This window comes from Ctenopharyngodon idella, chromosome 17 (assembly GCF_019924925.1).
Source record: "Ctenopharyngodon idella isolate HZGC_01 chromosome 17, HZGC01, whole genome shotgun sequence".
Lineage (NCBI taxonomy): Eukaryota > Metazoa > Chordata > Actinopteri > Cypriniformes > Xenocyprididae > Ctenopharyngodon > Ctenopharyngodon idella.
This window is the reverse complement of record NC_067236.1, coordinates 19116798-19405155: the sequence shown is the minus strand read 5'-3', so window position 1 is coordinate 19405155 and position 288358 is coordinate 19116798. Positions and strand designations below refer to the sequence as shown.

The following is a 288358-nucleotide window of genomic DNA, read 5'->3' as shown; positions in this document are numbered from 1 at the left end:
TGTCATAAAATGTTTTATTGTGAAATTAGCTATTAAGCATATGCACTAAACCTGAGCAATATTCCCAGTTATTATGTGGGTGGATGTTCATATCCAGAATAGTTCATTGTAATTTCTCCAGGGGGACGAGGTCACGCTGGAGAGCAAAGACTCAATGTGGCGGCTTAAAGAGCGGCTGCTGTTGAGTAATCGGTGCATGAGCCCATCTCCACTGACGCAGGCCGTCAGATCAGCACGTTTCTCCTGTGGTTTGACTCACTCAGATTGTTTTAACAGCTGTTCAATGAGAGCGAGTCTGTGATCCAGAGAGGTTCTGCGTAAGTACCAGTGACCCTTTCTACACAAACATACAGAGACTGCGGCAGTACGGACACATGTCAACCACAGCCATCAGGCACTAAATCTAATCATTATTCTGTACTGCCTCCTGTACTGGTGAAACTACTACAAGGAGGAAGACAATATGTTAATAAAAAAATCTACCATCACAGCTAACAAAAATATGTCTTTAGAACTTTTGCTAATATTCTTATTAAGTTATAAAAACGTTATTTCTGAATGTTCTTTGAAAACAGTTTTTAAATGTTTAAAAACATTCTTGCTTGTGCGAACATTCCATTTTATCTTTCTTTAAACATTCTGGAAATGTTACTTTTGAATGTTCATTGAACATTCTGAAACTAGTAACATTTAAAAAATATCAGACAAAACATTCCATGAATGATGTATACATTTTTTTTTTACTAATGTTTTGAGAACATTATAAAAGGGGTGGTTGATTATGATTTCACTTTTTTAACTTTAGTCAGTGTGTAATGTTGCTGTTTGAGCATAAACAACATCTGCAAAGTTACGACGCTCGAAGTTCAATGCAAAGGGAGATATTTTCTTTTACAGAAATTGCTTTTTAAGGACTACAACAAATGGCTGGTAGGGACTACAACGAGCTTCTTCCCGGGTTGGTGACATCACAAAACCTAAAATTTACATAAACCCCGCCCCCGAGAACACACAACAAAGGGGGTGAGGCCATGTTGGGCTGCTTTAGAGAAGAGGAAGAGTAGTTGTAGTAGAGTGTTGTTGTCATGCCGTCATTTTACGCCGGACTGCTTCACAAACGAGGGTCAATTCAACGCTGGATTTGCACAAAAGTTTAACATGACGGCACATGCTTGTCGATGAGTTGAATCAACTCCACAGGAACTACATAAATTTATCCACTAACCATTCAGAAACGTCTAAAAGTTGTAACTTCTTCCTGAGTCTCTCCATCAGTGTCGACTCCGGTTTGAACAATGTAAGGCTGAACACCGTTACTGACAATCCTCATTTTGTCTGCGTGAGATTCTCCAGCTTTGTTGTTGTTGAGCGACCAAAGCATGAACTGTTAAAGCTCCGCCCTCTTCTGGAAAGGGGGTGGGAGCAGCAGCTCATTTGCATGTAAAGGGACACACACAAAAACAGCGTGTTTTTGTTCACGGGCAAATTTGACAAGCTATAATAAATGATCTGTGGGGTATTTTGAGCTGAAACTTCACAGACACATTCTGGAGACACCAGAGACTTACATTACATCTTGTGAAAAGAGGCATTATAGGTCCCCTTTAATTTCGAAGAGACTTTATATTAATGTTACTGGAAGAACATTTGTTCATAATGTTCCTTCTTGACTGGGATGGAAACCATTAATATGAGTCTCCTTCAAACAGTACATGATATACATTACATGTATGCATAATGCGTCATATAAATCTCTAAATGTACAAGATCTTTCTCTCTTATATTTTGGTTATCGCCCATATAATGCAAATTGTCCAGCAATCACTTTCTACGCTTGGTGGAGCAACAGTACGAAGATAATCTTAGTTTGTTAAACTGTTGACATGTTTTATAGACATCTGGGTTAATAGCACAGACATTTGATAAACTCTGTTGCATTTTTGAGTAATTATTATTATTTCTTAACCACAATAATACAAGAATGCACATTAAGCATGTCACATTAAAAATGTCTTTCATGACAAAATAGATGTAAAAAAATAAGTTCAAACATTCAACTATCTGCAAAGCAGGAAAAAACTATTGTTGGTTAAACTTAAAAAAGTAATTTACCTGGTTGCCTTAAAATGTTGAGTTCATTGAAATGAAACATTTGAGTTAATACAATGAAGGCGATTGATTTAATCAACAGAAACTCAAAATATTATGTTATCTGAACCACAGTAATTATCTAAGTTGATTTGACAAAAGAAAAAATGTTATGATAACAAATCATGAAAATAATTTTTTACAGTCTAGCACTTTAATTGAAAAATATTATTTTTGCATCATTATGTAGATCGGTCATTTGTATATGCTTAAAATGTAACATTATACATATTCATACTCAAAATGTCAGAGATGTACCAATGTATTGACAGCCGATTTTTGATTAATTTAAAACAATTGCATATCAGCTATACCATGAAACTGGGTAAAATAATTAATGTTGTTTATAAGAAATATTATATGATAGCAAAATAACCTCTGAAGGTTGTCATGTTGTCTTATTAGTATATTTTGTTTTGTGCCTCTCTTATAATGTTGGCCTGTTGAATGTTAAACAGATCCAATCCATATTCAATGAAAATGATTTGATGATGCAGCAATAAACTAGTTATACCTTAATGCATGTGTTTTTGAAGATTGCTAATTTAAAACTTCATCAAAATAGTAATCTATTTTAATGGCAAATCTTCAAATATCTGAGCAAGTGACAAATATCGGTATCAGAATCGGCCAATATTTGTTGATACCGAAAAAATCCTATCGGAGCATCCCTAGTTCAGCGCATAACTTACATCTTATGATTATATCCTTATCTGTAAATATTCAAAAGTCAGCATGCTTTTATATACATTCAGGAAGTGTTTTTTTTTTTTTTTTTTTGTGGACAATGGCTGCATCAGAACAGCTGATTTAAGAACAAATTTACTCTAAACGAATGTATTTAATTGTCCAGTTCTGTGATGTAGCCTGCACTCCATCAACCGTGTACATTTCCCAGTAAATGTGCCATGCACACAGCACGTTTTCATCTGGCACTATAGAACAAGAACAACGTTCACCGCAACAAAACACAGTGCAGCTATTGCCAGCGTTCCCGGGAGCTTTCAGAGAGCGAGCCGACACTGTTTATTTATACTGGCAGCATGACCGCGCGCTACCTAGGGGGTGGAGTACCGCTGTGGCCCGTAGACCTCACCCCCCAGAAACCCATTTGAATGGAGACTTGATGGGGCCTTGACTGTTGGGGAGTCAGCCAGAGTGCAGGCCTCTTTTAATGGTCTCACCACGGAGGCACATTCCCAGCTCGGAGAATTGGAGCAGACACGCCGGCTCCTGTCTTAGCAGCTTTCACTCCATGTGGCGGGTTTGATATGAAGGAGAGCGTCTCATTAGCCCGTCTCAGCCACCTGCCCTCATCACGAGCTTCACATCCAAACCACAACTCAATGAAATCAGATCAGATGTGATTAATACAAAACAACCCCTCGTCATCAAGGGAATGACCTAATACTGGAATTGATTGGTGACGTTCCAGGGGAAATTTGCATGGTTTCATGGAATTCTGACTAAAAATAGACACAAATAAGTTTGTATTGTAGATATGTATGAGTACTGAGCTATTAAATTAATGCAGACATTAATAGCTCAAATCGTTTAATGAGATCTCTGATCTCTTCAGTATTTTGGCACACAGTTCAATAACAGCTAGTCTTCTGTAGAGCTTTATAGCAGAACTGAACTTGTTTCATAACTGATGAACCTCACACATTTATTAACTGAATTGATCTGAATAATCAGTGGCGTTGGTTCCGGAAGTATTTTTTTTTTTCATTAATTTCTCCCATAGGGATTTCAAAAAAGTCTTCGTTAAAGCGTTATAAGCCATGAACCAAACCAAGCAGCTACAAGGAGATTCATATACTCTAAAAATGCTGGGTTAAAAACAACCCAAGTTGGGTTGAAAATAGACAAACCCTGCAATTAGGTTGTTTTAACCCAGCGGTTGGGTTAAATGTTTGATCAACCTGCTGGGTAGTTTTATTTAACTCAACATTTATTTCTTGCTTAAAATGAACCCAAAGTATGTTGGAAATTAATATTTATTAATATGATTAATAAATGAACATTTATTAATAAGTTTAATAAATAAAAATTAAACAATAAACATGTATTAAATTGCTTATTAATAAATGTTCACCTTTGATTATTATTGATGCCTCTAGTAATTATGTGTCTGATTTTTAATTTCTAATCGCTGGGTTAAAACAACCCATTCGCTGGGTTAACACAAACAACCCAACCGCTGGGTTAAAACAACCCATTCGCTGGGTTAACACAAACAACCCAACCGCTGGGTTAAAACAACCCAATCGCTGGGTTAAAGCAAACAACCCAAACACTGGGTTAAAACAACCCAATCGCTGGGTTAAAACAAACAACCCAATCGCTGGGTTAAAACAACCCATTCGCTGGGTTAAAACAAACAACCCAAACACTGGGTTAAAACAACCCAATCGCTGGGTTAAAACAAACAACCCAACCGCTGGGTTAAAACAACCCATTCGCTGGGTTAAAACAAACAACCCAAACACTGGGTTAAAACAACCCAATCGCTGGGTTAAAACAAACAACCCAAACACTGGGTTAAAACAACCCATTCGCTGGGTTAACACAGACAATCCAACCACTGGGTTAAAACAACCCATTCACTGGGTTAAAACAAACAACTCAATCGCTGGGTTAAAACAACCCATTCACTGGGTTAAAACAAACAACCCAACTGTTGGTTTAAAACAACCCAATAGCTGGGTTAAAACAAACAACCCAAACACTAGGTTAAAACAACCCATTCGCTGGGTTAACACAGACAATCCAATCGCTGGGTTAAAACAACCCATTTGCTGGGTTAAAGCAAACAACCCAAAGACTGGGTTAAAACAACCCATTCGCTGGGTTAACACAAACAACCCAACCGCTGGGTTAAAACAAACAACCCAACCACTGGGTTAAAACAACCCATTCGCTGGGTTAACACAAACAACCCAATTGCTGGGTTAAAGCAAACAACCCAAACACTGGGTTAAAACAACCCAATCCCTGGGTTAAAACAAACAACCCAATTGCTGGGTTTGTCCATTTTTAATCAAACTTGGGTTGTTTTATCCCAGCATTTTTTAGAGTGTAACATTATGAACTTTGATTTGAAGTAAAAGAGTATTTGAAAATGTAATTAGTGAGGGAATGAACTATAATCCCATGAAAATGTGTATCAGTGATACATATCAAAATATGTATCAATGCAACTTTCATGAAGTAAAATCACTAAAAGCCTTCCTTGAACACGGAACAAGACACAACTGACAAATGCTTTGACTAGCGCTGTCAGTCACAGAAAACCCCTTAAATGTTAAAAGGACAAGATAATACATCGGACATTTAAACTGATTTTTTATTATGAATTCAGGACTGACCTGAAGGAAAATGCTGAATCTGAATGCAGGTAATAAATCGTGAATAAAACACAGCTATTGATCAGAATCAAGGACAGGAACTAACCATTTTATAAACTGAAATATTTTTTTGAGAGTGTAGGGATTCGCAGTGTATGCTTCATGGGACTGGGCGGAGCAAAAGAGATATTTTGGCATGTTTTGCTTGTTTCGACTCTGATTGGTGGAATTTTCTGACAGTATCATGGGTAATGATGCTTTTTCACCACGAATTCAGCTGTTAAACAATTATTTTAAAACTAAGTTGAAATAATGTGGGCTGACTGCTTTAACAGAAGCAAACACTATCAATTAATAACCTTGTAGCTCACAGTAAGGTTTATAAGTTATTGTTAAAAACCATTTTCCCTATGGAGAAAATGGAGTTTTTACTTCCAACTGTTGCAGAACACTATAAAAATAAGAAAAAGCACTATAGAAATAAGAAAAGAAAAAAAGAAAAAAACAGTTTGAGACTTTTCTGAAACTCTATAAGACATATGTGAGATTAACTTTTTTTCCTCAGGAGAATCATCTTAGAATTTGATCTCGATTTGACATTGAGATATCAATGATTTCATTTGTAACTTCTGTCCTCTGGGATGTTAGTGTTTCTGTGCGAGGGGTAATAATTCACAGCCCTACATCAGAACTGAAACCTCACAAATCCTTCTCAAACAATCTGCTCTTTGGCAGGTAGCAGATCCCCGTCTCTGCCAGATATCGTGTTTCCCTCAACTGGCAGCTTCTTTGAGTGAAATATCGCTCTCCATTTCTAAAACCTAAACATTACCATTTACGCCGCTCGTCCGTTAGAGTAATGACGGTAGCTTTGTAATTAACTTCAAATCACATTCCAAAACGACAAGGTTGAGCTATTTGGGGGTTTTAGCTGAACTTTCTCAGTCCATGAGGAACATTTGAAACTGTTTGACAGCTTCTAATTATGCAACACTTTCTGTCCGTATGAAAAGAACTACAAATACAACAAGCAAGTCCACAAAATGCTGAACAAAAATCAACTCATTAAAGTCCAGCAAAGTCATGATAACATGAAATTGGTGAAAAAGGTCACAGACTAGATGTAAATAAACGTGCACATGAAATAATCTTGCAAAATGGGTAAAAATTTACCCATGTCCACTGGGTTTTGCTTAAACCCCTGATGATCTTTTATATGATCTTTTGTGTGAATAAACTTATTTAGATACTCTAGATATCTTGTTCAAATGTTGTCCCAACTTTCCAAATTGACTCATCTGAACAAACAATTTTACACTGAACAATGTTGTGCAAGTTTCCAGCATGCATTGCAGCTTAAAAATGTGATAATATTAAAAAGGATTTTTGCATAACATAATTGACGTTTAAAAGTACATTTGTTATGTTTGTTTGTTATTTTATGATGCACACCGGTAAAGAAGAAGCTTTGCATTTCATTTTCATTTACGCTGAATTTCCAAATGAGACCAGATTTTAAGGATGATCATTTTCTCTGCCGGACTCTACTTAATGTATTTTACCTACTCACAAACTAACTTTATTCAGTATCACATGATAAACCGTATCAACAGGAGAGCGTTGCACTGCCGGTGTCGGACTGGTGTAGGAAGCACCAGCAAAGGCCTGTAATGCTTTCAGGCTGTGTAAACATGTCTCCGGAACATTGTGTTTGTTAGGTCATTCCCTTAAGCACCCTTCATCCTCACGCTGTTATTCTTTACTATTCCCCTCCTCCGTTTGGGATCTACAGATCTTCTGCAACCTTTCACAAATATCCTGGGCCTCTTTGTTACGGGTCGAGTCCTGCCACTGCGTGTGATGAGGACTGTTTGTTAAACTTGCAGATTGAATCCAATTTATGCATTTTTTTATTTTCAAATAAATCGTTTAATTGTTAGCCTCATTATGCCTCTTCATTTAGTCAATAATGCGTGAACAATGTGGTCATAAATGTCACTCTTAAAGACAGTATCCGAAAGATCAAAGCGTTATAATTGGTCGCTAAACACTGATCTGTTAGTTTGAGCAGTCTGACATGTCAAATTCTGACTCAACCAATGAAAAGGTTGGAAAAATACGGTCTTTTTCTTTGCATGGAGTGAATTAATTTTACTCATGAGACGCACATGACAAACAATTCAAGTCGCTATGCAGGTGCAAAAGCCAATGATGACCAATAATATTAATAAATTTCTCTGCAATAAAAGTTTTGAAACGCCATCTGAAGGTGTTATGAATTATGAAACGCCCTCTAAAATGTTTAAGGAAAAACATTAATTCAATAAAGTAAAACCAACTTTCTACAGTAAAATAATTACATTTAAATAATATTTAAAGATGCACATTTAATTTTATGCTCAAATTTACATAATTTAAACAACATGTCATTGGTAGCATTAACTTAAAAACAATATTCTATTATCATATAAATCTAAATGTCTTGGTCCACAAACCCCAATTAACATTAATATCAACATAAAATATTCACTATTCAACATAAAATCAAAAACTTATATCCAATACCAACAAAAAAATCTGTTCAGGTGGGAAAAATAATCAATAACCATTCAATATACTGTATGTGTTTAGGTGAGAGTTCGCAAAAATATGGTCAAGATAAGAATTAAATGTAAGGCGATTTTACCACATTTTAACAGCGTGAACAGATAACCAACTGAACGTTCGTGACAGACGCTGATGTATCCCCCTGGAATGGTTGGCGTTTTCCTGCCTTGGCGTTTTCCGCGCTCTCACCGCTGTCCCACAATCCCCCTCGCGAACATGTCTCGCGCTCAGCTTCCATTTAGAGAATGAACTGGCAACTCCCTCTCATCTCCGTGATGTGGTGAGAAATCAAGTCCCCCCAGGAATCAGGTCTCCTTTAGGACCCTGATTGATTCCATTGTTTCAACAGACCTTTAATGGGTAGTATTTTTAGCGCTTGATTATAATTCCTGCAAAATCACATTATGACTGATATCATTTAAAATGTGTTATAATGACCATTAATAACTTTTAAATTACATGGTTCATATACTAGTATATAACTGAAGCTTTAGGTTGTGAAATCAAGCATTTCTCGTTCTTACTGTTTTTTAGTTAGCTTATTGTCACAGAACGGGGAATCAAAGACGGCAGGCAGAGGTGAAGATCTAATGCAGGAAGATTTTAATGAAAATAAACAATCATAACATGAATCAGGAACAAAATAACACTAAGAAAACAAAGAAAACACGGGGAACAGCAGACACCTGCATGACATCAAACAAAGACCGACAGAGAACCAGAGAATTCAAGATCTATTTATACAGAGGGGTTAACGAGCTAAACAAGGGAAACTGACACAGCAGGAGCAGACTAATGAAAACAGAAAAAACTACAACCTGGACACAGAAAAGAACACAGAAACTAGGCACAGAGAAACTTCAACATAAAAGTCCCACAGAGTGCAAGAAAGGATTCCAGACACTCCACAAATGGTCCTGGAGGGAGGTGAAGCGGAACAGGGGGAAGGATGGAGGGTTAGGAACACATGTTGGCGGCCACGACGTGAAGAGTCTCAGGCTTGGTGGCCATGATGGCTGGAGACTCTGGTGTGGCGGCCTTGACGGCTGGAGACTCTGGCGTGGCGACCATGATGGCTGGAGACTCTGGCGTGGTGGCCATGTTGGCTGGAGACTCAGGCCTGGCAGCCAACTTGGCTGAAGATTCAGGCCTAGCGGCCATGACGGGACGAGACTCTGGAATGGCGGCCATGATGGCTGGAGACTCTGACGTGGCGGCCATGATGGCTGGGGATTCTGACGTGGTGGCCATGACGGCTGTAGACTCTGGCTTGACGGCTGGAGACTCAGGCGTGGCGACCATTTTGGCGCAAAACACAAAAAGCAGATCTGACACTTATGTACCAGCATAGCATACATTTACCTGATTAGCCTGCTAGCTTAGCTTATATTATATTACATATATTTTTTTGCTTCCAGTTTGTTTTATTATGCAATACATAAGCATTCATTTTATATTTCAAGCATGTCGTTTGTGTACTTAATGTAATAAACATCATACAATAGTGAAACTAGTTTATATTTAGTCAAGACATCACGATAACCACTTTTGATTACTGCCTGGGTCCTAAAGGAGACCCGATTCCTGGGGGGGACTCGATTCTTCTTGACAACAGATTAAACACGTGTTTGTCATGTGCATTTGTCGTTTCTCACCCATGTGGTTTAGTGTGCCGTTATGAAACTTTGAATTATTCATGAGACATACGTGACAAACAGATGAAGTAGGCCTAAGCATAACTGTGCAAGTACAGACGCTAATGGTGATGTTAATATTAATATTAATAAATGTCTCTGTGATAAGAGCTTTGAAACGGCGTCTGAAGGCATTATGAGTTATGAAACACCATCTGAAATGTTTATTGATGCACTAAGGCAAAACATTAATAACATAAAGTAATTTAAAAAACAATTTGGTGAAAGGGAAAGTGAAAAACTGTCATTTTTGATGGTATTTGACTATAGTTTGGTCTGGTATATAGCTTCAACCAGGCCATGCAAATATCATAATTTTTTATTGCAAAGAAACAGCGCTGCATTGCAATATAAAGAACCTAAAATGAAATTAAAAAAACACAAGTAGGTAAACAAAGGACACCTCAATCAGAAAAAAGATAAGATCATATTTTTATTATTATTCGTAAGTTTAAAACACTTTACAGTATGGGAAATCTTAGCAAGAAAGACTTCAAACATAGGCAAAATTTGTTCTCGTGACAAATTGTTGCAATGCAAAACAAAGCAACTACCCATGCAATTATTTACAAGAAATCAGATCATGCAGTGACATTATGTTCTGGCAGACCTACTTTCTAAAACTGTCTATATTGGTTTCAGTGGTGATGATGCAGGTACCTGCATGTTGCCATGGGACTTTTCAGGCTCATTTGAAGGTCAAACATTATGAATGCAGGCAGTTGCAGTCAGGCATAAAAAGTTGGTTAAATTAGTTAATTCCTACTAATACGTACTAGGTGACCAACCTACGCAAAGGTGAAGATTACATCATATTCTTTGTTGTTGATGAATGTAATGCTCACATAACCTACAGAGATTAAAAACACATATTAAAGTAAACAGACATTTTAGGATTGGGAACACAATTTTGGTTGTTCAAAGCCAATCAGCTTAATCTTTCCCAGCTTAATCTTTAGTTTGCACAATCGGTAACTGGCTTTCAAAGTGCTTTACTGTTTTCGGAGTATTATTCTTCCACAGCTGTGTGCAGGAATTGCGAATGGTGACAGATACTGGCGGTTTGTCTGTGTTTAATCACCTATAAAAGTATCAGGTAGGAACTGAATTTTCTAGTTCTCCACTGGCTCCGTCCCTCACAAGGCCCCGTCAAATGGTGCGTGTGGTCTTCATGTTTGCCAGATCAACAGAAAAGCCACATCAAACGCAGCTTAAGTTCTTATTTGGAAGATAGAGGCACATTTTCAAAGATGCTATAAAGACAAATGGGTCATGGAAAAGAAAAGAAGCCATAATTGCTGAAATAAAAGAGGCCTAAAATAAGATAAATCACAGTGAACGTGACATTTATGTTGGTAAATAGTTTCTTGAATTTATTGCTTAAAGACTACAAGTGTCGCTCATTTACAACATCATCTTTTCTTTTTATTTTAGGGGTCATTTGCAGGCAAAATCTGCACCTGCAGAACTCCAGTCTGCGTGACCCACACCCGTTGCGTGTTTAATAAATATTTTGGCTGATTTTGATGCAAATGCAAAAAAAATATCTGCATATTCCGTCTGGGTTGAAATGAATCCATGTTGCTGAACACACTCATTATAACTGTAATAAAATACATTCTCATTTTTATTTTACGAGGTGGGATTGATTGTTGGATATTGATGTCAGTCCTGAGACAATTCCGGTGATTTCCCATTTCCATGTTTCCTATTCCCAGACACATTTTCTTGTATTTAATTGGCATGTTTTCTTGTTTGTCACTTGCTGATGTAATACTGTGGAGAGGAATTATTTTTATGTTCCATGTGAATCGAGCTATCATTCGCCTATTACTTTTCCAGATGAGCTTAACCACAATTCCAGGACTGGCCCCAGTCAGAGGAACATCCCTTTGCTTGTATAGTTGTGTTGTGTTCTTGTTTACTGTGTGTATGTGTGTTTTAGTCATGAATGAAAGGCTTTGAATCGCTGTGGTAATGGAATCCCATTGCCTGGTTATTCCAGTTACTGTGAGTAGCGTGTGAGTTTGAGCAGGACTGCGTTGTTGGCTACAACAAATTTTGTCTCACTTTCTCCTTCATACTTTCCCTAGTTCAGTGGTTCTTGACTGGTTTAGCAGATACTTCGGAAAGCAACTGTTTATTGTTCAAAAATAATGTCTTTAGAATCAAAGTTTATTAATATTACCATAAACTGCATTGGCTCAGCAATATGCCAAATTATTAGGCAAACATGTTTGGTCTTGAAGTGTCTCTTGGTTTTCAATGTTTTCCAATAATTTAAGCCGCTTTTCCACCACAGGAACTTTCCCCAGGAACTAGGGACTTTGGGGTTGTACTCGTGTGATTTGACCGCAGGAACCATGAAGTTCCAGGTAAAAAATCCCCCTCAGAAAGTCCCTGCTCGCGAGGTAGTAATTTTTCAAAGTTCAGGAACTTTCGGGGGTGGGACTTGGGCACTGAATATGCTGATTGGTTGACTCCATGCAGCATTTTATTTCAACAACCATTTTTTTTTGTGGTGCGTACTGTAAGAGTTGTTTGCTATTCGAATGAACAACGGAGTTTAAAAAATACGACCGATGGACTGACGACGAGGTTTTATTAAGCTTATATGCGGACGGCGAAATCCAGCGGGAACTGGAAAGTCGCGCACAGTCCTACATCACTTGCCTAATCTTCACGGGACTTTAGACCGCGATGGAAACGCAGACAGCAACAGGTCTGGGGGGAAAAATGTTCCTGGGACAAATTGTTCTGGGTAATTTCGGTGGGAAAGCAGCTTTAGGGGCTGTTTACACGACACCATTTTCAACTAAAAATGGAAAACGACAACAGCGTTTTGGTGGCCAGAAAAGCAAACTTTTGAAAACGGGTTTCAAAGTGGAAGTTTTTGAAAACGCTACCGTTATCATCTCCACGTAAACTGCAAAAACACAAATTGGTGAAAACGGTGACGGTATGCACATGGTATTTGGTCTATTTACCTTATTTTTCAAACTAAAGGTAAGGTGTTTTTGTGAATGTGTGAGACTTCCGATTTATTAGCCCCTTAGGGAAATAACGAGAAGAATATCGAAGTGCAGTAAACTGTAAAAATAAGATGGATAGGCATTCACGAGAGGAGTGCTTTGTAAAAGAATGCGTATGCACAGTACTTGTCTGGCATGCGTAATACAGCGTTTTTAGTCATTTTTGCGGATCCGTGTGAACGGGGATGGTTCTGATAATGTTGTTCATCTGTACAATGAGAAAAAGTTTCTGTTTTTAGTACATCGCTGTTGTGTAAACGTACCCTCAGACACATTGTGGTCGACACCATGTCTGTTAAAGACCTTTTCAGCGACATTTTTTTGTAACTAATAATCAGTGCTGTTGTCAGGCAGAACATTTTAAGTAATGGCAATTTATGATAACATGATTGTTTTATTAATGACAACATTAGATTTTACAGTGCAGCAGTTTTTGGACAGCTGTTGTCTGTATCTTATGTGAATGTGATTTAGTCAGATGTTGTTGTAGTAATAAATCTGAATTTTAGTGACTCCTGTTTTGTTGCCTGACAAAAGATAAACAAAACTATGTAAATGAGAAAAGCTTTATTGGGAATTTGGCTTTAGAAGCAAACTGATGTATAGCTGACACTAGGAAGAACGCAAATATGATGCAATAATGTTATATGATTATTAGAACATGATGCCATTTAGCAACTTTTCAGACTTTCCATTGAGAGTATTTGGCAAATGTAGTCAACGCAAAGCAAATTAATTTAATGTTTTTGAGCATGAAGTCATATCTCTCACACAAGCTATGTAAGTTTATGATTGGACTCATAACCTTTGACATCAACAACAAAAAATATGAGAATATCACATTAACCCATCCCAGTTGCATCTCATTTACATTTAACATTGTTTTTCCCTGCTGTCTATGATCATCAGAACGGAACTGAGATCTTTTTTGGGTTGTGACCAACCACTGATCTAACAAATCCAACTGTCTGAGAGATGTTGTTTTGTTAAAGCTGAGCTTTCTGGAGAGGGTTTCATAAGAGATGTACAAAAGTACATAATAATTGTTTTAGGGTCAGGTCCACCAGAACTAAACTAAAACTAGATAAACTCACTAATCGTCTAGTTAGTCGATGGACGATCTTCTTGAGCCATTCCTATACTGACACTGCTTATGTTTGTATAACCAAGAATGGCTTTTGCTGTAGACGTCCATCAAATGTGTTTGGTGTTTCAGGATATCTCTGACAGATCAGACTGGTCTGCTTATAAAATTGATGAGAAACAAACAAGCATTACTGAAGCAATGTGCAGTTGATTTGTTTGTAGTCTGTGATTTTTATTTGTCTAGCTGTCTCTCTCCCTCATATAAACCCTGTTTGCTCGAGGGTCTACAGGTAAAGGATGCGTGTGAACGGACACTTTTCATGCCTGTTTGTTTGTTTATGAGTGTGTGTTTGTGCATTTATGGGCTTCTGCTCTCTTAAACTGAAATCTTGCCAACATTTAGATTGGAGACTCAGTGTTCAGTGACAGTCTGCTATCAACTGGATTTAGATGTTAAAAGTGAACCTCAAGGAACATAATAAAATAATAAGAAAAATTATGTTTTTGCTACAAACAAGAAAAATGATCTCCCAATGGAGAATAAACTTGTTTTCCCTTTGAACTAAGTTTTAGTTTTTTGTACCCCACTGAAAAATATTGATAATTTTTTTCAGAAAACAAGACTTAATATCTTAAGTAATCAACGTATCTTGATTTTTTTCACTCTACAAGCTGAAGTTTAATACCTAATGTTTGAGCTTTGATCACATCAGAGCACTAGTACTAGTGATGATTGGCTTAACAAGCAAATGTTCACACATTTTCCAGAAGTCACCCAGGTCTTGCGCCATCTCTGCTCTGGTTTGAATGTGTATAAGTGTTTCTAAATCAGGAAAACTCTAAAACGTAGATGTGTTCACTTCCCAGAAAGCTGGTTTATCTGCCTCCTGCAGCTGCAAAATAATTGTATACTCACTGTAACACATCTATCTATTAAGTTGTCAGACTCATTGGCTAAAATCTCTTGGACTTCACTTCAAGTCCAAAAGCCACTTCCCATGGGAATTGCCTCACCATCTGTAAGCGCAGTGAGTGATTTAGGGCAACATGGATGTGTGATAATTCTCAGAACAGAAGTGTTGAGTCACTGCATTTTGGCACTGCGTTCCTGCTGTTTTTGGCAACCGTTTGCGTGACTGGCGTTGGTTCACAATACCAAAGATGACTTCCAGGCTTGTCATATGACGCCTTAAAGTTCTCTTAGGATGTTCCTACTTATGAGTCCAGAAATTTTAGTTAACATTATATAACTCGCAATTCTGACTTTATATCTCTCAATTCTGACTTTATATCTCACATTTCTGACTTTATATCTCTCAATTCTGACTTTATATCTCACAATTCTGACTTTATATCTCACAATTCTGACTTTAAAACTCACAATTCTGACTTTATATCACACAATTCTGACTTTAAAACTCACAATTCTGACTTTATATCACACAATTCTGACTTTATATCTCACAATTCTGACTTTATATCTCACAATTCTGACTTTATAACTCACAATTCTGACTTTATATCTCTCAATTCTGACTTTATATCACACAATTCTGACTTTATATCTCTCAATTCTGACTTTATATCTCTCAATTCTGACTTTATATCACACAATTCTGACTTTATATCTCTCAATTCTGACTTTATATCTCTCAATTCTGACTTTATATCACACAATTCTGACTTTATATCTCTCAATTCTGACTTTATATCTCTCAATTCTGACTTTATATCTCACAACTCTGAGTTTAAAACTCACAATTCTGACTTTATAACTCACAATTCTGACTATATCTCACAATTCTGACTTTATAACTCACAATTCTGACTTTATATCTCACAATTCTGACTTTATATCTCTCAATTCAGACTTTATATCTCTCAATTCTGACTTTATATCACACAATTCTGACTTTATATCTCTCAATTCTGACTTTATATCTCACAATTCTGACTTTATAACTCACAATTCTGACTTTATATCTCACAATTCTGACTTTATATCTCTCAATTCAGACTTTATATCTCTCAATTCTGACTTTATATCTCACAATTCTGACTTTATATCACACAATTCTGACTTTATATCTCTCAATTCTGACTTTATATCTCACAATTCTGACTTTATAACTCACAATTCTGACTTTATATCACACAATTCAGACTTTATATCTCTCAATTCTGACTTTAAAACTCACAATTCTGACTTTATATCTCACAATTCTGACTTTATATCTCACAATTCTGACTTTATATCTCTCAATTCTGACTTTATATCACACAATTCTGACTTTATATCTCTCAATTCTGACTTTATATCACACAATTCTGACTTTATATCTCTCAATTCTGACTTTATATCACACAATTCTGACTTTATATCTCTCAATTCTGACTTTATATCTCTCAATTCTGACTTTATATCTCACAACTCTGACTTTAAAACTCACAATTCTGACTTTATATCTCTCAATTCTGACTTTATATCTCTCAATTCTGACTTTAAAACTCACAATTCTGACTTTATATCTCACAATTCTGACTTTATAACTCACAATTCTGACTTTATATCTCTCAATTCAGACTTTATATCTCTCAATTCTGACTTTATATCACACAATTCTGACTTTATATCTCTCAATTCTGACTTTATATCACACAATTCTGACTTTATATCTCTCAATTCTGACTTTATATCTCACAACTCTGACTTTAAAACTCACAATTCTGACTTTATAACTCACAATTCTGACTTTATAACTCACAATTCTGACTTTATATCTCTCAATTCAGACTTTATATCTCACAATTCTGACTTTATATCTCTCAATTCAGACTTTATATCTCTCAATTCTGACTTTATATCACACAATTCTGACTTTATATCTCTCAATTCTGACTTTATATCACACAATTCTGACTTTATATCTCACAATTCAGACTTTATATCTCTCAATTCTGACTTTATATCACACAATTCTGACTTTAAAACTCACAATTCTGACTTTATATCTCACAATTCTGACTTTATAACTCACAATTCAGACTTTATATCTCTCAATTCTGACTTTATATCACACAATTCTGACTTTAAAACTCACAATTCTGACTTTATATCTCACAATTCTGACTTTAAAACTCACAATTCTGACTTTATATCTCACAATTCTGACTTTATAACTCACAATTCTGACTTTATATCTCTCAATTCTGACTTTATATCTCTCAATTCTGACTTTATATCACACAATTCTGACTTTAAAACTCACAATTCTGACTTTATATCTCACAATTCTGACTTTATAACTCACAATTCTGACTTTATATCTCACAATTCTGACTTTATAACTCACAATTCTGACTTTATATCTCACAATTCTGACTTTATATCTCTCAATTCAGACTTTATATCTCACAATTCTGACTTTATATCTCTCAATTCAGACTTTATATCTCTCAATTCTGACTTTATATCACACAATTCTGACTTTATATCTCTCAATTCAGACTTTATATCTCTCAATTCTGACTTTATATCACACAATTCTGACTTTATATCTCTCAATTCTGACTTTATATCTCTCAATTCTGACTTTATATCTCTCAATTCTGACTTTAAAACTCACAATTCTGACTTTATATCTCACAATTCTGACTTTATAACTCACAATTCTGACTTTATATCTCTCAATTCTGACTTTATATCTCTCAATTCTGACTTTATATCTCACAATTCTGACTTTAAAACTCACAATTCTGACTTTATATCTCACAATTCTGACTTTATAACTCACAATTCTGACTTTATATCTCACAATTCTGACTTTATAACTCACAATTCAGACTTTATATCTCACAATTCTGACTTTAAAACTCACAATTCTGACTTTATATCTAACAATTCTGACTTTATATTGGGCAATTCTGACTATATATCTTGCAACTGTGAGTTTATATCTCTCAAAAAGTCAGAATTGTGAGATAAAAAGTCACAATTATCTTTTTTATTTTTTTATTTAGTGGCAGAAACAAGCTTCCATAACAACAAGATCCTCCATCGACCAATAAAAAGTTTTGGAAATTCAACTCATTGTATTCCTACTTGCTGTTCAAATGATTTGGCTCTTTTCACATCAACAAAACACATTTCAATCTTTCAAACTCTCCATTAGCTTTCTCTAGTGTACAATATAAGCACTGTAAAGTTTTATTTGAGCTTTAATAATGATTCTTGGCTCTGCAAGTGCAGTAAATAATCCATGTATACTTTACAAATTACTTGCATTTGCAATTATAATTTAAATACGATAGATTTATATAGTCTAGTGTTGTTGCTGGTTCTTATTAGTTGTGATTTCCACTTGCAAACAAGTGAGTGTGGAAGGGAAGACATGCTCTGTAATTGATGGTTTAAGATGCAGCCATCAGTACTTCTGTCCAAAACACAAAACAAATGTAAGCTTAATATCACTGCAAGTTTCACTCATGAAATATCACATTTAACCATTATTTACATCATGATAGTATTTATTGTACTGCCTTTAATGTCCACTGGTTTAAATAAAAAGTACTTTAATGCAATGTTTTCTTCTGTATTGCACATGCTCGATGGACAATCATATGGAAGCTTGTTTCTGCCATGGAATAAAAAAGGTAATTACGACTTTTTACCTTACAATTCTTACTTTTTTCCTCACTATTGCAAGTTTATATCTTGCGATTCTGAGCAAAAAAGTCATATATTGTTCTCAGATACTCGCAATTGCTAGAAAAAGCAATTCCACTGTGGAAACAAGCTTCTATACAATCACCAACAATAATGACAAATATAAACTGTCCAGCTATAAATGTCATGAATTTCTTTATTTTGAGTGAAATATGACGTTTTTCACGTGTGTGAGGTCAGCGGTGGTAAAAACAGGTGAAAACATCTGATGGCACAGACTGAACCCTCAGCAAATCCAGAGGCCACTGAAAGGGGGCACCCTGGAGAAAGGCCGTTTTTCAGTGGGGAGGTTTATCAAAAAGACATGTCCCGTGTGAGTGCGATTGCGTGTGTGGTTCGCAGTAAATCAGGGGCATGTACTGTGGCTACCCTGCATGGCCCATAACACCCTTGGCCCCCCTCCAGAGCGCTGCGGTGTCATGACAGGAAGCGAGAGAGGAAAGCAGCGTGTGTCTGCTATGAATTAACCAGTGTAAATGTAAGACTCCCTCTGAGACTCCCCTCGCGCATGTGGGCCGCAAAGCAGCTTTGCACGTTCACGCATGTGGTTACGCTGTGAGGAGAAAGGATGCTTTTGGACGCCATCACCTCTGCTACGGAAAAGTAAATTAGCAAATACATTTAGACGTCTAATTTACATGCTCTACAAACTGTGTTTTATTAATATATGGGTGTTTTTGTAACCATATCTGGCAAAGGATGACTGTTTTGGAGCAACCTAGTAAGCATGAATGGAAATATTTCATGTAATGAAATACACAGTGTTATAGTCAACAGTGCATTTTATTTACAATGATAAGAAGCATTTTTAGTCATACTTCCGAATCATTTTTCAGCATTTTGATAAAAGTTACAGGTTTATGTAGAACTTCTACAGAATATACACACACATATTGAGTTTTTTGCAGGTAGAAAAAATACTTGAACGTTTTCAATGTTCAAAAGTGTTTTCAAAGGAAGCACATAGTATAGCTAATAATTTTTTGTGCACTTCTGGACAAACATCGTCTTAAAGAAGTATAAAACCCTGATGATACCATTTTTCCTTTTGTTCCTTTTGCTTTTCAAAACATTCAGTCATACTATTATCTACACTTTTATCTTTAAGTATATAGGATAATCTAAAGTTCCATATTGCTTTTAGAACATTTTAAATATGAAGTACATACCTGACTCTGCAAAGTGTATTATATCAGAGACAGTTGAAAGCACACACACTAATTTATGCTCCATTAAATACACTTCCTCTGAGTTTGGCAGAGATTTTATAGTCAAATGGCCTCAGTGTTAAACCATAAGAGCAGTTTAAACTCAAGTCCTGTGATGGGTCTTTCTCGAAAGTCAGTTGATGGAGCAACATGGCAGTGATGAGGAAAACCTCGACTTTTGCAATCTGATCTCCAATGCATCTTCTCTTCCCAATGGAGAAGATCATCACGCCGTTGGTCAGGTCTTTATCCAGAGCGCCGGTCTCGTCCAGGAATCTCGACGGGTTGAAGATGTGAGGATCGTGCCACTTTTGAGGGTCGTGGTTGACGGACCACTGGTTGATGAACACCACGGTGTCTTTGGGGATGTGGAGACCTTCGATGGTGACGTCTGCGGTGGTGGAGTGCGGTATGGTGACGGGGACGAAGCTGGCGAAGCGCATGGTTTCGTAGATGAAGGCGTCCAGGTATGCAAGGTTGCTCCTGTCTTCTATTGATGGGAGTCTGTCACGACCCACTACTTTATCAATCTGCTCTTGAAGTTTGGTTTGAATCGATGGGTGTTTGACCAGTAGAAGCAGCATCCAGTTCAAGGCAGTAGAAACCGTGTCCAGACCTGCTCCGAGGAGATCAGACACCGTACCTTCGGTATGAGCTTCAGTCAAGCCCGTTTCCGTGTCTGCATGATCAATCACACTAATAAAGGCGTCGCTCATGTCTCTGGTGACCTCAGGATCGTAGCTTTGCCTGTGCTCCACCACTTTACCTTTCACAAACGCAAAGAAGTCATTATTGAGAGCTTTGAAGCTCTGAAAAACACTCCTGACTGGGTTGGGGAAAGACTGCAACCAAGGCATGACGTCCACCAAACTTCCAGCTCCTACGGTTTCTCCAAACTTGCTGACATTGCCCAAGAGAGTCCTGAACTCTAGGTCGTCGTGTCCGTAGCGTTTCCCAAAGCAAAGAGCGCAGATGATATTAGCAGCCGCAACCGTCAGTTCGTGAGATGGATTGAAGTATTGGTCGTTTAAACTCAACCTCAGAAACGTTTCAATCATTTCCTCTGCCTCAGCCGCGATGTGCTTCTCGAAGGACTTCTTCGTTTGGCTGTCTGCAGAAGAGAAGGCACGAATGGTGGATTGAGCGATCTTCCGGTGCATTTTCCATTGCTTGCTGTAGCTGGTGAACGTCATGCTTGTCCCGCCGGAAACCGACTGGAAAGACACAAAGTTTGGTCTGCCGGCAAACTCGGTGCTGTGTTGAAGCAATGCCTTCCGTATGGCCGCGTCTCCATTCAGAACCACTATGTCACTGCTGCCCAGTCTAATTTGGTAGACGTTTCCGTACCTCTTTGCCAACTTGGCGAAGGTGATGTGGGGCATTTGGCCGAGCTGCATGGCGTTGCCCACAAGTGGCCAAGCAAAGGGCCCTGGAAGCCTCTTTTTCAGAGCGAGGTTCCTGACCCAAAAACAAGCCTCGAGACAGCAGAGGAAGATAAAGGATGCAATGAGGGCCGGTTGGATTTGTCCGCTCCATTCCTTGAGGATTCCACTGCCCTTCATTCCGAACTCTGCGTCTGACAGCGCCATGATATTCTCAAGCTCTAAAGCTTGTTGGGTTTTTTTTTGTATAAACTGTGACTATATTAGTAACTCTCCATCTTAAATGACGAGTAAAAGATGGTGGTAAATCACAGAGGAATTTGAGAACCTCAACGCCCTGCTGTTTTCTGCCCTCCTCGCCTGTGGGGTTACAGGAAGACAGGTCAGGGTTTGCGGAGCTGCAACATGTCCAGAGATGACCAAATTAGAAGAATGCAGATTTCAGGCTTGACACTGTGTTATATATATATCTCTAGAGTAGGAGGAGTTTGGGCCACAGGTTCATTTTCTTTCCCCCGACTCTCTCAGACTCTCCACCCATTACGGCCGGAGTGCAACGCCTGGACACACACATAGGATTCCCAGCATCTACAGATGTATAACACTTCTGACAGTGTTCATAACATATACTGGACATTAGATAACGAAATATCAAAGGACATTTTTGCAGTACATGTGAAGTTTGAACTGATAAAACAATACAGATTGTTTCAAAACAGGAAAATATATGTGAATGTTGTAAAATTGATCAATTTTCATAAGCTATAAAGCAGCTCTGCTGAAGATAATGGTGTCATTATTCAGTGTTGCAAAGTTCATCAGTTCAGCTATAAGACAATATTGTCATTAATCAGTCAGTATTGTATTTGTTTGTCATTAATGGATGATGTTGATAGTTACCTATGTGAACTTGAGGAGAACTGACTTCATACATCCACTAAATATCACCAAAACACCATTTCAAACACACTGAGACTTTAAACATGATGAGGAAAAGTGAACATTAGTGAAGAGAAAAGATCCTGCAGTGTTTGAGATCCGCAGATACAGACGCTTGCTTTAATATTTTGTTATCTAAATGCAGTTTGGGGGACTATATCTGTTTGTGTTTGTTGACAGAGTAAAAGAATAGCATATAGTCATGCCAATTGGATGTCAAACTTTGTTTAATGATGGCTGTTGCTTTCTATATATTTTTTATTTGTCTTGCTGTAAAGTGCTGAAATGTCTGATTAGGATGAAAAAAAACCATAAGCCAAAGAAATGCTGTCATTATCTTTTTTTTTTTTTACAGAATACATTGTCTAACATCGTAAATGAGCTCTGTAAGTTTGCTTTAATTGGTGGTATTTCGTTTTGTTTGGAATCCACAATGCGATGCCAACTGAATACTAGTGAAATCGAGTCACTTGAGGAATTCAGTCTGTAACTCATGAAAGATTTGAGGGTTTTTTAATGCTTCAGACAAAGAACAGATACAAACAATGGAGTTAAATATGGACCGTAGCAGAGTGTATTTATCATGAGCTGTAGTTAGAGTAATGACTGTTATATAAATTTAATAAGATAATTTGACTTTAAAGATGTGGTTTTACAGAAATATCTCAGAAACTGAATGCAAACAGAAATATTGGCCAATAAGGATATGTAGTGAAGTGAAGACAGATGCAGACTGTTCATATAATAAAACTGTCATTGATTTGGTTTGACGTGTGTGATTTATTATTATTATTTTTTTTACTTGCATGTTTGTTTTTATGTATGAATGTGTGTGCATGTGTTAAAATATGAATCATTTTGAGCATCATAACAAAAAGAGGCTGAATGCATCTTCACAGGTTGTAAAACAGCACTTTATTTATTCCACTTATAGCTTATTTTCCAATAGTAAAAAGAAAACAATACCTGGACATTCGGAAAAAAAAAAAAGGCTTTCTAGTTTTTCTTCAAAAAGCTGCATTCCTGAATACATGCACTTCAGTTACAGAGCTTGCAAAACATTCAGTGTAAACATTTACCATAATGTAATACACAATTGATATAGGAATATCTGATTTGTGTTCGATTGTGAGGATCTGTGCATGTGAGAGAACCTTCGAAATGACATAATGAGGAAGTTCATCCAGCGTGAGACTGAAGTCTTTGAGACTCAACAAGAGAGCCTTTTTAAGAATCTCAATGAATAAATTGCTACGCATTTTATAGAGAATATAATTTATAGAACCAGTATAATGGGTATAAATAAATGCCTAATACTTAAAATACCTGAAGTACATCATCACATCGTTATACAGTTTTATGCAAGCATAATTAAATGCACTGCGATGCCAAATCTGAGTCACGTTCTTACAGCCCTCCAACAGCTGCAGTTAATGACTCAATACTAACAATTGCATAATATTACATAATAATTGATGTGTCTACAGTGACAGTGGCTTGGCATTTGACCACGTCATATTGTAATCTGCAAAACATTATTTTGAAGCATAGATGATTTATATTTTACATTTGAAGAATTACCTGACAACATTTTCTATGGATGTGATTGAATCATTTCAAACATATAAACTGTGTAAATATTCATTAAATATTAAATATACAATTATTAGACAGCATTCAGTGCAGCTTTACTAATACTCATTGTTATGTGGAATACATTTGCAGTATGTTCAGTCTTTGCTGGCCTTTAGTCGCAAGAACAAGCTGGGTCTTTTTACTCATGCCGGCGATACCAAGCCAAAAAGTTTTCCTCTGAGCTTCGCCGAGACTGTGTAATGGAGCGGCTTCAGTGTTAAACCGTATGAGCAGTCCATGGAGAGATCCTGAGAAGGGTTGCTCTCAAACGAGCACTGGTGCAACAAGATGGCAGAGAACAGAAAAACCTCCACCTTGGCGATTTGCGCACCAATGCATCTCCTCTTACCTGTCGAGAAGATCATCACGCCGTTGGTCAGGTCTTTATCCAGAGCGCCGGTCTCGTCCAGGAATCTCGACGGGTTGAAGACGTGAGGATCTTGCCACTTTTGAGGGTCGTGGTTGACGGACCACTGGTTGATGAACACCACGGTGTCTTTGGGGATGTGGAGACCTTCGATGGTGACGTCTGCGGTGGTGGAGTGCGGTATGGTGACGGGGACGAAGCTGGTGAAGCGCATGGTTTCGTAGATGAAGGCGTCCAGGTATGCAAGGTTGCTCCTGTCTTCGATTGATGGGAGTCTGTCACGACCCACTACTTTATCAATCTGCTCTTGAAGTCTGGTTTGAATCGATGGGTGTTTGACTAAAAGCAGAAGTATCCATTGCATCACTGTTGACATTGTGTCCTGTCCCGCACCAATTAGATCAGTGACCGTAGCCTCAACGAAGTCTTTCGTCAGCATGCTCTCTTTCCCATGCTCGATCACGCCAATGATGGCGTCGCTCATGTCACGGGTGACGTCGGGGTCGTACGTGTCTCTATGCTGGACCACTTTGTCCTTCACATAAGCAAAGAACTCCTCATTAATGGTCTTGAAGTTTTGATAGACGCTCCTCACAGGATTCGGAAACGACTGCAGCCAAGGCATGACGTCCACCAGGCTCCCGGCGCCGACGGTTTCTCCGAACTTATCCACTCTTTTCAGGAGAGTCCTGAACTCGGGGTCATCGTGGCCGTAGCGTTTCCCAAAGCAGAGCGCGCAGATGACATTTGCGGCGGCGACGGTGAATTCTTGCGAAGGATTGAAGTGGCGTCCATCAGCGCTGAGCCTCAGAAACTTCTGGACTAGATCCATTGCTTCGCCGATTACATGTTGTTCAAATGTTTGTTTGGTTTGACTGTTCGCCATTGAGAAAGCTCTTAGAGTGGACTGGGCGATTTTTCGATGCATCCTCCACTGTTTGCTGTAATTGTTGAACGTTAGGCTCCGACCGCCGGAAATCATCTGAAAAGACACAAAATTTGGCCTGCCGGCAAACTCAGTGCTGTGTTGAATGAGCGCCTTCCGTATGGCCGCATCTCCGTTCAGGACCACAATGTCGTTGCGGCCGAGTCGGATCTGGTAGACGTTTCCGTACTTCTTTGCCAGCTTTGAGAAGGTGATGTGCGGCATTTGGCCGAGCTGCATGGCGTTGCCCACCAAAGGCCAGGCGAACGGGCCTGGAAGCCTTTTCTTGAACGTGAGATTTCTGACCCACAGACAGGCCTCAAGGAAGAAGAGGATGATGAAGGATGCGATCAGAGCCGGCTGAACCTGTCCGCTCCATTCCTTCATGATGCTGCTGCTCTTGAGTCCAAACTCGGCTTCAGTCAGAGCCATTCTTCTGATCAACTGTTATTCTTCTTATTTTTCCTGCTCAAATGATGCTCATGTTCAATGCTGCATTCAGAGAAAATGATAAGCATCCATTTAAAAGAATAAAATAATCTCTTTCCCCCCCTTTCTGCAGGCAAAAATCTAAATGTTGTCAATTAAATCTAGTTTTACACGCTTGCTTTACTTTTCCAGGTGAAGCTCTCTGTGTTTTCTGCGCTGGTTGGTGGGATCCATGTCTTTTATATATGTTTGCAGCACAGGGGGCCGGACCCGAGGATAGTCTCACTCCTCCCATTGTGGAAGCCGCGGAGACTCCGTCAGAAGATCTGAACGTCTGGCTGCAGCCGGAGATCCAAGTGTGTTCACCGGGAAACATCTGAGCGTGCTTTGAAAATAGCGTAGATCATCTTTGCTTCGTTTGCACGCGCTCTCTCTGGGGTATTTCTGACAATCATTGCGGAGATGCAGAGAACTTCACCGTGCAAAACTCTTTACGGTTTGTTCCAATCGCCTTATTGTAGTTATCAGTTCCACTTGCATTTAAACGTTGCATTTGACGCGCGCGCTTGTGTTTTAATTCGTCGTGCACTGAAGTGTTAAAATAGCTGTAATCGTTATTTCTGCTCTGGTTTGCACAGGATTACGAAAATGTTATTTTAAGCTCGATGCTGTCACCGACGGCATCCCAGACTTCAAACTTCTGTCTTGGGGAATGTTTCATAATAAATAGGTGCTCTGTTTTGCAGAACCATTTTACATAAACCCTAAAAATGGAAAAGTATGCATGCATGAGTTATGCAACACGACTAGACATTGAAATTCCAGGTTATCCCTGTGGTGTGTGTGAATGTGTGTCCCTTTCTATTATATATGTCTTTCGGTCCGTTATAGCATAAATGAGTATGAATTTCAGTAATGGAGTTGTGCATGATAAATATATATGGACAATTTAATGTACAGATTGTAAATAAATGGGTAACAGTTTATTTAAAGCCTTACATATATATATATATATATATATATATATATATACATACAGGTGCTGGTCATATAATTAGAATATCATCAAAAAGTTCATTTTTTTATTATAAATTATTTTTAAAAATGAAACTTTCATATATTCTAGATTCCCTACATGTAAAGTAAAACATTTCAAAAGTTTTTTTTTTTTAAATTTTGATGATTAGAGCGTACAGCTCATGAAAGTCCAAAATCCAGTATTTCAAAATATTAGAATATTTCCTAAGATCAATCAAAAAATGGATTTGCAAAACAGAAAAGTTAAAGTTCTTTAAAGTATGTTCTTTTGTGCACTCAATACTTGGTCAGCAGCACATATTACAGCAAATGACTTGCTCCTAGCACAAATTACTGCATCAGTGAAGTGTGGCATGGAAGTGATCAGCCTGTGGCACTGCTGAGGCACTATTGAGCCTTCAGATCATCTGTATATTGTTGGATCGACTGTTTCTCATCTTTCTCTTGAAAATATCCCATAGATTCAGGTCAGGCATATTGGCTGGCCAATAAAGCACAGTAATATCATGGTCAGCAAACCACTTGGAAGTGGTTTTTGCACTGTGGGCAGGTGCTAAAGTCCTGCTGGAAAAGGAAATCAGCATCTCCATAAAGCTTGTCAGCAGATGGAAGCATAAAGTGCTTCAAAATCTCCTGGAAGATGGCTGCATTGACTTTGCACTTGATAAAACACAATGGACCAACACCAGCAGACGTCACGGCCCCCCCAAATCATTATTAACTTCAGAAACTTCACACTAGACTTCAAGCAGCTTGGATTCTGTGCCTCTCCAGTCTTCCTTCAGACTCTGGGACCATGATTTCAACATGAAATGCAAAATTTACTTTTATCTGAAAAGAGGACTTTCGACCACTGTTCACTGTCCAGTTCTTTTTCTCCTTAGCCCAGGTAAGATGCTTCTGACGTTGTCTCTGGTTCAGAAGTGGCTTGGTAGTCCTTTTCCTGAAGATGTCTGAGTGTGGTGACTCTTGATGCGCTGACTCCGGCTTCATTCTACTCATTGTGAAGCTCTCCCAAGTGTTTGAATCGGCTTTACTTGACAGTATTCTCAAGCTTGCGGTCATCCCTGTTGCTTGTGCACCTTTGCCTACCCAATTTCTTCCTTCCAGTCAACTTTGCATTTAATATGCTTTGATACATCACTCTGTAAACAGCCACCCCATTCAGTAATGACCTTCTGTGACTTACTCTCTTTGTGGAGGGTGTCAATGATTGTCTCCTGGACCATTGCCAAGTCAGCAGTCTTCCCCATTAGTGTGGTTTCAAAGAACAAAAGATACCCGGAATTTATACTGTAGGGATGGTCATTTAATGAAACTCAAATGTAAATATTCTAATATTTTGAGATACTGGATTTTGGACTTTCATTAGCTGTACGCTCTAATCAACAAATTAAAAAAAAAAAAACTTTTGAAATGTTTTACTTTACATGTAGGGAATCTAGAATATATGAAAGTTTCATTTTTTAAAATAATTTACAATAAAAAAATGAACTTTTTCACGATATTCTAATTATATGACCAGCACCTGTATATATATATATATATATATATATATATATATATATATATATATATGTATATATGAAATGCATTATAAAAGTACTTTTAATGCACCTTATAATGCATTGTATGATCTCATGAATAATTGTAAACACCGTTATATTAATTATCTATCCATTAAACACACCTTTAGAAAGTATAATGCATTAAAACACATGACAAACAATTCATTTCAGATTTAACAAAAAATTTGCAAATATTATGTAATGCATTTTAACTTCGGTTACAGTTATTTGCATTATGAATACTTTTATAATGCATTACAAATAAAGGCTTTAAGCAAAAAAAATGTATTGAACATATTGATCCCATGATGCACAATCACACACAAAGTTATATTAAATCATCCTTGCAGCATAATTCATTATGCCATAAGTACAAACAAATGATTTTTAGTACAAATGTCAACATTGTACGACAGAAGGATATAGAAATAAAGATTATAAATGGTCTTTAAGAGCATAATTTGACGTTGTGTTCACATGTCGGCGGTGCATCATGTTCTGGGGTCTCTCTCTGATCTCATCGAAGAGCACGCCAGGGTCTCTTTCGGCTATTTTCCTCTTACAATTTCAGGATAAATTTTCACATGTGTTTTGGGGTATGCAGTCATTGAGAGATTGCTTAATTGCAAGCATGCCTTTAAAACGTGCGCTAAAGCAGATCCACCTACAGAATACATCATTACAGACACTTTATTCAGTGAGAAAGGACATAAAATTGAATATCCTGATATGTCATGACAGGCAAATGAAGAAGCTGAAAGACGCTGCATGTGCTTTTGCTTTTCATTTGCTGTTTTCTCTTTGTACATCATAGCAGGTTTAAATGGAAGTTTAATGGAAAATGGGATTTTATATTCTCTCATGGTCCTGCACATGTATTTGCAGTTCCAGTGAGTGATATTTCATCAAAGAGTATGACTTTCTCAGCAATCGAGAACTGAATGTTCTTGATGTAAAACGTTTCTCTTCCGAGAGCCAAGCAGGAGATAAATGTTCCTTGTTTCCTCACCGGGAGGAGTTTATTTTTGCAGGGATCTAATGAGTCTAATTGCAGCGCTGCAGAGTTTCTAGTGTCAGAGAGACAGTAGCGTTGATTTCTCGCTGATAGTACACTTTCCTTGATGCAAACCACCTCTAAAATGAGATGTGCCTTTCCAGAGAAGAGAGGAAGGAGAAGCTGCCAAATACAATCAGTTCCAATCCGCTTGGATTTAAGGAGCCCACTGTTTCTGCTCCCTAGGAGAGAATAAACATCTTCACAGAAACAAGATTAGATTTCATTCTGCGCTGTCCAGGGAAAACTAGCGAGAGTTATTTGCACATTTATATATTGTGTATGGCGTGATATTAGTTATTGTTCTGTGTGTGTGTAAGCATATATAATTAAATAAAATATTTCTATATCCTTTTAACACTTTACTTGAAGCCTTTGTATATAATGCATTTAATAATTCACCTTATAATGCGTTGTATGATATCATGAATATTTATAACCACAGTTGCATACATCATAATATTCATTGTTACACCTTTAGAAAGTATAATGCATTAAAACATGTGACAAACAATTGATTTCAGATGTAATCTGGAAATATTTTAATGCATTTTAACTTTGGTTACAATTACTTATAAAAAGATATAATTTACGTTGTAATGCATTATATCTTTATTTTTATAAAATACCTAAAAATATAAAGACTTCAAGTAAAGTCGTACACATTATCATCATTATCATCTTTTTAAAAGTTAAGGTTTTGATTGATTTTGTAATACTGTATTTGCAACGTAAATAACAGCAACAAAAGCTTTTAAGTAATATTTTAATTAAATATAGTGCAATCTTTTATATTATGACTTCAAAAATCATGGATTGATGTAACAATATTGTGAAATTAGTTTGTTAATATGTAAGCAGTACATATATAATTTTTTTTAATACATCAATATCTTCTGAAATCAAAAAAGTGAAAATTGTTCTCATAGATTATACAAATGACATTTTAATATATGCTTTTTAAAAGGTCAAGATTTTGATTGATTGTAATTGATTTATATTATAACATCAAAAATCAAGTATTGGTATAGCAATATTGTGATATTAGTTCATATTAATATTGTGTTATGTAAGCATTATACTGTATATATACATATATATCTCTTAAATCCAAAAAAGTTTTATTTTAATATATTGACAAGATTTTGATTTTGATTTTAATTGACGTAATATTTGCAATGTAAACCACAGCAACCAAAGCTTTTTAAGTATTTTTTAAAAGTTTTTATACTCTGAACCTTTATATTATAACATCAAAAATCACGGATTGCTGTAACAAGTATTGAATTACTTAGTAAATGTTATTTTCATGACTCAGATATCACTTTTCCAGTGTTTCTAGCACTGCCAAAATCACAACCCGCCTTTCCTTACAGGAGAATCCCGTGATTCACATATGGTCTCTCACATCAGCGTCCGCACTAATAAGAGCCAGCTTTGCGGTGGAGCGTGTGTGTGTTGCGTGAGGCTGTCGTGTTTGCCTGCGATTACTCTCTTTAACCTGGCTGTGAAAGGCTGGCCGTGACCCCGTGGGGTCGGGAAGGTCAAGGACTTGGCAGCCGCGAGCGTGTGGATGAGGGTCTCACGGTGGACGGGGGCCGATCTTGGTCTGGAGCTAATCACTGTTTACTAGAATCACTTCCACTTTTCAGCGAGCTACTGTCACGCACGGCCTCGGGAGGGAGGAGGGAAGCCCGGGGGTCTGACGGCCCGTGTGGGATTCAGGGAAAAGGGATGGGCTGAAATGAACTGCAGGAACGTGAATGCAGATTAAACACCAGCAGTGATCCAGAACTGAGAATGACTGCAGTGCCAGAAACGACTGACACACAGTGAGAGGAAATGAACTGCACTGTAACACACTCGCGCTCGCTGCAGGACACTAACTAATGCTTTATGAGCGTGACTCACCCGTGCCATCTTGACCATGTTAGCGGTCGGTGGAGTCTATTAACACCTGTGACATGAAGCTGATTCAGTTTAGTTGACTATTTTTGTGCACAAAAGAATTTGAATGATTTAAACTATAGATTTTCAAGGGTTTTTTACATGGAGAAGTGCCAATCATGATTCTAGGGTGTTGCTGTGCAGGTACTAAGGTGTTCTGAGAGTTTTTATCACAATGCTATGCTGTTGCTAGGGAGTTACTACAGTAGGATGTTGCTAAGGTAATCTGGGTGGCTTGTATTTAATTACAGTATGTAGATTATAAAAGCATATGTTATTATAGCTTTATAAAAATAAATTGAATGATTTAAACTATAGATTTTTGTGGGGGTTTTTTTGCAGAAAATGTGACAAATACCAACCATGATTTTAGGGTGTTGCTATGCAGTTTCTAATTTGTAAGTCTTTTTATCATATTGCTATGCTGTTGTTAGGGAGTTACCACACTAGGTTGTTGCTGTAAACTATATTGTAAATGGAGAAATGCCAACCATAATTCTAGGGTGTTGCTATGCAGTTGCTAAGGTGTTCAGAGTGTTTTTAGCACATTGCTATGCTGTTGCTAGGGCGTTACCACAGTAGGTTGTTGCTGTAAACTATATTTTAAATGGAGAAATGCCAATCATGATTCTAGGGTGTTGCTATGTAGTTGCTAATGTGTTATGAGTGTTTTTAGCAGGGTGCTATGCTGTTGCTAGGGAGTTACCACCATAGGTTGTTGCTATAAATTATATTTTAAATGGAGAAATGCCAACCATGATTCTAGGGTGTTGCTATGCAGTTGTTATGGTGTTATGAGTGTTTTTAGCATGTTGCTATGCTGTTGCTAGGGAGTTACCACCATAGGTTGTTGCTATAAACGATATTTTAAATGGAGAAATGCCAACCATGATTCTAGGGTGTTGCTATGCAGTTGCTAAGGTGTTCTGAGTGTTTTTAGCACGTTGTTATGATGTTGTTAGGGAGTTACCATAGTAGGTCGTTACTAAGGTAAACTGGGTGGTTGTATTTATATTATGGAGATTTATCAATTTTACGATAGTTTGATTTAAACTATAGATTTTCATGTTTTTTGAAGAAAATGTGAATGGAGAAATACCAACCAGTGTTTTGTGTGGTTGCCAGGGCGTTGCTATGCAGTTACTAAGGTGTTCTTTGTTATGTTGCTAGGGAGTTCCTACAGTAAATTGTTGCTAAGGTAATCTGGGTGGCTTTATAAATTTTGTTTAAGCATGCAACTGGGGCAAGTGACAATTTGTTCACTCTGAATATGCATAAAATGCAGAAATCTGCTGTCATGCGCTATATTTTTATTTTTATTAAATAAATAGCATCAGAAAAATATCCAAAGAATCCAAAACTCCGGCTATCTTTAACTAAATCCAGTAAGTTCATTGAATTATTGCAGTTGCCCGAGGAAACGCGAGCGCATGAACGTCTCACTGACCAAACGCAGCGGTTTGTTTGTGCTTTCGCCAGGTACATCAAACCACAACCCTCCTCATACTCTGACCCCGGCTTGACTTTGGGTCTAAGACCCCATCAGCCAATCGGACATGAGAAGCTTGTGTTTGCTCCAATCAGAACGGACCGTGTGGGCGTTAGTGATTTGATGTGGCCTGACATCTAAGTAAGATCAGTTACTATAATATGATATTGTCAATGATGAGCGGTTTGAGCATTTCCCATGTGCTAATAATGTGAGTTGGCAGACGAGCGCTGATGGAAACTGTAGAGTTATCAGACACACCTGGACAGATGATTTCATCTCAACATATGCAGCATTGCGTATTTTAATGTCTTTTTGATCAAATAAATGCAGCCTTCGTGAGCAGAAGAGACTTCTTTCAAAAACTGTGTGTGTGTGTGTGTGTGTGTGTGTGTGTGTGTGTGTGTGTGTGAGTAGCATTACAGTAATAAGCATATTTAATTGGGCAGGAAAATATATGATTGTCATAACAATCTTAAAGACCAAAACAGTCAGAGTATGTGTATGAAAGTATGAGTATGTTCATTTATAGTGTGTATTTAAACACAAACTAAATGCTAAGATTGGCCACTATTTTTCTTGCTATGTCTTCAAATATAAAATTTAGCCAGAACTGAGTTATCTGAAATATTTGCCCTGCACATTAGAAAACATTCCCTCCCTTTTTGTCTTGGCATGAAGAGCAGTTTGTTCTTCTGCAGAAGTTTTGAGGCACGTTGTTATTTTTAAGGTTGTAGGGCCTGTACAAACTTAGGAAGGCCAAAATATCTGCTGAATTATCTGTATCTATATTTCCATATCAGGAGTAGACGGAGCATTTCATACTAAACTTTAGTCTTTCAGCACATTTTGCTTTATTTTGCTTTATTATCACCAGCAGCACACACAATGAAATCTTTGAAATCTCTGCTGTAGAGCGATAATCGCCTGTGCATTCTCCTCCGTCTCTCTGTAGGTGTGTGCTGATGTCTTCTGCAGAGTTTTTTCGCGTGCGAGGATGAGTTTGCGTGCCACACCGGCCTAGCGTGCGCAGATCCCGGTCACCGGCCCCTACCTCCCCTGGGAGGAGGAGGAGATTAAAATGAGACGGAGAAGGAAAAAAATACGGCGAGAAATGGCTTCCAGATGACCCCGATTTGAGTTGGTTAGCTCATTTGTAGCTGGCAGACGGACTTTGACAGGAACAATTACAGCAGCCTGAAGCTCCGCAGCAGAAGCACTTCTCCAGGTTAATGAAGGATTACTCACACATACATGCTCTTTATTTCACTACTGCCACATTAAGAATTAAGTAAACTTCATTTTGACCTTGTATTGTGGGCTTAAGTAATACAACTTTTTTAACATTTTTGTAAGGTTTAAATGAATTGATAAATGGTTTTATATTACAAAAACTCAACTGTTTAAAACTCAAAATGGGTGGTTTATTACTTTTGACTTTAAAAACAAGTTTATATAAGAATTATTAAGTAAACTTCATCTTGACTTGTTTTGAATTTTGTTGACTGTTATAAAAACATTAGTTGCTGTAAGAATTAAGTAAGCTTCGATTTGACCTGTATTGTGGGATTAAGTAATAACATTCTTTTTAAACATTTTAAAGTGTTTAAATTCATTTTTACATCGAAGCCCATTTCTGCCACATGCCCTGGTAAGTCATAATAATGACAGAAAAAGTTAAAATAATGACAAAAACTCAAAACAATGACTTGTCAAAATTATGACTTAAAAAGTTGAAATTGACAAAAAGTCAAAATTATGACTTAAAAAGTCGAAAATTATGTTAAAATGAAAATAATCTAAATTATGACATACAAAGTCAAAATTATGACTTAAAAAGTTGACTTAAAAGTTTGAAATTATGATGTCAAAATTGACAAAAAAGTCAAAACTATGACAAGTCGAAATTAACAAAAGTCAGAATTATGAAATACTGAGTCGAAATTATGACAGTAAGTGAAAATAATGTCCTAAAAAGTACAAATTATGACTTAAAAAGTCGAAACTGACAAAAAATCTAAATTATGACAGGCATACTAAGTAAAACTTATGACATACTGAGTTGAAATTATGACAAAAAGCAAAACTGATTTAAAAAGTCAAATTTGTGACAAAAAGTCAAAATTGACTTTTTATGACTCAAAATGTCAAAATTACGACAAAAAGTAAAAATTGACAAAAAAGTTGAAATTGTGACTTAAAAAAATAAAAAAAGTCAATGTTATGAAATAAAAAGTCAAAATTATTACATACAAAATCAAAATGATGACTTAAAAGTCATAATCAAGTTGAAACAATGACGTCAAAAAAGTGACTTTTTATGTCATAATTTTGACATTGCAACTCATAATTATGACTTTTTACTTTTTATGTCATAGTTATGACTTACAAAAGCATTATTGTTTTCTTATGTGTCAGAAATGGGCTTCCATAAATGGTTTTATACTACAAAACAGTTTAAAACTCAGAATAGGCAGTTTATTACTCTTACGACTATGATTATTATTATAAAAATAAGTTACCATTAGAATTAAGTGAACTTCAGTTTGACCTGTATTGTGATCTTAAGTAATAAAATTTGAAAGGTTTTTAAATGAACTGATGAATGGTTTTATACTACAAAAACAGTGTTTAAAACTCATAATGGGCAGTTTATTACTTTTACGACTGTTATTATAATAAAAATCATTGCCATCAAGTTACTCTTCACATTGTGTAGTCATGTGTAGTTTTATTTGAGCCTTTAACTGCTCTTTGTCTTTAGGATGCTGAAAATGAGAGCAGGTCAGCTGCTGGTCATGATGGTTTGGCTGGTTATCATGGGTAGTTTGCCTCTGCTGTTATATTCTGTAACTGCACCATTATGCATTTAGCATTACCATTAATTACCATTAAGCATTTTTCACAAGTAGCCATGTATTCTGATGAAAAAATTATTTGCAAGCAACATAAATTTTTTAAAAAATACTTAGATGCTGTTTATGTTTTGAAGACTGTAGAAATCTCGTGCGAGCAGGTTTTTCTCTCTTTGTCAGGTTATGTTACTGCACTGATAGCAGTCGCAGCGGGACGAGTGTGTGGCGCAGCTGGGACAGTAAATGCGGGTGGTCTTTGTGGTGGTGTAGTCGTGTTTGTCCTTAATGCTGAATATCACGCTGACAAACCACAGTCATTTACATGCAATCGTGTAAATGGAGAAGTGCAATTAGAGTCAAAGACTGCTTCAAAAGCGTTCTACGCTACTCCACTGTCTTTCTCGAGGGATCATGGGAAGAGATCTACTCTCTGTTCTCACTTTAGTCTGGGAGAAGATTGTGTGGTAAGTGGCTGCTCAACCTCAGTGGATTCCAAGCCGCGCGTTTCGCCTGTTCTGAATCTTGTTTAGAGGCTATAAATCTGGTGCTTATGTGCGACATCCAGTGACATGATGTGGCGGGACAGTAACAGCTCGTAAGGATCCTCGTTATCAGTTACACATTTTCTCAGCTCCGCATTCCAGACGCTCTGGAGGGAAAATCGCAGTGGAAAGCCAGAGTTGGTCTTAATCTTTCAGCACTCTATAAAACAAGATCTATGGAAGCTCATTTCAGACACACGAGAAAAAATATCATGCTTTGGTAAATCATAATAATTATGACATACTAAGTCATATTTATGAGATAAAAAGTAAAAAAATACGACAATATGATAAAAGTCAAAATTGTCAAAAAGTTATTATGACATAGTCATAATTTTGACTTTTATCTCATAATTTAATTTACTGTCATAATTTCGCTTTTAATTTCATAAATCCAACTTTTTATCATAATTATGACATAAAAAGTCATAATTTTTAATATGTCCTAATTTTGACTTTTTACATGTAAGTCATAATGACGACGATAAAAAACGATGACGTTTTTTATGTCATAATTATCATAATTTCAACTTCATCATATAAATATCTTAGTATATCATATTTTTTACTTTTCTTCTCAATTATGACTTAGTATGTCATAATTTCGACTTTTCATCTCATAAATCTTAATATATCATAATTTTGACATCTCATAAATAAGATTTGTCTTTATTTCAACTTTGTTTCATAAATATGACTTAGTATGTCATAATTTCAGCTTTATCTCATATGACTTAATGTCATAATTGATTTCATCTCATATCTTAATATGCTATAATTTCGACTTTTTATCTCATAATTATGACTTAGTATGTCATAATTTCGACTTTTCATCTCAGAAATATTTTAGTATGTCATAATTTTTTACTTTTTATCTCATAAATATGGCGTCATAATTTTGGATTTATCTCATAAATATCATAGTATGTCATAATTTCGACTTTCATCTCAGAAATATCTTAGTATGACATAATTTTGACTTTTATCTTATAAATATGACATCACAATTTTGACTTTTCATCTCAGAAATATCTTGTCATAATTTTTTACTTTTTATCTCATAAATATGACGTCATAATTTCAGATTTATCTCATAAATATGACGTCATAATTTCAGATTTATCTCATAAATATGACGTCATAATTTCGGATTTATCTCATAAATATGACGTCATAATTTAGACTTTATCTCATAATTACGACTTAGTATGTAATAATGTCGATTTTTCATCTCAGAAATGTCTTAGTATATCATAATTTTGACTTTTTATCTCAATTGCCTTGCTGTTATAATATTGACTTTTTATCTCATAAATATTTAATGTCATAATTTTGACATCTCATAAATATCTTAGTACGTAATAATTTCTACTTTTTGTCTCATAATTATGTATTAGTATGTCATAATTTCAACTTTTCACCTCATAAATATCTTACTATGTCATAATTTCAACTTTTCGACTAGTGTCTTGCCTTAAAATCAGTAGTAATAAATTACAGAGACGCACTGTATTTTTTTAAAACTAGAATGATTGTGTAACAAAAAAATTCTTTAAAATCGCTCTAGAAGAAGAAAAAGTTCCTCCAGTTAAAGGATGATGCATTGAAGCAGCTCTCAGTCTGAACCCGGGCCATCAGAATCAAGTCCTCAATCACTTTCCCCACACACGTCTCCCGAGCATCTCCGGCTCCAGCTCTGATTTCCACAAACACTGTGTTGGTTTTGATTCCTGTCTAGTTAGTAGGGTTCCCTTCCTTTGTCTCGTCGAGCTGCTAGTCATTCCTGAGGGAGCGCCTGATCCAGCCGTTATTACACTGCATTAAAATGACTCTCTGGGACACTTCACTTAATGAACCATTTCCTCCTGCTGAAATGATTCTCCAGCATTGCCCAACATGTGGTTAAGACAGCATGTCACCATCGGGACGCTGCTTCTTCTGTTTATAAGCTCACTGGAGTCATTTCAGATTCAATTTACAATCGCTTTCAGATGTCATTCATTATTTGCTGAATCCACTGTTTCGTCTAGCAGTTCTGGAGATCTATAAGGCACCCTTGATTGGAAATGTTTTGGTCTGGTGAAGAGATTCAGCTCTTATGACTCTTGCAGAGACTCACTAAATGAGATGAACAGCAGCACTCGATTCACTCGTTTTCTTTCCAAGAAAGTGTCAGTGAAGAATATGTGTTTTCTTTGTAAATAAATTCAACATCCATCATTTTGGGAGAAAACTTTGTGATGTTCCTCATTTGTCACTTTTGATAAAAGCATCTTTTAAATGAATAAATCTAAATGTAAATATCTATAACAGATCATTGTTTTCTAGACACCTGACTGGTTTGAAGAGCAAACCAACATTATTACTTCTCGGACTTACTATGTTTCCATCCCCCTTTTTTTATGCACATTTTGGGATATTGCATAAAAAAACACTGGATGGAATCGTCAACATGCGCATAAAACGCATATGCGTTTAATTGAGGCAGATAAATTTGTTTATACAATAAGAAGGCATGCGCATAAACTACAATGGAAACACATTTACTGAATAAATCCCTCAAAACCACACGTGACTGCCTCAGCAGAGGCTGTGATTGGATAACTGGACTAACCAGCGGACCAATCACATCGCAGCATCTCAAATGTTGGTTTGGTGGTTCTGAGTCAAAGTCTATCATCAGAATGATTTGGTTTAATTCCCTCCAGAAGCGTCTCACACGATTGTGTTCCCAAACACCAGCATCCGAACGCAAGATCACATGACAGCGTTTATTGTGTTTCGTCTGACGCTCGGAGACCAACTCATTTATGATGGAGGGAGAAAGAGCCCGACTGAAGCAACTTACATTTTTATTGCTGATATTTTGCTCCAGTTTCCCAGGAAGTGATGATTTTGTGCTCTTGAATACATGGGATGGAAACACTGCTTTATTTACAAATGTTGTATGCCAAATTCCAAGTTAAATTTGCAACTTTGGATGGAAACACAGCTACTGTCATATGCTATGAACCAACATAATCTCATGGCAGTTCATCACTATTTTATGTTTTGGCGAATTACAATAAATTCATGAAATTGAATTCATATGTTTTCGCACAATCTGTTTATACCCCAATGTAGATTGTTTAAGAGTGGACCTTTATGTTTACTTTTTTTTTTTTTTTTTTAAATCATACGACGACACTCGGACGAATTCATACGATTTGTCTAAACCCCAGTGACGACTAGGTTTAGGGGTAGGTCATTCGTACGAATTCATACGAATTAGCCACCTCGTAAAATACGTACGAATTGTCGTGAGATTGGGTTGGATTTGATTTTCATTTTGATTTAACACAATTGAATTGGGTTTCTCGTTCATGTTAAATTGACTTAAAAACTGTCATTCTTTGGCTTAACTCAAAGTTTTCATTTTGAAATAATGGCTGTGTCTGAAATTGCATACTTCCCTACTATATAGTAGGTGAAAAACAGTATGACAAAAGAAAACACAGTACTCATAAAACAGTAGGCGAAAAGTACCCATGAGATTCTGAAGTGTGCATATGATCAACTATCCCATGAGGTCACGGGAGAGGATTTGTGAATGGCAGTGAAGCGACACTGGTAGGTCACGTGATAATGACCACATGGCCGATGTAGTCAGTCCGGATTACATTCATACTATTTAGAACATACATTTTTTTAGCACTTGCTAAATTACTCATTCAAAATACCCACTCGAGAGAGTATGTCATTTCGGACACAGCCAATGTTTCAGTCAAGTAGCTTGATCAAAAATGTATTTATTTGTTTGTTCGTTTTCTCACATGAACATGAATTGTCTATTTTGTGATGTGTTAAGCATTCAATATGCATCAAAAACGAATAAAAATTTGTTAAAAAATAAATAAAATAATACAAATATACTCATAAATGTGAATATATATTCACACACACTGTAAAAAATGGCAACCTTTAAAAAAAAAAAAAAAAAAAAAAAAAAAAAAATCTGATTTATTCCATAAAAAATTTTGTTGGTATAAATTAGTGTTGATTCAGTGATTTTAAATAATATTTGATTTAATTAAATAAATATTTTAATGTATAAATAAATATTTCTAAATAACACAATGTTAGTTAATTTAGCTCTTGGAACAAATACTTTCCGCCCAGATAGTCGCATTCAGTCACGTGGCTTTTATTATTAGACGCGTTCCGGATGGTCCTGTGCTCTCCGCCTGCTCTCAGCGCTGTCTGCGTGACAAGAGCGGCTCCTGTTTTCTGTGCGTGACCATGTTGTTCCCGTCTGTCACCCCCGGTTCGCTGCCGAACCCCCTCCGGGCCGCTTTCACACCTTCGTTAGCGACACACTGCTTGTTTTGGCGAGCCGCCCATGTGAATGGTACATTGAGTGCGGGCAATGGCTGGAAATGAACCCGAGGCTGCGGAGGGTGAGCTGGAGGACAGCGGCGTGTGGGAGTTTTGGTGCGTGCTCCCGCGCGCTTGACCCCGCTGCCAGGTCACGGGGAAATGCACAGGACATGCAGAGTTCATCAGAGACGATAGATTCGGTCTTCCCCATGCATGTTGACTGGGGCTAGTTGTCACACTGGTTTTTGATTATATTTTCAGGAGTTTGTTTAATTAATACTTTATTTGTTTTAAAACTTTACAAATTGAATATATTTTTCCCATGCATGTTGTAGACGAGACTGGGGCAAGTTGTCACTTTTTTGTTTATAATTTCAGGATAATTTATTTATTTTTATTTATTTATTTGTCACCTTTTTGTTTTACTCTGGTTTATATTTTCGGGATAAGTTTATTTATGTATGTATGCATTATTTATAAATAAATTATTTATTTTAGAAACAAATTAATTAATTTGAAAAAAAAAAAAATTTGTTTGTTTAATCTACTTATTTATTTTAGAACTTTGCAAAAAAAAAAAAAAAAGTCTTTCCCATGCATGTTGTAGGAGACGGGGCTAGTTGTCACACATTTTTATTTTTTTGAAATAAATGTATTCATTTATTAAAGTAAAATATCTGCAAACATTATGAACCCTCTAACTAATAATATCAAGTAGAAATTCAATATGTTTATATGTTTATTTTTAAAAGTAATTTTCTTTATAAACACAAAATTAAAAATTAAACATTAAAATAAAAAACATTCAACCATCGTTGCAGAAGAAAGAAGTTCTTTTAACACACGTTGAGCTCTACAGCGGGGCACGTTGTCAGATAGAATAGAAAGAATATCTTATGACATTTTGAATAAATAAATAAAAAATAAAGGCTATTTATTTGAGCTGAAAAGCTATTTAATTGACAAAAAAATAATAACAATTGTATTAAATTCCAACATATAAAATTCATTAAAATTTTATGTATGTATTTTTTCCATGTCTAATTTGAACTAACCATTTGAGACCAACATGTAAAGCATGCTAGAGTTACTTGAAGTTACTTGAAAGGACAGAAACTTGACTTTAAAGAATACCAACAGCATGGTGTAATTCACTACAATAAAGGGATAAACAATCATCCTTCAGAAGAAATGAACAGTAATAGTTGCATGTACGTCTGTGATGTTTGTTGTGTTCAAATGGCGAGTCATTCAAGGATTCAGAGTGTTTTTACGACCCAAACTCAACTGATTGTTCTGGTCATTTGCCAAACTCTAAAACAGATGATTTTTTGCATAGCATAATGTCAAGAATCAAGAAAATAACAGGGTAGATTGTTCAGAATTGCTCAGTGATTGTCTAAAAGCCTCATTATCAGCAGGAAGATGTTAGAAGCTTAATTTCAGTTTTCCGACTTTATTTGGACCCGGTTTTCAGCCTTTTGCCATGTTTAAACAGCATCCTTACGCTCCGTCTTCAGCCAGATCCAGTGAATGTCGAACTGAAACTGATCCAGAGGAAAATGAGCCAGTCTTGGCACGATGGAGCAATAAATATTGATTACAGGAAGGTCAGTTTGGTCACTAACTCTTGGACTCACTTTAGCAAAAGCGCATTAGATTCACTGAAACTGGTAAGTCCAGTTTGAAACATCATTTAACCTGTTAGAAATCTTCTTAATGAAGAGCTTGGCTTCATCCATATCCTCCTCCTGAAGCACATGCAGGGGATTTTATGAAGCTTAATTACCCACACTGTAACAAACAATTGTTGGTTAAACTTAAAAAAGTAAGTTACCTGGTTGCCTCATTGAAATTAAAATTTTGAGTTAATACAATGAAGGCGATTGATTTAATCAGCAGAAACTCAAAATATTGTGTTATCTGAACCACATTAATTATTGAAGTTGATTTGACAAAAGAAAGAAGTGTTAACAAATCATGAAAATAATTTTTTACAGTGCAGAAAACTGCTGAACTGTGAAACACGTTCACTTTTGTATATGACAAAGCCTTATGCAAATGCTTTTCCAGACCTTGAATCTACACAAGGACGTTATTGCAAGCACTTCTAGCCATGCAAGATCAATTTTTATGTTAGTATGCAGTTCATAATAATGACACACATGTACGTCTTGCATTCTCACTGTTGCCACAAGAGGCGATATAACTGAAGACAATCACAAAGCAAGTTAGTTAAAGTTCATTACTGTTGTAATGTTTATAGCAGCTACCTAAATAACATTACAGCAACACAAAACAGCGTGTAATTTTAATGGGACCACACACACATATAGTGCACTCGCCAAGCATTCGCATCTGTGTTTGTGTAATTGCGCAAAGTGTTTCTGGCAATAATGTTCTTAATACTGAAGTTCTACAAATGGCAGCTGTCTGCATATAATTGCATATTTAAACAGCTATTTTATTCATGTTCATATAGGCCTATGTTATCAAATATTCATGTTCATATCTTGAGGATGAACATCTATAGATTTGCAAGTTTTCTTGCATATATGTCTATGCATGTCATATTGCATGTTATGTTCATTCTAAACAGTTTAATTTCTAGTAAATGCATGAACTGATGTAATGCATACCTTGAATGCAGTGTACACCGAGTTAAAAACAACCCAAGGGCTGAGTAAATATAGGACAGAACACATGTTGGGTTAAATTTTTATATAGGTTTTAATACATATTGCCTACATTTAAGCTCATTTACCAAATATTAGAAGTAAAAATTAAACATTTAGAAGTAATTCAAGTGTAATCGACCAGTCTCTGTTGTCCTGTTTCCACCGTAACAGCGCTGGATCTCGTGCCGGAGATCGCTCGCATTCGGTGGAGGAACTGCTAACTTCAGACCACCGCCTGCGTTTCACTCGTAGCCGAAAAATGCTGTGACTGACTCCATAACCTGTCCATAAATAACCAGTGTACAATTCTGAGAACATATTTAACATCCTAAGTGTTTATATTCTGTATCCTTTTTGAATAAAATCATAAAATTTTATTCAAGGCATCAGGCGTTTCCATCAGGTGCAAAGACCGACATGACACTTGTTTAGGTGACTCACATCGCGCCCCTGTATGATGCTTTGCATAAAATTAAACAATATACAGAACAATTTATAAACTAAATAAGTAAACTAAACATACACAAACCTGTATTTTACCGAAGACGGTTATTAGAGGTGCGAAAAGCCTGAGATAAACAACTCAAACGCTGGGTTGTTACGTCTGACCCAGGATCTGGGTGACACAAAATCTACCCAAACGCCGGGTTGTTACGTCTGACCCAGGATCTGGGTGACACAAAATCTACCCAAACGCCGGGTTGTTACGTCTGACCCAGGATCTGGGTGACACAAAATCTACCCAAACGCTGGGTTGTTACGTCTGACCCAGGATCTGGGTGACACAAAATCTACCCAAACGCCGGGTTGTTACGTCTGACCCAGGATCTGGGTGACACAAAATCTACCCAAACGCCGGGTTGTTACGTCTGACCCAGGATCTGGGTGACACAAAATCTACCCAAACGCCGGGTTGTTACGTCTGACCCAGGATCTGGGTGACACAAAATCTACCCAAACGCTGGGTTGTTACGTCTGACCCAGGATCTGGGTGACACAAAATCTACCCAAACGCCGGGTTGTTACGTCTGACCCAGGATCTGGGTGACACAAAATCTACCCAAACGCTGGGTTGTTACGTCTGACCCAGGATCTGGGTGACACAAAATCTACCCAAACGCTGGGTTGTTACGTCTGACCCAGGATCTGGGTGACACAAAATCTACCCAAACGCCGGGTTGTTACGTCTGACCCAGGATCTGGGTGACACAAAATCTACCCAAACGCCGGGTTGTTACGTCTGACCCAGGATCTGGGTGACACAAAATCTACCCAAACGCTGGGTTGTTACGTCTGACCCAGGATCTGGGTGACACAAAATCTACCCAAACGCCGGGTTGTTACGTCTGACCCAGGATCTGGGTGACACAAAATCTACCCAAACGCCGGGTTGTTACGTCTGACCCAGGATCTGGGTGACACAAAATCTACCCAAACGCCGGGTTGTTACGTCTGACCCAGGATCTGGGTGACACAAAATCTACCCAAACGCCGGGTTGTTACGTCTGACCCAGGATCTGGGTGACACAAAATCTACCCAAACGCCGGGTTGTTACGTCTGACCCAGGATCTGGGTGACACAAAATCTACCCAAACGCTGGGTTGTTACGTCTGACCCAGGATCTGGGTGACACAAAATCTACCCAAACGCCGGGTTGTTACGTCTGACCCAGGATCTGGGTGACACAAAATCTACCCAAACGCCGGGTTGTTACGTCTGACCCAGGATCTGGGTGACACAAAATCTACCCAAACGCCGGGTTGTTACGTCTGACCCAGGATCTGGGTGACACAAAATCTACCCAAACGCCGGGTTGTTACGTCTGACCCAGGATCTGGGTGACACAAAATCTACCCAAACGCTGGGTTGTTACGTCTGACCCAGGATCTGGGTGACACAAAATCTACCCAAACGCCGGGTTGTTACGTCTGACCCAGGATCTGGGTGACACAAAATCTACCCAAACGCTGGGTTGTTATGTCTGACCCAGGATCTGGGTGACACAAAATCTACCCAAAAAAATTACCCAAAAGGCTCAGCCCAGGACTTGGGTAGAAAAAATAACTCAAGATTTTTTAGAGTGTAAGTTGAAAACAATAGCATTTGTTATTGTTAATAGTTGCCACACGTTAAGAGAGATGAAGCAGACGTGTGTGTGTGCGTGCTGTAATCCAATCCTTTAAACTGGACAGGATGACACTGGAAACCAGGAGCCGAGTGTAATAAATCACAGGATTTGTGACAGTTAGACGAAACGTCTGGCACTTTGAGCTGTGTGTTGTATGTTGACCTTTGACCCCAACTCTTTTCACTCATTTCTTGCTCTTAATGCCGCGGCTTTACGAAGCGCACGCCAACAGGAACCGTATCCTAATAGTGGACGATGCACATTATTCCTTCAATTATGTAAGTTATGATTGCATGCATATGTTGTCTAGCAGAATATCTGCTAACACTTCATTTTGATGCTCCCAACAGACATTCTACTGACTATAAGTAACTGTGCAAGTACATGTCAACTTATTCTACTAACCTGAACCTAACAGTCTACTAATACTCTAATGAGAGTTAGTTAAGATATAGTTGCAAAGGTGCTTATTAAAGTGTAAGCGAATGTTGAAATGTTTTATCATAAGTAGGTGATTGTCTGCATGCAGGGCACAGACTGACCCATGGGCGAACACAGATGCGGTTTGTCTAACAATACTTTCAATGGAAACACATTTTGTTTTGCCATGATGCCCCACGGCCCACTTCAACCACATCCGAAAGACAAATAAGAATTGTTCTTAAAAACTGAAAGCGGGTGGTCTTATTATGAGGACTTTGAATAGAAGCACTAATGTAAAAAGATGTTTATTAGAACCTGAGTGCACACGCTCTATGAGACAGACGTGGTGTTATTTTTCTAAGATGCTGACGTACTGCCTTGTGTGAGAATCCTGCATGGATGAGAGACGGATATACGACCGCATATGTACAGACATACAACACTGGTAAACTAGGAACAGATTTGTCCTGTTGGGAGATACTGATCTCAAAATGAAACCTTATTCTAACACAAACATACACAAAATACAAAAAGAAAATATATTAAATAATTATATGAATAATAATAAGAATAATATATATATATATATATATATATATATATATATATATATAGAGAGAGAGAGAGAGAGAGAGAGATAATAACATATTAATATATAATTATTATTATATAATAATAATATAATATATATATATATATAGAGAGAGAGAGAGAGATAATAACATATTAATATATAATTATTATTATATAATAATAATATAATAATAAAATACTTTTTAAAAAAATATTTAAAATTAAAAACATAAAATATAAAACCATTTAAAGTAAAAATAAAATAGATAAAAAAATATATAAAAATAACTTTAAAATAAAAATAGATCATATAAAATATAAAAATGTTTAAAAAAAGTAGTATATAAAATATGAAAAAAATAAAAAAATTAAAAATTAAAATAATAAAAGAAATAAATTATATATATATTATTTTTATTTTTGTCATGTGTGGGGCTCCAAAAAAATGTAATAAAATATTTAGCAAGAATTATGTAAAATAAAAATAGGTCATTTAAAATATTTAAAAATATTTACATAAAATAAAAATAGATAAAATATAAAAAATGTTTTAAATAAATCTTAAATGACATAAAACATAAAAAAAATTAAAAACAAAGAAAAAAATAATTTTTAAAATTAAAAATATACAATACTTATTATTATTATGTATAAATAATATAAAAAAATAGCAGTTGAAATGAAGAGAAATATGGGTTCTGTGGTACACGGGTCATGTCGTGTTGAGGGTGACAGTCTCGAGCTGTCGTGAGAAGAGCAGCAGCAGAAGATCACAGGCATGAAACTGGGGTCACGCTCACCGTCTGAACGCTTTCACAGCTTCCTGCTGAACACAGACGTGACATCAGGAGACGACGGCGAGGAGCATCAGATCTCTGGCTTATATTAGCTCACTTTGACCTTTCACCCTGAAACACCTCTGACCCCGCTGGCGTTCAATGAGCCGTTCGCACGGGATGCTTCGTGTGTTCAATAACCAGGAAAAGGTTACTTTAAAAAGTCATTTTTCACGACTAACATGACTCTGAACATTAAACTTGATTAAAATGATTTTAAAGGCATTAGAGACACTAAAGAATGACTTTCTGTTACAATATATTTAGCTTTGTGTAAAACTGCTTTGAAAAGTTACATTTAAAGGCCCTTTTACACTCAAATGTATGAGATTGAAACAAATCGGATTTATTGATGAGATTATTGTACATTTAAAACACATTCAATTTATTAGTGCAATTACAGAAATCTGACCTGTTTCATTTATGACTGACAAATATGCATCACATTAAGTTTATTAGTTTATGTTAAAACTGTGTAATTCAAACAGATGGATTTTATATGCAATTCAGCCTAAAAACTTCATCCGTCTGCCGCACATGCACACAGAACAACAATGAAAGAAAAGCACAGAGCGTGTCCTGAACTCTTAATCTCTGCTCTGCGTTCAGTCACGAGCAGTAAAGCGCCTCTCGAATCAGTCTTTCATTTAACTGACCCCTGTTACGAGCTCCACGTCATTAGGGTAATATTAAAATGAATGATGGCTTCCCAGATGCCCCTGTGTGGTGGATTTCACTCTCACACACACACACGTCAGGATCTGCAGTCACGCAAGTGCTGCCCTGAGCGCAGACCTCGGCACAACTGCAGGAAAACCAGACACTAGAAAGAGTTTCACAAGTTACAGGGGAATAAATCATTTCAAGGACGTATGAGGAGGAGTGTGTTTGTGAGGGGACAAAAAAAAAACAGCAGAACTCAACGAGTCTTTACATACATATGAGATACCAAATTTCACGTGTAATTGAAGGATTAGTTCACTTCAGAATTAAAATTTCCTGATAATTTACTCACCCCCATGTCATCCAAGATGTTTATGTCTTTCTTTCTTCAGTTGAAAAAAAATGAAGGTTTTTGAGGAAAACATTCCAGGATTTTTCTCCATATAGTGGACTTCACTGGGGTTCAACGGGTTGAAGGTCCAAATGTCAGTTTCAGTGCAGCTTCAAAGAGCTCTACATGATCCCAGACGAGGAATAAGAGTCTTATCTAGAGAAACCATCAGACATTTTCTAAAAAAAAATAAAAATTATATACTTTTTAACCACAAATGCTTGTCTTGCACTGCTCTGTGATGCTCCATGCATTACGTAATCACGTTGGAAAGGTCACGCGTGACGTAGGTGGAAGTACCGATCCAGTGTTTACAAAGTGAACGTGCAAAGACTGAGTCAAACGGCTTTTACAAAAAAAGGTAAAACAACGATGTCGGACAATTTTAAAGTTGGAGGAGAAAGTGAGATAGATTTTTTCGCCCTACCTCGGTACTTCCGCCTACGTCACGCGTGACCTTTCCAACATGATTACGTAATGCGTGGAGCATCACAGAGCAGTGCAAGATGAGCATTTGTGGTTAAAAAGTATATAATTTTTTTTTTTTTTTTAGAAAATGGCCGATGGTTTCTCTAGATAAGACTCTTATTCCTCGTCTGGGATCATGTAGAGCTCTTTGAAGCTGCACTGAAACTGACATTTGGACCTTCAACCCGTTGAACCCCAATGAAGTCCACTATATGGAGAAAAATCCTGGAATATTTTCCTCAAAAACCTTCTAATCTTTTAAGCTAAACTTGTAGTTAACTAATTAATGATGATTCAGTGTTATTGCATGCGTTTTAGTTTTAAAGTTGCGTAAAGAAAACTGTAAAACAAAATACTGACAACATTTGTGCATATAGCATTGAGGTTCACAAATTTTTCATCAGATATCTAGTTATGAAAAAATCCTATAGTAATTTATAGTAAATACTATACTGTTTTTGAACCATACTATGGTAAAGTACTTTAATTAATTTGTTGTGGTAATTCTATAGTGGTAATACAACAACTATAGTAATATAAACAAATTACTTTACCCAATACTCTAAGTTTTCTACAACTATATTATACTACAATACACTACATTTTACTGTAGTAAAAACTAAAGTATACTACAGTATTTATTACAGTTTATCAGTTCACTATAATTAATACTACAGTATGCTGTAGCATTCATGAAAAAAAGTGTTGTAAATACTATATATACTGTATACTACAATTTACTATAGAAAATACTAGTATTTTTTCATGTGGGAATATTTTGCAAATGTTTGTTGTTGCATATCTATATCTGTCTAGATTTGCAACAACAATTTAACAATTTTACGCCCAGGGGCACCTTTTAATTATAATGAGGGATTTTTAATTCGTGGCCACGATAAATATATATATATATTTGTATGCATGTCATTTGCAGTAATTTGTTTCTCCGTAATTTCTTGTGTACATTATTTTTTGCACCCCGCGGCTGCCGTAGAAGTACGCCGTTATTTTTTAAATGACGCATTGCCGCGCAAAATTAAAAAAAGAAAACGCTGTGTGAGAGGTTAGTGACTAGCTAAGTGAACATTAAAGGACGGACAAATACAAACATAAATATGGGGCTTTAAAGAGGAAAGAGAGGGTGGAGAAATTAGTCGTGACACAAAAACTACGCTCATTTTCAAAACTGAAGCTTATAAAGAAATTATTTGCCGAGCATTATGTCGCAGAACAGACGATCAAGGACATCGTGGATGAATTTGAGTGAGTAGTTTTGTGTTTTTACATTTTGGGCCGCCGTGCCAAGATCGTTAACGTTTGTGTATGCATGCAGTAGTTTAGTATTGACATTGGCTGAGCCTTGTTTATTTTAGACTTTTTTTGAGTTCCGTTTTGGTTGTGAAAAGTTGTTGGGTAGAGTGGTTATTTTATGGTATTTTCCTGATAGCGTTTTACAGATTAACATTGCATAGCATCACAAACATTGCATATGGTTTCTGTTGTTTTTGGCAGTTTTTATCACGCTGATGTTAATTAAAATGTTCGTTCTTTAAAAAAGTTTAAAGAGTTTTTAGTTATTTATTTTATGCTATAAAAACGCGGGTTTTGACGTGATGATTGACAGCTGAGATTGACAGCTTCAGTAGTCACTGAAGCACCAACGGATTTTTTTCTGGATCTTCGGGAGGAGATTGGATCTTAAACTTTAATTTCTACATTTCCACAACTGTTTATTTCACACCAACATAATACATTGTTATGCAGTATTAACAAAGACTTTATAGAAAGACGGAGCACTTGTATTATTATGATTGGGAGAAAATGCAACGCGCGATATGGCGGAATAAGTCCCGCCTTCTAAATAAGAGCCAATCGCCGACTGGTAAAGTCATCGCGTCACTGCAGCGACCGTTAGAAGCTCCGATTACTATAGAAACAGTCAGACGCGCACTAGACTGCGCATGCGCATTAGCTTGAGCCAGCCTGAAAATGCCGTTTTTTGTCATGATTCGAGCGTTTAGAAACAAAATTTATGAGACAGTTGTTGTCAGATTTCATTGGTGATTTCAAATATGAAATTTAATCGAAAGCTTGGTGAACAGCTTTGGAGAATTTGATGTTTCCCCATTCAAAGAGATAGGAGCTGCACTCGCATGTCCGAGAGGCGTTTCTAAGATGGCCGCCGAGTGAAATGACTTGTCTTAAGGCGAGACACTACAGGTGAATAGGGATTTTTTTTAAATTAGAAGATATCACTGTGAAACTTCTCCAGTTTATTACTGGCATAAACATAAGAAAATAATGTATTACAAGTTTTGTGTAAATTTATGTTTTAATATGCTAATGAGGCCTTATATACTTAAATATATGCTCATTTGCATACATTTCCAAAAACAAAATCTGGAAATTGGAAAGGTCCAGGTTTAAAATTCTTGGTTCTATTTGTTGACATATTAGATGAAAGGGCTTTTACAGAGAGGATTCTGGATATCTTATTTTGTGCTTTAGTAAATTAGAGAATACTGACAATAGCCTTAAATCTATTTTCGCCATGTTTTTTTGAGTAAAAGGACCTATAACTCAGGATAGGAATGATATATCAACAAATCCCTCTGTAAAAGCCTTCAGAATATAGATAGGAATAAAACTGTAAAGTTTGGTGTATATAAGTTCTGCTGAAGTGGAGATTTCTGAGATATTTACTGTAATTGAAATCTATAGACGCAAATAGATAAAGTGCTATAAGATATACAGTTAAAAATGTATTTTGGATGTTTTCTTTCCACCAGTCTGAAAAAACACTTTATGAAAAGCCAAAAAGTGCAAAATCTCAAAATTGACAGGTGCCTGAAAAAACAGTGTTTTTGCCTGTAGTGTCTCCCCTTAAAGGGACTTTGCTAATACAGACATAAATGGTCATTATGACATAGTTGAAACCGTACGTCATCAAGCGCTAAAGAGAGTACCTATTTAAAGCAATTTGAACCAATGGGATCACTTGGGATCCTAAAGGAGACCCGATTTCAGGGAGGACCCAATTTGTCACTACAGCGGCTTCATTTACTTAACCTGTTAACTGTCGCCCCCACTTTTTTTTATAGACATGAAAATGCACTATCCAAACTTAAATGGTTGTAATTCAAGAATACTTTGGAATATAGACATAAGGTTGTTTTAAAGATGAAATCTGGCAGATTATTGTAGAAGTGAAAAAAACTTATGTAAGTGAAACAGGAAAAAAAGTTATAGAAGTTTAGGTTTATGAAAATATAAAATGTAAAAATATAATATTTTATATAAAATATATATTTTACAAAACAAGATTTACTCTAAAACTGCCAGGAAATCAAAGCCAAAAATCTGAACAAGTTGTGTTCCAAATTTCAGGTTGATATCTCAAAAAATGAGCTTTCAGTAAGATTTTGTTTGGGCGCAGTACCCCACTTTTTCACTAGATGACAACCAAGCTCCATTACTGACCATATAAGGGCGCCTCCATTTCCATATATGGTTTGAGTGATCTGAACCATGTATTTCAATTATTTTCATACAATTTATGAAGTAGACATCCTATATAGATGTAGTATGGGAAGTTTGGCAGAATTTGATGTGAATTCAGCTTCTAATAAACATAAAAACAACATGTATGTGGGTTATAGATCACCGCCACAATCATAAATGTATTTTTTTTCTATTAAAAACATTTTCAGACCTTTTTTTCTCAAAAAATTGAATGGATGTTATCTTTTGAACTCTTGGCATGAAAAAAACCATGTTTCAACCAATCTTTAATGATTTTTCATGTTCATCGCTATTTCAAAATAAAGGTCTGAACATGCCTTATGAGTATGAAAATATGCTTGTTGCAAATTGATAAATTACCGCTCCTCTGTAATGTTTTTTGAAAATCATATATGAAATATATGAACCATATATGAAAAACTAGAGATTCTAAGCTTTCAAATGATATATAGTTTGTCAAGATTAGTTTAGGTTTAGTATAGGATATTACTGTTTTAAATATGTAATGGCTGTGGGCCAGTGACAGTTAACAGGTTAAATGGAAGAGAGTGAAGGTGCATCGTCCATCTTTTTTTACAGTCTATGGTGGTGCTGCTTCAGATTTTTGTGGAAACCGTGATACATTTTATTTTTGAGGATTCTTCAGTGAAAAGAAAGTTCAGAAGTACAGCATTTATTTGAAATCTTTTGTAACATTATAAGTGTCTTTACTGTCATTTTTCATACTTGGAAAAGTATTAATATCTTCTAAAAGTCACATTTACTTCCACAAAAAACAGTCTGTAATATAATCGGAGGTCGGATCACATGATATTTTATTATTTAAATTTGTTACTGTCATCATTCATGCGTGAAAACTGGAAAGACAAACAAATAGACTCATGTTTCTGTGAGTTCAAAGTCTGTTCAAATTGAAATTTGAAGGCAAATTAGGGCTATCAAAGGCAGCCTTTTAAAAATGAGATAAATTTTCCAGTGTTTTTGAGGAACTAAGTACAAGTAGCAACACTCAAGCCTATAAATGAACTCTTCTAATGAGCATTTGAAGAAACGTGGAAGTGTCTGCCAGCACTGAGATACTGTTTGGACGTCCTCCAGACCACAGATGCACATTTGCGGTTGTGCAGCGTAACAGGCCCATCAGGGGAACCCGGTCAATCAGTCCTGGCAACTATCATTTAATCACAAACTTCTCTGCTATTTACATTTTGGAGCAAATCACAGTTTCATGTAGCTCTCTGCCAAAACTGGGAAACCTAAAATCGGATGCACAGTTTGAGGCTTTGTGATCAAAGTACAGTAAGAGTGAATGAATTTGAAACCAAAATGCATCTAATGGAAACGCAGATATCTGATGCTTTCATTCTCATCTGGAAGAAACAAACTTTACAATCACATAACCAGCAGCCTCAACTCAAAACTAGTTCTATATTGAACGTATCCGTGACATGCTGTTGATTGAAAAGAATTTCATTGCTCATTTTATAAAAACAATCAAATATGTTTACACTAAAGCTCTTACAATACACATTCTGGAGGGTTTGAATGCTGAAATGTAAAGCTCATATTGTTGTTAATGTGCTTATTTTTTTTTATTTTGGACAAAAAAACAAATGTTATTTGAGCTATGAATTGTCTATATTGGCCTAGTGGTCACATTTGCATCCAAATGATAATGAATCTAACGGACCAAAAAGTCAAAGTGCATTTTTAAACATGAATTTTATTGCATTTCAACATTTACTTGAAGCAACACTATGGAGCCTTTGGTCCTCTAGTGGTTGAAGCATAAAACTACATGAATCTTGCGGAGGAACATTGTTTGGTCATTACGTGAGTTGTGCTTCGGCTCCACTGTTCTGGGCGGATGAATCTGAAGCGCTGCACAGATCATTGCCTCATCAGAGCAAATGTCGCTAACGACTGCCCCAATAACGAAATGAAGACGGATATTGAAATATGAGCAGGTAAGTGGCTTAAGTTATATGCTGCTGTTGTTTTGACTTGTGAAAACGGTTGTTTTGAATTGAATATGACGTTACGGTTTGGCAATGCTGACAGATATACGATTGTTGTTCATGTCGGATAACGGTTGGAACTATAAATGGTTACCAACATTGTTACCAACATTTTGCTCTGTGAAAATGTTTCTCTGTGAAGATGTTAAATGTCACTAACAACATCAAAACTGCCCCAATGACAAAAGAAAGACGATATTCGAGCAGGTAAGTGGTTTAAGTTATATGCTGCTGTTGTTTTGACTTGTTTGAAAACATTTGCTTTGAATTGAATATGGCGTTACACACATTTGGCAATGCTGACAGACATTGTTGTTCATGTCGGATAACGGTTGGAACTATAAATGGCAAGGCTATTCATAGGCAGATGATCAAAGCAGTAGCTGGTTTACAGTTTGGCATTGTCACCAACATTTTGCTCTGTGAAAATGTTTCTCTATGAAGATGTTAAATGTCACTAATGACATCAAAACTGCCCCAATGACGAAAGAAAGATGGATATCCGAAATATGAGCAGGTAAGTGACTTAAGTTATATGCTGCTGTTGTTTTGACTTGTGAAAACAATTGTTTTGATTTGAATATGGCATTTCAAAAGTTTGGCAATGCTGACAGACATAACGATTGTTGTTCATATCGGATAAAGGTGGGAACTAGAACTTGGTAAGACCAAGCAGTAACTGCAAGGTTTAGAGTTTGGCATTGTTACCAGCATTGCTCTGTGAAGCTTGTCGACGCTAATGTGATGCTATGCAATGTTGATTCGTGTTTTATTATGGGCCACTTTAGGTTTGCTTGCAAACTCTTTTCGGTTTGAGGTTCTTTTGTTTTTGCTTCGAGCTTTCTCTGTTTTGTTTTTGTTTCGAGCTGCTAGACCTTCAATTAACTGCGCTTCTTTCCTTTATTTATGAATATGACGAATGACAGAAGTATGCAGTTGACCGCGAAATCCGTCCCGACAGCTCTACAATATAAATGATTAAGCTTACTGTTGTGATTTAGGGTAAGGCAAAAACAAGATTTGGAAGATGGTTTTATATGTACTCGATCATTATTAAATGTTAAAGCGGACCTATAATGCCTTTTTTACAAGATGTAATATAAGTCTCTGGTGTCTCCAGAATGTGTCTGTGAAGTTACCCCACAGATCATTTATTATAGCTTGTCAAATTTGCCCCTATTTGGGTGTGAGCAAAAACACGCCGTTTTTGTGTGTGTCCCTTTAAATGCAAATGAGCTGCTGCTCCCGGCCCCCTTTCCAGAAGAGGGCGGAGCTTTAACGGCTCGCGCTTCGGTCGCTCAACAACAACAAAGCTGGAGAATCCCACGCAGCCAAAATGAGGATTGTCAGTAACGGTGTTCAGCCTTACATTGTTCAAACCGGAGTCGACACTGATGGAGAGACTCAGGAAGAACTTACAACTTTAGACGTTTCTGAATGGGTTAGTGGATAATTTTATGTAGTTGCTGTGGAGTTGATTCAACTCATCCACTAGCATGTGTCTTCATGTTAATCTTTTGTGCAAAGCCAGCGTTGAATCGACCCTTGTTTGTGAAGCAGTCCGGCGTAAAATGACGGCATGACAACAACACTCTACTACAACAACTCTTCCTCTTCTCTAAAGCAGCCCAACATGGCCCCACCCCCCTGTGTTGCGTGTTCTCGGAGGCGGGGTTTATGTAAATTTTGGGGTTTGTGATGTCACCATCCTGGGAAGAAGCTCGTTGTAGTCCCTACCAGCCGTTTGTTGTAGTCCTTAAAGTGATTTTTGTAAAAGAAAACGTCTCCCTTTGCATTGAACTTTGATCATCGTAAATTTGCAGATGTTATGATCAAACAGCAACATTACACACTAAAGTTAAAAAAGCGAAATCATAATCAAGGACCCCTTTAATTTTGAACAAAAAAGTTACTTTTATAAATATAAAAAGTCAGAAACAGAGTACATTTGGTTAAGCACCGATTTGCTACTACTATTTTATCAAACACATTGTGCTCTTGACAAAAGAATAAAACCCTGAGACGTTTATGTATGGCAGTAATTACCCACTTGTGGTTTGGCACCAGGAATAATTCAGACTATTAATCATGTGCAGATAAACAAACAGCGCTCATTCTGTGCGTATCACTCCGCCAGACTCCTGTTTAATTCTCGACACTGAGGCCTTCAGCAGCATTCAGACCGAATCCTGTCTCATATTAAAAACTTCACTGCATGTTGCTCAATAGACATGCCACGGACAATGTCTTTCACCAACTATTTCCTGATACTATTCAACTCCTGCCACATCAGACTGAAAATCTGATCCATGTAAACATTTCTGAGAGTCCCAACGACCGCAGTCCTTTTCCTGGTCTTTCCCTGTCTCCAGTGAGATGATTTGGAGAAGAACTCAAGCCACACAGGCAGAATCCTGCCATATCTTGTCCAGGCAGATGAGCGTTTAGAATTTGAGGAAACAAACATCTCTGTCCGGACAGTGTGGTCTCTAACTCATCAGTATAAGGTTTTGTTGAATGCACGAAACTTCTGTTCTTGATGCTTTAGTAAGAATCAACTGTTGTTTTTTGCCAGTAAACATATTATCAAGGCTGACTGTGCATGTCAATGTAGTATAAATTATTAAGAGTCCTCTGTGGTCTTCAGGTCTCTAGGCTCAGGGTTGGTAAGATTTTTTTGTTTTTGAAAGAAGTCTCTTTTTTAGTACATTTACTATACTATAATACTACATTTATTTGATAAAAATACAGTAGAAACAGAAATATTATAATATTGAAATAAACTGAAATATAGAATTTAAAGACATTTCTAAATTATTTTAATATGTTCCTTGAGGTTCACTGATCATGTTAATAAAAAAACAAAAACAAATATATGTGGAAAAACTCATTTACAGACAACACAGTTTGTGATTCAGCTGCTGTCAGATTGAAAACAGTTGCTGCTTCATCTTTCAACAAAAGTTTCTTTGCGAACTCTCCATTACACTGTGGCTCACTGACAAAACAAAATGCTCCGAACAAACATATATAGGGCTCTATGAAATCCGTTTTATTTTTTCCCAAATTCCGTTTTTTCCGTTTTAATTTTCCTGGATTCCGTTTTGTTTGGACTCCATTTTAATGGTTAAATTAAATTTTAGTAATCAAAAAGCATGTCTAATAATGAAACTTATTCAATTTACCAACAATTTATTAAAAGTTTAACAAAAAATTACATTTTTTAGGGCCCTATGATATGTTTTATTCTTTCCCCTCAAATTCTGTTTTATTTTGACCAAATTCTGTTTTCTGTTTTAACTCCCTCGGGTCGGCGGTCACGCCGGCAATACCACCTCGGTTTTTTTCTAAAAAATTTGACAAATTCCGTGACATTCCGCATTATATACTAAATTCAGTTTTTATGATTGGATTCCGCGATTCCGTCCATGTTTTCTGCATCGCGGAAATCATAGGGCCCTACATATAATCTTCCGATGTGATCCGGGACGCCATTAAAATGAACCATCCACTTGTTTCTGACACTGGTAATCTTCTGAAGTCTCTACAGAGACGCAAACCAGCTGTTTAAACTGGACGATCAAAGTGAACATTCTTTCACTTTTCCATTTGTCCTGTTGTCGACAGACTCAAGCGTGTGGGGTTTGTCAGAAACTGAACACTCATTTGTGTACTGTACTGTATCTAGTGTAGACAGCATCAGTTATTGTAATGAATTCTGTTTGCTGATTCTGTTTGCTGATGTGAAGCGACTGAACGCCAGTGGGCGGGACTTATAATAGGGCTGGACGATTAATCGAAAAGTAATCTAAACTGTAATTCAGAACCTCTAACTGATGTAATTTTCCCATGTCGGTTATTTCGTTTTTTTAATCCTGTTAATACTTCCCCCTTAAAAAAATACTACTGCGTGTTATTACACGTGACTCCGCCCCGTCCAGTCAGTGGCATAAAAGCAACACGGAGTTGAACGCCGGTTCAACACATAGTGATGGCGCGAGCGGTGAACCTTGCGTCTTCACTAAACTTTGTCAGTTGTATTTGTTTTAAGGTTTACCAGTTTGGACATTCAAGCGATTTTAGACGATTGGATGTATATTATTCCGAGCTACCGTGCTCGCGCAGCTGCATTGTGACACGAACACTCATACAAACAGTAGCTGCGCAAAACGTGAAGATCACGTGCACAGAGAGGAGCGCAGAGACTGGTTGTCAGCGCTGTCCTGTGATTTATCACTAAAATAGCTTAGAAACTCAAAACTTATTATAGTACATATTTTTCTACTTTTGAAGGAACTATTTACAACCCACAGCTTCACAATTAATAGAGAGACGGTATGACTAATTCACACACACAATCGCTCTCATTACTGGTACTGTGCTAATGTATCAGTATCTGATTTACAACGAGCAGAAATCTGTAAGAAATGTTACAAAAATAACTGCTGAAAGTGAGCTGTTATGTCAGATCACTCTTTCATTAGGAAAAAAAAATATCCCACCTTTAATAGTCAATCATATTTACAGTATAAACCTTGTCAGTGAACTATATTACCCAAAACAGAAACAAAATAATCGTTCATTAATCGTAATCGAAGTAAAATGTTCAGTTAATCGAGGTTTTGATTTTAGGCCATAATCGTCCAGCCCTAGTTTATAGTGAGATGATTTATAACTATTCCTTGATGTCTTGCTCTGGAGGCAGTCATATGCAAAAGTATTTGCAATGTCACAAATCCCGCAATATCAAAACGAGCCGTTTTTGGAGCTTTATTAAATAAATGGTCTGTTTATAATGAGGATGTTTTAAACTATAGCAGGATTTTTTAGTGTACAAAGACCTCTTATATGTCAAGGCAAATTAGATTTTTCACGCCATGACCCCTTTAAAATGTTTTCTATGTGAATATATAGTAAAGTGTAATTTATTCCAGTGATCAAAGCTGAATTTTCAGCATCATTACTCCAGTCTTCAGTGTCACATGATCCTTCAGAAATCATTCTAATATGATGATTTGCTGCTCAAGAAACATTTCTGATTATTATTATCAATGTTGAAAACCGTTGTGCTGCATCATATTTTAGTGGAAACCGTCATGCATTTTTTCAGGATTCTTTGATTAATAGAAAGTTCAAAAGAACAGCATTTATTAGCAGCGTGAGATTGACTGGAAGTGTCAAGTTATTTGTGTTCCTCAGTGAACATTAAAACAAACAAACAAAAAAAATATCCATAACATTAAAGCCAATAAATCTGAAATCAACAGGTGAAATGCACAACTCATTCAACTGGATAGAGGAAGTTTATTAGTCACTGTGATTCTCACTGTGAAGTATTGAGTCAATAGGTGGTTTTAACTGCAACTACTTGTGTCTCACTGAGTCTGTGTTCGATTATCTCATTCATCTCCAACTCCAGCCTCAGACTCAATTATGAGTTACACTGAACAATCTCACAGCGCCCTCTAGTGTTACACAAGCATATATCACTCTATCATAAATGCATATCAAATACAAAACTACTGCAAACAAACCTGCAATAAGAAACGTAACCATTAATATATTTATATGTAGAAAGACTAAATCAAAATATTGAATATAATGCACAAAATCGTGCCGTTATGAGAGCAAAAGTAAAAATGATCATTAATGCGCTGAAGAAAAAAACAAAACAGTAGGCCTGTCATCTTTGTTTAGCCTACTATTGAATGCAATAGTTCATTGCACAATTTAAACATTTAAAAGTCAGTCAAACAATATATATTTCATAACCAGGATTATAGTTACCCTCAACTTACAATACGAGAAAATTTAAAGTATCTTCTTGATGATGTTCATGTACGTGTTAAATTACCTTTTGTTTAATATGTCTTAAGCTGATGATCCCATTATGAGTTATATCCCTTCACTGTACAGCATATTAAACATGACTAGTATTCAGACACTGTACTGTTGATTTATCAGCTGTCTAAGAGACAACATGGGTTTCTGTCTTAATTGGGCTCGTTATAATAAACCGGTTCCACGGCATTAATTCTGGATTGAACGATGGTTGTGGTGGAGCCAAACATTTCTGGATCATCAGAGAAATGACATTCTATGTCTTTTTGAATGTGGTAGTAATACAGGAAGAGGAAAAACCCTGGAAAAAAAATCAGAGACAATTATTTCTGCCAATTCTAACTCCTATTATAATCCCTTATAATTAATTATATATTGAGAAAAAAAAGTGAATGAATGAATTCACATAATTTGCTGAAATCTGTTGGAAAAATAGAAGCGTTCTATTAAACCAAATGTAATGATGTATGTGATTGTTTTTCACCTTGGAACGAGATCAACACGATCAACGTGATGTAATATGAGGAAATGAACATTTGTCCATGACCGTGGAACGCCACCGCCCACACCAACACCATCATGAGCTGCTTTCTGAACGTCTTTCTCCTGCCGTCAGTTGCTCTTCTGCGTCGGGCTTGGACAATCTTAGTGATGATCATGATGAAGATTCCAGTCGTGAAGATGAAGACTAAAGCGTAGTAGCCAATGTTCACTATGTAGTGAATTAAAGGATCTGTAATCCAGCATCTGTAATTAGAAGAGAGTGAAATATAATTTAAGCCGGGTGCACACTGCGCAACTTATAATAGTCCTTTACGATATAATGTTTCATATTGATCGGTATCGATAATTATTGAAAAAATTTTAGTAAAAAAAAATGTTTGAATTTAACCAATGCATTTTTAATTAAGGCAAACAACAAATAATTTTTAAAACAAAGCAAAGTAAAATGTAAACAAATCTTTCTTATTTATTTAATCTTCATATAAAATATAAGTGTTAAAGAAACTTAGAGCTGCACAGTTCTGGATAAATTGAGAATTTATTTTTATTTGCTTCAAACCGAGATCACAATTCTGAATGTCAACTAAACGAAATAACAATTTACTAGAGGTTCTGACAAAATATTAATTGCTGCAGTCTTTTTTTAAAATTTTAAATATATTTGAATTAATTATTTGAAAAGAAATCTGTTTGGATGTATGATTCAATGACACACTCATAAATACTCTTGTTTCATTACTGGATGAATCAGTGTATATTTGAAAGAATATGTTGAATGAAGATTCAACATCAAATGCATTTTTTTAACCAGTCACTTATCGCCACCTGGTGGTGAAACAATGTAATCGATTAATGCGTCATTTTCAGCGCGTTCAAGTTTCTTTCAAAAGCTGATTTGCTCTATTTTGATCGATAACAGACATTAGTATTTATATCTGAACTATGAACTTTTATCTCAGTACTTCTGTGATAATTTGAATATTTGTAACAGAAATAAAGATACTGTGTGATTGAAAACACTGTTTGTGCAGCTGTTAATACCAACTGCTCTCTGAAGACGAACTTTGAAGTAGATCAACTGTAAGACAAAAGGACAAAAAAGACAAAAAGACAAAAACCATGAAACTGCTACACTGACGAGCTGATGTGTCCTTTTTTATTCACAATCTCCTCGTCGCCGGCAGGTACAGCACTCATTTTCATGTGTTTGTGTGTTCTGATCTCACATGGCGAATTGCGCACCTGAACTCCACAGCAACTTGTTTGCGTGTCACTTGTAGCGCGTCTGTTTGTGATCCAGGGATGGAGTGAGCTTGAAAGTTGTGCATGCAACCGAACTTCATGTCTGTTCACATTTTAATGCATTTAAGTGAAACTATATCGAGAGTTATAGCAAACATTTTTTTTCTATTGTTATCGAATAAGACGTACCGTCAATAAATATCGATACCATTTTATCGCCCAGGCCTACTAACAAGAAATCTCTTGTGTTAATTATGATTATGGCTTGTCTTAAAAAACGAAGGCAATTTGACGGTCCTTGTAGTAGAAGTCACACTGCAGGACTGTACGTCAAATCTTATGACACTGCCAGAATTCCGTCGCGGTAAAATTGTATCGCAGCGGTCATTAATCGGCTGTCGGTGAATGTCAATCTATCGATCAAAGACTTCAGATTTTAGCCTAGGATCTACAAAATTTGTCTCAGACGGCTAAATCGTGGACAAAATCGCACAGTGTGAACCCCTGCTTTAGACAATCAGAAGACACTTAAATACTTAACTGAATTTCAGTATTCAGATCCAGTTTATCAAGTCATATTTGTTCACAGAGAACAATGTAAGCGTACAATTATATGTAATATTAGTAGAAACAAGATTCCAATTAAATCATAACCTTTATTAGTGGTTATTAGACAGTATTTAGATTATTTTGCTATAGTTAGATTCAGAGTCAGATAATATCAAATTTTTATTCATAGAAAAAACTAAATCTCATATGTTTATAAAGTTGTCTTTCCTTTCTATAAATGGCACTTGTTGTGATTATTTTGTCACTTAATGACTGATATTTACATTTTTGCATGTTTGACTAATTTAAATAAATGTTTTTGGAGCCACTGAAAGTCCATCATGATTAAGACATTTTATCAACTTCATTACAATCACATGAGATGAGAGGCTCTCAGAGATAAAACACATTAAACCACATTAAATAATGCAGAAGTCAACTGATTTTGATACTGTTTTCGTGTTTTGCATTTTCAGTAACCAAATATGTTCTACATCTGTGTGCGTGAATTTTAAGCTGTTATATCAAATGATCTCATGTAAATATCTGAATCCTCAGGCGTGCGGACATTCGTTTCATCCTGAAGATGTAAATTTGTTTTCTAAAAGAGGTTCAGTATAGTTTGTGTCACTGATATACGCACATGTTCAAACATGGATTGTAACGCTTAAATCTAACATCACTAATATTCAGCACAATTCAATCCTCCCACAATAACAGACAGTTTCAGTAATGATCATCACAGATATTTGACATTTGTTTTGAGTGATTTCAGTAAAGTTGGCCCTTTTTAGGTTCATAATTTTATGTACATACACAGGACGTTGCCAGAGGGTACATGTAAAAATGCAGTCTACTGTTGCTAAACTGTGGGACATGTTTGATACCAAACAGTGTTATTAAAAGTGCATTAAGCTGCAAAAGAGACACTTTTCTCCGGACGGCTTTCTGTGTGTGGAGCCAAACATGGATATGCAAATTCAAATAAACACAGATGGTTATGTCTTAAATAAACATACACAGTTGAGAGAGAAAACGCTTGTGTAACAGTTTATTAGACCCGTGCAGCTCTTAAAGTGACAGCAGCCTAATAAATCTGCTGCAGTCATTAATGATAATCAAATAACCAATGACAGGAAAATCACTCACTGATCTTGACTGAATAACTTTAGTAGCTTTAATAAGAATGAATATTTAATGTGTACAGTAAGAATATGCAGTGTTATTTTACATTTGATTATTCAGTTTTTTGTTGTAGGCTGTTATCTGAATACCACTGTTAGTACATCGTCCTTAAAAAAACTTAAAACACTCTTTAATTTGTATTTTTGTTATGTTGTACTTTTTTTTTTGTAATTTGTTTGTTCTTATTGTAGTACTATTATTAACTAGTTTTTGCTGAAGTATTGATAATTGTGAAATTTCACTGATATTTAAAATGACTCATCATGAAATAAGATCATATCACCCAATAATCGTGTTAAATAATCATGATTTTATTATTGACCAAAAATAATCATGATTATGATTTTTCCCAAAATAAAGTAGCCTTATTTCCAAACCCGGAAAGTGATTTCAATCAAAGAAATGTATTCCTGTGATCAAAGCTGAATTTTCAGCATCATTACTCCAGTGTCACATGATCCTTCAGAAATCATTCTAATGTTCTGATTTGTTGCTCAAGAAACATTTGAAACAGGTGAAATGCTCAATTCATTCAACTGGATAGAGGAAGTTTATTAGTCACTGTGAATTACAATTATTGAGTCAATAGGTGGTTTTAACTGCAACTACGTGTGTCACACTGAGTCTGTGTTCAATTATCTCATTCACATCTCCAACGCCAGCCTCAGACTCAATTATGAGTTACACTGAACAATCTCACAGCGCCCTCTAGTGTTACACAGGCATATATCACTCTATCATAAATGCATATCAAATACATTACTGTAAACAAACCTGCAATAAGAAACGTAACCATTAATATATTTATATGTGGAAAGACTAAATCAAAATATTGAATATAATGCACAAATTCATGCCGTTATGAGAGCAATAGTAAAAATTATCATTAATGCAGTGTATAACAATATCATTTTTGTTTAGCTATCAGAAATATGGCTTAAAGTATAAAAGTCTAGCGGAAAACTGCATAATTATTTGAAACAAAACCCTTTTTACTTGACATCTTTACAACTACTAGCCTACTGTTCACTGCACAATTCAAACATTCAAAAGTCAGTTAAACAATATATTTCATAACCAGAGTTACAATTACCCTAAACTTACAATACGAGAAAATTTAAAATAGCTTCCAGTGATGATGTTCATGTACGTGTTAAATGAACTTTTGTTTAAAGTGTCTTAAAAGCTAATAATTCCATTTATGATACCATTATGAGTTATATCCCCTCACCGTACAGCATATTAGATACAGATTATTATTGAACACATATTAAACTGTACAGCATATTAAACATGACTAGTATTCTGACACTCTACTGTTGACTTATCAGCTGTCTAAGAGACAACATGGGTTTCTGTCTTAATTATGCTAATTATAAAGATTTTCCACAGCATTAATTCTGGATTGAATGATGGTTGTGGTGGAGCTGGACCTTTCTGGATCATCAGAGAAACGACCTTCTATGTCATTGTGAATGTGGTAGTAATACAGGAAGAGGAAAAACCCTGGAGAAAAAAAATCAGAGACTATTATTTCTGCTAATTCTAACTCCCATTATAACCCCTTATAATTAATTACATTTAAAAAACAAACAATTAAAATCATTAATGAATGAATTTAAATAATTTGCTGAAATCTGTTGGAAAAATAGAGTTTGTGATTGTTTCTTACCCTGAAACGAGTTCAGCACAGTGAAGATGTAATATGAGGGAATGCGCATCACTCCATAACTGAAGAACGCCACAGCCCACGTCAGGCCGAAGAGCAGGAACAAACTCAACACCATCATGAGCTGCTTTCTGAACGTCTTTCTCTTGCCGTCAGGAGCTTTTATGTGTCGGGCTTGGAAAATCTTAGTGACGATCATGATGAAGATTCCTGCCGTGAAGATGAAGACAAAGGTGTAGTAGCCAATGTTCACTATGTAGTGAATTAAAGGATCTGTAATCCAGCACCTATAATTAGAAGAGGGTGAAATATAATTAAGAAGACACTTAAAGTGCCATTATTATGCTTTTTTGGGATATTACTTTTCGTGTATTGTGTAATAAAGCTGTTTGTGATTGTAAAAGCTTTGCAAAGTTTTGAAGATCAAAGATAAATGGAGTTTTTGTCTCCAAAAAAAAAAAAGAAAAAAAAAAGAAGCGATTCTGAATTGCCTGAAACGAGTCGTCAGTAATTCAGTCTCACTTCCTGCTGAACCTACATAGGTTTGTACATAACTAATTTGCATAATGCCCGCCTATGGTCTTCATTGGCTGCCGGTGAACAGCGTCTACTTTGCCCCGCCCTCAAACACTGTAGTTGTATCTGAGACTGGAAGAGTTTGGTTCGTGTTGTTCATGTCGAGAAGATGCTGTTTTCTGCTGCCAAAGCAAATCCACTTTGATGAGATTGATACGAACAGTAACGATGCCGTCGTTTTTAACGTATCACTGTATATCAAGTGCTGAAATTCATATATGATAATGAGGGTTGGGTTTCTGACCAATCACAACAGACTGGGCCATCTGACCAATCAGAGCAGCTCTCAGAAAGGCGGGGTTTAGAGAGACCGAATCCTTGATTGAGATGTTTCAGACACTGAGAAAAGAGCTGATGCTGCAGTGGATATTATGAGAAAATAAAAGTGTTTTTTGACCTTGGATGCAGTGTAACCTGTTGTAGGAGACTCCAAAACAACATGAGGAACTTTTAAAACAATACAATAAGGGCGCTTTAAAGCTTCATTAATTCATGACATCAGAACAACTTACATTCTTGTGGTCTTTCCAGACGTGTTTATAATCAATACTTTATATCCTCCTACAAAAGCAACAGCTACGACTATAGGAGATGGAAGTGCTGAAAACACATGGAGATCAGGTTATTGTGGTTCACTAAGACCAAAAACATCAAAAGAAGCATTTTCATTACTTGAAATAAACTATAACAGGTGTTTTGTTCATGTAACTCACTCCAGCCGAACACGGTGATCTTCCTCACGTAGTTTGTGATGGTGATGTTCTGTCTGATGAGCCATAAGTACATATGAAGAGCTTGAATGAAGAACCAGGTGAATGTAGTCAGCATGGAGTAATGCATGAGCAGTGCTATGAAGACACACGCAGCCTTGACTTCTGTGTTGGCGACGCTCTCGTTTGACAAAAAGGATAAATTCAGGAGAAACAAAGCCACAAACATGTTGATCAAGATCTTCGTGGCCTGATTTGATTTGGCTTTCCTGTTCAAATATAAAAACAACCTGTATTTGTAACATGCATTTATGCATTTAGCAGACACTTTTATCCAAAAGATGAACAAACGCAATTGACCCTTTGCAAAGAGTTACGCTTAGTTACTGTAGCTACGTCTGACAAGCCATGGCGCTCACTAGTCCACCGACATTGATCTACTAACTCTCCTGTCTGCTTTGTTTGTTGGACAAAATGGTGGATTCTGTGTTATGATTGGTCAGATTGCCTGTCAATCAAACTCCCGGCGAAGGGTGAATTGGTCAGAGAACTTAAGGGATAGTTCACCCAAAACTGAAAATTATTCCATGATTTACTCACCATCAAGCCATCTCAGGTATATGACTATCTTCTTTCAGTGAAACAGAGTTATATTAAAAAAATATCCTGGCTCTTCAAAGCTTTATAATGCCAATGAATTTTTTTTTGAAGCCCAAGAAAGCGCACCCATCCATCATAAAAGTAATCCGTACGGCTCCAGGGGGTCAATAAAGGCCTTCTGAAGCGAAGGGATGGATTTTTGTAAGATAAATATCCATTTTTTTATTTTTTTATTTAGTTTATTAGTTTTTATTGCTTTTGGAAGGTGAAAGGGTAACAAAAGTACAACATTGCAATAATAATAATACAGGGTTCCAGATTTCTACAGGCACAGTTGGAATATTAAAGAAAGTACAATACAAGACATTTCACCAAGTGTCAATCTATTCATTTTGAGTTGTTACTGTAATATATGTCCAGAACTCTTCCCAAGGAGACAACCCATCCTCTTTTACACCATTTACTCTATTGAGCATAGATTCGGAAGAAGCAATTTCTATCATTGCACTAGCCCAATCTTTCAGTTCTGGGGCTTTCACTGTCTTCCAGTGTCTCAGAATAAACCTGCTAGCCACTGTAATACATACCGTTATAACAGAAAGTACACACTTAGAAACATTTGGTAATTGAGACTTGTCACCCAGTAAACACAGTTGAGGTGTTAGAGATATTGTGGAGCCATACCAGCAACTTATGGCATCTATAACTTGTTTCCAGAATGGTTTAACTAAGCTACACTCCCAGATACAATGTAAAAAGGTACCCGTTTCCGATAAATATCCATATTTACAACTTTATAAACTATAATAACTGGCTTCCGGTAATGGCCGTACACGAGTCTAGTTCTGGTTGAATAGTGACCTCTGACCCAACGCAAGATGTATTGATGAAAACAGAAGCGTTGAGGATAGAGCAAAACAAAACACCGGTCTTAGGATGAGAATTTTTAAAAAGAGAAATGTCGGAGGAGCTTGAGTTTGTTGCACAGCCCTATTTGTTTGAACCGCGAGAGGCGTCTACTCTCACCTGAGCTTACGCTACTCCTACGTCATACGCCGGAACTCGACTCTCTCGTGAACGAGCGGATGGGCATTACCAAAAGCTATTGATTACGGTTTATAAAGTTATAATTATGGATATTTTTCTTACAAAAATGCATTGCTTCACTTTAGAAGGCCTCTATTAAAGAAGCCATCTTAGATGTATATGACTTTCTTCTTTCTGATGAACACAATCTGAGAAATATTAATAAATATCCTGATGCATCCGAGCTCCGGGGGGTTAATAAAGGCCTTCTGAAGCGAAGCAATGCGTTTGTGTAAAAAAAAAAAAAAAATCCATATTTAACAACATATGAAATAAAATATCTAGCTGCCGCCAGACTGCCTTATGTATTCAACGTACAAAGAAAGTGTAAAACTCTTGCAAAAAGCTTACGCTACGTCCTACGCCTTCCCTATTCAACTTACAGAAAAAGTGTAACTGACGCGATGCCAGTTTACTCTTTCTTCGTAACTTGAATACGGAAGGTGGTCTGGCGGAAGCTAGATATTTTACCCCATAACTTGTTAAATATGGATTTTTTTTTTTTTTCTTTTACACAAACGAATCGCTTCACTTCAGAAGGCCTTTATTAACCCTCCGGAGCCGTGTGGAATATGTTTATGATGGATGGATGTGGATAAAAACACTTTCTTCGGCTCATACTCGTTGGTCCCGTTCACTATCATTATAAAGCTCGGATGCGTCAGGATATTTATTAATATTTCTCCGATTGTGTTCACCAGAAAGAAGAAAGTCATATACACCCAGGATGGCTTGAGGGTAAGTAAAGCTTGGGCTAATTTTCATTTCAAAGTGAACTAATCCTTTTAACCCCCTGGTGCTGGATGGATTTCTTTTTTTGATAAATGGATGCGCTTTTTTGGGCTTAAAAAAAAATGGCACCTTTCACTCCCATTATAAAGCTTGGAAAAGGATATATATTTTTTTAAATATAACTCAGATTGTGTTTGGCTGAAAGAAGAAAGTCATATACACCTAGAAGGTGAGTAAATTATGGGATAATTTTCATTGTTGGGTGAACTATCCCTTTAAAGTAACAAGATGTTAAACTTTAAGATACTCTACCTTAACAGGAAATGCATGAACAGAGCGACGGACAGAAAAAACATGGAGATGCCACAGCCGATGGAAGTGATGAAGCTCAATGAATCCACATACTGTGTGATGTTTCTATTTGCATCTGGAGGAGACTGAGAGATCAGAGAAATATATGTGAACTTATAGACTGCGATATTGATTTCATGGGGTCTTTAAAGGAAACTCTGAGAAGCTTCTCACCATCAGCACTGCAAAGAACGTCAGATGTGAACACGAGCACTTTATGGTGTTATTGTCGATTTTTACAGTCTCACAGCCAGACGTCGTCCATGTAAGATTTCCTTTGAAGAAAGACAGTGAGGAATTAATTATATAAAATGCATTAGGATTGTTGACTGGAACTGATCAATACAGCCATAAATGAATTTACCTTTTCCATCCCAAGAACTGCAGGACGCCTCACCGACCTGTAAGAACGTTTGATTTTTATTTTGCTTTCACAGTGATTGCTCTTTATAATGAAAAATGTTTTGGGGGGAAGAAAAAAAAAAAACTACTTTACCAGATTTTTCTGTTTAAAGAGCATTTCAATATTGTTGGTAAGGTTGGAGATATTGGCCTTCATCGTTATTCCATAAACCTCATTGTTCAAAACACTTTTTAGTTTGATTCTAAATCAGGAAACATGCATAAAGCAAATCAAACATAAAAGTGTGAATACAATAGATAGCTTTTGTTAAAAGAATAGTTCACTGAAAAAATGTCTCGTATGCTGATATATTTTCATTGGAACACAAAAAAATAAGTTTTAGAAATAGAATCTTAAGCTTTTTATACAGATTTGTGTCATGAAAAGAGCTGTGTGTAAATACAATAGAAAAATTCTACTTATTATAATCATTATAACAGAGTATAATGACAGAATTGCAATTATTTTTGGGTGAACTATCCCTTAAACATTCCTTAAAATGCTCAAACAAAGAATTTTTACACTTTTAAGTGCAAGTACCTTGTTTCCCATATTATTGAACCGTAGAACTCCAAGAAACGCATTTCCATTGTTTTCCAAACGTGATTTATTAAAGGCCTCCTTGGAAATCTTTACAGACCAGGAAACGTTTGGGACACTTTGACAATCAACAACCTGTGAAACAAAGAATTAACATTGATTAATGAATAATCCTAGCCTAGGTGGACATGGTAATCATTTTTGAGGCGTTACGTTGACAATGTTCGGATCTGAAGCGTAGCATGTGTCTTTGGTTTCTGTGTTGTTGTCTTGTATTTGGAGAACACCAATAGCGTTCCCTATGGCAAGCCCTGCATCCCTTGTGTTGTTGTTTTTCATCTGCTCCAATAGAATATCCAAATAATCCAAGACGTCCCTGCAAAACCAGTTTAATCACTTGGTATTCTGTAATGGAGTTATTTGAAGTCACTGGAAACTGCACACTTACGATGCTTTGGAGGAATCAACATCTCCATCCTCGTCTTCTAAACCAGCTATAATCATATTATACGTCTTCTCATGTGGTTTAAGATGCCCATTTTCATTCCCTTCAGATGCATCACCGTTTTGACTCTTATTGCAGGTCACACACGTCCATGTTTTGTTCTTTAAACTCAGAATGTATGTGCTTTGTTCCTCTTCAACAGAAATAAACAAGGGATGGATTTCATTTAATTGTAAAATAATTGAAAGTGATTTCATATATCAGGTGTTGCTTATTTATAAATCTATGAACGTCATAGTTTCAGCATTATAATATTTAGATGCTTGTTCATCATAGTTCTCATTTATCAATGACATATAAATTGACTAATACCTTAGTGAATTTTCACTAAAGAAATATGCTGTCAGTTTACATGTTGCACTATATTTATTTTGATATTGAACATTTTGATGGGTGTGAAACTGAAAAATAGTTTATAAATCTTAAGTCACACACTTACCTCTGCATGTGTGATTGTATGAAGCATTTCTACATCTCTCTTCAGGATCAACAGGAGGGATTTCCAAACAATCTCAAGAGACCATGACAAATAATTGAACATAATTATCAAATCCAGGGCCGTGCACACTGCACAGACATTTTGAGGGGCAGTGGCCCAAACCAAATCAGAGGTACTAAGCGGGGGTGGCGGGTGCTTGTTAAAGGGCATATTGCAGGTTAGAGCTTCAGAATAGAAAAATAATGTAGGAACTAGATTTTCTTTAAAATATACCTATAAATACGCTACTGAGGCTACTGGAGTTTTTTTTTTGTGAGAAAATTTTACTTCCACATCTGAAAAATGCCAAACCGGAAGTGACATTATGGGAGGGACTGCAGTCAATTTAAACAATAGGAAAACAATGGATCACAATGACAGTTTGTAAGCTGAGGAAATTGTAAATGTTTTTTCATACTCGTATTACGGACCACAGCCATAGAATTTGCCTGCTATGTGGCCAAGAGAGCAGGGACAGAACAACGGTCAGAGGAGACACATTGAGTTGTGTGTGAGGAGAACCAGTGCAGAACAGGGCAGCTCATAGATGTTAGCTAACGGTATGTAACACTGTGCTATCCACACATCTGATCCACACATAGGCAGCAATGACATTGCACCTTTTGAGGTCCAGAAAGGTACTAAAGGCGTTCTTAAAACCATTGACGTGACTGCAGTGGTTCAACCTTAATATTATGAAGCAACGAGAATACTTTTTGTGCACAAAAACAAAACAAATAACGATCACAATATTGTACAGATTATTATTATTATTAGGGCTGGGTATTGACACAAAAAAGATCTAGGTTGCGTCAGAATGCATTTTCTGCACTGCTTTTCCATTTTTTTATTTTTTTTTTTTTTAACAAGCGCTAGATGGACATCTTTGACCACTGCACTCTCGTCTCAAAAGAGCTGCATGATTAGAAAGCCATGTAAAGTTAAAGAAGTTCAACTTTTAAAAAAACAAGTCTCGAGACTTTGTGGGTTTTTTCTATTCTACTGCATCTCATGTTTTTAAACACAAAGTACTCTGTGTGATCGGCGCTTTGGCTCTTTGTATTAAGCTCTGCAAAAATTCATGATGCTGTTTTGTTCATAACTGTTTAGACAATTTACGAAATCATATATGGTTTATAAACTTCAGTTTAAACGATATGCACTTTTTTTTGTACAGACAGTCATGTTATTTCATTGCTTTGAATAAACAGTTTAATGTAGTGTGGGAGGGGCTCTAGCCAGGTGCACTTAGGACACTCCAAATCTTCTTTTGCTTGTTTAATGAAGTTAAAAATGGTCAGCGTGCCAGTGTGAGGCGGTTATGTGTGCGCACTTTGAGTGTGCCTGAGTGTCTTAGAGAGCGTGTTTTAAAAACACTTGAATGTTTAAACTGGTAAGACTTAAAAAGATGCTAATTATAAACTCTAGTGACGATGCAACACTGCCCCGCAAGTGTGACCATTTTGACACGCCATCTGTGAATTCACTTCTCACAGAAAGTTCTCAAATGACTGATTTGTCAAAAGTTATTTGATATTTAAAGATGTATGAAGTGTATCTAACCTTTGGCATTATAATTATTTTACCCGTGCCAAAAGAGACTGAGACGGCACCGCTGCAAGCATGTCACGCCAAACCTTTCACGATCTGTGCGCAACTTTTTGCGTCGTCAGCATGAGATTGATTTCTGAGATCGGCAAATTGAGAGAATGCCGATTATCGGCCGATAGCGATTGGTAGTAGGGCTGTCGCGGTTAAGGAATTTCCCTTGTGGTTTTTTTGAGTGGCTCAATAGCGTGATATGCAGTTTTACTGCCGTGTGTGTGTGTGTGTGTGTGTATATGTGTAACGAGGCTTGCTAAGACAGAGATTTCGCTATCCTTGGACACGACAACATTTTTTTCACCTTTGTCCCGGCCTGAAGGACAGACGCACGCGCTCAGTCGATCTCTCTCACATTCACTGTCTGTTTAGGCTTGTTTAGTGCAAATCTACGGAGCTTCTTTACAAATCTCCATGGTACACATTATGCTATTATTATTAAGTTATTTAATATTTAGTACACATGCATGAAGTGTAAAACGAGAAGGACATAATCTTTCAAAAAATAGAAAACATGCAAATATCGTGGTTGCTGCGGTATTTGCAGTCCTCTGCGGTTGGCTCGTCAATAGCGCGGTATTACGATATTGCGGTTATCGTGACAGCCCTAATCGGTAGCCGATCAATCGGCGCACCCCTAAGAAAACAAAGAACAAGCGTGGGATGAGGTCAGAAACACATCTGATGATGACACGGCTTAGATGTCATTGGTCAGAATCTCTGAGAATGATGTGCACTGCGTATTTACAATATTCAGTTTATTCAGACAGTTATCTAAAATAGTCTGTTATTGTTCAATGATCTGCTCTTCTAAACTCAAACTCAGTGCTTGCATGAACAGCATTACTTCAAACAACTGAACATACAAACTTTATCCAAACTTTGTGGTGTGGGTGTGTTAGGGTCATGAAAAACATGAATTTGTGAAAAGTACATTTATATTTATGTGGTGTGTGTGAGGGTTGTTGTGGATTTGGACCTTGGAAAGAAAAAAAAAGCAACAAAACTAAAATCTTCAACACTAACACTGCGTCTGTTGTAGGATGACACGCACCTAGTTGATTCAACTCAAACGGTGCCAGACAATGATCATTTGGGAATATCCACAGCTTTATGCCTGCAAACGTCTCATTCATTCTGACTTCACATTGATCCCTGTTGTTTGTTATGTTGAAACTGTATGTTTTACACTGTCCTGAAATCAGAGAGAACATTTTACATTTGTTGAAAAAAATACTCTTTAAAGAGCTTTGAACTCAAGAATGGTTTATAAATAAAAAATCACAGGTTTTACCCTGGGATGAGATGTTTAGTGTGACGTTCATGTGAGAATTCTCATCAAGTGTACCATAAGGTGATAGACATGTCAGATTTGTAGCTGGAAGAAAGTTTGTCATTCGTCACAAGTGATTTCAGACAGTAAATATGTAATATTCACACCTAGTCATAGTTACCAGTTTTACATCTACCTTCATCTGCTGGGATACTTGTTTTCCAGAAGCATGTATCTGTCGAACTGACTTGGATTTTCAGTATTTTTGAACAGGCTGCACAAAAACAACATATAAGGATATTATGTAATGTTATGTAATGTATAACATGGTATAAAACTTTATTTTAGATTTCAAAATTTAGAAATTTCAAGTCATCTTTTTTTTTTTTTAAATCATGTTATTTTTTGTTCACATATAAATTTGTTTTCTAATGTGCACCAAACAACATATTCACTGGCATTTATAGCATGGTCTGTCTGAATACTTAATTTGAAGTAATTAACCAGCTTATTAGAGAGAGAGAGACGCTGAACAGACCCAGGTAATTCACACGCGCATCTCTCTCTCTCTCTCTCTCTCTCTCTCTCTCTCGATAATTAATTCAAATCAATGCTGTAATTTATTGACTGAAATAAATGTAATCTTACGCACTACATCTCTGTGTCTGATTCAAAGCGGGCAGAATACTTGATCTAACGAGCCGTAACTGACGAACATAACCGTCATTTTTACACTTCATGTCAAATATTGCACTGCAAACATCAATAACCGGTTTAACTTCTCAATGATGGCAAATGACCATGGTATAAATGGGATAATCCATTGCCAGCTGTGCATTAAATGATTTGAATGCACTCTACTTTGTCGGGCGTTTTTTTTCCCCCTCCACATTGTGCATTAAAATACATATTTCTCTTTAATGTAATAAATTCGTTTTTTAAAAGCAACATACTTATCTGGCATGAAGCACAACAGACGATCATCAGCCACAGCAAATTCTGATTTTGTCGAGACATAATTCCCAAAAACAGCCTGATAGAGACACGAGTGGAATTTTGTTTTCTACAGGCACTGAAAATAAATCTTAAATCTTGAACCATTTTCTTACATTCTTGAGATGAAAAGTCCACAGTCCAAGAGGAGAGAGGAGAGTTTCATCCGTTCACACGTGAAGCTGTGCGATTATGATACGCAGGTCAGAGCCCCTGGAACAATGACATACGCTTCATTTGCAGACATGCAAATCATGATTATTTGGGCTTTAACGTTCATTTACATTCAAGTCTAGTTTATCAAGTCATATTTGTTTACAGAGAGCAATGTAAGTGTACAATTATATTTAACAAAATTAACAAGATTCCAAAGTATAACCTTTATTAGTGGTTATTCAGTAATTAGATTATTTTGCAATAGTTCGATTCTCATACAGAAAATGTCAAGTTTAACCACTATTCATAGAACAAAATTTTATCTGATATGTTTATAAAGTTTTTGTCTTTCTTTCCTTTCTATAAATGGCACTTGCTGTGATATTTTGTCACTTAATGACTGATAATTACATTTTTACACGTTTGACTAATTTGAAATGTTTTTGGAGCCACTGAAAGTCCATCATGATTAAGACATTTTATTAGCTTCATTACAATCACATGAGAGGCTCTCAGAGATATAACACATTAAACCACATTAAATAATGCAGAAGTTGTTAGCTGAATTTCACACTGTGTTTTCGTGTTTTGCATTTTCAGTAACCAAATATGTTCTTCATCCGTGTGTGAGAATTTTAAGCAGTTATATGATCAAGCAAATATCTGAATCCACAGGTGTGTGACTTTAGTTTCATCCTGAAGATGCAAATTTGTTTTCTAAAAGAGGTTCAGTATAGTTTGTGTCTCTGACACGCATATGCTCAAACATGGAGTATAATGCTCAATAAATCTAACATCACTAATATTGAGCACAATTCAATCCTCCCACAATAACAGACGGTTTCAGTAATGATCATCACAGATGTCTTTTATTTAGAGTGATTTTAGTAAAGTTGGCCCTTTTTAGGATCATAATTTTATGTACATACACAGGGCCGTTGCCAGAGGGGAGAAAGACGGTGATGATTCTCGGGGATTCTGCGTTTTCAATCCCTCCAACTCGGGCTGTGTGATTAATCCTAATTGGTTTTCTGTTTTGAGTTTGGCTTCCAATGATTATGAAAAAGATAGTTGAGGTAAAATGATTGTGCCTCTGCCGCATTCTGTCCAGCACACCTTCTATTCCTTCACAGCGGTGTGCTTTCGTTCCTCCCTGAAAGCCTAAACTTAACATCCAAATCAGCCAATGTAAGTAAATGTAAAAATTTTGGGTCGGACGGTTCAGATTTCTCACGGTTCGGTTTGTATCACGGTTTTAGTGTCACGGTTTCGGTACGGTTCAGTATGTGCTATGTTCAGTAAAAAAATAGGACAATTGTCAAATAAAGATATAGAAAATAAAAACAAATAATAACTACAAGAAACAGCACAAATAAATACATGAGAGCTAAGATACAAATAAAATAAACAATGCTTTACACAACAGCTTTCAGGTACAGAAATTGAATAAAGTAATCAAATATAAAATAACACTGCATATACATTTCTTTGAATAGTTAAATAAGGATGAAACATTATTGAAGTTACAAAAGTTCTCAGTACACTGATACTGATTCGTGACATGCGTTGTCTGTCTCGTTTTTCTCCTAAGACATAACCTACTATGTTTGTTAGGTGTTAGGATACTCGCTAAGATGGGCACGTTGACATAATTTTTGTGTGAATTTGTCTGTTTAGGTGCAAGACTTGAAAGAGAATTTGCGCGAGAGTATTTAAGCGCTGTGAGCGGCTCTCCATGTACGCGCTTCGGATGACCACACACACACACACACACACACACACACACACTTGCGCACTATCAACACCCGGTGATGACGGCGTAAATGACTGCTCATAGAGCATACGGCACGTCATTGAACATTTGTTTACAGTGACTGTTTTGTCCATGTTCTTTTGATCATCGCTGTTGTAACATATTGGGAAACTAGAATGCATATCCATCGACTGAAACATACATTAGCCGAATCCATTTGTCTGTTTTGCACGTTGTTTTCAACAAACCATGCGTCGTCAGATTTGGGATGAACCGCGGTGCAAGCTCGTGCCGAACCGTGGGTGGAGAACCAAACGGTTTGATTTTTTTTTTAAAATAAATAGCGAACCGTCCCACCCCTAGTAAAAATGCAGTCTACTGTTGCTAAACTGTGGGACATGTTTGATGCCAAACATTGTTATTAAAAGTGCACTAGGCCACAAAAGAGACATTTTTCTCCTTTCTGTGTGCGGAGCAGAACGTGAATAAGCAAATGGGCTTCGCATATGTGCCTATATCAAAATGCATTTTTGGCGAGTATTCACATAAACACAGTGGGTTATGTCTGAAGTAAACATACACAGTTGAGGAAGAAAACGCATGTGTAACAGTTTATTAGATCTGTGTTGCTCTTAAAGTGACAGCAGCTAATAAATCTGCTGCAGTCATTAATGATAATCAAATAACCAGTGACAAAGGAAAATCACTTGCTGATCTTGACTGAGTAATTTTAGTAGCTTTAATAAGAATTAATATTTCATGTGTACAGTAAGAATATGCAGTGTTATTTTACATTTGATTATTCAGTTTTTTTTTGTTGTAGGCTGTTACTTATCTGAATACCACTGTTAGTACATCGTCCTTAAAAAACTTAAAACACTCTTTAATTTGTAGTTTTGTTCCGTTGTATTTCTTTTTTTTTAATTAGTTTTTTTGTTCTTATTGTATTACTGTCTATTTAGTTTTTGCTGTGAAGTATTGATAATTGTGAAATTTTACTAATATTGACTCATCATGAAATAGGATCATATCACCCAATAATCGTGTTAAATAATCATGATTTTATTACTGAACAAAAATAATCGTGATTATGATTTTTCCCAAAATAAAGTAGCCTTACTTCCAAACCCAGAAAGTGATTTCAATCGAAGAAATTTATTCCTGTGATCAAAGCTGAATTTTCAGCATCATTACTCCAGTCTTCAGTGTCACATGATCCTTCAGAAATCATTCTGATATGATGATTTGCTGCTCATGAAACATTTCTGATTATTATCAATGTTGAAAACAGTTGTTGCGTCATATTTTTGTGGAATCTGATGCATGTTTTTTTGGGATTCTTTGAATAGAAAGCTCAAAAGAACAGCATTTATTAGCAGCGTGAGTTTTACTGGAAGTGTCATAAAAACATGGCAAGTTATTTGTGTTCCTCAGTGAACAAAAAATCATACACAACATTAAATCTGAAATCAACAGGTGAAATGCTCAACTCATTCAACTGGATAGAGGAAGTTTATTAGTATTGAGTCAATAGATGGTTGTAATTGCAACTACATGTGTCGCACTGAGTCTGTGTTCAGTAATCTCTTCACATCTCCAACTCCAGCCTCAGACTCAATTATGAGTTACACTGAACAATCTCACAGCGCCCTCTAGTGTTACACAAGCCTATATCACTCTATCATAAATGCATATCAAATACATCACTGTAAACAAACCTGCAATAAGAAACGTAACCATTAATATATTTATATGTAGAAAGACTAAATCAAAATATTGAATATAATGCACAAATTCATGCCGTTATGAGAGCAATAATAAAATTATCATTAATTCACTAAATAAAAGAAACAATATCATTTTTGTTTAGCTGTCAGAAATAAGGCTGAAAACAAAAATCTAGAGGAAAAACTGCATTATTATTTGAATCAAAACCCTTTTTACTTGACATCTTTACAAGTAATAGCCTACATTTAAGAAATTGTTAACTGCACAATTTAAGCATTTAAATGTCAGTCAAACAATATATATTTCATAACTACGGTTACAGTTACCGTAAACTTACAATACGAGAAAATTTTATGACTTGTAAGTATCTTCCAGTGATGTTCATGTACGTGTTAAACTTGTTTAAATTTGTCTTAAAAGCTAATGATCCCACTTATGATCCCATTATGAGTTATATCCCCTCACCGTACAGCATATTAGACAGATTATTATTGAATACACATATTAAACTGTACAGCATATTAAACACGACTAGTATTCAGACACTCTACTGTTGACTTATCAGCTGTCTAAGAAACAACATGTGTTTCTGTCTTAATTAGGGTCATCATAGACGTTTTCCACTGCATTATTTCTGGATTGAACAATGGTTGTGGTGGAGCTGGACCTTTCTGGATCATCAGAGAAGCGACCTTCTATGTCTTTGTGAATGTGGTAGTAATACAGGAAGAGGAAAAACCCTGGGAAAAATCAGAGAAAATTATTTCTACTAACTCTCATTATAACCCCTTATAATTAATTATATATTTTTTAAAAATTATGAACAAATTAATAGAAAATAGATCAATTAAAAATCATTAATTAATGAATTCACATAATTTGCTGAAATCTGCTGGAAAAAATAGAAGCATTCTACTAAACCAAATGTAATGATGTATGTGATTGTTTCTCACCCTGAAATGAGTTCAGCACAGTGAAGATGTAATATGAGGGAATGCGCATCACTCCATAACTGAAGAACGCCACAGCCCACGTCAGGCCGAAGAGCAGGAACAAACTCAACACCATCATGAGCTGCTTTCTGAACGTCTTTCTCTTGCCGTCAGGCACTCTCACGCGTTGGGCTTGGACAATCTTAGTGACGATCATGATGAAGATTCCTGCCGTGAAGACGAAAACTAAAGCGTAGTAGCCAATGTTCACTATGTAGTGAATTAAAGGATCTGTAATCCAGCACCTATAATTAGAAGAGGGTGAAATATAATTAAGACAATCAGAAGACAATTAAAGTGCCCTGTTATGCTTTTTGGGATATTACTTTTCATGTAGTGTGTAATAGAGCTGTTTGTAAATTAGGATTGCACAATTAATCGAATTTCTAATCGCAATTACAATTACAGATGCAATGATTTTGTAACTGCCCAAAGGCGCGATTACTAAAAAAAAAAAGTCCACTTACATTATTCTGCATGCTTAAGTGGTGTGTTTAGAGCATGTTACATTGCGAAGCGAATCACAACTTCACACTTCAGAGTGTAAAAGGTCTAACCCAGCACAAAAGGAACTACCAGTGACGTAAGTGTACACTGATTGGCCGAACACATGCAAAATACCAGCACCCACCATTTTTTGAGTACACAGCCTATATATTAACTCCATGAACTAACTCTACAACCATGGAAAACAGTGATAGATGGACCTTTCAACCTTACGCTAAGGAGAAAATCCAGTGCAGAGAGAAGTTCAGTTCATGCACGCTTGATCCGCTTGATCTGCCGCTGAGGCGCTACAATAATCTGTCACGTGCTGTATTAAAGTGTGACATCTATTGTTTGAATTTTGTTATAAAATAAACTGAATATGAAAGTTGAGACTTTCTTTTTTTATTAAAACCAGCACAGATTATTGCGATTACTGGATATGTTCTGATATACGGTAAGCCTGAAACAGATCACAGCAATATAAAAAGCAAATTCATATTCATATGATTTAATATGAAGCGTCCATAACGGTCATGTCTGTAATGTATTATTATGGTTGTTCAGAGCAAAGTAGTGAGATGAATTGTTGATCCTAATAAGCATAAACATAATTTAGCTTTATATATAAAGTTTCAAGTTATTTGTATTTATAATTGTTATATGACACAAACTTAATCTTTAAAACGTTACGGACGTGACAGAGCACTGAAGCGTCCTGACCTCTTTATTTCAGCCCTTATAAATTCATCAGGGAGTGCTGTTATGACACAATAAGTGTATTTATTTCTCAGGCATGCCTCCATCTTTCTGCACAATGCTGACTGCTTAAAGTTTAAAAAGGGGGTCTTTGATCCCTTTTTTGAACGCATGAAATATGGTTGGTTGAAAATTTAATTCTAGCATTAATTAATTGCCTGAATCATAATCGTGGACTGTTCGTTGTTGGCCAGCGAAGAACTGGCCCCCCGACTGAGCCTGGTTTCTCCCAAGGTTTTTTCTTCATTTTTGTCATCTGTTGGAGTTTGGGTTCTTTGCCGCTGTCGCCTTTTGGCTTGCTTAGTTGGGGACACTTGATATTCAACAATATTACTGATCTGCCTGCATTGACACCATTATATGTGAACTGAACTGAGCTGGACGATGACATCATTGTTTTCTGCAGAGCTGATGTATAGATGAATTAACTGAATTAATAACTATTGATTTTTACAAAGGAATGAATCAATACTGAATTTACTTAAGCTGGACAATGACACCATTTTCTTTCAGAGCTGCTGTGCGGCCAAAATTTGCCAGTTATCACTGTAAAGCTGCTTTGACAAAATCTGCATTGTAAAAAGCGCTATATATAAAGGTGACTTGACTTGACATTGTTGCTCACTTCAAATGTGGTGAATAAACAAGGCAATTTTCTTAATTTATGTTACTGCACATTAATACAATATATTACAGACCTAAATGGACAACTAAAAAAGGGTTTCGTTCCTTTGGTAAAAAAACTTATTTTTTTTTCATGGTAAGGATGACCTTTGCATGGAATTACCCTGTAACTAATTTGCATAATGCCCGTCTATCCTTGATCGAACCATTTCAGACACTGTGAGAAAAGAGCTGATGCTGCAATGGATGTTATGAGAAAATTTAAGTGTTTTTGGACTTTTGATGCCTGTAAACCTATTGTAGGGGACCTTTAAAACAAAATTAAGAACTTTTAAAATAGTACAATAGGGACTAGGGCTGGGCGATAAAACGATAACGATATGTATCGCGATAGACACGTGATCGATATCAATAAAAAATGTGTTCGATAAAACGTTCGATTTTTTTTTTTTTTTTATTCTTCGTCGGAAGAAAACAGGTTGCGAAGCAAGTTTGGTTGCATTAACAAAGGCACTCGCTCTCTGGTAACCTAGCAACATAGGGAGTGACACGCTAACAGCCAATCATGTAACAGTATCAGTTTGGTTGCGCCATATCGTTGTCTCGTGCTGGTCTGCTGGATTCCTCTTCAGTAACCGGCAACTGATAAGCAGAAAATGAGTGCCGCAGTGAGCGAGGAAATTGTAAATAAAAGAGGAAAAGTCAGCTCGCCAGTATGGCAGTTTTTTGGATATTATAAGTCTGACCGTAGTCAGACCAATGTCGTCTGCAAATTATGCAAGACCGTCGTCCCCGCCAAGACTGGTAATACCACGAACTTGATGTACCACCTTAGCCGCGCTCACCCTTTGGAGCACAGCTGTATTCAACCAACAACATCTGTAGCTGCAACACCGCACAACATTTTAATTATTTGAGTTTTCCATGGTTGTTGACATTTCTGTCTTAATAACTGAGGGGATTATGATCAGAGGAAGGTTAAGTTTAAAATAAAAATGTTTAAATGTAATATATTTTTCTCCTGGTCCTTATTTTAAATGGGTCAGAAAAAATATCAATAATTATCGATATCGACCGATATGAAACACTGATATCGTGATACAGTTTTCAGCCATATCGCCCAGCCCTAATAGGGACACTATAAAGCTTTATTAATTCATGCATTTGTGACATCAGAACAACTTACATTTGTGTGGTTTTTCCAGACGTTGTGTTTATAATCAGTGTTTTATATCCTCCTACAGAAACAACAGCTACGACTATAGGAGCTGGAAATGCTGAAAACACATGGAGACCAGGGTTATTATAGTTCACTTAAACCAAAACTATTAAAAGAAACATTTTCATTACTTGAAATAAAATAAACTCCTCTCTCCTTTTTTTTTTACTTGCACTGCCTGTCACATGCATAGTATAGCTCTCTCTGTCAGCGGTGAGATTTACACATGTGATAAATGCAGGGAGATAGTCAGGCTGACAGAGAGAATCTCAGAATTAGAGACACACATCCAAACTGTAATTGAGGATTGCAGGAATGCAAGGGCTTTAGATACTGTTTTGGATGCGACTAGCTTAGTGAACTCTGTACATTGTTCGGTTCCGGTTGTAGAGCCTGTGCAGCAGGGCAATTGGGTGACTGTGAGGCGGCCTAGTCACGGGACAAAACATTTTACAAATGATTTGCTCCTATCATCAGATCGAGGTTGTATCTCTCTATTAGTGTTACTAGATCTCAGTGCTACTTTTGACACTATCGACCACAATATTCTTTTGAATAGACTTGAAAATTATGTTGGCATTAGTGGAATTGCATTGGCATGGTTCAAATCTTACTTATCTGAACGTTATCAGTTTGTATCAGTTTCTTCGCGCCCTGACGAAACTTACCAATTCACAAAATTAACGGAATGCATAGCTGATATAAAAAATTGGATGACCAGTAATTTCTTACTACTAAATTCACTTACTACTACACTTTTTTTCTTCTTCACGCAATAACCTAGAATACTGTCTAACACTTGATGGCTGCTTTAAGTCTTTGTCGTCAGTTAGGAACCTGGGTGTGCTCTTTAATACCAATCTTTCATTTGAAAGCCATGTTTCTAGCATCTGTAAAACCACGTTCTTTCATCTTAAAAATATATCTAAACTACGACATATGCTCTCAATGAAAAATGCAGAACAGTTAGTTCATGCGTTCATGACCTCAAGGCTAGATTACTGTAACGCTCTACTGGGTGGTTGTTCTGCTCGCCTGATAAATAAACTACAGCTCGTACAAAACGCAGCAGCTAGAGTTCTTACTAGAACCAGGAAGTATGACCATATTAGCCCAGTTCTGTCAACACTGCATTGGCCCCCTATTAAACATAGTATAGATTTTAAAATCTTGCTACTTGCTTACAAAGCATTAAATGGTTTAGCTCCCCAGTACCTGAGTGAGCTCTTAATGCATTATAGTCCTTCACATCTATTGCGATCTCAGAATTCAGGCCAGTTGTTAATCCTAGAATATCAAAATCAACTGCAGGCGGCAGATCCTTTTCCTATTTAGCACCTAAACTTTGGAACAGTCTTCCTATCACTGTTCGGGAAGCAGACACACTCTGTCAGTTTAAATCTAGACTAAAAACACATCTGTTTAAACTTGCATACCCAACACATCTACTTCTATAATTCAAATCATGTAAATTGTTAAGCTGCATGGATTAGGTCAGCCGGAAACCAGCAACGCTTCCCATAACACCTGATGTACTCGCTACATCATAAGAAGAATGGTGTCTACGCTAATATTAGTCTCTCTCTGTTTATCCCGAGGTTTGCCGCAGCCTGCCAGATTCAGGCCGTATCCAGATGAGATGAAGGACCTTCGCCTAGACATGACGATAGCGCAGCCCTGACGTTTCAACTAAATGATCCCCTGCGAAGGCCTCCTTCCCTTTCCTTTCCCTATGTATAGATAAAACGTTATCAAATTTATTTCAGTTCGCATAGATCCACGGACACAACTAATTTTTCTGTATTATGCAGACCAGACAGGTAATTTGGCAAATATCACTTTTTTTAAAAAAAGACCAAGCTTCTGCGCACATACACTGAAACACACAAACCTATAGACTAAACACGTAAATGAATGGCAAGAATGCATTAAAGGTATGTGTTTTTTTCTTCAGTAGGAAAGGTGTCATTTAAGCGGCCCCCAAAGTAATAATTAACAATTTTTTACAACGGAAGTGATTTCAATCAAAAGCCAACTTTAGCTCGATAATAATTTTCCTATTGTCACCGTGAAAGCTGCACTTATTCGGGTGAACTTGAGTTTTCAGTCTGCTAGCTTTTGTTTTAAATAGTGTTCACGAGTTCACATATACATATAATTAGATAGAGAAAAGTAATGCGTATTTGGCGTGCTGTCCAGGGGGAGGGCTCCGAGCTTGGAATTTTGGCCCGAACCCAGAGTACTCCCCCCGGATGTGGTTATGAGAGATAGAATTAGAAGTGAGGAGATGGGGTGGTGGAGGGATGCTGATAAACTGTCAATCGAACAGAGCTAAGTCTGCCGTATATATACCTCTGTTGGTTGATTAGCTGAATGCTTTCCACCTGTGATAATTAGTCTAATTATCTGCGCCTGCTCCTCCCGAATTTTGTTAATAAAACATCATTTATTTTCTTAAGTGAACACTTGTTCATGTAACTCACTCCAGCCGAACACGGTGATCTTCCTCACGTAGTTTGTGATGGTGATGTTCTGTCTGATGAGCCATAAGTACATATGAAGAGCTTGAATGAAGAACCAGGTGAATGTAGTCAGCATGGAGTAATGCATGAGCAGCGCTATGAAGACACACGCAGCCTTGACTTCTGTGTTGGCGACGCTCTCGTTTGACAAAAAGGATAAATTCAGGAGAAACAAAGCCACAAACATGTTGATCAAGATCTTCGTGGCCTGATTTGATTTGGCTTTCCTGTTCAAATATAAAAACAACCTGTATTTGTAACATGCATTTATGCATTTAGCAGACACTTTTATCCAAAAGATGAACAAATGCAATTGGTCAAAGAACTTAAAGTAACTGTTATAATTTAGGATACTCTACCGTAACAGGAAATGCATGAACAGAGCGACGGACAGAAAAAACATGGAGATGCCACAGCCAATAGAAGTGATGAAGCTCAGTGAATCCACATAATCTGTGATGTTTTCATTTGCATCTGGAGGAGACTGAGAGATCAGAGAAACACAAACACAACCGAAACAACCCTTTAAAAACACATAGCTGTTTGTTAGCAAGAATCAGATCTTTCAATTTTAAATGCTATATTTAAGTTTCTTTAGTCATCTTGTACAAGTTCACTAGCATAAAGATGTGGAAAAGACTGATATTAGCTGGGTTTCTGTGAAGCGAATCTTTTCAAAGTTTGCAAAACAACAAAAAAGTGAATTAGGTGCTTTTCCATCAAGTTGTTTGAGTGAATGACAGTGATCATGTGCTCAGGGGCTCGAACACCCACAGAAATTGTTGAGCACCTACGGAAAAAACACAAGATATTCTCCATTCATTTCAACCAGTAAAAAAGATTGCAGCTTTCAGACACTACAATTTATTCTCGTTTTTATAGTTCATATAAGGCCGTTTCTATGGTGTTATGTAATGACAAATGTCCAGAGCGCATCCATGTAATGCGCGAGCATGAATCTCTAAGCTCACAGGCAGATTTTAGTCAGCTAGTTCTGTAAATTTTATTATTTAATGGTTATTTTTGAGTTAAGTGCTTATTGTAACTATGTATTTATTCCATTATTTAATTTAGTGAACCACTACTTATCAGATCAGCGAGAGAACAACTCGTGACAACACTAATGGAAAGAATGTACTTTGGTTTGGTTGGTAATGTATTTATAGTATGTGCATTTCTCTTCGTGAGTCTTGAATAACTTTTATGTAATTAATTTATCAAGTGCACCATTGAATGGAGAAAACATGAAAAACTAACAGTGTAATTAATGTATTTGAGTAATGAGAATGTTAAAATGTTTTAAGGACCATTTGTTGCGTACATGTATAATAACCTAAATCGGCACCTATGACAGTGGGACTGGTAACCTAGTAACCAACATTAAATAAAACATCATCAGCCTAAACAGTCACGTGGGTTTAATGTTCGCTACATCAGAATTTATTTGGCAAATGTTTTCATCTCTTACTATTCGTATAAGGCCTGACTATTTTGCACACAAGTCAAAAACCACCTAGTGAGCGTAAAAACTTTTTTGCAAATTAAGGAATTTTTCCCCCAAAATTTGCCTTTTCCATCCCTCGTTTCTGATGCGATACTTCAAAATGCACATAAAAACAGGGTGATGGAAACATAACTACTGATTTCATGGGGTCTTTAAAGGAAACTCTGAGAAGCTTCTCACCATCAGCACTGCAAAGAACGTCAGATGTGAACACGAGCACTTTATGGTGTTATTGTTGATTTTTTCTGTCTCACAGCCAGATGTCGTCCATGTAAGATTTCCTTCAAAGAAAAGACAGTGACAATTTAAATAAAATAAATTGGGTTTGTGTATGGGTAGGGTTGGGATTCTGCCTAATGTTTCCGGTTCCAATTCTATTAGCTATTTTTTAATAAATGTTAAAGAAAAATAATGCACAATACTCTGTCATGATTCCTGTCTTGTGTTCCCCCGTCTTGTTCAAGGACTTTTAGTTTGAAGTGTTTTCTGTTCTTTTGTTTGTTCACTTCCTGTGTTTAATTCCTGTTTGCTTTGTACCTTGATTGTTTCCATAGTTACCCTCATTTGTTTCCATGACAATTAATCACCCTCACCTGTCCTGTGTTAGCCCCTTGTTAAGGAATTAGTTCACTTTAAAATGAAAATTATCCCATGATTTACTCACCTTCAAGCCATTCTAGGTGTATATGCCTTTTTTTCTTTCAGACGAATACAATCAGAGTTATATTAATAATCACCCTGATGCTCCTAAGCTTTATAATGGCAGTGCATGAAAAACCACCTGTTTGAAACTCAAGAAAGTGCATCCATCCATCATAAACGTACTCCACACGGCTCTGGGGGTTAATAAAAGCCTTCTGAAGCGAAGTGATGCGTTTGGGGAAGAAAAATATCCATATTTAACACGTTATAAAGTAAAATAACTAGCTTTTATCTTCATAAATTGAATATGTAAGGTCTGGTGGAAGCTAGTTATTTCAAACTTCATATTGAAATAGCGGATTTTACGGTTTAATACTCAGACACTCATCCATATCACGATTTGATTAATTGTCAAACCTCAATTTTGATTTATTCATCCCAAATTTGCCAAATTTTGTAATATTCCACGTTATACAGTCAATCCCATTTTTATGATTGGATTCCATAATTCCATCCGTGTTTTGTGGAAATCACAGAATCCTACTATAAAAACGGCACACAGCCCACCACCACAACCATTTTCGGAAATGAAAGTTATGAATTGCGCATGGTTCCGACTTTTTTTTTTTAAAAAACAGAACCGGTTTTGGATAAGATCCGGTTCTCTGTTCCCATTCCAATTTATGGAAACTAACGAATGCAGCCATAAATGAATTTACCTTTGCCATCCCAAGAACTGCAGGATGCATCGCCAACCTGTAAGAACATTTTTTATTTTTTTATTTTTTGCTTTCAGAGTGTCTGGTCATTATAACGAAATAAGATTCACAAATTCTTCATTACCAGATCTTTCTGTGTAAAGAACATTTCTATATTGTCTGTAAGGTTGGAGATATTGGCGCCCATCGTTATTCCGTAAACCTCATCATTCAAAACAGTGTAATTTTTAGTTTCATTCTAAATAAGAAACCATATTAGAATAAAAGAGCAATCATTAATCAAATTTAAACGTGAAAAAAAATTGATTAAAAAATTGTTAAAGGAATAGTTCACTGAAAAACTTAAAAAAAAAAACAAAAAAAAACCTTATTTCCCATGTTTCTGAACCGTAAAACTCCAACAAACGCCCTTCCGTTGTTTTCCGGTTGTGATTTATCAAAGGCCTCGCTGGGCATCGTTACAGACCAGGGAAAGTCCGTATTCAGGTCACTTTGACAGTCAACAATCTGTGAAAAGAAGAATTATCATTGATAAATAGAGTCCTACCCAGATGGGCATATTTTAATGCTTCTCAGGCCTTACATTTATCATGCTCTGATCTATAGCGTAGCATAAATCTTCAGTTTCTGTGTTCTCAGCTTGCATTTGGAGAATACCAATAACATCCCCCTTCACAATCTGTGCACTGCTTTTATTGTCTTTTTTCATCCGCTCCACCAGGGACTTCAGACTGTCTAAGGCAACACTGCAAAACAGGCTTAATCACTCTGTATTTTGTGATGGAGTTTTAATTTTAAAAGTCACTGGTAACCACACACTTACGATGCTTTTGAGGGATTAATAAATCCGTCCTTGTCCTTTGGATCTTCTGATGTTACATTGTAAGTTGTCTCAGGTAGTTTGAAACAGGCGGTTTTGTTTGCTTGACTACAAGCAGTAGATGTCTCATTGCAGGTCACACACCTCCATTCACTCCCGTTTGAACGCAGAATGTATTTGCTTCCTTCATTCTCTTCGGCACACAGAAATAAATGGGATGGATTTTATTAATATATTTGTGCAACTGAATGTCAAAGATTAAAGCGATCTAATATATTGTTGCTTATTTATAAACATTGAAATGCTAATCTCAGCATTGTAGTGCTTCATGCATGTTCATCACAATTCTTATTCACATAGACATAGTCTAGTCATTAAAAGTGAAGTGTAGTTTTTGCTACAATGGCACCTAGTGGAATTACAAATATAAAGCATATTTTGCAATCTCCTCTTCCACACATCATTTCTCCCTCAACTCAGATATCACAATAATGCTCTTTTGTGGGTGCTTGTGAAGACATGTCTCAAGAGGTAAAAGTAGGTTAAATGCAATAATAGGTCCAGTATATTAGGAATATTTAGCTATGTTTCTATATGTCATGTAGGCCTGGGCGATAAAACGGTATCGATATTTATCGACGGTACGTCTTATTCGATAACGATAGAAAAAATGTTCGATATAACTCTCGATATAGTTTCACTTAAATGCATTAAAATGTAAACAGACATGAAGGTTGGTTGCATGCACAACTTTCAAGCTCACTCCGTCCCTGGATCACAAACAGACGTGCTACAAGTGACACGCAAACAAGTTGCTGTGGAGTTCAGGTGCGCAATTCGCCACGTGAGATCAGAACACACAAACACATGAAAATGAGTGCTGTACCTGCCGGCGACGAGGAGATTGTGAATAAAAAGGACACATCAGCTCATCAGTGTGGCAGTTTCATGGTTTCCTTTTGTCTTACAGTTGATCTACTTCAAAGTTTGTCTTGAGAGAGCAGTTGGTATTAACAGCTGCACAAACAGTGTTTTCAACAACACGGTATCTTTATTTCTGTTACAAATATTAAAATTATCACAGAAGTACTGAGATAAAAGTTTATAGTTCAGATATAAATATTAATGTCTATGTTATCGATCAAAATAGAGCAAATCAGCTTTTGAAAGAAACTTGAACACGCTGAAAATGACGCATTAATCGATTACATTGTTTCACCACCAGGTGGCGATAAGTGACTGGTTAAAAAATGCATTTGATGTTGAATCTTTATTCAACAGATTCTTTCAAATATACACTGATTCATCCAGTAATGAAACAAGAGTATTTATGGGCATCATTGAATCATACATCCAAACAGATTTTTTTTAAAATAAATAATTCAAATATATTTAAAATTTTAAAAAAGACTGCAGCAATTAATATTTTGTCAGAACCTCTAGTAAATTACATTATTTCGTTTAGTTGACATTCAGAATTGTGATCTCGGTTTGAAAAAAAAAAAAAAAAAAAAAAATTCTCAATTTATCCAGAATTGTGCAGCTCTACGTTTCTTTAACACTTATTTATTTAATCTTCATATAAAATATAAAAAAGATTTGTTTACATTTTATTTAGCTTTGTTTTAAAAATTATTTGTTGTTTGGCTTAATTAAAATTGCATTGGTTAAATTCAAACATTTTTTACTACATTTTTTTCAATAATTATCGATACCGATCAATATGAAACATTATATCATGATATTTTTTTTTAGCTGTGTCGCCCAGCCCTAATGTCATGACTGAGCAATTGTGTAGGCAAACACTTTCTAGAGCAGGGGTGTCCAAACCTGCAGAGTCACTTTCCTGCAGAGTTAGCCCCAACTTGCCTCAACAAACCTGCCTTGAAGTGTCTATTACCAAACGCACCAAACACCAAAAATACAATTACAACAAATTTCATCACCAGTAGTACACGCACTGCCCGATTTTGTACACACAGGTCGCACGTGCATTGAATTTGTTTTGCATTAATCTTGTTTCACAGTAGAAAATTAAATTAAAGTGGAAAAATACTGGAGACTGCAACAACAACAGACGCCCGTATTTACAAGTGCTTGTGTGAGGGGGTTATGAGAAAGCCACAACTTTAGTTTAAAAGAATACAATGAAATTTTTATCAGTCAGAACTTCTGGAGAAAAATAGTGCAGATACTGGACAAAGATGAAACTTTCTAGAGCACGTGTCAAGCGATAGTGTATGTGTAAAAAAACAAAAAACTTTAGGCTTAAGATGGGGAAATGGGTACAGTGTTAATTTAATGGCACAAATCGAGCACAAACGAATGGGACCAGTTTAGAGTGATTTGAACAACATGGGGTGGAGAGTTATGTCACACAACCCAAAAAAATAATGTACAATATCTCAAACACCAAACCAGCAGAAACGTTTGTTTTTGCGGCACAAATCAGCACAAACGTAGCACAAATGAATGGAAAAGAGAAATAATGTTAGATTATCGGCGTACAGTAAGTGTAACTTTCTTACATTCTCCGAACTTAAATTTTCACTAACAAATATGCTGTCAGTTTACATGTACTATTTAATTATGCAAAATATAATACAATAATATATTAATAATAATAATATATCCATGTTTGGCCCTGGTTGAGAAGTACTGTGGTAAATCCTAAGGCTTGTTTCACATAAGCAATAGCATGTAGGCTGAATGAATAACTAGGTTTATAGTGTAATTTCACTTTATATTCTGCTGAGTTTGAAGTATGACATACAGCAACTAAAACAACTAATTATCTTATAAATCTTAAGACAGACTTACCTCTGCATGTATCATTGTCATATTTAGCTTTTTTACACCTCTCCTTGAGATTAACAGATGGGATTTTCGGACAACCTCAAGAGACCATGACAACAAATAATAATTCAACATAATTATCAAATCATACTGTAGCTGTATGAGTTAAAAGCAATAAAACTTTTGCATTGAATAGTTATCAGAGACAGTCGAGAAAGTAATAAAAGAACAACATAGGAATAAAATGCAATATAGAGTTTGAGTAACGTAGCCTAATATTGTTTACATGTTTGACCAGAGACAGCAGATTAATGTTCAGAGTCAGTTGTTTAAGTTCCTGAAGAGTGAAACACTGTGATTTTAAAACAATTTTAAAATACCTATTAATTAATCTGTTTGTTTGAGCAGATCGACACCATCGACAAATGGCAGACAGAAGGAGTGTCAGGAAAACTGCTTTGATAACAGTCTGTATGTTTGAGTTTGATGCGATCTGCACGGACCAAACTGACACGTCATAATGTCATACAGCACGCCATGATCACGGTACCTGTCATATTCTGTCTGTTCTCTGTGCTTTATTTATGTGGTCTTTTAATTTGCAGTTTGTCCTGTTCTGTTCTTGTTTTCTGTGCCATGTTTGTAGTCCCTTTGTATTTTTATCGTTATTAGTCTCTGATTGTTCACAGCTGTGTCTTGTTACTTGTTAGTCAGTTGCACCATGTCTACACTGAACGCAAGCGCCATCCAATGCACAATAAATAACACACAACTTCACAAACAAATGTCAGAATCTATTTAAATAATTACTTAGACTCTTTTCATATTATTCACATTATGAAATAAATGTTTTTCTCTAATACACATTGGCCACAATTATCAGCACCCGTTCTATGGTCAGATGAAACTAAAAAAATATTTTTTTGGCAACAAGATGGGTTTGGTGCAAACAGGGATAAAAAGCACCCCATGCCCACGGTTAAATATACTGCTGGATCTTTAATGCTGTGGGCCTATTTTCCTGCTGGAGGTCCTGGACATCTTGTTCAGATACATGTCATCATGGATTCTATCAAATACCAACAGATAAAAAATCAAAACCTGACCGCTTTTGCTAGAAATCTTATTATGGGCCACGGTTGGATCTTCCATCAGGACAATGATCCTAAATCAACACAATAATGGGTCACAAAATGAAGGTTCTGTCATGTTCACCCCAGTCCCCTGACCTGAACCCTACAGAAAACTGAAGAGGAGAAGCACTAACATGGAGCCAGGAATCTGAAGGATCTGAAGAGATTCTTTATGGAGGAACAATCTCTGATCTCCAAACTCATCAGGCATTATAGGAGACGAATCGGTGCTGTTATGTCGGCAAAAGGAGGTTGCAAAAAGTATTGAATAATTGGGTGCCATTAATTGTGTATTAGAGAAAAACATTTATTTCATAATGAGATTTTCCATCTTTATTTATTTTACTTTAATGAAAGGTTAGATTTTAGTGATTTTTTTTTTTTTTTTTTTTTTTAATAAAAGAAAAAGGATTAACATTGCAGATTTATTTCCACAGGCTTCTTTGTTCATATTTACCAAGGGTGCTAATAATTCTGACCATGACTGAATATTTAATGTTACTTGTGCTTTGTCACATATGCCAAAAAAAAGACAGTAAACTGATGTTCTGTACTGTCTGTGATGTACTCCAAGCGCTTGCATTCCTTCTGATACGCTCACCCTTAACAGCGACACGCAGCGACAAGATCCTATTAATTTGAATAGAGAACTGGGGATACGAGTGACAGTGACCATTGGCAACAGGATGTAGGCATGTCCAGTGATGCAACAAAGTTGAGATATATTGGGAGTGAAGTTGTCAGCAACTTTCTTATAATTTATGATCTCTCTGCAAGTACCATGCAAGTACCATGTTTTTACCATGCCTTAGAGAAAAACACTATTTTGTGAAGTAGCTAACATAGCATAATCAGATGCAGCTTTATTTTTAGTAACAGTAATACAGCATTTTCTCCATCATACAGTACGTTTTAAAATTAATTGCATGCCATTTATCAACACATGCCATCCAGCATTTAATATGATATTCTAAAATCGATCTATCTTACTGCAGTGTGTAACAGTGTCTCACAGCAGCCGCCGAGCGAACGCTCAGAGTAACGTTATGTAACATCATTTTCAACACACTCAAATGTATCTAATATGAGAAACAGAGGTGTGTTACCTCATACTCATGACTGGAAAAGCGGAAGCAGCGCCGGTGACTGTGGCATAATAAAAGTTCCGCTGCTCGTGAGGCGTGTGTTGCGCAGTCGCTCCAGCGGCCTCGTTCAGCTCCCACAACACTCGCTCCTGCTCTGCTTCATACTACAGTAACGTTAATAATCGCATCCATGAACATGATTTCTTCCTGAGTCCTATCCCTGTTCTTTTCCACCGGCTGTGAGGTGAAGACCACATGTCCCAAGATTCCGCGCTCAAACTTGGCAGTCATCAAGCTGCGCCTTTGTTTTGAATAGGCCACTAGCGACCTCTAGCGGACAGAAAATATTACATATTGCACCTTTAAGCTTGTCTCATAAAGCGAACGGGTTTATTGAGTTATTAAAGTGAGCAGACATTAATCGCAATATTTTGGTCTTATTTTCAGCATAAAGCATTTGGATTTATTTCGGTTTATTTTGGGATTATTCTTGTTCGCTGATTTTTCTAGCAAGATCTGGCAACTCGAATGAGTCAAGGCTTGTGCTTTCCCTGTGATTCACCACGCATACAGAAGAGAGACACATCTCCGATGAACGTTAACGTCATGAACAGCTAGTTGTTCAGTTCGGTTCCGTACACACTGCATAGAATTTCTGTAAATGCGGTTGTCACTCACGTATTTTCCTGAACTGTGTGTGTACAGAACGCGATTAAGCACTAAAAGGTGAACTGACAACCGAATTTAGCTGCAATGTGTACATGGCCTCTGTGTCTCAGAGACTGAATGGTTTCGTGAACCCAAATACACCGACCTGCGTGCTTTCGCCACAGGTAAATAGTCACGATGGCAAATAAAGCTCGCTGTTTCTCGATCATCATAAATATGAAACATTTAATATTTGTTTTTACCGGCAAGGAAACTGACTTGTTGACATGCAGTGACAAAGTCGCTTGCAGTTTGAATGCAGTTTCAAGCTGTTAGCGCGACGAGACAACGATGATGTTCGGTGTACACATGATGTTATCCCATCCCTTGTGTATTTAACTAAGCTCTTGCGCTTCCGATGTTCAGTGCAAGATTTTGTTCCATTATAGACGGTGCCTGTTGGTGTACTCAGTTCAGTTCATTGCGTTTTCTCTTTTATATTTAACTTGTTTTGTGTGTTTTTTTGTCATTACTTTCACCTTATTAAATTGTCTGCAATTAATTAGATCCTAATCTCTGGTTTCTGGCTTTGCCTCACATTACAGTAGCGTGGGACAGGTTAACCTTCTCGCTTTTCTTTCATATTTATTGCCAGGAGAATACAATGCAGGAAAATGATATAAAATGAAATAATGCACATAAAAGCACTAGATATAGTATATATAGCACAAGCTCATTCCCACTGGCCTGTTAAACCTGTCTTGTTAAACCACTGTCCTGCTCAAACTATAGACATAAACTGAAATTAAAAAACACTTTAAAAGTGGACAAAATCTTACCTGTGTTCGAGTTTCCATGTGAGGTGCAGACGGGGGTGCAGACTGGGGTGCAGATTTTGGTGCAGTCATGTTTGTTACACTTGCAAGTCACAGGGTCTACTAATAATCCAGCAGAAGGAAAGGTAATTATTACAACACTCACTAAATATAACTAGTCTAAAATAGTCTGTGGTTTTACCATAAACTGCTCTTCCAAACTCAAACACATTACAGTTCTTAGAAGACAATTAACACACCTAAGACAAACTGTTTGAATTGAGTCACTGATATCATTGATCAATCGTGACAACACTGATTTGTGGAAAATACATTTGTACTTGTGATATATGTGTGTGTGTTAAAATTTCATTAAATTTAGGACAAGACGCACCTGGTTTTGAAGCTGATAGCAGACATTTTAATTCATCTGGCAAAAACCACAGCTCTAGCTTGTCTTTACACGTCTCATTCATTCTTACTTCATATTTCCCTCCATGATTTGTTATGCTGAAACTGTGTGTTTTGCCAGATGCTTTGCACTGTCCTGAAAACCAGAGAGAAAATTTGATATTTATTGAAAAAATACTTTCTGAAGAGTTTTGAACTCGAGAACATACACAAATATACACGTTTTTACCTTGAAAAGATTTGTTTTTTCCGACATTCATTCTGCAAAAATTGTTTATCACTGTACCACAAGCTGATGGACATGTCAGTTTAATATCTGGAATAAAAAGAACTCAATATAATTAATTTGGAGCTTGATCTGTCAGCCGTCACAAAAACAGTCAGATAATAAGTTTACAGTATTCCCACAGTCATGTTAGCAGTGTATATTTCACATCTACCTTTTTCACTCGATTTCCAGAAACATACATCTGTCAAACCGTCACCGAGTATTATTATTTTTGAGCAGCCTGCACAAATGAAGACAACATTAAAAAGCTATTATGTAATGCTAATGTAAAACTCTATATTAGATTCACACATTTAGACTCATAATATTGTTTCAAACAAAATCATAGAATGTGGTTGATTTTGGTTTTACTGATATTGTATTTAAACTTATTGAAAAAGCCAACTTACTGATATTGTATTTCTTCTTAGACTAAAATTTCTAAATGCTTCTCCTCCTAGACTGTTCAAGCTACAACCACCAAACTCAGACTAGACCTTCAGACTGTTCTGACTTGAGTTACTATATCTTTTCAGACTGATCCGACTTACGGTTTTCCTAAAAATGCTGATTAAAACTTGGAAAAATCCTTTCTTTGAACTCTCTTGGCTGATCTGAAACTAAAACTCTAAAACTCTAACTGTCACAAATTCAAATATAAACACACTGAAGCCCATTAGACTCAATGAAGCTGCCATTCTATGTACTATCTTCAACTGGATGGAACTGGAATAAATACTTTGACTGTTGCGATCCCATCGGACTTATTATGATTCAGGCAGCTATCATAAAGCACTGTTCGCTGTTGGCCAGAGGAGACCTGGCTCCCCGACTGAGCCTGGTTTCTCCCAAGGTTTTTTCTCCATTTTAACACCTGTTTGCCACCTGATGTCACCTGTTGGAGTTTGGGTTCCTTGCTGCTGTCGCCTTTGGCTTGCTTAGTTGGGGACACTTGACATTTGATATTCAACAGTGTTTTGATCTCCTGCATTGACACCATTGTATGTGAACTGAACTGAGCTGGATGATGACATCACTGTTCACTCCAGTGCAGACTTAATTAACTAAATTAATAACTATTGATTCTTACATTGGAATGAATCAATACTGAATTTACTTAAGATGGACAATGACACTATTTTCTTTAAGGGCTGGTGTGCAGCCAAAATTATATACCAGTTATCACTGTAAAGCTGCTTTGACTCAATCTGCATTGTTAAAAGCGCTATATAAATAAAGGAGACTTGACTTGACTATTTATAGGCCATTTAAACGGATTCAAACTAAACTGATTCATCTATCTATCTATCTATCTATCTATCTATCTATCATCTATCAGGGATGGGCGATATCTTATCGTTTGCGATATACCATTGAAAAATCTCCTCACGATAAAAATTTGTCTCCTCACGATAATAACGATAAATCTAGTTGATGACGTAGTTTCGTGCGCGACCGATTCACTGTTCACGTGTGGAGTGAAAACAAGCATGGCGGAAGGCGGACGTGAGGCTGAGGAGGAGCTTGTTGTTAAGCGAGGAGCTACCTCCACAATTTGGAACTGGTTTGGTTATAGAAAATCAGATGTGGAGCAAACTACTGTAATCACTATAAACAAATGTTCAATGCAAGAGCCGTATGCTCTATGAGCAGTCATTTACGCCGTCATCACCCGGGTTTTGATAGCGTGCGAGCGCAGGTGAGACCTGAACATCCCACGTTGCTATCTGTTTAAACTCATTTAAACCTTGCCAATTTAAACACAAAAGAGAAAACGCACACGCTGTGAGGAGATTTGTGTGTACTCATCCGAAGCACGTACACGGAGAGCAGCTGTATTTTGTAAACTATCTGAAGACATAGTTGGGATCGTTACTTTTTGATACAGTGTTTGCACTATTTTTACAATTTGTTCCATGGGACAAGAGTGTTGAAAATTTAATTACCTAATTGGTGGTAGCATGTTTCACATACGTATTATATTTACATTCTAAGAGTGTTATTGACTGTTTCACACTGAACTTCTTTACTTTATCGGGTTACTTTAACATGTTTGTTACTTTATCAGTAACAAACACCTTAGCAACCACTCAGGGTACCCTAGCAACCGCATAGCAGCACCTTAGCAACCACCCAGAGTATCTTAGCAACACCCTAGCAACCATTCTGAGTACCCTAGCAACCACCCCAAAATACCCTAGCAACCGCATAGCAACACCTTAGCAACCACCCCGAGTATCTTAGCAACACCCTAGCAACCATTCTGAGTACCCTAGCAACCACCCCAAAATACCCTAGCAACCGCATAGCAACACCTTAGCAACCACTCAGGGTTACCAATATTATTGTTACGCCCCATTCTACTAAGAAAAGGGGCTGACGTGAGTTTGATGGATAACGGGGAAACCGACTCCAGCCGACAGATCACCACAGACATCAAAATAAGATCCGCAAAAGATTTATTAAGGTGGAATACAAAAAATTAAATAAAAGGAGCCATAACTTCAGGGTGCCCCAAGGCCAAAACAACAAACAAAATAGCAATTATAGATGCAGTCAAATACATGTACAAAATCATGGTCCAGTAGCATACAGCAGATCATCACAATATTAAGCATAACTCTCAGTTTTTATGGGTGTAAGTAACAACGCCTCTGCCATATATGGCGGCTGCCTATAATAGCAGACAGAGCACAGAAACTTGCTAACCACTTAGCCCTTTTTTTGGGCATCCCAAGCTGTTGAAGCCCCTTTACTACCAGCCTGTGTGTATGTCCTGAGCTGCCAAATATCGAGCCCGATAACCTATCTCTGAAATAGTGTTTAGGAGTGGTTGGTATTTAACTACTTTAGTCATAAAGGCTTCCTCCATACTGGAGTCAAAAGTACAAGCAACCTCCAAAACAAACACTTATCTAGACTCCTCATTAATCATAACAACATCAGGTGTATCATCAGATGTGAAAAGGTTTCAGAGTTACTATTACAATACTGGAACATGTATGGTTTTACACAGGAATGTTTATACATTCTTATTGGAGGTGTGAAGTAATTTGATATGTCTTTCACTATAAGGTCTACTATTCTGTCATGGCGTGCTATGTACATCCCCTTGTAGGCATGGCAGCCATTCAAAATATGCGGCAATGTTTCAACAATCTGTTCGCACGCACACACTCACTAGCTAGCTTTTAAACTACTAAACTAAAACTTAAACTATTTCTAACTGAAAAGCTTTTAAAACTACTCCAAACTTTCTGGCTAGGCTTTTTCAAGCCAACTTAGTTTGTCTACAAACTTTACTCATCTAGTTTACATTTTGATTTTTTTTTTTTCTTCTAATGTTGATAAATACATTGTTGAAAGCAACATACTTATCTGGTGTGAAGCACAACAGATGATCATCAGCCACAGCAAATGCTTTTGCAGAGACATAATTCCCAAAAACAGCCTGATAGACGACAGTTTAATTTTGTTTTCTACAGATATTAGAAATAAATCTTAAAGGATTTTATTATTACAATCTTGATGAAAGTCCACAGTCCAAGAGGAGAGAGTTTCATCCGTTCACATATGAAGGCGTACAGTTATGATCCGCTGCTCAGAGACACTGAAACAATGACATACGGTTCATTTGCATACATGAAAATCATGTTTATTTGTGCCTTTGACTGTGAATTTCAGTGTTCATTTACATTAAGGTCCAGTTTATCAAGTCACAGAGAATAATGTGAGCATAGAAAATAAATTATTATATTTAATAATGGCAAAAAGATGGCATAAATGAAGCTCTAGCGCAAGTTCTGCTGGGAAGACTCAAATGTTACGTCACCTATTAGTTCAGATCTAACCAATCATTATCTAACACTTGGAGTATAAAAGATCGGTACTTACACATGTCTGAGTTCGCAGATGCTGACGCCAACCTTCACCTCCATCCTCCCCACCACCACCAGGATGGTCCCTGTCCATACTTACCGGGGGTCAGCTACGCCCCTGCCTTCAGCTTCAGGCAGGAAACACAAAGTCCGCAACCCTCAGGATGTGAGCTATGGACGGGGCCTACACCAAAGAACCTTATCTTGTTATATTTTGCTTGCTGATTGGTAATAAATATCATTGTTTCGTTAGCTTGCCTCCCGAGTCTTTCTGGTAGAACTTTTATTAGTGGTTAGTACACGTTTCTGGGTCCAAGCCTCGACTCATTTCACTTGAGAACGGCATCTCCGCAGCCATTTTTGAGCGCTATTTATTCATATTAAACATTTAACATTTTAAAGTTAAACATTTAAAATACTTGTCTACACAACAGTCTCCGTGCTCACAGCGTCACAGGCATTAATATTTTAACGATTTATAAAAGATGAATCACTGTCTGGCCATCTGGGATTTTGGTATGGAGATAAAGGTTATGATTATAATTTTTTGTAAGTATTACACCACATCGTGTGTGTATATTAGCACCATTTGTTGTTTTCTTGTGGTATGAGATAGAGCGTTTGGACCCGGAAGCGCTGCCGCGTGACGTCAGACTTAACAACCGAATATTTAGATTGTTTTGCTATAGTTCAATTCAAGTCAAGTTTAAACAGGAAAAAAACTAAATCTGAAATGTTGGATATAAAATTTTTCTTTCTTACCTTTCAATAAATTGCACTTGCTGTGATATTTTGTCACTTAATGAATGATATTCACATATTTGCACATTTGACTGATTTAAATATATGTTTGAGCCAAAGTCCATCATGATTAAGACATTTTATCAGCTTCATTACAATCACATGAGAGGCTCTCAGAGATATAACACACTAGTTATGCTCAATAATGCAGAAGTCATTATCTGATTTTGACACTGTGTTTTCGTGTCTTACATTTCCAGTAACCAAATATGTTCTACATCCGTGTGTGAGAATTTTAAGCGGTTATATGACCAAGCAAATATCTGAATCCACAGGCGTGTGGCTTTAGTTTCATCCTGAAGATGTAAATTTGTTTTCTAAAAGAGGCTCAATATAGTTTGTGTCTCTGACATCCATATGCTCAAACATACAAAATTCAGTCCTCTCACAATAACAGACGGTTTCAGTAATGATCATCACAGATATTTGACATTTGTTTTGAGTGATTACAGTAAAGTTATCTATACATACATCATTTTAAACTGTTTTCACTCATTCATTTGGTGAAAATTTGATTTAGATTTTCTGATTTTGGTGAAAATACAGTTTCCTCTTGAACAGCAACTGTACAAATCAGTTTAAGAAATCAGTCTATAAAAAGTCTAAGAGACAAATACACCTTAAACCTTAGTTATCCTAATTATAAATGTTTTCCACATCATTAATTCTAGATGAACGATGGATGTGGTGGAGTATTTTGGATCATCAAAGAAACGGATCACTGTGAATGTGGTAGTAATACAGAAAGAGGAAAAACCCTAGAGGAAAAAAACAAACAAACTAAGAGAAACATATTTCATCTAATTCAAATACATTCAAGATATCATTAAAGCCATTTGTATAATTTTTAAAAGTAACTTTAGGCCAAATGCATTTGGTCAAATTAATTATTATAATAGCTGCCATTATAACCCCTTATAATCAATAAAGAGAATAAAACAAGCTGAATGAATGAATGAATAAATGAATAAATAAATAAATAAATATTTTAAAAATAATAAAATATAATATTTTGTTGCTCTTTAACTTGCACTAAAACATGCGATTTATACCATCCAAGCAGCCTATGTAGTATTAATAAAACTGCTCATCTTTAGTAATACAAGCTCAGAAACATTAAGGTTGTTTTCACATATAGTTCGTTATAAAAGAACCAAACCCACTTCACTGTGAACTAGAAAGGGAACCAGCCAAAAGTGACCTCAGTCCTTTTGGTGTTCACAATCTAGTGGACTCAAAAGAGAACCCAGTCCTTCTTTTGGTCCTCTTCAGCAATGAAGTGATCTCAGACCCTTTCTTGTTCACACCACAACTTTATAAGAACTCAGACCCCAGCTTTCTGTGCAGCTGTGGGTTTTGGGTATTCAAGATGACGTCTTCACATGTTGTAATCACATGGCTGTGGCACATTTTGAAGCAAATGACAAACAGAGAGAGAGTCAGACAAAGCAGAGCTAAAGGAAAGCATCTGAAAAAAACTGAAGAGGAAAAGGATGGCAGCTAAAAAGAAAATGTTCTTCTAACACTATCAGCAACTGCTGCTGCTTGCCACAGGACTGCTTGTGACGTTTCAGCTTTCATTTGAATGGTTAGTATAGAAAACTACGTAATTACATGTTGTCTTTTGAACTGTAATAATTTGATTCATTTATTAATATATATAGTTTTGTTGTTATTATCAGTGCAAAGTAGGGCAATTCAAGTGTTATAATGCTTCTTGCCAACCTTTCTGTATAATGCACTGTACTGTATTGTTACCAGGTCATGTTGTACAAAACCCAGGTCTCGTGTCTGGTGGGAAAGCACTGTAAACTGGACAGACAGCTATTGGTTGCGGAATGTCAGGATGAGAAGAGACTCATTCATGTTCCTCTGCAGTAAAATTAGACCATACCTGGAGCGACAGTGAACTTGCTACAGAGTTCCTCTCACTGTGGAACAAAGAGTTGCAGTTACGCTTTGGAGGCTTGCTGCAAATATTGAGTATCAATCCATTTCACACTTGTTTGGTATCAGCCTCTCAACCGCATGTACCGTGATGCCGCAAGTAGTCTCAGCCATTCTCCAAATCCTGAAACCAAATTTGATAAAAGTTCCTACAGGAAACAACCTGAGAAATGTAATAAATGGCTTCAGAAACAGGTGGGGCTTTCCCATATGTGCTGGGGCTATAGATGCCTTTGGCAGGCTAAAAGCCATGCTAAAATGATGGCGTTGCCTACATAAGAGAAATGATCACAACATCAGCAAGATAAACAAAGTTGTGGCAGCTTGTTGTACGTTTCATAATTACTGAGGTGAAATGCTGGAGTCTGACCTACTGGAAAATTTGGAAGATAAAGTGGACAGTGAAATGGGTTATGTAAAAGGTGTTACATCTGATGTGTTTTAGAAGTATGTGCCACACCTTCTCCTGCACAGACACACTCAAAAACACAACATACACAAAAGACAAACATACACATACACAAAAGACATCAGACATAACACCCCCACCCTTAAAAATAAAAAACATAGGTTTTTAAGAATGGATACGTGAAAGAGTGTCAGCGATCACATTTTCAACTCCCTTTTTACGGTTCGCTTTTGGGTCCTTTTAGGGGGGTCTGAGATAATTTGGTTTGTTCACATATACATGCTGAACCACTCTGAGAGTGTTTGGAGGGCTTAAACGAACTGGGTGTGAAAACACCCTTAGTAGCTCTAATAAGGTTATCTATATTTAATGTGTACAGTAAGAATATGCAGTTATTTACATTTGATTATTCAGGTTTTTTGTTGTAGGATATTACTTATTTGAATACCACTGTTAGTACATCTTCCTGAAAAAACTTAAAAGACTCTTTATTTAATTTGTATTTTTGTTCTGTTGTATTTGTCTTTTTTCGTAATTAGTTTCTTAGTTCTTATTGTATTACTATTATTAACTAGTTTTTGCTGAAGTATTGATAATTGTGAAATTTCACTGATATTTAAAATGACTCATCATGAAATAAGATCATATCACCCAACAATCGTATTAAATAATCATGATTTTATTATTGACCAAAAATAATCGTGATTATGATTTTCCCCCAAAATCAAGTAGCCTTATTTCTAAACCCGGAAAGTGATTTCAATCAAAGAAATTTATTCCTGTGATCAAAGCTGAATTTTCTGCATCATTACTCCAGTCTTCAGTGTCACATGATCCTTCAGAAATCATTCTGATATGATGATTTCCTACTCAAGAACATTTCTGATTATTATTATCAAAGTTGAAAACAGTTGTGCTGCTTAATATTTTGTGGAAACTATAATGCATGTTTTTTTTGGGGATTCTTTGATGAATAGAAAGCTCAAAAGAACAGCATTTATTAGCAGTGTGAGTTTGACTGGAAGTGTCATAAAAACAAGTTATTTGCTTTCCTCACTGAACATAAAAAACATCCACAGCATTAAAGCTAATAAATCTGAAATCAACAGGTGAAATGCTCAACTCATTCAACTGGATAGAGGAAGTTTATTAGTCACTGTGATTCTCACTGTGAATTATTGAGTCAATAGATGGTTTTAACTGCAACTACATGTGTCGCACTGAGTCTGTGTTCAGTAATCTCATTCACATCTCCAACTCCAGCCTCAGACTCAATTATGAGTTACACTGAACAATCTCACAGCGCCCTCTAGTGTTACACAAGCCTATATCACTCTATCATAAACGCATATCAAAAAAATAACTACTGCAAACAAACCTGCAATAAGAAACCTATATAGTAACTTACCATTGATATATTTATATGTGGAAAGACTAAATCAAAATATTGAATATAATGCACAAATTTATGCCGTTATGAGAGCAATAGTAAAAAATTATCATATTAATGCACTGTATAAAAAACTATCATTTTTACTTTTGTTTAGCTGTCAGAAATATGGCTTAAAACAAAAGTCTAAATGATAACTGCATTATAATTATTTGAAACAAAACCCTTGACATCTTTGCAAATAAAAGCCTACATCAAGAAATTATGAATGAAATAATGTTTATTGCACAATTTAAACATTTAAGTCAGTCAACAATATATATTTCATAACTAGGGTTACAGTTACCCTAAACTTACAATACAAAAAAAAAAATGTGACTTGTAAAGTAGTTTCCAGTGATTTTTTTTTTTGTTTAAAATGTCTTAAGCTTATGATCCTATTTATAATACCATTATGAGTTATATCCCCTCACCGTACAGCATATTAGACACAGATTATTATTGAAAACACGTATTAAACTCTACTGACTACATATCAGCTGTCTAAGAGACAACATGGGTTTCTGTCTTAATTATGCTAGTTATAAAGATTTTCCACAGCATTATTTCTGGATTGAACGATGGTTGTGGTGGAGCTGGACCTTTCTGGATCATCAGAGAAGCGACCTTCTACGTCTTTGTGAATGTGGTAGTAATACAGGAAGAGGAAAAACCCTGGGAAAAATCAGAGAAAATTACTTCTACTAACTCCCATTACAACCCCTTATATTTAATTATATATTTAATATATAATTATATAAAAATCATTAACGAATGAATTCAAAACATTTGCTGAAATCTGCTGGAAAAAAATAGAAGCATTCTACTAAACCAAATGTAATGATGTATGTGATTGTTTCTCACCCTGAAACGAGTTCAGCACAGTGAAGATGTAATATGAGGGAATGAGCATCACTCCATAACTGAAGAACGCCACAGCCCACGTCAGGCCGAAGAGCAGGAACAAACTCAACACCATCATGAGCTGCTTTCTGAATGTCTTTCTCTTGCCATCAGGAGCTCTTATGTGTCGGGCTTGGACAATCCTAGTGAAGATAGTGATGAAGATTCCTGTCGTGAAGATGAAAACTAAAGTGTAGTAGCCAATGTTCACTACGTAGTGAATGAAAGGATCTGTAATCCAGCACCTATAATCAGAAGAGAGTTAAATACAATTAAAGGGTTAGTTCACCCAAAAATGAAATTTCTGTCATTAATTACTCACCCTCATGTCATCCCAAACCCGTAAGACCTTTGTTTATCTTCGGAACACAAATTAAGATATTTTTGATGAAATCCAATGGTATCTGATCCACACATAGGCAGCAATGACATTGCACCTTTTGAGGTCCAGAAAGGTACTAAAGGTGTTCTTAAAACCGTTGACGTGACTGCAGTGGTTCAACCTTAATATTATGAAGCAACGAGAATCTTTTTTGTACACAAAAACAAAACAAATAACGAATTTATTCAACAAATTCGTCTGTCCTCGGTCATACTGCTACGTTATTTTTGTTGCAGAGCTTCAGTGTTTAGTATTGGCCGGCTGTAGTCACGTGAGCAGCACGACGCATGCGTCTTGAACCACTGTAGTCACATCAGCGGTTTTAATGATGTCTTTAGTTCTTTCTGGACCTCAAAACGTGCAATGTCGTTGCTGCCTTTGTGTGGATCAGATACCCTCAGATTACATCACAAATATCTTAATTTGTATTCCGGAGACAAGGTCTTATTATTAAAGCTGTTTGTGATTGTAAAAGGTCTGAAAAATTTCAAAGATAAATAGAGTTTTTATCTCCCAAAAGAAAGAAGCGATTCTAAATTGCCTGAAACAGTGCGTCAGTAATTCCAGTCTCACTTCCTGCTGGACCTGTAGGTTTGTAACTAATTTGCATAATGACAGCCCAATGGCTGCTAGTGAACAGTGTCTGCTTTGCCCTGCCCTCAATCACTGTAGTTGTAGAGTTGAAGTCCGTGTTGTTCATGTCGAGAAGATGCTGTTTTCTGCTGCCAAATCCACTTTGATGAGATTGATACGATAAAACTGATGCCATTGTTACTGTTTGTATCACTGAGTATCAAGTAGGGCTGCATGATTAATTGAAATTGAATTGAAATCGCGATTTAGCTTAGTGTGATTATGACAGCAACGGCTGCGTTATTTTTTTTTTTCTCTGTTTAATTATATAAATATGTACACAGCAAGTTAGTGAAGAGCGGCTTTGTGATCAGCAGTAAATGAAGCTCCACATGAAAGCACTGCATTTGAAAAAGCAACACGTAACAAACTTTCCAAACATAAGCGTTTATTAACCTCTTGTCCAACAAGTGTTTTTTACTCCAAACTCACTTCATAACGTCAGTTGAGTGTTTGAAACAGCATTTTGATTAGCACTGTATTATAAATATACTTTATTATTATGGAAATACCCGAGAAGGCTTGAAGAACACAGAAAAACCATGTATTGCTATAGTCGTCTGTTTATTATATTAATGTTTAATCAATCAAAGTGTTTCTGTCTTCTTTTTATGCAGTCAGAGCGATAGTATGATGTCCAAAAAAAAAAAAAAGAACTCCCGCATGATGATTTTTTAGGATCACGAATACGAAAAAAAAAACGCATACGAAAATTTTGGACTCAGTTTTGGACGTGGAGCAATGAATAGAGGGGTGGGTTTGTTTGGGTTGATTTCAAATATCAACAATGTCCAACAGCATTTTTGGAAATCTACTTATCCCACCTTTAAGAGAGACCGAATCCTTGATCAAACTGTTTTAGACACTGTGAGAAAAGAGCTGATGCTGCAGTGGATATAATGAGAAAAATTAAAGTGTTTCTTTTTTTTTTCTTTTTTTTTTTTTTACTTTGGATGCCTGTAAACCTGTTGTAGGAGACCTTTAAAACAGAATTAGAAACTTTTGAAATAGTATACTTAGATACTTTAGTATAATAGATACTTTAAAGCTTCATTAATGTGTGAAATCACAACAACTTACATTCGTGTGGTTTTTCCAGACGTTGTGTTTATAATCACTGTTTTATATCCTCCTATTGAAACAACAGCTACGACTATAGGAGCTGGAAATGCTGAAAACACATGGAGACCAGGGTTATTATAGTTCACTAAAACCAAAAACATTAAAAAAAGCGGTAACACTTTACAATGTTTATTAGTTAACTTTAGTTAACTTCATTAGTTAACATGAACTAATAATGAACTGCACTTATACAGCTTTTATTAATCTTTGTTAATGTTAATTTCAACATTTACTAATACATTATTAAAATCTTGTTAACATTAGTTAATGCACTGTGAACTAACGTGAACAAACAATGAACAACTGTAATTTCATTAACTAACGATAAATGAAGATGAGTAAATACAGTGACAACTGTATAGCTCAAGGTTATTTCATGTTAGTTAATACATTAACTAATGTTTAACTAACGAACCTTATTGTAAAGTGTTACCAAAAAAATTACTTGAAATAAATTAAACTTCAAATAAAAATAAAATATAAAAAAATCTTATTTTATTTCAGCTAGTTGCCTAGGCCATATTCTCATGGTGAGAGAACATTGTGCTTGGTACATTTTTCGTCTTCAAACCGAACATGGGTCTTCAGCCAACAAAGCTGTCTGTTTAGCACACTTCCATAATGTTTACGCATTAGGTCAGTAGGCAGAGAGTAGGTGGTCTTTTGCGTTGTTCGAACACATTTGACCACATGAGTGTTTCCACTACAAAAGCAATCCAGTAAAGGGCTCAACGCTAAGGATTTTTTGGTTCAAATTTTTACTTGCCCTGCCAAAATTTTCACTGGCCCACAATAAAATAAATAAATAAATAAAGTAAGAGAAAAGAAAATGGCCTATAAAATAAGCCTAGTTATTGTTTTTCGATGCATGTAACCTTAATACATAAGGTTACGACACCAAAAGCTACTATATTAACTCACTTAAATTTTAAATATTGTTAGACAAGTAAACAGTAAGTAATAAAATAGTAACAAAAATTCAAATTACGAGTAATAGCACAAATAAATACAACAGAATAAACATAGATGAATTAAACGGTGCTTTGCTTAAACAGGAGATTTTCAGGTACAGAAATGATCTAATGTATAGCTATATAACTATAGATTAAGCTTTATTAAAGTTAATCAGTCAAGAGTAGTTACAGTTGCATAATGTTTTGAAATGTTGAAAATATAAAACGTTAAATACTGTTATTTGAAATTATTTATAAAATAAAAAGATACTTTTAATGTGAAATTAAATCCACCAGTAGGTAGCAGCAAGTTCCTGTTAACGAGTAAGTCATTGAGATTCAACCGATTCATTCAAACGGCTGATTCTTTCAGGAAGTGTTGCTCAGAAACGCAAAACAATTCTGTGGACTTTGTTTGGAATAGAGTGAGCGAAACCAGCAATTTGTTGTCTAAAATGTAAGTCACTTAAAGGGTTAGTTCACCCAAAAATGAAAATTCTGTCATTTATTACTCACCCTCATGCCGTTCCACACCCGTAAGACCTTTGTTAATCATCGGAACGCAAATTGAGATATTTTTGTTGAAATCCAATGTCTCCATGAGGCCTGCATAGGGAGCAATGACATTTCCTCTCTCAAGATCCATAAAGGTACTAAAAACATATTTAAATTAGTTCATGTGAGTATAGTGGTTCAATATTAATATTATAAAGCAATGAGAATATTTTTGGTACGCCAAAAAACAAAACAAAATAATGACTTATATACTGATGGCCGATTTCAAAACACTGCTTCATGAAGCTTCGGAGCGTAATGAATCAGTGTATCGAATCAGAGGTTTGGATTGCCAAAGTCACGTGATTTCAGCAGTTTGGAGGTTTGACATGCGATCCGAATCATGATTTGATAAGCTGATTCATAACGCTCCGAAGCTTCATGAAGCAGTGTTTTGAAATCGTCCATCACTAAATAAGTCGTTATTTTGTTTCTTTTGGCGCACCAAAAATATTCTCGTCGCTTTATAATATTAATATTGAACCACTGTACTCACATGAACTGATTTAAATATGTTTTTAGTACCTTTATGGATCTTGAGAGAGGAAATGTCTTTGCTCCCTATGCAGGCCTCACGGAGCCATCGGATTTCAACAAAAATATCTCAATTTGTGTTCTGAAGATTAACGAAGGTCTTGGAACGGATGTGGAACGGCATGAGGGTGAGTAATAAATGACAGAATTTTCATTTTTGGGTGAACTAACCCTTTAATATAAACTGTTTAATACACTTGCATAAAATACACTTTTATAAAATCAATATTTAATATAAGTATATTAAATTATATAAATATAAAAGACATACAGGGGCATTTTTGCCCCTTATCTTGAATTCTGGGGGCAGTTTAAATGTATTTTAATAGACTAAATCACGCAGTGAAATCGTGCACTCTAAATATTCACGCGCAGTCTAACCTTCTAGACTAGGGGTTCCCAAACTTTTCAGCACACGACCCCCAAAATAACGATGCCAGTGACTCGCGACCCCCACTATCTTCTGAGGTGGCTAAAGTATACAAACTTTGTGCGCAATGGCGCACACACACTAACGCCTGTTTCACACATATTCTGTTTGCAGTGTGTATGCAGTACATATTTTTTTTTCGTGCCCATATTAACAGATTAGAGCATTCACACTGCACACGGATGCAGTCCGGCAGTGCGTTCCAGGAGCGGTGCATCTGCAGCAGTGCAGCGATCATTCACGCACAGTCTATTTTTGCTGCGCTGCACCGCTCTGACTTAAAACGATAGCGCATTGTTTGCATTAAAATAAACATGTAGTGATGCGAAAAACTAGTAATTTCACCATAGATGCATATAATTTAAAGTCTCTGTTACACAGTCAACATGTGGCTTTGCCTTGGGTAAAGCAAGGAAAATGAAACCTTAACTGGCATTTAGGTGAACAAGGAGACATAAAGATAGCACTCATCTCTTCATGAAGGTGGAAAAACAAAGTTCTTTATGACCTAAGGGATTTCTTGTAAAAAGATTTAAAAGGAAAGAAAAGATGAGAGTTGCCTGTTTTTGTCTATTTTAAGATTTAATTTAAAATGTTTGTGATTTTAACATAAAGCTTATGTTTAAATGTTTTGCCACTTGCGTGAGCAACGTAATATATAAATCAAAAGTATTACTTTATATAAATATAAAGTAATGAATTGAATAAAATGTTTAAATGTAGTGCGTTTAAACTGTGACATCTATGAAATATAGTGTATACAAAGAGAATCGCAATGCTGACAGGCCAAGTTCAGTAACAACTTTTGGATTTGAAATAAAAATAAGTAAATGTTATGCAGTGCTTCCCACAGGTTTGAAATATACTTGCGGTGGTAGCCGGGTGGAAAATCCTCCTGTTACCCACGGCACAAAAATGATCTACTACATGTGACAAACAAATAATGTGTAACTTTTAAAAATATTTTTATTTATTGAAATTCATTTTGATACAGATTATGCTGTATTTTGGGGGATATGAAGTACTTTTTTATCCATTTACCACAAAATTTCTCAACTACACCATGTTCATGCATATGAAATATTACATTTTTACACTTTAATGATGATCAAAATTAATTCTGAGTTGTTTCTGGATGTTGATCTAGGTGTTAGAGGCAGAATTCTGTAATCTGCTGGTTAGACAAATCTGTAGGAAATACATTTTTATTGTAATTACCATATACATCCAGCAGAGGACCCATAGAGATCCATTTATTTTACTGGATGTGGCCAACTGCTCTAATAAATGCAATGTGGAAGGAACATGATCACGCGCGCACCACCGCGTGACTTTGCAGCACATGTGGAATTGTCAGTGGGAGTAAACAGTTCTCGTGCACACTGAACGAGCAGGTACGAAACGCGTAGAGCGAGGGGAGACTTTCCAATACCTAGTTAGGGGCAGTCACATGTCGCGTCTTTTGCGCGCTCAAGTTCGCGGGACGAACGATCTCTACTCAAATAGAGATCGAAAGCTCTGCCAAGATGGACTAACAGCTGATCATACCTGTACAGGGTGGGTTTTTTATGTATTATCTCCATAAGTAGTAGTATAATCTAGTAGTAAAGCTAATGCAAGGTCTGGAAATACATTTATCCTTTGCTGAAACTTACTTGTCTTCATGGAGAACACGGCTCATGGTTGCTTAGCAACGAGCACTTTTGAAAAGAGGTGAAAGTGCCGCGGCTGGCGTTTTCCATGCATTTTTAGACGTGACGTGAACGGCCTCTAAATCGAATGCAGATGGTTTCATTATCTCGGGCGGATAAAAAAAGTAAAAGTGGATAAAAACAATAAAAGCAAAAATGTGTCACCAAATATACTTGGGCGGCTGTTAATATACCCACCCAGGTAAAGTCTATGTGTGGGAAGCACTGTTGTGTTTGTGATAAACAGCCATGGATCAGTTGCGCACTGAAAGTGTGCTGCATATGTACTGCAAAGGCATGACGGTGGTGCTTCTCCACTCTCCTCCGCTGGCCTCCCTGTGTTGTCTTTGGTCGAATGTTTCATTTCGACAAAAATAATATCCAAAGCTTAAAGCCTAAAGAATTACCTACATGCACACGTCTGAATGTTTAACATGGTGCTGTAAATTGACCTGCTACAACTGATGCTGTTGCTAATATGTCGTTAATCTGTCGTAATCACTTCAGGAGTCACGGTCGAGGGGAAGGAAAATCGAAAGGTTGATGGCTTTTTTTTATTTGCATGTTTTTTGTTTTTAATTTAACCACTATTTTTAGTATTTTGTTACAATTATTGATAAAATATGCTATTTCTAATCATTAAAAAATATTTTTTTTTTATTTCTGGAAATCATCTCGCGACCACCCCGGGTCCTGACCCCCACTTTGGGAACCACTGTTCTAGACTACGTCACGTGTATGCTTGCACTCAATGGGTGTGTTTTTGTTTGGTTTTTGTAAAGTGAGGGACATACTCCATCATGTCAGATCGTTAAATCAACAATTACAATATGCTGGTTTTTGCTTTAAAAAGTGTTATTTTCTTAAGTGAACAGTTTCTCCATATAACTCACTCCAGCCGAACACGGTGATCTTCGTCATGTAGTTTGTGATGGTGATGTTCTGTCTGATGAGCCATAAGTACATATGAAGAGCTTGAATGAAGAACCAGGTGAATGTAGTCAGCATGGAGTAATGCATGAGCAGCGCTATGAGGACACACGCAACCTTGACTTCTGTGTTGGCGACGCTCTCGTTTGACAAAAAGGATAAATTCAGGAGAAACAAAGCCACAAACATGTTCGTCAAGATCTTCGTGGCCTGATTTGATTTGGCTTTCCTGTTCAAATATAAAAACAACCTGTATTTGTAACATTTAGCAGATGCTTTAATCCAAAAGATGAACAAACACAACTGGTCAAAGAACTTTAAACATTAATACTTGAAGTACTAACAGCACAAACTATATGTTATATTTTAAGATACTCTACCGTAACAGGAAATGCATGAACAGAGCGACGGACAGAAAAAACATGGAGATGCCACAGCCGATAGAAGTGATGAAGCTCAATGAATCCACATACGGTGCTGTGATGTTTGAATTTACATCTGGAGGAGACTGAGAGATCAGAGAAACACAACAGAAAAACACAGATCAGCTCGATGATTTTTAAACCCTTAGTTGTTTGTTAGCAATCAGATATTTAAATTTTAAATGCATATATCTGTTAAGTTTCTTTAGTCATGTTGTACAAGTTCACTAGCATATAGACATGGGCTAAAAGACTCTGATATTGGGGTAAATTTCATGGGGTCTTTAAATGAAACTCTGAAAAGCTTCTCACCATCAGCACTGCAAAGAACGTCAGATGTGAACACGAGCACTTTATGGTGTTACTGTCGATTTTTACTGTCTCACAGCCGGACGTCGTCCATGTAAGATTTCCTTTGAAGAAAAGAGTGTGAGGAATGAAATTAATTATATAAAATAAATTGGGATTGTTGATAGGAACTGATCAATACAACCATAAATAAATTTACCTTTTCCATCCCAAGAACTGCAGGACGCCTCACCGACCTGTAAGAACATGTTTGAAATTTTCTTCTTTTTTTTTTGCTTTCACAGTGTCTGATTATTATAATAAAATACATTTCACAACAAAACGTCTCGGGTTACGTCTGTAACCCTGGTTCCCTGAATAGGGAACGAGACGCTGCGTTGAATCGCATTGGGATCACCTCTGCGTGATTACGTCTTGAAGCACTCGTGAAATCGAACCAATAGTGTGACGGGACGTCAGAGCGGGTGACGTCACGGACCAGGAAACTATAAAGCACCCCTGAGAACAAAGAACGCCAGCTTCTGATGTGGATGAAGCAGACGCTCACAGGTGCGCAGGGAGTATGGCTGAGCAACGCAGCGTCTCGTTCCCTATTCAGGGAACCAGGGTTACAGACGTAACCCGAGACGTTCCCTTTCATGGGAACATCGACGCTGCGTTGAATCGCATTGGGAACCCTATCCCAACTAGGCCATAGGACCAAGTGCCTGTCCTGTTAACTTTGGGACGAGAGCACCGCGGACCCCGGAGTGGAGCCCAAATGAAGGTTGTAAAACCTAATAAAGGTGTGCTGAGATGACCACCCAGCCGCATCACAGATCTCGCTGATGGGAACTCCCGAGAACAAAGCTTTTGAAGCAGCCATACCTCTGGTGGAGTGTGCCCGGACAGCCAAAGGTGAAGGCTGTCCGGACGATTCATAGGCAAGAGAGATGGCCTCGACCACCCACTTGCTCATTCTCTGCTTAGACGCTGGGCCCCCTTTCTTAGGGGACCCGTAACAGACAAACAACTGATCGGTCTTGCGCCACAGGGCAGCTCTGTGGACATAAGTGTCTAAAGCCCTCACCGGGCATAGCAGATTTAGTTTCTCCTGATCCGCATCTGAAAAGGGTGGAGGACAAAAGGCCTGCAGAACAATGGGCCCCGGGACATTGGTGGGGACCTTGGGTATATACCCCGGTCTATGATGCAGGAAAGCCTTGACCATTCCAGGCGCAAATTCCAAGCATGAAGGAGCAACAGAAAGTGCTTGTAGATCTCCAATTCTTTTGAGAGATGATATAGCCAACAGAAATATAGTTTTCAGAGTGAGGAACTTTTCAGATACTTCCTCTAAAGGTTCAAAGGGAGCCGCAGCCAACCCTTCCAATACAATAGCCAAGTCCCAGGACGGAGTTCTTGTACGCACAGCAGGCCTCAGCCTCTGGGTACCACGGAGAAAACGTATGACTAGGGGGTTCTTTCCCACAGAAATGCCCCCCAAAGGTGCATGATAGGCGGAAATAGCTGCAATATATACCTTCAATGTAGAAGGGGATAGGCCATCCGAGAATTTCTCTTGGAGAAATTGCAGTACATGACTGATGGATGAGTGGAACGGGTCCACCTGAGATCGGCTACACCAAGTAGCAAACAGCTTCCACTTATATGCATAAAGTTTTCTCGTGGACGGAGCTCTGGAGTGGAGTATGGTCTCCACAACCTCAGTTGAGAGACCGGATTCTATGAGCTCGGCCCCCTCAGAGGCCAAGCCCACAGTTTCCACAACTCCGGGCGGGGGTGAATTATTGTGCCGCCCGCCTGAGACAGGAGATCCTGCCTGATTGGAATCTCCATGGGGGAGCTCTCTAATAGGGACACTAGATCCGAGAACCATATCCGGGTCGGCCAGAACGGGGCTATTAATATGAGACGGACCCCGTCCCGGCGAACCCTCTCCAGAACTCCTGGGAGCAGAGCAATCGGGGGAAATGCGTACAGACGCAGCCTCGGCCACGCCTGTACCATGGCATCCAACCCCAGCGGGGCTGGATGGGTCAGGGAATACCACAACGGGCAATGAGAGGTCTCTTTCGAGGCAAACAGATCGACTTCTGCACGACCGAATTTTTTCCAAACGAGCTCCACCACCTCGGGGTGGAGTCTCCACTCCCCGGGCCTCGGCCCCTGTCTCGACAGGATGTCTGCCCCCACATTTTGATGCCCTGGGATATAAGCTGCTCTCAAAGAGAGAAGCTTCCCCTGGGACCACAGGAGGATCTGATGGGATAACTTGCACAGCTGGCGAGACCTCAGACCCCCCTGATGGTTGATGTAGGAAACCACCGACATGTTGTCTGTGCGAACTAACACATGGTGGCCCCAAAGGTCTGGGAGGAAGTATTTGAGTGCTCGAAATACCGCCATCATTTCCAGCCGATTTATGTGCCAGGAACGATGATGGTCCTCCCAAAGACCCTGAGCCGAGCGACCACTCATGATCGCCCCCCAGCCCGTGAGAGACGCATCCGTCGTTAGCATTACGCGACGACAAGGAGCTCCCAGCACAGGTCCCTGGGACAAGAACCAAGGCTTCTTCCACATAACTAAGGCACGAAGGCATCGCCGCGTGACCTTGATCATGCGGAAAGGGTTTCCCCTCGGAGAAAACCCCTTGGTCCTGAGCCACCACTGTAGGGGTCTCATGTGCAGCAGGCCAAAAGGTATCACGCTGGACGCAGCTGCCATCAGACCCAACAGTCTCTGAAACTGTTTCACAGTGAGTGACTGGCCTAATTTCACCCCTTTCACGGCTGAGAGAATGGCATTCACCCGAGCAGGAGACAGACGTGCCTGCATCGTGGTGGAATCCCAGACTACTCCTAGATAATTGGAAGTTTGTGCTGGAAGAAGTACGCTCTTCTTGGCATTGAGTCTCAGCCCTAACCTTCTCATTTGTGACAGAACTACATCTCGATGTTGAACTGCTTGTTGCTCTGACTGAGCTAGAATCAACCAATCGTCGATATAATTTAGTACGCGGATGCCCTGGAGTCTCAGGGGAGCCAGAGCTGCATCCACGCACTTCGTGAAGGTGCGGGGTGAAAGAGACAGGCCGAACGGAAGAACCTTGTATTGGTAAGCTTCGCCCCCGAAAGCAAACCTGAGGAACTTCCAATGCGAAGGATGGATTGACACATGAAAGTAAGCGTCTTTCAGATCTATTGTCACAAACCAGTCCTCGGACCTGATCTGTGTAGTGATCTGTTTGAGTGTAAGCATCTTGAACTTGAGCTTTTGCACTGAACGATTTAACATGCGCAAATCTAGAATAGGACGCAACCCTCCATCCTTCTTCGGAACGATGAAGTAACGGCTGTAAAACCCTGACTGCTTGCTGGGAGGAGGAACCCTTTCTATAGCTCCTTTTTGCAAGAGTGTCATAACTTCTTGTTCCATAACCAGAGACTGCTCGCGACCCACCACTGTAGGAAGGACCCCTTTGAACTGAGGCGGGCGAAACCCGAACTGTATTTTGTAACCCTTTTCTATTGTGAGCAGCACCCATCGAGAAATATTGGGAAGACGTTTCCATTCTTCTAGAAATTCTACTAAGGGAACCAGCCTCTCGAGGCTGGCCTCTGGTGTTATTTGAGCATCTGATTCGGCGCCCTGAAGCGGCGCACCGGCAGAGAACAGCCGAATCAGACGCTGGCCGACCCTCCTCGGAGGGTCGGTGGGGACCGCTGCGCCCTGAAGCACACAAGGTGGCAGGGTTGGCAGAACGGCCCCTTGAGGGCACCGAAGAGGGGTTAACTTTATAGATCTTAATACAGGACCCTCTTCGGAGGGGGCTGCCCTCAGAAGTCCTGTGCGCCTGGCGTCAGGACTTCTTCGAAGCCTTCCTAGAGATAATGACAGTCCGCAGATCTGTCTTACCCTTGGAAGGCTTCGACTGCGTCGCCCGCCCCGGTCCCCAAGATCTTTGCGGGGGAGCACGGGTGGCGACACTTTGTTTTTGCTGCGCTCTATGCGCAGATGAGGAGCTGGTAGATGGCCGAGGCTGCTCCCGCTCAGCAGCCTCGGCAGGGAGAGAGCGGCGAGGGAGGAACTTTTGAAAGGCCGCTGACTGTTTTTTGGCCTCCTGGAACCTCTCGACGGCCGAGGTGACAGAATCGCCGAAGAGGCCCAGGGGAGACAGAGGTGAATCTAGCAGCACGCCTTTATCTCTTTCTCTAATGTCAGAAAGATTTAGCCATAAGTGCCTCTCCGTGGCCACCAGGGCTGCCATAGAACGGCCGATTGTTTTTGCCGTCTCCTTGGTGGCCCGGAGAGCTAAATCGGTGGCCTTTCGCAGTTCCTGGATGGTCTCAAAACTCGCCTCACCGCTTTCGTCAATTTCCCCCAGCAGGTCGGCCTGGTAGGCTTGCAGGATCGACATTGTGTGTAAGCAGGCTGCAGCCTGACCTGCTGAGGCATAAGCTTTGCCCACCAAGGCCGATGTTGTACGTAATGGCCTGGTGGGCAGCGTCGGGGATTTAAGGGACGACGCGGACTCAGGCGAGAGATAGCCCGCGAGCGTCTCTTCAACCCGGGGCATCGTCCCATAACCATACTGTTTCAGCCCCACGATGTTAGAATATATAGATGTTTGGGGGCTGTAAACTCTATATTGAGCCGGCTTCTGCCACGATCTCGACACCTCGGTGTGGAGATCGGGGAAGAACGGCAATCCCCGACGCTGAGGCTGTGACCGGGCGGGCAAAAAGCGCTCATCTAACTTGCTCTTTTGCCGCATTTCAGGTCTTTCGGCTGGCCAGTCGATATTTAATTTGGCCACCGCCCGCGTCACAACCTCCAACAGCTCCTCATATGCTGGAGATGAGGATGGCGAGACCTCCTCTCCAGCTTCGACGCTCATCACATCCAACTCCTCAGAGCTGGATAGATGAAGCGCCGGTGCCTCTCTCCTGGGGGAAGAAACCGCAGCGCGTGCTTCCACAACCAGGGGAGAGACACTGGATCTGGCAGGTGAGGGCCGAGATAAGGCTGGGCCCGTCTCTAACCCCTCCACCAGATCATCTGTGAACCCCAGGAATGAAGCCGTCGCTGTGCCTCAGCAGCAGCGGGACCCGATCCCTGGGGAACACTCGCCGCGGCGCCTTCTTTCTCTTTGTCGAAGAACGCCCGGCGTGAACGGAGTATACGGAGCGTTAGCTTCTCACAATGCACGCAGACAGCTCCCTCGAGAGCTGCCTGGGCATGCTCCACTCCCAAGCAAGCAACGCACATCTCGTGTGTATCCCCGCCCGTGATGAAGCGAGGGCAGGGAGGAACACACTTGACAAACTGCTGCTTGCTTGTCGCCATAATAAGTGTCTTAACTTATATATATATATATTATATTATAAGTGCTTGGTGAAACGAAAGTCTGCTCTTGTCCTCGGACGAAGAGATATTCGTTTTCTGTATGTATAGCGGACAGACAACACCAAATAAGACACACGAAAACACAGAGCGCTGCTGAAGACACAGAAGCTGGCGTTCTTTGTTCTCAGGGGTGCTTTATAGTTTCCTGGTCCGTGACGTCACCCGCTCTGACGTCCCGTCACACTATTGGTTCGATTTCACGAGTGCTTCAAGACGTAATCACGCAGAGGTGATCCCAATGCGATTCAACGCAGCGTCGATGTTCCCATGAAAGGGAACCTTCATTACCAGATCTTTCTGTTTAAAGAACATTTCTATATTGTTGGTAAGGTTGGAGATGTTGGCGCCCATCGTTATTCCATAAACCTCATTGTTCAAAACAGTGTAATTTTTAGTTTCATCCTAAATAAGAAATAGAGCAAATCAAATATAAACATGTTAATACAATAGATCAGGAAACATTTGTTAAAAGAAAAGTTCACCCAAAAATGTCTCTTATGCTGTTATATTTTCACTGGAACACAAAAGTAGAATTTTTAACTCTTTTCAAACAACAATTCATAGGTGCAAAGAGGATAAAAAAAACACCATAGAAGCATCATAATACTAGTGAATATGACAGTGTACTAATGTCCAGCTCTTCTGAGGTCAAGAGATTTGTGTCATGATGGGAAAAGAAATTTGTGTAATGAGAAAATATTTGGGTGAACTATCCCATAAACATTCCTTAAAATCTGCAAACATGGGATTTTTACATTTTTAATTGTGTGTACCTTTCCCATGTTTTTGAACCGTAGAACTCCAAGTAACGCATATCCATGGTTTTCCAGACGTGATTTTTTAAATGCCTCGCTGGAAATCTTTACAGACCAGGGAATGTCTGTCTTCAGGTCACTTTGACAGTCAGCAACCTGTGAAAAAAGAATTATCATAATAAATGAGGAATCATACTATGTTTTATTGTTTCTCAAGTCTTACGTCTATGCTGTTCGGATCTGAAGAGTAACACATGTCTCTGGTTTCTGTGTTCTCGTCTTGTATGTGAAGAAGACCAATAACATCCCCAATGACGATCTGTGCATTGCTTCTATTGTTTTCTTCCATCTCCTCCATTTTAGTCTTCAGACTGTCCAAGGTGTCTCTGCAAAAATTGATTTAATCACTCTGTATTCAGTAATAGAGATATCATTTTAAAAGTCACTGGTAACCAAACACTTACGATGCTTTTGAGGGATTAATAACTCCATCCTTGTCTCTTAGATCAACTGTAGTTAGATTGTAAATTATCTCAGATGTTTGGAGAATGGTAGTTGGTAGTTGGATTGTCACCGGTGGTTTACCAGTTGTTTGATGGTTAGTGGTGGTTTGTGACGGTGGTGTGAAACTGGTAGTTGGATTGGTAGTGGTGGTTTGTGACGGTGGTGTGAAACTGGTAGTTGGATTGGTAGTGGTGGTTTGTGACGATGGTGTGAAACTGGTAGTTGGATTGGTAGTGGTGGTTTGTGACGATGGTGTGAAACTTGTAGTTGGATTGGTAGTGGTGGTTTGTGACGATGGTGTGAAACTGGTAGTTGGATTGGTAGTGGTGGTTTGTGACGATGGTGTGAAACTGGTAGTTGGATTGGTAGTGGTGGTTTGTGACGATGGTGTGAAACTGGTAGTTGGATTGGTAGTGGTGGTTTGTGACGATGGTGTGAAACTGGTAGTTGGATTGGTAGTGGTGGTTTGTGACGGTGGTGTGAAACTGGTAGTTGGATTGGTAGTGGTGGTTTGTGACGATGGTGTGAAACTGGTAGTTGGACTGGTAGTGGTGGTTTGTGACGATGGTGTGAAACTGGTAGTTGGATTGGTAGTGGTGGTTTGTGACGTTGATGTGAAACTTGTAATTCGAATGGTAGTGGTGGTTTGTGACGGTGATGTGACAGCAGTTGAACTTTCATCAACACAGATGACACACATCCATGCACTCTTGTTAAAATGCAGAACATATTTGCTTCCTTCTTTCCCTTCAACACAAATAAGAAATAGATTTTAATTATATATCTGTAGATTTGATCTCAAAGATTAAACTGATCCAATATATATATATTTATAAATAAATAAACATGTTGCAAACATGCATTGTATTATAAAGTCAGCATGCATGTTCATCAGTGCTGTTCCTCCCTAACCACCAGGGGCCTCCAGATCCACCAGGGGCCCCCCTTGCTCTCAAAGATGATTTAATGTCTAGGGCTGTGTAATTAATAGAATTTTACCTTCAATTTTGATTTTGGCTTCAAACAATTATGAAAACATGTTGCAGCATTCTGTTCCTTTCCTTTAAAGCAGTTCACTGTTACCCTTCCTACATAACGTCCAAATCTGTCAAATCATGTAACGTGACTGCCGTAATATACAGTTTCCTGCCAGACTTGCTTAAACTAAAAAAAGAGTTAAAAGCGTATTGAGCTGCGAAGGCGGCTTTCTGTGTGTAGTCTGAGACAGTGAAACATGGACAAGTATGGGCTACTTTGGGCTTCGTGTGTGCACTTAAACGGACAACTAAACATTCACATTCAATGACGCATTCAGTTATGTCTTCTTCTTCCCAAACAGTTGGGAAGGTAATCAAATGCTTGTCAATATATTAGACCTGTGCATTCGGTCTTAAAGTGACAGCAGCCTAATAAACCTGCTGTCTTCTGTCATTTAATGTTAATCAAACAATATAAGAAAATGAGAGAATTATTCACTGCTCTTCACTGAATAACTTTAATAAATATAATAAGAATCAATGTAAATTTAATTCACACAGTGAAGACTATGCAGTGTTTTATTTTTTACTTTTGGTTAGTTTATTCAATTTTTGTTGTCGGCCATTATTTTTAGTATACTAAATTGTTTAGTTAATTTTGTATTTTTTTTCCTGTTCTATTTGTTTGTAGTTTGTTTCCACTCACTATTGTTTGTTGACAGTGAAACTGCCCTGAAAGAACAGATTAAAGGGTTAGTTCACCCAAAAATGAAAATTGTCATTAATTACTCACAAATTAAGATATTTTTGATGATCCAAGAGGTATAATTATCTTAATGATCAAATATCTTAATTTGTGTTCCGAAGATGAATACAGGTCTTATGGGTGTGGAACGACATGAGGGTGAGTAATAAATAACAGAAATTTCATTTTTGGATGAACTAACCCTGTAAGGGGTTGGGGGTCATTTTGGGGGGTTTTATTAATGCACTGACCCCTTAAAAGTTTTGCTTCTAGGACCAGCACTGGTGATCATCATAGTTCATAGGGGTGGGGGAAAAAATCGATTCACATATGAATTGCGATTCTATCTTCCGCCGGTCTAAATCGATTCATAAATTTTGAAAATCAATTTTCTAAAAATTAATTAATGTTAATGTTGTTGGGGTGAAAATCACCCAGGAGAGCAGTTCAGCAGCTGGACAGATTAGAGGAGTGCACAGACTTGCAACGGAGAAAGCATTATGAATGAAGCTTACTTGACAACAGCGGTTGTATCAGTAACTTAATGAATAGAAAATAGTCTTAATGTTTAGTTACAAGCTTTTCTTGCGATCTTGCCATGTTCAGGTACTTTTTTACAGACAAAAAGCACGTTCAAATACCCGCCTATAAAAGCGAGTGAACATATCCTGTATTTGAAGCTAAAGTATATTAATACTTTATAATAAAATATTGAGAATCCAACAGTGCGTATATATTTCTAACCCCAAACAATCGTCCACTGATTGGATCCAGCTGATAATAATCACTTACTTTGATTCTAAATATCTAACTGTTAACAATCTGCCAACACATAAACTGTTCACATATTAATGATGCAACAGACACGCGTGCGCGCCACTCAAACCGAAGAGACGAATATGAAGTGGCAGCAGGATAGAGTAAAATAATGCACCTACAAGGTGTGTATAATTTAAATTTCTTTATTAAATAAGTCTTGACTGATTGGCACTAACATTGCTCTTCTGCACTCTTCTTGAAACTCTAACCTTCATTAAAGCGACAGGTGGAGGGTTGCCAGATATCACAGAAAACCTTAAAGTCCCTTAAAGCGTAATATAGCAAAACTACCAGGGGAACGAATATAAACAATATAACTAGTAAAGTTAAAAGGCAGGAAATGTTATTTATTTTGAATATAACAGTTCAGTATAAGATGTTTACATATTATAAACTGATTGAGGATGAGATTGAAAAATAATAATTCAACAAAACTTTAAAGTTTAATTACACCTGTGAGTTGTATTTAATATCAATTGAGGGCATAGGATTTCTTTTACATGGGGTGGGGCAGGGGGCGGGGCAGGAATCGATTTTGAATCAAATCGTGACCCCAAGAATAGATATGAATTGAATTGTGAGATTCCAAAAGATTCCCACCCCTAATAGTTCACATACACATATTCATTATTGACACAGTCCAGTCATGAATGAATAATGAGTCCTACTTACCGCTGCATATATCATTGTCATATGAAGCTTCTTTACATGTCTTCTTTGGATCAACAGAAGGGAAATTCAGACAACCTCAAGAGAACATGACAACACATAATTCAAAATAATCATCATATCATACTGTAGCTGTATGAGTTAAAAGCAATAACATCATCAGAGACAATCAGGAAAGTAATAAAAGAACAACAGAGGAATAAAATACAATAGATTGTGTAGCGTAGTATCATTTGACCACAGACGGCAGATTATTGTTCAGAGTCAGTTACTGGTAGTTTGACTTCCTGAAGAGTGAAACACTGATCCTTTTAAAACATTTTTAAAATATTGTTCTGTTTGTTTGAGCAGCTTGAAACCTGTTTGTCCAACAAATGACAGATGGGAGGATTTTCCGGGAAAACTGTATGTGTGAGTATGTGTGAGTTTGACTTATGAGATCTGCGCAGACCAAACTGACACGTCATAATGACACACTGTACAACGTGATCACAGACAGACTAAAGTTCTACTCACTACTTCTTTCAAATGATATGAATGAAATACTGCATATAAAAACATTAGATATAGACATCAGATATCGGCACATACTCATTCCCATACTGGCCAGTTACACCTGTCCTGTTAAATAACCAACTGTCCCGCTCTAATTGAAGAGATAAACTGAAATTAAATCTTACAAAATCTTATTGACAAAATCTTACCTGGTTGTTGTGAGTTTCCATTTAGGGTGCAGACAGGGGTTGTGGTGTTACTGTTGCTAGTCACAGTGCATACTAATAATCCAGCAGAAGGAAAGTTAATTATTACAACACTCACTAAATATTACTAGTCTAAAATAGTCTGTAATTTTACCATAATCTGCTCTTCCAAACTCAAACACATTGCAGTGCTTATAAGACATTTAAGTTTGTCTTAAGGTGTGTTAGGATCTGATTTTGGTTTGCATTGATTGACCAACAGTGGTAACATCATCATCACTGACAGCAATGATCAATCATAAACACTAAAAATACCTTTGTACTTATGAGTTGTGTGTATGTGTTAAAAATGTATTAAATTTAAGACAAGACGTACCTGGATTTGTGACTTGCACACATTTTGATTCATTTGACAAAAACCACAGCTCTATGCCTCCAGCCGTCTCATTCATTCTTACTTCATATTTCCCCCCATAATTTGTTATGTTGAAACTGTCTTTTTCACAGTGTCCTGGAAACCAGAGAGAACAGTTTAAAATTGTTGAAACAACATACTTTCTAAAGAGTTTAGATCTCAAGAACAGTTCAAATAAATTTAAATGTATAAAATAAATAAATATACATATTTTACCTAGAGAAGATGTGTTTATTTTGACATTCATTGTGCAAACATTCTTTATTTCTGTATCACAAGCTGATGGACATGTCAGTTTAATATCTGGAATAAATGAGAAATCAATATGAGTTTGTAACTTGATCTGTCAGTCGTCACAAGAACATTCAGATAATAAATATACAGTATTCCTTCAGTCATGTTAGCAGTGTATATTTCACATCTACCTGTGTTACTCGAGTCCCTGAAACATGGATCTGTCAAATTGTCACCAACTAGTATTATTTTTGAGCAGCCTGCACAAAGATAACATTAAAAAGTTATATAATTGTAATGTTCAGGTCAGGCAAGGAAGATGAGACGAAGCAAGCAGATCTAAATGCAGCTGTATTCTTTAATAAACCAATCAAAACCAGGAAACAAGCAAAGTTATTGGAATAAACAATATGGAATAAATGTAACAAACTGAGATAAATACACAGGATAATGAGAACTAAACTAGGGACAGGTAATAGTTGCATCCCAATTCAGAGGCTGCTTCCTTCGAAGGCCGATTGTGTCACCGTGGCGCAATGAAGACTGTCCAAATTCAAAGGCTCCTTCAAATGCGTCCTTCGTTTCACGGGCAATGAAGGATACAACAGATGGATCCTTCGCGTCTTACCCTACCCCAGAGTTCTTTGCATGGTGGTGACGACAGGATTTTTGGGAGAAATTGCCGGATTACACTTTTAAATGTAAATATTGTTTTTCAACTAACTCAAATAATCTAATGTACTTATAAAAATAAAAAATATATATAAAGTGGTTCAAATGTCGACATATGTCTCACCAAGATGCGATTATATATAATTTATACTTTTTTATACTTACTTTTAAACTTTTTCTTTTTGTTTTCTTTTTTTTTGTAGATAAATGCACCAAGGTGAACATATTTAGACAGGTTTTGAACCCTGTTTTGTTTTTAGGCAGTTGAATATATAAAGTCCAGCTCAAACGTCACTGACGCTCGTCAACGGCAGCTGTCAGAGTTTAACAACGCTCAGTCTGACCTTCGTGACCTTCGAAGGATGCAGCCTCTGAATTGGCTAATAATTTACAATGACAACGAATAAGAACATACTTAGAAACCAAGGAAATAAAACTAATCCATGAAATCCACTAGTCCATGAAAATTAAACTGAACGTGATGATGTATGACATAATGTTATAAAACTAGTTTAGATGCCAAAATTTAGATGCGCACATTTACAGTCATAATGTGTTTTTTACTAAATCATAGAATGTAATTTTTTTTTTTTTTAATTTTCAAAATTTTTATTTGTGTAACTGGGTGGTAATTAACCTTGAAATCTATATCTCTCCTTGCATGTTAAAAATCTATTATTTTATTATTCTCATTATGTTCAGTGTATTAAGTTATGATAAATAGTGGTTACCTGTATTTTCCTGGAGTGGTCAGCAGGTGGCACTGTGTGTGTTGCGTATGAGACAGTGCGCATGCGCTTTCACTCTGGGATATCTGTTGAGTTTGCGAGCAGTGCGAGCGACGCGTTCTCTGGAAATGAAGTTTTTGTGATCATCCACGGGTAAATACACGGGTTTTGTGATTATATTTTGGTTAAATACCCATTTTGGATGTATATTTTGTTATGTTGATTTGAAAAACTGTTTGAAACATATTTGAAACAGTATGTCGTGTATAATGTCCGTGATGATATGACGTCATACTATGCGGTTTAGCCCGGTTCATTTAACATTAAGAAAATGTTACACGCTTCATTTTTCCAATGTTGTTGTGCTTTTCATGTAATGTGTATTTAATGTGATTCTTTACACAGTGTACAACATATGTTGGGGATTTCGGCCTTTGTAAAGTGTAGAGGTCGACCGATATATCGGGCCGATATTTGTCTTTTTTTAATATATCGGCATCGGCCGATATCCGTGTTTAGTAGCGCCGATTTAAAGCCAGGCACGTCCGCGGGCAGCCTTGTGTTATTGGTGCGGTGGAATGTGCCGCTGCCGCATGTGAATTGAAACTTTTGGAAGATTCAACAACAGTACTGGGAGATAAAGGTAGCCTAAGGCTTAAATTCTGATATTTCAAAGTCCTATGGCCATATATTTACTATATATTACTAGTAAACTATGAAGTGTTGCTTCACTTAGTGAAAGAAACAACGGATAGCATAGAACCGTCAGAACTGGCATAATGCTACAGCTGGTTGAAGGTTCGCTTACTTGTAGTTAACTTTAAGGACTGTAGTCCAAAACTACCAGCAGCTTGCTTGCTAACATATTAGCCCCAATGTTATAAGTTCTGTTTTATTTTTCCTGTATCGGAGTCGGAGAATTTCACTCTGTGCTTGGGGTGGAGAAGGCGGCAGCTCTCACAAACACTGAAGCGTGATTGATGCTACGTTACTCCGACAAATATTGGCAATATTAAGAGGATTTGGCTTTTCCAATTAATGTAAGCCTGTTACATTCTTCTAGTCTATTATTATTACTATTAGATAAGCTACTTTTATTATTAAATTAATATTATAATAAATTTGCCCCGCAATAATTTCACAGCGCATCACCGCATAACTGACGTGCTGTGAGGATAATAAAAGATTAGGCTATCAGCTCCTCTTTGAAAATGTTTTAAACATTTTTTAGGTCTATTATACAATGAATTAGACCTATAATTAAAATTATTAACAGTCTATAATATTTCCTAACACTGCAGTCATAAATGAAAATTAAGAGCAGCTTTAGGCTACTTCAAGCACCAACTTTAAAAAAACAAAAAAAACAAGCTGTTTAACACGAAATACTATTCTTCTCATTTGTTTCACTATATGTACGGGCCACAAGAGAAATAATGGAATAAATTAAGACAGTTATATACCGTTATCAGCATATTATGTTGAAATTCGTCTCTGAGAGAAAATGCTCTGTTAATGCAGCGTCAGGCAGCTCCGTCACTTTTACTTTCACTTTGAATACTGACCGAGGTTAAGCATAACTTTTCCGCAAAGTTTGCACGTTTCTTCTTGTGTGATATCCATTGGCTCCCCTTCTTGGTTGATGCAGACAATAGCCGGGTTTCCATCCAACTTTGCATTAATGAAAATTCAGCTCAAGAATATGCGCATCTGCGTGTGTTTCCATTAACTGTGTAATGCGAAATGGACATCAGCCTAATAAAGTGATGTGTTCCGACCAATGACTATATATATATATATATGTCGCACAGTTATTATCCTCATTAAACCTGTCTAACGTTAACCGTAAAGAATGTCAGAAATCACTAAGAGTTTAGCACTGTCCTTGCATACAAGGCTGTGCAACATGACAAAGTTTTTAATTGATTTTTATTTATAAAGTTGTATTTATTTTATTTAAATGTATATTTAAGTTTACATTTATGTTCCAACAAACTTGAAAAATTCAGCTTGATAAATGCTCTAAAACTTTTATGTAAATCAAGTCAGTGTTAAGTTTAGAAGTATTGTGCATCCACTAATTATTAGTGTGACATTTTAGCATGCAAATGAAGGGGAAAACTTCAAGATATCGGCCCTAAAAATCAGCAGCACATATCGGCCATCGGCTGACCCTGACCTCTAAACATCGGCATCGGCATCGGTTATAGAAAAACCCATATCGGTCAATCTCTAGTAAAGTGTACGTGGTGTTATGTAGGAGCGCATCATGATGTGAGTGTTATTTTCTCTCATTTCACTCAAATGGTGTAATATAAAAATGTACTTATGTCGTTTTGTTCTCTTTGTACAGTATTCCCACTGCCGTATTGTGTTTTGATATTGTGTTGCATTACTCATAAGGGTTTTATTTTCTATTATTTTGCACTGAGATTTTTGTAATTTTCCTATTCTCTTGCATTTTGGAAATGACACTGTAGAGCTATGAATGTTTAATTTGTGTCGTCAGCTCTGTGAAAGCGCTCATTTTGTTTATCTAAATTTTGTTTCGCTTTTACTGATCTTTTTGTGAACTTTCTTCTCAATTAAGTTGAGAGGTCATTTTTGATAGTGAATCATTTTCTCGAAAACAGTAAATGAATAAACAACAAAGTAGAACCCCTCAATGTGTTCCTGGTGGTGAATTTAATCCCCAGTCACATTTGTTTTTGCTCACCGAACAACATATTCATCTGCATTATAGACTTTCTTTTGAAGTTGATAAATGTAATTTATTGTTTAAAGCAACATACTTATCTGGTGTGAAGCACAACAGACGATCATCAGCCACAGCAAATTCTGCTTTTGTCGAGACATAATTCCCAAAAACAGCCTGATAAAGATGCAAGTGTTGAATTTTCTTTTCTACAGTTGTTGATAATAAATCTTGAATTTTAAAGCATTTTCTTATTACATTCTAGAGATGAAAAGTCCACAGTCCAAGAGGACAGAGAGAGTTTCGTCCGTTCACATATGAAGCCGTACGATTATGATCCACAGCTCACAGACACTGAAACAATGACATACGGTTCATTTGCAGATATGCAAATCATGTTATTTGGACCTCAATAGAATTTCAGTATTTTCAGTGTCTTGCATTTTTAGTAACCAAATATATTCCACATCAGTATCCGTGCGTGATCAAGCAAATATCTGAATCCACAGGCGTGTGACTTTAATTTCATCCTGTAGATGTAAATTTGTTTTCTAAACGAGTCTCAGTATAGTTTGTGTCTCTGACATCCATACGCTCAAACATACAGGACAGCAGGATGATTATAACACTTAATAAATCTAACATCACTAATATTCAGCACAATTCAGTCCTCCCACAATAACAGACGGTTTCAGTAATGATCATCACAGATATTTGTCATTTGTTTTGAGTGATTTCAGTAAAGTTGGCTCTTTTTAAGGTCATATTTTAATGTACATACATCATTTTAAACAGTTCTCACTCATTCAGAAGTGACATTTGATTTTGGTAAAAATTTGATTTACAGTTTCCCTTTAAACAACAACTGTTCAAATCAGTCTTAGAAAGTCAAAGGAACCATTCTGTCTTAATTATGCTTAGATTATAAATATTTTCCACAGCATTAAAGCTTTTTTTTTTTTTTAATTGCTTACACACTAAAAGTGGTACTCAGTGAAACCATTCACTGCTTTACACTCAGTTCGCAATTGTAAAGCATGGAAAAAAAAGTTTTTGCAAAATGCTAAACACATTAGACTTTATTATACTTTTATTTTACATTATTTATACTTTATTATACTATATAAAGTATAAATATACCTAATTTGAAATTAAACAATATTTTTTTTTTTTAAAGTGATTTATACTATACAGACACAAGATAGTGGTGTTTTACATGTTTCACATCTGTGTGTAGTTTGTCGTCTTCATGGCTAATCATTAGATGGTTTGTGAGTAGAGTTACTATACAAAAACACCATTTATAGAAGAGTTAAAATAGTTTTGAATGAAGTGTTTGCTTTTGCCAGAGATGTTTGATGTTTTGCGAGTGTTTTATGTGTAGAGTTTAGAGATGATGAGCCATAGTTTCAGAAATTGTTTCTAAGTCATTTTAACAAGCTGTAAAACTGGATTGAATGATGGTTGTGGTGAAGCTGGAGCTTTCTGGATCATCAGAGAAACTTCCTGCTACATCATTGTGAATGTGATAGAAATACAGGAAGAGGAAAAACCCTGGAAAAAAGGGAACATATTTCATCTTATTCAAATACATTAAATATATCATTAAAATCACTTGTATAGTTTTTTTAAAAATGTAAAATCTTTAGGCCAAATGCATTTGGTCAAATAATTAGTATAATAGCTACCATTATAACCCCGTATAATTAATAATAATAATTTTTATATATATATATATATATATATATATATATATATATACACACATACATACATACAAACCCGATTCCAAAAAAGTTGGGACAAATTGTGAATAAAAAAGGAATGCAATGATGTGGAAGTTTCAAATTTCAATATTTTATTCAGAATACAACATAGATGACATATCCAATGTTTAAACTGAGAAAATGTATCATTTTAAGGGAAAAATAAGTTGATTTTAAATTTCATGGCATCAACACATCTCAAAAAAGTTGGGACAAGGCCATGTTTACCACTGTGTGGCATCCCCTCTTCTTTTTATAACAGTCTGCAAACGTCTGGGGACTGAGGAGACAAGTTGCTCAAGTTTAGGAATAGGAATGTTGTCCCATTCTTGTCTAATACAGGCTTCTAGTTGCTCAACTGTCTTAGGTCTTCGTCATCGCATCTTCCTCTTTATGATGCGCCAAATGTTTTCTATGGGTGAAAGATCTGGACTGCAGGCTGGCCATTTCAGTACCCGGATCCTTCTTCTACGCAGCCATGATGTTGTAATTGATGCAGTATGTGGTCTGGCATTGTCATGTTGGAAAATGCAAGGTCTTCCCTGAAAGAGACGACGTCTGGATGGGAGCATATGTTGTTCTAGAACTTGGATATACCTTTCAGCATTGATGGTGCCTTTCCAGATGTGTAAGCTGCCCATGCCACACGCACTCATGCAACCCCATACCATCAGAGATGCAGGCTTCTGAACTGAGCGCTGATAACAACTTGGGTTGTCCTTGTCCTCTTTAGTCCGGATGACATGGCGTCCCAGTTTTCCAAAAATAACTTCAAATTTTGATTTGTCTGACCACAGAACAGTTTTCCACTTTGCCACAGTCCATTTTAAATGAGCCTTGGCCCAGAGAAAACACCTGCGCTTCTGGATCATGTTTAGATATGGCTTCTTTTTTGACCTATAGAGTTTTAGCCGGCAACGGCGAATGGCACGGTGGATTGTGTTCACCGACAATGTTTTCTGGAAGTATTCCTGAGCCCATGTTGTGATTTCCATTACAGTAGCATTCCTGTATGTGATGCAGTGCCGTCTAAGGGCCCGAAGATCACGGGCATCCAGTATGGTTTTCCGGCCTTGACCCTTACGCACAGAGATTGTTCCAGATTCTCTGAATCTTTGGATGATATTATGCACTGTAGATGATGATAACTTCAAACTCTTTGCAATTTTTCTCTGAGAAACTCCTTTCTGATATTGCTCCACTATTTTTCGCCGCAGCATTGGGGGAATTGGTGATCCTCTGCCTATCTTGACTTCTTAGAGACACTGCCACTCTGAGAGGCTCTTTTTATACCCAATCATGTTGCCAATTGACCTAATAAGTTGCAAATTTGTCCTCCAGCTGTTCCTTATATGTAGATTTAACTTTTCCGGCCTCTTATTGCTACCTGTCCCAACTTTTTTGGAATGTGTAGCTCTCATAAAATCCAAAATGAGCCAATATTTGTCATGACATTTCAAAATGTCTCACTTTCAACATTTGATATGTTATCTATGTTCTATTGTGAATAAAATAAAAGTTTATGAGATTTGTAAATTATTGCATTCCTTTTTTATTCACAATTTGTACAGTGTCCCAACTTTTTTGGAATCGGGTTTATGTATATATACAGTGGGTACGGAAAGTATTCAGACCCCCTTAAATTTTTCACTCTTTGTTATATTGCAGCCATTTGCTAAAATCATTTAAGTTCATTTTTTTTCCTCATTAATGTACACACAGCACCCCATATTGACAGAAAAACACAGAATTGTTGACATTTTTGCAGATTTATTAAAAAAGAAAAACTGAAATATCACATGGTCCTAAGTATTCAGACCCTTTGCTCAGTATTTAGTAGAAGCACCCTTTTGATCTAATACAGCCATGAGTCTTTTTGGGAAAGATGCAACAAGTTTTTCACACCTGGATTTGGGGATCCTCTGCCATTCCTCCTTGCAGATCCTCTCCAGTTCTGTCAGGTTGGATGGTAAACGTTGGTGGACAGCCATTTTTAGGTCTCTCCAGAGATGCTCAATTGGGTTTAAGTCAGGGCTCTGGCTGGGCCATTCAAGAACAGTCACGGAGTTGTTGTGAAGCCACTCCTACGTTATTTTAGCTGTGTGCTTAGGGTCATTGTCTTGTTGGAAGGTAAACCTTCGGCCCAGTCTGAGGTCCTGAGCACTCTGGAGAAGGTTTTCATCCAGGATATCATCCCTGTACTTGGCTGCATTCATCTTTCCCTCGATTGCAACCAGTCGTCCTGTCCCTGCAGCTGAAAAACACCCCCACAGCATGATGCTGCCACCACCATGCTTCACTGTTGGGGCTGTATTGGACAGGTGATGAGCAGTGCCTGGTTTTCTCCACACGTACCGCTTAGAATTAAGGCCAAAAAGTTCTATCTTGGTCTCATCAGACCAGAGAATCTTATTTCTCACCATCTTTAGCAAACTCCATGCGGGCTTTCATGTGTCTTGCACTGAGGAGAGGCTTCCGTCGGGCCACTCTGCCATAAAGCCCCGACTGGTGGAGGGCTGCAGTGATGGTTGACTTTCTACAACTTTCTCCCATCTCCTGACTGCATCTCTGGAGCTCAGCCACAGTGATCTTTGGGTTTTTCTTTACCTCTCTCACCAAGGCTCTTCTCCCCCGATAGCTCAGTTTGGCCGGACGGCCAGCTCTAGGAAGGGTTCTGGTCGTCCCAAACGTCTTCCATTTAAGGATTATGGAGGCCACTGTGCTCTTAGGAACCTTAAGTGCAGCAGAAATTTTTTTGTAACCTTGGCCAGATCTGTGCCTTGCTACAATTCTGTCTCTGAGCTCTTCAGGCAGTTCCTTTGACCTCATGATTCTCATTTGCTCTGACATGCACTGTGAGCTGTAAGGTCTTATATAGACAGGTGTGTGGCTTTCCTAATCAAGTCCAATCAGTATAATCAAACACAGCTGGACTCAAATGAAGGTGTAGAACCATCTCAAGGATGATCAGAAGAAATGGACAGCACCTGAGTTAAATATGAGTGTCACAGCAAAGGGTCTGAATACTTAGGACCATGTGATATTTCAGTTTTTCTTTTTTAATAAATCTGCAAAAATGTCAACAATTCTGTGTTTTTCTGTCAATATGGGGTGCTGTGTGTACATTAATGAGGAAAAAAAATGAACTTAAATGATTTTAACAAATGGCTGCAATATAGCAAAAAATGAAAAATTTAAGGGGGTCTGAATACTTTCCATACCCACTGTAAATGGTCGCTTGTGCTTTCGCCGCAGATAAATAGCCACAATGGCAAAAAGCACTTGCTGTTTCTCATTCATCTTTAATCTCTTTAAAATTTGAAACATTTTATGTACTGATTCCATTTATATTTAGTCTTTTCCCTCCTAAATGGAATTTGTTTTTAACAGCAAGAAAACTGATTTGGTGTCTACAACATGGAATAACATCTGTAACTGTCATTCATAAACGTTACTAAGGAAACCAGTGGTGGGAACACCCACTAGTGAGTGACATACAAGGTCGCTGGCAGAATGCAGTTTCCAGCTGGTGTACACACGGTGTTATCCCTTGTGTATTAAACTAAGCTCTTGTGTTTCCCATGTTCAGTGGAAGATCTTCTGTTGTGGATGGTGCGTGTTGGTGTACTCAGCTCAGTTTTCTGCTTTATATTTAAGTTGTTTTGTGTTTTTGTTGTCATTATTGTTACTTTATTAAATTGTCTGCAATTAATTAGATCCTACTCTGCCTAGTTTCTGGCTTTGCCTTGCATTACAGTAGCGTGGGACAGGTTAACCTGCTCACTTCTTTTTTCATATTTATTGCCAGGAGAATGCAATACAGGAAAATTATATAATAAAATAAAAATGAAATAATGCACATAAAAGCATTAGATAAAGTATATATCATCAGAGGCTCATTCCCCCAGGCTTGTTAAATAATCACTGTTCTGCCCAAACTGAAGACATAAACTGAAATTAAAAAACATTTTAAAAGTGGACAAAATCTTACCTGTCTGTGGGTTTCCTTTTAGTTTGCAGATGGAGTTGCAGACTTGGTTGTTACAGGTGCAAGTCACAGTGTCTATTAATAATACAGCAGAAGGAAATTTAATTATTAAAAAAAAAAAAAATAGTCTGTGGTTTTACTATAACCTGCTCTTCCAAACTTGAACACACACAGTGTTTGGACACACTACAGTGCTTGTCTTAGGTGTGATAGGATCTGTTTTTGCTTTGCATCAATTGACCAACAGTGGTAACATCATCATCATCATCACTGACAGCAATGATCAATCATGACAACACTGAATTGTGAAAAATACATATTGTACTTGTGATTTGTTTGTGTTAAAATTTCATTTAATTTAGGACAACACGCACCTGGCTTTGTGACTTGCTGACATGTCATTCCATCTGGCAAAAACCACAGCTCTATTTCTTTACATGTCTCATTCATTCTTACTTCATATTTCCCCCCATCATTTGTTATGCTGAAATTGCATGTTTTGCCAGATAATGTTTTGCACTGTCCTGGAAACCAGAGAGAATATTTTAGAATTATTGAAAAGATACTTTCTAAAGAGTTTTGAACTCAAGAACAGTTAATAGATAAAATATACATGTTTTACCTAGAGAAGATGTGTTTATTCTGACATTCATTGTGCAAACATTCTTTATTTCTGTATCACAAGCTGATGGACATGTCAGTTTAATATCTGGAATAAAAAGAACTCAATGAGTTTGGATCTTGGTCAGTCGTCACAAGAACATTCAGATAATAAATATACAGTGTTCCTACAGTCATGTTAGCAGTGTATATTTCACATCTACCTGTGTTACTCGAGTCCCTGAAACATGTATTTTGGAAATCATTGCCAACTATTACTCTTTTTGAGCAGCCTGCACAAAGACAGCATTAAAAAGCTATTATGTAATGTATGACATAATGATATAAATGATATATTTTAGATGCCAATATTAAAACTCACACATTTACAGTCATCATGTTGTTTTAAAATCATAGAATGTGATTTGGTTTTTATTTACATTTAGATTTTTTTCTAATGTTGATAAATCCATTTTTTTCACTTGTGTGTTGGTGTGAAGCACAACAGACGATCATCAGCCACAGCAAATTCTGATTTTGCAGAGACATAATTCCCAAAAACAGCCTGATAGAGACACAAGAGTTTGATTTTGTTTTCTACAGATATTGTTAATAAATCTTGAATTTTAAATCGTTTTCTTATCACATTGTTGAGATGAAAGTCCACAGTACAAGAGGAGAGAGAGAGTTTCATCTGATCACATATGAAGGCGTACGATTATGATCCGCAGCTCAGAGACACTGAAACACTGATATACGGTTTATTTGCAGACATGAAAATCATGTTTATTTGGGCTTTAACTGTGAATTTCAGTATTCAGGTCCAGTTTATCAAGTCACTTTCATTCACAGAGAACAATGTAAGTGTACGATTATATTTAATAATAGTAGCGACAAGATTGCAATGAAAGCATAACCTTTATTAGTGGTTATTAGACAATATTTACAGATTAAATTCCCATACAGAAAATGTCAGGTTTTAAAACTATTCATAGAAAAAAACTAAATCTGATATGTTTATAAAATTGGTCTTTCTTTCCTTTCAATAAATGGCACTTTCTGTGATATTTTGTCACCTAATCAATGATATTCACATATTTACAAGTTTGACTAATTTGAATGTGTTTGGAGCCACTGAAAGTCTGTCGTCATTAAGACATTTTATCAGCTTCATTACAATCACATGAGAGGCTCTCAGAGATAAAACACACTAGTCTTGTTCAATAATGCAGAAGTCATTATCTGATTTTGACATCATGTTTTTGTGTTTTGCATTTTCAGTAACTTAATATGTTTCACATCATTGTGTGTGATCAAGCAAATATCTGAATCCACAGGCGTGTGACTTTATTTTCATCCTGAAGATGCAAATTTGTTTTCTAAAACAGGTTCAGTATAGTTTGAGTCTCTGACACGCATATGCTCAAACACTGACTATAACGCTCAATAAACTCACATTACTAATATTTTACACAATTTAATCCTACCACAATTACAGACGCTTTATAGTTATGATCATCACAGATATTTGACATTTGTTTAGAGTGATTTCAGTAAAGTTGGCACTTTTTAGGATCATAATTTTATGTACATACACAGTGCCGTTGCCAGAGGGGAGAAGGATGTTGACTATTCTCGGGGACTCAGGGATTTAAATTCCTCCATGTTACCCTGGAAAGCGATTTAAATCGAGGGTCCAAACGAAACAAGATTTCCATCGAGGGTGAAGAACAAGATTTTCAAGGAGGGCCCACAGGAGCAACCTGCATCAGGGACCTGGATACACTAGCTACGACCCTCCTGGTATCTATTTGCTTTTTATGCGATGCTCACATCCAATGTCTTCAAATGTTGGCTGTTAAGTGACTGAATGCAACAATGGTTTTCTTATATGATTGATAAAACATACCAACATGAATCACAAGTATTGAGTCAATAGATGGTTGTAATTGCAACTACATGTGTTCGATTACCTCATTCACATCTCCAACTCCAGCTTCAGACTCTGTTCAGTGTAACTCATAAATCTCACAGCGCCCTCTAGTGTTACACAAGCATATATCACTCTATCATAAATGCATATCAAATAAAAAACTACTGCAAACAAACCTGCAATAAGATAAAGTATTCTACCACTGATATATTTATATGTAGAAAGACTAAATCAAAATATTGAATATAATGCGCGAATTCATGCCGTTATGAGAGCAATAGTAAAAATGATCATATTAATGCACTGCATAAAAGAAACAATGCACTTTTGTTTAGCTGTCAGAAATATGGCTTAAAACACAAGTCTCGATGAAAACTGTAATGTTCTGTAATGTAGCTGAAATGGAGCAGACAAAGACACTGGTGAAGATAACCTAAGTGCAGTTTATTTACAATAGTGAAGATCCAAAACCATAAAACATAAACCAAGACTATGAGAATTTCAAACATACTGCAAACAGAAACAGGTAAAATAGAACATAACCATGACACTGCTCAAGTAAATGTCAAAAACATCATAAAAGTGTCATGACAGTAGTTCATAAGACTTGTGCGCAATATATTTTCGGGTGAACTTTAGTTTACAGTCTAACTTCGTTTATGTTTAAAAAAGTTTTATTTCTTAAGGCAACTCTACAACAGGTGTTTTGTCCAGCCGAACACGGTGATCTTCCTCATGTAGTTTGTGATGGTGATGTTCTGTCTGATGAGCCATAAGTACATATGAAGAGCTTGAATGAAGAACCAGGTGAATGTAGTCAGCATGGAGTAATGCATGAGCAGCGCTATGAGGACACACGCAGCCTTGACTTCTGTGTTGGCGACGCTCTCGTTTGACAAAAAGGATAAATTCAGGAGAAACAAAGCCACAAACATGTTGATCAAGATCTTTGTGGCCTGATTTGATTTGGCTTTCCTGTTCAAATATAAAAACAGCCTGTATTTGTAACACGCATGCAGACGCTTTTATCCAAAAGAGGAACAAAGAACTTTAAACATTAATACCTGAAGTACTAACAGCACTAACTATATGTTAAACTTCAAGATACTCTACCGTAACAGGAAATGCATGAACAGAGCGACGGACAGAAAAAACATGGAGATGCCGCAGCCAATAGAAGTGATAAAGCTCAATGAATCCACATACTGTGCTGTGATGTTTCCATTTTCACCTGGAGGAGATGGGAGTGGCAAGATTTGCGCGTGAGCTAAATTAAAGAACACAGACGTAGTCAAATCATTTACATAATGACCAACGCAATCTACCAAGAGCAGTGCAAATTAGCGTTGGGTCGCAAATAAGCAGAGCTGATGCTCATTAGGTGTGGGCCGACACAGGCGCAACTTGTTACCTGTAATATACGGATATACGTCTTCCTCTGGCATTCTAAAGAAATTAATACAAGTGGAAAATATTTTCTCCCTTCTACCACACGCTCTCTGTTCTCTGTGGTATCTCCTCCTAGTAGCAACAGTTGCAGTTATGTCGCAAAATTGGTTAAGACATGCTTTTTGGGTGGTAAATAATGGTGCAAATACCAGTAAATTGACGAGCACAAAAATTAGTAAATCGTGTTGCGTGATTCATTTAAATACAGTATAGCGCGATCTGTTAAGGCAGCAGACTCTGATGTAACCTATAAGCTCCCATATGTACGCTGCTTATGTGGAAATGGATTTAGTCAGTTTGACCGCGAAAGATGTGGTATTTTGATTGGATGTCATGTATTTTCGGCATTGTGCCATGAAATAAATGCTCAGTTTTAATGTTATTTTAAGATGGGGAAGAATTGCTTAGTGTGTGTGTATGTGTTCATGTATTTGTCTGATGTTTGTCTGATTGTTGGTTTGTTGTGTTTCTAATGTACATCATAGCTTAATAGTACTTTTTACTAAATGTATTGTAAATGTATTGTTTTATTATGTAAATATGTAATATGTAATTTTATTCTCTTTTAGGGTGACTATTACCATCTGTCTAGGGACTACAGGTGAAAAATAGCCTTCTGGCTAACTCTGGCATATTGACAGAAATGTTTATTAATATGCATTGTCCCTGTAATAAATAAATAAATAAATAAAATAAATCACATCGCGTACCCCAGTTTGGGAACCACTGGTCTATTGAAAGCAGGTGTCTGTCAGCGGATATATTAGGGATCCGCTGATAGACACCTGCTTTCAATAGACAAATCCAATACAGGAAAATTATATAAATGAAATAATGCACATAAAAGCACTAGATTGGGCAGGACAGTGGTCTAACAAGACAGGTTTAACAGGGCAGTGGGAAAGAGCCTGTGCAGATATATACTATATATATCAGCTCATTCCCACTGCCGTGCAGATTTTGGTGCAGTCGTCTTTGTTACACTTGCAAGTCACAGGGTGTACTAATAATCCAGCAGAAGGAAAGGTAATTATTACAACACTCACTAAATATAACTAGTCTAAAATAGTCTGCGGTTTTACCATAAACTGCTCTTCCAAACTTACATTACTCACATCACATAATACTCACATTAACACATTACAGTTCTTAGAAGACAATTAACACACCTAAGACAAACTGTTTGAATTAAGTGTGTGTTAGGATCAGTTTTTGGTTTGCATTGATTGTCCAACAGTGGTAACATCATCATCCCTGACAACACTAATTTGTGGAAAATACATTTGTACTTATGATTTGTGTGTGTTAAAATTTCATTAAATTTAGGACAAGACGCACCTGGTTTTGAAGCTGATAGCATCTGGCAAAAACCACAGCTCTAGCTTGTCTTTACACGTCATTCAATTCAATTCAATTCAATTCACATTTATTTGTATAGCGCTTTTCACGATACATATCGTTTCAAAGCAGCTTTACAGAGAATGCATATCAACATTACAATTTGGAGACTGCAGTTAGCTAATAATGTAATAATTTAGGCGATTAACATACAATCACTGTTAGCAATTTAATTGGAGGTAGAAGCAAAGAGCTCCTGGAAAAATGAATTACATATTAACAATAATTAGGATTTATAGAATGTGAATTCTTACTTCATATTTCCGTCCATAATTTGTTATGCTGAAACTGTGTGTTTTTCCAGATGCTTTGAACTGTCCTGAAAACCAGAGAGAATTTTTGATAATTATTGAAATACTTTCTGAAGATTTTTGAACTCGAGAACATGCGCAAATAAACACGTTTTTACCTAGAAAACATTTGGTGTTTATTCTGACATTCACTGTGCAAAAATTGAGTTTGAAACTTGATCTGTCAGTCGTCACAAGAACATTCAGATAATACATTTACATTTAGTCATTTAGCAGATGCTTTTCTCCAAAGCGACTTACAAATGGGACTCAATACATCTAAAATCACTAATATTCAGCACAATTCAATCCTCCCACAATAACAGACGGTTTCAGTAAAGATCATCACAGATATTTGTCTTTTATTTTCAATGATTTCAGTAAAGTAGGCCCTTTTTAAGATCATAATTTTATGTACATCATTTTAAACAGTTCTCACTCATTCAGAAGTGACATTTGTTGTTTATGGGTCTGATTTTGGTGAAAATCACAGATTTCCCTTAAACAACGACTGTACAAATCAGTCTTAGAAAGTCAAAGAAGCATTCTGTCTTAATTCTGCTAATTATAAGTATTTTCCACAGCATGAATTCAGGATTGAGTGATGGTTGTGGTGGAGCCAGAGCTTTCTGGATCATCAGAGAAATATCCCCCAACATCATTGTGAATGTGGTAGTAATACAGGAAGAGGAAAAACCCTGGGAAAAAAGATATACATATTTAATCTAATTCAAATACATTTCATATATAATTAAAGTTGTTTGCATAACACACACGATCGTTCATGTAGGACTGTCATTGTTTCTAGGGATGCGCTGATTTTTTCAAAACCGATCTGATTACGATACCCAAAATACTGAATATCGGCCGATACTGATCTCGATCTGATACCAGTGCTGGTTTTTCTTGATTAGTGTAGTATATCTATACCTCTGTGTCTGTGAAACTGATGATCATTATTTTATGTTAAACACAATCCACTAAATACCAGGTACATCACTAGATCTATTTTACAGAGGCTTTAGCCCCCCCAAAAATCAAAATATCAGTCAATATTTTTTCTGTGATTTTGTTTTTCCATTGCATCTTAAACTTCTTACTGAGAGTAAAATACACTGGTCGTAAAGTGTAGTAAAATATAGAGGCTGCTGAATGCGCTACACCATATGTGTCATTCTGTATTCACATGCTCAAGTTCAAGACAGTCTGAACAGTCTATCTTATCACCATAGAGCCAAAGGTTCACTTCAAGAATAGATACTGTGGTGACTTTATTTGAAGTTTGGAGTTTGGAAAAATAGCACAACGAGAAAGGGAAATGGTGATCTGTATTATTGTATTTCATAGACCAGCACAGACTTTATTTGTGCTGTAACAATGATTTGGGACAAACATAATGTAATTTAATAAAAAACTATGTGAGGTTTACGTTTAGCCAACCTTGACTAGATTTTAAACCTTTCATTTTATTTTAATTTTTAATTATATTTATATTATTTTTTTTATTTTATTTTACACATTTTATAAAATCCAGAGGAAGTATGATTAGACACTACTAAAAGAGGGTTCGCCCTCCTAATTTCCTGTTATCACTGTAAAGCTGCTTTGAAAAAAAATTCATTGCAGATTTTTAATGGGACAAGAAGATGGATACGACAGTGTGCAAAACTGTCATAATATGCAAGGCTCCAATACAGAGTGGCACAAAGTGTGCTGCACAAGTTGTGAAAAGGGCAGTTGTGGCCTAATGGTTAGAGTCAGACTTGTAACCCAAAGGTCATGGGTTCGAGTCTCAGTACTGACAGGAGTGAATGAACAGTGCTGTCTTCTACTCTCATTACCCACATCTGCTATTGAACAAGGCACCGAACCCCCAATCACTCCCTAGGCGCCACAGCAAAAACGGCTGCCCACTGCTCCAGGTGTGTGCTCACTGTGTGTGTGTGTGTGCACTTGGACGAGTGAAATGCAGAGCACAATTTGAGAGTATGCGACACCATACTTGGCTACATGTCGCTTTGCTAATTTGAAAGTGAAGCCAAAGCATTTCGATCGCTTAAACCCCACCCTCTCCATGTAATCAAATGGGATGCGAGCCTTACTAGAAAATCCAATTACACTTCAAATAATTGTTCTCTAAAGATGATTTCTGTCATTTTAGGAAGTTACGCAGACGTATGTTCAAGTGTTCATTTTCCCAATAAGTTTGGTTTAAGTTATTTGATGCTATAAAAATGGGTTGTAACGAGAGTGTGGGGAATGCATCCCTAATTGTTTCTCACCCTGAAACGAGTTCAGCACAGTGAAGATGTAATATGAGGGAATGAGCATCGCTCCATAACTGAAGAACGCCACAGCCCACGTCAGACCGAAGAGCAGGAACAAACTCAACACCATCATGAGCTGCTTTCTGAACGTCTTTCTCTTGCCGTCAGGCGCTCTTATGTGTCGGGCTTGGACAATCTTAGTGACGATCATGATGAAGATTCCTGTCGTGAAGATGAAAACTAAAGCGTAGTAGCCAATGTTCACTATGTAGTGAATTAAAGGATCTGTAATCCAGCACCTATAATTAAAGTGAAAATACAATGTTGAAAATTGTTAAAAGCCTCAATAATTCATGCATTTGTGACATCAGAACAACTTACATTTGTGTGTTTTTTCCAGATGTTGTGTTTATAATAACTGCTTTATATCCTCCAAATGAAACTACAACTATGATTATTGGAGCTGAAAATGCTGAGAACACACAGACACCAGGGTTATCATAGTTCACTTTTGAAAAGGATCTTTGATGCTGCGTCATGGCGTTGACACTATTGAAACTCTTCTGAGTGAACCGGTGTCTGAATTGGCGTTTACACATGCCAATTCATTTGGCTGAGCATATGGTGTGATGACCATTGGTGATTTGGGTAGCAGAGATAACTGGTGGTTTATCTGCCCCATTTGCTCATGGGCAATCTCTCTTTAGGGCTTTTTTTTTGTTGTTCCCTGCCAGTCCTCTGATTCAGGGTCAATTCTATCACACCGGTCGATTCTATCAGAAAAATTATCCCCATTATGGCAGTAGGCGTGGAGCCAGACATTGTAAACATTTGGGGCTTAGCCGAAATCTAGTTGGCTTACACAGGTTTACAATCACGTCTCATTACAGATGAAATGAAATGTATGCCCACAAAATTTTTGAAAATATGCAGATGTGAAAATAACCTGCATCTGGTGCCAGCTACATTCCCAAATGCACGCTAAACTCACAGTACATACAGAGATGGATATCACTGCATTCATTCACTTTAAACGGAGCCGTTCTGAGATGCGGAAACAAAAGTGCGAACTTCGATTTGAAACCGACTATATGCTTTCACAGTCTTATGTGATTTGATAAGGGTGCAAAGCCTTTTCACGCTTTCAATTTTAGTTCATTTGACAGATACTTTGCCAAAGCAATGCCGCAAAACAATGTTAGAGACATTATGTAATTATGAGAAGTTTTAAAATATTTTTGGTTCATTATGAAACTGTGGCAGCAGTGGTGAACCAAGATCAATTGATATTTCTAAAACAAGAACTACAGTCTCTCTTGGCAAAAGGGTCATAGAAAATATACCTCTTTCTGAGAGAGAGGCAGGTTTTTACAGCCACTACTTTATAGTCCAATTTTAGATCTGCATGGTCTGAAACGTACTCTGTGGACAATCAGGTTCAGGATGCTAACATTAAAACTGATTGTGTTAGAAATTTAATCCGAGGATTAGTTTGTGATTGTGCCATGCCTTGGTCATGCCTGTGCGTGTCCTTCAAACAATTAGAATCTGATAACGTGTATATCAGGCGTCTGTTTATGGTCTCTGTGATGTGCTGTGCTTGTCAGGATTACCAGCTGGAGTGCCCTTGATATCCATCAGAGAACTCAATTAATGAGAGATTTTGGATTACCCTTAACAAACTACTGTGTTTGGATCCTCAGCCTTTGCAGTTCAAGCAGTTTATGACAGTGCCAAGTCATCACATCATATGCTCAGCCAATTCAATTGACGTGTGTATACACCCACGGAAGCATTTCCATAGTGTCAATACCATGACGCAGCATCTCGTTCCCTTCTCAGGCAACAGGGTTACATGCATAACCTGAGACATTCACCAAAACCATAAATTATTATTGAAAATAAATAAACTTTAACTGAAAATAAAGTATGTAAAAAAAGAAAGTTATTTTAACTTAATGTGCTAAAATAACTAAAAACAACAAAACCTTTATGTAAAAATACTAAAACTTACTGAACAAATTACTAAAACTTTACATTTTAAAATGAAACAGAAAACAGAAAAATAAAATATTAATATATATAAAATATTAATAAAAACTAAATAAAATTGAGTGTTCAGATGCCCTTATCGAATGGAACAGCTCAAGAAAAACACTATAAAAGATTTGTGCGTACATATTTTCTTAAGACTACATTATAACAGGTGTTTTGTTCATGTAACTCACTCCAACCGAACACGGTGATCTTCCTCACGTAGTTTGTGATGGTGACGTTCTGTCTGATGAGCCATAAGTACATATGAAGAGCTTGAATGAAGAACCAGGTGAATGTAGTCAGCATGGAGTAATGCATGAGCAGCGCTATGAAGACACACGCAGCCTTGACTTCTGTGTTGGCGATGCTCTCGTTCGACAAAAAGGATAAATTCAGGAGAAACAAAGCCACAAACATGTTGATCAAGATCTTTGTGGCCTGATTTGATTTGGCTTTCCTGTTCAAATATAAAAACAACCTGTATTTGTAACATTTAGCAGATGCTTTAATCCAAAAAAGGAACAAAAGCAATTGGCCAAAGAACTTTTAATGTTACTAATTAGAGTAACTATGTTATTTTTTAAGATACTCTACCGTAACAGGAAATGCATGAACAGAGCGACAGACAGAAAAAACATGGAGATGCCACAGCCAATAGAAGTGATGAAGCTCAATGATTCCACATACGGTGCTGTGATGTTTCCATTTACATCTGGAGGAGACTGAGAGATCAGAGAAACACAACAGAAACAACGCTTTTTAAAAAAAAAAAGTTTGTTAGCAAGAATCATCTTTACATTTTGGTAACACCTTATAATAAGTATACGGTAATAAAGTATTTACAAATCATTTGAAAACTGTTATAGTTAATTAAGTTTATAAACTGTAGTTAATACATTAATAGACTATATACAAACAGTGAGTTCTTTATTCATTGTCACTGTAATTAACACTATTATTATTGTTTAATTAGCTCATATAAAAAGAGTTAGATAATGCTTTAACAACTTATTGACCATAAATAGTTCTCACTTTAGATTAGGTCACGGAATATCAGAAAGTTCGTTAATTAAATGCTTTAAACCAATCTTTATCGGACATTAATTGCATTAGTATTAAGAGTTCCTTAAAATGTTTACAAATACATTAAGCTTGTCTCCAAAGCTAAACATAACCACTTAAATAAAAAATAACACAATGCTGTCAATATGAAATACATACAAATACTCATTAGATCATGTTGTTAAAATACATCAGTGTTAGTGGTAGGCTTAGGGGACAGAATATATAGTTTGTACAGTATAAAAATCATTATTTCTCTGGAAAGTTCTCATAAAACACGTGTCAAATACAAGGCCTGCGGGCCAAACACGGCCCGCCACAACTTTTAATCAGGCCCGCAAACAAATTCTAGTATGTTTGGCACTCTAGCGATTAATAAACTGCATGCGTCTTGCGGAGGAACATTGTAGCCGGAGCTACTTCTCTCTGTTTATGTCTATGAAGAGTCACGCAGGTACTGTGCTACTCCGCAGCGGTACGACATGAACAGTCTAAAATAGTCTGAATATACACTTATTATAGGTGTACCGTAGTGATTCAGGATTAGACAAAAGCACTGTTTGGAAAAATGGATTCATGATGTACTCGCTCATTATATAATTTTAGTACATTTTGAACAAAAAAAAGATACCGCAGCTTTAAATAAACATCTGTGACATTACAACATTGAGACGCAGGTGGTGCTGTCGCGCTTCACTCAACTTGCTAATTTTATCAGAGAATACGGCAATAACTGTAAACAACGTAAATGCTATCTGACTTTAAATGTGGCTAGCATAATGGCTAAAAAAAGAAAAGTGCAGAGTGTCTGGTAAAGGTTTAAAAAAAAATCCTAATTTGTTTAGGCATCAGCCTGGTTCTTGAGTCCTTTAAAGTTCAAGTTGTCTTTTAAAAGTAAGAGCTACCAAAATAAGCCCAATAATACAATATCAGATACCATTTGTTGTCTATATACCATGTGGTATTTATATCTATAATTTGTTGACTATTTTGCTTTGTCAAAATTATTTTTTGAAATCGAAATTGCTGTTTTTAAAGTACTGTTTCATGTAGTTATGCTGGTCAGAGTTATTTCTGCTGTGACAGAAATGTGTTACAACTCAAAATTAAAATTAAAACATTTAATTAAATTAAAACCTCATTGTTTGGATAATTTTGTGAGGTTTTTTTTATATATATACATATATAATATATATACAGTGGGTACGGAAAGTATTCAGACCCCCTTAAATTTTTCACTCTTTGTTATATTGCAGCCATTTGCTAAAATCATTTAAGTTCATTTTTTTTCCTCATTAATGTACACACAGCACCCCATATTGACAGAAAAACACAGAATTGTTGACATCTTTGCAGATTTATTAAAAAAGAAAAACTGAAATATCACATGGTCCTAAATATTCAGACCCTTTGCTCACTATTTAGTAGAAGCACCCTTTTGATCTAATACAGCCATGAGTCTTTTTGGGAAAGATGCAAGAAGTTTTTCACACCTGGATTTGGGGATCCTCTGCCATTCCTCCTTGCAGATCCTCTCCAGTTCTGTCAGGTTGGATGGTAAACCTGACAGAACTGTTTGTTGCTGCCGCGCTGTTTGAGTTAGAGCTCCGTCGAGTTGATTCCTAATTGCTTGTTTTTTTCTTAAAATCAAATTTATAACCTACCATTCTCTCTTTTACGGCGGGGGAACACATCCCCGACACTATTTTATATAAAAAACACTCGGATTGCCTTGATATCGCTAGTTTTATCCGACTTCTCGAACATTCGCTACTAGCTTTAGCCCGTTAGCAATAGCGGCGTGGTCACACTAGCGTTTGTACTCTTCTCACTCACAATATTATTGTTCATCTATACTAATGGCGGGCGTACCGAATGTGTCTCTATCTTTGAGTGCAGGTGAGGACACGTTCGAGCTGCATGCGGTGCAGTTGGAGCTGGAGGCCGTGGAACGACAGATCCGGACCCTTCTGGAGAAACAGGCCGAGCTACGGGAGCGGCGAACAGCGCTGGAAACATCCCGTGCTGACGCTCACCAATCCTCGGTAAGTTTGCAGTGCGATATTAACATTCCTGCTTCCTCTACGCCGTGTACTTCTCTGCACAGGGCCCGAGAACCCAGAACGCGTTCATCCCAGCCCTCGTTCACTCCGGCGCTGTCACACCAGGGACCTTGGGTTCTTCAGCAACGGAAGGGCGCGAGCCAGGCCTCGGACCAGGACCTCTCCCCCTCCGCCGCCCCCGGTCTTCGAGGTCTCGACGAGGAACCGCTTCTCCCCTCTTCGCGAGGCAGAACGAGACGCCGTGGTCATCGGAGACTCCATCGTCCGTCACGTCCACGCTACCACAACCAAAGGTAAGGTGCACAGTCACTGTTTTCCTGGTGCTCGTGTCCTCGATGTCTCTGCGCAGGTTCCCGCGATCCTGAATGGCGCTGAGAGCATCGGAGCTGTTGTTCTGCACGTGGGGGTGAACGACACCAGGCTGCGGCAGACGGAGGTGCTGAAGCAGGACTTCAGGAGCCTGATCGAGACGGTACGAGCCACATCGCCCGCGACGAGGATCATCGTGTCCGGACCGCTTCCGACGTACCGACGTGGACATGAAAGGTTCAGTAGATTATTTGCTTTAAATGAATGGTTAATGTCTTGGTGTACTGAACAGAAGCTGCTCTTTATAAATAATTGGAATCTTTTCTGGGAGCGACCTAGGCTCTTCCGTGCTGATGGCCTGCACCCCAGCAAAATCGGAGCTGATCTTCTGTCGGAGAACATCTCCAAGACGCTTCGCACCGTATGACTAGTAAGTCAAACCTCAAATCACAGTCTGTGTTCTACCCACTTAATTGATAGAAATGTGAGTGTAATACAGTCTATAGAAACTGTGTCTATTCCCCGAATAGTGAGGTTCAACTATAAAAATAAAGGATCTAGAAAAAATCTGATCGTGATCAAACCAGAAATTCGCAAAATTACCGAACAAAAACAATTTCTAAAGCTAGGGCTACTAAACATTAGATCGCTGACACCTAAGGCGGTTATTATAAATGAAATGATCACAGATAATAGTCTTGATGTAATTTGCCTTACTGAAACATGGCTTAAACCAAATGATTATTTCGGTCTTAATGAGTCTTGTCCACCTGGCTACTGTTATAAAAATAAATGCCGTCCGGTTGGCCGTGGCGGTGGTGTTGCAACAATCTATAGAGAGATTCTTAACGTTACCCAGAAAACAAACTACAGGTTTAACTCATTTGAAATTCTCGTGCTAAACGTTACACTCTCAGATATAAATAAAAAGTCGCTACTATCTCTTGCTTTGGCTACTGTTTATAGACCTCCAGGGCCTTATGTTGATTTCCTAAAAGAGTTTGCAGACTTTCTCTCAGACCTATTGGTCAACGTTGATAAAGCGCTGATTGTTGGAGATTTTAACATTCATGTAGATAATACAAATGATGCGTTAGGGGCTGCGTTTACAGATTTACTAAACTCGTTTGGGGTCAAACAAAACGTCACTGGACCCACTCACCGTCTTAATCATACACTAGATTTAATTATATCACATGGAATCAATCCTACTGATATAGAAATTCTACCGCAAAGTGATGATATCACTGATCATTACCTTGTAACATGCGTACTGCATACTGCGGATATTTGTCAAATTGCGCCACGATATCGACTAGGTAGAACAATTCTTCCGACAACTAAAGATAAATTCACAAATAAACTGCCTGATCTGTCTCACCTGCTCATTGTACCCAAACACACAAATGATCTTGAGAAAATTACTAGCAGTATGTGCACCACTTTCACTAGTACATTAGATACTGTTGCACCGATGAGATTAAAAAAAGGTTAGAGAGAAAAATACTGTACCATGGTACAACAATATTACTCACGCTATCAAAAGAGAAACTCGTAATCTAGAACGCAAATGGAGACAAACTCGTTTAGAGGTCTTCAGAATCGCGTGGAAAGACAGCTCGTCCCGTTATAGAAAGACTCTAAAAGCAGCCAGGGCCGAGCATCTCCGCAAACTCATAGAAAATAACCAAAACAATCCAAGGTTCTTATTTAGTACAGTGGCTAGATTAACAAATAAACAGACATCACCAGAACAAAACATTTCATTACAGTTTAGTAGCGATGACTTTATGAATTTCTTTACTGAAAAAATCGAAAGCATCAGAAATACGGTTGTAAATGTACAACCCTTGACAGAGTTTTATGATTCAGCCTCAATTATCGTCCCTCAAGAACAGTTGCAGTGCTTTACAACTATAGGACAGGAAGAGCTAAATAAACTTATCACAGCGTCTAAACCAACAACATGTTTATTAGATCCAATACCCACTAAACTACTGACAGAATTGTTACCTGTAGCAGAAGAGCCTCTTCTCAATATTATTAACTCGTCTTTATCTCTAGGTCACGTTCCAAGACCGTTCAAGTTAGCAGTTATTAAGCCTCTCATTAAGAAACCACAATTAGATCCAAATGTATTGGCAAATTACAGACCCATTTCAAATCTTCCATTTATATCGAAAATATTAGAAAAAGTGGTGTCGGTCCAATTGTGCTCCTTCCTGCAAAAAAATGCTATCTATGAAAAATTTCAGTCAGGATTCAGGTCTCATCATAGCACAGAAACTGCGCTCGTTAAAATTACAAATGACTTACTTCTAGCTTCTGACCAAGGCTGTATCTCAATACTAGTGTTGTACTAGTTACAATCTCAGTGCTGCGTTCGACACTATAGATCATAAAATACTCCTAGATCGACTACAGAATTACATTGGTATCCAGGAACAGGCATTACGGTGGTTTAGGTCGTATCTATCAGACCGTCACAATTTTGTTTATTTAAACGGGGAAAAATCTAAGATAACGATAGTAAATTATGGAGTGCCTCAAGGATCTGTGTTAGGCCCTCTGCTATTTTCAATATACATGCTGCCACTTGGTGATATTATAAGAAGACATGGAATTAGTTTCCACTGCTATGCCGATGATACTCAATTATATATTTCAACACAACCAGATGAAAACTCTAAATTATCCAATCTGACAGAGTGTGTTAAAGAAGTAAAACATTGGATGACTAGTAATTTTCTTCTATTAAATTCAGATAAGACTGAAGTATTACTTATTGGGCCAAAAACCTGTACACAGAATCTCTCAGACTACAATTTGCATTTAGAAGGATGTACTGTTACTCCATCCTCGACAGTTAAAGACCTGGGTGTTATATTAGACAGCAACTTGTCCTTTGAAAATCATATTTCATATGTTACAAAAACAGCCTTCTTCCACCTCAGAAACATTGCTAAGATACGGAATATGTTATCTGTTTCAGATGCAGAAAAGTTAGTTCATGCTTTCATGACGTCTAGACTAGATTACTGTAATGCATTACTAGCTGGTTGTCCTGCTTCCTCAATAAACAAGCTACAATTGGTACAAAATGCAGCTGCTAGAGTTCTTACCAGGTCAAGAAAATATGATCATATAACACCAATTTTATCATCTCTTCACTGGTTACCTATTAAGTTCCGTATCGATTATAAAGTACTGCTAATGACCTATAAGGCTCTAAATGGTTTAGCTCCTGTGTACTTAACCAATCTTCTATCGCCCTACAATCCTTCACGCTCTTTAAGATCACAAAACTCTGGACTTCTGGTTGTACCTAGGATAGCTAAGTCCTCTAAAGGAGGGAGAGCGTTTTCACATTTGGCTCCTAAACTCTGGAATAGCCTTCCTGATAATGTTCGGGGCTCAGACTCGCTCACCCAGTTTAAATCTAGATTAAAGACACATCTCTTTAGCCAAGCATTCACATAATCCATCTCATATCAGATCAATTGCACATGACTATCTTTGCTTAATGTTATGAACAGCAGCTATGCAAATTATTCTCCATTTGCTTTTCTGTTTTACCTCGGGACGCCCGTCCCGAGGTGACTAGAGAGTACATCAGTTTCAGTTTGGATCCAGCCTCTTAAGAAGACCTCAGATGACTAAAACTTTGGAAGAGACGGCGCCAACTCCTGCGATGACTTCAGAAGATGCAACATCTGGATCAACACGCACATTCACATTCTATAAATCCTAATTATTGTTAATATGTAATTCATTTTTCCAGGAGCTCTTTGCTTCTACCTCCAATTAAATTGCTAACAGTGATTGTATGTTAATCGCCTAAATTATTACATTATTAGCTAACTGCAGTCTCCAAATTGTAATGTTGATATGCTTTCTCTGTAAAGCTGCTTTGAAACGATATGTATCGTGAAAAGCGCTATACAAATAAATGTGAATTGAATTGAATTAAACGTTGGTGGACAGCCATTTTTAGGTCTCTCCAGAGATGCTCAATTGGGTTTAAGTCAGGGCTCTGGCTGGGCCATTCAAGAACAGTCACGGAGTTGTTGTGAAGCCACTCCTTCGTTATTTTAGCTGTGTGCTTAGGGTCATTGTCTTGTTGGAAGGTAAACCTTCGGCCCAGTCTGAGGTCCTGAGCACTCTGGAGAAGGTTTTCGTCCAGGATATCATCCCTGTACTTGGCCGAATTCATCTTTCCCTCGATTGCAACCAGTCGTCCTGTCCCTGCAGCTGAAAAACACCCGCACAGCATGATGCTGCCACCACCATGCTTCACTGTTGGGACTGTATTGGACAGGTGATGAGCAGTGCCTGGTTTTCTCCACACATACCGCTTAGAATTAAGGCCAAAAAGTTCTATCTTGGTCTCATCAGACCAGAGAATCTTATTTCTCACCATCTTTAGCAAACTCCATGCGGGCTTTCATGTGTCTTGCAGTGAGGAGAGGCTTCCGTCAGGCCACTCTGCCATAAAGCCCCGACTGGTGGAGGGCTGCAGTGATGGTTGACTTTCTACAACTTTCTCCCATCTCCCGACTGCATCTCTGGAGCTCAGCCACAGTGATCTTTGGGTTCTTCTTTACCTCTCTCACCAAGGATCTTCTCCCCCGATAGCTCAGTTTGGCCGGACGGCCAGCTCTAGGAAGGGTTCTGGTCGTCCCAAACGTCTTCCATTTAAGGATTATGGAGGCCACTGTGCTCTTAGGAACCTTAAGTGCAGCAGAAATTTTTTTGTAACCTCGGCCAGATCTGTGCCTTGCCACAATTCTGTCTCTGAGCTCTTCAGGCAGTTCCTTTGACCTCATGATTCTCATTTGCTCTGACATGCACTGTGAGCTGTAAGGTCTTATATAGACAGGTGTGTGGCTTTCCTAATCAGTATAATCAAACACAGCTGGACTCAAATGAAGGTGTAGAACCATCTCAAGGATGATCAGAAGAAATGGACAGCACCTGAGTTAAATATATGAGTGCCACAGCAAAGGATCTGAATACTTAGGACCATGTGATATTTCAGTTTTTCTTTTTAATAAATCTGCAAAAATGTCAACAATTCTGTGTTTTTCTGTCAATATGGGGTGCTGTGTGTACATTAATGAGGAAAAAAAATGAACTTAAATGATTTTAGCAAATGGCTGCAATATAACAAAGAGTGAAAAATTGAAGGGGGTCTGAATACTTTCCGTACCCACTGTATATATATATATATATATATATATATAGTTATTAATACACTTATATTTCTTCAATAAATGAAAAAAATCCTCTAAATATATGTCCGGCCCCTGATTTTATTCACAACCCTCGGCATGGCCCTTGCTGAGTTTGAATTTGACACCCCTGCCATAAAACATGGAAACCCAAAGTCTGTGTGTGCCTGTGTGTGTGTGTGTGTGTCTGTGTCTGTGTGTGCCTGTGTGTGCGCACACTTAATGCATTTGTAAACATTTTAAGAAACACTGAAAATGAATGTTATTAATGTCCAATAAAAGTTGTTTTAAAGCACTCAATTAATGATATTTTCTGATATTCTGTGACCTAAAGTAAAGTGAAAACTATTTATGGTTAGTAACAAAGCATTATCTATCTCTTTAGTTAGATAATGCGTTGTTAACATTATGCATATATTTGTATGACTTCTTTAGTCGTCTTGTACAAGTTCACTAGCTAAAAGACCGTGATATTGATTTCATGGGGTCTTTAAATGAAACTCTGAAAAGCTTCTCACCATCAGCACTGCAAAGAACGTCAGATGTGAACACGAGCACTTTATGGTGTTACTGTCGATTTTTACTGTCTCACAGCCGGACGTCGTCCATGTAAGATTTCCTTTGAAGAAAAGAGTGTGAGAATAAAATTAATTATATAAAATAAATTGGGATTGTTGATAGGAACTGATCAAAACAGCCATAAATAAATGTACCTTTGCCATCCCAAGAACTGCAGGACGCCTCACCGACCTGTAAGAACATGTTTGAAATTTTCTTTTTTTTTTTGCTTTCACAGTGTCTGATTATTATAACAAAATACGTTTCACAACAAAACCTTCATTACCAGATCTTTCTGTTTAAAGAACATTTCTATATTGTCGGTAAGGTTGGAGATGTTGGCGCCCATCGTTATTCCATAAACCTCATTGTTCAAAACAGTGTAATTTTTAGTTTCATCCTAAATAAGAAATAGAGCAAATCAAATATAAACATGTTAATACAATAGATCAGGAAACATTTGTTAAAAGAAAAGTTCACCCAAAAATGTCTCTTATGCTGTTATATTTTCACTGGAACACAAAAGTAGAATTTTTAACTTTTTTCAAACACCAATTCATAGTTGCAAAGAGGATAAAAACACCATACAAGCATCATAATAGTAGTGAATATGACAGTGTACTAATGTCCAGCTCTTCTGAGGTCAAGAGATTTGTGTCATGATGGAAAAGAAATTTGTGTAATGAGAAAATATTTGGGTGAACTATCCCATAAACATTCCTTAAAATCTGCAAACATGGGATTTTTACATTTTTAATTGTGAGTACCTTTCCCATGTTTTTGAACCGTAGAACTCCAAGTAACGCACATCCGTGGTTTTCCAGACGTGATTTATTAAAGGCCTCACTGGGAATCTTTACAGACCAGAGAATGTCTGTCTTCAGGTCACTTTGACAGTCAACAACCTGTGAAAAAAGAATTATCATAATAAATGAGGAATCATACCATGTTTTAAAGTTTCTCAAGTCTTACGTCTATGCTGTTCGGATCTGAAGAGTAACACATGTCTCTGGTTTCTGTGTTCTCGTCTTGTGTGTGAAGAAGACCAATAACATCCCCAATGACAATCTGTGTGTTGCTTCTATTGTTTTCTTCCATCTCCTCCATTATAGACTCCAGATTGTCCAAGGTGTCTCTGCAAAATTGATTTAATCACTCTGTATTCAGTAATAGAGATATCATTTTAAAAGTCACTGGTAACCAAACACTTACGATGCTTTTGAGGGATTAATAAATCCATCCTTGTCTTTTAGATCATCTGTAGTTAGATTGTAAATTATCTCAGATGTTTGGAGAATGGTAGTTGGTAGTTGGATTGTCACCGGTGATTTGAAACTAATAGTTGGATTGTAAGTTATCTCTGGTGCTGTGAAACTGGTAGTTGGATTGTTAGTGGTGGTGTGTGACAGTGGTGTAACAGTGGATGATCTTTTATCAACAGATTTGACACACATCCATTCACTCCCATTAAAATGAAGAACATAATTGCTTCCTTTCCCTTCAACACAAATAAGAGATGGATTTTATATGTATCTGTAGATTTGAATCTCAAAGATTAAATTGGTCCAATATATTGTTGTTTATTTATAAACCTATACATGCATTGTATTAAAAAGTCAGCATTGATGTTCATCAGTGCCGGTCCTCCCTAACCACCAGGGGCCACCCTTGCTTTCAAAGATGATTTAATGTCTAGGGCTGTGTAATTAATAGAATTTTATCTTCAGTTTTGATTTTGGCATCAAACAATTATGAAAACATGTTGCAGCATTTTTTACATACACAAAAGTAAAGATTCATAACTCCAAAACTATAGCAAGGAGAGTCAAAAGGTAGGTATCGTTTGATAGAAAACTTTTTACATTTTTTGAAAATATAAATTACATTACATTTAGACATTTTCATGCTGAGAAACTGCTGATAAAAGAATATATATATATATAATATTATTTTTTCACATTATTTCACTTTTCTATTTGCCATGCAATAACTCAGGAATTAAATAAGATAAAAGAAAAAATCTTTTTTGGTGAAGCTCTCCTACATGTAAGCTGCATCTGGATCAAATTTTGTGGTGATGACATAAAGTAATCAAAAGTTACAGCATTTGGAACCAAGGTTGCCTTTTTGTTACGCCACCTAATAGGCATTTTTAGAATTGTTCCTCCACGAGGAATATCTCATGATCAGTGCAATGGATTGTTGATTTTGGGCTCATTTTAATCCTTAGAATCTGCTTTAAATAATGACATGCCATTTTCTATGATCTCTGCATGTTTCATTAAGTTGTTTCACGCATGTGAAATCTACATATTTGTATTCAGTTAGCGGCTGTGCACTGTTTTTGTTATAAACGCATATTACTCAGACTCATTAGAGGGTGAACACAACACAACAGGAGCATGTTGGAGGCTAGATCTGAAGTCTCTAATTTTGTATGCAAAAAGAATTATTGTGCTATGGATATGGGTTCAGTTTATATTGGCTCTTAAACAGAGACCCGCAAACGGGAGCACTGGCATAGTCTTAAAAGGTTAACGATGCAAAAGATGCACACACGCGCGGCAGCGGGATAGAGTAAAATAATGCGCCTACAAAGTGTGTATAATTTAAATTACTTAATTAAATAAGTCTTGACTGATTGGCACTAACGGTAGCTATTGCTCTTCTGCACTCTTCTTGAAACTCTAACCTTCATTAAAGTGACAGGTGAAGGGTTGCCAGATATCACAAAAAACCCTTAAAAAGTCCCTTAAGACGTAATATAGCAAAACTACCAGGGGAACGAATATAAACAATATAACTAGTAAAGTTAAAAGGCAGGAAATGTTTTTTTTTATTATGAATATAACAGTTCAATATAAGATGTTTACATATTATAAACTGATTGAGGATGAGATTGAAAAATAATAATTCAACAAAACTTTAAAGTTTTATTACACCTGTGATTTAATATCAATCGATGGCACAGGATTTCTTATACATGGGGTGGGGCAAGGGGCGGGGAACAAGAATTGAATTTTGAATCAAATCATAACCCCAAGAATAGATATGAATCGAATTGTGAGATTCCAAAAGATTCCCACCCCTAATAGTTCACATACACGTATTCATTATTGACACTTCTTTACATGTCTTCTTTGGATCAACAGAAGGGAAATTCAGACAACCTCAAGACAACATGACAACACATAATTCAGCATAATTATCAAATCATACCATAGCGTATGAGTTAAAAACATTTCTGCATTGAATAGTGTCAGGAAAACTGCTTTGAATAACAGTCTGTATGTGTGTGTTTGACTTATGAGATCTGCACAGACCAAACTGACACGTCATAATGACACACTGTGATCTCAGACAGGTCAAACTTCTTCTCACTACTACTACTTTCAAATGATAGAAATGAAATAATGCATATAAAAACATTAAATATAGATATCAGATATCGCTAATACTCATTCCCATACTGGCCAGTTACACCTGTCCTGTTAAATAACCAACTGTCCCGCTCTAATTGAAGAGATAAACTGAAATTAAATCTTACAAAATCTTATTGACAAAATCTTACCTGGATGTGAGTTTCCATTTAGGGTGCAGACGAGGGTGTGGACGAGGGTTGTGGTGTTACTGTTGCTAGTCACAGTGCATACTAATAATCCAGCAGAAGGAAAGTTAATTATTACAACACTCACTAAATATTACTAGTCTAAAATAGTCTGTAATTTTACCATAATCTGCTCTTCCAAACTCAAACACATTGCAGTGCTTATAAGACATTTAGGTTTGTCTTAAGGTGTGTTAGGATCTGATTTTGGTTTGCATTGATTGACCAACAGTGGTAACATCATCATCACTGACAGCAGTGATCAATCATAAACACTAAAAATACCTTTGTACTTATGAGTTGTGTGTATGTGTTAAAAGTTTATTAAATTTAAGACAAGACGTACCTGGATTTGTGACTTGCACACATTTTGATTTATTTGACAAAAACCACAGCTCTATGCCTTCAGCCGTCTCATTCATTCTTACTTCATATTTCCCCCCATAATTTGTTATGTTGAAACTGTCTGTTTCACAGTGTCCTGGAAACCAGAGAGAACAGTTTAAAATTGTTGAAACAACATACTTTCTAAAGAGTTTAGATCTCAAGAACAGTTCAAATAAATTTAAATGTATAAAATAAATAAAAATACAAGTTTTTACCTAGAGAAGATGTGTTTATTTTGACATTCATTGTGCAAACATTCATTATTTCTGTATCACAAGCTGATGGACATGTCAGATTAATATCTGGAATAAATAAGAAATCAATATGAGTTTTTAACAAATTGTCACCAACTAGTATTATTTTTGAGCAGCCTGCACAAAGATAACATTAAAAAGTTATTATGTAATGATTGTAATGTTCAGGTCAGGCAAGGAAGATGAGATGATGCAAGCGGATCTGAATGCAGCTGTATTCTTTAATCAAAAATATGTAAAATAAATATATTTTTATTGCAGCAATTGTTATGTGTTATGTGTTATTTATTTTAGTGTCACATGATCCTTTAGAAATCATTCTAATATGCTGATTTGATACTCAGTTATTGTCATTGTTGGAAACAGTTGTGCTGCTCAATATTTTTTTGGAACCTGTAATACTATTTTCAGGATTCACTGATTAAAAAAAAAGTTAAAAAGAACAGAATTTATTCAAATATCTTTTCTAACAATATCACTTTAATATCACTTTTTTATCAATTTCACACATCCGTGCTGAATAAAAGTATTTATTTCTTTCAAAAAAAGAAAGAAAAAATTTTTGAATGGTAGTGTATATTGTTACAAAAGATTTCTATTTTAAATAAATGCTGTTCTTTAAATTTTTATTCATCAAAGAATCCTGAAAAAAGTATCATAGGTTATAAAAATATTAAGCAGCACAACTGTTTCCAACATTGACAATTGAGTATCAAATTAGCATGTTAGAATGATTTCTGAAGGATCATGTGACACTGAAGACTGGAGAAATGATGCTGAAAATTCAACTTTGCATCACAGGAATAAATTATATTTTTATGTATATCAAAATAGAAAACCATTATTTTAAATTGTAGTTATGTTTCACAATATTACTGTTTTTTTTTTTTCCTGTATTTTGATCAAATGTGCATGTTATGGACTGGGGGAATGCACAGTGCATGCAGGGGGTGTGGCCTCAATAGCCCTGCAGTAAGTAGTGTGCTGTGTGAATGTGATTGAGAAATGTGCAGGGTAAAAATTCAACTAAAATTGCATTAAATATGGTTGTTTTAACCAAAATTATGCTGCAAGATGTTTTTTTTTTCCAACTACATTTAAGTACCCTGTTATAGGCTAACCTGCAATTTTGCAAATTCCCTGTTTATTCCCATTAATTCCTGTTAATTCCCATATATTCCCATTAATTCCCATGGAAAGTCTCCAGCTTTGAAAATTCCCGGAATTTTGCAACCCTAGTCACCACAGCGCAGCGAAGACTGTCCCAGTTTGAAGGCTCCTTCAAATACGTCTACAAATGTGTCCTTCGTTTCACAGGCAATGAAGGATATAACAGATAAATCCTTCATGTCCTACTCTACCCCAGAATTCATTTGGTGGTGATTTTTTATTTTTTTTTGAGAAAATGCCAGTTTACACTTTTAAATGCAAGTATGGTTTTTCAACTTACTCGAATAAGCTAATGTATCTAATATCACAAATGTAAAAATATTTGTAAAAATGTTGACATATATCTAAACTAAGATTTTATATAGTTTATACTCTCTTTATTATGTAGATAAATGCACCAAGGTGAACATATTTAGACAGGTTTTGAACCCTGTTTTAGTTTAACAACGCTCAGTCTGACCTTCGTGACCTTCGAAGGATGCAGCCTCTGAATTGTCTAATAATTTACAATGACAACGAATAAGAACATACTTAGAAACCAAGGAAATAAAACTAATCCATGAAATCCACTAGTCCATGAAAATTAAACTGAACGTGATGTATGACATAATGTTATAAAACCCTATTTTAGATGCCAAAATTTAGATGCGCACATTTACAGTCATAATTTTTTTTACTAAATCATTGAATGTGATTGTTTTTTTTTTTTTTTTTTTTAATTTTTTTAATTTATCAAAATTTGTATTTGTTTTCGCTCACCAAACAACATATTCATCTGCATTATAAACTTTCTTTTGAAGTTGATAAATGTAATTTATAGTTGAAAGCAACATACTTATCTGGTGTGAAGCACAACAGACGATCATCAGCCACAGCAAATTCTGCTTTTGTCGAGACATAATTCCCAAAAACAGCCTGATAAAGATGCAAGTGTTGAATTTTCTTTACTACAGAATTTTAAAGAATTTTCTTATTACAGTCTTGAGATGAAAAGTCCACAGTCCAAGAGGAGAGAGAGAGTTTGATCCGTTCACATATAAAGCCGTACGATTATGATCCACAGCTCACAGACACTGAAACAATGACATACGGTTTGTTTGTAGACATGCAAATCATGTTATTTGGGCCTCAAAAAACCTGAATTTCAGTATTTTCAGTGTCTTGCATTTTCAGTAACCAAATATATTCCACATCAGTATCTGTGTGTGATCAAGGAAATATCTGAACCCACTGGCGTGTGGCTTTAGTTTCATCCTGAAGATGCAAATTTGTTTTCTAAAAGAGGTTCATTTTGTGTCTGTCTGACATCCATACGCTCAAACATACAGGACAGCAGGATGATTATAACACTTAATAAATCTAACATTACTAATATTCAGCACAATTCAGTCCTCCCACAATATAACAGACGGTTTCAGTAACGAGATATTTGTCATTTGTTTTGAGTGATTTCAGTAAAGTTGTCCCCTTTTAAGGTCATAATTTAATGTACATACATACAGAGTTCAGGCATGAAACTCTAACCGAGCGCTGATTAGTTCTTTCTATGCCGTGGCACCAGCCACTCAGAAGTATTTTAAAATCCACGCAACCATTTATATCGTACCCTAGCCTGCGATCGACAAGCTGCGAAATGTCAAAGCTCTGTTATGAACAGAATGCTTTCAGAAATCCTCCAAAAGTCAACATCTAAGATAAGTAAACAGGTTTTCTTATGATATTGCACAATGCTTTTGTGTAGTCTGCTTTCAATTCCTTCAAGTGTCATACACGAGGCTTGAATATCATGTCAACTTCCCAACCTACCGTGATCACTATGCATTTTAGCAGCTAGCGTACATGCATCGCATTTGGAGCAGCAAGCAGATATGTTGCAAGGATACAGAAAAATAGTTTGCAAAACTCTAAAGTGAAATGGGCTTCACTCTGTTTTCGCATGAAATAGAGCTACAGCAATTCCTAATATTTAAGCAGCAGCAGCATGCTAACACAAATGACCATATTAGCGAATATCAACAGCATATAGAACGTTAGCAGAAGTAAATGCGTGTTTCGCTATCGAGTAACATAGTTCAATTATCTGCTAACCACGGGTCAATTACTCTTGATTAAAATGCAACATATATTCACTTAGCATACTAAGTACGTGACATACATTCTTTTGGGATAATATACACTACTTCATACGGGATGAACAGAGAGTTACACTCATGTCGGATACAAAATTCCAGTTATCAGATTTCACTGCTGTCCTTCAGAAAGGTATTCATTCAACTTACCTAAAGTGTGCAAGGTAGTTCCAGTATTTTCAACGAAACAAATAACGGTTCACGCCGTAATTAGGCCTTTTATCTGGCAAAGCTTTATGGGTCGCGTGGAGAGTGTCGGGTGTTCCGTTTTGCGGCGCTTTGCTGGGCTGTGTGCTGATGATCACGGACATGTTTGTTCATCCTGAGTGTGGCTTCAGAGGTGTTTATTATCAGTCAGAATCAATAATTGCTCTAATCAAGTATTTGTTTAACAACAGGAGAGTATAGGCCTAGCAGATTCATTGCAGTGCGGACATTCCTTCGATGTAGCGGCACTCCTACGTGCCAAGACAAGCGAGTGGTTTTGCACGATCTCGCGGCTATATGTAAATAAGTTATGCTCCTATGATGAGCGCCAAGCTCTATTGTGTTTGATAAACACTGTGTGTTTGATACACGCAATTTTGAACTTTCCTATACTCATGTACTAAAAAAAATAAATGTAATAGTGATTTGATAACCGGTTGTGACTCGTGAAAGAAATTCTTAAGTGCAAAACATATTTTAATATTATGTTTTTTTTTTGTTGTTTTTTTAATCCAAGTTCTTGTCATTGTTTATAAATAACGAGATAAAATTAGAGAATCCTACAATGCAAAAGTGCAATTAAGTCCATAAAGTGCAATCCATTATACATTGAATCATCTTGTACCATTTGGCTCAGTCAGCAGAGACACAGAATTGTCCATATGAAAGAATATAATGCAGATTGTGGCATAAATACTGCAGCAATGCATACTCCAGTCCCAGCTACTGCGTTTACGTAGGAAAGCGTGGTGAATGTGATGGGCAGGTGACGCTGGGCATCCGGGTATATTAATTATTAAATTCAGATACGATTATTTCAATTCGATCATTTGCGGAGGTTAACAACGACGTGTATGCGGCAATTTACAGTAGCCGAATCCTCGGCTAGTGGAGGGGAGGATCTCGGCTGCGAGATTCAAGTTTGATGCAGGGGACCGGGGACGAATGTAGGCCCAGGCACACATAGATAGTCATACACGAGCCTATAGCTCTACGGAGCAGCAGCAGTACACATATTTCAGCGTTCAGATCTGCTGGGTGGGGGGTATCAGGCCGAAGCTAACTCGGCCGCTTGCTTAACTTGGGTAGCATGGACCACGCGCTCCACTGCTTTGAGGGGGTTCTACCTTTCTTTCTTGCAGCAGCCTTTTCTTTGTTGTTTTATTTGACTAAGCTGAACAAATTTGTATTTGCTCAGCAGCAGTAGCTGCAGCAGAGTAGCAGATCTCGTACGCCAAAATCAAGCCATGTATACTTCATGCCCCATGCCAATAAATGCTGTTGAATGTAATCCACTCCGAGAGTTGTCATGACTGAAATCATTTTAAACAGTTCTCTCTCATTCAGAAGTGACATTTGGTTTTGGTGAAAAATTGATTTACAGTTTCCCTTTAAACAACAACTGTTCAAATCAGTCTTAGAAAGTCAAAGGAACCATTCTGTCTTAATTATGCTTAGATTATAAATATTTTCCACAGAATTACAGTTTTTTAAATTGCTTACACACTAAAAGTGGTACTCAGTGAAACCATTCACTGCTTTACACTCGGTCGCAATTGTAAAACAAAGTTTTTGCAAAATGTTAAACACAGTTCTCTACATTAGACACATCACTCAGAACTAACAGCTCTTGTGATAAACTGCCATTTAAATGCCACAATCATTTCCTGATTACCTACACCCAACGGTCATGTGCGAAAACACTGATACCTTATTTGTTCAATCAAAACTCTTATGTTTCGAAAAAAAGAAATAAATTACCGGGTTTCTACAATGCTTTATACTATAGAGTTTATTCAGCTCAAGTTAGTTCAGTTCAATAACTGTAAAGTTCATAAACTGTTCAACAGTTGTGCGTACATACTGTAGTGTATTTGTGCACATAGACACTGAACAAGCAAAAGACACAAGATAATCCAGCGTTAGCGTCAGTTCTGGCAGGTCACGTCAGTCAAGCTCGCATCAGCTGACTCCCAGGTGACTCACGTCTACCTATAGGAATACGACGCCTATCACAGCATCCATATATAAGCTTCTCAGTATTATCAGCAGCTATTGCATTTCTCGGCAAATTACCCTCCTCCATCCCCAGCTCCTCCTCTCTTCAGTCAGGATTGGCCTTATGATTCCCCTGAATCAGACTAATTCTTGAAATATGTGTACATGTTAAATTATTGACATTAATTATATCTGCATATGTTGGTTCTGTTCTGTTTACCCTAGGGGGGTTATTGCTGCTCTCCCTGCTCTTTTTCCATGCTAGGCTGCATGGATGCGCAGGGAGTTCTTGCCCAGAACAGAACCATACCGCCAATACAAACTCTATGCAATTATCAATTATATTTGACGATAGTGGTCCTGACAGAAGTGTTTTACATGTTTCACTTCTGTGAGTAGTTTGGCATCTTCATGGCTAATCATTAGATGGTTTGTGAGTAGAGTTACTATACAAAAACACCATTTATAGAAGAGTTAAAACAGTTTTGAATCAAGTGCTTTTGCCAGAGATGTGATGTTTTGCATGTTGTGTGTGTGTTTAGTGTGTTCTGTGTGTAGAGTTTAGAGAAAAGGAGCCATAGTTTCAGAAATTGTTTCTAAGTCATTTTAACAAGCTGTAAAACTGGATTGAATGATGGTTGTGGTGAAGCTGGAGCTTTCTGGATCATCAGAGAAACTTCCTGCTACATCATTGTGAATGTGATAGTAATACAGGAAGAGGAAAAACCCTGGAAAAAACAAACAAACAAACAAAGGTAAGAGGAACATATTTAATCTAATTCAAATACATTCAAGATACCATTAAAGTCATTTGTATAATATATATATATATATATAATTAAAAAATTTACTCACTAATTAATTCCAAAAATTGGCTAAAATCTGTTGGAAAAACATAACCAAATGTTTTCATCGCACACAATCATCCATGTAGGACCCGTGTGATTGTTTCTCACCCTGAAATGAGTTCAGCACAGTGAAGATGTAATATGAGGGAATGAGCATCGCTCCATAACTGAAGAACGCCACAGCCCACGTCAGGCCGAAGAGCAGGAACAAACTCAACACCATCATGAGCTGCTTTCTGAACGTCTTTCTCTTGCCATCAGGAGCTCTTATGTGTCGGGCTTGGACAATCTTAGTGATGATCATGATGAAGATTCCTGCCGTGAAGATGAAGACTAAAGCGTAGTAGCCAATGTTCACTATGTAGTGAATTAAAGGATCTGTAATCCAGCACCTATAATTAGAAGAGAACAGACAATGCTGATATGAAACTTTAAGAAATCTCCAGACTACAATGGAGGCGTTTCAGGGAGTTCAGAAACAGTGACACTGATATAGAGAAGAACTCCCACTGGAAGGACTTTGGAACTTTTCAGAGTTTTTTCATGCTCAAACAGCAACATTATGCACTAAAGAAAGATTAACATGAAAAAAGCAGAACAGGTCCTCTTTAATTCATGCATTTGTACCATCAGAGAAAAACCACTTACATTTGTGTGGTTTTTCCAGACGTTGTGTTTATAATCAGTGTTTTATATCCTCCTACAGAAACAACAGCTATGACTATCGGAGCCGGAAATGCTGAAAACACACACAGAGACCAGGGTTAATATACAGATGGTACTCAACCAGAATGCTTTTTTTTTTCACAGCTCGTTTTCACAAGTAGCAGTCAACCACGGCATGTGGAGATTTAAAAAAAAAAACACGAATCAATACGATTTTTAAAAATCACGTTCATATGACCAAATGTAGTAATCAAATGCCAATGTAAACATTTGCTGTTAACTAAAACCAATACATTAAAACAAATTGTGACTGTAAATAAATAAACGTTAACTGAACAAAACGTTAACTGAAAAAAAAACATACTTGTTTTGTTTCAACTAGATACAAAGGCAACAAATAACTAAAATAAAATAAAACTATATATACACATTTAAAAAAAAAAAAAAAAAGATTAAAAATGAAAATATAAAAATATTAAAACTTATGAAATGAAAACTGAACATAAAAATACTGATTCAAATTATTAATAAAAACTAGAATAATACTTTAAGTAACACTGATGGAGACAAACTGATTTTGTTTTTAGATGATCTTAAAGGAATAGCTCAAGAAAAGGACAAAAACATCATAAAAGTTAAAAATATGAGACAATATATTTTTGAACGTCGAGTTTACAGTCTGACTTGCTGGACTTTACTGGTCTTAAAGGATTAGTTCACTTTCAAATGAAAATTACACCAAGCTTTACTCACACTCAAGCCATTTTAGGTGTATATGACTTTCTTCTTTCTGATGAACACAATCGGAGAAATATTAATAAATATCCTGATGCATCCGAGCTTTATAATGGCAGTAAACGTTACCAAACGAGTATGAGCTGAAGTGGATGGAGTATGTGCTCCATCGACATCCAGCGATCATAAACATATTCCACACAGCCCCGGGCAGTTAATAAAGGCCTTCTGAAGTGAAGCAATGCGTTTGTGTAAAAAAAAAAAATATATATATTTTTTAACAAATTATGAAGTAAAATATCTAGCTTCCGCCAGACTGCCTTCCGTATTCTACTTGTGAAGAAAGTGTAGAACTCTAGCAGTTCAAAATGCTTATGCTACGTCCTACGCCTTCCCTATTCGACTTACGGAAAAAGTGTAACTGATGCGGTGCCAGTTTACACTATCTTCGTAACTTGAATACGGAAGGCGGTCTGGCGGAAGCTAGATATTTTACTTCAAACTTTTTTTTTTCTTTTTTTTTTAACACAAGCACATTGTTTCGCTTCAGAGGGCTTTTATTAACCCCCCAGAGCCGTGTGGAATATGTTTATGATGGACGGATGTGGATGGAGGCACTTTCTTCAGCTCATACTCGTTAGGTAACGCTAACTGCCATTATAAAGCTCGGATGCATCAGGATATTTATTAATGTTTCTCAGATTGTGTTCATCAGAAAGAAGAAAGTCACATACACCTAGAATGGCTTGAGGATGAGTAAATCATGGGATAATTTTTATTTTTGAGTGAACTAATTCTTTAAAGTAACACTATAAAAGGTGTTTTGTTCATGTAACTCACTCCAGCCGAACACGGTGATCTTCCTCATGTAGTTTGTGATGGTGATGTTCTGTCTGATGAGCCATAAGTACATATGAAGAGCTTGAATGAAGAACCAGGTGAATGTAGTCAGCATGGAGTAATGCATGAGCAGCGCTATGAAGACACACGCAGCCTTGACTTCTGTGTTGGCGACGCTCTCGTTTGACAAAAAGGATAAATTCAGGAGAAACAAAGCCACAAACATGTTCATCAAGATCTTCGTGGCCTGATTTGATTTGGCTTTCCTGTTCAAATATAAAAACAACCTGTATTTGTAACATTTAGCAGACACTTTCATCCAAAAGATGAACAAACACAATTGGTCAAAGAACTTAAAGTAACTGTTATAGTTTAAGATACTCTACCGTAACAGGAAATGCATGAACAGAGCGACAGACAGAAAAAACATGGAGATGCCACAGCCAATAGAAGTGATGAAGCTCAATGAATCCACATAATCTGCAATGTTTTCTTTCACATCTGGAGGAGACTGAGAGATCAGAGAAACACAACAGAAACACAGATTAGCTGGATGATTTTTAAAACCCTGTTGTTTGTTAGCAAGAATCAGGGGCCATATTCACAAAACATCTTAAGGCTAAAAGTAGCTCCTAACTTGCAGATTTAGGAGAAACTCTTAAAAATAATGGGCATGTCAGTCCTAAATTTAGGACTCCTAACTTTTTGCTCTAATATAATTTCACAAAGCATTTTAGCACTAAAACCAGCTCCTAAATCTGTGAAATGTTAGGGGTAGTCAAGAGGACTTCTAAGTCACTAAGACTGAATTACAAACAATCCTAAAATGGATGTTGCCGGCAATTCACCCAAAAACACTGTACATTACTGAGGCAATAGCCGTGGGTGCTGAGCCTTTTCTTCATAAATGCAATAAATATTTTTATTTATAGATTTTAAATAACAAGCTGGTCAGCGATGACAAAACATAAAGGTTTCATTTATGTACAGGCAAAATGTATCGAACGATGAAGAGTAAAACGTTGCGGTCAAGTGGAATATAATGTCCTATCATCGGCCTCGAAAGGGCAGCTTGTGGACCTTTCCCGATCACGTCCCCCCTTTCTCTCTCCTACTTTGCTTCCTGTGTACTCACTGTCCTATCATAATAAAAAGGCAAAAATGCCAAAAATAAACCTTTGAAAATAATAAATAAATATAAAAAGAAAAAAGAAATAATGTCCAATTACCTGTGGCAGCTGTCACGAGTTCACACGTACAAATGATGGAATTGATTAAACAAGTAAAATAAGAGTATTTGGCGTGCTATCCGGGGGGAGGCTCTGAGCTCGGAATTAGCCCAAACCCAAAGCACTCCCCCTTATCCTGGGAATAGGAACCAGCCGAGAGTGAGGAGTCGGAGTGGCGGAGGGATGCGGAAAACTGTTCCCTTACGAAAAAGAAGTTATTCAAGTGTTCTATTAGTATAATTCTTTTAAAATAAAAATAAGAAAGTATACTTTCAGTCTACTTTTTATATGCTTCTCAGAAATATACTTAAAGGAATAGTTTACTTCCAAATAAAAATTTCCTGATCATTTACTCACCCCACTGTCATCCAAGATGTTCATGTCCTTCTTTCTTCAGTCGAAAAGAAATTAAGGTTTTTGATAAACATTCCAGCATTATTCTCCTTATAGTGGACTTCAATGGTCAAAATTACAGTTTCAGTGCAGCTTCAAAGGGCTTTAAATGATACCAGACGAGGAATAAGAGTCTTATCTAGCGAAACGATTGGTCATTTTCTAAAAAACATCAAAATGTACTTTTTGTAAGCTTTATGAAGAATACGGAATCGCGTTCAGGTGGAAGCACTTGTGATGCGATCATTTGTGCCTATAAAGCATATACATTTTGATTTTTTTTTTTTAGAAAATGACCGATCGTTTCGCTAGATAAGACCCTTATTCCTCGTCTGGTATCGTTTAAAGCCCTTTGAAGCTGCACTGAAACTGTAATTTTGACCTTCAACCGTTTGGAGACCACTGTCCAAGTCCACTATAAGGAGAATAATCCTGGAATGTTTTCCTCAAAAACCTTCATTTCTTTTCGACTGAAGAAAGAAGGACATGGACATCTTGGATGACATGGGGGTGAGTAAATTATCAGGAAATTGGACTAAAAGTGGACTAATCCTTTAACATTGCACTTAAGTATACTTGACTTATACTGACAAAAGTGTATATTTGTATATTTGGCTTATACTTGTACTTGATCTTTTGATCGAGATATACTTAAAAGTTTAATTAAGTACTCAAAGTATACTTGGCTTGTAGTTGTGTTTACTCTTTTGACTGAGTGGTTTTACATAGTCTTATAAACTTACATTGTTTGAAAATATTGATTTATAAAGAAAACAGATATATTCCTAATTCTGAGTATCTGAATTTTTGTGTTGGCTAGTCCACTGGTAGTGTACATAGGAATTTACTTCAAATCTACTTTACTCCTTCCCTGCCATTGACCGAATTTTCCAGCTATCGATGTTTTCACTGTTATATGGTAGGGGGCATTATTACACATCTTCTAGGAGAATCTCCGGATCAAAACAAAGGAGAAGAAGAAGCTGAAACAATTGATAGATGATTGTTCACGCAGATGTAAAATAACTTGATCATCAAACATTAAATAGCATATAAATCACAAATGCCTAACGTTACCAAATGAAAAGATGAACCGATGAAGAGGAAGCAAATGTGAAGCTTTGGGGGTGTTGATGGACTTGATCTACTCCATCTGTGTTTAGATCATCATTTGAATCTGATCCAGGTGTAATCTTTGACAAAACTGCAATTCTCTCAGCTTTTTGTTTAAAATGTTGCCTTTCTTTATAAAGCTTACCCACATTCAAGTGTTGATAAAAAGGTTGCATGAAGCTATAAAAATAAAATGTTTTTAAAATGACTTAAAGTACAGTTAAAGGTATATTTCAAGTATAAAAAATAAGACCTAAATTGGAACATAGTAGTATACTGAAAGTGCAAAAATGATACATAAATAGTAAACTATAAGTATGATGTTATGTTCACTTAAAGAAAACTTACAAGTATACTTGCAGGATAAAACTACTAAACTAGTAGTTTACTGAGAGTACACTTCAAAGTGTACTTTCATAAACTAAAAAATGCACTTCTAGTATTAAAATAGTAAACTACTAGTATACTTACAAGTTCACTTGTAGTACAGATGCAGTACATATAAGAAATGTAGTTGTGAACTAGATGTGCTCTTAAAGTTTACTACTGTTACACTTATAGTACACTTAAATGTATACTTTTTGTATACTAAAAGTGGGTCAATTTAGTCCCAAGCACTATTGAAATAGTACACTTACAAGTTTACTACTAGTACACATTGATATTAGTATACTTACTACAAAAAATATACTTAAAGATATACTTGAACATTACTTAAGTATACTCCATAAAATGAACTTGAAGTATACTTCTTTTTCGCAAGGGTTGTGTCGAAGTAATTAGGTGTGTCGGCTGTGTATATTTATGCCTCCTCTTGAGCTGATTAATTTGTCGCTTGAATTCTGCAATCTCTTGAGATGCAGACATGTAACCACTCCCCCATCGGCCAATCACTGTGTGCATAGTTAGTAAGCGTGTTGACATCATCCATTGCAAAGAGGTCAACCCCGCCTTTTCTCTTAGCTTAAGACTTCTCTCTATTCCTTAGTAAAAGTAGGTCTCAGTAGCTTTGTGAATAGGTTTTAAGAAAAAAATCTTAGATATAAACTTTTACTGCTATTTAGGAGAACTCGTAGTGGTAAGATGAAATGTTTTGTGAATATGGCCCCTGATCTTTATGGCCTCTGATCAATTTTTAATGTGTATTATTTATTTGATTTCTTTAGTCATCTTTTACAAGTCCACTAGCTAAAAGACTGATATTGATTTCATGGGGTCTTTGAATGAAACTCTGAGAAGCTTCTCACCATCAGCACTGCAAAGAACGTCAGATGTGAACACGAGCACTTTATGGTGTTACTGTCGATTTTTACTGTCTCACAGCCGGACGTCGTCCATGTAAGATTTCCTTTGATGAAAAGAGAGTGACGAATGAAATTAATTATATAAAATAACTTGATGGGAACTGATCAATACAGCCATAAGTGAATTTACCTTTGCCATCCCAAGAACTGCAGGACGCCTCACCGACCTGTAAGAACATGTTTGATTTTTATTTTGCTTTCACAGTGTCTGATTATTATAACAAAATGTTTCACAACAAAACCTTCATTACCAGATCTTTCTGTTTAAAGAACATTTCTATATTGTTGGTAAGGTTGGAGATGTTGGCGCCCATCGTTATTCCATAAACCTCATTGTTCAAAACAGTGTAATTTTTAGTTTCATTCCTAAATAAGAAATAGAGAAAATCAAATAAAAAAGTGTGTGAATAGTACAATAGAAAAAAAATAATAATAAAAATTAAAGTTCACCCAAAAATGTCTGTTATGCTGTTATATTTTCACTGGAACACAAAAAATAGAATTTTTTAACTCTTTTCAAACAAGAATTCATAATTGCAAAAAGGATAAAAACACCATAGAAGCACCATAATACTAGTGAATATGACAGTGTACTAATGTCCAGCTCTTCTGAGCTCAAGAGATTTGTGTCATGATGGAAAACAGATTAGTGGAAAAAAATTGGCTTTGCGTTTCACTGAATATATAATACTGACAGAATTGTAATTTTTGGGTGAACTCTCTGGTAAACATTCCTTAAAATGTTCAAACATGGAATTTTTATTTTTTAATTGTAAGTACCTTTCCCATGTTTTTGAACCGTAGAACTCCAAGTAACGCCCTGCCATTGTTTTCCAGACGTGACTTATTAAAGGCCTCACTGGGAATCTTTACAGACCAGGGAATGTCTGTCTTCAGGTCACTTTGACAGTCAGCAAACTGTGAAAAAAGAAGAATTATCATAATAAATGAGGAATCATACCATGTTTTAAAGTTTCTCAAGTCTTACGTCTATGCTGTTTGGATCTGAAGAGTAACACATGTCTCTGGTTTCTGTGTTATTGGCTTGTATGTGAAGAAGACCGATAATATCCCCAATGACAATCTGTGTGTTGCTTGTATTGTTTTTTTCCATCTGCTCCATTATAGACTCCAGATTGTCCAAGGTGTCTCTGCAAAATTGAATAATCACTCTGTATTCTGTGATAAGAGTTTTATAAAAGTCACTGGTAATCACACACTTACGATGCTTTTGAGGGATTAATAAATCCATCCTTGTCTTTTAGATCAACTGTAGTTGGATTGTTAGTCGTCCCAGGTGGTGTGAAACTGGTAGCTGGATTGTTAGTTGTCTCAGATGGTTTAAAACTGTTAGTTGGATTGTTAGTTGTCTCGGATGATTTGAAACTGGTAGCTGTATTGTTAGTTGTCACAGATGGTTTGAAGCTGGTAGCTGGATTGTTAGTTGTCTCAGATGGTTTAAAACTGTTAGTTGGATTGTTAGTTGTCTCGGATGATGTGAAACTGGTAGCTGTATTGTTAGTTGTCTCAGATGGTTTAAAACTGGTAGTTGGATTGTTAGTTGTCTCAGATGGTTTGAAACTGGTAGCTGGATCGTTAGTTGTCACAGATGGTTTGAAACTCTTATTTGGATTGTTAGTTGTCTCAGATGGTTTAAAACTGGTTGCTGGATCGTTAGTTGTCTCATGTTGTATGAAACTGGTAGCTGGATCGTTAGTTGTCTCAGATGGTTTGAAACTGGTTGCTGGATCGTTAGTTGTCTCATGTTGTATGAAACTGGTAGCTGGATTGTTAGTTGTCTCAGATGGTTTGAAACTGGTTGCTGGATCGTTAGTTGTCTCAGATGGTTTGAAACTGGTAGCTGGATTACTAGTTGTCTCAGATGGTTTGAAACTCATAGCTGGATTGTTAGTTGTCTCAGATGGTTTGAAACTGGTTGCTGGATCGTTAGTTGTCTCAGATGGTTTGAAACTGGTAGCTGGATAGTTAGTTGTCTCATGTTTTATGAAACTATTAGCTGGATTGTTAGTTGTCTCAGATGGTTTGAAACTGGTAGCTGGATCGTTAGTTGTCTCATGTTTTATGAAACTATTAGCTGGATTGTTAGTTGTCTCAGATGGTTTGAAACTGGTTGCTGAATCGTTAGTTGTCTCATGGTGTATGAAACTGGTAGCTGTATTGTTAGTTGTCTCAGATGGTTTGAAACTGGTAGCTGGATTACTAGTTGTCTCAGATGGTTTGAAACTGGTAGCTGGATTGTTAGTTGTCTCAGATGGTTTGAAACTGGTAGCTGGATTGTTAGCTGTCTCAGATGGTTTGAAACTGGTAGCTGGATTGTTAGCTGTCTCAGATGGTTTGAAACTGGTAGCTGGATTGTTAGTTGTCTCAGATGGTTTGAAACTGGTAGCTGGATTGTTAGCTGTCTCAGATGGTTTGAAACTGGTAGCTGGATTTTTAGTTGTCTCAGATGGTTTGAAGCTGGTAGCTGGATTGTTAGTTGTCTCGGATGGTTTGAAACTGGTAGCTGCATTGTTAGTTGTCTCGGATGGTTTGAAACTGGTAGCTGGATTGTTAGTTGTCTCGGATGGTTTGAAACTGGTAGCTGTATTGTTAGTTGTCTCGGATGGTTTGAAACTGGTAGCTGTATTGTTAGTTGTCTCAGATGGTTTGAAACTGGTAGCTGGATCGTTAGTTGTCACAGATGGTTTGAAACTCTTATTTGGATTGTTAGTTGTCTCAGATGGTTTAAAACTGGTTGCTGGATCGTTAGTTGTCTCATGTTGTATGAAACTGGTAGCTGGATCGTTAGTTGTCTCAGATGGTTTGAAACTGGTTGCTGGATCGTTAGTTGTCTCATGTTGTATGAAACTGGTAGCTGGATTGTTAGTTGTCTCAGATGGTTTGAAACTGGTTGCTGGATCGTTAGTTGTCTCAGATGGTTTGAAACTGGTAGCTGGATTACTAGTTGTCTCAGATGGTTTGAAACTCATAGCTGGATTGTTAGTTGTCTCAGATGGTTTGAAACTGGTTGCTGGATCGTTAGTTGTCTCAGATGGTTTGAAACTGGTAACTGGATTACTAGTTGTCTCAGATGGTTTGAAACTGGTAGCTGGATAGTTAGTTGTCTCATGTTTTATGAAACTATTAGCTGGATTGTTAGTTGTCTCAGATGGTTTGAAACTGGTTGCTGAATCGTTAGTTGTCTCATGGTGTATGAAACTGGTAGCTGTATTGTTAGTTGTCTCAGATGGTTTGAAACTGGTAGCTGGATTGTTAGTTGTCTCAGATGGTTTGAAACTGGTAGCTGGATTGTTAGCTGTCTCAGATGGTTTGAAACTGGTAGCTGGATTGTTAGTTGTCTCAGATGGTTTGAAACTGGTAGCTGGATTGTTAGTTGTCTCAGATGGTTTGAAACTGGTAGTTGGATTGTTAGTTGTCAAAGATGGTTTGAAACTCGTAGTTGGAGTGTTAGTTGTCTCAGATGGTTTGAAACTTGTTACTGGATCATTATTTGTGACAGATGGTTTGAAACTCGTAGTTGGAACGTTAGTTGTCACAGATGGTTTGAAACTAGTAGATGGATTGTTAGTTGTTACAGATGGTTTGAAACTAGTAGATGGAATGTTAGTTGTTTCCCAGATGGTTTGAAACTCGGTAGTTGGATCGTTCGTTGTCACAGATGGTTTGAAACTAGTAGATGGATTGTTTAGTTGTTACAGATGGTTTGAAACTAGTAGATGGATTGTTAGTTGTCACAGATGGTTTGAAACTAGTAGATGGATTGGTAGTTGTCCCAGATGGATTTGAAACTAGTAGTGGATTGTTAGTTGTCACAGAATGGTTTGAAACTAGGTAGATGGATGTTAGTGTCACAGATGGTTTGAAACCTAGGTAGATGGATTTATTGCACAGATGTTTGAAACTGGGATGATCGTTAGTTGTCCACAGATGGTTAGAACCGTAGATGGATTGTTACAGTTGTCAACTGATGGTTTGAAACTCGTATTAGATTGTTAGTTGTCACTGATGGTGTGAAACTCGGGTAGTGAGATTGTTAGTTGTCCACAGATGGTTTGAAACTAGTAGCTTGGGATTGTTAGTTGTCACAGATGGTTTGAAACTAGTAGCTGGATTGTTAGTTGTCACAGTGTTTGAAACTCGTAGTTGATTGTTAGTTGTCATTGATGGTTTGAAACTCGTATTTAGGAATGGTTAGTTGTCACAGATGGTTTGAAACTGGTAGCTGGATTGTTAGTTGGTCACAGATGGTTTGAAACTAGTAGTTGGATTGTTAGTTGTCACAGATGGTTGAAACTAGTAGATGGATTGTTAGTTGTCACAGGATGTTTGAAACTAGTAGATGGATTGTTAGTTGTCACGATGGTTTGAAACTAGGTAGTTGGATTGTTAGTTGTCACAGATGGTTTTGAAACTAGTAGATGGATTGTTAGTTGTCACAGATGTTTGAAACTCGTAGATGGATTGTTAGTTGTCACAGATGGTTTTGAAACTCGTATTTGGAATGTTAGTTGTCACAGATGGATATGAAACTCTGTATTGGATTGTTTAGTTGTCACAGATGGTTTGAAACTAGTTGATTGGATTGTTAGCTTGTCTCCAGATGGTTTGAAACTGGTAGACTGGGATCAGTTAGTTGTTCCCAGATGGTTTGAAATCGTAGTTGATCGTTAGTTGTCACAGATGGTTTGAAACTGTAGTTGGATTGTTAGTTGTCACAGATGGATTGAAACTAGTAGATGGATTGTTAGTTGTCACAGTGGTTTGAAACTAGTTCGTTGGGATTGTTAGTTGTCACAGATGGTTTGAACCTGGTAGATGGGATTGTTATTTGTCACAGATGGTTTGAAACTCGTAGTGGATCGGTAGTTGTCACAGATTGGTTGAAATACTGCTAGCTTAGGATTGTAGTTGTCATAGATTGGTTTGAAACTCGTAGTTGGATCGTTAGTTGTCTCTGATGGTTTGAAACTCGTAGCTTGGATTGTTAGTTGTCAAAGATGGATTTGAAACTCGGTATGTGGATTGTTAGTTGCCACAAGATGTTTAGAAACTGTAGGCTAGAGTGTTAGTTGGTGACAGATGTCTGAAACTAGGTAGATGGGATTGTTAGTTGGTACAGATGTTTGAAACTAGTAGATGGATTGCTAGTTGTCCACAGATAGGTTTGAATCTAGTAGATAGGATTGTTAGCTTGATTACCGATGGTTAGAAAACTAGATAGATGGATTGTTAGGTTGTTACAGATGGTTTGAAACTGTTAGCTGTGATTGTTAGTTGTCACAGATGGTTTGAAACTCGTAGTTGGATTGTTAGTTGTCACAGATGATTTGAAACTCGTAGCTTGGATTGTTAGTTGTCACAGATGGGTTTGAAACTCGTTATTGGATTGTTAGTTGTCGACAGGATGGTTTGAAACTCGTAGTTGGATGTTAGTTGTCACAGATGGTTTGAAACTCGGTAGTTGGATTGTTAGTTGTCAAAGATGGTTTGAAAACTCGTAGTTGGCTTGTTAGTTGTCACAGATGGTTGAAACTAGGTAGCTTGGATCTTTAGTTGTCACAGATGGTTGGAAACTCGTAGTAGTGGATCTGTTAGTTGTCACAGATGGTTTGAATCTAGTAGGTTGGATTGTTTACGTTGTACAGATGGTATTGAACTAGTAGATGGATTGATTTAGTTGTCTCAGATGGTTTGAAAACTAGTAAGATGGATTTTATTGTCCGACAGATGGGTTTGAAACTCGTAGTTGGATTGTAGTAGTCACAGATTGTTTGAAACTAGGTAGATGGATTGTTAGTTGTCACCGATCGTTTGAAACTAGTTGGGATTGTTAGTTGTCACAGATGGTGTGAAACTCGGTAGACTGGATTGTTAGTTGTCACAGATGGTTATGGAAACTAGTAGATAGGATTGTTAGTTGTCACAGATGGTTTGAAACTGGTAGATGGGAACGTTAGTTGTCCACAAAGGTTGGCATTTTGTAAGGAACTCGTAGTTGGAACGTTAGTTGTCACAGATGGTTTGAAACTCGTACTTAGAATGTTAGTTGTCATAGATGGTTTGAAACTGGTAGTTGGATCGTTAGTTGTCACAGATGGTTTGAAACTGGTAGCTGGATTGTTAGTTGTCAAAGATGATTTGAAACTCGTAGTTGGATTGTTAGTTGTCACAGATGGTTTGAAACTGGTAGCTGGATTGTTAGTTGTTACAGATGGTTTGAAACTAGTAGATGGATTGTTAGTTGTTACAGATGGTTTGAAACTGGTAGATGGATTGTTAGTTGCCACAGATAGTTTGAAACTAGTAGATAGATTGTTAGTTGTTACAGATGGTTTGAAACTGGTAGATGGATTGTTAGTTGTTACAGATGGTTTGAAACTGGTAGCTGGATTGTTAGTTGTCATAGATGGTTTGAAACTAGTAGTTGGATTGTTAGTTGTCACAGATGGTTTGAAACTAGTAGATGGATTGTTAGTTGTCACAGATGGTTTGAAACTGGTAGATGGATTGTTAGTTGTCACAGATGGTTTGAAACTGGTAGATGGATTGTTAGTTGCCACAGATGGTTTGACACTTGTAGTTGGATTGTTAGTTGAACTGGTAGTTGGATTGTTAATTGTTTCAGATGGTTTGAAACTGGTAGATGGATTGTTAGTTTTCTCAGATGGCTTGAAACTGGTAGTTGGATTGTTAGTTTTCTCAGATGGCTTGAAACTGGTAGCTGGATTGTTAGTTGTTACAGATGGTTTGAAACTAGTAGATGGATTGTTAGTTGTCACAGATGGTTTGAAACTGGTAGATGGAGTGTTAGTTGTTACAGATGGTTTGAAACTAGTAGATGGATTGTTAGTTGTCACAGATGGTTTGAAACTGGTAGTTGGAACGTTAGTTGTCACAGATGGTTTGAAACTCGTAGTTGGATTGTTACTTGTCACAGATGGTTTGAAACTCGTAGTTGGATTGTTAGTTGTCATTGATGGTTTGAAACTCGTATTTAGAATGTTAGTTGTCACAGATGGTTTGAAACTGGTAGCTGGATTGTTAGTTGTCACAGATGGTTTGAAACTCGTAGATGGATTGTTAGTTGTCACAGATGGTTTGAAACTCGTAGTTGGAACGTTAGTTGTCACAGATGGTTTGAAACTCGTACTTAGAATGTTAGTTGTCATAGATGGTTTGAAACTGGTAGTTGGATCGTTAGTTGTCACAGATGGTTTGAAACTGGTAGCTGGATTGTTAGTTTTCTCAGATGGCTTGAAACTGGTAGATGGATTGTCAGTTGTCACAGATGGTTTGAAACTGGTAGTTGGATTGTTAGTTGTCTCAGATGGTTTGAAACTGGTAGATGGATTGTTAGTTGTCACAGATGTTTCGAAACTGGTAGCTGGATTGTAAGTGGTGGTCTGTGACAGTGGTGTGACAGTAGTTGATCTTTCATCAACACACATGACACACATCCATTCACTCCCATTAAAATGCAGACTGCAGTTGACACACATCCATTCACTCCCATTAATTTGCTGAATGTATTTGCTTCCTTCTGTCCCTTTAACAAAAAGAAATAAATAAGAGATGGATTTTAGTTATATATCTGTGTAATTGAGTCTCAAAGATTAAAGTGATCTTATAATGTGTTATTTATTAACCAATAAATGAATTGTAATTTCAGCATGCATGTTTATCTTATTTCACATATTAATTATTAACATTATTAACACTACAATAAAGATAACAACTGAGAAGAATAAGCAGATTCGTGTTCACCTGTCTATTCATTTGGTCAAGAAATAACATTAAAGAACGTTTGAGACTTTCAGTGTATGCTAAGCGAGAACATGCTGGAGCAAAATCATTGTGAGCAAGAGCTGGAGAACATATAGAATGAAAATGGACTAACTTTATTACATTTTTACTAAGAAATATGATTACTTATATGTTGAATGATAATTATCTTGATTTTGAAATCGAAGTTTGGTGGGTGTGAATCAGGAAACAGGAAACTGAAAAAACTGATGAATTTTAAGACCGACTTACCGCTGCACGTATCTTCATATGTAGCATTTCTACATCTCTCTCCAGAGGTAACAGGAGGGATTTTCAGACAACCTCAAGAGACCATAACACACAATCCAACATAATTATCAAAGAATACAGTATCTGCCTTATTTTTAATGTAAGATCTGTGTGACTATTTGTAACCTGAATATGTGTAACGAGATAAATATTACAAATAAATAATAGTTCTTTAAGTTCAATCCTACATCGATCTGAGGGCGGTTGGCAACACTCTGGAGTTCCTAATGATGTACCTGTTGAAATAATAAAAAGGAATGTTACAAGGACATTAGTGATTAATGCTAGAGGCTTGAAATTTGTTATAAATCAAGAAATGGTGGATAGTCTGTCAGTCACTGCAATTTGACAAAGAGAAGCTACTGACTAAAGTCTTTCTTGGATTTGTAGGTTATATGGTGCGGCCATATATTCCTCTGCTCGGATGCTACAAATGTATGGTCATGTAGCAACTGCGTGTGGACGAAAGCAAAAGATAGACATTATTCAACACAAGCCTTGAGAGTATGTTGATGGTGTCTTTAGAGCCTCTTCATTATCAGCTATACAGGTGAAGATGAGAGAGATGCCAATTGAAATCCATAGGCTCAAGCTGACTTTGGCATATTGGCAGGGACGTAGCCAGAACGTTTTTTCAGGGGTGGCCAGGTAAGACTCAGTGATTTCATTGGGGTGGCCAAAAAAAATAAAAAATCTCTACTGACTGTCGTTTACACGACAACGATATGCTTAAAACAGAGAATTTTTTTATTTGAGTTTTCCACACTGTATTCTGCTGGCAGGCCATTAGATGGTAATGAAACACTATAGACTGAACATGTAATATGCATGTGCATGACGTCATAGTTTTCACAGATTCACGTGTTTGTTGTTTACATGGAGGCCGTTTTCAAAACCTTGCACTTTGCAACCCATTTTCAAAAGTTTGTGTTTTCAGGCACCCAAATGCCACTGTCATGTAAATGAACGTCCAAAACGCATAAACACATTACGTTTTTTAGTTGAAAACGTGTTGTGTAAACAGCCCCTGTCACATGCTGTACCAAAAGCAAATTCTACAGAATTTATAGATCGCAATCACAAAGAATTTAAAGTCCAGAATTTCCAGTGCCATACAAAAGATGGAAAAAATGTATGCTGATAATTTCAGAAAAAAGTTTAGTCAGCAAAATCTTATGGGACTCTCATTAAACAAAATGAACAAGTCTTTCACACATGAACAAAGTGTAGACAGTCTTCCCTTATTTTGTCTATATTCTCAAACTTTTTATGCTTATTCCTTTGTTTGGCTAATCAGTCTTTTGCCCTAAGAAAACAGTTGTCAAGTAACATTACAAAAAGAGAAAAGTTACAAATTGAAACAACATAGAAAGTAGCATGTAAAAAAAGAAACTATCGCCATTTTCTGTGTCCAAATTGTAAATTAATTATTAAATAAACTAAATTAATTAATTAATTAAACTACTAATTAAACCCAGTGACTCATTGTAAAGAAAAATCTATAAATCTATAATCTATATGTCTATAAATCTCTGGACACTGACAGCTGAAAATGCACTTTATTTACAAAGAAAAAGAAAGAACCTTGAGTCTTTGCAAGGCTATATGGGAAGACGAAGTGGATTGTGCAAGTGACAAATCATTGTGTTTCTAATCAATATAAATTTACTAAGGGACTTAACATTTTACTTGTCTCCAAATTACAGTAAATCCTACGGTTCTTGCAATTTCTGGCAAAGATATCCACAAACTCATCAAGATTGAGTGATTTTGCTCTTTTACATTCTATGCTTAAAATGCAACATCAGAATATTACACAAACATCCAATAATTAAATGTTAAATAACACAAATATTCTTTCCGCCGGTTTCACAAGCAAGGCTTAAGCCTAGTCCTAGACTAAAATGCATGTTTGAACTCTTTTAACTGAAAGCAACTTGCACTGACGTATCTTACTCACTGCCATTGTTTTGTCTCAAGATGTACACCAGTAATGTTTTTTCTAAAGCACATTTCTAAAAGCTACTGAAATGCTCTAATTAAACTAAAGCCTAATCCTGGCTTAATCTAAGCCCTGTCTGTGAAACCGGGCCTTTATGTATTTAATCTCATTTTATTGACCACTGTCTTTGCTGCCGACATTCAGTGATATAATTTAACCATACCAGTAAGCAAAAATGACTTTAGATAAGCATTCATATTTTGTTTTTATTGCTGAAGTGTTTTATCCTTTCTTCTCCTGCATTTGTTTGAAAGGTTTGTTCGACTATACAGACATCAGTTTGCATTCTTTCATCCTGAGGATTATTTATTTCACTTTTGGTTTGAAAGGGCCTTGACATTTGCCAAAAATAGAACTTTTGTTTTTGTTATTAAAAAACAAACAAGCAAGCCCAGCCCAGGTGAGAAAAAATAATGCAAAAGTAGAATAACGTAAATGTACAGTGGGTACGGAAAGTATTCAGACCCCCTTAAATTTTTCACTCTTTGTTATATTGCAGCCATTTGCTAAAATCATTTATGTTCATTTTTTTTTCCTCATTAATGTACACACAGCACCCCATATTGACAGAAAAACACAGAATTGTTGACATTTTTGCAGATTTATTAAAAAAGAAAAACTGAAATATCACATGGTCCTAAGTATTCAGACCCTTTGTTCAGTATTTAGTAGAAGCTCCCTTTTGATCTAATACAGCCATGAGTCTTTTTGGGAAAGATGCAACAAGTTTTTCACACCTGGATTTGGGGATCCTCTGCCATTCCTCCTTGCAGATCCTCTCCAGTTCTGTCAGGTTGAATGGTAAACGTTGGTGGACAGCCATTTTTAGGTCTCTCCAGAGATGCTCAATTGGGTTTAAGTCAGGGCTCTGGCTGGGCCATTCAAGAGCAGTCACGGAGTTGTTGTGAAGCCACTCCTTCGTTATTTTAGCTGTGTGCTTAGGGTCATTGTCTTGTTGGAAGGTAAACCTTCGGCCCAGTCTGAGGTCCTGAGCACTCTGGAGAAGGTTTTCGTCCAGGATATCATCCCTGTACTTGGCCGAATTCATCTTTCCCTCGATTGCAACCAGTCGTCCTGTCCCTGCAGCTGAAAAACACCCCCACAGCATGATGCTGCCACCACCATGCTTCACTGTTGGGACTGTATTGGACAGGTGATGAGCAGTGCCTGGTTTTCTCCACACATACCGCTTAGAATTAAGGCCAAAAAGTTCTATCTTGGTCTCATCAGACCAGAGAATCTTATTTCTCACCATCTTTAGCAAACTCCATGCGGGCTTTCATGTGTCTTGCAGTGAGGAGAGGCTTCCGTCGGGCCACTCTGCCATAAAGCCCCGACTGGTGGAGGGCTGCAGTGATGGTTGACTTTCTACAACTTTCTCCCATCTCCTGACTGCATCTCTGGAGCTCAGCCACAGTGATCTTTGGGTTCTTCTTTACCTCTCTCACCAAGGATCTTCTCCCCCGATAGCTCAGTTTGGCTGGACGGCCAGCTCTAGGAAGGGTTCTGGTCGTCCCAAACGTCTTCCATTTAAGGATTATGGAGGCCACTGTGCTCTTAGGAACCTTAAGTGCAGCAGAAATTTTTTTGTAACCTTGGCCAGATCTGTGCCATGCCACAATTCTGTCTCTGAGCTCTTCAGGCAGTTCCTTTGACCTCATGATTCTCATTTGCTCTGACATGCACTGTGAGCTGTAAGGTCTTATATAGACAGGTGTGTGGCTTTCCTAATCAAGTCCAATCAGTATAATCAAACACAGCTGGACTCAAATGAAGGTGTAGAACCATCTCAAGGATGATCAGAAGAAATGGACAGCACCTGAGTTAAATATATGAGTGTCACAGCAAAGGGTCTGAATACTTAGGACCATGTGATATTTCAATTTTTCTTTTTTAATAAATCTCCAAAAATGTCAACAATTCTGTGTTTTTCTGTCAATATGGGGTGCTGTGTGTACATTAATGAGGAAAAAAAATGAACTTAAATGATTTTAGCAAATGGCTGCAATATAACAAAGAGTGAAAAATTTAAGGGGGTCTGAATACTTTCCGTACCCACTGTAACTAAGTAACAATTAGTTACTTTTTAAGGAAGTAACACAATATTGTAACGCATTACTTTTAAAAGGTACTTTCCCCAACACTGTAGTTATTTAACTATAGCAGCTAATGTCTCGCTCGCACATTCAAAGAAAATAGCTTACTTCTGCGATTCTGAACAGTTGTGGGGCACCATTGACTTCCATTGTATTTTTTTCCCATAATTTGGAAGTCAATGGTGCCCCACAACTGTCTGGTTACCCATATTCTTCAAAATATTTTATATTGTGTTCAGCAAAAGAAAGAAATTCATACAGGTTTGGAACAACTTGAGGGAGAGTAAATGATGATAGAATTTTCATTTTTGAGTGAACTATCCCTTTAAGTGTTTTAGGATCTGTTTTTGGTGTTCATTGCCAACAGTGATGACAGCAGTGATCAATTATAGTGGACAGTGAAACACTAATTTGTGGACAGTATATTTGTTCGTTTGTGAAAAAGAACAACACCACCAAAAAACTCACAACCTTCAACCTTTGCACTGTCCTGAAAGCAAAGACAACATTTTGTTGAAAAAATACTTTTTGAAGAGCTTTGAACTTAAGAATGGATAACAAATAAAATCATGTTGTTTTTTTGTTGTTGTTGTTGTTTTTTTTTTTTTTATTTAAATTTTTTAAAGTAACATACTTATCTGGCGTAAAGCACAACAGACGATCATCAGCCACTGCAAATTCTGCTTTTGTTGATACATAATTCCCAAAAACAGCCTGACAGAGTTGAATTTTCTTTTCAACAGGTATTAGTAGTAAATTTTAAAAGCATTTTCTTATTACAATCTTGACTTGAAAGTCTACAGTCCAAGAGGAGAGAGAGAGTTTCATTCGTTCACATATGAAACCGTACGATTATGATCCGCAGCTCAGAGACACTGAAACAGTGACATCAATAGATTTGCATACATGAAAATCATGTTATGTTGTGCTTTAACTGTGAATTTCAGTGTTCGTTTACAGTTTATCAAGACACATTTGTTCACAGAGAACTACATAAATATAGCAAATAAATCATTATATTCAATAAAAAATGCCAATGAAAGCATGACCTAGTCTTTATTAGACAATATTTAGATTATTTTGCAATATAGAAATTTTTATTTCCATACAGGAAAAAAAGGCCAGGTTTTGCCACTTTTCATAGAAACAATAAAATACAATCTTTCTTCACATTAAATGGCACTCGCGGCAATATCTTGTCTAATGAATGACAATCACATGTTTATAAGTTTGACAAAAGCCACTGAAAGTCCATCATGATTAAATTTTATTTGTGCATTTTATCAGCTTCATTACAATCACACGAGAGGCTCTCAGAGATATTACACATTAAAGTCATGTTAAATAACGCAGAAGTCATTATCTGATTTTGACACCGTGTTTTCGTGTCTTGCATTTTCAGTAACCAAATATGTTCCACATTCATGTGAGTGATCAAGCAAATATCTGAACCCGCAGGCGTGTGAATTAAGTTTCATTCTGAAGATGTAAATTTGTTTTTTAAAGAGGTTCAGTATATGTCTATTCAGTTTGTGTCTCTCTGAAATGCTGAAACATACAGGACAGCAGGATGATTATAACACTCAATAAATCTAACATCACTAATATTCAGCACAATTCAGTCCTCCCACAATAACAGTACATACATAACAATAACCTCTAACAACAACATGTACATACATCATTTTAAACAGTTCTCTCTCATTCAGAAGTGACATTTGGTTTTGGTGAAAAATTGATTTACAGTTTCCCTTTAAACAACAACTGTTCAAATCAGTCTTAGAAAGTCAAAGTAACCATTCTGTCTTAATTATGCTTAGATTATAAATATTTTCCACAGCATTACAGTTTTTTAAATTGCTTACACACTAAAAGTGGTACTCAGTGAAACCATTCACTGCTTTACACTCGGTCGCAATTGTAAAACAAAGTTTTTGCAAAATGTTAAACACAGTTCTCTACATTAGACACATCACTCAGAACTAACAGCTCTTGTGATAAACTGCCATTTAAATGCCACAATCATTTCCTGATTACCTACACCCAACAGTCATGTGTGAAAACACTGATACCTTATTTGTTCAATCAAAACTCTTATGTTTCGAAAAAAGAAATAAATTACCCCAACCCTCCCCCCCACCCGCATTTCTGTTTAAAGTGTAAATGTACCTCATTTGAAATTAATCTGAAATTTCTACAGTGCTTTAAACTATACAGATTGTATAAAGCCAATATTGTCATTATTCAGCTCAAGTCAGTTCAGTGAATTAAGTGTTTGCTTTTTCCAGAGATGTGTGATGTTTTGCATGTTGTTGTGTGTGTGTTTAGTGTGTTCTGTGTGTAGAGTTTAGAGAAAAGGAGCCATAGTTTCAGAAATTATTTGTAAGCCATTTTAACAACCTGTAAAGCTGGACTGAATGATGGTTGTGGTGAAGCTGGAGCTTTCTGGATCATCAGAGAAACTTCCTGCTACATCATTGTGAATGTGATAGTAATACAGGAAGAGGAAAAACCCTGGAAAAAACAAACAGACAAACGTAAGAGAAACATATTTAATCTAATTCAAATACATCCAAGATATCATTAAAGTCATTTGTATAATTTTTTTAAATGTGACACACCCGTAAGACCTTCATTCAAATTCGGAACACAAATTAAGATATTTTTGCTGAAATCCGATGGCTCAGTGAGGCCTACATTGAGAGCAAGGCCATTCAAACTCTCAAGATCCATAAAGGTACTAAAAACATGTTTGAATCAGTTCATGTGAGTTCAGTGGTTCTATCTTAATATTATAAAGCAACAAGAATAATTTTGTGCACCAAAAAAACAAAATAACGACTTTTCAGCAATATCTAGTGATGGGCTGATTTCAAAACACTGCGTCAGAGCTTTACAAATCTATTCAGTGGATCGGAGGGCCAAAGTCACGTGATTTCAGCAGTTTAGCCGTTTGATAGGAGATCCAAATCACTGATTCGAAACAAAAGATTCATAAAGCAGTGTTTTGAAATCAGCCCATCACTAGATATTGTTGAAAAGTCGTTATTTAGTTTTTTTGGTGCACAAAAAGTATTCTTGTCACTTTATAATATTAAGATAGAACCACTGAACTCACATGAACTGATTCAAATATGTTTTAGTACCTTTATGGACCTTGAGAGTTTGAATAGCTTTGCTATCTATAGAGGCCTCACTAAGCCATCGGATTTCATCAGCAATATCTTAATTTGTGTTCTGAAGATGAACAAAGGTCTTACGGGTGTAGAACGGCATGAGGGTGAGTAATTAATGACAGAATTTTCATTTTTGGGTGAACTAACCCTTTAATTATTATAATAGCTGCCATTAAAACCCCTTATATAACTAATAAAAAGAATACAATAAAATGGATAAATGAATGGATAAATATATATATATATAAATATTTTTTAAAAAATGTAAAATTATTTCAAAATAGTATTTTTTTTTTTTTTTAATTATATATATAAAATAAACAATTTTGAATTTAAAAAATCACTCCTGAATTAATTTTTAAAAAATTGCTAAAATCTGTAGGAAAAACATAACCAAATGTTTTCATCGCACACAATCATCCATGTAGGACCCGTGTGATTGTTTCTCACCCTGAAATGAGTTCAGCACAGTGAAGATGTAATATGAGGGAATGAGCATCACTCCATAACTGAAGAACGCCACAGCCCACGTCAGGCCGAAGAGCAGGAACAAACTCAACACCATCATGAGCTGCTTTCTGAACGTCTTTCTCTTGCCGTCAGCTGCTTTTATGTGTCGGGCTTGGACAATCTTAGTGACGATCATGATGAAGATTCCTGCCGTGAAGATGAAGATTAAAGCATAGTAGCCAATGTTCACTATGTAGTGAATTAAAGGATCTGTAATCCAGCACCTATAATTAGAGGAAAACAGACAATGTTGACATGAAACTTTAAAGCTTCAGTAAAGACGACCTATTATGCCCTTTTACAGAGTCTTGATGTTGTTTTTGAGCTCTACAGAACAGGTTTTCCTGCTTGAATGTTGATTATTTTCCTCATATTCTCCATTGTTCAGCTCCTCTCTTCCCAGTCTGTCAGTAACGCTCTGTTTAGTTCCTGTCTCTATGAAGCCCCTCCTTCTGAAAAGCACAATGTGCTCCGATTGGTCGGCTGGAGCAGTGTGTTGTGATTGGTGTTTGGGAAATGCCCCGCCCCTTACCATAACCGCCAGTTTCAACACACTACTAACTAACTCAACCAGGCCCCGCCCCTTTATACTGCGTATGAATTATTTAAATGAGGAATATTGTGAAGAAATCTCAAAACTACAATGGAGGTTGTTTCAGGAGTTCAGAAACACTGACACTGATATAGAGAAGAACTGGAACTTTGCAGAGCTTTTTCATGCATTACACACTAGTTAAACATGAAAAAAAGAATAGGTCCTCTTTAATTCATGCATTTGTGACATCAGAACAACGTACATTCTTGTGGTTGTTCCAGACGTTGTGTTTATAATCAGTGTTTTATATCCTCCTACAGAAACAACAGCTACAACTATAGGAGCCGGAAATGCTGAAAACACACAGAGACCAGGGTTATTATAGTTCACTAAAACCAAAAACATAAAAATTGTTACTGTAAATAAACATTAACTGAACATAACATATAAAAATCATACTTAATTTGTTACCAAGGCAACAAATAACTAAAACCAAAGTAAAAATTAATGAAAAATTATACAGACATTTTTTTAAAAAAATCCTAAAAAACACTAAAAAATGACAACACCAATATATAAATATTTAAAACTTACAAATACAATACTTTAAACTTTAACTACAATTAAGATGAAAACTGAACATATAAAATTACAGTAAAACTGATTCAAAATAAAGAATAAAATATTTAGTAACACTGATGGAGACAAATTGATTTTAAGTTTTCAGATGCTCTTAAAGGAGCAGCTCAAGAAAAGGACAAAAACACCATAAAAGTTGAGAATATATATATATATATATATATATATATTTTTTTTTTTTTTTTTTTTTCCTCAGGTGAACTCGAGTTTACAGTCTGACTTGCTGGTCTTTGCTGTTCTTAAAGTATCACAATAAAAGGTGTTTTGTTCATGTAACTCACTCCAGCCGAACACGGTGATCTTCCTCACGTAGTTTGTGATGGTGACGTTCTGTCTGATGAGCCATAAGTACATATGAAGAGCTTGAATGAAGAACCAGGTGAATGTAGTCAGCATGGACACACGCAGCCTTGACTTCTGTGTTGGCGACGCTCTCGTTTGACAAAAAGGATAAATTCAGGAGAAACAAAGCCACAAACATGTTGATCAAGATCTTCGTGGCCTGATTTGATTTGGCTTTCCTGTTCAAATATAAAAACAACCTGTATTTGTAACATGCATTTATGCATTTAGCAGACACTTTTATCCAAAAGATGAACAAAAGCAACTGGTCAAAGAACTTTGAAATTATAATACTTACAGTAACTATATGTTATATTTTAAGATACTCTACCGTAAGAGGAAATGCATGAACAGAGCGACGGACAGAAAAAACATGGAGATGCCACAGCCAATAGAAGTGATGAAGCTCAATGAATCCACATACGGTGCTGTGATGTTTCCATTTTCACCTTGAGGAGACTGAGAGATCAGAGAAACACAACAGAAACAACCCTTTTAAAACTGATTCTTGTTTATTAGCAAGAATCAGATCTTTCAATTTTAAATGCATTTTATTTGTATGACTTTAGTCATCTATTACAAGTCCACTAGCTAAAAGACTGATATTGATTTCATGAAGTCTTTGAATGAATCTCTGAGAAGCTTCTCACCATCAGCACTGCAAAGAACGTCAGATGTGAACATGAGCACTTTATGGTGTTATTGTTGATTTTTTCTGTCTCACAACCGGACGTCGTCCATGTGAGATTTCCTTTAATGAAAAGAGAGCAATGAATGAAATTAATTAGATCAAATAAATTGGGATTGTTAATGGGAATTGATCAATACAATACAATACAATTAAATTTACCTTTGCCATCCCAAGAACTGCAGGACGCCTCGCCGACCTGTAAGAACATGTTTGATTTTTATTTTGCTTTCACAGTGTCTGATTATTATAACAAAATAATTTTCACAACAAAACCTTCATTACCAGATCTTTCTGTGTAGAAAAGAACATTTCTATATTGTCGGTAAGGTTGGAGATATTGGCCCTCATCGTTATTCCATAAACCTCATTGTTCAAAACAGTGTAATTTTTAGTTTCATCCTAAATAAAAAAAATAGAGCAAATCAAATAAAAAGTTAAACGAAAAGTTCACTCAAAAATGTCTCTTATGCTGTTATATTTTCACTGGAACACAAAAATAGAACTTTTTTTTTTTTTTTTTTAACTCTTTTCAAGCAACAATTCATAGTTGCAAAGAGGATAAAAGCACCATAGAAGCTTCATAATAGTAGTGAATATGACAGTGTACTAATGTCCAGCTCTTCTGAGATCAAGACATTTGTGTCATTATATTTGCGTTTCACTGAATGTAATAATAACAGAATTGTAATTTTTTGGTGAACTCTCTGGTAAACATTCCTTAAAATGTTCAAACATGGAATTTTTATTTTTTAATTGTAAGTACCTTTCCCATGTTTTTGAACCGTAGAACTCCAAGTAACGCCCTGCCATTGTTTTCCAGTCGTGATTTTTTAAAGGCCTCACTGGGAATCTTTACAGACCAGGGAATGTCTGTCTTCAGGTCACTATGACAGTCAACAACCTGTGAAAAAAGAAGAATTATCATAATAAATGAGAAATCATACCATCCTTTTATTGTTTCTCATGTCTTACGTCTATCCTGTTCGGATCTGAAGAGTAACACATGTCTCTGGTTTCTGTGTTATTGGCTTGTGTGTGAAGAAGACCAATAACATCCCCAATGACAATGTGTGTGTTGCTTATATTGTTTTTTCCCATCTGCTCCATTGTAGACTCCAGATTGTCCAAGGTGTCTCTGCAAAATGGATTTAGTCACTCTGTATTTAGTAATGGACTTTTAATTTTAAAAGTCACTGGTAACCAAACACTTACGATGCTTTTGATGGATCTGTTGTCTCAGATTGTGTGAAACTTGCAGTTTCATTGTTAGTTGTCTTATGTGGTTGGAAATTGGTAGTTAAATTGTTAGTTGTCACAGATGGTTTGAAACTGGTAGTTGGATTGTTAGTTGTCTCAGATGGTGTGAAACTGGTAGTTGGATTGTTAGTTGTCTCAGATGGTGTGAAATTGGTAGTTGGATTGTTAGTTGTCTCAGATAGTTTGAAACTTGTAGTTGGATTGTTAGTTGCCTCATGTTGTAAGAAACTGGTAGTTGAATTGTTAGTTGCCTCATGTTGTAAGAAACTGGTAGTTGGATTGTTAGTTGTCACAGATGGTTTGAAACTGGTAGTTGGATTGTTAGTTGTCACAGATGGTTTGAAACTGGTAGTTGGATTGTTAGTCGTCTCAGATGGTGTGAAACTGGTAGTTGGATTGTTAGTTGTCACAGATGGTTTGAAACTGGTAGTTGGATTGATAATTTTCTCAGATGGTTTGAAACCAGTAGTTGGATTGTCAGTCGTCTCAGATAGTTTGAAACTGGCAGTTGGATTGTTAGTTGTCTCAGATGTTTTAAAACTGGTAGTTGGATTGTTAGTCGTCTCAGATGTTTTAAAACTGGTAGTTGGATTGTTAGTTTTCTCAGATGGTGTGAAACTGGTAGTTGGATTGTTAGTTGTCTCAGATGGTGTGAAACTGATAGTTGGATTGTTAGTTGCCTCATGTTGTAAGAAACTGGTAGTTGGATTGTTAGTTGTCTCAGATGGTGTGAAACTGGTAGTTGGATTGTTAGTTGTCTCAGATGGTTTGAAACTGGTAGTTGGATTGTTAGTTGTCTCATGTTGTATGAAACTGGTAGCTGGATTGTTAGTTGTCTCAGATAGTTGGAAACTGGCAGTTGGATTGTTAGTCATCCCAGGTGGTGTGAAACGGGTAGTTGGATTGTTAGTTGTCTCAGATGGTGTGAAACTGGTAGTTGGATTGTTAGTTGCCTCATGTTGTAAGAAACTGGTAGTTGGATTATTAGTTGTCTCAGATGGTGTGAAACTGGTAGTTGGATTGTTAGTTGTCTCAGATGGTTTGAAACTGGTAGTTGGATTGTTAGTTGTCTCATGTTGTATGAAACTGGTAGCTGGATTGTTAGTTGTCTCAGATAGTTGGAAACTGGCAGTTGGATTGTTAATTGAACTGGTAGTTGGATTGTTTATTGTCCCAGATGGTTCGAAACTGGTAGTTGGATTGTTAGTTGTCTCAGATGGTGTGAAACTTGTAGTTGGATTGTTAGTTGTCACAGATGGTTTGAAACTGGTAGTTGGATTGTTAGTTGTCACAGATGGTTCAAAACTGGTAGTTGGATTGTTAGTCGTCTCAGATGTTTTAAAACTGGTAGTTGGATTGTTAGTTTTCTCAGATGGTGTGAAACTGGTAGTTGGATTGTTAGTTGCCTCATGTTGTAAGAAACTGGTAGTTGGATTGTTAGTTGTCTCAGATGGTGTGAAACTGGTAGTTGGATTGTTAGTTGTCACAGATGGTTCAAAACTGGTAGTTGGATTGTTAGTCGTCTCAGATGTTTTGAAACTGGTGGTTGGATTGTTAGTTTTCTCAGATGGTGTGAAACTGGTAGTTGGATTGTTAGTTGCCTCATGTTGTAAGAAACTGGTAGTTGGATTGTTAGTTGTCTCAGATGGTGTGAAACTGGTAGTTGGATTGTTAGTTGCCTCATGTTGTAAGAAACTGGTAGTTGGATTGTTAGTTGCCTCATGTTGTAAGAAACTGGTAGTTGAATTGTTAGTTGCCTCATGTTGTAAGAAACTGGTAGTTGGATTGTTAGTTGTCTCAGATGGTGTGAAACTTGTAGTTGGATTGTCAGTCGTCTCAGATGGTTTGAAACTGGTAGTTGGATTGTTAGTTGTCACAGATGTTTTGAAACTGGTGGTTGGATTGTTAGTTTTCTCAGATGGTGTGAAACTGGTAGTTGGATTGTTAGTTGCCTCATGTTGTAAGAAACTGGTAGTTGGATTGTTAGTTGTCTCAGATGGTGTGAAACTGGTAGTTGGATTGTTAGTTGCCTCATGTTGTAAGAAACTGGTAGTTGGATTGTTAGTTGCCTCATGTTGTAAGAAACTGGTAGTTGAATTGTTAGTTGCCTCATGTTGTAAGAAACTGGTAGTTGGATTGTTAGTTGTCTCAGATGGTGTGAAACTTGTAGTTGGATTGTCAGTCGTCTCAGATAGTTTGAAACTGGCAGTTGGATTGTTAGTTGTCTCAGATGTTTTAAAACTAGTAGTTGGATTGTTAGTCGTCTCAGATGGTGTGAAACTGGTAGTTGGATTGTTAGTTGCCTCATGTTGTAAGAAACTGGTAGTTGGATTGTTAGTTGTCTCAGATGGTGTGAAACTGGTAGTTGGATTGTTAGTTGTCACAGATGGTTTGAAACTGGTAGTTGGATTGTTAGTTGTCACAGATGGTTCAAAACTGGTAGTTGGATTGATAATTTTCTCAGATGGTTTGAAACCAGTAGTTGGATTGTCAGTCGTCTCAGATAGTTTGAAACTGGCAGTTGGATTGTTAGTTGTCTCAGATGTTTTAAAACTGGTAGTTGGATTGTTAGTCATCTCAGATGTTTTAAAACTGGTAGTTGGATTGTTAGTTTTCTCAGATGGTGTGAAACTGGTAGTTGGATTGTTAGTTGTCTCAGATGGTGTGAAACTGATAGTTGGATTGTTAGTTGCCTCATGTTGTAAGAAACTGGTAGTTGGATTGTTAGTTGTCTCAGATGGTGTGAAACTGGTAGTTGGATTGTTAGTCATCCCAGGTGGTGTGAAACTGGTAGTTGGATTGTTAGTTGTCTCAGAAGGTGTGAAACTGGTAGTTGGATTGTTAGTTGTCTCAGATGGTTTGAAACTGGTAGTTGGATTGTTAGTTGTCTCATGTTGTATGAAACTGGTAGTTGGATTATTAGTTGTCTCAGATGGTGTGAAACTGGTAGTTGGATTGTTAGTTGTCTCAGATGGTTTGAAACTGGTAGTTGGATTGTTAGTTGTCTCATGTTGTATGAAACTGGTAGCTGGATTGTTAGTTGTCTCAGATAGTTGGAAACTGGCAGTTGGATTGTTAATTGAACTGGTAGTTGGATTGTTTATTGTCCCAGATGGTTCGAAACTGGTAGTTGGATTGTTTGTTGTCACAGATGGTTTGAAACTGGTAGTTGGATTGTTAGTTGTCTCAGATGGTGTGAAACTGGTAGTTGGATTGCTAGTTGTCTCAGATAGTTTGAAACTGGCAGTTGGATTATTAATTGAACTGGTAGTTGGATTGCTAGTTGTCTCAGATGGTGTGAAACTTGTAGTTGGATTGGTAGTTGTCTCAGATAGTTTGAAACTGGCAGTTGGATTATTAATTGAACTGGTAGTTGGATTGCTAGTTGTCTCAGATGGTGTGAAACTGGTAGTTGGATTGTTAGTCGTCTCAGATGGTTTAAAACTGGTAGTTGGATTGCTAGTTGTCTCAGATGGTGTGAAACTTGCAGTTGGATTGTTAGTCGTCTCAGATGGTTTAAAACTGGTAGTTGGATTGTTAGTTGTCTCAGATGGTGTGAAACTGGTAGTTGGATTGTTAGTCGTCTCAGATGGTGTGAAACTTGTAGTTGGATTGTTAGTTGTCTCAGATGGTGTGAAACTTGTAGTTGGATTGTTAGTTGTCTCAGATGGTGTGAAACTGGTAGTTGGATTGTTAGTCGTCTCAGATGATGTGAAACTGTTAGTTGGATTGTTAGTTGTCTCAGATGGTGTGAAACTGGTTGTTGGATTGTTAATTGAACTGGTAGTTGGATTGTTAGTTGTCTCAGATGGTGTGAAACTGGTAGTTGGATTATTAGTTGTCTCAGATGGTGTGAAACTGGTAGTTGGATTATTAGTTGTCTCAGATGGTGTGAAACTGGTAGTTGGATTATTAGTTGTCTCAGATGGTGTGAAACTGGTAGTTGGATTGTTAGTTGTCTCAGATGGTGTGAAACTGGTAGTTGGATTGTTAGTTGTCTCATGTTGTATGAAACTGGTAGTTGGATTGTTAGTTGTCTCATGTTGTATGAAACTGGTAGCTGGATTGTTAGTTGTCTCAGATAGTTGGAAACTGGCAGTTGGATTGTTAATTGAACTGGTAGTTGGATTGTTAGTTGTCTCAGATGGTGTGAAACTTGTAGTTGGATTGTCAGTCTTCTCAGATGGTTTGAAACTGGTAGTTGGATTGTTAGTTGTCACAGATGGTTTGAAACTGGTAGTTGGATTGTTAGTTTTCTCAGATGGTGTGAAACTGGTAGTTGGATTGTTAGTTGCCTCATGTTGTAAGAAACTGGTAGTTGGATTGTTAGTTGTCTCAGATGGTGTGAAACTGGTAGTTGGATTGTTAGTTGTCACAGATGGTTCAAAACTGGTAGTTGGATTGTTAGTCGTCTCAGATGTTTTGAAACTGGTAGTTGGATTGTTAGTTTTCTCAGATGGTGTGAAACTGGTAGTTGGATTGTTAGTTGCCTCATGTTGTAAGAAACTGGTAGTTGGATTGTTAGTTGTCTCAGATGGTGTGAAACTGGTAGTTGGATTGTTAGTTGTCACAGATGGTTCAAAACTGGTAGTTGGATTGTTAGTTGTCTCAGATGTTTTGAAACTGGTAGTTGGATTGTTAGTTTTCTCAGATGGTGTGAAACTGGTAGTTGGATTGTTAGTCGTCTCAGATGTTTTGAAACTGGTAGTTGGATTGTTAGTTTTCTCAGATGGTGTGAAACTGGTAGTTGGATTGTTAGTTGCCTCATGTTGTAAGAAACTGGCAGTTGGATTGTTAGTTGTCACAGATGGTGTGAAACTGGTAGTTGGATTGTTAGTTGTCACAGATGGTTTGAAACTGGTAGTTGGATTGTTAGTTGTCTCATGTTGTATGAAACTGGTAGCTGGATTGTTAGTTGTCTCAGATAGTTGGAAACTGGCAGTTGGATTGTTAATTGAACTGGTAGTTGGATTGTTTATTGTCCCAGATGGTTCGAAACTGGTAGTTGGATTGTTTGTTGTCACAGATGGTTTGAAACTGGTAGTTGGATTGTTAGTTGTCTCAGATGGTGTGAAACTGGTAGTTGGATTGCTAGTTGTCTCAGATGGTGTGAAACTGGTAGTTGGATTGCTAGTTGTCTCAGATGGTGTAAAACTTGCAGTTGGATTGTTAGTTGTCACAGATGGTTTGAAACTGGTAGTTGGATTGTTAGTTGTCACAGATGGTTCAAAACTGGTAGTTGGATTGTTAGTCGTCTCAGATGTTTTAAAACTGGTAGTTGGATTGTTAGTTTTCTCAGATGGTGTGAAACTGGTAGTTGGATTGTTAGTTGCCTCATGTTGTAAGAAACTGGTAGTTGGATTGTTAGTTGTCAAAGATGGTTTGAAACTCGTAGTTGGAGTGTTAGTTGTCACAGATGGTTTGAAACTCGTAGTTGGAGTGTTAGTTGTCACAGATGGTTTGAAACTCGTAGTTGGATTGTTAGTTGTCAAAGATGGTTTGAAACTCGTAGTTGGATTGTTAGTTGTTACAGATGGTTTGAAACTGGTAGTTGGATTGTTAGTTGTCACAGATGGTTTGAAACTCGTAGTTGGATTGTTAGTTGTCAAAGATGGTTTGAAACTCGTAGTTGGAGTGTTAGTTGTCACAGATGGTTTGAAACTCGTAGTTGGATTGTTACTTGTCACAGATGGTTTGAAACTAGTAGATGGATTGTTAGTTGTCACAGATGGTTTGAAACTGGTAGTTGGATTGTTAGTTGTCACAGATGGTTTGAAACTCGTAGTTGGATTGTTAGTTGTCAAAGATGGTTTGAAACTCGTAGTTGGAGTGTTAGTTGTCACAGATGGTTTGAAACTCGTAGTTGGATTGTTACTTGTTACAGATGGTTTGAAACTGGTAGATGGATTGTTAGTTGTTACAGATGGTTTGAAACTGGTAGTTGGATTGTTAGTTGTCACAGATGGTTTGAAACTCGTAGTTGGATTGTTAGTTGTCAAAGATGGTTTGAAACTCGTAGTTGGAGTGTTAGTTGTCACAGATGGTTTGAAACTCGTAGTTGGATTGTTACTTGTTACAGATGGTTTGAAACTGGTAGATGGATTGTTAGTTGTTACAGATGGTTTGAAACTAGTAGTTGGATTGTTAGTTGTCACAGATGGTTTGAAACTAGTAGATGGATTGTTAGTTGTCACAGATGGTTTGAAACTAGTAGATGGATTGTTAGTTGTCACAGATGGTTTGAAACTAGTAGATGGATTGTTTGTTGTCACAGATGGTTTGAAACTGGTAGTTGGAACGTTAGTTGTCACAGATGGTTTGAAACTCGTAGTTGGATTGTTACTTGTCACAGATGGTTTGAAACTCGTAGTTGGATTGTTAGTTGTCATTGATGGTTTGAAACTCGTAGTTGGATTGTTAGTTGTCATTGATGGTTTGAAACTCGTAGTTGGATTGTTACTTGTCACAGATGGTTTGAAACTGGTAGCTGGATTGTTAGTTGCCACAGATAGTTTGAAACTAGTAGATAGATTGTTAGTTGTTACAGATGGTTTGAAACTGGTAGATGGATTGTTAGTTGCTACAGATGGTTTGAAACTAGTAGTTGGATTGTTAGTTGTCACAGATGGTTTGAAACTAGTAGATGGATTGTTAGTTGTCACAGATGGTTTGAAACTAGTAGATGGATTGTTAGTTGTCACAGATGGTTTGAAACTAGTAGATGGATTGTTAGTTGTCACAGATGGTTTGAAACTGGTAGTTGGAACGTTAGTTGTCACAGATGGTTTGAAACTCGTAGTTGGATTGTTAGTTGTCACAGATGGTTTGAAACTCGTAGTTGGATTGTTAGTTGTCATTGATGGTTTGAAACTCGTACTTAGAATGTTAGTTGTCACAGATGGTTTGAAACTGGTAGCTGGATTGTTAGTTGTCACAGATGGTTTGAAACTAGTAGTTGGATTGTTAGTTGTCACAGATGGTTTGAAACTAGTAGATGGATTGTTAGTTGTCACAGATGGTTTGAAACTAGTAGATGGATTGTTAGTTGTCACAGATGGTTTGAAACTAGTAGATGGATTGTTAGTTGTCATTAATGGTTTGAAACTCGTACTTAGAATGTTAGTTGTCACAGATGGTTTGAAACTCGTAGTTGGATTGTTAGTTGTCACAGATGATTTGAAACTCGTAGTTGGATTGTTAGTTGTCACAGATGGTTTGAAACTCGTAGTTGGATTGTTAGTTGTCTAAGATGGTTTGAAACTTGTTACTGGATCATTATTTGTGACAGATGGTTTGAAACTCGTAGTTGGAACGTTAGTTGTCACAGATGGTTTGAAACTAGTAGATGGATTGTTAGTTGTTACAGATGGTTTGAAACTAGTAGATGGATTGTTAGTTGTCACAGATGGTTTGAAACTAGTAGATGGATTGTTAGTTGTCACAGATGGTTTGAAACTGGTAGTTGGATTGTTAGTTGTCACAGATGGTTTGAAACTAGTAGATGGATTGTTAGTTGTCACAGATGGTTTGAAACTAGTAGATGGATTGTTAGTTGTCACAGATGGTTTGAAACTGGTAGTTGGAACGTTAGTTGTCACAGATTTTTTGAAACTCGTAGTTGGATCGTTAGTTGTCACAGATGGCTTGAAACTGGTAGTTGGATTGTTAGTTTTCTCAGATGGCTTGAAACTGGTAGCTGGATTGTTAGTTTTCACAGATGGTTTGAAACTCGTAGATGGATTGTTAGTTGTCACAGATGGTTTGAAACTCGTAGTTGGATTGTTAGTTGTCACAGATGGTTTGAAACTTGTAGTTGGACTGTTAGTTGTCACAGATGATTTGAAACTCGTAGTTGGATTGTTAGTTGTCAAAGATGGTTTGAAACTCGTAGTTGGACTGTTAGTTGTCATTAATGGTTTGAAACTGGTAGCTGGATTGTTAGTTGTCACAGATGGTTTGAAACTTGTAGTTGGATTGTTAGATGTCACAGATGGTTTGAAACTGGTAGCTGGATTGTTAGTTGTCACAGATGGTTTGAAACTCGTAGTTGGATTGTTAGTTGTCACAGATGGTTTGAAACTCGTAGTTGGATTGTTAGTTGTCACAGATGGTTTGAAACTCGTAGTTGGATTGTTAGTTGTCAAAGATGGTTTGAAACTCGTAGTTGGAGTGTTAGTTGTCACAGATGGTTTGAAACTCGTAGTTGGATTGTTAGTTGTCACAGATGGTTTGAAACTCGTAGTTGGATTGTTAGTTGTCTCAGATGGTTTGAAACTCGTAGTTGGATTGTTACTTGTCACAGGTGGTTTGAAACTGGTAGTTGGATTGTTAGTTGTCACAGATGGTTTGAAACTGGTAGTTGGATTGTTAGTTGTCACAGATGGTTTGAAACTCGTAGTTGGATTGTTAGTTGTCAAAGATGGTTTGAAACTCGTAGTTGGAGTGTTAGTTGTCACAGATGGTTTGAAACTGGTAGTTGGATTGTTAGTTGTCACAGATGGTTTGAAACTCGTAGTTGGATTGTTAGTTGTCAAAGATGGTTTGAAACTCGTAGTTGGAGTGTTAGTTGTCACAGATGGTTTGAAACTCGTAGTTGGATTGTTACTTGTCACAGATGGTTTGAAACTCGTAGTTGGATTGTTAGCTGTCACAGATGGTTTGAAACTGGTAGTTGGATTGTTAGCTGTCACAGATGGTTTGAAACTGGTAGTTGGATCGTTAGTTTTCTCAGATGGCTTGAAACTGGTAGATGGATTGTCAGTTGTCACAGATGGTTTGAAACTGGTAGTTGGATTGTTAGTTGTCTCAGATGGTTTGAAACTGGTAGATGGATTGTTAGTTGTCACAGATGTTTCGAAACTGGTAGCTGGATTGTAAGTGGTGGTCTGTGACAGTGGTGTGACAGTAGTTGATCTTTCATCAACACACATGACACACATCCATTCACTCCCATTAAAATGCAGACTGCAGTTGACACACATCCATTCACTCCCATTAATTTGCTGAATGTATTTGCTTCCTTCTGTCCCTTTAACAAAAAGAAATAAATAAGAGATGGATTTTAGTTATATATCTGTGTAATTGAGTCTCAAAGATTAAAGTGATCTTATAATGTGTTATTTATTAACCAATAAATGAATTGTAATTTCAGCATGCATGTTTATCTTATTTCACATATTAATTATTAACATTATTAACACTACAATAAAGATAACAACTGAGAAGAATAAGCAGATTCGTGTTCACCTGTCTATTCATTTGGTCAAGAAATAACATTAAAGAACGTTTGAGACTTTCAGTGTATGCTAAGCGAGAACATGCTGGAGCAAAATCATTGTGAGCAAGAGCTGGAGAACATATAGAATGAAAATGGACTAACTTTATTACATTTTTACTAAGAAATATGATTACTTATATGTTGAATGATAATTATCTTGATTTTGAAATCGAAGTTTGGTGGGTGTGAATCAGGAAACAGGAAACTGAAAAAACTGATGAATTTTAAGACCGACTTACCGCTGCACGTATCTTCATATGTAGCATTTCTACATCTCTCTCCAGAGGTAACAGGAGGGATTTTCAGACAACCTCAAGAGACCATAACACACAATCCAACATAATTATCAAAGAATACAGTATCTGCCTTATTTTTAATGTAAGATCTGTGTGACTATTTGTAACCTGAATATGTGTAACGAGATAAATATTACAAATAAATAATAGTTCTTTAAGTTCAATCCTACATCGATCTGAGGGCGGTTGGCAACACTCTGGAGTTCCTAATGATGTACCTGTTGAAATAATAAAAAGGAATGTTACAAGGACATTAGTGATTAATGCTAGAGGCTTGAAATTTGTTATAAATCAAGAAATGGTGGATAGTCTGTCAGTCACTGCAATTTGACAAAGAGAAGCTACTGACTAAAGTCTTTCTTGGATTTGTAGGTTATATGGTGCGGCCATATATTCCTCTGCTCGGATGCTACAAATGTATGGTCATGTAGCAACTGCGTGTGGACGAAAGCAAAAGATAGACATTATTCAACACAAGCCTTGAGAGTATGTTGATGGTGTCTTTAGAGCCTCTTCATTATCAGCTATACAGGTGAAGATGAGAGAGATGCCAATTGAAATCCATAGGCTCAAGCTGACTTTGGCATATTGGCAGGGACGTAGCCAGAACGTTTTTTCAGGGGTGGCCAGGTAAGACTCAGTGATTTCATTGGGGTGGCCAAAAAAAATAAAAAATCTCTACTGACTGTCGTTTACACGACAACGATATGCTTAAAACAGAGAATTTTTTTATTTGAGTTTTCCACACTGTATTCTGCTGGCAGGCCATTAGATGGTAATGAAACACTATAGACTGAACATGTAATATGCATGTGCATGACGTCATAGTTTTCACAGATTCACGTGTTTGTTGTTTACATGGAGGCCGTTTTCAAAACCTTGCACTTTGCAACCCATTTTCAAAAGTTTGTTTTCAGGCACCCAAATGCCACTGTCATGTAAATGAACGTCCAAAACGCATAAACACATTACGTTTTTTAGTTGAAAACGTGTTGTGTAAACAGCCCCTGTCACATGCTGTACCAAAAGCAAATTCTACAGAATTTATAGATCGCAATCACAAAGAATTTAAAGTCCAGAATTTCCAGTGCCATACAAAAGATGGAAAAAATTTATGCTGATAATTTCAGAAAAAAGTTTAGTCAGCAAAATCTTATGGGACTCTTATTAAACAAAATGAACAAGTCTTTCACACATGAACAAAGTGTAGACAGTCTTCCCTTATTTTGTCTATATTATTCTCAAACTTTTTATGCTTATTCCTTTGTTTGGCTAATCAGTCTTTTGCCCTAAGAAAACAGTTGTCAAGTAACATTACAAAAAGAGAAAAGTTACAAATTGAAACAACATAGAAAGTAGCATGTAAAAAAAGAAACTATCGCCATTTTCTGTGTCCAAATTGTAAATTAATTATTAAATAAACTAAATTAATTAATTAATTAAACTACTAATTAAACCCAGTGACTCATTGTAAAGAAAAATCTATAAATCTATAATCTATATGTCTATAAATCTCTGGACACTGACAGCTGAAAATGCACTTTATTTACAAAGAAAAAGAAAGAACCTTGAGTCTTTGCAAGGCTATATGGGAAGACGAAGTGGATTGTGCAAGTGACAAATCATTGTGTTTCTAATCAATATAAATTTACTAAGGGACTTAACATTTTACTTGTCTCCAAATTACAGTAAATCCTACGGTTCTTGCAATTTCTGGCAAAGATATCCACAAACTCATCAAGATTGAGTGATTTTGCTCTTTTACATTCTATGCTTAAAATGCAACATCAGAATATTACACAAACATCCAATAATTAAATGTTAAATAACACAAATATTCTTTCCGCCGGTTTCACAAGCAAGGCTTAAGCCTAGTCCTAGACTAAAATGGATGTTTGAACTCTTTTAACTGAAAGCAACTTGCACTGACGTATCTTACTCACTGCCATTGTTTTGTCTCAAGATGTACACCAGTAATGTTTTTTCTAAAGCACATTTCTAAAAGCTACTGAAATGCTCTAATTAAACTAAAGCCTAATCCTGGCTTAATCTAAGCCCTGTCTGTGAAACCGGGCCTTTATGTATTTAATCTCATTTTATTGACCACTGTCTTTGCTGCCGACATTCAGTGATATAATTTAACCATACCAGTAAGCAAAAATGACTTTAGATAAGCATTCATATTTTGTTTTTATTGCTGAAGTGTTTTATCCTTTCTTCTCCTGCATTTGTTTGAAAGGTTTGTTCGACTATACAGACATCAGTTTGCATTCTTTCATCCTGAGGATTATTTATTTCACTTTTGGTTTGAAAGGGCCTTGACATTTGCCAAAAATAGAACTTTTGTTTTTGTTATTAAAAAACAAACAAGCAAGCCCAGCCCAGGTGAGAAAAAATAATGCAAAAGTAGAATAACGTAAATGTACAGTGGGTACGGAAAGTATTCAGACCCCCTTAAATTTTTCACTCTTTGTTATATTGCAGCCATTTGCTAAAATCATTTATGTTCATTTTTTTTTCCTCATTAATGTACACACAGCACCCCATATTGACAGAAAAACACAGAATTGTTGACATTTTTGCAGATTTATTAAAAAAGAAAAACTGAAATATCACATGGTCCTAAGTATTCAGACCCTTTGCTCAGTATTTAGTAGAAGCACCCTTTTGATCTAATACAGCCATGAGTCTTTTTGGGAAAGATGCAACAAGTTTTTCACACCTGGATTTGGGGATCCTCTGCCATTCCTCCTTGCAGATCCTCTCCAGTTCTGTCAGGTTGATGGTAAACGTTGGTGGACAGCCATTTTTAGGTCTCTCCAGAGATGCTCAATTGGGTTTAAGTCAGGGCTCTGGCTGGGCCATTCAAGAGCAGTCACGGAGTTGTTGTGAAGCCACTCCTTCGTTATTTTAGCTGTGTGCTTAGGGTCATTGTCTTGTTGGAAGGTAAACCTTCGGCCCAGTCTGAGGTCCTGAGCACTCTGGAGAAGGTTTTCGTCCAGGATATCATCCCTGTACTTGGCCGAATTCATCTTTCCCTCGATTGCAACCAGTCGTCCTGTCCCTGCAGCTGAAAAACACCCCCACAGCATGATGCTGCCACCACCATGCTTCACTGTTGGGACTGTATTGGACAGGTGATGAGCAGTGCCTGGTTTTCTCCACACATACCGCTTAGAATTAAGGCCAAAAAGTTCTATCTTGGTCTCATCAGACCAGAGAATCTTATTTCTCACCATCTTTAGCAAACTCCATGCGGGCTTTCATGTGTCTTGCAGTGAGGAGAGGCTTCCGTCGGGCCACTCTGCCATAAAGCCCCGACTGGTGGAGGGCTGCAGTGATGGTTGACTTTCTACAACTTTCTCCCATCTCCTGACTGCATCTCTGGAGCTCAGCCACAGTGATCTTTGGGTTCTTCTTTACCTCTCTCACCAAGGATCTTCTCCCCCGATAGCTCAGTTTGGCCGGACGGCCAGCTCTAGGAAGGGTTCTGGTCGTCCCAAACGTCTTCCATTTAAGGATTATGGAGGCCACTGTGCTCTTAGGAACCTTAAGTGCAGCAGAAATTTTTTTGTAACCTTGGCCAGATCTGTGCCTTGCCACAATTCTGTCTCTGAGCTCTTCAGGCAGTTCCTTTGACCTCATGATTCTCATTTGCTCTGACATGCACTGTGAGCTGTAAGGTCTTATATAGACAGGTGTGTGGCTTTCCTAATCAAGTCCAATCAGTATAATCAAACACAGCTGGACTCAAATGAAGGTGTAGAACCATCTCAAGGATGATCAGAAGAAATGGACAGCACCTGAGTTAAATATGAGTGTCACAGCAAAGGGTCTGAATACTTAGGACCATGTGATATTTCAATTTTTCTTTTTTAATAAATCTCCAAAAATGTCAACAATTCTGTGTTTTTCTGTCAATATGGGGTGCTGTGTGTACATTAATGAGGAAAAAAAATGAACTTAAATGATTTTAGCAAATGGCTGCAATATAACAAAGAGTGAAAAATTTAAGGGGGTCTGAATACTTTCCGTACCCACTGTAACTAAGTAACAATTAGTTACTTTTTAAGGAAGTAACACAATATTGTAACGCATTACTTTTAAAAGGTACTTTCCCCAACACTGTAGTTATTTAACTATAGCAGCTAATGTCTCGCTCGCACATTCAAAGAAAATAGCTTACTTCTGCGATTCTGAACAGTTGTGGGGCACCATTGACTTCCATTGTATTTTTTTCCCATAATTTGGAAGTCAATGGTGCCCCACAACTGTCTGGTTACCCATATTCTTCAAAATATTTTATATTGTGTTCAGCAAAAGAAAGAAATTCATACAGGTTTGGAACAACTTGAGGGAGAGTAAATGATGATAGAATTTTCATTTTTGAGTGAACTATCCCTTTAAGTGTTTTAGGATCTGTTTTTGGTGTTCATTGCCAACAGTGGTGACAGCAGTGATCAATTATAGTGGACAGTGAAACACTAATTTGTGGACAGTATATTTGTTCGTTTGTGAAAAAGAACAACACCACCAAAAAACTCACAACCTTCAACCTTTGCACTGTCCTGAAAGCAAAGACAACATTTTGTTGAAAAAATACTTTTTGAAGAGCTTTGAACTTAAGAATGGATAACAAATAAAATCATGTTGTTTTTTTGTTGTTGTTGTTGTTGTTGTTTTTTTTATTTAAATTTTTTAAAGTAACATACTTATCTGGCGTAAAGCACAACAGACGATCATCAGCCACTGCAAATTCTGCTTTTGTTGATACATAATTCCCAAAAACAGCCTGACAGAGTTGAATTTTCTTTTCAACAGGTATTAGTAATAAATTTTAAAAGCATTTTCTTATTACAATCTTGACTTGAAAGTCTACAGTCCAAGAGGAGAGAGAGAGTTTCATTCGTTCACATATGAAACCGTACGATTATGATCCGCAGCTCAGAGACACTGAAACAGTGACATCAATAGATTTGCATACATGAAAATCATGTTATGTTGTGCTTTAACTGTGAATTTCAGTGTTCGTTTACAGTTTATCAAGACACATTTGTTCACAGAGAACTACATAAATATAGCAAATAAATCATTATATTCAATAAAAAATGCCAATGAAAGCATGACCTAGTCTTTATTAGACAATATTTAGATTATTTTGCAATATAGAAATTTTTATTTCCATACAGGAAAAAAAGGCCAGGTTTTGCCACTTTTCATAGAAACAATAAAATACAATCTTTCTTCACATTAAATGGCACTCGCGGCAATATCTTGTCTAATGAATGACAATCACATGTTTATAAGTTTGACAAAAGCCACTGAAAGTCCATCATGATTAAATTTTATTTGTGCATTTTATCAGCTTCATTACAATCACACGAGAGGCTCTCAGAGATATTACACATTAAAGTCATGTTAAATAACGCAGAAGTCATTATCTGATTTTGACACCGTGTTTTCGTGTCTTGCATTTTCAGTAACCAAATATGTTCCACATTCATGTGAGTGATCAAGCAAATATCTGAACCCGCAGGCGTGTGAATTAAGTTTCATTCTGAAGATGTAAATTTGTTTTTTAAAGAGGTTCAGTATATGTCTATTCAGTTTGTGTCTCTCTGAAATGCTGAAACATACAGGACAGCAGGATGATTATAACACTCAATAAATCTAACATCACTAATATTCAGCACAATTCAGTCCTCCCACAATAACAGTACATACATAACAATAACCTCTAACAACAACATGTACATACATCATTTTAAACAGTTCTCTCTCATTCAGAAGTGACATTTGGTTTTGGTGAAAAATTGATTTACAGTTTCCCTTTAAACAACAACTGTTCAAATCAGTCTTAGAAAGTCAAAGGAACCATTCTGTCTTAATTATGCTTAGATTATAAATATTTTCCACAGCATTACAGTTTTTTAAATTGCTTACACACTAAAAGTGGTACTCAGTGAAACCATTCACTGCTTTACACTCGGTCGCAATTGTAAAACAAAGTTTTTGCAAAATGTTAAACACAGTTCTCTACATTAGACACATCACTCAGAACTAACAGCTCTTGTGATAAACTGCCATTTAAATGCCACAATCATTTCCTGATTACCTACACCCAACAGTCATGTGTGAAAACACTGATACCTTATTTGTTCAATCAAAACTCTTATGTTTCGAAAAAAGAAATAAATTACCCCAACCCTCCCCCCCACCCGCATTTCTGTTTAAAGTGTAAATGTACCTCATTTGAAATTAATCTGAAATTTCTACAGTGCTTTAAACTATACAGATTGTATAAAGCCAATATTGTCATTATTCAGCTCAAGTCAGTTCAGTGAATTAAGTGTTTGCTTTTTCCAGAGATGTGTGATGTTTTGCATGTTGTTGTGTGTGTGTTTAGTGTGTTCTGTGTGTAGAGTTTAGAGAAAAGGAGCCATAGTTTCAGAAATTATTTGTAAGCCATTTTAACAACCTGTAAAGCTGGACTGAATGATGGTTGTGGTGAAGCTGGAGCTTTCTGGATCATCAGAGAAACTTCCTGCTACATCATTGTGAATGTGATAGTAATACAGGAAGAGGAAAAACCCTGGAAAAAACAAACAGACAAACGTAAGAGAAACATATTTAATCTAATTCAAATACATCCAAGATATCATTAAAGTCATTTGTATAATTTTTTTAAATGTGACACACCCGTAAGACCTTCATTCAAATTCGGAACACAAATTAAGATATTTTTGCTGAAATCCGATGGCTCAGTGAGGCCTACATTGAGAGCAAGGCCATTCAAACTCTCAAGATCCATAAAGGTACTAAAAACATGTTTGAATCAGTTCATGTGAGTTCAGTGGTTCTATCTTAATATTATAAAGCAACAAGAATAATTTTGTGCACCAAAAAAACAAAATAACGACTTTTCAGCAATATCTAGTGATGGGCTGATTTCAAAACACTGCGTCAGAGCTTTACAAATCTATTCAGTGGATCGGAGGGCCAAAGTCACGTGATTTCAGCAGTTTAGCCGTTTGATAGGAGATCCAAATCACTGATTCGAAACAAAAGATTCATAAAGCAGTGTTTTGAAATCAGCCCATCACTAGATATTGTTGAAAAGTCGTTATTTAGTTTTTTTGGTGCACAAAAAGTATTCTTGTCACTTTATAATATTAAGATAGAACCACTGAACTCACATGAACTGATTCAAATATGTTTTAGTACCTTTATGGACCTTGAGAGTTTGAATAGCTTTGCTATCTATAGAGGCCTCACTAAGCCATCGGATTTCATCAGCAATATCTTAATTTGTGTTCTGAAGATGAACAAAGGTCTTACGGGTGTAGAACGGCATGAGGGTGAGTAATTAATGACAGAATTTTCATTTTTGGGTGAACTAACCCTTTAATTATTATAATAGCTGCCATTAAAACCCCTTATATAACTAATAAAAAGAATACAATAAAATGGATAAATGAATGGATAAATATATATATATATAAATATTTTTTAAAAAATGTAAAATTATTTCAAAATAGTATTTTTTTTTTTTTTTAATTATATATATAAAATAAACAATTTTGAATTTAAAAAATCACTCCTGAATTAATTTTTAAAAAATTGCTAAAATCTGTAGGAAAAACATAACCAAATGTTTTCATCGCACACAATCATCCATGTAGGACCCGTGTGATTGTTTCTCACCCTGAAATGAGTTCAGCACAGTGAAGATGTAATATGAGGGAATGAGCATCACTCCATAACTGAAGAACGCCACAGCCCACGTCAGGCCGAAGAGCAGGAACAAACTCAACACCATCATGAGCTGCTTTCTGAACGTCTTTCTCTTGCCGTCAGCTGCTTTTATGTGTCGGGCTTGGACAATCTTAGTGACGATCATGATGAAGATTCCTGCCGTGAAGATGAAGATTAAAGCATAGTAGCCAATGTTCACTATGTAGTGAATTAAAGGATCTGTAATCCAGCACCTATAATTAGAGGAAAACAGACAATGTTGACATGAAACTTTAAAGCTTCAGTAAAGACGACCTATTATGCCCTTTTACAGAGTCTTGATGTTGTTTTTGAGCTCTACAGAACAGGTTTTCCTGCTTGAATGTTGATTATTTTCCTCATATTCTCCATTGTTCAGCTCCTCTCTTCCCAGTCTGTCAGTAACGCTCTGTTTAGTTCCTGTCTCTATGAAGCCCCTCCTTCTGAAAAGCACAATGTGCTCCGATTGGTCGGCTGGAGCAGTGTGTTGTGATTGGTGTTTGGGAAATGCCCCGCCCCTTACCATAACCGCCAGTTTCAACACACTACTAACTAACTCAACCAGGCCCCGCCCCTTTATACTGCGTATGAATTATTTAAATGAGGAATATTGTGAAGAAATCTCAAAACTACAATGGAGGTTGTTTCAGGAGTTCAGAAACACTGACACTGATATAGAGAAGAACTGGAACTTTGCAGAGCTTTTTCATGCATTACACACTAGTTAAACATGAAAAAAAGAATAGGTCCTCTTTAATTCATGCATTTGTGACATCAGAACAACGTACATTCTTGTGGTTGTTCCAGACGTTGTGTTTATAATCAGTGTTTTATATCCTCCTACAGAAACAACAGCTACAACTATAGGAGCCGGAAATGCTGAAAACACACAGAGACCAGGGTTATTATAGTTCACTAAAACCAAAAACATAAAAATTGTTACTGTAAATAAACATTAACTGAACATAACATATAAAAATCATACTTAATTTGTTACCAAGGCAACAAATAACTAAAACCAAAGTAAAAATTAATGAAAAATTATACAGACATTTTTTTAAAAAAATCCTAAAAAACACTAAAAAATGACAACACCAATATATAAATATTTAAAACTTACAAATACAATACTTTAAACTTTAACTACAATTAAGATGAAAACTGAACATATAAAATTACAGTAAAACTGATTCAAAATAAAGAATAAAATATTTAGTAACACTGATGGAGACAAATTGATTTTAAGTTTTCAGATGCTCTTAAAGGAGCAGCTCAAGAAAAGGACAAAAACACCATAAAAGTTGAGAATATATATATATATATATATATATATATATTTTTTTTTTTTTTTTTTTTTCCTCAGGTGAACTCGAGTTTACAGTCTGACTTGCTGGTCTTTGCTGTTCTTAAAGTATCACAATAAAAGGTGTTTTGTTCATGTAACTCACTCCAGCCGAACACGGTGATCTTCCTCACGTAGTTTGTGATGGTGACGTTCTGTCTGATGAGCCATAAGTACATATGAAGAGCTTGAATGAAGAACCAGGTGAATGTAGTCAGCATGGAGTAATGCATGAGCAGTGCTATGAAGACACACGCAGCCTTGACTTCTGTGTTGGCGACGCTCTCGTTTGACAAAAAGGATAAATTCAGGAGAAACAAAGCCACAAACATGTTGATCAAGATCTTCGTGGCCTGATTTGATTTGGCTTTCCTGTTCAAATATAAAAACAACCTGTATTTGTAACATGCATTTATGCATTTAGCAGACACTTTTATCCAAAAGATGAACAAAAGCAACTGGTCAAAGAACTTTGAAATTATAATACTTACAGTAACTATATGTTATATTTTAAGATACTCTACCGTAAGAGGAAATGCATGAACAGAGCGACGGACAGAAAAAACATGGAGATGCCACAGCCAATAGAAGTGATGAAGCTCAATGAATCCACATACGGTGCTGTGATGTTTCCATTTTCACCTTGAGGAGACTGAGAGATCAGAGAAACACAACAGAAACAACCCTTTTAAAACTGATTCTTGTTTATTAGCAAGAATCAGATCTTTCAATTTTAAATGCATTTTATTTGTATGACTTTAGTCATCTATTACAAGTCCACTAGCTAAAAGACTGATATTGATTTCATGAGTCTTTGAATGAATCTCTGAGAAGCTTCTCACCATCAGCACTGCAAAGAACGTCAGATGTGAACATGAGCACTTTATGGTGTTATTGTTGATTTTTTCTGTCTCACAACCGGACGTCGTCCATGTGAGATTTCCTTTAATGAAAAGAGAGCAATGAATGAAATTAATTAGATCAAATAAATTGGGATTGTTAATGGGAATTGATCAATACAATACAATACAATTAAATTTACCTTTGCCATCCCAAGAACTGCAGGACGCCTCGCCGACCTGTAAGAACATGTTTGATTTTTATTTTGCTTTCACAGTGTCTGATTATTATAACAAAATAATTTTCACAACAAAACCTTCATTACCAGATCTTTCTGTGTAGAAAAGAACATTTCTATATTGTCGGTAAGGTTGGAGATATTGGCCCTCATCGTTATTCCATAAACCTCATTGTTCAAAACAGTGTAATTTTTAGTTTCATCCTAAATAAAAAAAATAGAGCAAATCAAATAAAAAGTTAAACGAAAAGTTCACTCAAAAATGTCTCTTATGCTGTTATATTTTCACTGGAACACAAAAATAGAACTTTTTTTTTTTTTTTTTTTAACTCTTTTCAAGCAACAATTCATAGTTGCAAAGAGGATAAAAGCACCATAGAAGCTTCATAATAGTAGTGAATATGACAGTGTACTAATGTCCAGCTCTTCTGAGATCAAGACATTTGTGTCATTATATTTGCGTTTCACTGAATGTAATAATAACAGAATTGTAATTTTTTGGTGAACTCTCTGGTAAACATTCCTTAAAATGTTCAAACATGGAATTTTTATTTTTTAATTGTAAGTACCTTTCCCATGTTTTTGAACCGTAGAACTCCAAGTAACGCCCTGCCATTGTTTTCCAGTCGTGATTTTTTAAAGGCCTCACTGGGAATCTTTACAGACCAGGGAATGTCTGTCTTCAGGTCACTATGACAGTCAACAACCTGTGAAAAAAGAAGAATTATCATAATAAATGAGAAATCATACCATCCTTTTATTGTTTCTCATGTCTTACGTCTATCCTGTTCGGATCTGAAGAGTAACACATGTCTCTGGTTTCTGTGTTATTGGCTTGTGTGTGAAGAAGACCAATAACATCCCCAATGACAATGTGTGTGTTGCTTATATTGTTTTTTCCCATCTGCTCCATTGTAGACTCCAGATTGTCCAAGGTGTCTCTGCAAAATGGATTTAGTCACTCTGTATTTAGTAATGGACTTTTAATTTTAAAAGTCACTGGTAACCAAACACTTACGATGCTTTTGATGGATCTGTTGTCTCAGATTGTGTGAAACTTGCAGTTTCATTGTTAGTTGTCTTATGTGGTTGGAAATTGGTAGTTAAATTGTTAGTTGTCACAGATGGTTTGAAACTGGTAGTTGGATTGTTAGTTGTCTCAGATGGTGTGAAACTGGTAGTTGGATTGTTAGTTGTCTCAGATGGTGTGAAATTGGTAGTTGGATTGTTAGTTGTCTCAGATAGTTTGAAACTTGTAGTTGGATTGTTAGTTGCCTCATGTTGTAAGAAACTGGTAGTTGAATTGTTAGTTGCCTCATGTTGTAAGAAACTGGTAGTTGGATTGTTAGTTGTCACAGATGGTTTGAAACTGGTAGTTGGATTGTTAGTTGTCACAGATGGTTTGAAACTGGTAGTTGGATTGTTAGTCGTCTCAGATGGTGTGAAACTGGTAGTTGGATTGTTAGTTGTCACAGATGGTTTGAAACTGGTAGTTGGATTGATAATTTTCTCAGATGGTTTGAAACCAGTAGTTGGATTGTCAGTCGTCTCAGATAGTTTGAAACTGGCAGTTGGATTGTTAGTTGTCTCAGATGTTTTAAAACTGGTAGTTGGATTGTTAGTCGTCTCAGATGTTTTAAAACTGGTAGTTGGATTGTTAGTTTTCTCAGATGGTGTGAAACTGGTAGTTGGATTGTTAGTTGTCTCAGATGGTGTGAAACTGATAGTTGGATTGTTAGTTGCCTCATGTTGTAAGAAACTGGTAGTTGGATTGTTAGTTGTCTCAGATGGTGTGAAACTGGTAGTTGGATTGTTAGTTGTCTCAGATGGTTTGAAACTGGTAGTTGGATTGTTAGTTGTCTCATGTTGTATGAAACTGGTAGCTGGATTGTTAGTTGTCTCAGATAGTTGGAAACTGGCAGTTGGATTGTTAGTCATCCCAGGTGGTGTGAAACGGGTAGTTGGATTGTTAGTTGTCTCAGATGGTGTGAAACTGGTAGTTGGATTGTTAGTTGCCTCATGTTGTAAGAAACTGGTAGTTGGATTATTAGTTGTCTCAGATGGTGTGAAACTGGTAGTTGGATTGTTAGTTGTCTCAGATGGTTTGAAACTGGTAGTTGGATTGTTAGTTGTCTCATGTTGTATGAAACTGGTAGCTGGATTGTTAGTTGTCTCAGATAGTTGGAAACTGGCAGTTGGATTGTTAATTGAACTGGTAGTTGGATTGTTTATTGTCCCAGATGGTTCGAAACTGGTAGTTGGATTGTTAGTTGTCTCAGATGGTGTGAAACTTGTAGTTGGATTGTTAGTTGTCACAGATGGTTTGAAACTGGTAGTTGGATTGTTAGTTGTCACAGATGGTTCAAAACTGGTAGTTGGATTGTTAGTCGTCTCAGATGTTTTAAAACTGGTAGTTGGATTGTTAGTTTTCTCAGATGGTGTGAAACTGGTAGTTGGATTGTTAGTTGCCTCATGTTGTAAGAAACTGGTAGTTGGATTGTTAGTTGTCTCAGATGGTGTGAAACTGGTAGTTGGATTGTTAGTTGTCACAGATGGTTCAAAACTGGTAGTTGGATTGTTAGTCGTCTCAGATGTTTTGAAACTGGTGGTTGGATTGTTAGTTTTCTCAGATGGTGTGAAACTGGTAGTTGGATTGTTAGTTGCCTCATGTTGTAAGAAACTGGTAGTTGGATTGTTAGTTGTCTCAGATGGTGTGAAACTGGTAGTTGGATTGTTAGTTGCCTCATGTTGTAAGAAACTGGTAGTTGGATTGTTAGTTGCCTCATGTTGTAAGAAACTGGTAGTTGAATTGTTAGTTGCCTCATGTTGTAAGAAACTGGTAGTTGGATTGTTAGTTGTCTCAGATGGTGTGAAACTTGTAGTTGGATTGTCAGTCGTCTCAGATGGTTTGAAACTGGTAGTTGGATTGTTAGTTGTCACAGATGTTTTGAAACTGGTGGTTGGATTGTTAGTTTTCTCAGATGGTGTGAAACTGGTAGTTGGATTGTTAGTTGCCTCATGTTGTAAGAAACTGGTAGTTGGATTGTTAGTTGTCTCAGATGGTGTGAAACTGGTAGTTGGATTGTTAGTTGCCTCATGTTGTAAGAAACTGGTAGTTGGATTGTTAGTTGCCTCATGTTGTAAGAAACTGGTAGTTGAATTGTTAGTTGCCTCATGTTGTAAGAAACTGGTAGTTGGATTGTTAGTTGTCTCAGATGGTGTGAAACTTGTAGTTGGATTGTCAGTCGTCTCAGATAGTTTGAAACTGGCAGTTGGATTGTTAGTTGTCTCAGATGTTTTAAAACTAGTAGTTGGATTGTTAGTCGTCTCAGATGGTGTGAAACTGGTAGTTGGATTGTTAGTTGCCTCATGTTGTAAGAAACTGGTAGTTGGATTGTTAGTTGTCTCAGATGGTGTGAAACTGGTAGTTGGATTGTTAGTTGTCACAGATGGTTTGAAACTGGTAGTTGGATTGTTAGTTGTCACAGATGGTTCAAAACTGGTAGTTGGATTGATAATTTTCTCAGATGGTTTGAAACCAGTAGTTGGATTGTCAGTCGTCTCAGATAGTTTGAAACTGGCAGTTGGATTGTTAGTTGTCTCAGATGTTTTAAAACTGGTAGTTGGATTGTTAGTCATCTCAGATGTTTTAAAACTGGTAGTTGGATTGTTAGTTTTCTCAGATGGTGTGAAACTGGTAGTTGGATTGTTAGTTGTCTCAGATGGTGTGAAACTGATAGTTGGATTGTTAGTTGCCTCATGTTGTAAGAAACTGGTAGTTGGATTGTTAGTTGTCTCAGATGGTGTGAAACTGGTAGTTGGATTGTTAGTCATCCCAGGTGGTGTGAAACTGGTAGTTGGATTGTTAGTTGTCTCAGAAGGTGTGAAACTGGTAGTTGGATTGTTAGTTGTCTCAGATGGTTTGAAACTGGTAGTTGGATTGTTAGTTGTCTCATGTTGTATGAAACTGGTAGTTGGATTATTAGTTGTCTCAGATGGTGTGAAACTGGTAGTTGGATTGTTAGTTGTCTCAGATGGTTTGAAACTGGTAGTTGGATTGTTAGTTGTCTCATGTTGTATGAAACTGGTAGCTGGATTGTTAGTTGTCTCAGATAGTTGGAAACTGGCAGTTGGATTGTTAATTGAACTGGTAGTTGGATTGTTTATTGTCCCAGATGGTTCGAAACTGGTAGTTGGATTGTTTGTTGTCACAGATGGTTTGAAACTGGTAGTTGGATTGTTAGTTGTCTCAGATGGTGTGAAACTGGTAGTTGGATTGCTAGTTGTCTCAGATAGTTTGAAACTGGCAGTTGGATTATTAATTGAACTGGTAGTTGGATTGCTAGTTGTCTCAGATGGTGTGAAACTTGTAGTTGGATTGGTAGTTGTCTCAGATAGTTTGAAACTGGCAGTTGGATTATTAATTGAACTGGTAGTTGGATTGCTAGTTGTCTCAGATGGTGTGAAACTGGTAGTTGGATTGTTAGTCGTCTCAGATGGTTTAAAACTGGTAGTTGGATTGCTAGTTGTCTCAGATGGTGTGAAACTTGCAGTTGGATTGTTAGTCGTCTCAGATGGTTTAAAACTGGTAGTTGGATTGTTAGTTGTCTCAGATGGTGTGAAACTGGTAGTTGGATTGTTAGTCGTCTCAGATGGTGTGAAACTTGTAGTTGGATTGTTAGTTGTCTCAGATGGTGTGAAACTTGTAGTTGGATTGTTAGTTGTCTCAGATGGTGTGAAACTGGTAGTTGGATTGTTAGTCGTCTCAGATGATGTGAAACTGTTAGTTGGATTGTTAGTTGTCTCAGATGGTGTGAAACTGGTTGTTGGATTGTTAATTGAACTGGTAGTTGGATTGTTAGTTGTCTCAGATGGTGTGAAACTGGTAGTTGGATTATTAGTTGTCTCAGATGGTGTGAAACTGGTAGTTGGATTATTAGTTGTCTCAGATGGTGTGAAACTGGTAGTTGGATTATTAGTTGTCTCAGATGGTGTGAAACTGGTAGTTGGATTGTTAGTTGTCTCAGATGGTGTGAAACTGGTAGTTGGATTGTTAGTTGTCTCATGTTGTATGAAACTGGTAGTTGGATTGTTAGTTGTCTCATGTTGTATGAAACTGGTAGCTGGATTGTTAGTTGTCTCAGATAGTTGGAAACTGGCAGTTGGATTGTTAATTGAACTGGTAGTTGGATTGTTAGTTGTCTCAGATGGTGTGAAACTTGTAGTTGGATTGTCAGTCTTCTCAGATGGTTTGAAACTGGTAGTTGGATTGTTAGTTGTCACAGATGGTTTGAAACTGGTAGTTGGATTGTTAGTTTTCTCAGATGGTGTGAAACTGGTAGTTGGATTGTTAGTTGCCTCATGTTGTAAGAAACTGGTAGTTGGATTGTTAGTTGTCTCAGATGGTGTGAAACTGGTAGTTGGATTGTTAGTTGTCACAGATGGTTCAAAACTGGTAGTTGGATTGTTAGTCGTCTCAGATGTTTTGAAACTGGTAGTTGGATTGTTAGTTTTCTCAGATGGTGTGAAACTGGTAGTTGGATTGTTAGTTGCCTCATGTTGTAAGAAACTGGTAGTTGGATTGTTAGTTGTCTCAGATGGTGTGAAACTGGTAGTTGGATTGTTAGTTGTCACAGATGGTTCAAAACTGGTAGTTGGATTGTTAGTTGTCTCAGATGTTTTGAAACTGGTAGTTGGATTGTTAGTTTTCTCAGATGGTGTGAAACTGGTAGTTGGATTGTTAGTCGTCTCAGATGTTTTGAAACTGGTAGTTGGATTGTTAGTTTTCTCAGATGGTGTGAAACTGGTAGTTGGATTGTTAGTTGCCTCATGTTGTAAGAAACTGGCAGTTGGATTGTTAGTTGTCACAGATGGTGTGAAACTGGTAGTTGGATTGTTAGTTGTCTCAGATGGTTTGAAACTGGTAGTTGGATTGTTAGTTGTCTCATGTTGTATGAAACTGGTAGCTGGATTGTTAGTTGTCTCAGATAGTTGGAAACTGGCAGTTGGATTGTTAATTGAACTGGTAGTTGGATTGTTTATTGTCCCAGATGGTTCGAAACTGGTAGTTGGATTGTTTGTTGTCACAGATGGTTTGAAACTGGTAGTTGGATTGTTAGTTGTCTCAGATGGTGTGAAACTGGTAGTTGGATTGCTAGTTGTCTCAGATGGTGTGAAACTGGTAGTTGGATTGCTAGTTGTCTCAGATGGTGTAAAACTTGCAGTTGGATTGTTAGTTGTCACAGATGGTTTGAAACTGGTAGTTGGATTGTTAGTTGTCACAGATGGTTCAAAACTGGTAGTTGGATTGTTAGTCGTCTCAGATGTTTTAAAACTGGTAGTTGGATTGTTAGTTTTCTCAGATGGTGTGAAACTGGTAGTTGGATTGTTAGTTGCCTCATGTTGTAAGAAACTGGTAGTTGGATTGTTAGTTGTCTCAGATGGTGTGAAACTGGTAGTTGGATTGTTAGTTGTCACAGATGGTTCAAAACTGGTAGTTGGATTGTTAGTCGTCTCAGATGTTTTAAAACTGGTAGTTGGATTGTTAGTTTTCTCAGATGGTGTGAAACTGGTAGTTGGATTGTTAGTTGCCTCATGTTGTAAGAAACTGGCAGTTGGATTGTTAGTTGTCACAGATGGTTTGAAACTGGTAGTTGGATTGTTAGTTGTCACAGATGGTTTGAAACTCGTAGTTGGATTGTTAGTTGTCTCATGTTGTATGAAACTGGTAGCTGGATTGTTAGTTGTCTCAGATAGTTGGAAACTGGCAGTTGGATTGTTAATTGAACTGGTAGTTGGATTGTTTATTGTCCCAGATGGTTCGAAACTGGTAGTTGGATTGTTTGTTGTCACAGATGGTTTGAAACTGGTAGTTGGATTGTTAGTTGTCTCAGATGGTGTGAAACTGGTAGTTGGATTGCTAGTTGTCTCAGATAGTTTGAAACTGGCAGTTGGATTATTAATTGAACTGGTAGTTGGATTGCTAGTTGTCTCAGATGGTGTGAAACTTGTAGTTGGATTGGTAGTTGTCTCAGATAGTTTGAAACTGGCAGTTGGATTATTAATTGAACTGGTAGTTGGATTGCTAGTTGTCTCAGATGGTGTGAAACTGGTAGTTGGATTGTTAGTCGTCTCAGATGGTTTAAAACTGGTAGTTGGATTGCTAGTTGTCTCAGATGGTGTGAAACTTGCAGTTGGATTGTTAGTCGTCTCAGATGGTTTAAAACTGGTAGTTGGATTGTTAGTTGTCTCAGATGGTGTGAAACTGGTAGTTGGATTGTTAGTCGTCTCAGATGGTGTGAAACTTGTAGTTGGATTGTTAGTTGTCTCAGATGGTGTGAAACTTGTAGTTGGATTGTTAGTTGTCTCAGATGGTGTGAAACTGGTAGTTGGATTGTTAGTCGTCTCAGATGATGTGAAACTGTTAGTTGGATTGTTAGTTGTCTCAGATGGTGTGAAACTGGTTGTTGGATTGTTAATTGAACTGGTAGTTGGATTGTTAGTTGTCTCAGATGGTGTGAAACTGGTAGTTGGATTATTAGTTGTCTCAGATGGTGTGAAACTGGTAGTTGGATTGTTAGTTGTCTCAGATGGTGTGAAACTGGTAGTTGGATTGTTAGTTGTCTCATGTTGTATGAAACTGGTAGCTGGATTGTTAGTTGTCTCAGATGATGTGAAACTAGTAGTTGGATTGTTAGTTGTCTCAGATGGTGTTAAACTTGTAGTTGGATTGTTAGTCGTCTCAGATGTTTTGAAACTGGTAGTTGGATTGTTAGTCGTCTCAGATGGTTTGAAACTGGTAGTTGGATTGTTAGTTGTCTCAGATGGATTGAAGCTCGTACTTGGATTGTTACTTGTCACAGATGGTTTGAAACCGGTAGTTGGATTGTCAGTCGTCTCAGATGGTGTGAAACTTGTAGTTGGATTGTTAGTCGTCTCAGATGGTGTGAAACTGGTAGTTGGATTGTTAGTCGTCTCAGATGGTGTGAAACTTGTAGTTGGATTGTTAGTCGTCTCAGATGGTGTGAAACTGGTAGTTGGATTGTTAGTCGTCTCAGATGGTGTGAAACTTGTAGTTGGATTGTTAGTCGTCTCAGATGGTGTGAAACTTGTAGTTGGATTGTTAGTTGTCCCAGGTGGTGTGAAACTTGTAGTTGGATTGTTAGTTGTCTCAGATGGTGTGAAACTGGTAGTTAGATTGTTAATTGAACTGGTAGTTGGATTGTTAGTTGTCTCAGATGGTGTGAAACTGGTAGTTGGATTGTCAGTCGTCTCAGATGTTTTGAAACTGGTAGTTGGATTGTTAGTTGTCACAGATGGTTCAAAACTGGTAGTTGTATTGGTAATTTTCTCAGATGGTTCGAAACTTATAGTTGGATTGGTAGTTGTCTCAGATAGTTTGAAACTGGCAGTTGGATTGTTAATTGAACTGGTAGTTGGATTGTTAGCCGTCTCAGATGTTTTGAAACTGGTAGTTGGATTGTTAGTTGTCTCAGATGATGTGAAACTGGTAGTTGGATTGTTAGTTGTCTCAGATGATGTGAAACTGGTAGTTGGATTGTTAGTCGTCCCAGGTTGTGTGAAACTGGTAGTTGGATTGTCAGTCGTCTCAGATGGTTTGAAACTGGTAGTTGGATTGTTAGTTGTCACAGATGGTTTGAAACTGCTAGTTGGATTGTTACTTGTCACAGATGGTTCGAAACTGGTAGTTGGATTGTTATTTGTCTCAGATAGTTGGAAACTGGCAGTTGGATTGTTAGTTGAACTGGTAGTTGGATTGTTAGTTGTCTCAGATGGTGTGAAACTTGTAGTTGGATTGTTAGTTGTCTCAGATGGTGTGAAACTTGTAGTTGGATTGTTAGTTGTCTCAGATGGTGTGAAACTGGTAGTTGGATTGTTAGTCGTCTCAGATGGTGTGAAACTTGTAGTTGGATTGCTAGTTGTCTCAGATGGTGTGAAACTGGTAGTTGGATTCTTAGTCGTCTGAGATGATGTGAAACTGGTAGTTCGATTCTTAGTCGTCTGAGATGGTGTGAAACTTGCAGTTGGATTGTTAGTCGTCTCAGATGGTGTGAAACTTGTAGTTGGATTGTTAGTCGTCTCAGATGTTTTGAAACTGGTAGTTGGATTGTTAGTTGTCACAGATGGTTCAAAACTGGTAGTTGTATTGATAATTTTCTCAGATGTTGTGAAACTGGTAGTTGGATTGTTAGTCGTCTCAGATGGTGTGAAACTTGTAGTTGGATTGTTAGTCGTCTCAGATGGTGTGAAACTTGTAGTTGGATTGTTAGTTGTCTCAGATGGTGTGAAACTGGTAGTTGGATTGTTAGTTGTCTCAGATGGTGTGAAACTGGTAGTTGGATTCTTAGTCGTCTGAGATGATGTGAAACTGGTAGTTGGATTCTTAGTCGTCTGAGATGGTGTGAAACTTGCAGTTGGATTGTTAGTCGTCTCAGATGGTGTGAAACTTGTAGTTGGATTGTTAGTCGTCTCAGATGTTTTGAAACTGGTAGTTGGATTGTTAGTTGTCACAGATGGTTCAAAACTGGTAGTTGTATTGATAATTTTCTCAGATGGTTCGAAACTGGCAGTTGGATTGTTAGTTGTCGCAGATGGATTGAAGCTCGTACTTGGATTGTTAGTTGTATCAGTTGGTTCGAAACTGGTAGTTGGATTGTTAGTGGTCGTGTATGACAGTGGTGTGACAGTGGTTGATCTTTCATCAGCACAGTTGACACACATCCATTCACTCCCATCAAATTGCAGAACATATTTGCTTCCTACATTCCCTTTAACACAAAGAAATAAATAAGAGATGGATTTTAGTTATATATCTGTGTAATTGAGTCTCAAACATTAAAGTGATCTAATATATTGTGTTGTTAATTTATAAACCTATAAATGTATTGTAATTTCAGCATGCATGTTCATCTTCTTTCACAAATTTATTATTGACACACTCCACTCATGAATGAATAATGAGTCCTACAATAAAGATGACAACTGAGAAGAATAAGCAGATTTGTGTTCACCTGTCTATTTATTGTTATTTCTTGACCAAGTAAAGAACATGTGAGATTATTAGTGTGCATTAAGCGAGAACATGCAGGAGCAAAACCATTGTAAGCAAGAGCTGGAGAACATGTAGAATAAAAATGGACTTTCTTAAATGTTTACAATTTACATTTTTACTAACAAATGTAATTAGTTGTAATGTTGTGTTGAGTTTGGTTTGTGTGAAACAGGCAACTGAAACAACTGATAAATATTAAGACAGACTTACCTTTGCATGTATCTTTGTCATATGCAGCATTTTTACATCTCTCTCCAGGATCAACAGAAGGGATTTTCAGACAACCTCAAGAGAACATGACAACACACAATTCAACATAATTATCAAATCATACAGGATCCACCTTAATTTTAATGTAAGAACTGTGTGACCATGTGTAGCAAGATAAATATTACAAATAAATATTAGTTCAAGATAAATCCTACATCGCAACACTAGACTGTGAACTGAACAATTGATGAAAAGAAGTGACGTCGACTCCATAAGTAATCCAGACATGGAGGACAAGGAGGATACTACAAATAGTAATTGGATGGTGCTAGAAAATAAAAAAAAAATTAACAAAAAAATCCAGCTTTAAGTACAGAGTACAGACAGTGAGAGAGAAAAGAGGAGTATAAAGTACTGTAAAATTTTATTTCTGAATCAGTGAGGGCAATAAACTGCTTAAAATTAACCAAAGCACTGTTAAGAAATGATAGGGAAGACAAAAAGGACAAGTAATCATTTATCAATTCACACAATATAAATGATTCATCTTAATTGAGTGGAGCCATTAAGAACTGTAATCTGCTCAGACTTGTATTCTGTTTTAACAAGTTTAAGTGGCAAGTCTACATCTAGATAAGATATACTGTATGAGATTCTACAAATGTATTTAAAATTCACCAGTGTGGATTAACCGTATCGTTCTCATGGGTACCTCCACATGTTGGGAAAGAGGGAAATGAGGAAGCAGATCAAATGGCCAAGAAGACGCTAAAACACTCAAAGGTGAGTAAAGATTGAGTAAAGCAGAAATTAAAGGAATAATTAGAGGGGCTATGATTAGGAAATGGCAAGAGATTTAGGATGGGGTGCTAAGAGGCCATCACCTGTATAACAGTAAATAAAAAATAAAAAAAAATGTTGGAAATGGAAGAAAAATATTTTGAAACAAAAATGAATCTGGTAATTGTAATAAGTGTGGTTTCAGAGACTTAATAGCATGTGCTATTAAATTGTGTAGCATTGCGTAGACTTAAGTCTTCTAGACTAAATGTGAGCAGGCATGTATTCATCTCACTTGTACAAAAACAGATTCAGTATTCCTCAAAAATGAACAAAAACAGTTAGTTACACTTTATTTTGATGCTTTCGTGATCCCCTTTATACATTCTGTTGTCTATAAGTAACGTTGCACCTACATGCCAACCAACTGTCATTAGAGTATTAGTTAGGGTGACTATATGTGCCATTTTCCTAGGACGCGTCCTGTCCAGGATTTCTAAATTGCCTAAAATGGCTTGAGCCCTTGCCTCTTTAATCGTGAAAGTGGTCATATCGATGTGCCCCCGGAACGCGATTTCTACACGGAGGTCTGTGCAAGCCACTGTTCTTATTGACAGTCTTCATGCAATGCATTAAAATGTTGTTGTATTTGCAATGCTTTGACCGTTCTCCGTAGATCCAGCCTTCTCGCAAGCCACGATTGGTCGATTATGTATAATGCACGCTATTGGTCAAATTATTTTTCAGTCATTACCTTTCGCAAATATGAAAACAAAACTAAAATTGGGACATTTTATGCAACTTAGAAATCCTGGACAGGACACGTCCTGGGAAAATGGCACATATGGCCACCCTAGTATTAGTAGAGTTTTAGGAGTAGGGTTAGGGTTAGAATAATAAGATTACATTGTAAAGAATGGACGTGATCAAAATGCATTAGGCGTCATAAAATCCTTTCTTTTCTTTCCCCTTTTTTTCAAACTAAGTCACCGGCCCTAAAGAGCTGCAAAACCAGTTCTCTTCAAAGGCCATTATCACCTCGGCTCCTATGAACGACCTTAGCAGAGACAGTGTCTGGAGCTCTCTGCAAGCTTCAAGGACAGAAGGTGATTCCCTCTCCCCCATCATCAGACAGTGCCAGCTAATTGGCCAGAAACTAGAGACCAACTTTCTATACACATCGGAAAAATTGACATTGACTCCATTTTTACCCACAATCAAACTGTCGTAACTTAATGTAGTATTTCCCCTGTGTTTTATGTATGTCCTTATGTTATATCAGCCTGATTATGATTCTTTAGTTATGTTAGGGTAATTTCAAATGCTGATATCCAAGTGTATGTGTCACTGCTTTAAAGGCTTAGTTCACCCAAAAATAAAAATTCTGTCATTAGTTACTCACCCTCATGCCGTTCCACACCTGTAAGACCTTTCATCTTCAGAACACAAATGATATTTTTGATAAAATCCGATCGCTCAGTGAGGCCTCCAATGACAGCAAGATAATTAACACTTTCAATGCCCAGAAAGGTGCTAAAGACATATTTTTAAAAATTCATGTGACTACGGTGGTTCAAGCTCTGAAGCGACGAGAACACTTTTTGTGCACCAAAAAAACAAAATAATGACTTTATTCAACAATATCTAGTGATGGGTGATTTCAAAACACTGCTTCATGAAGCTTCAAAGCTTTAAGAATCTTTTGTTTCGAATCAGTAGTTTGGAGCGAGTATCAAACTGCCGAAGCTTTTCTGAAATCACGTGACTTTGGCGCTCCGAACCACTGATTCAAAACAAAAGATTCGTAAAGCTTCATGAAGCAGTGTTTTGAAATCGCTCATCACTAGCTATTGTTGAATAAAGTTGTTATTTTGGTTTTTTTGGCGCACAAAAAGTATTCTCGTCGCTTCATAACATTAAGGTTGAACCACTGTAGTCACATGAACTGTTTTAAATACGTCTTTAGTACCTTTCTGGGCATCTGAAAATGTTAATTGTCTTGCTGTCAATGGAGGCCTCACTGAGCCATCGGATTTTATCAAAAATATCTTAATTTGTGTTCTGAAGATGAACGAAGGTCTTAAGGGTGTGGAACGACATGAGGGTGAGTAATTAATGACAGAATTTTCATTTCTGGGTGAACTAATCCTTTAATGCCTTCACGCATTTCTTGGTATCAAAAGAATCCTCTCTTCATTTCATAATTAATGGTGTATAGTATGCTATGATAAAATGCATCATAATATTTTTACCATGCTTTTGTGTAAAACTGCACAAATTCTCCAGACCAACATAAAAATGCAAATAGGGTGACAAAGACTTTCTCCCAGTCATCTTTGATTGCTCTCCTCACCGAAATGTGTGAACTGATTTAAGAGTCAGATCAGGTCCATCTTTGCTCAGTCTCTTTTGAGACACCATCGTTTCCTGTCTCCTTCCGGCAACTAAGTTAACTTCGTTGGATTCAAGGTGGATGACCCAGAAGAACCCAAATGAACGCTTCAGCGCACTCCTGACAAAATCATCAAGAATCTACCGCATCTGGACTTATTCAGCAACTGAATGCAAGCACCCGTTTGCAGCCTGTCTAAGTTATTGTGCCCCTTTTAAGGTGACCCTGATTCTTTGATGTTTCTCATAGGTTGTGTTTAACTGATTGTAATCTTGCCATTCACTTCTCTCTCTCTCTCTCTCTCTCTCTCTCTCTCTCTCTCTCTCTCTCTCTTTCTTTACTTTACTTTCCTTTACTTTCTTTACAAACAGTGAAATGCAAACTCAGAATATTATGCAAACCTCCAAAAATTAATTACACAAATATACTTTCCCTCAGTTTCACAAACAAGGCTTAAGCTTAGTTCTAGATAAAAATGCACGTTTGAGCTGTTTTAACTGAAAGCAACTTGCACTGACAGATCTTACTCAGTGTCTTTGTTTTGTCTCAAGATGTACACCAGTAATGTTTTTTTTTTCTTCTTTTTTTTTTCTAAAGCACATTTATAAAAGACTGAAATGTGCAAATTGAATTAAGGCCTTATCCTGGCTTAATATATGCCCTGTCTGTGTTTATGTATTTAATTTCATTTTATTAACTACTGTCTTTGCTGCTGGCATTCAGTGAAATAATTCAACCATACCAATAATCAAAAATGACTTTAGATAAGCATTCATATTTTGTTTTTATTGCTGAAGTAAGTGTGTTATCATATCTTCTCCTGCATTTGTTTGAGTTGTGCTCTCTACTGTACAGACATCAATTTGCATTTCTTTCAGCCTGAGGCTTATTTATTTCACTTTTGGTTTGAAAGGGCCTTGACATTTGCCAAAAGTAGAACTTTTGTTTTTGTTATTAAAAAACAAACAAGCAAGCCCAGCAAAGGTGAGAAAAGTAACGCAAAAGTAACATAACATAAAAGTATAGCAGTATCTAAGTAGGAATTAGTTACTTTTTAAGGAAGTAACACAATATTGTAACACATTACTTTTAAAAGGTACTTTCCCCAACACTGTAGTTATTTAACTATAGCAGCTAATGTCTCGCTCGCACATTCAAAGAAAATAGCTTACTTCTGCGATTCTGAACAGTTGTGGGGCACCATTGACTTCCATTTTATTTTTTTTCCCATAATTTGGAAGTCAATGGTGCCCCACAACTGTCTGGTTACCCATATTCTTCAAAATATTTTATATTGTGTTCAGCAAAAGAAAGAAATTCATACAGGTTTGGAGGGTGAGTAAATGAGGGCAGAATTTTAATTTTTGGGTGAAATATTATACAGAACCTTTAAGTGTTTTAGGATCTGTTTTTGGTGTTCATTGCCAACAGTGATGACAGCAGTGATCAATCATAGGCTACAGTGAAACACTAATTTGTGGACAGTATATTTGTTCATATGTGAAAAAGAACAACCAAAACACCAAAAACCTTCAACATCTGTTGTAGGACGACACGTACCTGCTGCTGGTGTAGAACTAACATCTAGCCATAACCACAGCTTTATTTCTGCAAACGTCTCATTCGTGATGACTAAACATTGCCCCTCATGGGTTGTATTGTAGCATTTGCACTGTCCTGAAACCAGAAACAACATTCTACATTTGTTGCAAAAAATACTTTTTAAAAATAGTTTATAAATAAAAATGTTATTTTTTGTTTACATTTTAAATTTTCAAATCAACATACTTATCTGGTGTGAAGCACAACAGACGATCATCAGCCACAGCAAATTCTGCTTTTGTCGAGACATAATTCCCAAAAACAGCCTGACTGAGGCACAAGTGTTGAATTTTCTTTTTAATAGATATTGGTAATAAATTTTAAAAGCATTTTCTTATTACATTCTTGAGATGAAAAGTCCACAGTCCAAGAGAGAGTTTCATCCGTTCACATATGAAGCCGTATGATTATGATCCTCAGCTCAGAGACACTGGAACAATGACATACGCTTCATTTGCATACATGAAAATCATGATTATTTTGTACTTTAACTGTGAATTTCAGTGTTCATTTACATTCAGGTCCAGTTTATCAAGTCAATTTTTTTTACAGAGAGCTATATAAATATAGCAAATAAATAATTATATTAAATAAAAATGCCAGTGAAAGCAAACCTAGTCTTTATTAGACAATATTTAGATTATTTTGCTATATATAGATTCATAATCCTATACAGAAAATGAAAGGTTTTACCTGTTTCCTGTATCTATTGTTTCATGGAATTATTATTTACATTAAATGGCACTTGTGCCAATATCTTGTCTAGCGAATGACATTCACATATTTGACAAAAGTGAATGCATGTTTTTGGAGCCACTGAAAATCCATCATGATTAACAAATTTTATTTACACATTTTATCAGCTTCATTACAATCACATGAGAGGCTCTCAGAGATAAAACACATTAAACCACATTAAATAATGCAGAAGTTATTAGCTGATTTTGACACCATGTTTTCATGTCTTGAATTTTAATAACCAAATATGTTCCACATTCATGTGGCGTGATCAAGCAAATATCTGAACCCACTGGCGTGTGACTTTAGTTTCATCCTGAAGATGTAAATTTGTTTTCTGAAAGAGTCTCAGTATAGCTTGTGTCTCTCTGACATCCATATGTTCAAACATACAGGACAGCAGGATGATTATAACACTTAATAAATCTAACATCACTAATATTCAGCAAAATTCAGTCCTCCCACAATATAACAGACGGTTTCAGTAATGATCATCACAGATATTTGTCATTTGTTTTGAGTGATTTCAGTAAAGTTGGCCCTTTTTAAGGTCATAATTTAATGTACATACATCATTTTAAACAGTTCTCACTCATTCAGAAGTGACATTTGTCTTTGTTGTTGTTTCCCCTCAAACAATGACTGTACAAATCAGTTTAAGAAATCTCTCTTTTTTCTTTTTTATTATGCAAACAAGGGATGTGCCATTATTTACATGTGACAAATATAAAATAACCGAGGCAAACAGTGTGTGTGTGTGTAAGTGTGTGTGTGCAAGTGTATCAAAAAAGGGCAAATAATTAATATTAAATTGTTATAAGGCTATCTCTGATCCCTCCATGGCCACAGCATAAGTTAGCACCCACGAATGATCCACACCACACCGGACAGGGACTGGGATGCCATGGCCTACTGGGGTCCTGAATCATGTGGATATAGATGGAGGTGTATAGTTGTGGTTGGTTTCAGGTCAGCGGATTCATGACTGTTGGAAGGGAATGAGAGATGACCGAGAGGGGTGTAAGTCTAGTTCGATGTACGTCTCCATTCCCTCCTTCAGGGAACGAGGGTTACATATGTAACTGAGACGTTTGCTGTTTTGGATGGAAGTGGACAGGTTTTCCATGGAGATGTAGTCTATAAGTAAGTTTTTACCAGATGCATTATGTATGGCTTTCCAGTTTATGAGGACAGTTTTCTTGGCGATAGTTAGCGCCACAAGGAGTTGTTGACTGTTTATGTTCTTTAAATTGATTATGGATATGTCACCTAATAGGCTATACAGAGGGAGGGGGACATTGGGATGTAACATCCCATAAGGACAGATAGTAGTGATGTTTTTTTTAGAATTTTTTAATTGTGGTGCAGTGCCAAATGGCGTGAACATGTGTCTAGGTTATTTTGTGTACAATGTGATAAAAGTTTCTTAAGTAAATCCCATTTTAAACAATTTCCATCCAGTTAGGGTTGCAGGTTGGCATTTTTTGTTGTGATGTAGATATTTTTGCAGATTTGTGTCCAGAAATCGGCATTGGGAGTAATGGATAAGTCTGATTCCCATTTAGCATTTGGTAAGCTTAATGTGTTGTCTGCTTTTGATATTATTCTGTGTATTTTGGAGAGTAGTTTTTTTTAGGAAGATATATTAATTAGCTCTGTGATTGTAGGGGAGAGGTTCTAGATTAGTGGTTCGAATGTCAATTTTGATTGGATAGATTATTTGATTTGTAGGTATTCCATTAAAAACATTTACTCCTGATGCCATGTTTCTGGACCAAGTAGGAAAATGAGGCCAAGTTATTATTATGAAAGATGTGTTGAAGTTGTGTGACACCCATGTGTGGAAGTTAAGCGGCTTTTTATTCACTGTAAAATCTGGGTTATTCCAAATTTAGACGGTGCAAGAGGGGTGTTTTGATGAGATTTCCACCTTGCTGTCAGAGCTGCTACTATTGTTGGTGTTTTTTGATTGTCTGACTGTAGAAGGGTCTGAAATGTGAATGTCCTTACAAAATGTTTGTTCAACATCTAACCCTATGTTTTCTGATGGGTTAGGATGAGTCCATTTGTATATATTTTGAAGCTGACCGGCCAGAAAGTCGTGGTAGAAATGTGCTTCCATACCTCCCTGCGTTTTTGGTTTCTGTAGTCAATTTAATTCTTGGGGTCTTATTTTTCCAGTAGAATTTGGTAATGGTTGAGTCTAGAGATTTAAACCAGGTGAGGGTGGGTTGTATTGGAATCATTGAGAAGTTTAGAGAGTATTGTTATTTTGATGACTGATATTCTACCCAAAATAGATAGTGGTAAGTTCATTCAGCATATGTTGTTTTGAGTAATGGGGTAAAGTTAAGTCCAAACAGCTCTGACAGCCTGGGGAAAACATTAATGCCTAAAGATGTGATGTGATTGGTGCATAGAGGGATAGGCAGTGTGTGGGATGTAACAGCTGAGCTGTTGGAGTGTAATGAAAGAATACAACATTTAAGGCAGGAACACACCAAGCCGACGGTCGGTCGTCGGGCAGTTTTTGTTCGTCTGCCGACTAAGTTTTCTCAGTGTGTTCCGCACCGTCGGCTTGGTTGTGTTCCTGCCTTTACTTCAGTTGATTGAGTATTCTTGACAGCAATGTTGGGTCTTTATTAGGTTTGATGAGGAGTGAAATTGTGGATGTGTTCATGTTAGCTGGGAGTTTTGATTTTTGTTTTGTTTCACTTATGAATCAAGTTGTGATAAAATGGACCAGAGGTGTTTGAAGAACTCAGCAGGGAATCCATCACGACCTGGTGCTTTATTGTTCGGCATGAGTTTAAGGGCAGTGAAAAGTTCATGTTGTGTTATGGCTGGGGGTAATGTCTTTATCACAATATAATTATCCATCGATGTATAATTTGTCCACTGCAATGGTTGCCTTTTTTCCTTCATTTATCATCTGTTTTCGGATTGGGAAAAGCTGCTTTTGATGTTCAAGGATGTCCTTTGTGTATTGCACGTTGAGTCCATAGTTTGTGCTTTTAAGCTGTCTGCCTTGCCACTGAACCAGCTTTTTTTTATATCGTTTGAATTTTCTGATGTTCGGTCGTAGTTGATTGCTGTTGTTTTGAGATCTAGTATGTTGCACACAGTGAAAGGTGATAATCAGGATAGTTTCAGCTGGTAGAGTTGTTTTATCATAAAGTCATTGACTAATTTTTCAAGGTTGTCTGGAGTTTGTTCCGGGACGCCCATGAAAACTAAATTGTCTGTTTACAATTCTAGAATGCTCTCTTTCATGGCTTTGTTTTCTGTGACAACAGAGGTGAGTTGATGTGTGAACAGAGTGCTTTAAAAAATATATTTTCTTTGGTGAGAGTGTCTGTCTGTTCTTGGCTGAATTCCAAGCTGACTTCAATCAGTGCAATCCTGGAATCAAGTCCAGAAAGTTTATTTTCAGTGGAGAGCAGAATGTTGATTACCTCTCTGCAGCATGGTGGTTTAGGTGATGTGGATAGTGTTGTAACTGGGCTGGAGAGTGGATTGGGATGGGGTCTCTTGGAGTGGTATTAGCGTTACATTTTTTGTTGTCTGGTCGTCCTGTTTGTGGTGTATTTATTGTTAAGAAACATATAGAAATATATTTTTCGGGAATATTGAGTTTGTATAAATGCCATCTGGCATACATTGTTTATTAAGGAAGATTGTATTTATGACAATCTGTTACATATGTGTTAAAAAGAGTAGAGCATCAGTGCCCCCTCCTGGCTGGCCCCTCCTTGTGTTGGTGAACTTGTTGATTGTTGGAGGCATGCCCATGAAGTCGGTTAATAAACTTTGGTTTTCTCTTTAACCATGAGTCTTTATAAAATGACCTTTCTGCTTCTTCGAAATCCCAAGTGGCCGCTTGGCCACAACAATGTTCTTGGTGCTGCAGAATCTGTTGTAGTGTGCGTCAGTATATTCCTCAAGGTGATGCAGGTTATAAAACATTATAGTCCAGTTTTGAAATGGGAGAAAGTACAAAAAAAAAAAAGAAAGAAAAAAAGAGAGCTTTCAACACACTTTATTTAAATCATTAAAAAAGTCAGCAGAACACCAAATCACATTATCCAAAAAAGAAAAAAAAAAGAAAAATGAGGTGCAGAAGACCAAAGCTTATTGTAACATGGTAGTAAAGATCAAAATTTATTCTACAACTGTGCAAATAGCTTCATTAAAACACCATTTATGCAAAAAACTTTCTAAATCATTCATCATTTTATAAAACTTGAAATCAAGCATAACCCTTGCTTTTACCAGATTTTTTAAAACAATAACCACGTCCTTCTCTACGCTCTATTTTGTTTTTCCTGGTTATGTGAAGAGCAGATTTGGCTTGCCCAATTAAAAAATTCAACAAATGACTTTTTATTCTTTGCGCCACACTATACTTGGGGCCAAGAATAGAAAATCTTAGAAGAAAAAAAGTCTCCCCAGAATTCATGAAAAGAATATCAAGAAAACAAAACAAAGTCATACAATCTTGAACATTCTAAAAAACAGTGAAAAACTGTCTCCCTCATTTTACGAAAAGGACAATTACTTGATGTATTGGGATTAATAACACTTACAAATGCATTTACAGCAACTGTACCGTGTAAAACTCTGACAGTGAATATCATATCAAAGTCCCCATCTCTCTCTCTACACTGTAACACTACGTTCTTTCAAAGTTGCTTTATTTAAAACTTTTACAAGACATTTATATAAAACTTTACTTTGAACATCCTGCAAACTTAACTCTTCTAGCCTCCTCAGGTCCAGAAAAGGTCCAAACAGTTCTTTGAGACTGGGACTAAAAAAATACTTGGAAAGGGATCTGTATTATTAGGAACCAGTTTCTCATTATAAAAGTCAATTAACATATTATTTTCTTCATCTGTGAGTTTCTGTTTAAAAATGTAAAGAACTTTTTTCTACTTGCCGTACCGACCACACACTTAGATGTGAGGCCGAGGACTGAGCATTGTTTAAACCTGGACCAGCAACATCCAACAAATGATGCAGTTTTAATATCTTAGCGGAAACTAAACAATGAAGCAGTCCGGGTGTAACTTCACAAGTAACATCAAACCGAGCTCCATGTGCAAGAGGTTTGTCTCCAACCTTTGTAGGTAAGTCCCAAACTTTAAAAGTCCCTTATAAAATGGAGCAAATCAAAAACAAAGCCAAATCCTTAGGTCCTGTGAGGTACCTTTGAATAAAAAGTCGAAAGGCTGCCCCTCTGCTGGGCAAATGGATCCTTGTCCTCCTCCATCTCTGGGTAAAAAAAGTATCCAATGTAAAGTGCTCCAAAAAAAGTCCACCAGACTGGCTTGAATTGTACTAAAACGTCCATTTGGAGGATCAATGCAGGCCAAACGATGCCACAAAGCTGAAGCTACAGGTTATTAATTATTATAACCCTCCCTCTAAAAGACATTTTTGGCAAAAGCCATTTCCATTTTTCCAGTCGCCCTTTTACATTTTCTAGAACTTCTTCACAATTTTTCCTTAACATTGAATCGTTGCCAACATATACTCCTAAATATTTTAACCCATCCCTTTTCCAGGACCTGATAGTTTAGGAAGACCATGGGGCCATTTACCACTTGCTATGGCTTCACTTTTTGACCAATTAACCTTGGTAGAGGAAATTATACCAAAATTGTTAAAAATTTCTTTAAGAAGATCAGTATCACTTTGCCCTTTAACCAGAACAATAATATAATCTGCATAAGCAGACAACAAATTTGCTCCAGAGCAAGGTATGGTCCAACCTTCAATGCTTTCTCTGATCTTAACCAATGGCAAGAGCATACAACATTCCAGAAAGAGCACAGCCTTGTCTAATACCTCTATGAATTTTAAAGGAGCACTCAGACCATTATTAATTTTCAGTACACTCTCAACATCCTGGTACAAAACCCTAATCATGGCAATAAAACCAGAGCTAAACCCAAACTCCTCTAGTGTGCGCCGCTGTGCTCAACCCGGTCAAATGCCTTTTCCTGATCTAAAGAAATGAGACCAATGTCTATGTCCAATAGCCTAGAGACATCCAAAATATCCAGAATTAGCTAAATATTATCTGAAATAGACCTGTTAGACTCACAGTATGTTTGATCACGATGAATAACCTGCCAAACTACCCCCCTCAACCTAATGGCCAAAGCTTTAGAAAAGAGCTTTAAATCAGAGCACAAGAGTGAAACAGGGCGCCAGTTCTTTATCTCTTTTAAATCACCTTATTTGGGTAATGACAGCCCTCCTGCAGCTCAAAGGTAGCAACCCTCCGGCCAGACTATCAATGAGCACAGACAGCAAATCAGCCCCCAGCACTGACCAAAACATGTTATAAAATTCAGTTGGTAGACCATCAATTCCAGGGGCCTTACCGCAATCCATGCTCCACAGAGCAACATGCTGCTCAGATACTGAAAGCGTTCTCTTGAGCCAAGAATGGGTCTTATGTGGTACTTTAGGAAAACCCATATAAAAAGAACTGGCCAGCTCTTCTGCATCTGTATGTTCACACTTGTAAAGCTCAGAATAAAAAATGCTCTTTTTCTAATTTCTTTAGGCTCTACCATTTCTATGCCATCCAATGAGTATAAAGAATTTATAAATCTGCTTTGACCATTCTTCTTTTCCAAACCAAAGAAGAATTTAGTTAGACCACCCATCTCTACTGCACTCTGAAAACACGAGCAGATCAAAGCTCCCTGTGCTCTGATGCCTAACAGGTTATCCAGAGTCCTTCTTTTAACTTTGAGGAGCTCAATATGTCCTCGATTTCCTGTGGCCTCTACCAAATTCTGAAGTTCCACTATTTCAATCTCTAGGGTTTTCACTGACTCGGAGATGACCTTGGATACATTAAGAGTGTACTGACTGCACAGCTGATGTATCTCTTTTTTTTCCCATGATCCCACCATTGCTGTAGGGAAGTAAAATCTTTTTTCCTAGAACTAAATTGTTTCCAAAAAAACTAAAAGCATCTTTAAAAAAAAATATCTTGTAGCAAAGAAGTATTAAAATGCCAGTAAGCACTCTTACACTTTAAATTAGTAATGAAAATACTATAGATCACTAAACTGTGATCAGAAAACCCACTAGGCAAAATCTCACATTTCTTGATAACATGAAAATGGTATTTAAAACAATAGAGCCTATCCAATCTAGCCATAGAAATATTTTTTTCTCTTGTTTGAGCCCATGTGTACTGCCTTTGTTCTTTATATAAAGTTCTCCATATAGCACACAAATCATGTTCTGCCATGAGCTTTCCTGTAGCATGTTGAGAAGCTAGATGTGGCTCTTTATGATTCCTGTCCATTGTATCATTCGCTGTACAATTAAAATCCCCTCCTATAAACACAAACTCTTCCTTTTTACAGTTTGACAGTTTATCAAAAAGAACAACCCTTTCAGGACCAACAACAGGAGCATACACATTTATAAAAACTAAAACCATTTTTTCAAACTTTGAAGCTAGACTGATTCAAATTCATCATTCAGTACATTTCTGGACAATTTTTTTCAACCTAAAGACTTCTTGTTGTTGAATTTATAAACAACTCACGATCTGGAAAGTAATCCTCTACATTCACACCCTTCATGCCTTTTGTTGTCTGAAGAAACTCTTTGATTTTGTCCAATGTGTAAGCGCTGCAGACAGATCTGATGACTCACAATCTCTGTCCACAGCAGAGTCCACTTCCCTTGCATCACCAACAACTATTCCAGTAGCTTTTTACTAGACATTTTATCTTTTCCTTTGCCCTTAGTTTTCCTTTTTAATGTCTGTGTTTAAAATACACTCTTCTCAGGGTGCACGCATGTCACGTGACCCTCTCGTCCACAACCAAAACACTTTATTGACTCTCAGGTAGCAAAAATAACAAGAAAATGCTCATTTTGATTTTTTAAGATCATATGCACCTGCCTCCAAATGATACAACATGTTTCAACTGTGGCGATTTACAACCAAGTGAGATTTTCTTAATTTTTGACACAAGCTTTCCGTGTCTCGACAGTTCCCTTTCAATCACTTCATGTTTAATAAACAGCGGGGCATTTGACAATATTTCTCTATTACTCTACCAGAGTAAGGGAGTCATTCACAACGGTCTCTACGGCTTCATTCGCTTTATCAACATTGTTCAAAAACATCACTATTGTGCTATTCATTCTAGATGCAGAAAGAATGCAATCATGAACAACAACAGCAGCAACAGCGAGGACACAGTTCTCAACAGAGCGACGCTCTGCGGGCACAACCTTAACGAAATGCCGCCACGTTAAACTTCCCAAACTCACTTGCTGAGACGCCGCCATAGCGATCAGTGCACACTGACTGACGACACACCGTAGAGCTCACTCCAACACACACTCCACGCTCCGTCCACTCACTCACAGCTTGCACTCGAGAGAGAAAGAGAGAAAGAAGAAAAATAGATAAGTGAATCTCGATCATATAGTTGTTTACAGTCTAGAAGCCAGTAGCCGCCATCTTGGATCACGTACCGGATCTTGTTAGGTCTCGCATTACAATCAATCATTACTTACAGCTCATCTCAGCCAAGAAAAAAATCAAACTATGAGACAACAACACCTTAAACCTCAGTTATGCTAATTATAAATATTCTCCACAGCACGAAGTCTGGATTGAACGATGGTTGTGGTGGAGTCTGAACTTTCTGGATCATCAGAGAAAATTCCTGCAACATCATTGTGAATGTGGTAGTAATACAGGAAAAGGAAAAACCCTGAAAAACATATTTCAACTAATTGATATACATTTCACATATAATTAAAGTCGTTTGTATAATCTTTTAAATGTAACCAAAAAACATTACAAAATGTTTGCATCATCCATGTAGGACCCGTGTAATTGTTACTCACCCTGAAATGAGTTCAGCACAGTGAAGATGTAATATGAGGGAATGAGCATCACTCCATAACTGAAGAACGCCACAGCCCACGTCAGGCCGAAGAGCAGGAACAAACTCAACACCATCATGAGCTGCTTTCTGAACGTCTTTCTCTTGCCATCAGTTGCTCTTATGTGTCGGGCTTGGAAAATCTTAGTGACGATCATGATGAAGATTCCTGCCGTGAAGATGAAGACTAAAGCGTAGTAGCCAATGTTCACTACGTAGTGAATTAAAGGATCTGTAATCCAGCACCTATAATTAGAGGAGAACAGACAATGTTGACATGAAACTTTAAAGCTTCATTAAAGAGGCCATATTATTCATGCATTTGTAACATCAGAACAACTTACATTCTTGTGGTTTTTCCAGACGTTGTGTTTATAATCAGTGTTTTATATCCTCCTACAGAAACAACAGCTACGACTATAGGAGCCGAAAATGCTGAAAACACACGAGAACAGGGTTATTATAGTTCATTTATACAAAAATCATAAAAAAAATTGTTACTGTAAATAAATGTTAACTGAACATAACATATAAAGCAAAAACTTATTTTGTTTCAACTAGTGACCAAGGCAACAAGTAACTAAAACTAAAATAAAAATTAATTAACTATATAGACATTTAAAAAAAACAAAATCCAAAAACTATTAAAATTTCAAATGAAAACTGAAAATATAAAAATAAAATTGATTAATTTTAAATAATACTGATGGAGAAAAACTGATTTTGTTGAGTTTTCAGATGCTTTTAAAGGAACAGCTCAAGAAAAGGACAAAAAGACCATAAAAGATAAGATGATGCAATATGTTTTCTTTTTCAGGTGAACTCAAGTTTATAGTCTGAATTACTGGTCGGTCTTTGCTGTTTTTAAAGTATCACTATAACAAGTATTTTGTTCATGTAACTCACTCCAGCCGAACACGGTGATCTTCCTCATGTAGTTTGTGATGGTGATGTTCTGTCTGATGAGCCATAAGTACATATGAAGAGCTTGAATGAAGAACCAGGTGAATGTAGTCAGCATGGAGTAATGCATGAGCAGCGCTATGAAGACACACGCAGCCTTGACTTCTGTGTTGGCGACGCTCTCGTTTGACAAAAAGGATAAATTCAGGAGAAACAAAGCCACACACATGTTGATCAAGATCTTCGTGGCCTGATTTGATTTGGCTTTCCTGTTCAAATATAAAAACAACCTGTATTTGTAACACGCATTTAGCAGATGCTTTAATCAAGAAGAACAAAAGCAATTGGTCAAAGAACTTACAGTAACTATATGTTATAGTTTAAGATACTCTACCGTAACAGGAAATGCATGAACAGAGCGACAGACAGAAAAAACATGGAGATGCCACAGCCAATAGAAGTGATGAAGCTCAATGAATCCACATACTGTGCTGTGATGTTTGCATTTACATCTGGAGGAGACTGAGAGATCAGAGAAACACAACAGAAACAACCCTTTTAAAACCTTTATTGTTTATTAGCAAGAATCAGATCTTTACATTTTAAATGCATATTATTTGTATGACTTTAGTCATCTTTTACAAGTTCACTAGCTAAAAGACCGTGATATTGATTTCATGGGGTCTTTAAATGAAACTCTGAGAAGCTTCTCACCATCAGCACTGCAAAGAACGTCAGATGTGAACACGAGCACTTTATGGTGTTACTGTCGATTTTTACTGTCTTACAGCCGGACGTCGTCCATGTAAGATTTCCTTTGATGAAAAGAGTGACAAATGAAATTAATTATATAAAATAAATTGGGTTTGTTAATGGGAATTGATCAATACAATACAATACAAATGAATTTACCTTTTCCATCCCAAGAGCTGCAGGACGCCTCACCGACCTGTAAGAACATGTTTGATTTTTATTTTGCTTTCACAGTGTCTGATTATTATAACAAAATAAGTTTTGCAACAAAACCTTTATTACCAGATCTTTCTGTTTAAAGAACATTTCTATATTGTTGGTAAGGTTGGAGATGTTGGCGCCCATCGTTATTCCATAAACCTCATTGTTCAAAACAGTGTAATTTTTAGTTACATCCTAAAAATGAAACCATACAAGAACAGAGGAAATCAAACATAAATTTGTGAATACAATAGATCCAAAAAAAGAAAAGTTCACCCAAAAATGTCTCTTGTGCTTTTATATTTTCACTGGAACACAAAAATAGAATTTTTAACATTTTTCAAAAAACAATTCATAGTTGCAAAGAAGATAAAAACACCATAGAAGCATCATAATAGTAGTGAATATGACAGTGTACTAATGTCCAGCTCTTCTGAGGTCAAGAGATTTGTGTCATGATGGAAAATAGATTAGTGTACATGTATTTTTAAACATTTGGCTTTGCTGAATATAATAATGACAAAATTGTAATTTTTGGGTGAACTCTCTGATAAACATTCCTTAAAATGTTCAAACTTGGATTTTTTTTTTTTTTTTTTTTTTTTGTACCTTTCCCATGTTTTTGAACCGTAGAACTCCAAGTAACGCCCTGCCATTGTTTTCCAGTCGTGATTTATTAAAGGCCTCACTAGGAATCTTTACAGATCAGGGAATGTCTGTCTTCAGGTCACTTTGACAGTCAGCAAACTGTGAAAAAAAGAATGACATAATTAATGATTAATCATACCATACATAAATAATACGTTTTATTGTTTCTCATGTCTTACGTCTATCCTGTTTGGATCTGAAGAGTAACACATGTCTCTGGTTTCTGTGTTATTGGCTTGTGTGTGAAGAAGACCAATAACATCCCCAATGACAATCCGTGTGTTGTTTATATTGTTTTTTTTCATCTCTTCCATCTTAGTCTTCAGACTGTCCAAAGTTTCTCTGCAAAATTGAATAATCACACTTAATTATTCACACTCAAAGTAAATTTTTAAAGTCACTGGTAACCACACACTTACGATGCTTTTGAGGGATTAATAAATCCACCCATATCTTTTAGATCAACTGTAGTTGGATTGTCAGTTATCTCAGTTGTTTGGAGAATGGCAGTTGAAATGTTAGTTGTCTCAGATGGTGTGAAACTGGTAGCTGTATTGTTAGTTGTCTCAGATGGTTTGAAACTGGTTACTGGATCGTTAGTTGTCTCAGATGGTTTGAAACTGGTTACTGGATCGTTAGTTGTCTCAGATGGTTTGAAACTGGTTACTGGATCGTTAGTTGTCACAGATGGTTTGAAACTGGTTACTGGATCGTTAGTTGTCACAGATGGTTTGAAACTGGTTACTGGATCGTTAGTTGTCACAGATGGTTTGAACTGGAAACTGGTTACTGGATCGTTAGTTGTCACAGATGGTTTGAAACTGGTTACTGGATCGTTAGTTGTCACAGATGGTTTGAAACTGGTTACTGGATCGTTAGTTGTCACAGATGGTTTGAAACTGGTTACTGGATCGTTAGTTGTCTCAGATGGTTTGAAACTGGTTACTGGATCGTTAGTTGTCTCAGATGGTTTGAAACTGGTTACTGGATCGTTAGTTGTCACAGATGGTTTGAAACTGGTTACTGGATCGTTAGTTGTCACAGATGGTTTGAAACTGGTTACTGGATCGTTAGTTGTCTCAGATGGTTTGAAACTGGTTACTGGATCGTTAGTTGTCACAGATGGTTTGAAACTGGTTACTGGATCGTTAGTTGTCACAGATGGTTTGAAACTGGTTACTGGATCGTTAGTTGTCACAGATGGTTTGAAACTGGTTACTGGATCGTTAGTTGTCACAGATGGTTTGAAACTGGTTACTGGATCGTTAGTTGTCACAGATGGTTTGAAACTGGTTACTGGATTGTTAGTTGTCACAGATGGTTTGAAACTGGTTACTGGATCGTTAGTTGTCTCAGATGGTTTGAAACTGGTTACTGGATCGTTAGTTGTCACAGATGGTTTGAAACTGGTTACTGGATCGTTAGTTGTCACAGATGGTTTGAAACTGGTTACTGGATTGTTAGTTGTCACAGATGGTTTGAAACTGGTTACTGGATCGTTAGTTGTCTCAGATGGTTTGAAACTGGTTACTGGATCGTTAGTTGTCACAGATGGTTTGAAACTGGTTACTGGATCGTTAGTTGTCTCAGATGGTTTGAAACTGGTTACTGGATCGTTAGTTGTCACAGATGGTTTGAAACTGGTTACTGGATCGTTAGTTGTCACAGATGGTTTGAAACTGGTTACTGGATCGTTAGTTGTCTCAGATGGTTTGAAACTGGTTACTGGATCGTTAGTTGTCACAGATGGTTTGAAACTGGTTACTGGATCGTTAGTTTTGAAACTGGTTACTGGATCGTTAGTTGTCACAGATGGTTTGAAACTGGTTACTGGATCGTTAGTTGTCACAGATGGTTTGAAACTGGTTACTGGATCGTTAGTTGTCACAGATGGTTTGAAACTGGTAGTTGGATTGTTAGTGGTGGTGTGTGACAGTGGTGTGACAGTGGTTGATCTTTCATCAACACAGATGACACACATCCATTTAATCCCATTAAAATGCAGAATGTATTTGCCTCCTTCTGTCGCTTTAACACAAAGAAATAAATAAGAGATTGATTTTAGTTATATATCTGTGTAATTGAGTCTCAAAGATTAAAGTCATCTAATATGTTGTTGTGTTACTGATAAACCTATAAATGTATAGCAATTTCAGCATGCATGTTCATGTTCCACATATTTATTTATTAGCTGGGTTTCCATCCAAACGTGAAACAAATCTTTTTAAAGATCACAAAAAAAGAAAAAAGACAAATGCGAATTAGGTGCGTTTCCATCAAGCTGTTTGAGCAGATGACGGTGGAATTGGTAACCTAGTAACCAACAGTAAGTAAAACACAGAACGTTTGTGAGGGGGTTCGCCTAAACACATATAAATAAGACAACAATAATCGAGAGCTGTCTGAACTCTTCTCGACTTTAAGCATCACACACGTGACAGGACAAGCCCGAAAAACCCGCAAGACTCCAGTACAAAAGTGCGTATGACCATATCCATGGCAAGCCCTGAGGGGAAAATGCATTGCACACACACATATTCATGAACGCCAGTACATCCAGAATTAATGCATCATAACAGAAACAAACATAAAGTTTTCTGTTACAACACCATCAGCAGAAAGAGCCAATTACGATTAGTCATGTGGATTTAATGTTCACTACGTCAGAATTTATTCTGCAAATGCGTTTCCATCTCCCATTATTTGCAATAGTCAAAAACCACCTCAAGTGAGCGTAAAAACTTTTTTGCGAATGAAGAGATTTTTATTTGAAATTTTGCTGTGCTTGTTTCTGATGCGATACTTTAAAATGCACCTAAAAACAGGGTGATGGAAGTGACACTCCTCTCATGAATGAATAATGAGTCCTACAATAAAGATGACAACTGAGAAGAATAAGCAGATCTGTGTTTACCTGTCTATTTATTTGGTCAAGAAATAACATTAAAGAACATGTGAGATTATCAGTGTACGAGAATATGCAGGAAAAAAATTGTAAGCAAGAGCTGGAGAACATGTAGAATGAAAATGGACTAACTTTCTTACATTTTTACAATTTACATTTTTACTAACAAATAGGATTAGTCACATTTTATGATAATTATCTTGATTTTGAAATCAAAGTTTGGTGGGTGTGAAACAGGCAACTGAAACAACTGATAAAATTTAAGACAGACTTACAGTTGCATGTATCTTCGTCATATGTAGCTGTACATATCTCTTCAGGATCAACAGAAGGGATTTTCAGACAACCTCAAGAGAACATGACAACACACAATTCAACATGATTTTCAAACCATACAGTATCCACCTTAATTTTAACATAAGAGCTGTGTGACCATTTGTAACCTGAACATTTGTAATGAGATAAATATTACAAATAAATAAGTTCTTTAAGTTAAATCCTAGATCAATCTGAGGGCGGTTGGCAACACTAGACTGTGAATGGAGCAAGTGATGGAAGGAAGTGATGTAGATTCCGGAACATGGAGACATGACATGGAGAGTGAAAAGTTTTATCGGGATAAGGAGGGTACTGGAAATAGTGGTAGAAAATAGAAAAAGGACAAAAAAGGGTCAGCATAAAAGGTCAGAAGTCAGATTGGGATTGGAAAATTCAAAATATTTAATACACTTCCATCTGGTTAAAGAGTGGATTCATCACGCTGTTATGGAGACGCGTTTGTTGAGGATCTGTGCCACTGGCTGTCATGTCGATGAAGCCTTCACAGGGGATCGTCTAATTAACATAATAATCTCTGCTGACAGTTCAGGGATGTGTTGTGCTCGTGTTTAGGTGCAGGTCCTCCATCTGATCTGGATATGGCCCAGATCCAGCTGACTACATTAAACCTCAGGATAAACAGACTAATATTAGCATAGATGCCATTCTTCTTCTGATGTAACAAGTCCATTGAGTGTTATAGGAAGTTCCTGGTTCCTGCTGATCTAATTTATGCAACCTAATGAATATTTAACTGATCTGAAAATAGAAATTGACGATGTGTTTTGTGAATGCCAGATTAAAGAGATGTGTTTTTAGTCTAGATTTAAACAGACAGGAAAATGAAATCTACCACCTGCGGTTGATTTTGATATTCTTTGTATTATCAACTGGCCAGAATTTTGAGATTGCAATAGACTTGAAGGACTATAATGCCTTAAGAGCTCACTGAAGTACTGGGGAGCTAAACCGTTTAGTGCTTTGTAAGTAATTAGCAAGATTTTCAAATGTATACAGTGTTTAATAGGAAGCCAATGCAGTGTTGACAGAACCAGGCTAATATGGTCATACTTCCTGGTTCTAGTAAGAACTCTAGCTGCTGCATTTTGGACCAGCTGGAGTTTGGATTTTGTTTATTAGGTGTGCAGTAGAGCGTTACAATAATCTAGCCTTGAGATCATGAACTTGTGAACTAACTGTTCCGCATTTGTTCCACCGCTGGAGGTGTCGGAGGGTAATTTAGCAGTAGGAGAAGCTTCTGCTTTGCCCCTTCCAGCAGAGTCTCGGCTTGATCCGGCAACAGCAATTAAGTTAAAAGAGCTTGACTTAGAGCTAAAAAGACAAGAACATGACATGAAAGTAGTACAACTCTGTACTGTCGAGGTTGAGGTGCATCGAGACATTAAGCTTAAAACGCTTGAATTAGAAGCTGAGACTTTGCGCAGAAATCCTCCTGTTCCCCTTCCATGCTCGAGAGCTCCCTCCTCACCAACGTTTGAGAGGACACAGTCACAATCCAGCATGGTTAACAATGACCCAGTAAGCAATACCCAGCCAAACTTTGTTGCTGTAAAGTACATAAAACTGGTACCTCCTTTTAGAGAAGCTGAGGTAGATTGCTACTTCATGACTTTTGAAAGTATCGCTGCTAAATTGGGGTGGCCGAAGGACATGTGGGGGCTCCTCTTACAGTGCAATTTTGTAGGTAAGGCACAGGAGGTCTGTTCTTCGCTTCCAATTGCGCAATCTCTTAATTATGAGGTGGTCAAAGCGGCAGTATTGAGGGCATATGAATTGGTTCCTGAAGCCTACTGTCAGCGTTTCCGAAACTTAATGAAAACAGCCAAACAAACATATGTAGAGTTTGCGCAAGATAAAAAAAACGCTCTTTGAGAAGTGGTGCCTCTCGAACAAGGTCACCAAATTAGAGCAGTTGCAGGAGCTTATCTTGTTGGAAGAGTTTAAAAATTGTGCTCCTGAACCTGTAGTTGTTCATTTGAATGAATAAAAGGTAAACACACTCTCTGAAGCTGCTGTGATAGCAGACGAGTTTGTGCTCACCCATAAGACAGTATTTCCATCTTCACATCAGTCCAAACATCAGTTTTTTAAAGGCCGGAACACACCAAGCCGACGCCGACGCAGACGAACTAGTGGTGACGAAAGCAGACTGCGGGGTTGGCTCACGTCGACCAAAGTTGCCCTGAAACACCAAACCGACGCTCGACACCTGACGGCCAAGTAGCACGTCCGTTCTGCGCCTGCGCAAGATGAAATGCCTTTCCGTACCAGCAGGTGGCAGTAGCTGAACAGTCAATCAGAATGATCAGATGGACCGACGAGCGCCGAGATTCAACATTTCGAATTGGCCGGAAAAAAGCCTACGAGGACCAACTTCAGCCGACGGTGCGGAACACACTGAGAAAACTTAGTCGGCCGACGAACAAAAACTGCCCGACGGCCAACCGTCGGCTTGGTGTGTTCCTGCCTTTATAATGAGCAGGCAGAGAAGGAAATTTCCATTGTTTCAAAGGAAATAGCAGATAAGGGTCGTATAGCTGAGGCAAAATGTTCCAATAATAAACGTGTTTGTTTCTATTGTTTGGATCCAGGCCACCTGATCTCTGAGTGTAAAGCGTGGAAACGGAAAAATGCTGCTGGAAAATCTAAAAGTGTAGCTTTTGCTCAGGCGGTCACAATCCCTAAAAACTGTTCTGTTCCGAGTTCTGGGTGTGAACCATTTCTCTTCAACGGATCTGTTTCTCTTAGTGCTGACTCTCTCAGCAGGTCCATTTCAATTCTGAGAGACACTGGTGCAGCACAGTCGCTTATTTTAGCAGATGTTTCCAATAGTGATGGGACAGTTGATACCGGGGCTCCGATGCTCCGACGCAGTTTTCAAAGCAATGTTGTATCACACACTGTACCGATGCTTGTATCGAAATGACAATACCACGTGATTGATGACGTTTGAAGCTTCAAACGCCATGCAGTATTGGGAAGTCAGGAGGGCTGGTTTGAAAAAAATTGGAGCTTCACCTGATGCATAAAAGGAAAATGAATTTAATCATGTTTTATTACTGGGGTCTCAGAGACCCCGAACAGAACATAAGGGTTAAACAGCTCACCCAAAATATTTTTTCAACTACTCCAGTCAATTATGATCACATCATTGTATATTTTATACTATCTAGCCTATCAATATGTATCCGTTGACCAGGCTACACATGACACGAGTTGTGGTCTCATTGTCACAAATTAATTTAGATGACATTAGATCAGATTAGATAGAAGACAAGACAAGAGTGATTCCGTGTGTCACAGACTTCCGAAGCTTTGTCTGGTCACGTGCTTTTTCAAACCATATCTGCTCCCCGATTTGTTAGATATGGTGGAGAAAACAAGTCTGACCACCAGATGTCGCTAATGCGCACTGTGTTAAAAGCTTCGAGTAATGAACCGTTTTTCGACACAATTTGATGAAAGCCTCGGTTTCCCATCACTAGTTTCCAAAGATGTATTGATTTTTGTGACAATTGCACGTTGCACTGTGGTGGTTGCTTTTTGTTTTCCTCTGTGTCTCCTGCTCCCTCTGGCTCCTCCCACTCTTTCACTCTGGCAGGTGGCTGAATGCGCCCCCAGCTGCACCTGCTTACCATCCAGGAGGGAAGCAGCATAAAAGCAGAGCACAACTCTGAACCAATGAGAATCCTGTTGTTGAAGTGGTGGTGCATGCTTTGTGGAACTGTATGATTGTTTGCATTTTTTCCCTTAGGTCTCAAATGCTGTTGCTTTAGCTGCTTGCTTTCAACTGAACACTTTAGTCCTGTTAAACTCCTAAGCTAAGAGTTTCTGTTGTTTTGTTGTGAAGTACCACCTTGTTTCTTTGTTTTACCCTCTTAAGCTGTTATTTATCTGATTGTCTGTTTTGTTTCATTATTAGTTGGGAACTGTAGGGAGGTGGGTGCCATTCTTATTTTGTAATCCCCTGTTTTCTCCTGGTTTGTGGCTAGCTAGGGAGTGAGCATAAATTCTGTTGTTGATTTTCTTTTCTTTGAGAGATTTAGTATGAATTTAACTTCCAAGGTAGACTAAACTTTTGTTTGTTATTTTGGCATTGCCCCCCTTCTGAAGCCTTTGTTTCCCTCTTTAAGTAGCACTTTTTTTTTTGTTCCAAAGAAACCTGGCTATGCTTTGCCTGTCTCTAATAAAGCTGTTAAAAGAAATCATCTTGTTGTGGTGCTGTGACAGGGCCCAGACAAGTGCTCTTAAAACATTAAATTTTGTTATGCTCTAGTAAAACAACCCCCTAGATTCCCGTAGGACGTAACGTCATTGAGAGCATTTTTCGTAGTTTAGATGTATTTTTAAGACGGAAGAATTTGGTTTTACAGATGCTAGAAATGTGGCCTTCAAATGAAAGATTGGTATCAAAGAGGACACCCAGGTTCCTAACTGATGACGAGGACTTAACAGAGCAGCCATCAAGTGTTAGACAGTATTCTAGGTTATTACATGAAGAAGTTTTTGGTCCAATAATTAAAATCCTTTTTTTTTTTTTTTTTAAATCAGCTATGCATTCTGTTAGTTTTGTGAATTGGTAAGTTGTCAGTGTGCAAAGAAATATAGAGCTGAGTATCTTCAAAATAGAGTGTAAATCACTGTTCTTACTCATTTTTGAGGAATACTGAATCTGTTTTTGTACGTGAGATGAATACCTCACATGTAGTCTAGAAGATTTAATTCTACACAATGCTACAAAATTATAACAGCCAGCAGGTGAGAAAAGTAACACAAAAGTAACATAACATAAAAGTATAAAAGTAACTAAGTAACAATTAGTTACTTTTTAAGGAAGTAACACAATATTGTAACACATTACTTTAAAAGGTACTTTCCCCAACACTGTAGTTATTTAACTATAGCAGCTAATGTCTCGCTCGCACATTCAAAGAAAATACCTTACTTCTGCATTGCAAAATAAGGTGGATATGAAATAAATAAAACTTCAACACTTCATCTGTTGTAGGACGACACGTACCTGCTGCTGGTGTAGAACTGACATCTAGCCATAACCACAGCTTTATTTCTGCAAACGTCTCATTCGTGATGACTTCACATTGCCCCTCATGGGTTGTATTGTCGCATTTGCACTGTCCTGAAACCAGAAACAACATTCTACATTTGTTGCAAAAATACTTTTTGAAGAGCTTTGAACTCAAGAATGGTTTATAAATAAAAGTTATTTTTTGTTTACATTTTTAATGTTCAAATCAACATACTTATCTGGTGTGAAGCACAACAGACGATCATCAGCCACAGCAAATTCTGCTTTTGTCGAGACATAATTCCCAAAAACAGCCTGACTGAGGCACAAGTGTTGAATTTTCTTTTCAATAGATATTGGTAATAAATCTTAAAACATTTGATTATTGCATTCTTGAGATGAAAGTCTACAGTCCAAGAGGAGAGAGTTTAATCCGTTCACATATGAAACCGCAGGATTATGATCCACAGCTTAGAGACACTGGAACACTGACATACGGTTCATTTGCATACATGAAAATCATGTTTATTGGGCTTCAACTGTGAATTTCAGTATTTTCAATGTCTTGTGTTTTCAGTAACCAAATATGTTCTACATTCGTGTGTGCGATCAAGGAAATATCTGAATCCACTTGCGTGTGAATTTAGTTTCATCCTGAAGATGTAAATTTGTTTTATGAAAGAGGTATTTTGTGTCTGTCTGACATCCATATGTTCAAACATACAGGACAGCAGGATGATTATAACACTCAATAAATCTAACATCACTAATATTCAGCACAATTCAGTCCTCCCACAATATAACAGACGGTTTCAGTAACGATTATCACAGATGTTTGTCATTTATTTTGAGTGATTTCAGTACATTTAATTTAATGTACATCATTTTAAACAGTTCCCTTTCATTCAGAAGTGAAATTTTTCTTTGTTGTTCTGATTTTAGTGAAAATTTTATTTTAATTTGTTGATTTTGGTGAAATTACAGTTTCCCCTGAAACAATGACTGTACAAATCCATTTAAGAAATCAATCTTTTTATAATGTTTTAAAATAACATAATTGTTAATATAATTGTCAAAAAATATATACCAACAACATATATATATATATATATATATATATATATATATATATATAATATGAAGGATGAGGGCAAATAATATTAATAAAATGTGAGGCTGACTCTGATCCCTCTATGGCCACAGCAAAAGTTAGGGTGTACTCACACTAGGCACAGTCGCCTTGAACCGAGCCCAAGTGTGATTGTCCCCCTCCCCACTCCCCCGCTGGCCTACACTCACATTGCACTTAACGTTCCAGGCCGGTGCACACTTATGCAACTTTTTGTATGGAAGAAAACAGGAAGAAATGCACTTTTGCTAAGATACTGACTAATAGATTTATCATTTATGCCGCGCAGCGATTTTCGCTTGTACGTATCAGAGGTTTATTACAAAGGCAGCTGACGTTAATGGAGGAATTTTGCAGCTTTACTCGCAATATGCAATTCCTGTTCATTAATAAGGTGAGAACCAGACCTGTTATAAACCCAAATACACTTGAATTAATTACAAACCCGATTCCAAAAAAGATGGGACACTGTACAAATTGTGAATAAAAAAGGAATGCAATGATGTGGAAGTTTCAAATTTCAATATTTTATTCAGAATACAACATAGATGACATATCAAATGTTTAAACTGAGAAAATGTATAATTTTAAGGGAAAAATAAGTTGATTTTAAATTTCATGGCATCAACACATCTCAAAAAAGTTGGGACAAGGCCATGTTTACCACTGTGTGGCATCCCCTCTTCTTTTTATAACAGAGGGACTGAGGAGACAAGTTGCTCAAGTTTAGGAATAGGAATGTTGTCCCATTCTTGTCTAATACAGTTTTCCACTTTGCCACAGTCCATTTTAAATGAGCCTTGGCCCAGAGAAAACGGCTGCGCTTCTGGATCATGTTTAGATATGGCTTCTTTTTTGACCTATAGAGTTTTAGCCGGCAACGGCGAATGGCACGGTGGATTGTGTTCACCGACAATGTTTTCTGGAAGTATTCCTGAGCCCATGTTGTGATTTCCATTACAGTAGCATTCCTGTATGTGATGCAGTGCCGTCTAAGGGCCCGAAGATCACGGGCATCCAGTATGGTTTTCCGGCCTTGACCCTTACGCACAGAGATTGTTCCAGATTCTCTGAATCTTTGGATGATATTATGCACTGTAGATGATGATAACTTCAAACTCTTTGCAATTTTTCTCTGAGAAACTCCTTTCTGATATTGCTCCACTATTTTTCGCCGCAGCATTGGGGGAATTGGAGATCTTGACTTCTGAGAGACACTGCCACTCTGAGAGGCTCTTTTTATACCCAATCATGTTGCCAATTGACCTAATAAGTTGCAAATTTGTCCTCCAGCTGTTCCTTATATGTACATTTAACTTTTCCGGCCTCTTATTGCTACCTGTCCCAACTTTTTTGGAATGTGTATCTCTCATGAAATCCAAAATGAGCCAATATTTGGCATGACATTTCAAAATGTCTCACTTTCAACATTTGATATGTTATCTATATTCTATTGTGAATAAAATATAAGTTTATGAGATTTGTAAATTATTGCATTCCTTTTTTATTCACAATTTGTACAGTGTCCCAACTTTTTTGGAATCGGGTTTGTACATGAATTGAATCGGGTGTGTACTATCAAAGTCGTAATAAAGATGTTTGCCTTCATAATGATGACAGTAGCACACACAAAGTAGTAGCTGTTAGTGCTAAGTGCTTAGTGCTGATCCACCGCACCGGACAGGGACTGGGGTCCCAAAGCATGTGGATATAGATGGACAGATGTACAATTGTGGTTGGTTTCAGGCAAAAAAATAAAAAATAAAAAAATGTATGTTAACATACTCTGAAAACGACAAGTATTGCAGTTCATTACTTAAACAGGCATGTGACTGACAAAGGAAATTAATGTTTCATACAGGACACACAAAATACAAACCTTAACAAGAAATGTTTTTACACAAACAGAATTTTTTTTTTTATGTTTATTTCAAATTTCTTTAGAGAGAAGCATTATTTTTCCTAATTTTACCCAAAATAGGGTGTTGTGAGCTTTAGTGAGTACACATGTAATGTCATGTCTGTTTCATTCATACTTGTAGCCACAAGTGAGACTCATAGAAGTTGATTTGAATGGGCTAATTTGAAATTCAATCAGCCCATTAATGGAAATGTTTATGATAATGAAAAGTCCTTCATGGTCTATAAGAGTGGTGTTATGAACAAATGAGATTTTTTTTTTACGCAGGAGGCATATGTTGGCTTTATTTAAATTATTCAAAACTTTGATCTTCTTTATCTGAGAACCAAATCTACAAATGTTTCAGGCTTGAAAAGCGAATGATGACATGTTATGTTTTTATGAGGAAATGGAAAATAAAAATTAATGTTAGGGGGGTAGTGGTGGTGTGTGTATAAGTTTATGATCGTGGCAGTTATTGACTCAGGAATGGGAGTAAAGCGTTCAGAAATGCCAGGGGGTAATGTCTTTATCACAATATAATTGTCCATCTATGTATAATTTTTCTACTGCAATGGTTGCCTTTTTTCTTTCATTTATCATCTGTTTTCAGATGGGGAAAAGCTATTTTCAGTGTTCAAGAATGTCCCGTGGGTATTGCTATCAGCAGACAAGATATTGTGAGGAAGGGAACACAGTCCAAACAGCAGGCAGGGATGAGGCACAATGACAGGCAGGCTGAGAGAGCGGCTGCTGAGTCCAACCCAGGATGACAGTAGGTTGGGGAGCAGTACAAGACTGGAGGAGAACAGAGAGGACCAGGCAGGATCACACAGCAGAGGGAGGGCGACTCTCTTGCTGCTTGGCAGATAGAGAAGGTGGCCAGGGAAGCTCAGCTTGCAGGACAAGACTAGGAGAGATCAGAGACACAGCAAACAGGACAAGACATGACAAGACAAGGCAGAATGCGAAAGCAAAAGTTAAGCTTTAACTAGAGGAACTGCTAATAAGCTAAATAAAGACAAAACTGAAAACTAAAGCTAGGCAAAAGATCTGGTAAAAGAATAAAGGAAAACAAACTACTAAAGTAAACTAGGAAATAAAGTAAAAACTGAAAACACAAAAGGGGGAAAAAAATACTAAATAATAGCAAGGATACTCAGGAACAAGGCAGATCAAGACACAAGTAGAATTACAAAAAGCTACAAGTAACTACTACTTTAGCAACAAGAAATCTACTAGGAAGTGCAAAGTGGCACAATGTTTAAAGCATAACAAACTGGCAAAACATGACGGAAAGAGAGCACAATATAAAGGGAGCAAAGAACAAGAGGAACAGGTGACAACACTCAGATTAACGAGGACTGATCAACAACTAAACGAGGGCGTGGTAACTGGAAACAAGGAGGCAGGAACAGAGGAGCACATGGCCAACACAAACACAGACAGAGCCATGTGCTCAAGCACAACACAAACAAAGACAATGCTGACAGAACTGTCAGAGGAGAACCCTGACAAATAATCTGCACAGTTACGGTTGGTAATTTGAGTTGTTTTATTGTAAAGATTTTTTCCAGAGTCATCTTGTTTCGGGACACCTGTGAAAACTAAATTGTCTCTCATGCTATACGTTTGCAAGTCCAGAATGCTCTTTTTCATGGCTTTGTTTTCTGCGACAACGGAGATGAGTTGAGTAGTAAGTGTGTGAGCAGAGTGCTTTAAGAAATAATTTTCTTTGGTGAGAGTGTCTGTCTGTTCTTGGCTGAATTCCAAGCTGTGCCGTGTAGAAGGCAAGCGAAGTGCTGTTTTTCTGTCTGTGGTCAGTGCAAAGACCTTTTCATTGCTCACGGATTTATTAGCACTGAAAAGACTGGCAAAAACACCATTAGCCAACATTTTCAAAGCATTCAGAGGCTTCTATGTACCAAAGGAAAATGTCTTGAGTGAAAGATCCAGTTTCCGTAGCTGATTGGGGAATCCCTGTCTGAATAAGTGGCTGTATTAAAGGGATTAGTGTCCACATTCCCTGCTTCATTGGAGAAACAGTTGGGAGACCCGCTCATTTACGGAATATGCATTAAGGACTTACGAGCTCGGCTTTTGAGTGCAGCTTACGGCGAACCGCTGACATGGCCTAAGGTATTGGACATTGTGAACAATTTTGAATGTACTGTGACGAGTTTTAAAGCATTTCGGCATGCACCTCTGAGAACCGTCAGTGTGAGTTATGCGAAGCCCGCTAGAGAGCATCCGGGCGCGGAGGAGAATATGCCAAGGAACAGTAGTCGCAAAATGGGCGATAAAACCCTGTTATAGGTGTCTTGGAGAGGGACAATTGCAAATACTAAGATTTTCAATGCCGAGCCTGCGGGAAAAAGGGACCTTTATGGGTCATTTCAACCGAGCGGTGCGGTTGTGTGGTATGCGATTATTACCGTTTCAATTGTCAGAAGTTGTTTCCAAAATACGGAAATGTACCGTACCACTTTTTGTGACCCTTCCGTTGGGGTACCTATCACAGTAGTCCGGTACCTAAAGGGTGGAGCTAGACTCAATGCAGAACATTGATTGGTTGACAGAGAATCGTCACTTGCGCTACAAAGGAAATGACAACACAAGAGGTGCCATTTTTTTTAAATATACAGTTGAAACACAATACCATTGCAACACAAACAGCCACATGCCAAGAAGCAAGAACAAGATCTGCTGTATGTCCTCCATTGTTGTTTACTGTCGCTTTCTTCTTTGCGTGAGAATGAAGTTGATGGATACACCACACCTATCAAGTAAGGGTACTGTTGAAGGTGGAAACGCATGCCGGATCAGGGTTTACCATCCCGAATCGTACTGTACTGTACCGCTCGGTGGAAGTGAGCCATTAGAGCGTGCCTGTGAAAATTCCATGCCACAGAAAAGACCGGAGAAAAACAGTGGCGGGTTCTCCAAATCACGAGCCACGAATAATCCGGGTTGGGAACGCGAGACAAAATACATCTGTGACAAGCAGGGCGGGCGAGAGCCGTGAGGGAACGGCGTGAGGCCGGTGACGCGAGAGTTAACGAGCTCCACCTGTGAGGCGCACCGGCCTTGAGTCTCTCACGGAGGAGCTCCGGAAGCATAAAAGGAGGAGCGACGACAGTGAAGGACGAGAGAGGACCAGGCCTGGACTTTATTTTGTTTTATTATGTTTGTGTGGCCGGCAGACGTCCGCGAGGGTCTGCCGGCATTACTTTCGTTTTGTTCTTTGTTTATTTTATTAAAGATTATTGTTTGAATGTTCGCCGGTTCTCGCCTCCTTCTTCCCACATCATACGAACTGTGTTACATTGGTGCCGAAACCCGGGAGGAAGGAGGGACATGCTGTCGGAGAGCCCTCGCTGCTGAGGGGGATCGCGGTGCTGCGGAGTTCGGGCAGCGCGGGAGTGAAGACCGTGAGAGGCTGCCCGAGGCGGTGGTACTGGAGCCTTGTGAAAGGTGGGACGGAGACCCAGATGCCGTGCTCCTGGGACGAGGTGGGGTGGCTGCCGTCCTGGAGGGAGCGGAGGAGTGCCGTCGTCTGCCGTGGGCCGGAGCCTGCTACCGTCCGCCATGAAGGGGAGGAGCAGGGAACGGCGGACTCGCTGCCGGCTGCCCTCAGCCGGAGGAGCCATCGCCGGCCGCCAGGAGGCGGTCGAGGATCGGGCCGTCCACCAAGCGTCCAGTGCCATCGCATGGCACCGCGAGGAAGAGCCTCTTGGCAGGCTGAGGACCGAGCGGCAGTGTGTCAGGGAACCGGACCAAGATTTTTTTTTTTTTCCTCTCTTCCCTCTCTCGTTCTGTCGCTCCCCTTGCTTCCGTCTCCTTTCTCTCGTCTCGTCTGTCCTTACCCCCAGGTGCTGCGGCCGCCGAGACAGGCCCCGGGGGGGGAGTAGAGCGTAGTCTCGGGAGTACCCCCCAGCCTGCGAGGGGCGATGGGGGTATGTGACGAGCAGGGCGGGCGAGAGCCGTGAGGGAACGGCGCGAGGCCGGTGACGCGAGAGTTAACGAGCTCCACCTGTGAGGCGCACCGGCCTTGAGTCTCTCACGGAGGAGCTCCGGAAGCTGAGGTGCTGTGATCCTGTTGACTAACTGTAATTTTACCAAGCAACTTTGCCTTTTGTTAGTTCCCTTGGTTGTGTAAGTTGCGTAAGTTAGTTTGATCGTTATTTGCAGGGGTGGAAATGAGGGTAACGCAGGGGGACGGCGTCCCGGGAGTGAATTTCGAGGGGGGACGGCGTTCCAGTTCAAATTGGTTCGATTTTTTTTTATATAGAAATGAAGGGATTTCTGTATTTATTCACTCAATATCCTACGAAAACGAAACCGATTCAGCGCAAAAACATAGCGCAATAAAATTGCATGATTAATCATAAAAAGATCGCGATGGATTCAAACACCCACGCGATCTTACTCGTTGCTTGAAGTGGGCCGATACGCACCGGCACTTATCTATTTTAATCTGTAGCATACCCACGCTTTGTCTTGCGTACCGCCACTTCTCACATGTTGCCGGTACTCTAACCACCACACCGAAACATAGAATCAGGCTGTTAATTAATTGTATAAATCGCGCGTTCGGAGCTTTCATGATTATGAGTGGCATGCCGCGCGCGAATCACCGCAGGCGCGTTCACCAGCGCGCTCCAAAAGTGTGATAAGATTTGTGCGAGCCGTTCCAATGATAAAATGTGAAACCCATTTGAATTCTATTGAGAATGTAGTAAAACGCTGTGGAGAAAGTCAAACATGATCTAAAAACAGCCACTAAAAAGACTGATGAAAAGAGGGGAAAACATGATGATGATCCTGCAAGCTTTTTAAACTTCTCATGACCACTTTTCCTAGAATTTATCACGTTCTGTTGTATTTATTGTGGTACATTTTAACTAACTTGTTGAAGAATTTATAATATATAATCTATTAAGGGAATAGATTTAAAAAAAGAGAGAAAAAAGTTAACATTGCCCTAAGCATGCAATAAGGAGCCATCAGTGGTCTAGCTTTAATTACATCCTTATTGTAACAAATGCTGTGTTAAACAATTACAAGAACTACTTTTTCATAAGGCCAAGTACAAGTTAGAATCATGGATCTTCTTGAATTATTGATTAAACATTAGTTTTCCTTATGTGTAAAATGTGTTCTGCTAATATGACAAATATGCCCATTAGGAAAAACCTGGCTGTATTTCAAGAATAAACATGTTCAGTAGGCTATAAGAACATTTTAAGTAAAGATAGTTTGACTTCCCATGGCACTTTGTAAACAAGTAATTGTTAACTATAGGCTGTTACTTTATTGCAGTTGTGTTATCAACCAACTTTGCATGTGTGAACCATTTTGCAAAAATAAAGCAACAAACAAATAAATAAACCTCATGAGGGAGCAAACTCCTCGCAACCGAGGGAAACAACCCATCCCCCATCCCAAACAGAAGTGAACGAAATAGAGTAAATCCCCTTTGAAAGTAACTTGATACTTCAAATAAAGATTGCATCAGAATCAGTAGTTGAAATTATTTCAGCGAATATTAGAATAGAACTGCATGTTCAGGTAGCAATGTTTTAAAAAACTATGTCTATGGTAACATCCTTAAAACAAAAAGTTTTTATAAAATGATAAACATCACATTTCAACCCTTTTAAGCATTGTTTAAGAAAAGGGATAAGTGAATATTATTATATTTTCTAGATAAATTATCCAAATTATTTTGCTTTTTAGAACGCACATCAGCTTCCTTTTCCGTTAAAACTGGATTCCCCTTTAAATGTGTTTAATGGTTGATTTTCAAAGTATAGTAAACTAAGAGGTAACCATCCAAAATATTCGGTTTTCTTTAACCTGAGGACAAATGTATTTAAAATAAGTGTGACCTGTTCAATTTAGTATGCACCACATATGCAACTTCCTAGAAAATGTATCTTTAATTTGGCCAAAAATCAAACAGGTAATTTTCTCCAAGCAGAGATTCTGTTGAATGAACATGTTTGTGCCAAACACAGTTGATAAATGTTGTTCATTGACCTTTCATGTGTCTGCTTGATAATTAAGAAAATATTGTTTGGAGGAAACATGAAATAGGCCTGTTTAATGCTAGCATATTATATAATTATATAATATTTTATATTTAAATACATCTGAAAAGTCATTGAAAGTTAAAAAAAAAATCTTCCCATATAGAGTCCCCCCAGTGAATCTCAGCCATTTTCAGCCCTGGTTATTTGTCAGTTGTTATATCCAGCATTTCAAAGGGGGATTTACGTTGTAGCCTAAAGTGGAGGTTGTTGTCACGTAAGCACAGAGACAAGAAGGTAAGATCCAAGTGCAGCTTTAATGGGGTAATCCAATAAACATAATCCAGGCAGGCGAGGGTCAAAGTCCACAGAACAGTCCATACAAAATAAAGCAAAACACAAACGGAAGCAGGTGACATGAAATGATACCGCGATCACAAAAGCAAAACAAACCAAGTATAAATAGACAGACACTGATGAGCAAACACAAAACAGCTGGTTGCAATGACAGGATAATGAATCCGGGAAGTGTGTTATGGGGAATGAAGTACAAGGGGTGAAACAAGAGTCCGGGTTGGAGTGCCCTCTAGTGGCCGATTAGGGCACTCTCAGTAGTAATCATGACAGTTGTATAGGGAAGGTGTGATTGCAGAGAACCGATTGGTGTATGGAACATAGTTAACGAGATATTCTGCACTTTATTAATAAGGCACTTTATTCTACTAAGGGCCAAATGAGTAGACATGCCAATGACTGGTCAACATAGGCCCAATGTTACAGGCAGTGAAATCTGTCACATACTTATATAATTGCGGTGTAAAGTTGCACTTTATTATTATCTGGTTGCTTCCTCTTTTTATTTTTCAAGGCCCAAATTGAACCACTTGGAAATTTGGTTCAAATTTTGATGCGTAGCTGTTCATTCAAATGTCCAACATTGTTATGCAATTGTTACTTTTTGACATTGATTAAAAACTATGGACAAAGGCCCATTGTGACATCTTGATTAATCCCTCTGCTTTACTTAAATGTATCAGCTTAATTTATTTTAATAACACCTGTGCTTACTTCACGGCCACCTCTTTTTTAGATTGCTCACACATCAGACTTACTGACTAATGAGCTATGAAGAAGATGTCTCCTTCCTCTTCTGTCTTTATTTCTATTATATCTGTGGGCAGTTTTTGAGTCCAGTGTTGATGTTAAGTTACAATGACCTTGTTACATTGTGATGCAATATGTTATTCCATTTGGAAAGATATTTCATTTACGGCACTACAGTTGCAGCTTGAAGTCGCGCTGGTATTAAAAAATATTTTGAAGGTATTAAAAAAGGTAGTAAAAGGTATTAAATTCAACTTAAGAAGTTCTGTATATACCCTGATTTACAGATGGTCAAGAGTAAGACAGTAGCCAGAAGCCATTTTTGGTGGCCTAAATTGGATGATACTGAAAATATGATGTCACTGCAAGGTATGTGCATTACATCAAAAGATGCCTAACACTGTACCTGTGCATCCCTGGAAAAGGCCTGAATTTCCATGGGAGAGAATGCATATTGATTTCTGTGAGAAGGGGAAGCATCAGTTTCTATTGGCCATTGATGCTTATTCAGGCTGGTCAGAAATGAAGTTGATGACTAATACTACTGCCAGAGCAACAGTTGAGGTTATGCGTAATATGAATGCCAACTATGGATTACCTAAGGTAATTTTGTCAGACAATGGAAATGTATGGGGTAAAATGTCAAATCGGCAGCATACCATCCTGCCTCAAATGGTTTAGTAGAGTGAGTGTTTCAAACTTTTAAACAGTCTTTGGAAAAACAAAAAGAGTTGGACATCACGCTTCAACATTGTATTGACAGATTTTTATTCAGTTACAGAAATGTTCCCTTGAGTTTTACAGGGAAACCTTTTCAGAAACATCTAAATGTTTCTAAAAAGAACAATTAGAACGAGGTTGTATCAGATACAACCTCAGTTCTCTTCTCAAATGCAAACAAAAACAGAGTACAAAAAAACAAAGCTAGCTTGTGAAAGAGTATTTTTGTCCACAGCAAAAGGTACTTGTAAAACAGTTCAGGGGAGGGGAAGAGAAGTGGAAGTTAGGAGAAATTGAAAGACTTGTTAGGTCCAGTTACTTATCTGGTCTGTGTTGAGGGAAAGTCATACAAAAAGCATGTAGATCAGTTAAGAGCAACAAAATAATGACTACTGAACAGGATGCGGAAGCACTTTCAGCAAAGAACTTGTGACACCTCACAAACGATGTTGAAGGAAACTCCTGTGTTGAGACAGAGTGAAAATTCAGTGGTTGAACCAGATGTATATTTTCTGTTGTGCATTTTGTAAGAAACAAAAACAGAGTGTATTTTTGGATGTTGTATTTTCAGGGGAGGAATATGGTGTATTTAATGTTAAGAAACATGTAAGTGTGTTTTTTTGGAAATACTGAGTTTTTTTTTGTTTTTGTTTTGTTTATTAAGGACGATTGTGTTTGACAATCTGTTACATATGTGTTAAAAAGAGTAGAGCATCAGTGCCCCCTCCTGGCTGAGGGTGGAGGCATGCCCATGAAGTCGGTTAATAAACTTTGGTTTTCTCTTTAACCATGGCTTCAATGAGTCTTTAGAAAATGACCTTTCTGCTTCTTCGAAATCCCAAGTGGCCACTTGGCCACAACACTGTTCATGGTGCTGCAGAATCTGTTGTAGTGTGCGTCAGTATATTCCTCAAGGTGATGCAGGTTATAAAACGTTATAGTTCAGTTTTGAAATGGGAGAAAGTACAAAAAGGAGAAAGAAAAAAGAGAGAGAGGGCCATCAATCAGCCCTTACAGCTCATCTCAGCCGAGAAAGAATCAGTCTAAGAGTCAGACATCTTAAACTTTAATTATGCTAATTATAAATATTTTCCACAGCAGTCATTCCAGATTGAACGATGGTTGTGGTGGAGCCGGAGCTTTCTGGATCATCAGAAAAATTTCCCGCAACATCATTGTGAATGTGGTAGTAATACAGGAAAAGGAAAAACCCTGAAACAAAACCCAGTAGAATATATTTCAACTAATTCATATACATTTTACTTACCATTAAAGAAATATGTATAATTTTTTAAAAATGTAACCAAAAAACATAACCAAATGTTTGCATCGCATACAATCATCCATGTAGTGTGATTGTTTCTCACCCTGAAATGAGTTCAGCACAGTGAAGATGTAATATGAGGGAATGCGCATCACTCCATAACTGAAGAACGCCACAGCCCACGTCAGACCGAAGAGCAGGAACAAACTCAACACCATCATGAGCTGCTTTCTGAACGTCTTTCTCTTGCCGTCAGCTGCTTTTATGTGTCGGGCTTGGACAATCTTAGTGATGATCATGATGAAGATTCCTGCCGTGAAGATGAAGACTAAAGCGTAGTAGCCAATGTTCACTATGTAGTGAATTAAAGGATCTGTAATCCAGCACCTATAATTAGAGGAGAACAGACAATGTTGACATTATGACTTAAAAGCTTCATTAAGAGGACTTATTATGCACTTTTACAGAGTCTTGATGTTGTTTTTGGGCTCTACTAGAATAAGTTTCCATGCTTAAATGTTGATTATTTTCCTCATGTTCTCCATTGTTCAGCTCCTCTCTTCTCAGTCTGTCAGTAACGCTCTGTTTAGTTCCTGTCTCTATGAAGCCCCTCCTTCTGAAAAGCACAATGTGCTCCGATTGGTCGGCTGGAGCAGTGTGTTGTGATTGGTCAAGTGCTTCAAGCGTGTTTGGGAAATGTTCCGCCCCTTACCATAACCACCAGTTTCAACACACTACTAACTAACTCAACCAGGCCCCGCCCCTTTATTCTGCGAATTAATTATTTAAATGAGAAATATTGTGACGTGTTTGTTCCCAAAAGAAAACTCAAGACTACAATGGAGGCGTTTCAGGGAGTTCAGAAACAGTGGCTATGTTTACATGCACCGATTTTCGTCAATCCAAATGAATTGAATCCGATTGCAGATCTGTTTACATGTACTCTAAACATTGTAATCTGATTCAAATATCCGTTTATATGTGTTTTATATACATTCCGATTAAAACTTTTGCGCACGCGCTCTGCGTCTGACATCTTATCAATCACACTTGCGGAGACAACTATGGACGTGATACCAAAAGAGCTCATTGCTATTTTTGCCCTGTTGGCATACACATTCATAAGGGGCCGTTCACATATGGCGTCTTTTGCACGCACAAATTCATTATTTCAAATGTAGGCTCGTAGCAAGCACGCTCATAATAGGAGCTCGTTTTTTCCAGGCGTGCCTATGCCGCAGCGAGATGAAAACCGCACCGCAGGTCATGTGACAAGAACCGACCGATCAGCTTCGGCCCTTCCATAACAACACCAAAAGCTCAGCCGAACAGCTGATCATAGCTGTACAGAGCGGGTTTTATTTCTCATCTCCATAAATATATCTAGTAGTAAAGCTAATGCAAGGGCTAGAAATCAATTAATCCTTTGCTGATTCTTCCTCGTCATCGTGGAGAGCGCAGTTCATGGTTGCATAACAACGACACGCCACGGGAGCGCAAGCGCTTGTAGAAAGGAGGAGAAAGCTGCGCCGCATTTTTAGACGCGACGTGAACGGCCCCTAAATCTTTACAACTAAAGACGTGAACGTGAACTTGCACACTGCGTAATGCGTGTCAACATTGACCATAGTCGGATTCAAGCGTTTACATGGTCATTTTTTACTGTTGGATCGGATTAGAAAAGGAATAAACCACCCCTTCCAATCCGATCGAAATTTCATTCAGATCGAGCTCAATCGGATCGATTAAGGTGTTTACATGAACATTTTTCAATCCGATTGAGCCGTCAGTCCAATTACAAATGGATTATTTGGGTGCATGTAAACGTAGCCAGTGACACTGATATAGAGAATAACTCCCGCTGGAGGGACTTTGGAAGCCTTTTCATGCTCAAACAGCAACATTACACACTTAAAGACAGATGAACATGGAAAAAAGTAGAACAGGTCCTCTTTAATTCATCAGAACAACTTACATTTGTGTGGTTTTTCCAGACGTTGTGTTTATAATCATTGTTTTATATCCTCCTAATGAAACAACAGCTACGACTATCGGAGCTGAAAATGCTGAAAACACACGAGAACAGGGTTATTATAGTTCACTTAAACAAAACCATAAAAAATTTGTAAGAGGAAATAAAATAAACTTTAACTGAGGATAAAATATATTTAAAAAAAAAAAAATCTAAAAAGGCAACATTTCTCATTTTCATTTAGTTTAACTTGTGCTAAATTAACTAAAACTTTAATTAAAAAAAATAAAAAAAACTGTATAGACATCTTGGGTTGCAAACCCAACCCAATTCCCTGAGAAGGGGTACAAGATGCTGCATCTTGGTGTTGACGCTATGGGGAACGCCCTCGGCTTGACCACTGTCTGGGGCGTGTGTAAACACGCCAGTCTATTGGCAGGCGGCAGTCCATGACGTCACACGCGGAACGTCATCAACTCTTTTGTGTGAAGGAGGCGTGCAGGTATGCCCTGAAATATGGCAACAAAGACAAAGTGCCTCGTTCCTCTCCTCAGGGAGCCGGGCTGCATTCCCAACACAACATGTTCCCTTTTAAAGCGGAACTTCGAAGCTGCATCTTGGTGTTGATGCTATGGGGATCACCATACCTACTACACCATGCTGAGGAAATGCCTGCCCACTAGGTTGAATATGCACAGAGTGAGCATAACATTAAGTGACTCTGCAGAACTAGGCAGAGTCAAAAAGCGTGTCAACACCTAAGTGCATCCTATGTGACTTGTGCAGTGGCTCTTCCCTAAAGCAAGTCTCTCAAGCAGAACATATTCTGGCCTGAGAGCATCTGTCCAAAGGGGCATATCCCTACTTCAAACCCCAACAATAATCAGGGAGGGAGGTAAACTCGATAGAGGAAGGCATCTCGGACTGCTCACATAATCTCTTTACCTCACATCAACCCTAAGGAGGTGCCTATCTAGGGGGAAGCATTTAATCCTACTTAAAACTCCAAACTGAATCATTTGAGAGGGCGGTATGTTGAGTTTTCAGATACTTTTAAAGGAACAGCTCAAGAACAGGGAAAAACACATTAAAAGTTGAAAATATGATTCATCTGCAATTTTCCGCAACTCGACTTTACAATCTGCTGGTTTTTGTTTTAAACAGTGTTAGTTTCAAGTGAACACTTGTTCATATAACTCACTCCAGCCAAACATGGTGATCTTCCTCACGTAGTTTGTGATGGTGATGTTCTGTCTGATGAGCCATAAGTACATATGAAGAGCTTGAATGAAGAACCAGGTGAATGTAGTCAGCATGGAGTAATGCATGAGCAGCGCTATGAGGACACACGCAACCTTGACTTCTGTGTTGGCGACGCTCTCGTTTGACAAAAAGGATAAATTCAGGAGAAACAAAGCCACAAACATGTTCATCAAGATCTTTGTGGCCTGATTTGATTTGGCTTTCCTGTTCAAATATAAAAACAACCTGTATTTGTAACATGCATTTATGCATTTAGCAGACACTTTTATCCAAAAGATGAACAAAAGCAACTGGTCAAAGAACTTTGAATTATAATACTTACAGTAACTATATGTTATATTTTAAGATACTCTACCGTAACAGGAAATGCATGAACAGAGCGACGGACAGAAAAAACATGGAGATGCCACAGCCGATGGAAGTGATGAAGCTCAATGATTCCACATACGGTGCTGTGATGTTTGAATTTACATCTGGAGGAGACTGAGAGATCAGAGAAACACAACAGAAAAACACATCAGCTGGATGATTTTTACTATCATTTCCACAAGTCATCATGTACTTCAAAACACAGGCTCTAAAATGATGAAGGAATATGTGCACAACTTTGCCACAATGCCAAAGTCAGATTTTGCCAGATTTCAGAAGTCTGAAAATAAAGTAATTTCTCACCAAATACTCCCAAGATCAAATGATCTGAGCTGCACCTTGTTCATTTTATAGCTCTAGTTAGATTTCTTTATAGAAATTCTAAATGCCATAATCCAATCACAGCTTATAAAAACAGAATGAGAACAATGAAATTTGATCATTTAAAGGTACACTATGTACCTTTTGGCCCTCTAAAAAAAAAAAAAAAAAAAAAAAAAAACTGTATGCATTATTATTAATTATTTTATTCAACAATATCTTCATTTCTGTGTCATTCTCATACGTTGTTTACGTCCAGCGCTTCCAGGTTCTACGTCAGAACGCCGACTATTGGTCGGCTCCTGCATCAGCATCACACACATGCGTCGTGCTGATCACATGATCAGCTTTGGCCAATACTGAGCTGGCATTCGGACGTAAACACAGAAGCCCTCAATGGATGTATTCTCGTCTCTTCATAACATTAAGGTTGAACCACTGCAGTCACGTCGAATGTTTTAACAATGTCTTTAGTACCTTTCTGGACCTTGAAAGTGTCTGTTAAATTGGACGAGTCATATACCTCTCAGATTTCATCAAAACTATCTTAATTTGTGTTCTGAAGATGAACGAAGGTCTTACGGGTGTGGAACGACATGAGGGTGTGTAATTAATTACAGAATTTTCATTTTTGGGTGAAGTAACCCTTTCAATACCAGCCAATACATTCACAGACATGCTGCTGCTGCACATGTAACATACATGAAATAACCCCGTAGCAGATCTATACAGGTGGAGCTGGGGAAGGTGGAGTGTTTAATGCCAGAAATTAGTATTTATTTTCATTAATTTTATTCAGTTTTTTCTCTTGTTTGTTACATGTGAACTCGGCTTGCTACGGTAGTCAGTGTTACCGGTGTTCAGTCGCAAAATCCGGTTTCATCACCACCGCGCACCGAGTTTTTTTTTTTTTTTTTTTCACTTTAACGCGTTAAAAATATTTGCATTTAATGCAATTAACGTAGTATCTGTTTTCTGCGTTATATGATCAAGCTCTTATTCATGCTAATGCTTTTAAACCATTCAAGCACAACAAGGCGAAAGAGAACGCGCTGTCTGTGAATGTCCTGCCTATGTGACACACACACACACACACACACAAGGCGCGCGCGTGCCAGTATCGAGTTCTCTTCTGCTCTTAACGAACCATAACACACACAAATTATGCTAAAATGTCTGTTTTGTCAAGTGTTTTTCAGTAAGAGTAACCCACCATTCAAGCAATTGCCATTAATTTGAAAGTGAAAGTCGGCCTTTCCGTAACAAAACATCGAAAGCTCAGCCGATCATAGCTGTACAGGGCGGGTTTTATTTTTCATGTCAAAAACATTCCTCGTCGCGGAGAGCGCAGTTCATGGTTGCATAGCAATGACAGACGCCACGGGAGCACAAGCGCTTTGGAAACAAGGAGAAAGTGACGTGGCCGCGCTTTCCGCGCGTTTTTAGATGCGATATGTGAACGGCCCCATAAGCGGTTTAAAAAAAAAGAGGTAGAGGCCCCACCCCCCGGTGACACCGGTATTACCGGTGTGGTCACATGTCGATTAACCGGTGGGAAAATCTTCTCACCATCACATCCCTAATGTGAACTTTTCTGTTGATAGCTGTCGACTCACGTACGGAAGCCAGTGATTCTAGTTTATAAAGTTATATATATTTTTCTTACAAAAACGCATCGCTTCGCTTCGCTTCAGAAGGCCTTTATTAACCCCCTGGAGCCGTATGGATTACTTTTATGATGGATGGATGTTTTTTTGGGCTTCAAAACCTTGGTTACTATTCACTCCCATTATAAAGCTTGGAAGAGCCAGAATATTTTTTAATATAACTCAGATTGTGTTTGACTGAAAGAAGATAGTCATATACACCTAGGATGGCTTGAGGGTGAGTAAATTATGGGGTAATTTTCATTTTTGTTTGAACTAACCAGTGTTGCCAATTGCTTTCAGCTGAAAGTAGCTAAAACTGGTCGCTAATTGTCACTAGATGACGTCATACTGGCGAGTCCACTGATCTATATTAATTAAATATAGATCAGTGGGCAAGTCACGGAATTGAGATAAGGTTTGTCCAAGAAGTTGCTAGATTTGTCGCTAGGCTTTTGAAAAAACTCTCAAAAGGGGCAGGGAAGTCGCTAAATTGGCAGCACTGGAACTAACCCTTTAAGTTTCTTTAGTCATCTTGTACAAGTTCACTAGCATATAGACGTGGACTAAAAGACTCTGATATTGATTTCATGGGGTCTTTAAATGAAACTCTGAGAAGCTTCTCACCATCAGCACTGCAAAGAACGTCAGATGTGAACATGAGCACTTTATGGTGTTACTGTCGATTTTTACTGTCTCACAGCCGGACGTCGTCCATGTAAGATTTCCTTTGAAGAAAACAGAGCAGTAAATTAAATTAATTATATAAACTAACTCGATTGGAACTGATCAATACAACCATAAGTGAATTTACCTTTTCCATCCCAAGAACTGCAGGACGCCTCACCGACCTGTAAGAACATGTTTGATTTTTATTGTCTGATTATTATAATAAAAAATGTTTCACAACAAAACCTTCATTACCAGATCTTTCTTTTTAAACAACAACTCTATATTGTTGGTAAGGTTGGAGATGTTGGCGCCCATCGTTATTCCATAAACCTCATTGTTCAAAACAGTTTCATTCTGAATGAGAAACCATACAAGAATTAAAAAGCATTCATCAATAATCAAATATAAACATGTGAATAGAACAGATCAAGAAACATTTGTCCGTCAATGCACACATTACCTTATTTCCCATATTTGTGAACCGTAAAACTCCAACAAATGCACTTCCATTGTTTTCATGACGTGATTTATCAAAGGCCTCGCTGGGAACGATTACAGACCAGGGAAAGTCCGCATTCAGGTTTCTTTCAACAGCCTGTGGATTTAAAAAGAAAAATTAGCACTGATAAATCAAAATCCTAGCTGGACAATGCTTCAATGCTTCTCAGGTCTTACGTTCATCATGTTCTGATTTGAAGAGTAGCATATTTGAATGTCTTTGCTTTCTGTGTTCTTGGCTTGTCTTTGGAGAACACCAATAATATCCCCCATCACAATCGCTGCATTGCTTTTATTGCTTTTTTCCATCTCTTCCACCAGGGAGTCCATTTTTTCCATAGTCTCTCTGCAAAATTGATTGAATCACTTGGTATTCTGTACTACATTTTTAGACTTTATAGCCACTGGTAACCGCACACTTACGATGCTTTTGAGGGTTCAATAGTTTCACTCTTGCTTGTTGTAATATTTGCTGTTAGATTATAAGTTATCTCGGGTGGTGGAAGAGTAGGAGTTGGTATTGTCTCATCTGTTGTAACACTGGTAGTTTGATTGTCAGTGGTGGTGAATGACGGCGGTCTGACAGTAGTTGAGCTTTCATTAACACAGTTGGCACACATCCATTCATTCCCATTAAAATGCAGAACATATTTGCTTCCTTTTTTCCCTTTAGCACAAAGAAAAAGGAATGGATTTAAATTATATCACAATATTTTCATGTTTAATGGGTTATGTAAATTTTTCTAGTGATTAAGTATGTTCATGAGCTGCTTAATTCATAAAAATTAATTACAGTTAAAAATGAATTAAACAAAATGAATTCAAACTAAATCCTTAAAATGATCTCATGATGGAACCCCTAAACTTTCTATATATGACAGAACCCTTAAAAGTTCTTTTTAGAACCTTATCTTCTAAGAGTCTATTATTGACATAATTGCACTAAACAATATCAACTTCTCATGAATGAATTACTCAAGCTTGTTAAAGAAAATATTCTAGAGGCTCAAGAAACCCTAATTTTCATAGGAGAGAAGGCATATGCTGTCAGCTTGCATGTTGCACTATATTTATTTTGATTTAGAAATCAAACTTTGATGCGTGTGTGAAACTGTAAATAGTTTATAGACAGACTTACCGCTGCATATATCATTGTCATATGTAGCGTTTGTACATCTCTTTTCAGGATCGACAGAAAGGATTTTCAGACAACCTTAATAAATTATGACAACACATAATTCATCATAATTTTGTCAGACACAGTGTTATGATTTGAAGACTTCTGCTTTGCATACTGAGAACAGCATAGAAGGTAATAAGAGGCCAACAGGAATAAAACACTACAGAATGTTTGTGAATGTCAATCACAAATGTTACTAGGCAACCAGTAGTGGTAACAGTCTCGACTGCTCATCATGGCTATTTATCTGGGTTCACAAAACCTTTCAAGGTCGGGGTCGAGCACAGAAAGCTGTCTGTCAGATGGCACGTCCCGTTGAGTATTAAACTCTCTACTCTTTCACGTCTTATTGCACTTAAACTGTCAAATACGCAGAAGGTTATGTCAAAAACACACCAAGTTTACATAAACACAATTGTTATGTCTGTGAACGTAAACAGCATGGAAAGAAATCACATGTGTATATTAGATATTAGTGTGACAGCTGCGTAATATACTGCTGTATATGCTGTTAATATGAACCAAACAACAAAAGAAAAACAGAAAATCAATCACTGCTCTTGACTGAATTACTTTAGTAGCTTTACTAAGTAGGGGTGTGCGATATTGACAAAAATATATATATATCGATATTTTCTGGGATTTACTCGATAACGATAATTGGACGATATTTTGTTGAGTGTGTTATTGTGCTGGTACCTTGGCAGGTTTAGGACTGTCGTGGACAGCTGACTCCTAAAGTTTTTGATATTCTTCATATTAGTTAGTTCACAGCAGTGACTGAAATTATTCTTTCCAATACGTTTCAATTGATTTTGAACTTTTATGGGCATTTTACCTTTATAAATTGTTTTTTTTTTTTTTTAAATAACCTAATTATATGCATGCATCATCTTTTGTGTCATTTTTTAAAATTTAATCAAATTCATTTATAATAATAATAAGACAAAATGGGGCCATTACCAATCAAATTAAATCAGTATCAACAAAATTCATCTTTGCAATGGAGAGGAAACACAGAAGCTGCATCTGAAGTGGCATTTAGATGCATTTACACAGACTGCTTAATGCAGCTCAGAGATGACAAATGAATAACATGCAGTTACAAATGCTAAAATAATGTTTTGATGTTTTATGATGTTTTGATGATGATTGATATTTGAAATTATTTACAGCATGAAAAGATACTTTAAATGTGAAATTAAAACCGCCTCTAGGTGGCAGCAAGTCACTGTTAATGAGGGAGTCATTGAGCTTCAACTGATTCAATCAAACAGCTGATTCATTCAGGAACGAAGCATTGATCTTAATTAGAGAGTCAGTGAATCATTCATTCAACTGATTTGTTCAAAAAGCTGATCCATTCAGTAAGGAAACACCGCTGCATGTTTGCTCTGACTTTGTTTCGAACTATTTTCGTTGGCGAAATAGAGCAAAAACAGGCAATATGGTGTCTAAAATGTAAGTCACTTAATACTAACTTGTTTATTAAACTTGTTTAAAATCAACATCACATCTGTTATCATGATGATATCTGTAGAAAAATGTCACTCTTCATGTGATAGTTATTAACTATATTAAATTATATAAATAGACTAAATCACTCAGGGAAAGCGTGCACTCTAAATGCACATGTGCACTAGTCTAAACTACAAGACTACACGTAGTGTCTGGGTGTGTGTGAGGGATATACTCGATAATGTCAGATCGCACAGTGTTAAAACAACAAATAAGATATTATCGCAGACAATACATTTCTTGCTTGAATGCTGCTATTAAATGATCTGGCAAGGAGATAAACATGGCGGACTATGTACAGCTCACTCAGGGGAGGAGCTAAGCTAATAGAGCCGATTTCATCGGCAGTCGTGGGAAGGGCGTCACATTGGAGCACATTCCTGAAAGCCTGATTTCCCTTTCAAGGGAACTCGTGCTGCGTCAAGCGCTTTGGGAACACCTGTGCGTGATTGCGTTGTGAAGCACGTATGAAATCAGTCCAATAGAGTGACGGAACGTCATAGGCGGGTGGCGTCACTGACCAGGAAACTATAAAGCCTACCCGAAAACCCATTCATTCAGCTTCGGTGTCTTCAGCAAGTGCTTCATGTGAAATCGTTTGTCCTATTTATTGTTGTCTGTCCTCATTCATATATATTCGAGGAGGGCGGCTCAGCTTGTGTTCCTCGCGGCTCAGGTCCCGCTTCTGCCGAGGCAGAGTGGCGGCTCAGGTCGTGGGGTTCGCAAATGGATCTGACAGAGAGGTTTGAGATGGGTGCTGCCCTATCTCAGCCTTCACCTGTCAGATCTAATGTGTCAATTCAGAGTCAGGAAGCATGCGCTGGGGTTTCTTCCACTCCGGTTGATGCAGTTACATTAATGGCATCCAGTTCTGAGGAATTGGATGTTGTTAGTGTAACAACGGGAGATACTGAAGACTCGCCACTTCAGTCTCCCGCTAGTGAGGAGCTTATGGAGGTTCTAACTCGTGCCGTGGCTAAATTAAACATTGACTGGCCGGCCGAGAAACAAGAGCTGTCAGTAAAAAAGTAAGCTAGATGAACGTTTCCTGCCATCTAGATCAGCTCAACCTCCACGTCGGGGCTTACCGTTTTTTCCCGACCTCCACACCGAGGTGTCGAGGTCGTGGAAGAAACAGGTTTCATATCATGTATATATACCACAAACTTCCACACATAGTAACGTTCTGGGTATGAGAAAGCATGGTTACGGGGCGATGCCAAGGGCGGAAGAGACGCTCGCGAGCCATCTCTCTCCCCAGTCGGCATCGTCCCTTAAAGCCCCGACGTTGCCCACCAAGCCACTTAAAGCTACATCTGCGCTGGTGGGCAAAGCATACTTGGCTGCAGGTCAGGCTGCAGCGTGCTTCTATACAATGTCCATCTTGCAAGCAAACCAGGCCGACCTGCTCAGAGATCTGGGTGAAAGTGAAGAGGTGGGGGCGGATGTTATTCAGGAGTTGCATCAGTCAGCTGACTTATCTCTCCGTGCCACCAAGGAGACGGCCAAATCCATCGGCCGATCTATGGCAGCCCTGGTGGCCACGGAGAGGCATCTCTGGCTAAATCTTACTGACATCAAAGACAGAGATAAGTCGTTTCTCCTGGATGCTCCGCTCAACCCTTCTGGCCTCTTCAGTGACGCCATCTCTTCTGTCACCGAGAGGTTTCTAGAGTCAAAGAAACAGGCTGCGGCCTTACAACAGTTTCTTCTCCGCCGAACCCAGGTCTCTGCAGCTGCTTGGCGGGAGCAGCCGAAGTCGAGTACGAGCTCCTCCTACAGACAACAGCAGAAGCAGAGCATTGCCACTCGTACTCCCCCTCCAAGGAGCTGAGAGGCGGGGCAACGCTCGCAGGCGAAGTCCTCGAAGGGCAAGACTGGTCTGAGGACCGTCATTGCTGCTAAGAGGGCTTTGTCGAAGAAATCCTGATGCCAGAGGTATCAGGATTCTGAGGGTGGTCCCCTCCGAAGAAAGACGGCGTTCACTGCAGCATACGGTGCCCATCTTCCTTCGGTGCCCTCAGGGGGGCGCTCTGCCAACCCCACAGCAATGCCGGGGCGCAGTGGGTCCCCGCGAGCCACCCTCGGCTCTCTGATGCAGCCAAGCCAGTTGTTCCCTGCCAGTGCGCCGCTTCAGGGCACTGTGCTGGCTGCCCAAAACACATTTAAATCATTTAAATCGCACTGTAGCAAAGCTCAAGTTCAAGTCAAACACATCGTGTCACAAATCAGGTCCGAGGACTGGTTTGTCACGATAGATCTAAAAGACGCATACTGAGGTTTGCTTTTGGGGGCGAAGCATACCAGTATCGGGTTCTTCCTTTCGGCCTAGAGGCCATCTCACTTGCTTGGTGAGCTGGTCAGCCTTCACCATTGGCTGTTCGAGCTCACTCGACCCGGAGTATGGCTGCTTCCAAAGCACAATTGTCAGGAGTTTCTCTCCAGGAAGTTTGTGATGCGGCAGGCTGGTCCTCGCCCTACACCTATGTGAGGTTCTATGAGCTAGACCTCAGCTCCATTCCAGGGGCGCAGGTGCTATCGTCTTAGTGTGCGCATCGATTTCACAGACGGTCACTTGCTTATATGGCGACGTGGGTATTGGCGTTCCCAAAGCGCTTGACACAGCGCGAGTTCCCTTGAAAGGGAACGTCTCGGTTACGTATGTAACCTTAGTTCCCTGAATAGGGAACGAGATGCCGCGTCACCTTTGCCATACTCCCAGCATGCCCGTAAGCGACTTGCTTCACTTTTCAGAAGCTGAATGAATGGATTTTCGGGTAGGCTTTATAGTTTCCTGGTCAGTGACGTCACCCGCCTATGATGTTCCGTCACTCTATTGGACTGATTTCATACGTGCTTCACGACGCAATCACGCAGAGGCGTTCCCAAAGCGCTTGACGCAGCTTCTCATTCCCTATTCAGGGAACTAAGCTAACATACGTAACCGAGACATTTAAGACACTGTTTCAGATTTATGGGGAAAATAAGAAATGGAGTGGATGGAATTTTACCACAATAGGGGGTTGTGTACACACATTGCGGACACATAATTATGTTCAAAAATAATATAAAAGTGAATTTTGCATGATAGGTCCCCTTTAATGTGCAATTTAGCTTGTTACAATCATATTCTAGGCACATGTGATTGTCTATATATGTGATCCATGCTGGCAAAATTAGTGTAGATATGCATGGGCTAATTTCAAGCTACAGGCAAGACAAATGAAAAATGTCAATTTTGGTCGATTTCAGGTTTTCACAAAAATGCGTTCATTAAGCCCTCGTCTAGCGATCCATATGCTCCAAATAGCAATTAAACATCTAAAAGTGTCTTTATTTGTGTGTTTTCTGAGAGGAGTACCTTTCCTTTGACCATGAAAAATGCCGTTTTTCTCTGCTCACTTCTGGACAACTGGCGCTTCATCTCAGAACAAGTTTGGTATCGTTGTAAAGCGCAGCATTACAACTTTTTGAATATTTATAGTGAATTCTCGATGGCATGAGTCTGAACCAATGAAATGTGATTTTCAAACTCATGCTGATGTAAACAAAATGATCTTACTCGGGCCGACTGACAGATCCGAAGCGCGCAATCCCGATATACACATATACACAATCACAGTATTTCAAAAAATCCGTCTTGGCAAGTATTCATGCAAACATTATCTGTTATGTCTTAAGTGAACGATTGGTTAACAGTTGGGGAAAAACATCTAATGTGTAACATTATACAACCCCATTTCCAGAAAAGTTGGGACATTTTGTAAAATGCAATAAAGTCCACAATCTTGAACCTTTTTTTTAACTGACAAAAGTATAAAGAAAAGTTTTCCAGTGTTTTCACTGACCAACTTAATAGGGGTGTAAGAAAATATTGATACACATGAATATCGCGATATTATGTTTGGCGATACTGTATCGATTCTCAAAAACACTGTATCGATATTTATTTTTTTATTTATTTATTTAGATCCAAGATTCGTGGCTTTGTGTTCGGTTTAAACCACAGACTGTATAAAACCCAACCGCTAGATGTCAGTGTTATCTCATAACGTAAAGTGACGCGTAGCCGGAGAAGCGTAAGGTGCATCGCTAACGTTAGCATTAGCAAACCCAGCTCACAAGACGACAGAATTATTCCGCTCCCACGGCATACAGAGCTGAAGTGTGTGTGCTCATTTTGGCTTCAACTATAAAGAACCCACTCGACAAGAGTCAGTTGTTATTATTACAGTATCGCAATATATCACAATATATCGTATCGTAACCCCTGTATAGTGATACGTATCACCAGATTCTTGGCAATACACAGCCCTACAACTTAATATTATTTTGTAAATATATATATGTATATAAGATTTTGATGACTGCAACACACTCCAAAAATGTTGGGACAGAGGCAAAATAAAAGTGAAAAAATTATAGAATATCCGAGTTAAACTCTTTTGAAACAGTCTACAATTAGCAGATAAATTGGTAATAGGTGAGGGTTATTTTAATTGGGTGTAAAAGGAGCTTCTCTGTCTTTAGAAGCAAAGATGGGTCATGGCTCACCACTTTGTGCCAAATTTAATGAGAAAATTGTCAAACTATTCAAAATTCACATTTCTCAATGCAAGATTACAAAGAATTTATGTCTTTCACCATCTACCATTATATTGTGAAAAGATTCAGGGAATCCAGAGAAAACTCAGTCTGTGTAGGGTAAGGTAGGAGAACTCCGTTGAATGTGCATGACCTTTGATCCCTCAGATGAGAAACCATCATGCTACCATGTTAAATATAGACACATGGACTCGGGAGTACTTTGGAAAACCGTTTTTACTTAACACAGTCTGACGCTGCATCAAGAAATGCAACTTGAATCTCTGTTACACAAGGAGAAAGCTACATATCTGTGCAATGCAGAAATGAGTTCTCTGCGCCCGTGCTCATCTCAGATGGTATAAAAGACAGTGGAAATGTGTGCTGTGGTCAGATGAGTCCATGGTTCAGCTTATTTTTGGAAAAAACAGACATTGAGTTCTCTGAGTGACTCGCATTTGTGTGAAGGAATCATTGACGTGGAGGCGTATATTGGCATTGTACAGAAATATAAACTGCCATCAAGATAACATCTTTCTTGGGAAGCAAGACAATGCCAGGCCTCATTCTGCACGTAATACATCAGAGTGGTTCCTAGACACTCTACACCGTAGAGTGGATGTGTCTGACTACATGACTGCAGTACTGAACTTACTCTTATTGATAATGAATGGCCCATCATGAAAAGGAGAATCAGACAAGGATGACCACAGACTGTTGAGCAGCTGTCTTGTTTCAGGCGAGATTGGGTAAAAATTCCACTTGCAAAACTGCAACAATTAGTATCCTCAAATCCCAAATGATTAAAAAGTGTAATTAAAAGAAAAGTAGATGTGACACAGTGGTAAACATGCCTCTGTCCCAACTTTTTTGGAGTGTGTTGCAGCCATCAAAATCAAAATTTGTTTACAAAATACAATCAAGTTGTTCAGTGAAAACATTGGAAAACTTTTCTTTGTACATTTGTTAGTTAAATAGAGGTTGAAGAGAATTAGCAAATCACAGATTCTTGATTTTATTGCATTTTACAAAATGTCCCTACTTTTATGGAAATGGGGTTGTATTAGATACGTGGTACAGTACGTCTTATTATAGCCCTAGGCTGTCTGTTTCATTAATGTTAATCAAACAATTGTGGAATCATGAGGAAAAAGCTGAATAAAATATATATATATATATATATATATATATTTTTTTTTTTTTCCTATAGATATGGGTTTTGACTTGTTTTTTTTTTTTTGCCAAATTAGGTGTTATTAACAGGGATTTTAAGGTGGTGATTTTGTTTTGGAACATTCAGAAAACTAACTCATTTTTTCTCAAAATTGACTTTGCTGACTCTATCGACTTCAAACAGGCGTAATTTTTTGCCGGATTCTAACAAATCGTACATCATTTTGAAGGGTATTTATTTGAGAATAAATTTTGCCAGCACCAGCCACATATACTGAATTCGATCTTTTAATATAACTGTCTTAAGTCATGTTCACATTAAGAATTTTCAAATGTTTCGAATTTTTATATTTATCGTTAAATTTTTTTTTACTATTTTTTTTATTAACTTGGCTATTTATCGTGTCGTATAAATACTTTTTCTTCAGTTCTTCATACAGCATAATCTTCATATAATCCTTATCTTGATATTTATGCTAATATATCTAAATATATACGGTGTTGTGTTGATAAAAAGGCCGCAAAATGCATGGAATTATTTTGGTATTGCTATAAATATAGTCTTGTATTAGACTTTCTTGCTGAACTGACCATGTAAATACTCGAACCAGTCTAACCAGCCTAATATATAGGCCTACACTTTAGGATTATACTGTAGAAGAGGGCAAAATCTTACCTAGTGGGCTTAGGTTATTTGCTTTGCAGCTGTTGGTGATGGGGTCAGTTGTCGGGGTGTTGTTGGTCTGACAAGTCACAAAATGATCTGGATCAAGCAGAAGGGAAAAGATGGAATTAATACAACACTTGCTAAATATCAATAGTCTAAAATAGTCTGTGGTTGTACTGTACCATGATCTGCTGTTTCTCAAGAACTCATTGCATACAGACTATTCAAATAGTCTGATTTGTATATAATTTCAGTCTTGCGTTTGTTCTATTTTTGCTTTGCGTTGATTGACAGAATGTTTAGAATTCAAAATATTACCAACAGCAATGACGTCATAATGACTGACAGCAGTGTTTTCATGAGTGATCACAAATGTGTACTTGTACTCGTGCGGTGTTGTGACAATACTCACCTGTTGAATTCAGGAAAGATGATGGTAAATATTCAGATTCATTTTTTAAAAACCACATTTTTATGTCTTTAACCGTCTCGTTCATTCTGACTTCATATTTCTCCCAGTTGTCTGTTATGTTGAAAAAGTACATTTTGTTTGAGGTTTTGCATTGTCCTGGAAACAAGAGAGAACATTTTAACATTTTACATTTGTTGAGACAATTTTTAGTCGAGAATGTTTTATAAATAAAATATATGCAGCAGTGTTGTTATCAATAACTAAAACGATTGTTTTCATCCATTGAATATACAAATATAAATTTATTAATATAAATAACTAAAACTAATAAAAGTGACAAAATAACATACAATTATTTAACTAAAATAAAAAATATTATATTAATATTATTATTAAGTTAATATGAATAAAAATTATAACAGTATATAAATAATACAAAAATAACACTTTTACCCTGGGAAGAGGTGTTTGGTTTGACATTCATTATGCAAAAATTCCCTATCAGTGTTTCAACAGCTTGTCGACATGTCGTGTTTACAGCTGGAATAAAAAGACATTATCTCTATGGATTTCTCAGTCATCACAAGCACTTTCAGAAAATAAATATACAGTATATTTCACATCTACCTGCGCAAGTTGAACTATTTAAGTATGTCAAATTGTCTCCAATGATCATTATTTTCAAGCAGGCTGCACAAACAAACAACATTATAAGGATATGTGCACCAAACAACATATTCATCAGCATTATAGACTTCCTTTTAAAGTTGATCAATGAAAGCAACGTACTTATCTGGCTTGAAGCACAACAGGCGATCATCAGCCACAGCAAATTCTGCTTTTGTCGAGACATAATTCCCAAAAACAGCCTGATAGAGACACAAGAGTTTGATTTTGTTTTCTACAGATATTAGAAATAAATTTTAAAGCATTTTCTTATTACATTCTTGAGATGTCCAAGAGGAGAGAGAGAGTTTCATCCGTTCACATGTGAAGCCGTACGACTATGGTCCGCTGCTCAGAGACACTGGAACAATGACATACGGTTCATTTGCAAGCATGCAAATCATGTTATTTGTGCTTTTACTGTGAATTTCAGTGTTCATTTACATTCAGGTCCAGTTATGTAAGTATAGCAAATAAATACTAAATACAAATAAAAAATACAATAGTAATAATAATAGTTGCAATCATTGTAAGATTCCAGTGAATTCTTTGAAAGAATGAAATTATGTGTTTGTAAAGTGCGTTCTTTCACAATAAATGACACTTGTTTTGTCATCTAATGAATGACATTCAGACATTTTACAGCTTATTTAATGTGAACAGATGTTTTTGGGGGGCACTGAAAGGTCATCCTGATGAATAATGACACTATTGTCTTTTTAGAGCTGCTTAACAACATAATTGAATTCTAATTGCATCATTGATCATTGTATAAAACTGCTTTAAAACACAGAAATAAAGGTGACTTGAGAATGATGAAGAATGAAATGAGAGGTATTTAGATATATAACAGAGCATCAGTGTTTTAATATGTGTATTTTTATTAAGCAAATATACACATCCATGTGCATGATTTGCCTTGAAATGGTAAATCAAATAAGCATGCAAATATCTGACGCATGAACTTTAGTTTCATTCTGAAGATGCAAATTTGTTTTCTAAAAGAGGTTCAGTATTGTTGGTGTAACTCTGACATCTATATGCTCATACATACACATCACTAATGTTCAGCACAATTCAATCCTCCCACAATAACAAATGGTTGTAGTAACAATCAACAGGTATTTGTTCTCCACTGAGTTCAGTCATACTTTTATGTAGAAACATTATTTTAAATGATTCTCTTCTTTAGAAGTGTCATTTGTTGTGTTTTGGGGCCTGATTAGGTGAGAATATTATAAAACTCTGCACTGGATAATGGTTGCTAATATATCAAAGCCAAAAAAATAAACATTTTCTCTTCATTTTCAAATGGACTAATAGCAGCATGTGTGTTTATAATGTTTGTGAGAGTAAGTATTATTATACTACAGGGCTGTTGAATGCTTGAATGTGATTGGTTGACGAATGGTGTGTAAATATTTTCAGTAGGGATGGGCAAATCGATATGAAGTATCGATATATCGATACTGACGTTGAGTATTGAAAGTATCGATACTCAAATTAAAATATCGATACTAAGGTGTGTTTTTTTGTTTTTTTACCAGTTATTTTGTTTATTTAACAATAAATTTAATGTATACAATATTCATTGAATTGGACAAATAACCTATGTTATCGAATAATTTGTATCAGAAGTATTTTCCTGCTCATCTAAACACAAATACTGCAAGTCAGAACCAATCAATCACAGAGTGTTCGCTCACTGCCGACACTACATTCAAACAGGGTTGCGTTTAGCATCGTAAGAAAGTATCGTTTCCCAAAAGCATTGATGCTTTTGGGAAACGCAGCCCAAAACAGTGCTTAACAGCAGACAGAAAAATAAAATATTATTATTATTAGTTATTTCACAATGAACAAAATGAAATAGTAGCCTACATACTTTGTGCAATTACATTTATTTACACTGAAGGTTAAAAGTTCATAGTGATGTTCTGTCAGAATACAAATGTTGCATTGAATGGGTGCAACAGCCTGTCACTGGCAGCTTATGAAAATGAACCATTACTAAAGTGACCATAGTTCAGCTAGGCATATAGTAGGCTTATTTGTAGATTTGGTTTACCAAGTAAACATTTCAACTATGTGTAAACAAAAATATAATCTAATAAACTGCAATTAAGGCATATTGAATGTTAAAATGCCTTTCAAATATAATGTTAAGTGGGTATCATAACCCATTTTACTCTTAGTAATTCAATAATTGAATAAATGTTAAAATCTATAAATTCATATTAGAGGTATCGTATCGGTATCGATATCGGCGATATTGGCCTTGAAAGTATTGGTATCCTATCGAAAACAAAATAAGTGGTATCGCCCATCCCTAATTTTCAGGGAAAATCACGGCTAAAGTAATTCCAGGCAGGTCTTGACCGCATCACATGTCCAGATATCACTTCACCACATGATTTCCGTTATTTCAAAGGTCCTTACAGCCGACGACAGCAAAGAAACCAAAACCCACAACGCCACTGACCAAGTAAATAAATACAGTAAACGATAGGATCAAAACCGCCAAATTATTTCCATGTTTTTGCCACAAAACTACGTTTTATATGTACGGAAAGCACCTATTTCTCCCGCGCTTTCAAACGGACACACTCTCAGTCAGCGCTGCTCTGACGATCTTATTAGTAAAATAGTTTAACAACTTAAAAGCTACAGTGCTGTTCTTGAAGCAAAAAAAAAAACAACTTAATCTCTCTCTCTCTCTCTCTCTCTAACTGCATCAATAACTGCATTGTTATCAATGATTAACTCAAGTTTCCATTACTAGCTCTGAAATGACGTTTTGGAATTAGCAACACGGGCTTGGGATGAGATGTGTAAGAAAGTAGTCCTACATACAAAAGCATTTTAAGGACAAATACCTTAATTTCTTACTTATTCAACAGTCAATGAGCTCATATGTGAAATATGAATAACTTAAAATGATTTTATTGTTATAAATTACATGCTGAGCTGTTTTGTCCAGAGTCATGTCTTGCAGTCAGTGACGGACCTGTTCGATCACTCTCTCAATGGTTGGTTAATTGCTCTAGACTCCGCCCACTCCTCCTGACCCTTCACCGGGAGTTTGATTGACAGGTGATCTAACCAATCATAACGCCGAATCCGCCATTTTGTCTGACAAAGCAGTCAGGGGATTAATGTTGGTGGACTTGAACTTGAAAAATGATGTGTACTGACATCTTCCTGTGGTTGAAATGTGGTTCATTCATGTTTATTTGATGATATAAAATAACTAGTGAGATGATCGGTTCATGAGCCGCTTGATCTGAGGCGCTACAGTGATCTGTCACGACACAAAATGGTATTTATTGTTTACATTTCTTTAAACATTACAGAATTTGAAACTTGAGACTTTGTTTCATATCAAAACTAACCTGCTCTGTCTTGTCTGTCGATAGGTTGTCAGTGTCCTCTTTGCTCCGCGATGTATTTTTTACTTTTGAGAGCAGCATGGCTTGTCGGACATAGCAACGGTAACTAAAGGAGGCGGGTCTTTGTGAACGGTCAATTTAAATCTTCTGTGTATTAGTCTTTTTATTTATACATTCAAAAATATATATTTAAAAATAAAGAAATAAAATGACAAATAAAGAAAAATTCTGGGCCACTAAAACCTTTTAAGTATTTTTCCCTGCTAAATATCTTTAAAAAGGTTCCTTAAAACAACATTTATTAATATTAATGTTTGTTTTCAGGCCATATATATTGAATTTACAAAGCTCTAAAGTTTTAACTCTCACTTCTAGTGCCTCCACAAACACATTTACATGAAGAAAGACTCGATGTAAAGAGCAAATTTAGAGTAATGGCGCCCTCTAGTGTCATTATACAGTCATTTCCCATTGAAAGGATTCAAGTGTTCCCTTTACTGAAAAAAACAAATCAGCTTTTGTGCTTTAACTCTCATATATTGGCTAAAATATTAAACTACTAGAGATTTAAAAACATGTGCTGAACTAATTTCTACCATAAAAAACAAGAGTTTTTTTGGTAACACTTTATTTTACAGTGTCCTTGTTACACATGTATACTGTAGTAATAACTATAAATTATGCATAAATGTGACTAACCCTAAACCAAACCCTAACCCTGTAGTAAGTACATGTAGTTAATTACTCAGTACTTAAATATATAATTACACTGTAACACAGATACCTTAAAATAAAGTGTAACCGTTTTTTCTTTCTCTTGTTGACATATTTCAAAGAAAATGTGTTTTCTTGGAAATGTTATTTTAATTAACCAATTTATATTTTTCCATTTGTCCTCAATATCACTTTCCATCCTGTTAGTCTTTTATGAAATCACTCTTACTAAAAATAAATACTTCCTTAATGACATCATCCTCCAGGAAGTGACATCATTATGGAGGGAAAACATCAGTGAGTATCTGATGGATTCTGTGATGTTAGTTGTTTTATCTCATGAAACATTCATCCTGTTTGATCAAATGACATGAATCAGTTTGACAATATCAGCATTTCACAACATGTTAGATATAACCTTGACTTGAACAATGACTAAACTTAGCTCTTTATTTAATGTTCCTTATCATTGTGTATTGGGATGAAGTGTCTGAGTTTTGATTTCTGAATGATTTATGAAAACACAAGCGCATATTTGTTTGTTTTTAAGTTTTAAAGTATTAAAACCATCATAAAGTGTGAAATGACCTTCATTTCTGTTAAAGGAGCTGCACAGAAAAACATCATGACATATATAAACGTCAGGCTTCGGTTAGAAGCACGACTTCACATTAAAGAACGAATCGATCGAGGGTTTTATTGAGCGTCTGACCGTGATGTCACGGCTTCATTAATGGGCTGCTGTCTGTTATTCACTAATTAACATGTTTGCCTGCGATTAATGGCTCATAAAGCTAACATGGGTCATCATTTCATTATAGGATTTGAGGGAAAATCAATTTCGAACCTAGACTTTTTTTCTGTGTGGTGTTTGCTTGAGCAAAAAGCATTAGGTGTGCGTGTGTCTGTGCAAGTGTGTGTTTGTGTGTGTGCGAGTGTGTGCTTCTGTGTGCGTGTTGTTTGTGTGTGTGCATCTGAGTGTGTGTCTGTGTGTCGCTGTGTACTTGTGTGTGTGTGTGCATCTGAGTGTGTGTCTGTGTCTCTGTGCATGTTTTTTGTGTGTGTGTTGTGTGTGTGTGCGAGTGTGTGTGCTTATATGTGTACATGTGAGTGTGTGTGTGCAAGTGTGCATTTTTTTGTGTGTGTGTGCATATGTGAGAGTGTGTGTGCGTGTGTCTGAGTGTGTGTGTGTGTGTGTGCGAGTGTGTGCTTCTGTGTGCGTGTTGTTTGTGTGTGTGTGTGTGCGTCTGAGTGTGTCTCTGTGAGTGTTTTTGTGTGTGTGTGTGTGTGTTGTGTGTGTGCGAGTGTGTGTGCTTATGTGTACATGTAAGTGTGTGTGTGCAAGTGTTCGTTTTTTTGTGTGTGTGCATATGTGAGAGTGTGTGGGTGTGTGTCTCTGAGTGTGTGTTTTTGTGTGTGTGTGTGCGAGTGTGTGCTTCTGTGTGCGCGTTTTTTGTGTGTGTGTGCATATGTTTGTGTGTGTGCGTGCGAATGTGTGTGTGTATGCATGGTGTGTCTCTTTGTGTGTGTGTGTTTGTGTGTGCATCTGAGTGTGTCTCTGAGTGTTTGTGTGTTGTGTGTGTATGCATGTGTCTCTTTGTGTGTGTGTGTGTGTGTGTGTGTGTGCGCGAGTGTTTGTGCTTGTGTGTGTGTGTGTGTGTGCGAGTGTGTGTGTGTGTGTGTGTGTGTGTGTGTGTCTCTCTTAATGTGTGTGTCTATGAGTGAGTGTGTGTGTGCGTTTTTTGTGTGTGACTGTCTGCGAGTGTGTACACATGAGAGTATGTGTGGTGTGAGCATCTGTATGCATGTGTGTGTGTCTGTGTGTGTGTGTGTGTGTGTGTGCTTGTGTGCTTGTGTGTAAGCATGTGTGTTTTTGTATTTATGTGTGTGCGTGTGCATGTGTCTCTCTTAATGTGTGTGTCTCTGTGAGTGCGTGTGTGTGTATATGAATGTGTATGCATGTGTGTGTGTCTCTGTGTGTGCATGTGAGTGTGTGTGGGTGTGTGTTTTTTGTGAGTGTGTGTGTTCAGTACAGGTTTGTACATGCCCGTAGAGCAGCTGTCTGTATGAATGGAAACAGGGACAGACCTGTCAATCATCATTTAACAGCTGCTGTGTGTGTGTGTGTGTGTGTGTGTGTTAGAATGTGTTTTAATTAGTGTATGATAATGTACAGACAGCTGACCTAAATAAACCAGCAGGGTGACCAGGACCAACACAAAATAAAGGGGTTTATTTTACAATAATGATCAGATGAATGCAAAGATTTTTGAATGTTTTTCAGTCTCTTCTGCTCATGATTTCAGCATTTATTTGATCAAAAATACAGTAAAAACAGTGAAATATTATTCCAATGTAAAATATCTGTTTTCTATGTGAATATATAGTAAAGTGTAATTTATTCCTGTGATCAAAGCTGAATTTTCAGCATCATTAGTGTCACATGATCCTTCAGAAATCATTCTAATATGATGATTTGATGCTCAAGAAACATTTATGATTATTATCAGTGTTGAGATTGTGATGCATTTTATTTTCCAGGATTCTTTGATGAATATAAAGTTCAAAAGAACAGCATTTATTTGAAATAGAATCTTTTGTAACATTATAAATGTCTTTACTGTCATGAGTTGAATGAAGTTCAGGTATTTAACTAATCAGCTCTTTTAACTGAAGTGCGGTCGAAACAGAGCCAATGACGATCACGTTTAGCAGCAGCAGCTCCATCACACTGACTCTCAGTCATTCAGGGCTGAAAATAAATGTGTTTTGATTTACAGCACGAGCAGCTGTGAGCCGTATTCAATGCTAAAGACATCAGTGTGAAGCGATCGAGAACAGAACGAGACGGATCGAAATGATTGTCTGCTGCTGTGCTGGAATCCTGCTCTTTTAGTGACATCATTGTTTTATAGCTCACCGTAAAAACTGTTTAAATAATGTCTTTTCACAGCTAAAGGACAATTAAACTGGAGGAAAACTGTGATTTTGCTCTGCAATTAATTTGGAGCCTGTCTAGATTTTATTTCTTTGCATTTAACTTTTTGATAACGTAGCTTTTACATTTACATTAATGCATTTGGCAGACGTTTTTCCCTAAAGGGACTTACTTTACATTGAAGGCATACATATTTATTTATTTATTTATTGGTATTTTTATTTTAATTAATTACTTTATTTATTATTTTATTTATTTTATTTGTTTGTTTTTATTATGATTTATTTTTATTTATTTTATTTTTTTTATTGATGTTTTTATTTTCACTTACTTATTTGTATTTAACTATTCGTTATTTGTTTTATATTTTATTTATTTGTTTATTTATATTTATTTGTTGTATTTTTATTCATTTTAATTAATGTATTTATTATTTCCATTTAGTTTTATGTATTTTTATTTGTTTGTTCTTATTTATTTGTATTTATTTATTGGTTTTTCATTTATTTAAATTTTTTTATATTTATTTATTTGTATTTATTTGTTTATATTTATATTTTAATTATTTGTTTTTTATTATGATTTATTTTTATTTTTTATTGATGTTTTTATTTTTATTTATTTATTTGTATTTAATTAATTGGTATTATTTGTTTTTATATTTTATTTATTGGTATTTTTATTTATTTTAGTTCATGTATTTATTATCTCCATTTAGTTTTTATGTATTTTTATTTGTTCTTATTTATTTTTAATTTTTTTATTGTTTTTTATTTATTATAATTTTAATTTTTAATTTATAAGGTATTTATTTTTAATTATTTATATTGTATTTATTTTATTTGTTTGTTTTTATTTTAATTTATTTTTATTTTATTTGTTTATTGTATTGTATTTTATTTATTTTAATTAATTAATTAATTTATTTACTTTTATTACTTTTTACTATCATTTTATTTTAATTTATGCATTCCCTAATTGAAACCATGACTCTGGCGTTTCTAGTGTTAAGCTCTTCTTTGAGCTACAGGAAAGCTGTTTGAGATATGTGAAGATATGTGTTTATGCATGTTGATATGGATGTAATTTCAGATTGATCTCTATCAGTCAGAAATGCTTCTCCTCTCTGATATAAATCTGACTGAATCTCCCGCATGAGCAGATCGAGTCCCTGAGAACCAGAGAAAATGAGTAAACATAATTTATGACCCCAGGAGCTTTTAAATGGCGAAACAAAGCAGCCGCTCATGTTTCTGCCATTAATATTTGATGGGTTTTCTTTTACAAGGTCACAGGGTGGCACTTTACACTGGACATCAGCCACAAACAAACAAACAACCAGAGAAATGACCATTAACTCCATATTCATAATCACACAGAGATGATGAGAGAGTTTGGAGAGTTTAACTCATCACGGGAGACACGGATGTGCAAAGTTCACAGGCTAAATGTAAAGAATTAGAAGGTCATGTGACCAGTGGAAAAACCCCGAGCGAGTCGAGAGCGTCTCTGCTGTGGATTGTTTTTTCTGATGTTATCCAGGGAAGATCTACGAGTTATTTGTGATTTGATCGGTGCTGCTTTTCAGACTAGTGTGAATGAAACTGCTTCTGCTTCACAAACAAACATGTCAAATCACACGTGCATGAAGCCATTTCTGTACAGGTTTGATGGGCTGGATTAAAGCTTCTGATAAATGAACAGATGTAACATAAGAAACTAAAACAGGTGCAACACCTGCTCTCTTCTAGGAGTCCAGACTCTGAATGAGTGCGGAAGACCGGGGCAAGTTGTCACGTTTACTCCAGTGAAACTTTTCAGAGTAAGTCTGATTTTCAAACTATTTCTGTATAGACACAAACCATAAAAAACATATTTACACTATTATTGCCCAGCAACAAAATAAACTGTTTGACCCCTACAGGGGCATGTTGTCTGATTTGAGAATTTCTTGTGTTAAAGTAAAATAAATGTTAACTGAAACTATTTATTTATTTATTTATTTAACACTTAAGGAAAATTTTCTCATTTTCATTTAGTTTAACTAAAATAACTAAAACTAAAATAAAATTCAATAAAAACTCAATAGACATATTTTGAAGAAAACAAAAAAACCTAATAAAAATGAGAAAATGCACAACGAAAACTTCAGCTAAAATTAAAATTAAAATGGATAATATAAAATCCAATTTAAAATGTTAATTAAAAAAATAAAAGTATTTCCGTCTTAATAAAAAATATTAAAACTATGTATACAATTAAAAAACTAATAATATTTAAAATAACAAAATTACTAAAACTTTAACTATAATTAATATGAAAATATTAAACAACAATATTTTAATTTGTATTATGTATTAATTTCATTAATTTAATGCACTTGTTGTGTACATACATGTTTTTACATTGTACTTATATTTTTAAAAAACACCTGCATGTAATTAATTTTATAATTACACTGTTTGACCTACCCGTCCCACCACACCTGTCCCTGACCTTACCCGTGTCCTCCTCAATAGCAGCACAAGTGTTTTGCAATACAGTATGAACACAATAATACATTGGACTCATTTTTTGATGTAGTAGTTTAGACACCTAAAGTGTGACCAATAAAACATTCGGCTATAATGAGTGTAAATGAGTGAATTGTAGTAATCAGTCGTGGAGTTTGTGCTGAACATCGTCTTCTGTCATGTCGGTCATTATTTGTTCATCAGTCTCGGTGTTTTCATCTTTTGAGTGTGTTTGTTGGTCTCTGCCCAGACGTGCCGTCATTGCAGGCGATGACATCATGCAGTCTGGGGGAGTCTCGGGCGTCTCGTCCCGCTCGCCGTCTCCAGACCTCCTGGGTTCAGGACGCACAATCACGGGACAAAAGACACCTGAAGCGCTGCTGTACCGCGGTGAGGCGAGGACGGGCCCTTCATCAGCGGGGGGTCAGAGAGCGACACTCGTGTGTGAAGAGCCCTGCGGGGTCACACGTCACACAGAGAACAGGACAGAAGATGATTAGAAGTGAGGTGTGAAAACTCTACAGTCGTACAAACTAAAACTGATCCAGGGTTACTGTAGTTCACTAAAATTACAATCCTATTATACATTACTAAAGTTCAGTAAGTAAGTACTTAAGTTTCATTTATTTTATGTCTATTCATTTCCCATTCTAATGTATTTCATTTCTTATCATTTACTGACAATAAATATCAATACTGACATAAATATATATATATATATATATATATATATATATATATATATATATATATATAACACTTTAGTATAGGGAACACATATAAACTATTAACTACGACTTTTCTCTCAATAAACTCCTAATTTACTGCTAATTAATAGTTAGTAAGGTAGTTGTTAAGTTTAGGTATTGGGTAGGATTAAGAATGTAGAATAAGGTCATGCAGAATAAGGCATTAATATGTGCTTAATAAGTACTAATAAACAGCCAATATTCCAGTAATATGCATGCTAATAAGCAACTAGTTAAAAGACCCTAAAATAAAGTGTTACCATAATATTTATTTTCAGTATGTAGTCTATATAGAGGTATTACAAAACCTTGAAAATGACTTGATAAAAAAAAGACTTGATAAATATGAAATGTACTCTCTCTATATATATATATAATATTTATATTTTATTTATTTTATTTGTTTTTTATTATGATTTATTTTTAATTATTTTTATTTTTTAATTTATTTTTATTTTATTTAATTATTTGTTATTATTTGTTTTGATATTTTATTTATTTGTTTAATTTTATTTTTATTTATTTATTGGTATTTTTATTTACTTTAATTAATGTATTTATTATTTCCATTTAGTTTTTATGTATTTTTATTTGTTTGTTCTTATTTATTTTTATTTTACTTATTGATTTTTTTATTTATTATAATTTTTTATTTGTATTTATTTTTTAATTTATACTGTATTTATTTTGTTTGTTTTTATTTTAATTTGTTTTTATTTTATTTGTTGTTCTCTCTCTCTCTCTCTCTATATATATATATATATTTCTATATTATATATACTGTATATATATACACACACCTGTTTTTTAATTGTCAACAAAAGTACTAAAACTGACACATATATATATATATATATATATATATATATATATATATTATTTATTTTTAAGTATGTAGGCTATATATAGATATTACAAAACCTGACCTAATAAAAATGAATAAATCTATATAGACATATTTTTAAAAAAGTTAATAAAAATGACAAACACATAACAAAATTATTAAAACTTTAACTAAAGATTTAAAAAACAGAAAAAAAAATATATATAAAATCTAATTAAAAATTTAATAAAACTATAATGTCATATAAATATTAATACAAACTATAATGTCATCTAATAATATACCACTGCACTCATCTGTGTGAACTGTAATCTGGTGTTTTCCTCTGTCCCAGATTTCTGCTGTGAAAGTTTCGTCTCATCATTATGTTCGTAAGGCAGTTTTTGGTTTGTTTTTGTTAATGATGTAATAATCTGAGAGTAATGCTGATCTAGAGCTGTGAAACAGAGAGATGACCTGCTGAGAGTGAACCACATGACACTTCCCCGAACAAAGAGGTTTGAGGTGCAGGGATGACTTTACTGGGCTGGAACTTCCACACACACATAGTCAGTGTGTTTGTGAACAGTCAAGGCTGAATGTCATTCATGTGTAAATGAGAACAGAGGGCTTCACAGCGGGACGGGTGGATGATGTCATGCTCAGGCGCAGGTGCTCAGAGGTCTTCAGAAGCGCAGGGGTCAGCGTGTTTGTGTTAGCGTTTGAATAGAGCAGATTATCGGCGCAGGTTAGAGGTGACGGAGCCCTGCGGAGCCGAGCGGGTCTCTGGTGCACAGGTGTCAGTGTGTGGGAATGAGCTTCACCCGTCCAGCAGAACATTAACAAACTATTACTTAGATTGATGCACAATTACTGACTCAAAGACAGTGAAGTTAAACAAACATTCACTTCTTATTATATTCCTTTTCACAGTTATCCTGTTCAACATTATCTGCTCTTTAATGATGTTCTCAGTACATTCACACAAACATTTTATTTGTACATCGTTCATGGAATGTTTTTTAAATGTTACTTGTTTCAGAATGTTCAGAGAACATTCAAATGTAACATTGACATAGTTGCAAAATGATCAAGTGGAATCTTCTTAAACATTTTAAAAATTCAGAAATAATGTTTTCATAACTTATTTTTTGTTATCTGGGATTAATCTTGACAGCTGTATTATATGAGTGAAATGTTCAGGTCGTAGAATGAAACTAATCAAAAGGATAAAATAATACATTTTGCATTTTAAAAAAAATGGTATGAAAATAAACTTAATGATCCTAAAAAATAGGCTTCATTTTCTTTATGCAAGAAAAAAAAAAATAGACCTGGACATTTTAGAGTGCTGTTATTTTTACATGCTGTTATTATTATATTTACGTCAGTAACCTGTAAACAACTAATTGTACTTTGATTTCAAATACTAGATACTTAGATAAATAAATACAAGATAGTGTTTCAAACACTATCCTTAAAGATTCTATTAGACACTTTTATTACATAAACAAACATACACAAAAATACCTTTTTTAATTTAAGATTACTTTTATGAAAGGCTTTTCCAAGTTATACCAAAAAAAACTTCTAGGGACATTTTTTTGAGTAATTTTATTCCAAAAATATTATTCTGTTATCATTTATATACTATTATAATATTTATTAAAATTTTTATTTGAAATTTTATTTATGTATTTTCAGTTTTCATTTTAATTTGAGTTAGTTTTGGAAATTTTGTTATGTGCTTTTGTCATTTATATTAGTTTTTTATATTTCTATTTAGCTTTTAGTTTAAGTTTTCATAATTTTAGTACTTCAATGTAAACTCTTGTTTTTGTAGAATATTATATTTTATTTTATTTCAACAATATTTTTATTTCAACAATAATAATAAAAAAATAATTGAATTGCTTTATTTGTAGCTTTAGTTAACCCTTAACAATGGGTTATTCACACACACACACTCACAAACTCGCACACACACACACTCATACGCACGTACACACACTCAGATGCACACTCACACACACATACACTCGCACTCACACACGCAAACACACATACTCACACTCGCACACACACATACACTCGCGCACACACACACTCGCAAACACACTCGCACACAGACACACACACATACACACCCTCACACTCGCAATCACACACACATACAATCGCACATACACACACACACACACACACATACACTCACACACATACACTCGCACACACACACTCGCAATCACACACACATACACTCGCACACACACACACACATACACTCGCGCACACACACACACTCACATACACACCCTCACACTCGCAATCACACACACATACACTCGCACATACACACACACACACACACACTCACATACAAACCCTCACACTCGCAATCACACACACACACACATACACTCGCACACACACACACTCACATACAAACCCTCACACTCGCAATCACACACACACACACACACACTCACATACAAACCCTCACACTCGCAATCACACACACACACACATACACTCGCACACACACACACTCACATACACACCCTCACACTCGCAATCACACACACATACACTCGCACATACACGCACACACACACACACACTCACATACAAACCCTCACACTCGCAATCACACACACACACACACATACACTCACACACAAATAGAGTTAAAACAACAAAAATTGATCCAAAAGTAAGTTTTCTGATGTGAAGCTCTTCGGAGTAAACCAGCCCTGCTCACAGTCTCCAGGTGGATCTATTGAGTGTTTGGGGAGATGAGGGGATATAGTCTGTTTATGGTTTAGTCTCTTTCTCTCCGGTCATATTTGCCTGTTGCACATAAATCAATATTGTTGCTTTCATCTGCCTCCTTAGGATGCTTCAAACACACACACACACACACACACACACACACACAGGTAGCTGGAGGTCCAGCTAGAAGAGAGGATCAAGGCATTAATCTCTCTCGTGTCTCACATGATTTAGTTTCTCGAATGATGTCTGTTCTGTGATGGAATATGTCA

General features: G+C 37.1%; 4 protein-coding genes and 4 long non-coding RNA genes across 52 annotated transcripts; 1 reads left to right on the top strand and 7 right to left on the bottom strand.

Annotated features, from left to right (window-relative positions):
• Positions 1-19407: 19407 nt before the first annotated feature.
• Positions 19408-21681, bottom strand: LOC127498529 (cytochrome P450 1B1-like). The gene has a single exon (XM_051867955.1). The coding sequence runs from the start codon at positions 21438-21440 to the stop codon at positions 19866-19868; it is 1575 nt and encodes a 524-aa protein (XP_051723915.1). The 5' UTR covers positions 21441-21681; the 3' UTR covers positions 19408-19865.
• Positions 21682-23064: 1383 nt separating this feature from the next.
• LOC127498528 (cytochrome P450 1B1) lies at positions 23065-25771 on the bottom strand. Its single transcript, XM_051867954.1, has one exon. It carries the CDS (start codon positions 25529-25531, stop codon positions 23951-23953), a length of 1581 nt encoding a protein of 526 aa, XP_051723914.1. The 5' UTR covers positions 25532-25771; the 3' UTR covers positions 23065-23950.
• Positions 25772-49596: 23825 nt separating this feature from the next.
• LOC127498769 (uncharacterized) lies at positions 49597-152006 on the top strand. The gene is made up of 3 exons (XR_007925970.1): positions 49597-49801; positions 147341-148243; positions 151418-152006. It is a non-coding gene; the product is annotated as an uncharacterized LOC127498769 (long non-coding RNA).
• On the bottom strand, positions 63922-274518 carry LOC127498765 (adhesion G-protein coupled receptor G2-like). Of its 45 annotated transcripts, none has more exons than XM_051868483.1 (19): positions 274466-274518; positions 274312-274391; positions 274150-274212; positions 273976-274062; positions 273523-273678; positions 273120-273206; positions 265127-265201; positions 264412-264655; positions 264166-264334; positions 263951-264085; positions 263743-263844; positions 263633-263669; positions 263446-263546; positions 260838-260965; positions 260575-260686; positions 235230-235383; positions 164851-164941; positions 65072-65355; positions 63922-64905 (listed from the first exon to the last, which is right to left on the bottom strand). In XM_051868483.1, coding segments are annotated over exons 1-19 (2244 nt in total). In that variant the 5' UTR covers positions 274468-274518; the 3' UTR covers positions 63922-64768. The 45 variants fall into 45 exon arrangements, 38 of the variants coding, with proteins under 38 accessions (XP_051724443.1, XP_051724427.1, XP_051724428.1 ...); XM_051868478.1 differs by lacking the exons at positions 63922-64905; positions 65072-65355 and adding exons at positions 78320-79294; positions 79508-79791; XM_051868488.1 differs by lacking the exons at positions 63922-64905; positions 65072-65355 and adding exons at positions 140141-140773; positions 142358-142641.
• LOC127498772 (uncharacterized) lies at positions 69093-69730 on the bottom strand. Its single transcript, XR_007925973.1, has 4 exons — positions 69620-69730; positions 69488-69524; positions 69298-69398; positions 69093-69209 (listed from the first exon to the last, which is right to left on the bottom strand). It is a non-coding gene; the product is annotated as an uncharacterized LOC127498772 (long non-coding RNA).
• Positions 88851-95443, bottom strand: LOC127498770 (uncharacterized). Its single transcript, XR_007925971.1, has 3 exons — positions 95343-95443; positions 91662-91736; positions 88851-89034 (listed from the first exon to the last, which is right to left on the bottom strand). It is a non-coding gene; the product is annotated as an uncharacterized LOC127498770 (long non-coding RNA).
• On the bottom strand, positions 104836-112801 carry LOC127498768 (adhesion G-protein coupled receptor G6-like). Its single transcript, XM_051868504.1, has 4 exons — positions 112558-112801; positions 107460-107550; positions 105326-105609; positions 104836-105136 (listed from the first exon to the last, which is right to left on the bottom strand). The coding sequence occupies exons 1-4, from the start codon at positions 112781-112783 to the stop codon at positions 105000-105002; spliced, it is 738 nt and encodes a 245-aa protein (XP_051724464.1). The 5' UTR covers positions 112784-112801; the 3' UTR covers positions 104836-104999.
• Positions 154821-157682, bottom strand: LOC127498771 (uncharacterized). Its single transcript, XR_007925972.1, has 3 exons — positions 157556-157682; positions 157174-157254; positions 154821-155100 (listed from the first exon to the last, which is right to left on the bottom strand). It is a non-coding gene; the product is annotated as an uncharacterized LOC127498771 (long non-coding RNA).
• Positions 274519-288358: the final 13840 nt, after the last annotated feature.

Coding starts and splice junctions, on each gene's coding strand:
- LOC127498529 (XM_051867955.1), bottom strand. CDS start 21,440: ATGGCGCTGTCAGACGCAGAGTTCGGAATGAAGGGCAGTGGAATCCTC.
- LOC127498528 (XM_051867954.1), bottom strand. CDS start 25,531: ATGGCTCTGACTGAAGCCGAGTTTGGACTCAAGAGCAGCAGCATCATG.
- LOC127498768 (XM_051868504.1), bottom strand. CDS start 112,783: ATGTTTGTGGCTTTGTTTCTCCTGAATTTATCCTTTTTGTCAAACGAG. Junction 105,610..107,459: donor TCTGGAAAAACCACACGAAT/GTAAGTTGTTGT, acceptor TTCTGATTATAG/GTGCTGGATTACAGATCCTT. Junction 105,137..105,325: donor TGTGCTGAACTCGTTTCAGG/GTGAGAAACAAT, acceptor GATTTTTCCCAG/GGTTTTTCCTCTTCCTGTAT.
- LOC127498765 (XM_051868465.1), bottom strand. CDS start 213,424: ATGACTAACAATCCAACTACCAGTTTCACACCATCTGAGACAACTAAC. Junction 164,942..208,618: donor GATCACCGTGTTCGGCTGGA/GTGAGTTACATG, acceptor GTGTGTTTTCAG/CATTTCCGGCTCCGATAGTC. Junction 79,295..79,507: donor TGTGCTGAACTCATTTCAGG/GTGAGAAACAAT, acceptor GATTTTTCCCAG/GGTTTTTCCTCTTCCTGTAT.